The sequence below is a fragment of the Bradysia coprophila genome, chromosome IV (assembly GCF_014529535.1).
Source record: "Bradysia coprophila strain Holo2 chromosome IV, BU_Bcop_v1, whole genome shotgun sequence".
In the NCBI taxonomy this organism is placed as follows: Eukaryota; Metazoa; Arthropoda; class Insecta; order Diptera; family Sciaridae; genus Bradysia; species Bradysia coprophila.
In genome coordinates this window covers 14,005,317-14,228,191 of record NC_050738.1, presented here as the reverse complement: position 1 = coordinate 14,228,191, position 222,875 = coordinate 14,005,317, and the positions used below count along the sequence as shown (strand labels likewise).

The following is a 222,875-nucleotide window of genomic DNA, read 5'->3' as shown; positions in this document are numbered from 1 at the left end:
TTTCAACCCAACAATAAATGCATGCATGCATGACCCTACAAAATATGCAATTCCATACTACAAAATGATGGTGTCGTTGGGATTTGAAGATGAGTTTGGATGCGAAATTATAATAGAAATATGAACAGTGAATGCATTTATAATTACAGCGGCAGATTAAATCGAAATGGCAATATAATTTAATATAATTAAAATAATTTGTTTCCAGTGAATTTTGCAATTCATGTGGGCGCTATAAATTAATTTGGAAAGATTTTATTTTACTGTTATTATGCGATATTGTTTTGAGCGCCAGAGAAACACTCTGCGGTGCAAGAACTTGTAGTGGAATTTTTTTTTCACACAAGGGAGGGAAAAACGAGAATGGAATTGGTGGCGGTAAGTCAATTTTAAAAATAGATCGAAAATTTAGCGTTGACAAGGCATGGCATAGAATGTCATAAATCTTAACTGAAGGAAAATTTTCTTTATTTTTGTCGTGTTTATTTTATGTCGCCATTTAAACTATAGGTCCTAAAGACATAAATCATCATAAATTGTTTTGTTTTTTAGTAGAATTCTCCTACGTTGCGGTCTTGCTTTCGCTTTTAGAAAAAAGCAGAATATTCATATATGAGTGAAAATCTCGACAAGTCTCCTACAAGCCTTCTACTATACCACTTTTTTTTAACTGAGACTAAAATACACAGCGTAGTTTTTTAATTATACACACCAGCCTGCTTACTAAACATCACTGCTCACGTTAACCTCTGATGCAAATGTTAATTAGAGGGGAAATATTCACACCCTCAGGAATCCTACATAATTCCGACAAGTTTAGCTGTCGTTGCGATCAAGGGTATACATTTTATATTAAAAAAAACTGTGTTTGTCTTGTACACTTTTTTTGTACAGACAATTTAATTTCCGAATAGAACAAGTAAATTTCTAGGAAAAATTAAATCGTCTCAGCTAATTGCTAATTTGAATGTTAACCGTACAACGACGACTACAAAATTACGTTCTATTTGTAGAAAAATTCATTCACTCTACCAATTAAAAAAAATTGTCCCTAGCGGGATAATTAATTGCTGCTTTGAATCGATCGAATGAGTTACATTGGGAAGACAATTAAATTTTAATAAGTGCAAGAATATCAGCCAATAACAATTTATGACTTCTCATACATCACAGAATCATGTAACATGCACACAAAAAACAGGTATAACTTATACAACTTGTGTCTCGGCTGAAACAACTTTGATCCATGCTGTATTACACATCTCAATGTTAACATCACTCACATTGTAAAGTTTCTGAGTCACTTACAAAAATGAAAAGGGAAGATATCTTCATTAACAATATATGTTATTCATGAACCCTTTCAGTCTCAACTACAAAATTATAAAGCACTTGAAAACTTGTAAAAAAACGAGAAATTCCGCTACAAAGTTTGCAAAGGAAGTGCCTGGAGCGCGAGGGGTTTATATGGAAACATCGAATGTATAGACATGTATAATCCGCATGAATGAATACATGCATAATACTAAAAAAATAACCACTTTCGAAGCTGTATATTCTTTATACGTACTTCAAACATGTAGATCTTACACCAATACGTAGGCAGTCAACTCATTCTTAGTAGAGCGAGTCAATCTTTTTGTTGTTCACATGTAGACATGAGAAATGGACAAATGACGCATTAATACAAATGAAAAGACACAAAGGTTTTTCCAGCGATTGGGTTAGATCATGAGACATTTTCGCATAGAGATAGACTATTTCGTTATTTTTATCCTTCGAAATAATCTTATCTGATTTAGGACCAATGAAGTTATTGTTCAAAACAACAGTTCCCGTCCACTTTCTAGACCTTTTTTAATTTTTTGTTGACTAACGTCACTAAACACTACACGAAAAATTGCAGTAAGGATGCCCGAAATAAAATTCATAGAAATTCGGATTACAGTGAGGAGCAGTGAAATTTCAACATCCAACATGAATATGTTTCAGTTGTTTTTCAGCGCAAACCGTCTAAACTGTTTACACGTCTTTATACGGCTTAACCACTACCACCCGCGTGCAAGTAAAAAAAGTTTTGATTGTAAGTGTGAATCAGCTGAAAAACAACTCAAGCAAATTCATGCTGAAATTTCACTGCCTCGACTGTATAATAAGATATATCCTATACGTAAATGTATATGCAAAGGTTTTTTGTAACTTTTTACTTTCTGTCCCAAATGACATATTAAAAAAAGGTTCTGATGAGCTACACTGCAATTGAATACCGCATTTCTGCATACTGAAAATGGTGTAACAGTATAGGAATATACCAAATGTTCTGAAAACATTCGAGAGCTGTTGGTATTAGGAGCTTCCTTACAAATTTCACCTACGATTCCTTCTTACACAATTTTTACCGGAAGTAGACATACAGTGCATCGGAAATATCCGTAACTATACCAGAAGTGTTGAAAGTAAAAAGAAATAAACGGGAGTTACATGAAATGGAGTGGAAATAACCGGAATTGCACGCGTAATTCTTCCAACACTGTTGATATCAGGAGAATATAGAAAAATCGAGAATTTTACTCATAAAATTGCTGCATATTGTATGCATTTTTCTAAGTTCGTATTTTCTACTCTTGATAGTTGAATGAAAGGACAGAAGAAATAGCTCCTGACTATTGACACCTAATGTCGTTTTTAAACACCAAATACATGTTGAACCAAATGAAGTAAAAGATTTCATTTAAATCAGTAGAAAATAACAAGACCAAACGAAGTAATAGATTAGTTAACTAATGCCATACCTCCCTAATATCATTGCTCTAATTTTCTTGTGAAATCCTAATTGATTTTTTAATTTGAGATATGAAGTGGTAGTGAAGTGATAAAATAAAAGAGAATAAAGAATTCTGAGAAAATTGGTCTTCAAAAAAAATCAATTTAATTCCTGTCTGAACGTCTCAACAACTTCATTTTAAATAACTCAAACGGAATAGAATTTTCTTTCAACTAAACTTATATCCAAAGGGAAAGAAATGTAAAAGAAATAAAATGTATATGACTTATAGCATTTGTCTGGATTAGAAAAAAGTTTCCCTTCATGTGTGTGGCTGATGAAATGCCATTTTTGTAAATGTTTGTGCTCCCAATTCACATTTCTCAAACTTTCCACAAGCACTACTTTGGATATTTGCCATAAATAGTCTTCACAAAGTAAGTGAATTAACGTTCAAAAAAAATGATTTCTGGATATTATTCTGAAATCTATGTTTAGCCTTTTTTTGCTTGCAACATCGGAATATATGTGTTATTTACAAATCCACACATAAATGACAATATATCGTAAGTAAGTAAGTTGAGGGGTTAAAAAAAAAACAGGGAAAACTTTTCAATCTATTATGTGATTTTCAATTGAAAACATTTCAACTGAAAAGGTCAGGATTTTCTTCGCCGGTTTTTTTTTATATTTTCTTGTTGGATGATTTTCAGTTTTGTAAGTTATATCCATGACAAAATTGTGTCAAATAAAATACACATTCGCAATCGGATATATATAAAAAAAGATGAAAATAAAATCAGAAACCAAATTTGTAATAAGATTATGTGGACAAAAGCCACACCCTTGTCATGTTTTGTTGATGAGAAAATTGATACAATATTTTTGACGATTCAAATTTTGATTCGTTAGTTTAGGCTCGGCTTCAGTTACCACAAGCTATCAAATGATGTTTTACATCGGTCGCTGTTTAATATACACATAAGAGATATCCCAATCAATTTTAATTATTTGGCTTAGGGAAAGATTTTTTTTCGCATTTTATGGCTGACATCAAGGCTTTAATCTAAATTAAGTATAATGACTGTATCGAGTTTCTTAACTGATTGATTGCTTTCATGCTTACGAGATGTGTAACCGATTATACTGTTTATACTTAGACCAATTCAGAAAATGAATTCTCAGCTGTCATCTATTATAAACAGCGGCGACAATATACTGTTGTAGGATAGGGGGGTCCAAAAAATAAAAGTGTCGAGGAAGTTGGCGGACCCCGGGGAAAATAAACCTTTATGGCCTCCTGATAAAACTTGTATATGGGGCCGATGCGATCCGAGTAGGTTTATGGGTCGCTCAAGGACGAAACGTGTGAAAAAACACTGAAATTTTCCATACATTTTTTCCATTACTTTGTATGCGAAAATTTTTTTAACGACAATATGAAACTTTTTTGGTCCAGACAACTTAGATTAGATGCAAAAGCAACAAAAATGCGTTGGTTTCATTTTTTTGGAATTTTTATATCGTCTGGACACACCTAACAATATTGATATAGACAAAAATCGACAGATAATTTCCAAGTAATACAAAGTCAGGCGAGGTCACTCTTTAAATTAAGTGTTAGGTGTCGTTGTAAAGGTAATGACAGTGGCTTTCTAACGAGCCCACACACAATAAGTTTCAAGTTGGTGTCATGACGTAACAGTCATTTGAAAATTGCCTGAGTTCACGACCCTGACATTTTTGCACCAAAATCGATTTGTATATAGCTTCAAAAAGTTGTTTTCGAAAAAATTTCTTTTTGCAATGAAAGCTTATGCCATAAGCTCTCGTTAGACATAAATATATCCGATGCACATCCCATAAATGTTTTGGAAGAACCCAAAGACTGAGTGAACAGATTGGGAATCTTTGACTGACTTGGGAGCTGCGAATGCACTTATAAATCATCAAATCGGTTTCTTTGAATTATTCTGAAGTGAAATAAGCCAACTCACTTTAAGAAGTGACCTCAGCATCTGTTAGTTACGTTCAATTTTTCTTTAACCCTCATTTTCGTGGTTTTTCACATATTTCGTCATTGCGCGACCCATAAACCAACTCGGATCGCATCGGCCCCATATATATTTTTTATCAGTGGGTCATATAGGTTCGTTTTCCCCGGGGTCCGCCAACTTTCTCGAAACTTTTATTTTCCCATACGATTCTGGACCCCCCTATTGTAGGATTATCAAATATAGTTAGTGTGATGGGAAAACACGGAACGTTGAAAACTTCGTTTTTAACGAGAAGCTGTTATCTACCATAATGCGACTTCGTTTGTTTTTGAACCATTCCATTAGGAAGGTTTGAGATAAAGCGACTGGAAATGGCTACTCATCTGTTCTTAACAACGATGACAAAAAATAAGAATTTAGTATTGTAGCAAGACGGATGTTAAAACTAATGAAGTAAAAGATTTTGTACCAAACACAACGTGGTATCTTACACAGAAGACATAACAGATGTAGTTGTTGGTGAAATAATCTTTATGCATAATGTTCGAAAACTGCGAACTTTAGATCGCTCTTTTGCATAAACCGTTGTATGAATCGTTGTACGGCATGCGGCCTCGTGTCATAATTACACATCTAGAGCCTAATAAAGTACTTCGCACTCGATGTCATAAATAACTATTCGTTTTCACTGTACTCATTAAAATTAAAGATTTAATTTTCGCACACGTATACCCAACGTAAATGTCTGACGCAATTTGACACAGCTGTTTTTCAGCTGACCTACTCATTCAGCCTGACTGCCCTATACGTGTTTATAACAGTTTAACAGTCATTGGCAAGCATGATAGTGGTAAAACCGTATAAACACGTATAAGACAGTGACGGTGTATGAGTTGGACCAGCTGAAGCAAAATACGTCACAAATTTGGTTAAGGTTAACTAAATACAGCAAGGATGGCAAGAGAATATATTTGAGAGTTCGTTAGACTCTTCTGTCATCGACAGCCACAACAAAGTAAGAAAACGGCGATGCGTACAACAATCAACATAACGGATTTAATGATTGCATAAGGCTGTATACGTGACCTGCCTATTGCGAGTTAGGGTAAAAACTACTACAAACGAATACTGCAAGATATTTCCGTATTCTAACTTTACGTATATTACGATACAGTTCTTCAAAATTCGATCTGTAAAGTTTTATTGAATTTATGAATTAACACGCAAATAAATACTGAAAATCTCAAAATATCATAAAATGTTGAAACATTTTTACAACTCTTTCTCACAGGTGTGCTGAACTTTCTCCAATTTTCAATTCTCATAAAATCACGTTATTATTGTCGTCGTTCAATGTTTCTCTGACAAAAAGTAAATTTTCTTCTTATTTTCTATAATAAAATAAAATTTTCAAACTTAAGGCACGTTTAAGTGAGCAGTAAAAAAATACACGATGCTCGGGTAAACATTTTTTTTTCTCTCCCACAAACAAAGATCCTAAATACCGCAACCAGGAACTAATCTAAATAATAAAAACGTAACAACAAAATCAATAACACCTAACACTTTTTCAGACTTAAAATTAATTATGAAAACGGAAAAAAATCGCTCCAATATAATAAAGTCATGAGAATTAATTCAGAACACGTTTCGATATTCGACTTCCTTCTTTTTAATACAGCATAGCATAGGTCTTATATAAGTATATATCATGCAGAAATTTCTTTTTTAATATGGAACATCTCGGAATTTTTATATCTAAATGACGAGAAAACCTACATATACAGCATAGCCTAGGCATAACTGGCTGCGTACCTTTTTACATATAATATCGGGAATATATTTTCTTTTTGCTCATCTCTTTTTTTCTGTATTTAAATAGCCATTTACGAAATTGCTTTTCTAAAATGAATTTTAATTGAGAATTTTCACCATAATAAATGTAAGATATGGGATGCAGGCAGATATAGATGGAACGATATGGAATGGAGGTTATTTTTAATTCAAATGATTTGTTAAGTAAATTCATTTATGGAGAAAAAATTAAGAAAAAAAAATTATATTTGGAAAAAGGTCTCCTTGATACATTGTTGAAAGGAAACGAGAATTGGCTTATTTATTCAGCCGTTGTTTGGTGTGTTAATATTACAACAACGGCAAAAAGTCTAACATCTGTGTTTGCATGCAAACGGTGGTACAGCACAAAGAAAGCTGGAGTGTTATTATAACCGCCGACAAAATGTTATTGAAAATACAGGGGCTCGACTTGCTGCGGCAAAAGTAAACAGTTCTATAAAAAACGATTTAAAATTATTCTTCTTTTTTTATGTTGTGACTTGGGGAAACCAGATTTATTCTGTGCGTTTATATGACATACGACTTGAATATATGGTTTTGTTTGTATTACGACAGAAGAAAAACAAAAAAACAAAAACTTTAAATGGAAGAATTTTATGTGTGTCCGACATTCATTTATGAAATATTTATGTTGCGCATTGACCTTTAGGAAATGGTTAGACATCTGTTATCGCCAGCGACGTCAAAATTATGCGGTGAACTCTGGTTAATGTTGTCTTAATGATAATGGGGTTCACAAAGCAAATCTGTAGCTTGATTGACATTTTTTTCGGGGAATTAATAAAGCTTACTGACAATGCCATGATAGATTTCTGAAAGAATTTCTTTTCAATTTTCTATGTACTGTATCACTGCTTCGAGAAATCAATAATTCTTAAAAATTTCTCAAAATGAATTTACAATCAAAAATGCCCTAAAGTGTAATTTACTGGGGTGTCACAAATCCAGAGGAATTTCTGTGCAAATAGAATTAATTAATGTAATTAATTAATAATGCAGATCAATTGAGTAGTTTACATTTGTAAGGAAATTGGTACCGATTTCAGGAAGATATTGGTAAAGTGATTTGAAAATTTTGAAAAAGGAGAAATTGATAAAAATTCCGTCGCTAGAATATATTTTCCCGTTTCTGTAACACAATTTTAATCAGTCGGTCACCATCAAAATTTTCTTCAAATTACTTAAAATCAGTTGCCTGACGACATTTTATAATAACAAGGAACCCTTAACATATTGGTCAACTTACTTCCATTATTGGGATTCAGTTCGATATCTCCGGATCTGTACACCACTCGTTTAACATTGATGCACTAATAGTTAGTTCTAGATAAAAATTATTCCGTCGCTTGTCATAAACTCTACCGCGTCAACTCTTGGACATATTTTATAATATTTCCATTTTCCATTTCTTTCACTGCATAATTCAAAAATGTTTCGTATACATCAATCAAAATATGGTTCGATAGAATTTTAAATAAATTCCACTATCTGGCACATCATTCGTTTTATAGCTCGTAAAAGAATTGATTACATATTCACACCCTTCAACCTCGCTAAGCTAATGAACGACAAGTTTAGTATAGAGAATATTACAGAAAAAAGACTTAACGTTTCTTTCACCGTAGTCGTGGCCTCCAAAGCATTTCATCGCTTAATTGAGTGTCGGGTATTTTATTCCTAATTTATGTGCCAAATGTAATAACTGCGATTTTCTGCTCATGTTTATAAATGTAACTGGCAACAGCACTAAACTTGTAAAATTTATACGTACCGCATATACATACTCGTATCTCTAAATTGTTTGAGTCGTTAGTGTAATGGTTATTATCGTTATCTCCTTATGACAGTGACCTTGTTCTTGAAAATCGGAAGCTTTAAGCTCCGACGATAATTTTATGATAAAATGTTGGTAACTTACCACGATAAAAGTAACTTTTCGGAGGGATTTGTGCGACAAGGGCCAGTAATTATGATTAAAATGATTATTTTTAATTTTAGTTCGTGCAGCAACCAACAACATCGTCTGGACTTTACAGATAGTCGCATAATGAGCAATAATAAGAAATGTTTGCTGTGCGAACAAGTTTATAAACTTGGGTCAGTTACTCCAAAAATCATAAAGAGAAAAATAGGACAACAAAACATAAAGAATTTTGCAAACTAAGCATACAGATCAAAGGGCTTGTGTCTGTTATACGATTTATTAAACTATTGGAGAGCCCATATTTTCAATTGTCAATGATTGACATAATTTCCTAAATCATCAATCATACCAACACACAAAAACCGTTAGTACTTTCGTTTCAAAAACTGCTTGATTTACAGTACAGCTTGTTTGAATAACAAATTACTTTCTAAGTTCATGGGATTCCCCTAAAGACATTTGTGTTAAATGTTCCGTTCGGATTTATCTCATTCGTAAGATCCGAGATTTGTAATCTTTTACAGCGGTTTTGAGTATAATTCAAAAAGGAAAGCATTTTCCTATGGAACATATCTTCCTTCACTTTTATGTGTTTCCATGTAAAATTCAAATGTACACGACAAAAGAAATCGGAAGAATAATTTTCTGAATTTTGTTGTCACTTACTATCTGCACACTCAAATATGCTGACTACACCAGAGAAAATATTTTATATTTGATTGACAAATAGATACAATTATGCTTGACTTTTGAAATCTTTTTTTTTTATTTTACTGCGGGCAAAACAGCACAAGAAATATAAAAACGACTTACATCTCTCTTGATAGACACTGTCGCCAGATTAATGCCCGCTTTAGTAAAATCAAATAAGAGGCACTTTAAACGCTGTAAAAAATGAAGCCGAAATAAGTCTTATGTTTTGTTTAACTCAGCAATTTGTGTTTTTATGGCTTAAAAATCCATGCGATCCACCACATAAAAACATTCAAAGGAAAACTATGAAAATAATATCTAGCTCTTAGCGAAACTTTTTGGTGTTATTTATCTTTTTCTCATCATTTATACGAGCACTGATGGTGCTAGCAGTATAAAAAATACGATTGGTGTATGGTTGTTAGTGATAAACATTTCGCTGCATTTTGAAAGTTTTTCAGCTAAGTGCAGCTTACATATAAAATCGTAAACAGAAGGAAATTGGCACTTTATTTTCCTTCTCCTCCACATGTTTTAGATTTCGTTAGGTTTTTGTGTGTGGTTGCTCTGAAAAATTTTCGCAAAAAATAAGGCAATTAGAATGCATAGGTTTTTTCAAATTTGCACATTAATTGTAACAGCTTTAATTAACCGACGCGAAATTTGTTCAATAACCCTTCCATCATTGTGACATTGTCATATGGTGAAGCAGACAGTTTAATGAAACTGTATACGCATTATAGGTGGCATAAAAGAAGGAAAATTCTTTCAGCTTTGCATCGGTAATCGATTACGACATCAGGAATAAACGATGAGGTCTGACAAATGCGATCTTAAGTATGTTCGAAAAAATGAAGTAAAATGAAGTCAATATCTTTGAAATCTTGAGACAAACGAAGTAATAGATCCAATAGAAGAACATTTATTATCGAACAAAAAACCGGTAAAACGAAAATAAAGGAGAAAAAATTAATCTTGAGCCGGATGTCATGTCTCAAAACATTATCATCAAATTCACCACGATAATTTCCTTGAGGATCGTAGTTTGCACATACGTAAACATCCCGTTTAGATCGACCAACTCCAATGCCCAAATGTTTTGCAAAATTTTACCCTTATTATAATCATAATTCGAAATTTCACTGTACCAAATCTTCGTCGCAATAACAGCTTGAGAACCCGTTGATGATGTGTCGCTACTCATGTATATATTTTCACCACTTCTGCCACTGTGTCCGAAATTATTTGTCCCTGCCATTTTTCTAGCATAGTTTTGAGCATAGTTGTATGGAATAAATTTCGCATTTTTATTCTTAAACTAATTTAGGGCAAATACTAGAAAAAAAAACCTTACTACCTGCCCCATGAGAAAGTTGACCATTACATAGCGATTTTCCTCCTACGAAAATGATCAATTATATGTGGACTATTTTCGGTTCATTTTTTTTTTTCATTTTCCTGTGGGTAAATCAACTTTTGCATGGCAGGTGTTAAACCAGAGTACATTGGATGCTACTACGTAATTCATTACTTTGGAAACAACATTGTAATACTCGCAAACTGCTTCGGTAACTGTTTTTCGCCTTCGGCTCGAATATACAAACTTGTTGCTCATAAAAAACACTTTTGAGTCTGTTTTTATCACAAAATTATTAACTCATGTAATGAATTACTTTCGCAGCATCCAATGTAACATGCGTCTATTTATACTTCAATTATTCTTCTCAATTTATTCAGCGTTGCGATAGCTTTGTGCAATTTTTATCTTTTTTTTTATCGACAAATTTATTCGGTATTACTTTTATCAATAAAATTTGTTTTGTCAATTTAATGATAGAGGTGTAGAGGTGTAGAGGAATTGTAGAATTTATGAATTTTTATATGTACAATTATGACAGAAAGTAACTAATTAATTGAATTGCAGTGCTAATTATTTGACTGGCAGTTAAATTCGACACGTTGTCTGATTTGGGAGTTGTTGTGGTTCGAAATAATTCCACAAGAAATTTGTTAAGCAAATGAAAATATAGATTTTTATTTCATATATTTTTGTTAGGCACGCGCTTTCAACAAAAATGAAATACTAAAATAAAAAACCTAGATTTTCGTTTGCTAAATAAATTTTGTATGGAAACTTTTACAGACCACAACCACCCCTAAGTGAGAAAACATGTCTAATTTCAATTTTCTCTCACTGTACACCCAGAAAAGGAAACTTCAGACAATACTGCGCGTATGTGTAAAATTACATCGCAACGGTATGATATACAGCATTGACATATATGATACATGGACAATGTTTTCTATACTTTTCTATAGTGGGACAAGTTTACAACGTAGTTACGTATTTCTATTGTCAGATTTGAGCGTGGAATGTGAAAAACTTACGGGTGGGACGGAAATTAAACGCACTTCACGTATGTTTAACGTATATAGTGGATGTTGGTCTCAAACGTTGAATTTTGATCATATTTATTTATATTTCTTAACACGAAGAAGATCAACTACAAAATTGTTTTTTAGTAAATTAGAAAAATCTCGACAAAATAATTTCATTTTTTGTGAAGTAGTTTTATTTCGTTATCATATCAGAAAGTTGTTTAAGTTGGAATTATCTGAAATTGATTATAAGCATTTTGATAATCCATAACTATCTTGCCATCAAGTCGACTTAAATTCAATTATGTTAAAAAACGACATATAATTATTTATGTTCGATACTTTATAACGTTCTATGCGTAACTTATACGCCACACACGTATAAGGCTTTTAAAGTACGCCAAGACAATAATAAATGTCAACCAACACTACTGTACTGCAACATTAGAAAGATCGTTGGCTCATGATCCAGAGGTCCCCGATTCAAATCCCGAAGAAGTTAATTTGAGATATTTGTTACCAATAGCTGCTAAAATACATAATAACTACTGTAAGCTGCTAATATGGTGTCTACCGTAGATGAATTCAATAAAATTCATATTTTTAAATCTTCGTCTCGCACGTATTATATTCGAGCCGAGCCTTACCACACCTTTTAACAGGGGGCATAACGCATAACACGTAGGAAATTTCGCTCAGTGTAACCATAGAGATACACGATGTGTATTGTCACAGTCGGCCTACGGCATTAAAATAATAATCTACACATCTAGTGCCTAAAAATGTATTTATCACTCGGATGCATAAGTAAAAGTAACAATTACATGTCTAGAGAAAAAAAGATGAAAATTAAATTTTTCGTGTAAATTTTATTGATCCAAGTCGTAGCCGAGGTCAATAAACACACTAAAACAAGTCGAAAGTAGTGCTTAAAAAATGAAAAGCACGGTTTTAAATACATGTCGCATGTAATAGTTATTTCTGCAATCGAAGTACAAAGTACTTTATAAGGCTCTAGATGTGTAATTATGACACGAGGCAGACAGCTTTCATACTCCATATATGAATTTGTAGGTACATATTTTATGTTAAATTTCTGTGAGTAAGTAATATCAGAGAATTCAAGATGAAATTATGAAGTTTTCCAAGAATTATCTCCTTTATTTATCTCTCCACGTATATAAACAAGAAAATGTATTTATTGTCAAAGTAAATAATCAAATGATATGGAAACATTTATATTATAAATGCCATTTTAATTAGATTTCGTCTTATACGGCACAGAGAAATGTAATTAAGATTGACTCTAACTGTACGTACATGTAAATACGAGAGGATCATTAAACATGTTTATTGAGATGTTACACGTAATTAAATAAGATCTTTCTGGGTTTCGCTACTTCGTATGGTTTTCCTCTGACTAACTGTGTTTACTACAACCACTGTTTCGATGATATAAATCAAATCAATAAATTTCAATCAGAAAGAAACCTCATAAGAACGTAGGTCTGTACATAACTGTATTTGTATGATAATGGCGTCCATATGATACACTACCTAAAATAATCATGAAGTCATAAAAATATGTCGCTTAAAATGATACGTCACTTCATCGCTATTGATTTATCGCTCACACACATTCTAGGATGTGGGAGCATGGCTCGACTTGCATAAAGCAATATAAGACAATAACGTCGAATGACGTGCTTTCATTATACAAAAATTGCATCCCCTTATAATCATACCACTTTAGCTCCTGTGCTTTGACACTATGAAGATGTGATTCCTAATTATTATCATAAGTTGAGTTTTAGCAAGCAGCAGACGTATCTGTTACTCTTCTTCTAGTTTTTGTACTTATGCTTTCTTATAATTATGTGTTGTGTGATTAACTTAATTTTCGCCATTAAAAGGGACATGAGAAAATGAACATTTTTTGACGTCTTGTCTGATGACTGTTAAGGGGACAAAAAGTATTTTGACAAGGGAGAAAAGAGGGATTCTTTTGAAAAACAGCCTACCGGACGCATTTTTTATTGGAATTTTTTATATATACCTAGAATGGACTTCGACCCTAGAAGCGAAAACCACTTTCAAAAAAATTCTTCGAAGCTTGTGTGGCTCGAGGGGTAATCACTGATTTACTAGCTCAGTAAATCACGGTAAATCACGGTAAATCACAGTAAATCACAGTAAATCAAGTAAATCAAGTAAATCAAAAATGAAGTTTCTACTAAATTTGAATCTATTTACTTCAATTTGTATTAGTTCATGAAATTTATCCTATATGTTTACGGCCACGATACTTCGAAATGCAATCCAGTGACAATTAAAAATTTTTCAAAAATTTTTCAAAATTTTTTGTGATTTACCGTGATTTACTTGATTTACTGATTTACTAGTGATTACCCCCTTGGTGTGGCTGGTGAAAGGTGAACAAAAACCGAAAAATTGCAATTTTCTTACAAAAATTTCTCCAGTTACACGAGCCGTACAGGAACACAGATCAAAGATTATTTGCTCCCTACTCCCTAACCTTACTACTTATATCAAAGAAATTTCCTCGTTTTCCTTGCGATCTAAGGTTGGTAGATCCTCATCTTGTAGTTCACAATATCCGAAGGGGCGAAACCTGAGATTCGACAGATGCCTTCGAAAGATGTAAGATGTCTACCGTTTCTACTATTTCTACTATTTCTCTAAATTTTAGAGAAAACTACAAAGAGGCTCTTTGCTTTCCTGATGTTGGAAGTTCGGTAAGATTTAAAGATTTATGACTAATAAGAAAGGTATTTTTAAATGGTTGTGCGCGTCGGAATAGACTCATAGTTTTTTATAAAGCTAACATGCTCATCAAAATTCAACAATAACTAACCTTTAATACGGAAAATTTATATGAAGTAAATCTCTAATTAAATTACCATTCATTTCAATTCTAGCAAAAAAATATATCTTAAAGTGTAGTGTATAGTGCAGGGTATGGCTTCTTTATTAAAATGAATAGACAAAGTTTCCGGGCGTCTAATTTATTCTTAATGTGCCTGTAATATGTGCCCAACTTTCCATGCATTCATTGCTTTTCCAGATAATTTACATTTAAATAATAATAATGCTTTGGATGGGATATATGCTGGGGATATACACTTATTCAATTTCATTAGAGTGTGTATACTAATAACAAACTCAAAAATATAAAAATAATAAAAAGAAAACTTAATCCGCACCGAAAATGAAATATAAATAACTTGGATTATTTTATGCTTTAAACAAACCGCGAAAATAGCACAAAAGCTCCATAAAACTTTTCTGTTTACTTGAATGTATAATCCGTGGAGTGTATTTGCCTCCACCAAAACAAAATACTTCAAACGCAATAATATGCCTATTTATCACATTTCCTTTTCTTTCGTGGTTCTTATTTGTGCGGGAAAAAGGATTAAAATATTAATGGGAAAATTCTCAAAGTCTATCTTTACTTGTAAAGTTGTAATGAGACGCTTCAAAATAACTTTTGGTGTGCGTATACCAATTATTGTTGTGGTGAAATGTTCCATTATATACACGATAAACATTACGCCAAAAAGAACTCTTGTACCGGAGTGGATTTCGAATAAAAAAAGGATGAATTTGAATAAAATTCCGTAGAGTGATTAATGAATAACATTTTCCTTTCGATTATAAAGCGTAGATATTTTCAGTAATTTCTGTGAGTGAGTGAGTTTCTTTTCTTTTGATGAACGCTGGTCGACAGCTTGTTATTTCAGTCATCGGAGGTTGTTCATCCGATTCTCTAGTGGATGAGTTTTATAATGGAAAAGTTTTAAAAAGGAACACACATTTACGACGAAAGACGAAACGTCGATCTCGGAGGTATTGCAGCATAAGCATCAATTCAATTTTCACCGAACAAGTTTTGTTAATTAGACTATTAGACGTATATACAAGTATATGAACAAGATTACTTTAAAAGTTAAATTAGGAATTAGTAAACTTAAAGTTTTTTTTTACTTTACGATGGATGTAAAGTGACCTTGCCTTTCCAGAGAAAACATTTTATCTGTCTAGAACGATAATCTCGAGCTTATCCCTCTAGGGAGTTTTTGTTTATCTCGATATATCTGTTCTCGACGGAAAAAATATGATATGCACCTATTGCCAAACTGTTATTTTGACGTGTAGGCATTACGGCCCACGCCTTCGGCTAGTGCACTAATGTCCTACACGTCAAAATACCAATTTTGGCAACAGGTGCATAATATATAATACACTCGGGAAATAATTTTATATTTCGGATACGAAATATCAAATTACTTCCCTCAAGGCTTAAAGGATAAAGAGCCTTACATCAAATGTAAACATTGCGATAGTAAACCGCTTTAACCTGGCCTTACATCGAATGTAAACAGTACTATTTTTGTGTCGAATCAAAGAATCGAGATTATTTCGAGGCAGTAAGGCAGTGACGCATCGTCATCTGGACCATGTACACCGCTTGAATGCTCCCAAGAACTGAATATGCTCAATACGGCCTCTTTAGTGGTATGGCCAAACTCGGCTAAACAATTGAACATCGGCCTGTTACAGACGGCTGTCATCCGTCTATTATCGACGACGACAGCAAGAATAACCGACAAGCTATGTCAGGTGTCTAGGTTTCATGTAGCAAAAAGCATGTTAAAAACAAATGAAGTAAAAGATTTCTGAAGTCAACCTCTTCGATCAAATAAAGTAATAGTTCGAATAGTAAAACTGTTAGTTTGCCGTCTGTGACAGGTTAATAATAGGAAACTGAGCACCACTTGGAGTCGGCGTCTACTATGCTAAGACTTAATTTCTATATTTTCTGTTAAGTTTGAATTGTGGCTAATCACTCAGATCAAATATCTGGGAAAAGCTAATTTTCCATTTTGCATCTGTGGGGTGGGGATTTCGAAAAAGTTGGCTGCTGAATGATTACCTGTTGTTGAATTCTCTAAGATAAATTCGTGCAATACGCATAACTACTTGTATCTGTCTACCTGTAGACTGTGATAAAGCAACACTTAAAATGTTTCCAATTTTCGACGGAAACTATATTCTGGGCAATTATTTTTCAAGTCTAGTGTTGATTTTAGTGGCCAATATTGACCAATATTAGTGTATAGATTTGGTCCCTCTCATATATCAAAATATCCGATCAATTTTGTGCAGTGTGCACTCGCTCCTGCTGCATGTATATATATATATATATTTATTAAGATCCAGAACTGCAAAAATTCAATTACAAATAACAACAATGAACGCTTGGCTTTAACTTTTCCGACCGAAATAAAGGCAAAATATCTCTTCATTGTGTCTTTGTGCTGATAAACCACTTAAAAATTTGAATAACAGCAAAACAGCCAGGACGCCTTCTTTGAATAAATAAATATGTATAATACTCTCGCCGTGCAATATAAAACGTTTATACACAACACACACTCGTACAAGTGTGTATATCAAGCACAACCAAATTCCCAGGCCAAAAAAATATTTATTAAAATATTTGCCTTAGCATACATATTCATGCACATATAAAGAAGCTTAAAAGCTTTGCCCATAAAACTTACATCAAAAAAATTAATTTTAAAACCCTACACAGTACATGTATGTTTATGCCAGGATTCCAGACGTTTGTCGTTTGTGTAAAAGTTGAATGATGGCTTCGGCATAATAATAATAATCATCATCATATAAAAGGTTAGGTACATGCTACATTTTACTTGCGTTAACGTTACAAACTTAATATGTGTGTCTATCACACATTATTTTCTACAAAGAGAAAAAAAACGTCTGGTCTCTATGGTGAAAAAGATGTGACTGTATTTTCATCAGCAGCATTGAACGTATCCAGGCACGTCGACTTGTGACGCCTGTTGGGTGCTTAGAAGGATCAAAAATTTGGCATTGTTATCGGTGACAAGGACTATAATCGTGCGATTTTAGTCGAGATGAAGGAATGATCCGAGTGATTACAAGTTCGAGGTCTATTCGATAATCGAGGTGGAGTTAATGATCCATGGACCTTATCCCGAGACACATTGTTATACATAGGTGAATTAAATGATCTGAAAGTTCACGTGCATTCGACATCGGTATTTTACCTATAGAGTCAGTACCACGAGCTATCATTTCTCCGAACCACAAGTACAATGATTTTACAGTTATTGAAGTCAAATTATAGTCATAGTTTTCTGTGCTATAATTGACCTGTTACAGACGCAGCGCCGGTGCAACAATAGTTATTTTCCTAACGAATGACTGGAGGCGAGTTCTGGATTCGAATTTGCTAAAAATAAGCCCTTTTAGCATAATTAGGAACAACATATTTCTTAAAAGACGTCAGAAATATTGCAACACTTGTTAGGAAAAGATTATTATCAAGTTGAAACAAACTGAGCAATCGCCCTAATATGAATTGCCGTTTTAATTTTGACCGCCACCAATGATTTTTCCATCAACATATCAACATATATGCTCTCTTTCCATGAAAAACCTCTATCCATAAGTCAACGTCGACATATTACAATACTCCAGATATTAAGGGAAAAAAACAGTTAAACATACGCAAGTATTCCAAGAGAAACCGGAAAAAAATTCATCAAAATCGATAATATTTTTGCCATATGTTCCTTAAAAGAACTGTCGAGTTAACCAATAAACTTTGGCCCTCCTGGGCATAATAACGTTTCTTTGAATCAGAACCCAGCAACATCATAATCCTGCTATGTTATTTTAATGTAAATATAAATTTAGGTTCAACGATTGGCATAACAAGAAAACATGGCAACATGAGACTATACATTGCAGGTTTTATAATGTTTAAAGGAGCGTTTAGGCAATTGTAACTGTGTCTGTTAAGAGGAATACAATTGGATTTTGATTTAATCCATTTTTTCACATTTTTGTATTGTAATGATGAAGAGGCAATCACTACAAAATAATCGCAAGAGTGAGTGGTGGCCTTCGTGGAATAATTCATTAGTGAAAGTTTGAAAATAAATTTATTTTGAAATTTCTACAGTGGTGGTCAGTGAAATTTGGTATTTTGTTCAAAAAAACGTCCACGAATAATAGTTGGATTAAAAACGTTAAGAAAGGTACTATTTTTTCACACTGCATCACATATACATCTACTGGGCGTAGATTCTCATGCCGTTCATAGCTTTAAGAATTTCGTAACTTGACAGTTCTTATGGGATTTTATACATGCGTTCGATTCCTAAGTCCTAAGTCCTAATCCTAAGTTCGATTCCGAGAAAATTTATCCATCATATATGCAACAGGTTGACAATCCATCTGATGTGCAACAGATGATAAAGATGGTGGCGATGATGAATTTTTTAAAGCCTTTCCTCACTTAGGTTTTTTCACAAAATTATAAATGGTTTGAAATTGAGTTAAAAATTCTTTTGAACTTTTGTAACATTTTTTATCTAAATAAAAATTGCAGAGATGTATGTTTGCTACAAGTTCCATTGTACGTACAGGTAAAGTTTTCTCGGAAAATAATTGAGAAGACGACACAAACTGCCGTATGAATACAAAGATACACATGTAAGCAAACTTTGTATCCTGTGTGCTTTAGTATGATTTGTTATTTTTCGTTCATACTTTTGTCTCCAAACAATGGCAAATACATCATGATATAAAAGCATCATTTTCGGAAAGTAGCAACATTTTCCCTGGAACAGCAAAGGCCTTAAGATAAAAGTATAAAAATATTGTTCCAACTCGTTTCCATTGTGTATACCATCCCTCTGTCTGTGTGTACTTACTCTGTGAGACAAATATTGATTGAAGGAAAATTTGTACATGAAAAGAATTCATTTTATAAAGGAACAGAATGAAGAAGAGAAAGAAAAAAAAAGTTAAGTATAACCACTCTAGGTAAACTTTGTGCTCTTGAATATATATTTATGTGACCTGACTGTACACAAATCAAATAAAGAAAAATAAAAATATTTTCTCACTGCTTTGCTAGTCACTTTGTTTTAATCTTTGATTTGTTGTGAGAATAAATATTTTCCATTCGTATGCGCCGTTTACATAAAAAAAAAACAATTCAGTCATTCGACAAAGGTTAACCATAGCCTTAAGAAACGATTGCCAGTGCAGAACAAGCTTTTATTGTTACTTTTTCTGTACATGTGTTCAAACCGATCAAAAATACGTGTCACGTATTTACGCATTTTACGAAGATTGCACATCCTTGGATTATACATCTAATTTGTATGGTATAAAACTATCAAAATTTAATTTGAGTAATTGAGCTTATCATTCAAATATTTGACAAAGTTTTGTAGTTTTAATCGCACACATTCCCGTATTCGTGATATGTTCGCTTGATACCATACAATAGACTTCGAACTAAAAGTTCGTTACCTGGAATCGTTAAGAAAATATGAGTATACTCGACCTATATAAGCCACTATATCGATATCCATTTATGTATCCGTAACAATCTTCCGCTTTACGACATAATAGTGACTCTCTGGACGAAAACGTCTTATTGCAGAGTCACCAAGTGGAAATAAAATACGCAACAAAATGATTCAGAGAAATGACCAGGTTGATATTCGAAGTGATTAGCAAAAGAAGAAGAAGAAGAAGAAGCAAAAAAGAGTGGAAAAGGAAAGTGTATTTTTTTTCTCTCGACCAAAGTCTCTTAACAAGATACTTTTTTCCAACAAAAAATAATTTATCGCTATTCTCGTCTTCCTCCTCTATACTCGGTCGAAATATCCTTTAAGTTGGGTATTCAGAGTGTTTCTTGTACGAAGCATTCAACTTGAATTACGTTTATGTTGTAGGAGGGAAAAGAAGTTTGAGGAAATTGATTGTGAAACAATATCTAACAAATTGTGATATGAGGGCGCTCTTCCTAATTGGTCCGTTAATATTTTCTTTTAACTAACTCACCCACTGTTAGTTAAACATTGTCACCTTTTCGTTGCACTTTAAACCTTAAAAAAGACACGGTCGTGACATAGGCAATTGTTTTTTTGTTTTTTTTTTTTTGTAAAAATTGATAGCAAATCTTCATTGGACAAAACAGTAGAGTACTATTCACTCAATTCGATTATATAATTTTATATCCACCCGGAATATTGTTGTTACATGTACATTTCCCACCCGCGGAAAGCGGTCGTCATGTGGGAACTTTTTTATTACATCACAAGTTAAGGAAAATTCATACGAAAATTCATTACATACCAGGAGATTTTCATTACTTATCAGCAAGAGTGTTTAAAGAGGGTGACAAGAATGACGTTACTAATTATAGGCCAGTGACAATTTTGTGTGCGATGTCGAAGATTTTTGAAAGACTGACTTTCAATAAACTGTTTGATAACGTAAAATTGATCATTCACAGCTCTCAACATGGTTTTTTTGCTAAAAGATCAACTCAGACGAATCTTATGGAATATGTTTCACGCGTAGCAGATGCCATAGTAGCTGGTGGTCAGGTCGATACGGTGTACACGGACTTTGCGAAAGCATTTGATAAGGTTGACCATTGCATTTTACTGAAGAAATTGGAGTCCATCGGTATTTCACATAAGATGGTCCAATGGTTCTCAACATATCTTCGAAATCGGTCTCAGTTTGTTGTAATTGGTCAATCTAAGTCTACAAGAATCGCTCCGACATCAGGGGTTCCGCAAGGTTCCATACTTGGACCACTCCTTTTTATTATTTTCATAAATGATTTGCTAACATCTCTCTCTTCATGCTCAGGATTCGCAGACGATCTGAAACTATACAAGTCTATAAGCAGCGTCTACGATTGCCAGTTGCTCCAAGATGATATATCGAAGGTGATTGACTGGTGTAGCAAAAACAATATGCATCTGAACGCGGACAAATGCGCAGTGATGTCAACTACTCACAGCCCGAACAAGATAATCTTTCATTACGTAATTGATGACCATATCCTGAAAAGAGTTGAAACGAAGAAGGATCTGGGAGTAATCTTTGATGACAAGCTTTCATTTATAGAACACATTAACGATATGACGAGAAAGTCGTATAGGCTGCTTGGGTTCATCTTTCGCTGCGGAAAGTATTTCGCGCATCAATCAAGCATGCGCCTGCTGTTTTGCTCGCTAGTCAGAAACCGTCTTGAATACTGTTCGACAGTCTGGAATCCTCATTACTTAAATGCCAACGACCAGATTGAAAGGGTACAGAGGAAATTTAGTAGGCTAATGTATTTTAAATTTCAGATTGCTAATCCGCGGCCTGAGTATCCTATACGATTGAAGTATCTGAAGATGAGTGAATCGAGGCGTTTGGAGAACGATGAGATTATGCTCTACAAGATCGTCCACAATCATGTTGACACATCGCTAAGACTCTCGTATCGTGAACCAGTGAGAACGCCAAGACAAAACGCGATCTTTTACCTGCCGAAAATGACTACGAATTATCAAAGAAACTCGCCACTCAACAGAATACAATTAAATCACGATCTTTATTTTGGCAGTCTAAATGTTGTTGGGTCCACCATAAATAAGTATAAAGAGTTGGTGAGAAACTATTTCGACTGGTGAGCACCTGGATGATTTGGTTTACTCGAATGGACACGGACTTGACTAGATGATTTTTTCTGTTTGATTTTCTGATTTTATGTTTGATTTTCTATTCTAAACTTATTGTGATTTTCCCTTTGTTATCATTATTTTCATTTGTATGGACTGACTTGTCATTGGGCCTCGGCCTGTTAGTTGGTCGGTAAACGATAAAAAATAAAAATAAATAAAAAAATAAAAAGAATGTATCACACGAAATATTCTCTAGCACTGAAATCGAAACAATCACTCACGATGTTATTCAATTTTGATACCATAAACTTTGTTACTATTTTTATATTTTGTTTATAAATAATAAATCTCACGTAATGCATCTGAAGACGGAAGGATATTTTGGACAGAACTTGCATTTCCCCTTTGAATTGCCAAAGAAATTCGTTGAAATAGGAAATTCTTTGAGCGGCGATCTCCAGTCGTTTGAATTAATTTCTTGCCGATTTGTTTAATTAAATTGATCGAATCGCTTGACCATGGTCCAAAAGATTCCACTGCAAATGTTACGAACTTATAATTTTGAGATTTTATATACGAATAGAGGCCATGCTTTCGATTTTGCGCAAATTCTGCTGCTGAACCTGATTTCGTTAGAGATAGGTGTATGTAACTGTCAGCTACTGTATCGATACAAGTGGCGTATCAAACCATTGACTGTCCTTTTTCCCATGGAATTAACGTTATACCATCGGGTCTTTTCCCATCGTCTCTCGAAAGCCCAGTCGATTCCAATTTTGAAGGCACATTAATACACCTTAAAGACCGGTGAATGATATCGTTCATTTCTCAATGTTTTGCAATCCAGCTTGCGGTGTTCTTTGGACAACTAAGACCGTGTAATCCGTTTTCGTAAACGATTGAACCACAAGAGCAAGTAAACTTTTCGCAAACTTTGCAACCCAGACGAAGAGCAATACATATACGGAATGTGCTGTTGTCCATGAAAGTTCCTATGTTTGGAGACGGATACGCATTCAACCAAGCGTTCGATTCTTTGTGTTGAAGCGCATTAAATCTTGCAATGTCCAATGGCAGTGTGAATGTTAAGTTTTCGGTGATTATACGCTTCGTGTTTATTAAGTCCCAGTTTTTCTGATACTCTTTTGCCTCAGGAATCTCACTGTTGAAAGAGTTCCATTCCAGTAATACATCGTTCGCAATGTGAGTAAGGTTTTCATCTGGATTTTGTAAAATATGAGAGACAAGAACGCTTACTCCATGGATTGAGCTTAGGAAGGCAGGAAATGAAATATCTTGGAAACGCCGAATGCCAAGACCACCAAATTTGACTGTTACTTGAATTAAGTGTTACCAATAAAATTCATCAAAAAATTTCGAAAAAATTCAATAAAAAACACTAAAATAAAAGTCTACCTATAGCCATTATTTCAATTTTTTCAACTTCGCGGACACCAATGAAACCGATTTTAATATTTGCATTTATTACGCAAAATATGAATCTAGCACTTCACAAAAACAAAACAGTCGAAGTAGTTTGTCAGCATGTCACCGAAACAGTAGTGTTGCCATTGCCAGTGATGCTTTCGAGATTAATGTTATGAGCCGATTTCATCAGCCGATTAGATTCGTTTATAAACGTTTCAATGCAACAACAGATTTTTGTTGGTTTTGTTGTATCGGTATTTTTTATGTTTATTATTAGTCTGGCAGTGAATGAAATGGCGCGACATAAATGTTGTGAAATTATACATAAATTTAGAATGATCTTTTGATATTCAAGAATTTGACAGTTGTCTTCTGGTCTTCTGGAACACTTTTGGTTTTGAACTGTCAGATCCTTGGGTGGGAAAATGTACTCGTAACAACAATATTTCGGGTGGATAGGCAATAAAACAGCATACATTGGATGCTGCTTGGTAGTTCATTACACTCGGAATCAATTTTGGGAACTCGCAAACTCACTCGTGTGGTTTTAAGCAACAAGCTTGTTGCTTAAAACCACACTTGTGAGTTTGGCTCGTATCACTAAATTGATCCCTCATGTAATGGACTACCTCCGCAGCATCCAATGTAATCTACTATTAGGTTTCCAGGCTTGGTCAGCCAGCCGATTCGTGTGTGTGTAAAATTATCGTTGTATGCAACCCATTTTGTATACCTACATAATATATAACCGGAAACTAAGGAACAAGTGAAACTAGCAAAATGTCAACTTAAATGTTTGTGTCTCGCAAACAATCATTTCGTACAATGTTTATGTTATTCAATTCCAATTTTGCCAAGTCACTACCGTAAAATTATTGTACGTTTTAGTTTAAATAAAACATTTCAAGCCATATAAAATAACAAGCCGTCGGTGTACACATGTAGCCATTTGTTCTTCGTCTTTGAAACGAAATTGAATTTTTGATTCAAAATGTAGAATGAAATACATTTTCTGAAAAATCAACACCGCTGTTGTTCAGCAAAGCTTAATGTTAAATATTGTTACAGTACAATATATCGCCCAAAAACCACTTGCAGTGGAAGTGTGACGCAAGTCGCTTAATCCACTTACAAAAGAACTGATATCGGTGGGGGTGACACCTACAGCTTCGACACGCAAAAAGAAATGCGTCACAAATTGCAGATTGTGAATGTGAGGATATTGTAAACGACTGATTCAAAAAATTGAGTATTAAGTTACTATTTCAATATAAGGAAGGGAAGATGCGTCACAAGTGGCAACCGTTGAGAAAATGGCTTTAAAGTAAATTGAAGAACACAGGAAATATGTCCTGGAAGAAAAACATTCAAAAGCCCACTGTGTGAGAGACCCACTGGGGCAGTGCCTATATTTGAGAAAATATTTTCACGAAATTTCTCAAATTTACGCGATTTTCTCAAATTTTCGTGAATTTTCCCAAAAAGTTTTTTTTGGAGGAAAAGTCAAAAAGTTCGTGTATGTTCCTCAGTCCTACAGATTTTTGTTTTTCAAATTATTAGTGTGTACGGACATGCGTCACGGCCCTTCACTAACGTAGGGCCATGATCCTCAGTCCTATAAAAAATATAAAATTTTTATTATGTCCGGACTTGCGTCACGGCCTTTCACTAACGTAGCGCCACGATGAAACCTGAATAGTTTTTTTGGTAAACTCGGCGACTCAATGAAGAATTTTTATTAAGCTTTTTTTTCTTAAAAACCACTTCTAAAATTCAATTTGAATATCCTTACATTCATCATTACATCTTGACTGGAGTTATTACCCAGACGATGCATAATTTACTTTATTACTTTACCTGATGCTAAAGGTTAATAGCATCAATAAACTAATTTGTTAAGAGTCTAGACGATTCAATTAATGTTTTATTTTGTTTTTTTCAAAGTTAAAATTTTATATTCAAAGTTGCTGTGAGATAATTCACCAGAGACAATAACGTAGCGTCAATAAATCAGTTAATTTATTCCGCACTCAGTGCTTATTTCAGGAAGGCGTAGAAAGGTTCCACATGTGAGACACCTGGTAGTGTTGTGACCTGTCAAATGTTGTGTTTTTTATACCTGGTGTGCATAATCCATTATTAGTGGATATTGGATATTCGTTATTTAACAAGTAAACATTTTTTACTTAAAAGCTATAATTATGAATATTCTGTTACTGTGCGCTCTGTACGTTTGCTACCGCTTAGGTTTTTATGCACTGCTTTAGCACATCGAATTGAAGAGTATTACACCGTGAAGTGAACCTATTTGTCATCCATAAATCTTTTACTTCAATAGCAATTTACGCTATAAAAGGTCTCATCAGCCAGAGCTCATCGTTTTGTTTGACATCAACATCAATAACAGATGACATCGCAATTTACTTGATCTTCTGTTTCATACTTCAGGAACAACCACTCCAATTCTTGCTGCTCTTAGAGTATTCAATTTTCCTGAACCCTACTAAGCAATATAATCAATTGACATCAAATTATCGATACATACTCCATCATTTTCCTATACTTAAACAAAGCCAATTACATACCGATGAAATTTTCGTACAATTGTAATTTTGTTGTTTTCCATATTATGCTTGACAAGAAACAACATCATCCATATAACATAATCAAACGATGTTTGGAAAAGCATATATAATACCAGAAGCAAATATATTTATACCAAAACAGAATTCAACATTACGCTGTAATAATAGTCTGTATATCTCTCGAATCATATATACTTATACTTAATATAAAATTTAATTAGGGCTTAAGCAGCGCAAAGAAGACGAAGAGAAGCTTAAATAACGAAAGATATTCTTTCGAGCCCATCTTATATATTTTGTCTAAATAATATTAGTGAGGAAATTACCTCATAAACACTAGGCTTTGTTATAATATTTTGCGTCATATTGATGAAATATTTAACTCGATTAATGCGTGTGTTGGGGTTGTATACATCAAAGATGTATGGGATCGGGTATTAACGGTTTCGCAGAGAAAAGATACATTTTGCAGCTCATACACCATTGTGAGCTGGAATAGTTTTATCCAATAATAAATGAAAAAGTCAAAATTAATATGAAGAAGATTTTCTCTTATCGTCTGAAACGGTTAGATAGTGAAAGTGATATCTTAACAGTTATTTTCAATGGTAATTTATTCATGAGTCATGGTTATGTTTAGATACAGTTAGAAACGAAGAGATCATATGGACCATTCGTTTGAGAGGATTGGTTTTTTTTTGATCTTATGTCTTCGGGGGTCCATAGTCCTTATTCGTAATTTCGTAATTTATTGGAACCGACAAAAAAGAAGTATAAATTAAAGACGTTGGCAACCGATTCAAATTTCACTTTGTCTTTGAAAACGTGCGTCTGAATGTTGTCTTGGGAAATTTCCCTGACAAGGAACGCAGCAACAAACTGATCTGTAAAATCAATCCACAAATTACATATTGGGACTTGACTCTTGTTTCAACTAAGAGCATTGCTTTTCCCGAGTAATTTGATTTTTAGAACACTTTGTAGTGTTTTTTTTGGTCAACAAATCGACGTCATGAGAAAAACAAATTGGCGCTTGATTTAATTATTATCTGTTATCAACATCATCGACAAAAATAAGCGCTGACTTCCGGTCAACTTGATCTTAAATAGTGAAATATTATGTTAAAACAAATGAAGTAAAAGATTTCGTATAAAACACTCGACAATAACGAAGCCGTACAGTATGAACAAAGGAAGTAACAGAGCTATGGCGATATATTAAGGAATTTGTTCTTCTGGGCTGACAATTGGGTCTCCACAGGCTATGCTGTCGCTAAAATCAAGGTTTATCATAGAGGCTGCTAGGATTGCTAATATTGCTTGGAACATAAATATTAAAAAATGGCTCTTTTTGCGATGATTTATTTCAAAGTTTGGTGTGATATGGTTCTCAGCAACGCATTTCAAGCATGAGTGGAACTATAAATAGAAGAGTGAAACTGGGCAGTGTATTGAATAAATTTTTGCATTGAATTTTTTTTCATACAAAATAGTACTCTTTTTTGGCAGTTGTCATTAAAAACACTTTTGCTTGAAGTGCGTTGCTCACAGAAATAAAATTTAAAATAAAAGGCTTCGCTACAGTCAGAGGCAGAGAAATTTTAGCATGAATTTGCTTCAGCATTCAGCTGTTTTTCAGCTGATCCACACACACAATAAAACTGTTTATACTTGTTTATATGGTTGAAGTGGCCATATGCATGTGCGTGGTGTAGTGGTATAAACAGTTTTGATTGGTTGTGTGGATCAGCTGAAAACAGCTGAAGCGAATTCATGATGAATATTCACCGCCTCTAACTGTAAAACTCAACCAAAAATATTCGGTTACAACGGTTTCTTTCCTTTGTATTCACATATTTACATATAAATCAATTTCAAGCCATTCATTCAATGCGTGCCATTAAACGTCGAAAATTTCCATTGCAAAAATATTTCTCCTTCATTGATGGTCTGAATATTTTTGCTTTCATTAAATGCGTACGTGTGTAAGTGATTTATCCAAGAAATTAGTTAACGAGACACTTAGAATGGTTTAACGCACGCAGACAGAAGGCAGACGATGCATATATGTCTCTGGGGTTATTAAAGACTTTCTTGTTGGTGAAATAAATGAGAATAGAATTTCATTTCAGGCAGGTTTATGGTTTAAAATGCAAATTGAATTTAATAATATTGAAATTAGTGGTCTACAGACAGAAATATATATTACCTAGTGAAAAAGTGATGGAGAGAGGGGAGAACACTCAAGTAACGAAATTAATATCAATTTTCATATTTAGAGAATTTCTGCTTTATCATACATTCTTTCCCTTATTATTTATCTTTCGCAACTTGTATAGCGATTACCTTGCAAAATTACAAGCTGAAGTAGACTTAAGAAAATAATTAATTTCAACATATTAAAGTAGATTCAATGCTCTACACTACATATTACGCACAATTAAATTTTAATGTTGAATTTAGAGTCATTATAAAATATTAAATTTTAATGAAAAGTTTTAAATTATTGCCAGGAAAGCAAGCATTTAATTTCGCACAAAAAAAAGCGGTAAAAAACCAAAATAAAATAAATTAAAAAAAAAAGTTTGTGAAAATTGGATATAATAAATTTGCACACATGTTCTACATTATTTTAATTATTTTCCATTTTTCATTGTTACTTGTGAAATGTGAAAATGTCAGTGCCGCGGTGCCAGCAACGGAGATTCCGAAAACATCAATTGAATTGATGACGGGACCAATTGGAGAAACAATGGTCAAATTGGATACGAAACAGTTGTGAGTGACAAAGATTTTATTGAAAATATCTCTATACCATTCCTATATATAACATGAGCAACATTTATACCGAAGCGTATCGAATCGTTTAAAATCAATTTGTCAAAGTGTTGACTACACTTTCAAAACGGTTGATGTAGCACTTTTATTAAAAAAAGAGTGGTAACCGGAGGAATCTGAAAACGGTTGTCTCTAAAGTTTGAAATGAACAGTGCCCACTTTTTATAAATCAATCGGAATTTTTTTCTGTGCAACGGAAGTTTGCTAACGTCGTTTTTAGATAAACTTTTTTATATTTCTTTTTTGTACTTGAATCACATTCCTTCAATGTGTCAGAAAACCATAAATTGATGGTCGTACTTCTGCTTATCTCTCACTCCTTTTCTGGAGCTAATATAAATTATGTCTCAATGATCTCAGATTTGTTAGGAGATGTGGTTTTTACAGGCTGTTAATTCAACCTTTTTCCTGACAATAAACCGAAAAGATAAAAAAAACGTACGGTGTTGGATCAGAGTTTTAAACACTTAATTTGCGTTCATGTTCACCATTTATAACATTAACTCGTTAACGTTAACTCGTCGCAAAATTGGCTATGGGATGAATACGATGTGGTTTTTTGAACTACGTTGGGAATTCATCGAAAGATGCATCTAATCATTGAAGCGATGTGATAGAAAGCATTTGCTATTGATTTGTGTCTTCTTTATCCACAACTTGGTTGCGTCAACACATTTGGCTTACCGAACGAACGACATTCACAGGCACAAATGTAAATAAGTAAAGGTCTCACTCTTATTGTGTCTTCTGCATACGCGCTAAATTTAATTATTTAATTAAGAAGGTTGTGTATAAAAAAGTATGAAAATGTACGAGGATCATGTTCAGTGACATGCGAATGAATGGGGTCAGAAGTTTCACTAATAATTTTGAATAAAATGTTTTGTTTAAATTGCTTCATTTTTACGCTAAGCTTTCTGCTGCATTTTCGAATGAAAACCCACCTTACCGTAGCACGCAAAGCTTTCACACATTGTCGTACCTGATGAGATCTCCCAATGTGTTTGTTTCACTTTATATTTACCGGGAATATGAAGATGAACTAAGAAGTTTTTGAAACTAGCGGGACGAAACGGTGTCTTTAGGTACTTTAGGGATAACAAGACTTGGACAAATTCGATAACGATGACAAAAGAATCGGCCTCTCGATTTTGCTTTAATTTTGTTTCGATTTTGCTTTCATTTTATTTTCCTTTTTATGAAAAATCGAAAGTTTTTTCAATGGAAAAAATGAAGAAGAGCTACACAGGACGCAATATTTGATCTACACAGGATCTTCAATCACCTGAAAACCGGCGGAGATTGCGAATTCACCTTATGTCTCTCAAAAAAGTGTTTTTGTCGCCTTGGTGGCAAGTGAAAAACTTTCATTCCGGAAGTAAAGGTCTCACTCTTATTGTGTCTTCTACATACGCGCTAAATTATCTTCCATTACCATTCCTCTACATTTGTTTTCTCTTTTTCGCTTATCCAAAAAAAATTAGCGTATTGACATATCTCGGCAAGCCTCGATGCTTCCTCTCATAAGTCAATAATCTACATTATTGCACAAAACTTCACTTACACATGTACTTTCTTAGGTACATACAGCAACGAATCTTAAAGCTATTGCATGAGAGTGACATAGAATTGAGACAAGCTTGACTCCTTATCTCGTTCGACAACCTGGTAACCTGGCAGCCAGGATAATATTAACCCAAACAAATTACTGCTAAAATTAAGATTAAACTTCTACGAACGGTGTTATTAGCCATTGAACTTCTTACATTTTTGGTTTAAATTCACCGAGGGTGTTCCGAATTTCTACTTGAAATAAAAGATCTTACTTTGGGACTTGTGTCCCGTACAAATTACTTTTATTGAATGCGCTGTTTTGTACACTTTCTTCTGTATTTAAGGGCCAAATCCTGGTTTCTGCGATCACATTTCATTCAATTGGCCTTCTTTCTTTAATATAATTTCTATACAACTTTAGAGTGAATTACATCGTAGAGTGTCTAGATGTAACTATTCTTAACATCCTCCCACCTTAATAATCCCATTATTAACATCCAAATCTATTCGGTTTGTTCACTATCCGGCCACTTCGTGTCACCTTAACTTCTTGTACCTTCATGTCAGTCTTATTACTTTGTCTAAGTTCTAATGATGATGATGATGGTTCACTGTTTCCCAACGTTAATTGTTTCTTTGTCTCTGATGACGATGGTTCGTTACCTTCTGCCAATGATGATGGTTCGTTACCTTCTGCCAATGACGATGGTTCGTTTCCTCCTGACAATGACGATGGTTCGTTACCTTCTGATGACGATGGTTCGTTACCTTCCATATGCTTTGTCATTGGTTTCTTGATTTGTCCGTCATCTTCCACCAAATCTTTGACATTGTCAGTAGACGACTCCAACATATATAACCGTTGAATTGGCCGATCAATTTCCACAATTTTACCATTTCTTATCAGCCTAATTTTTACACTTCGAATTAATTTGTCTTGACCGGGAAAGGTTTCAATGACTCGCGCAACAGGCCAATGTACTCGTTTTTTGTTTTCCTCTTCTACAATCACAACGTCTCCCGTTTTTATTTCTTTGTATTCACTTAACCGAATGTTCCTGTGCACCAGAAGACTTAAATATTCTTTTCTAAATCTTTCACGTAGTTCTTCTCTAATTACTTGACGCTGTTTGAATTTTTCGCCGAATGAACTCGATTCTATTTTATCTAGATCGATGACATCACAACTCTTTGCTTCATTGAGGAACATCATTGGTGTAATCGGAATAAGTTCTTTGGGGTCTTCGGATAAATATGTTAAAGGTCGCAAATTGATTAGCTGCTCGAAATCACATAAGGCCGTTGACATCTCTTCGTAATCCAATAATGCTCTGTCTAAGCTTTTCCTCACAAGTTGTTTTACCATGCCAACAATTTTCTCCCACCATCCTCCCCACCATGGTGCACTTGGTGGATTGAAAATCCATCGGATTCTTCTAGCTTCTGATTGGGTAGCGATTTCTTCCCAGTCCAATTTATCCATTAAGCTCTCTGTACCCGTGAAATTTGTACCATTGTCCGTGTAAATGACTTCCGGTCTGCCTCTCCGTGCTATGAATCGTCGTAACGCTTGGATGAACCCGATTGTTGACAATGACGTTATTAGTTCCAAATGTATAGCCCGATAAACGGCACACGTAAACACAACGAACCAAGCTTTTTTGCCATTGACCAATGTTAATGGTCCTCCAAGGTCTACACCCGTCACTTCAAATGGTACTGCCTCTCTCACTCTGTTTTCTGGTAATGATGGTTCTGGAGCTGTCATCTTCTTTGCAGTGTACCGAATACACCTTTTACACTGGTGTATTACTCGTCTAGTGATTACTCGTGCATTAATAATCCAAAAGTTTTCCCGAAGAGTACTTCTTAGTATTTGTGTACCACAATGTCTCATGTCGAGATGTTCTTTTTGAACTAGTCGTTCTACTGCAGGATGATCTTTTGGCAACAATATTGGACGTCGGAAGCCTTCTGTGTCTTTTCTAAATAACAACTTTGTTTCTACTCGCCATATGCCCGATTGATCCTTTTTCGCGTTTAGTTGAGTTAGCACTTTGTCTGATTCCATAAAAGCATCTTTCTGTACCATTCGCCAAAGACATGTTTCTGCTTCGTTTTCTTCCAACATCGATAAGTCCCCAAGACGTGGTTGATTCCGTTTGTACGCTATCCATCGCCTCATCCAAGCAATCATTCGAATAGTCTTCCTCAAATTGCTGAACTTACGAAAATATCGTACGGATTCGAGCTCTTGCGTTAAATGTGACACAACAATCTTCTTCTTTTCAGACATAACCACTTTTTCATCACAATTAATTACAGATTTCGGCCAAAATTCTTCTTCTCTTTTCAACCAATCTGGACCCTCCCACCATCTATTTTCCACTAGTTGCCTACTTGTACATCCCCTTGATGGAAGGTCAGCCGGATTTAAATGTCCAGGAATGTGTCTCCAGTCATTGGCATCGGTAAACTGTTTTATGGTTTTTACGCGGTTAAAGACGAAAACTTGCCAATTTTCCTTTCTCTTTATCCAACTAAGTGCGTTATCCGAGTCTGACCAAAGATATAGCTTTATCTCTGTTGTTCCCATAATGTTTTGAAGGTAGTTTGCTATTTTTGCTCCACATTCACAGGCTACTAACTCCAACCTTGGTGTTGTTATTGGTTTTATTGTCGTGACCCTTGATTTTGCCAATAACAGTTGTATCTTTATTTCACCTTCTAACTCACATCTCAGAAAGGCGACTGCTGCGTATGCCCTCTTGCTTGCATCAGTGAATATGTGAAGTGATTTCTTACTTCCATCCATGCTACCCATCCATCTTGGGATTTTTAGTGATGACAAATTGTTCAAGTTGTTGCGCCAGAACAAAAATCTTCGTTTTATGTCATCAGGAACCTCCACATCCCATTTAAATTTCTTTTTGCATACTTCTTGTAATAACATTTTCGGTATTAGTATAACTGGCGTCGTAAATCCTATTGGATCAAAAACTTGGTGCGTAGCTGCTAAAATAGTTCTCTTTGTCACAAGATTGTTTCCAAAATGTGCTATTTTTCGCATGTCCAACGATAAGGTGTCATCAGACTTGTTCCATAAGAGGCCAAGTACAGAAGTGAAAGCTTCTTGAGAGGTTCTGCTGCCTGTTCCCAATCCGCACTCGGTGGAGCCGACTCCGGGAACATCCCCAGCATACACCTCACCTTCATTCCATACCCAACCTCTTAAGTCGAACTTTGCTTCTGCACAAATTCTTGTTGATTCCTTGATAAATTTGTCTCGTTCTTCTTTCGTATCAACAGACATGACACAATTGTCGACATACAGTGACCTTTTTAACAAGCTTGCTGTTTCTTGAAATTCATCCTTCACATTGTCCAGATGATGATTTAACGTAGCCGCTAAGAGGAAAGGACTTGCCGATATTCCAAATACTACTCGACAATGTCTTAAGACTGTTATCTTTCCATCTTTAATCCACAAAAATCGCAGATAATCTCTATCGTTCGGTGTTACACTAATTTGTAAGAATGCCTTAGCTATGTCTGATATTGCTGCGTATAACTTCATTCGAAACATTATGAGCAACGCCGGTATTTCCATTAATAGATTTTGCCCTTTTTCGAGACAATCATTTAATGACGGTGATCCCTTTGACTTTGCTGAAGCGTCAAACACTGGTCGTATTGGAGTTGTTAAACTCTTTTCATTTAATACTGGATGATGTGGTAGATAACTAACGTCCATATTTCGTGCATCTTTCTCCATTACCTCTTCAATAATACCCAACGATCGCCATTGATCAAACACCGTTTGGTACTGTTCTAGTTTTCCCAGACTTTCCAATTTAGATAATGACGAATAAAGTCGCTTTTCTGCTACTTCCCTGTTTACTGATACCTTTTGATGTCCTTCAATCCAAGGTAACGCTACCTCATATCGACCGTCTTGTAATCTTTTCGTTTGTTTATTAAAGTGAATAATCGCCGATCTTGCTAGTTCTTCTTTGCTCTTTTCTTCCACAGGGTCATGAATGCCGATGATGTCCAGATTCCATAGATCGTGAATACTCGCTTCACTGACAAACATTGCGTGCACTAACAAAACTGTGTCTTCTGAAGTCATTTTAATTTCATCGGTGGTTATACCAGTCAGGGTCCACCCGAACTTCGTTTGAAATGCTACTGGTCCACTTACTGTTTCAACCACTTTTCCTGTGTACAATTTGCTGGCAATGTTGGCTCCGAATAATACGTTGATTGGGCATTGTTCAACCAATTCATCCGATATCTGAATACCTCGTTCTTGTAATTCACTCAACCATGGACCTCTTGGAGTAGGGTAAATCGTTCCACAGATTTTGTCAACTTCTACTAGTTGACAATTTTTTCGGAAAGAATCGTTCATACTGGATATATTTACCTCGTAAACAGAGTGATTTTGGAGTTTTGTCGTGTGTCCACCGAACAGAGAGTGTGCTAACCCTATCGTACCGACAGATTGTAGACCAAAATTTTTTACTGCTGGACTTGAAATATACGATCGACCTGATCCACCGTCTAACATTGCTCGGACTGCCTGTTGTTTTTGTGGTCCGTTTATTTTAACTACAAGTGTCTGCATAATGACTTCGTCGGTATAAGATGAACAAACGTTTATTTCACGAAAAGGTTTTTTCTCTTCTCTTGTACATAAAATCTTGTAATGATTTCCATTACACAAAACGCATTTTACAAACGTCTTACAGTTCCTAGCCAGATGACTACCATTCAAGCACTTATAGCACTGGGATGCCTCACGAGCCTTTGCAAATCGTTCTTTTACTGTTAATTTTGCAGCATTGCTACACACATGACTTTGATGGAATTTTCCACAAAAGATACATTTTGATGAAGACTTGGTGAATAGGTCTGTAGTAGTTACCGCGTCGAAGATCAGTTTTCTTTGTTTTTTGGCTGGTTCATAAAATTCTTCTTCTTCAGTTACTCCCTCTTTTGCCATTGTTATGCGGATATTGCTTTCCACTTCACTTCGGAGAAATTTTATTAATTCCTTTAACTGATCGTCGTCCCCTGCGACGTTTAATTCTCTTTGATTTCTGATTCTCTCCCAAGTGACCAATACTTCTTCCGATATTGCCGATTCGACCAAAGGATACAGCATGGATGCATATTTGTCCGATGTCACCCCCAAGGATTCGAGAGCTCGTAACTGAGTCTCTAATTGATCGTAAAGTGATGCCAATGATGATTTCTGTTGTCCATCCTTGTTTTTTAAGACCAATTTTAACAATTCTCGAACATAGAATTCGATCAGGACCTTTTCTTTTCCAAATCGAGATTTTAAATGCTCGATTGCCTTGGCATAGTTTTCCGACGTTGGAGGAAAACTACAAACCACTCGACGAGCTACTGATTCGCTTACTGTCGACTGAATCAAGTATTGAAATTTGATTTCTTCCGATATATTCTCATCCTCATGAATACTCTTGAACTGGCTCCAAAAATTCAACCATTCTTTTGGACTGCCACTGAACTCGACTAATTTGAGTTTTGGTAATTTATACTTTGACTGAGTAGTACGAGAGCTGGATGTTGACCGATGAGTGCGCGAGCTGGGTGATTGCCTATCGTCTTGCAACATTGCTGGAATATCTACCGGATTCAAATCGTTCCACTTATCCCGATATTCTTGAATTGCATCATACTCCTCGTCCATTTCTTCTTGCGACACTTCATGATCTCGTAAGTCCTGAAGAATTTCTTCATCGATTTTATTCAGCTGTTCAAAACGATCTTCCAGTCGTTTCCACAAAATTTTAATTGCCGCTTTATTATCGTCTTTTTCCATCTCCTCTTTCAATTCGTTGTATGTTCTCGTAAATGAACGGCGAATCGAACCTCGCTGATTCCGTAACTGCGCCATTTTTCTTTCCCACTTTTCTGAATCTTTTTGCTTCTTTGAATATTTCGGCCTCAATTATTGCTGATCGTTTCGCTATTGGCCTTTCTGCGTACGCCGATTCTTGTTTGTACAATGATGCGTCTCTTTTACTTCCGGTTGCTGATGACTTGTTCAACTTTTGTGGCAATGAACTTGATGTATGATGGTCTGGTGCAGAACTAATCTCATCCGTTACCGTTGTTGAATTATACTTCGTGACTTGAATGTTCTTTGTAACGAAATGAGATATTCTTTGTTTTGGCATACCAAATAAAGGCTTGTACGACCAACCAATGATTGGAATCGTGATGGACAGTGATTGCCAACCCAACCAACAAACGAAATGACAACGATTGAACTGTACCAATTCAATCGTAGATTTTATTTGACTGTAGAAACTGACCAACAGTTGGACTGTACCAATCCAACCAATGAATTCCACACCACACGCCAACCAGCGGTTATTGTCAACGAACGAAAAATGTCAGGCCACCAAACAAGCCCTTGATTGCCAAGCCAATTCGTTTGTGCCGATCAACAAACGGAATTACTTGTGACGATTGAACTGTACCAATCCGACTAATGATCTGATTTGTTTTTGAATGGACAATGATTGCCCAGCCAACCGACGAACGAAATTAACGTTAACGTCCAACGACCCCAATGAATTTTTCGCCGAATTATTGGACAGTAGATTTGAACTACTGACCAACGATTGAACTGTACCAATCCAACCAATGAACGGAATTACTTGTAACGTCCAACAGCGATTTTATTAGACTGTAGAAACTGACCAACGGTTGAACTGTAACAATCCAACCAATAAATTCCACACCACACGCCCACCAGCGAACGGAATTTCTTTGTTATTGCCAACGATCGAAAAATGCCAGGCCACCAAACAAGCCACTGTTGTATTGTTGCCAATGATTGCCAAGCCAATTTGTTTGTGCCGATCAATAAAAGCGAATTAGAAATGGCAGACTGGAGAGTTTCGCACTCCAACACGCAGTGCCAGTCAACCACTTCCAATCAACTTAAATTTTTTACTCGAACACTTCGTTTGAACTGATTAAACCGTTGCTTTTTCAGGCTGCGCCACTTGTTCCGAATTTCTACTTGAAATAAAAGATCTTACTTTGGGACTTGTGTCCCGTACAAATTACTTTTATTGAATGCGCTGTTTTGTACACTTTCTTCTGTATTTAAGGGCCAAATCCTGGTTTCTGCGATCACATTTCATTCAATTGGCCTTCTTTCTTTAATATAATTTCTATACAACTTTAGAGTGAATTACATCGTAGAGTGTCTAGATGTAACTATTCTTAACAGAGGGTTTTATGTTTTCCTATATAAAAAGAACCTTTAGCCGAAGACTGGGCGTTTATTTTTTTACCTCTATAGTCGATAAACAGCAGTCTAGCCGTTTCTAAAAATATACTTTCATGTTGAAGTGAATACCTTGAAGTTGATTTACTGTTGGCAATCTCTTCAACGCTCGTAACTTTGATAGATTGATTGGTTATAAAATTTTCGTAAGAAATTTCGGCACAAACAGAAACAACTAAATTTCGTCTAAATTAAGTGAATAGAACATTACAACCACATCGTAAATCGTGTAGGAACATACTTCCAATTTACTTATTTATTCACATTGTTCATAAACATTATGTATAACAATGGTTTACCTTATGCTCATATGTGAATAAAACATCACAAATTATCGAATTGCTAAGGGAACTACGGAAACGCTCTCAGTTCTATTAACACCTATAGAAAATGTGTGTATGTACCACATTGTGGCCCTGTATAATATACACCAGGCATATATTTTTACGCCCTTTTTTATTGTAATGTATTGCTGGAAGATGCGGGAATTTACAAAAAAAGAGAATTAAATAAATTTCTCTGGTGACTTTACGATTTCCTTTTTAAAGAAGCGAAGTGGAAACCGACGAAAAAGTTCAATTCAAAAACGTTTGTGAATCGGTTTTAAGTCAATAATTTGCAAAAATGTCAACAAAATTCATAAAAATGCAATTAACATTGCAATGATTGTAATTTTATCGTAGCCTAAATTCAATTCCAATTTTAGATTTCATTTTGTATACTTCTTTGCGAAGATTATAAAATTAATAAAAATTTGAGTTAAATAAAGAATTTAAAACGTGTGACAACAATGACTAAGATAGTTCATATAATCAGAAATATTATAGCTGACAGCCTAAAAATGTTTTACTTTGAGTTACGTACACATATTCGCACCATAACATTAAATTTGAACACTGCCCTACACCGATCAAATTCTGAAATAAGTACATTATGTAGAACACACAATTTTAAACTGTGGCGCTCTTCGCATTTTGCAAAAATTAAAAACAAAACGAACGAACTTTCTTACAGTGCCAACATTGCAAACATAAAAATACAATAAGATTGCAATATGTGTAATGTTACTGTAATAAGATTTTCCCGGAACTATATTATTACAGTCACGCACCTTTGATTTCTAAGGCCAAATTGAATTCCAAAATTATGCGACTTGTGTACTTTGATAGAGCTCGTGAAAGTTCACCAAAGTACACCAATGAACCCAAAAAAAGTTTCGTCCAGGTGTGTGCACTCTCTCACTGAACCCTGTAATCTTGCAATATTATTACGGAATTCGGAGGGTTCAGTGAGTGAACCTAAGGACTTGGACCAAATTTTTTTTGGGTTCAAAAACCTAGTTTCGTGAACTTTCATGAGCTCTTTCAAAGTACGCAAGTCAAAAAATTTAATATCGCTCCATAGCCTTAGAAATCGAATCCGCGTTTTTGTGATGCAATAATATTCGTTTGTTATCTTATTGCGTTACAAACGAATACTATTGCAACTTCTGTAATATTGTTACAGTTTGGTGTAATATTATTGCATGTTTGACATAATGTGCCGTTTATTTTCGGTTGTGGTTCTTTCATTATTTTTGGTTTTCAACAACTTTAATTGTATTGTTGGTTTTCTAATATTGTCCTTTTCTTGGTAATGGTGATTGTAAACTCAATTGAAAGAAGAAAATGCAGATAATTTCTAAAATTTGGAGCGGTTCAAAAATTGGTTGCAGAATCTTTTGATATTACGTTTTTTCAGCGATTAATAAGGTTTGGCTAGATTTGTATTTATTTGTTCGTTATGACTATCACGTATTTTTGCGAAATTTTAATTTTTTGGAAGAATGGTATGAAGACGTCAAAGTCAATGGCTCAATAAGATTACATAACGGAACTGCAATCGGAAACATTGAGCAATTTTATTATTAATGTGTTCCATTACAACATGATTTGTCGCAACAGAAAGTAATTTTTTTGTAGTATCGTTAATATGACAGAGCTAGTAATACAATACGAATGTTCAAGTCTCTTTATTTAAACCTAATCTTCTTTCAAATTCCCGCATCTTCCTGTAAACGATCTACCGACTTGCCATACATAATGGTAAAGCGTTTCTTGCAACAAAATATCCTATAATGTAATGCGTTACATACATTTTTAGTGCCATATGAATGGCTACGTGAATATGGATGTGTGATGGTCCGTGCTTTATACATCATTATATAGCAAAATGTTCTATTTAAATTAAATTTTTATAAATTCGAAGTAAAGCTTGTAAGCAAGAGAACAAAAATGGTCAATTACATTTTACGAGATGTTTGGTAAAAGCTAGATTTGCAACTCACCGGTCGAAATGAAGTCGTTACGAACCATGAAGTCGTTCTAAATGTGTCATCGCAATAACAGTTTTTGCTTTGGAAATATTTCGAATGAAAACCGAAATTAACCATAATACCTTCTTTTACGGTTTATCCAACATGTATAACATAGCATTGTCGTATAGAATTGTGTTTTTATAAGACATTTTTGAATGAGATAGCATTGCTGGAGGAAGATTCAAATGGAAATGTTTATACTTTTAGAAACAGCAGATAATCGCAAAATCTAATCATGGTTCTGTTACTTTTGCTAGTACGAAGTCTGAAACGAAAATCTTTTACTTCATTTTTTCATCGTTGCTGTATATGATAAATGCTTAGCTTCTTCAAGATTGGATTGTTAATTGGTACACCATCATCGTTGACCTGAGTGTCCCAACAAATTGATTTTGTAAATATTTACAAATCAATCGAAATCTAGTTGCTAAGATTCTTATTATATATTGATTTGTAAATTATGTTTGTGTGTTCTACAACTGCAGAAGTGCAAATGACGATTCGACATTCATTGATTAAAGTATGTGATGTAAGGCTAGAGCAATAAAATTTGATTTGAAAAATCGTTCTGTACCTGATGATGGAATATGATTCGAGTCGGAAAATCTACTACTGTCTAAAACCCTTAGATCTATTTTTGGAAAAACGTTTTCACCCTTTTCACCTTTCATATTTCATCAAAAAATTTTTGAGAAAATCTGTGAAAATGTTTTCTCAAAAAGTGACTATTTTGACCTACTAACACGCCTATTTTGACCTGAACCTGATTAAATCAAGACCTGAATTTACCTGAAAACTGAACAAAGTGATCAGGTCACAAAAAAAGTGTTACACCTGACCTGAGTCTTGAAAGGTTTTTGTGAAAATTTTATACATTACCTGATCTCACCTCAGTAGACCTATTCCGGGAGTTTTAACCACAAAGACCAATTCTTGTCTTATGATGAGTGTGACGAGTATTGGTTGCTACTTTAATTCCGTACGTGCAAAGGCTCTATACCAGGCAAAAGTTGACCGATTTTTAAACGTTGGATTCGTTCCTTACATCCGCCGTTTATACAATGACAACAAATGAATGAGGGTGATATGGATTTTTATTGTGCGCGAAATTTTTGAAAACGCAAATAATTTTTGTGGAATTTTTTTTATTTTTATTTTTTTTAAAGGTATTTCAGGTTTTAGGTATTTAGGGTGATCAAATATATATCACTCTAAACACCTTAAACCTGAAATACCTTAAAAAAAAATTAAAAAAAAAATTTCCACAAAAATCATTTGCGTTTTCAAAAATTTCGCGCACAATAAAAATCCATATAACCCTCATTCGTTTGTTGTCATTGTATAAACGGCGGATGTAAGGAACGAATCCGACGTTTAAAAATCGGTCAACTTTTGCCTGGTATAGAGCCTTTGGTACGTGTCAATGGATTTCTATTTGCCGAATGATTTGGTTTTTAGACCCGTACGAAGTACTGGGGTATTATAGGTTTACGCTTGTAACACGTCACGTCGAATCGGACTCTCTGAGTAAGTGGAAACCTATTGTGGTTGTACATAGATGCCAAATCAACGAAAAAAATGTCCGTCTGTCTGCACGATAACTTGAGTAAAACACGTCTGATTTCTAAAATTCTTTTCTTCCCTGTTTGGTAACATCAAAAGAGAGGCTAAGTTCAAAGTTGAGTGATTTTGGGTCGACCCCGCCCGAGCTGGAGCTCAATAGGTGCTTTAGGGTTTTTCAAAGTTATCTCCAGATATTTAAACGCTCCATTTGTAAGTGATACATGAAATGAAAGATATTTACAATACCGATCGACAAAAAAAAGGTTTATAGAAATCGGATGACCGACTCGTGAGTTAGAAGACCCCTTGATGTGAACCAGGCACAGGGCGGCAAGGAGTTTTTGCTTGTAGGTCTGCCAAATTTCAACATATTTCGTCTGTTTTTGTTTTATTAGATAGGTATTGATCAATCAGGGGAAAAAAAGTTTATGAAATTATGTTCACAGGAGCGCGAGCTAGGTCTCTTGGAGTGAGCTCTTATCTGGCTACTCGGCCGTACAGTGAACATGAATATGGACATCTATATACAACTATATTCAGCTATATTGAGCTATATACAGGCATATAGAGCTATATAATAGCATATTCATCTATGAAATGTTTATTTATATATTTATTATATTTATTTATGAAAGTTGACTTCATATGGGGCTGTCTATATTGCCTCTGGCAATTTTTTTCTATATAATAACAAGTCAAAGAGTAGATAATGTAAGTGATTTTAAAAGGCGAATAGCTTTTCAGTAGAGAAGAAAATGAAGTAAGAGAAATGAAGAGTTCCACATTAAAGGCTTTTGATGTGAATAGGTGTGAATAGGTGTTTCGTACGGGTCGGCATCAGCTATGTTTTCAATGTGTAACAGTTGCTAGTCCGATTTTCTGAAATACTCCATGCCGATCGGACAAAAGGATAACTTTTCAACTTTTAGCACATCTTTAGCAATATGGAAATTTGTGAAAACTTTGAGAAAATGAAAATTCTCCACAGTCACCACAGACCACTTTTTTACTTATTTAAAAAAAAAACTAAATAAGCCTCAAATTGCTATGTCTTGATTTCTAGTCAAGCCATCTGTTACCGAAAACGACGTCTAGCTCCTAACCTATCACATACGGCTATTCATCTGTTATCGATAACGACGACAAAAATAATGACATGCTCTGGATAATATGATCTTTTATGTAGTAAAATGTACGTTAAACAAGGCATCAGAACAGTCGGAGCGTGTGCTGCGACTGAGCCCCGTACGACCCGTAAACCTATTTTGCCCGAAACCATTATACGTCTCTAGCCCTAATAAGCCCGTAACCCTTATTCGTCCGATATCAAAATGCTTCCGTAACCTTATTGCGTACTTCTTGACATCATTGTGTATTTTTGTAAATTAACTGTTAGCGTTCATCTTTAAAATTGCGCTTAGCGCAATTACAAAAGCCCGTACGAAGTACTTCTCAAGTATAAAACAAAAGTTTACGATGTAATTTTTAAAATCCGAACTTACAACTTTTTTTACCAATTTTCTTTCGGTATTAAATTATCTGTCAAACGAAACAAAAAGTAGCAAAATCTGATGAAATATTCTCAATTTATGCGCAAAAATCACATAGGGCCACAAAGCGGCCTTAGTCCAAGGGACCAAATTTGAAATTTTTTTCACCAAATTCTTTTTGGTATTTTTTGGTATTGGTAGTTACCTTCCATATAAATCAAAAACTAGCAAAATCGGATGAGATTTACTCGAACAATGTGCAAAAAACACTTAGGGCCGAGTAGCGGCCTTAGTCCAAGGGACCAAATTTGAACCTTTTTTTGCCACGTTCTTTTCGGTATTCAATTACCTTCCATAAAAAACTAAATCTAGCAAAATCGGATGAGATTTACTCGATTTATGTGCAAAAAACACTTAGGGCCGAGTAGCGGCCTTAGTCCAAGGGCCCAAATTTGAAACTTTTTTCGACACGTTCTTTTCGGTATTCAATTACCTTTCATAAAAAACTAAATCTAGCAAAATCGGATGAGATTTACTCGATTTATGTGCAAAAAACACTTAGGGCCGAGTACCGACCTTTGAGCCATCCCAACAAGCCCACATTGCATCTTACCCTAAAACAATGTTCGAAAGACTGAAAAACACCTATAGGGCCCTAGCTCTGGAAGGGCCGGCCCTACCATGCCCATTTTCGAACTTGACCTTACTTTTGTCCATACCAATCGGGGAAAAAAAGAATTTTGAAAAAAGGTTGTGATTTACTCTAGCTAGAGGGGTCACGGACGGACGGACGGACGGACGGACGGACGGACGGACGGACGGACGGACGGACGGACGGACGGACGGACGGACGGACGGACGGACGGACGGACGGACGGACGGACGGACGGACGGACGGACGGACGGACGGACGGACGGACGGACATTTTTTTTATTGCGTATTTGTCATCTATGAACATAACCAAATGCTTTGCCCTTACTGGCTGCTTCCAATTCGACATGTTACAAACGGCATATTAATCTTATAAGCCCCCAGTACTTCGTACGGGGCTAAAAAATCGAAGTACAAGATTTGAAATCAACCGATTGAAAATACTTTGATCGATGGAAGTAATAGACCCGATAATATTACTGGTTATACGCTTGTCGTCTGTACCAGGTTAAATGAGGGATATACTTTGTCTAGTGTACCATATGCTAATATGAATGAAGTAATATATATTGCATCGACGGTTAGGTGATATTTTAAGCAAAAGGAGTAACAGATTCAATTATTGTAACAGCGATACGCTTTAAAATGCTCTTTAAAGGTTTAAATTCCCAAATGTGTGCTGTATGTGTTTTATAAAAATATTTATTGACAAATATATTTTCAGTTCCAGACAGGCGAGATTTATATCAGCGCTACGTAGTGCATTTGATGGTATACGTTTTTTGGTGAAAGGTTTCGTACATTCGTACAACTGGTAATATTGAAATTTATTATATGTGCCCATACACTTACAACAAACATAGCCCCGTATTTAATGCTGCGTTATTGTTATAGGTACCATCCTGAATTGGCATTGGGGAACTGCATTTTCAAATATACGAGGACATTGTATCCGGAATTAATGCAAATGCGCTTATCATACGAAAATGTAGCAAACTATCTGCGAAGTTTATATTTTGCAATTTATGGCTACATTACTGAAATGATTAATGAAAATCGGCAAGACATTCAAAACGAACAACAGAGAATCGGTATAAAAGTGGCTGAGATGACATGGCACGATGTAACTTCGTCCTTTTCACCATCACGAACAACAGCACCAACAATATTATCAGCACCGGCAAGTTCTTCATCAAGCATATCATCGTCAAGGCCAATAAATCATGTAAAACCATCACTTTATAATTATAACGACGGGAATTTTAATTACATGGAAAAATTCGGTTCATATTTTTCGAATCATCGTGATGCCAACCATCAGTCGAACCGAAAATTCAGCGTAACACAAAATTATGGTAATGAATTGGAGGTGAAGGCACAAAGTTTTAATGACTTTTCTCCAAGTACGCGAAGCATGGACACATTAAAATTCGATAAAAATAATTTCCTTTCCAATTCAATCAATGCGACCGAATATGACGCAAATAAATCTTTCCCATCATTAGAAACTCCATTCGATTCGATAAAGTTTGAAACAAAACATTCAGAGAATTATAATGTGCCAGCAGCAGATTCGTCATCGTCGTCATCATCATCAGTAACAAGACCAACAACATCGGCGAACATATTTGATCTACCCGAAGCTGAAAAAAATGGAAACTTTTTCCAAGCATTAGCCGGGCTTGAAAATAATTTAAATATTGAAGAAAGTCATAAGCGAGATGCAAAACCGAATAAATTTTCCGTTATGTACGTAGGCCCAAGACAATTTTCAACAGACTATCAAGATGATATGTCGCCTTCATCGGATGATACTCCTACATTAGATTTAAATAAAAATTCAAATAGCAATGCCGACGAAAAAGGTGCTGGTGATGATGATAGTAACACATTTGATTTCGAAAAAATTATTTTAGAAAGTTTCGGGTTCGATGAAAAAGCTGTGAAAAGTTCTGCATTGGGCCGTTGTATGCGAGGCTATGTGAAAGATTTGTTCCGAAGAACATTTGAGTATTTTATTTTAATGTAGAATTGGATTTGTGTCTTACAATGACATTAAAGTTAAGAATTTACTATGGAAACGATAGATTGACATAGATAGTTAACCACAAATTGCAATGCTAATCGTAAATTAAATCCTAATTTTAATGTCACTGGTGTTGCGTTTATTTTCTCTGGATGTTATTTTGTAAAGTTTAACAAATAAAAAGCGCCCCTTGAAAAAACGAACCTACACGTTTTTTTCTAGTCTCTGCATAATTAAGCAGATTCAGAATAAAATTCAAATGGAAAACTGTAACAGTTGCGCACTGAGAGACATAAGGAATAACAGACCCTATTTGCCCTTGAAGTAGATGCAATTACCTTACTAATGACACCCACACGACCCTGTACGGCTCGTGTAACTGGAGAAATTTTTGTAAGAAAAGTGCAAGTTTTCGGTTTTTGATCATCTCACCCTAGCCACACAAGCTTCGAAGAATTTTTTTGAAAGTGGTTTTGGCTTCTGGGGTTGAATACCTTACTGGGTTCATATAAAAAATTCCAATAGAAAATACCTCCGGTTTCGGTCTTCTGTTTTTCAGAAGAATCCCTCACAGGAATTAATAGTATTTTACATGACTAGGGTTAAAAAGATGAACAGTAGAGTTTTCGTGTGAATTTTGTTGATCCGAGGCGAAGCCAAGGTCAATAAACACACGAAAACGAGACTTTTCACTTTTATCCCGAGTTATGTAATGGGTTTTGTGCCACCGAGAATTGAAATACGACTCTTTTCAGCAATCATTTTAGCGTTGTAAAGTGACTTATTTCAGCACCCGTTTGATGTGATATTACGACACTCAAAGCAGTGTTGATATGGAATTTGTATGAGTTGTTACAGCATTCGTTTGAGAAAATGCAAAGTAATGTGATCGATCAAATTTGAAGAGTGATTGTTTACAATGAAAATTATGATTTTTTGTGCTCTTGTCTATTCCAATTCTCGGTTGGTACAAAGCATGATTTGTCACACGTATTGTAATGAGATTTTTTCAGCACACGATCCAATTTTCCTTGGGAAAACTTGGGTCTAGTGATGAAAAAATCAAGTACGGTTTTCGACGCATGTAGCATGTAATAGTTATTTAAATCACATGGGTCGAAAAAAGATTTTTAAAAATTCTCGGTGTATGTGTGAGCCTCGGTAAACCTCGGTTCACAAACACGCATTCTCATGTTACAATACCCTCTCAGCTCACACATACACCGAGAATTTTTAAAAATCTTTTTCGACCCGAGTCATTTAATGGCTTTTACATTCGCCTTTCATCGAAAATCACGAAAAACACCAAAAATTATCAATTTAATCGAAAACTAAGCACCAAACAAACACAAAATATGTCGATCACTTCAATAGCACACAAAAAAATTGCAACAACACGACAACGATTCTTGACAGCATTCGTTTTTGAAGAGAGAGAGAAGTCTCTCAGTTTGCTATGTCTACTACAATTATGATCGATTTGTATCATATACACGGCGCTTTCCAGTTTGTTAACTCTAGGTTAACAATTTCCAATATTTCATCCCTAGAGATTACAAATTCCAATATTTCATCCCTAGAGATTACAAATTTGTCTATGTGTTAGCGGTGAACATTTTGACATTTTCTAAATATGCGAATTCGATTTAAAGTCGTACTTTCGATGGAAGGCGAATGTAATAGTCATTTGTGTACCTGTTTTGGACGATTGATTTTAGGCAATTTCGCGGATTGTAGGCCGAACGAAGTGAGGCTTACAAGCGAAAGTGCCTTAAATCAACCGTCCCAAACAGGTGCACATGTGAGTTTTCATGCAGAGGGCCGGAAACCCGAGAAAATTCGAAAAATTGCCCTCATTTTCGGCCCCGAAGCATGAAAAAGAAATTGACAGAATTGATGGGAATTGAAATAAATTGAAAGGAATTTAACGGAATTGAAAGGAAATGTGGAGAATCCGGCAATTATACGAGTTGCTCCGGTAATTAAGGTAATTAAATTTCGCATCGATGCTTAGCTTGAGTACTAGTATTTCATAGTTGATGATATCCTTTCATCAGAATACTTTTTGAAAAATTTACGACCGCCATAAAGACCACGACTGTGGTAGCGTTCAACAAATAATACGTTTGGTTGTAGCAGTTTGTAGACCATGGTCAAACGACTGGTGGAAGATATAATCAAACGTAAACTAAAATCCAATATTTAAAAAAGGCCCAAATGTATGCATTTCAGCAAAGCATCGATGCCTCGTAAAGAATGTCTCGGCCAAAAATATGTCACTACAGGTCTTTCCTAAAAATCTTAAATCTTTAAATTCCGGAATAAAAGCTTCAAATTCCCAAAAACTCCTAACACAAATTCCTAAAATTTCAAAAACAAATTCTCAAAAAAAGGCCTAGATTAATCATAAGCCGCCCGGATCAGAGCTTTATTACAATTTTGGGGATCCGCCTTTGCCTCAGTCATTTTGAAACTAGCCCGATTTTATTTGAAAACATTAATGAAGGTTTGGTGTTGCTAGTGATGTAAGCCATAGAATTGAAGCGAAGTCTCAAAAGTCAGTCGACTCTCAGATTTCCAGAGGTCAGTCATTTTCACACTCTGAATTTTATTTGTTTTACAGTTTGTTTACCTTTGGAAACACACTGTCGATTTTTTTTTGTCAATTTGACTTTGACGATTCTTCATGGGAATCGTAAATATTTAGTTTGCAAAAATCACAAAATTCGCTCCTCTTCATAGGTTTTATTAACGAATTCAATTTACAAAATGGGTGGAATATTTCCGTATAAAGTTAAATATAATGTGTTCCCCCCTTCCCCTTGACTCGATTAATCGAGAAAAAGACAAAATCTTGATTACAATTAACGCATACATATCGTTCAATTTTAGCATTAAGTTCATTTAAAATATGGTACACAAAGTGTATACGTTAAACATTATAGATTGTGCATTTTAGTGAATACTTTATTTTTGTACTGTTCACAATAAGTAGATCATACTACAATAGTAGTAGTAACACTACCTACACAGGTACTTCCTTAACTAAAATTAACTTTGCTGGTAATCGTACATTAAATCTCATTAAAGGTATTCAAAAATATTTTCGAATTATTGATAAATATGGCCACATTTTCGTATCTTTTGGCTCTTTTTTTGTTCGTTTTTTTGGTTTTTGTTGTCTGTCTGATTGGTATTTATATAAAGAAAAATTAATACGCAAAAAACTACAATTTCTTCAGTAAAATAGAATAGAATGAAATAAACGAATGAATAAATGACAGAATCTTATTACAATATAAAAAAAAATATTTCGAGTTACTTATTTCGATCGCACTAAACAACGACAAAAAACAAAACAAAATGCTTGCAATACTTACTACACAAAATTGCGGCAAGGCACTTCCAAAATCCCTATTTACAGTTCATTACTTTTCCATTGCATTCCTGAAATTTTATCACGCGGAATCCATAAAACGACAAAAAAAAAACTTAGATCCATTCAATGCGTCGTCGTTTCGCTGGCGGCTCACGCAAAGCCTCATCGGTGTACAAAATCTTATCGAAATATCCATTAAAATCATTGTCTTCTTCCTGCAGCCACGGATGCATTATAACATCGTCGATGGTCGGTCGTTTCGACGGATTCACCGTCAACATTTGTTTGATCAGCTGTTTGGCTGTTTCGGGAACAAACTCAAATTGTGGCTTCTTGAAGTTAAACTGACCAGTTTTGATGAGTGTCTGTGCCACCGTATGGCCGTCGTTTGTGAACGGTAAAGTGCCGCTGAGCATGGCGTAAAGAACGACGCCCAAGCTCCATATGTCCACTTTAGATGTGTAGGTTCCTCTGCCGGCCGTCATGAGAATTTCTATTTGAAAAGGGCAGAAAGAAAAAGTTTTAAAATTTCGCTCGACCGACACTGACAAGTAATTATGTTCTTCCTCATTGGTCCAGATTTGGTAACATTATCAATGTCCTGTCAACTATTTCAGGTAGTGCGATCAGTTCATATCACTGTGCCTTAAGAAATTTTCTAATATCCATTGTCAATTGTTTTAGATGGATTGAGAGAAGTTTATGCCCCAATGACCTAAGCTCTAACGAAATTAGACACCACGACAGTAGATAACTACGAATTTAGTTTTCATCATTTCAGTTCTGAAAACATCATAAGCTTTTTGTCTTTAATAGGAGTAGTAGGAGTTAAGAGGACGCAACTTTCAAGGTTAAATCAAACCATTTAATAAAGGGAGTATTTAGGGACCGTCTAGGTTATTGTAGAAAAACTAAGACTTTCAAGACACAGCCTCAAACCGTAAAAACATGCCTAAGAAATTGATATTCAGACTTACCCGGTGACACATACAACGGAGTACCACACATAGTTTGTAGCAACGAATTTTCCTGCAACAGCTTGCTGAGTCCAAAATCTGACAACTTCAAATTGGTTCTGTCGTGGTGGTCAAGCAGAAGTATGTTGTCTACAATAAAAAAGAAGGAAAATCGCTTGAGTGTTTGGTCTCATACAAATTTACTTCGCCTCGTTTACCTGGCTTAATATCCCGATGAGTAATGTTCTTGTCGTGAAGGTATTTCACAGCTCGGCACAGCTGAAGGAAATAGTATCGTGAATTGTCGACTGACAAATGCTTCTCGCGTTGAAGACGATGGAGCAAGTCACCACCTTCCATCAATTCCAGAATCTGTCGGAAAAGTGAAATTGTAATTCTTGTCTCTGTCTCTGATTCTCACTTAAGTCATTAACATACCATATAAACTGCGTTCGGTTTCATAATCACTTCCTTGCATCGAATAATGTTTGGGTGATTTAATTTCCGCATGATCTCTACTTCCCGATGAATCTTTTCATCATTAACAGAACCAAGAGTGTTGGTTGATCCACTTTTGTTGACTTGTTTCATAGCGAAACATTCGCAGGTTCGCCGATCCATAACTAAGCGAACCATACCCTGTGCACCGGATCCCAATTGCTTGCCAACGTGGTATCGTGAAAAAACATCTTCAGGTAAGCCATGGGACTCCTGATATGAATTGTCGAAGTGAAATATTCTATTTGACGGTTCGTTGAATGCAATCACATCGTCCGATTTGAGGATTCGTCTACGGTGCATTCCAATCAATTCTCCGTTTACGAAGGTGCCATTCCTGGACAGATCCTATTTGTTTTCGATAAATTTAATGGTTTTAGACAAATTCGTTTTGAAATAATTTCGTTCCGGCCTACCTCAACGTATACTGGATTAGAAACGTCGGAAAGATCTTTGACGATTCTGCAGTGCATTTTCGATATGCGGTCCCAGAATTTGTGCGGTACATCTTGTGCAGTGATCGCCCATTGGCACATTTTATCGCGTCCAATTGTGAAGTTTTCCGTGTACAGATCTGAAAAACGTCGATTTTAGTCGATGCAATTAAGTGAAGAATTTGAACAAATTCTCTGACAAAGAATTTTTGTTTATTAGGAAAAGTCCATACAGGTAAGAAAAAGTGTCCATTTTAGACTTATTGGCACTTGAAGTTTTGCTTATTTTTCAATTTTGGTACTGCGTCAATGAGACCTTCTGGTTGCATTGTAGCATAACACCGTTCATAGAGAAAAAGCAAAAACTATAATATAAAGTTTAATGTTTGTTTGTTGGTTTATTGGTTTGTTTGTTTGTCCTATAGACGGAAAGTCCTACAGACTTGAAACTTGGTATACCGACTATAAATGAGGAAAAGTTAGGAAGAACGCGCGAAATTTTTTTCACTTTAATGCGAAAATTTTTGACACGTGAAATTTTTTTTGTGGAAAATTTATTTTTGACACGTTAAAATATAAAAAAAAAACATTTTTCTATGACGCGTGTAAAAAAATTTTTGGGAAAATTTATTTTTGGCGCATCAAACATTTTCAACACATGAAAATATTTTTGGAGAATGAAAATATTTTTTGTGAAAAAATTATTTTTGACGCGTGAAATTATTTTTTGGTGAAAATTTATTTTTGATTCGTGGCAAAATTTTATAGGAAGAATAAACTTTTTACGCATGAAAATATTTGGAATATTATATTCGACCGATAGAAAAATACAATATTACAGATAAAAAATAATAAACTACCGATAGAAATGTGGTACATGTCGCTGGCACCTCTTCCAGCTGGATGTTGGTTGGCGACGAAGTTGACACGAGTTCCACGACCTGCACCAAACTTTTTTTTTAAATGATTGGGAATATATTAGCACAACTCAAGAGTTGTTCAGTTGAGTTGAGATTGAGGCCGTAAAGGCGTTTTGTTGGTTCCTAGGGAATTCATCCTTTTACGAAATGGAACGTAAATGCGTTTAGTTCATTCCTAGGGTACATGTCGCTGGCACCTCTTTCAGCTGGATGTTGGTTGGCGACGAAGTTGACGCGAGTTCCACTACCTCCACCAAACTTTTTTTTTTAAATGATTGGGAATGTATTAGCACAACTCAAGAGTTGTTCTGTTGGTTCCTAGGGATGCCTATCCTTTTCTATCCTTTTACGAAATGTAACGTAATATTTTGTCATTAAAATATTCCCGAGCGAAGCCGGGTACTACACTAGTCTATCGCTTCGTGATTGCAAGTGAAGCGACTATATTCATATAGACTTAACGAGTCAAAAATCGTTCATAAACTCTAGATGACTCTAGAATGCAGTAACCAGAGCGAGGGGTGACGCACTTCCATTTAATCCATTTAATCCATTTAATCCAAAAAAAATTTTTAGTTTTACCGAAATAATTAGGCCACCCACCTGAAGAATTTGTAAAGTAGTTGCTAAAAATAGATTTGCACGATCCCCAGCTCGTTTAAGTACTCGTGAGGTATAGGAAAAATTTGTTTGTTAAAAATGGTATTAAATTTATTTAATCCATTTAATCCACTTTACACCAAAAACTCCTAAAAGTGGATTTTTTCGCTTTTTAACATTGTAGTATGACGTGGTTCGACGTGGTACTACAACGTGGTTCGATCAAAATCAACAATTTTTAAGACTTACAGTATTTGGTAAAATGAACTTTTTTCCTATTTAATCCATTTAATCCAATTTTTATTCCATTTGATCCATTTAATCCATTAAATCCATTTAATACCATTTAATCCATTTAATCTAGAAGTTACCAGAGTTACTTATATGCTGCATGAATAGAAAATTAGCGTTCATGTTGAAAGTGCCTTCATAGAGAGCAAAATTTATTTGAGAAGTACGACACCCCGAACTCCTTGGACTCGTGTGGAGTAAATGGATAAAATGGACGTGCCCGAGGAGAGCTAATAAGATTTAATCTCATACAATTTGTACAAATGTGAAAAGCTGGCTTTTGTTCACACGGTAATAGGTCGTTTTTTGGCCGCAAGACAAACGAAGTTTTTTTTACAGCTTTTACATTGAAGGGACGAAAGCGAAAGTCTTTTCACAAGCAAAATAATTAAAAAGATTAATGATACAGTTCAGGTCAACCGAATTTCTATCGAAATTTTCTTGAAATGGTCCCCGCAGCATTTGTAACATATGTTGTCTTTGTGTTTATATTGCTGATCTCTTAATAAATGTGTATATGTGAAGTTTACGATAAACGATAAATTTAACGCAGATCGCACTACGCCATAAGAATCAGTGGTAGAGGTAGAGGTAAGAACTGTATAAAGATATGATAAAAGTGTGTGTATGAGTGAACCAGATAAAACAACTAAAGCTCGACATAAATTAACTGATTTTAAATGCTTGCGAGTTTAAAATCGTTTGTTACATGAAATTCCATGAACTTTCGATGGCCCGACCACGTAAAATACAATGCATAACAGGGAAGTAAAATGGAAAGTCACGTTTACGTGTGATTATTGAACTCAGCTTCGCTTCAGATCAATGCGACACGAAACCTTGAGTTTTCACTCTTCCAACCTAGTTATGTAATTGACTCAATAATTGTGTCAAAACAGCAACAATCAAAATCGAGTGATGGATAGACATGAATTCTGTTCACACCATTTTTTTTTGTTTTAGTTACTTGTTTATATGGATGAAATAGTTACACGCAAGCGCCTCTAGTGATAAAACCGTATAAATACGTATGATCAGTTTTGTTTGTATGAAAACAGTTGAAACAAATTCATGTCTACATTTCACTGACGTCCACTGTATGCCAAGTTCTCAACTCCATCAGCTTTCTTTTAAGTTTTCTTACTTTTGTTCTAAGTTGTTTTTTTGTTTTCTTCAGTTTTTTTAGTTTTGGGCCTTTTTCGCACCTGGATTTTTCTATTTATCCTCTCGATCAAAATATAATTTCAGTCCTGAGCATGCTGACATCAATATTTTATGGACTATATTCAATCTGCACGCTATCAGCGACATCGAATGTAAAGAGTCACTTCGATTTTAACGCTGAGCAAGTCATAAAAAACCCCGAACCGAATTCTACCCAAATCACTGCAATTATTCTGATAGTCACCTTCGGCAGCAAATCGTAATGTGGTAAAATTTGCGCGAAGGCGAAACGGTTCGAAATTTCCTTTTTCTTTCATTTTGATTGAACCATCTTCAAAATCTATTGCTCATAAAGTTTTATTGAATGTATTAGTAAGACACACAAAAGGTCCTTTTCTATACGTAATATATTACATTACTATTCACAGGTATAATAAATCGAGTTACTTGCTTCTGGAAATTTCCGGACTCATTAACTAGCTGCTACAGGTACCTAAATCTGACAACATCTGCTCAACTTTGTACCTGCTGCAGCTATATTTTTTCGACAGCGTCTTTTTGAACGAAAGCGTCTCATTTTTCTCTGGTTCGGGTTTTAAAAATTGTTAGCTTTGACGTAGTAGAAAGAGATGCAAACATTGTGATTTGTCAATGTAGAGTCTGAAAACTGCAACCGACTTTTTAACCGATTTAAATATGACGTCCATGTAGGCTCCATGTACGTTGATCTATACATTTTATTTGTCTTTTCTTTCAAGTTGGAATTTTCAATATAAAACCTAATGATGGTCATTTCGGCAATCTAGCAATATAATATCGCGTCTAATGGAGATCACCATATTTTGTCGCACAAAAAAAAAATCAAAATGGCAAAGAGGCTATCAACGATAATAACTAGAGCAGTGTGAGTGAATGCCCATTGTTTTCATGTCGACTGTATTACAGCTTCGATATAATCACTTTCATTATTACAACCTTTTGTCAGTTTGTAACGATCAATATGGAAAATTTCAAATTGCAGAAAATCATTGTCAATTTTAGCGAAGGATTATTCAATAGATATCTGCAAAAATAGATATCTATCTTATTTACAAAAATTTCGTCTCAACTCACCGAACGACGCCGACAAGCTTTCTTGTAGTGTAACCGACTGATTGCCAAGCCGTTTGATCATAACTTTCCTTGGAGTGATTCGACCCCATGGTTTCCTGTTTTCGGGTTCCTGGCTTTCTGCCTGGCTAGCGAACCAATCTCCGTCCTGGGTCTGGGTCTGTGTTAAATCCTGCGATTCGCAATCGGTCATCGTTTATTATAGTCAATTAAATTAATAAAACGTAAATAATCAACACCGGAAAATATGAACAAACAAAAAAAATCAACAGTTAATAAATATTAACGCATGAGTATGAGTATCAATCGAACAAGCTCTACAATGTGTCTGGCACTGATAAAGAGAAAATAATAAACAAAAGCAAATGGCAACCACTGAACTGAAATGTGTTGAAATGTCATTGTTACAAGATGAGTTCATTCAATTCCATAGTTACTATTAAACGCATTAAACGATGGCACTCCGAAATCGATATTTCAATTTTTTAACTTTTTTGTAGTGAGGGGTAACGTGTGTAAGGCAATGAAAGTATATTCCAGGTATGGTACATCTAATACAAGTCAGAGATAAAAATTCGATGAATGAGTAGTTTACATCTCCACATACCGCTAATTTGGGCAATACATCGATAAAAATAGTCTATTCGGCCGATGTACATACGTCAAAAAGAATAAAGAACATGAATGTGTCTCTATCTTTTCCAGACATTAACGCTAAATGCGAGGCTAAATGCATGTTTTTTTGATATCTCTTAATTACATCACTTCATGTCATTGCCCGTCAAGTACAAACAATGAATGGGGAAGTGTCAGCTAAAAAAATACTCTGGTAATGGAATTAGTTTTAAATTGGACGTAAATCTGCTGAACGATAAGACTTTGAAATCATGACGTAATCAATGAGGAAAAAAAAGAAATTTCAAAGTTTTATCGCACGGCAGAACTTATAATTGATCGAAAAACTAATTACTTTACCGGAGTTCTGACATAATGCGCTACACAATGCAAACGGTTAAAATCCGTCAAGTCAAAATTTAATTATTTTTTAGATGGACACCATTCATACATTTAACGTTTATGCTGAGAACAAACGAGGCATTCAAAACATGTTTTGGTCCTTGTTTTCATGACGAAATTGTCGCAAACTGTCAAATAAAGTTAGAAATTTCTCTATCGAAAATTACGATTGCTGCATTTGTCAATGAAAACTAGGATCAAAACACGTTTTCAATGTCTCGTTTGTTTTCAGCATTAGAGTTAGTATAGTTTTTGTGTCTTTGCATCAAGCGGTGAAAATCTGAAAGCTGCGGGAAAAAGACCGAATTTGATTTTTTCGAAAAATTTCTTTGTACATGGTGGTGTGGGGTATCATTTGAAAGGTAATTTTATGTGCTTTTGGGCCAAATAGGGTCTTATGGGGTTTGAAAGCATCTACGATGAAACATGAGAAGTTGAAATGTTTAAGTGCCCATATTTCATCGCATATGCATCCAAACCCCATAAGACCCTATTTGGCCCAAAAGCACATAAAATTACCCCACACCACCATGTACGGCTCGTGTAACTAGAGAAATATTGGTAAGAAAAGTGCAAGTTTTCGGTTGAAAACTTCAACTGCACATATTTCAGTGCGGATTAATTTTAAAACCAATGAGTCTCTATTCGGCTCAATAGTACATGTAATTACCTTTCTAATGACACCCCACACGACCCTGTACGGCTCGTGTACCCGGAGAAATTTTGGTAAGAAAAGTGCAAATTTTCGGCTTTCGATCACTTTTCACCAGCCATAAAAGCTTCGAAGAATTTTTTTGAGAGTGGTTTTGGCTTCTAGGGTCGAAGTCCTTTCTAGGTACCTATAAAAAGTTGCACTAGAAAACACGCCCGATTTCGGTAGGCTGTTTTTCAAAAGAATCCCTCGGTACGAATAGTATTTTTCATATTGGACGGAGAAAAAGTGCGACGAAGTCGCACTTTTCGGGTCCTAGATATGAAAACGTATTTTTCCTCGATTATTTTGCATAAATTTGTTCAAAATCGCAAAAAAAGGTATCCTTGTCTCGTCGTTTGTCGATTAAACCTAAATTCGAAAAAAGACTTTATAAATTCCTAAAATATGTGATTTGCGCCATTTTCCACACAAATTCCACATAACGTATCAAGTTTGCCACTTTGATTTTTACATCCATTCACCCAATCAAATCTATTCAAATCGCAACACCAATTTTTTAATTCTAATCAAATTTTGGTTAAAAATTGGTGATATTTCGATAAGTAGGAAGTGATTTTTAGACAAATCAGTGTCCCAAGTAGAAATGACGAAAAATTCTCACAAATAGTTTAAAATTTTCGGTATTTTTCGGTCGTTGCGCTTTACATTTGCTCATGATGTATGTACTCTAAAAACTTTTAACTTATAGACTTATGAACTTATAACTTTTATTTTATAAGATATATGTCAGTTGACGTATAACTTAAAAATTCGGATTTATTATGTCGACTTATAATTATAAATGTCATTTTCGCAAACTCTCTATTGACATAAAGACAAGGTAAGGTGATGAATATGATATGGTATGGTATGGGGCATTCAGTTAGTTTTATGTAGATCTATATTCAGCTATGAAAGCATGGGTCTAGCCACTAGAGAAAAGCGATTAGTTGTATGTTGAATCGCAAATTCAGCTATGAAAACACGTAGATGACGACCATGGAAAAAAGGGGAAAAATTACGTGGCTTTTGAACGTTCCACTGCAGTAATCCTTGCAGACAACAAGAAAACGATAAAAGTTTTCAAAGTTTTCAAAAATTAGAATTCCGGAGTATAATATTGAGACAAACGTCAATATTGTTGTGTCAGAATAGAACGTATTCAGAGATAATCGTTCGACAGGTTCGAAACGTCATTTAAAACTGCGTTTGATGCATTTGTTTTCCAAATGTCTCATCTGCCATTATATTCAAATGTAATCAAAAAGATTTAACATAACCTCAATAGGAATAATTCCATTTCCGAGAGTTTTTGCTTTTGAAGAGTTTTTCCGCGAAACGGTGAGACAACATGAATTTTGTTAAATTGTCGGATATGTATAAGAAACCGAGTTTTTATACTCCACCGAATCCGGAACAGTTAACCAACAATGCTGACTTTCCCAATTTAAATTCACTGGAATACAGAGTGAAGAAAATTGAAAATACCGAACCGAAGCTACAGAATTTTTGGGAAATTCTAGAGGTTGACACATTGGGCCAAATAGTGTTAGTGACAAATGATTATGTGGCTCGATTCTGGGCTGGAAGTTTCTGGGGCTACGAAAACTTTGACGATGTCGGCAGCGAAGAGAAAGCTGTGTTCAGAAAACGTTATGACCATCTGATAACAAACTTCAAGTTCGTTGAGCCCAACATCGTAAGTATCGTTTGTCAATTTGAATTTTGTTCCAATTCTGAGTTTTAACATTTTACACCACAACAGGCTCTGGTTTCTGATTCTACTGGTGGCGTTCATTTATGGTCCACAAAATCGGAAATTCGAAACGGCTACTGCCCATACAGCATTGTCCGTCGATCCGAACACATCGGCCGAGTAGATGTACTGGCATTATGTCATAAAAGTGGAACGACCGCGTTCAGTGGATGCACTAACTGCTGCATTAAAGTGTGGGATCTGGGTGGAGGAGATTTATCCGCAAGCCATACCTATCGAAGTGCTCACACTTCACATATAACTGGTTTGTCATCGAGTCATTCTATGCCGACAGTGTTCGCCTCATGCTCGAGAGATAAAAAATGGGCAGTGTGGGATCACCGCAATAGAAAGCCAATCACAACACTTTCACCCATTCACGACATTCCATATACCGCACTGTACTGGAGTGACAGTCAGGAGAGCAACGAAAATTTGTTCGTTGGTGACGGTAGTGGATCGGTCTACGTTTTCGACGTTCGAAATCCTTCGAAGCATGTTGATATGTTGTCATTCTGCAGCCCCATTCATAAACTCAGTTTTGAAGGAAAACTATTGGCAGTTTTGGGGCAGACGAATGTTATCAAAGTAATCGACACAGCCAATGGCAACAAGGAAATTTATAGCAATTCTGACGCTAAGAGCAATGTACGTGACATACACTGGAGTGATGTGGATACATTTTATACAATTGCTTGGGAGACTGGACTGCAAAAACATCGATTGACCAACGAGAGTGTGTAAGATTTTTTGAAGAGATGTTACAAAACGAATACATTTTTGTTGAAATAATTCCGGCTGTGTAGTTCAATCTAAATCCCATTGTCATACTGATCTGCTCATTAGTCCACTCGAAACTGCAGCGATTGCTGGTATCAGTAAGTTAAATGAAGCCTTAATTTCAAAATAAGCTTCGAAATAGCTGTTAGATTAAGTTCTCCATTGCATTTCATCAACACTAAAAGGCTAGGTCGACAACTCGCTTGTTCTTAGGCCAACTCTATAACTTAGGCAGCTTATACATCGTAGAGAAAAATTTGTCCAAATGAATGCACAGGTGCCACATGAAAGATGAAATTTAAACATTAAATTAATGAAGGGCCTGGACTGACAAACAAGTTGAAAATTTGCTTTGACCGGCTTAAGGTTGTGAAAAGCTCTTTTTTCAACCTCATTCAGGACAACCTATTTCAGAAACAAAAACATTCACCTAGTGCGAAAGACAACTTTTCAAAGTTCATAGAGATTTGCGTTGCACTGACAATAAAATGCAAATTTCTTGATCCAATTTTTAAAAACTCTTTTGTTGCGGATTCCCCGTGAAATTGTAAGTGAAATAACGCTTAATTTGACTTTGGTCAACATCTGTCCGAGATTTCCCATTCAATGTTGACCAAATTTTCGCTGCGAACAAAATTTCTACTTTGGAGGGCCGAACGTTTACAAATATGTTTAGACCCGTACGAAGTACTGGGGTCTTATGGGTTTACGCATACGTTTGTAACACGTCGAATTGGACTCCCTGAGTAAGGGGAAACCTATTGTGGTTGTCTAGAGATGCCAAATCCGCGAAAAAAAAATGTCCGTCTGTCCGTCTGTCCGTCTGTCTGCACGATAACTTGAGTAAAACGCATCCGATTTTGAAAATTCTTTTTTTTCCCGTTTGGTAATGTCAAAAGACAGGCTAAGTTCGAAGATGAGTGATTTTGGATCGACCCCTCCCGAGCTGTGGCCCAATAAGTGCTTTACGGTTTTTCGAAGATATCTCCGGACATTTAATCGTTAAACTTGTAAGTGATACGTCAAATAAAAGGTATTTACAATACCGATCGACAAAAAAAAAGTTTATGGAAATCGGATGACCGACTCGTGAGTTAGACCCCTTGGTGTGGAACAGGCACAGGGCGGCAAGCAGTTTTTGCTTGTAGGTCGGCCACATTTGAACATATTTCGTCTGTTTTAGCTTTATTAGATAGGTATTGACCGTACCAATCAGGGAAAATTTTTTTTATGAAATTATGTTCTCCGGAGCGTGAGCTAGGTCTCTTGGAGTGAGCTCTTATCTGGCTACTCGGAAGTACAGTGAACGTGGTGTATTTTGACAATATCTCGAGTAAATTTTGACCGAATTTCATGATTTTTTTTTTGTTTGAAAGGTATTAACGAATGTAAAGCGTCGGTACTATTTCCGGTCTCCTAACAAAATGGCTGCCGGCGGCCATATTGGATTTTAGTAAAATAGAAATATCTTGGGAAAAATGATACTTAGAGAGTTTCTGTTAACATGGAAATAATTTGTTATGTGTGTGGGGTTTCAGGGATTCCATATACGGACATCTATATATACCTATATACAGCTATATTGAGCTATATACAGGCATATAGAGCTATATAATAGCATATATTTATCTGTGAAATGTTTATTTATAGTGAAATATAGTTAAATATAGCGGTATATAGCTGTTTAAATAGGAATTTATGAAATTTGTCTTCGTACGGGGCTGTCTATATTGCCTCCGGCAATTTAGTTGTATATGATAACAAGGCAAAGAGTGGATAATGTAAGTGATTTTAAAGGGAGAATAGTTTTTCAGCAGAGAAGAAAATGAAGTAAGAGAAATGAAGAGTTTCACATTAAAGGCTTTTGATACGAATAGGTGTTTCGTACGGGTCGGCGTTAGCTATGTTTTTTTTTTAATTCGACGTAATAGCAAAATAAACTTTTACCGTTCCTGACAATTTGCGACTAGTCTTATTGTACCCATTGGACAAGGCTTCCACACTATAAAGGTTCAAAAAATCCCTTACATGTTAATAATGCTCTAAAAAAAATCTTCTAGAAAATGATCAGATGGCTTGTCGGTCATGGAACTTTTCAATCAAACTTTTTAAATCGATCCACCCTATTGCAAGGTTTCCACACACTGATAAAAAAGATTTTGGCGGTGTACTTCGGATATGTATGATATACTTCTGTTATGCATAGTATGCGTCGGGTATGTATGGCAAACCTGTCGTATGTAAGTTTACGTACGATATGTGTGCCATACATCTCACGCGTGTAGTCGACGTAGGACATGTGTAAAATTTTGGTATGTGTAACTTCATCGCAAAATTACCTCATACGCCCAACACGTTTGAGAAAAGCACACGTTTAGGATGTTTGTATACGCATGGTAAGTATGATGTCAAAAGATCGTACTTGTTGTGCGTTAACATTCGTACACTGTGCATTTTATATTAATAGCGACTATGTCAAGTCCTTTACGTACATGAGATGAATGTATCTGTATCAGGATTTTAGGATTCACTTAAAAACAGAAATATTAAATTCAGTCATTTAAATTTCAAAACGTTTTATTCCCTGAGTTCCAATCTCATACTGTTGAAATATCGAAATATTACGCAAAAAGAAGAAGAAGGAATTACGATTACGATTCTCGATATTAGGTCATTGTCATATACCATAGTTCTAATTAGAATAAAAAAAAATATTTTCAAAGTTTCATATGTGTGTCATGTTTTTAACGTATAGCATGTATAAGTAAAGTACTTTGTGTGCAAACGTGCTCCACGTTTACCTACTTCTACCAACGCTTCACAATACAACTATCAATGTAGTATGTCTTAATTGCAACATTGGTTGAAGCGCCGCTTTGAGATCAAGAGGTCCCCAGTTCAAACCCAGCACCAAACATGGAGAAAATTTTTATCTAAGAAAAAGTTACGATATAAATGAATAAAAACACGAAAAATAAAAAAATTAAAATTAAAAAGAACGAAATTTGACGAAATAATGTAACTACATCAAAATTTCATTTTATTTCGGATACCAGAGCAAACGTACTGGACGTTTACTGACGCAGTGCACGTGTACTAAACGTTCCCGAAGTTCGATCCAAAAATAGCTGTCTGCCAGCCAATTTACACGTCCACTACGTACAGTACACGTCCAGCGCGTTAACTTTTCTATCAGTGCACATTTTCGACTTCACACAAAATTGGAAGAGAAAATTAAAATCCAAAATTCTTTAAAAAATTACAATTTCGTTGTGGCGAGTCATCACAAAGCAATTCTGAATTAAATGCAATTTGAAATTGCCAATTTCCGCGATACCTGAAATTCTCTGTCAAGCTGATAGAAACTATTGGTTGGTGTGGGAGCAGAGTTAACATTACTAGCTCATCCTAGCTCTAATCGTCCTATAAAGACCACGCACAAATAAAGATTTCTTGAGAAAAAATTATATTTTTTAGATGTTTTCGTATACTTCGTAGTTTTCGGTGTTTGTTTTTGACAATCCACCCAAACAAACGTCCACTTCGGTATATGGGTGTATACCATAGGTATATCATAAAGCTTAGACCATAGACTGAGTGACTAAATAAATGTCTATTGCGAAATATTTGTACTGGTAGATTACAGCAGTGCAAAAATCTCACGAGGATGAGCTAAAATAGAAAAAACGACTAAGTTTAAGAAGAAAAAAAAGTCGGCATTTTAAGAGTCTCCCCGAAAAATTTCGAGCTGAAAGTCCTTCGTACCAGTCTGACAATAACTTGTTTCAAGCTCAACAAAAAACCAATTGCGTCACATATGTTGAGGAAATTGCTGTATATGTTCTAAAAACGAGCAAAGGAAGGAAGCCGAGTCATCTGCTACTTTGTGAGTGACGCAAAATTTAAGTTTATTACTAAAACAAACTCAAAGACTTCTAGAGTAAAAAATAAATAAGTGAAATCACCTTCGGCGAACTATACCAATTCCCCAAATATTGGTTTTCAAAAAAAAAAAAGAAATAGTCAGAAAGTCTTATTTTAATAGTGCACTCAATATTCATAAAGCGTTGAGTCAAGTCAATATGGCGGTTTAACTATAAACCGAGGGGTAATCACTGATTTACTAGCTCAGTAAATCACGGTAAATCACGGTAAATCACAGTAAATCACAGTAAATCAAGTAAATCAAAAATGAAGTTTCTACTAAATTTGAATCTATTTACTTCAATTTGTATTAGTTCATGAAATTTATCCTATATGTTTACGGCCACGATACTTCGAAATGTAATCCAGTGACAATTAAAATTTTTTCAAAAAATTTTCAAAATTTTTTGTGATTTACCGTGATTTACTTGATTTACTGATTTACTAGTGATTACCCCCTTGCTATAAACGGTTTATGAATATAGTGTCACGTATAATAGCCAAAGATTTTTTAAAAAGACTAATATACTTATGACCAACTTACGAAGCGGCTATAATATGAAGTTTTCCGTCTATCAACAATAAAATTTCTGCAATTTTGTGTTATTTTCTCGACGTTTCTCCCTAAATGAGGTTGTAAAGGTGGATCGTCTTTCAGATTTTCAATGAACGAGAAAGTTTCGGAGGTCTGAATTTGTTTTAATAAACGCTGAAGCAGATTTGATGTTTTGATTCAGTTAAATACAATTTAGGCTGCCAAAATTGGCGTTTTCTAATTATTATTTTTATTCCAGCGTCTTTTTTCGCCCGACCGTTATTTCACTACTTCTCTTCTCTCTTCAGCTAGCTGTACATTTTGTGATGTTGAAGACAGCGTCCATTGCACTTTCTCGTTGCAACGTTAAAACAACCACTAGGAGTGTCTTCGTGTGATCCAATAATTGCCAAAATCGAGGGGTAACCGACTGGCCAAAATGGTGGCAAATCAATTTCTAATTCCTTTCAATTCCGCTTAATTACCTCAATTACCGGACCAACTCGTCTAATTGCCGGATTCGCTCTATTTCCTTTCAATTCCGTTCAATTCCGTTCAATTCCGTTCAATTCCTTTCAATGTCTTTCAATTCCCTTTCAATTCCCTTTCAATTTCCTTTCAATACCCTTTCAATTTCTAAAGGTACTTCCTGTCAATTCCTTTTAATTGCTCTTAATTCCTTTTATTTCTTTAATTAACGGATTAACACCACTACTTGCCGGATTCGCACTTCAATTCCTATAATTTCAATCAATTCCTTCAATTCCACGAATTTTCGAAATAATTGCTCGATACTTTCAAATAGATATAAATTTAAAGTCAAAGTTAAACCCTTAAGCATTTTGGAAAAAGAATCGTCAGATTATATCAAGATAAAATTTGGAACAACTATGTTGTCCTACATTTGTGACTCATTTTGTTAGAATCTTTAATTTTTACTCATACTTTTAGAAGAGATTTTTCAATTTCAATTTAGATTAAACCGTCTAATTGACTGCAGTTTTGTTTAAAATGATTTCACATCGCACATCATTGTTTATTTTAGATAAATAGTATTTTTCGTACCAAGCTAGGAAATGACGAAAAACTTTTGTGCATCCGACAACTGAAATACGACATATTTTGCCATGATTTTTCACTAAGAAATGTCAGTTTTTCCCGAACTATATATCGTGCAGGAATAGTTATTTACGTATATGTTGTGGACGGTATATTTTAGGCAATTTCGCGGATTGTAGCGCGAACGAAGTGAGGGCGACAAGCGAAAGTGCCTAAAATAAACCGTCCACAACAGATGCATATACAACTTTTCATGCTGAGGGCCTAAGTTACGAGAAAAATTCTGTAATTTATGTCCTAGGCAAGAAAAAAAGGAATTACATGATCTTTTCCATGACTATACATTTATTAAATTTGATATGGTGAATGTGAAGTGTGTATGTTTTCAAGTAAATTGCTGTGTTTTGTCTATTTCAGTTGTCCGATGCACAAAACGTTGTTCGTACCTCGACAGGAAATGGATTTGTTCAGCACACGTCAGCAAAAGCCAAAGCACTCAATTTTTTGTTTCGCTCAAGTGATCGACATCGTAAGATTTTAGGCTTTTGAAAAGTTGATGGAATAGATGATATTGTCGGTGATGCATTTTTTTGTAAATTTGGTTTGAAACTGGAGCATTTCGCATCGGCAATTCCCCAGCCTAACCTCCCCCTGACGAATATTCACTTGTTTGTTGCGGCTCAAACTCTTCCGCATCTGACTCACAAGAATCCTCTGAAGAAGAATCCTTCAGTGTGCATATTTTGAACATAAAAGAACGTTGGACTTGTTTTAAAATGGAACTGATCAACACTGTACACTGTTATTTATTGTGCGGGAGCTTTTAAAATTAAAACAAAAAGGAAATAATGTGGTTTTGCATTCGTTGGTCCTTCTTTCCGATAATCACACTTATCAGCATTTACTCTCATTTACTTTCAATTCCTTACAATTCCACATATTTCCAGTCAATTCCTATCAATTCCGATCAATTCCGGTCAATTCCATCAATTCCAATTATTTACCGGATACTCCGGCAATTCCTTTGAGGGTGTGTAGTCAATTTCCCGAGTCGGTTACCCCTCGGCCAAAATGTAACGCTAAAAAACCCTCTGAATTTGTTTTTCAGTTTCGCTATGAAGTTTTCAAAAAGTTCTTAGAGATCAAATTTTAAACAAGTTTCTTGTAAAATGCCCAGATCCCGGACGTACTCTTCGAAATTATTCTGGTGTTAGGCCTTTCGGAATAAATAGATAAAAATTTATAAAAAAAAATGTTACGTCCTAGTACCTAGTAGGAATTAGAAAGTACGCGAGCAGACTCACCTACTTTCGTTGGCGTACTATTTCCGAGACTGTTTCCTTCTATTGGCCACCAATAGCAAGTATAGCTGTAGCACCTAGTAAAAGTACACTCTCACTCAGAATAAGGGTAGAAAACACCAAGTTCTATCCAAGAGATTAACAACAAATCCAATCCACTTCTTGTGTAGATACCATTCGTTTCAAGCGACTTTAATGGTATTAGTCGCGGCGGTATTAATACACGCTATTATTATATTCAACCGCGGCATTGACACTTGTTGAATGTGTATATATCGTAATTGACATTGCCGATACGCACGTGTTTGTTCAGTTAAATTATTGCTGACTGAAACCGATCAAAATACACACTGTAGCACTGGTAATTCGATTGGATTTACTCTCTCCACAATCTCGGGTCGTTTATACGTTTTCAGTGTTGAATTGAATTAAAGCTGGACGAGATAACATTAAATTTTAAATTGAGTCAATCAAATTTTTAACACTTCAGTATACTGATGAACGTTGTGGCTGTAAGAAGTGTGTGATACGATTATATTAGAAACACCGATCAAACAAAAAAAAACATAAATTTTGTTCTGTGAGAAAATTATTAAGTTCTTGTTTACGATTTCTGATTGATAACAAAATTATAAACGAGACCATTGCGTCTGTTTTGTCAATAACAAGAACAAAAAAAAAGAACGGAAACATTTTGAAAACATATTTTGTTCGATCGAGCAATGACGACAAATAAAGTGTTAGTGCTGGGTGGTGGAGGTCGTGAACATGCTATTGTTTGGAAGTTATCGCAAAGTGGCCATGTGGCTGATATTTATGTGCATCCGGGCAGCCATGCAATCGGAAAAGTTGGTAAAGTGAAAATTGCGGATGACATCGATTTGAAAGACTTTGATTCAATTGGTCGGTGGTGCAAAGACAACCAAATCAAGTTAGTGATCGTTGGACCTGAAGATCCACTAGCGGCCGGAATAGCCGATGTTTTGAAGGAGCACGAGGTTCTATGTTTCGGTCCAAGAAAAGCTGCAGCAAGAATCGAATGGGATAAGAGCTGGTCAAAGGATTTTATGAGGGCTTGGGCTATACCAACAGCGAAATATAAATCATTTACGGACGTCAATGCTGCTAAAGAGTTCATAAAGACGTAGGTTCCAATTAATGTCTTTGTAGTGAATTAGCTGAAACAAATTTGCATTTGTTTAGCGCGCCCTATGAAGCTCTCGTGGTCAAGGCAAGTGGATTGGCAGCTGGAAAAGGAGTTGTGGTTGCTGCGAACAAAGAAGAAGCATGTCAAGCTGTCGACGACATTCTTGGTAACAACAAGTTTGGTGGTGCTGGTAATACCATCGTAATCGAGGAAAAACTTTCTGGCGAAGAAGTTTCGGTAATTGACCATTCAAAATCGATTTCTCATGAGTGTCATTCATTTCTTCTACTATAGCTTCTCGCCTTCGTCGATGGCGAAACTGTTAAAGTCATGCTACCCGCTCAAGATCACAAGAGATTGGCCAATGGTGATATGGGGCCAAATACTGGTGGCATGGGTGCATATTGCCCATGTCCATTAATCGATTCGACGGGTCTCCAATTTGCAATTAAAGAAATTCTTGAGAAAGCTGTCGCTGGATTTCGATCATCTAACATTCACTACTGTGGCGTTTTATATGCCGGAATTATGCTGACACCGAATGGACCGAAAACGTTAGAATTTAATTGTCGTTTCGGTGATCCGGAGACTCAAGTGTTACTGCCCTTAATGGAGAGTGACTTGTTTGAAGTGATGCTAGCGTGCTGTGAACAGCGATTGTCCCAAGTCAACATCGAGTGGAAAAAAAATGTATCGGCAGTTGGTGTCGTTATGGCTAGCAAAGGCTATCCAGAAACATCAACGAAAGGAAGTGAAATTCACAATTTGGTGGACGTAAATTCGCCGGACCATTTAATCTTTCACAGTGGAACGGCCTACAATAATGGCATCTATTCTACAAACGGCGGTCGAGTTCTTATCAATGTTGCATTATCGTCTGACCTTCGGTCGGCTGCTGCCACTGCGACCAAATATTGTGAAAAAATGAATTTTTCTGGTGCTCAATTTCGATCGGATATCGCTCATAAGGCATTTCAGTAGTAAGTTGAACAGTTTGTTTATGATTTCATATTTTTCATTAGAACGGAACAGAAAAAAAATTGTATTTCCTATTTGTATGGTTCAAAATGTCACGCAGCTGTTCTGCTCTTTTCCATTCCTTTTTCTTTAAATTTTTGATTTGATTTAAAATGAGAAATAAATGAGAAGTAACAACCTACAACGACTGTTCTTTTTTCACTTTTATGAATTCGATTTTATGTAGGTTGTTTGTCATGTCGAAAGATAATTGAGTTAAGGTCAAGTGTACATGTCATTTGATGAATTTTTTTTTCTTCTTGTTTTTGATAATAAAAAATCTGTAAACATCACTGCGATCAACAGCAGAAAAATAATGTTTTTACGTCGGATGTTTTGTAGCTTCAGTTTCCATGGAAACTTATTTATATTGACCGGTCAGCTGGCATTACGTTACTGATAGAAGAGCGACAAGTTTTAACCAACGGTATCAACTTCCAAAAACTTGTCTTAACATTCGACTTGACCACCTATGACACACAATTAAATATCTGTTGATAATCCCTCGCCTCAACAAGAAAGTCATTTTTTTTGTCATCCGAGGAAATGCAATTTCCAACTTTTTCCCGATGTAAACACAACGCTTTCCTCAACAAATACTTCCGAAATTCCAGCGGAGGTGAGAAAATGACTATTTCTCGCCTGCGTTGTGAAAATGCATATATGACACAGTACCTTCCACCATGTTCGTTTTCCATCAATTCACTTTTTCAGCATTCAACTTTCCTACAAGGACAGTGGAGTTGACATCGTGGCTGGTGACAATTTGGTTCAGATGATCAAACCAATGGCTAAGAAAACGAAACGTCGAGGAGTCATCGGTGGACTGGGTGGATTCGGAGGGCTATTCAAGATAAACGAAGTAATGCACTGAACATATTCCCAAATTTACGAAACGTTTTGAACGGAAAAACGCTTTCCATCTTTTCTAGTTGACGTATCTTAATCAATCTGGTGAAGAAGTGCCTTACGTCGATCCTGTATTGGTCGAGAGTACCAGTGGAATCGGTGCCATACTGAAATTGGCTATAAAGTATGAAAAATATGAAACTATCGGCAACGACCTGGTCGCTCAATGTGTGAATGAAGTTGTGAGTTATGGAGCGCAGCCAATTGCTTTCTTAGATTATTTTGCTTGTGGAAAGTTGATCGTTCCAATGGTGGCTAAAATTATAAATGGCATTGCTAATGGTTGTGTTAAGGCGAATTGTGCTTTATTGGGTATGGTTTTATCATATCGTAGATGTTGTTGAACGAGAAAGAAACAAGACTATTTCAGGTGGAGAAACTGCTGAAATGCCGGCCTTATTCGAAGTAGGTAGCTATGATTTGGCTGGATACTGTGTCGGAGTGGTCGATTATACAATGGAATTACCGTCGAATCATATTCAAGATGGGGACATTTTATTGGGACTTCCGTCAAATGGTTTCCACTGCAGTGGTTACGATCTAATCCATGAAGTGATGTCGCGATTAAATGAGCTATACGACAATGTTGCTCCGTTCAGCAAATCTAAATTGACTTACGGTAATTTGATACACGACAAAGTTGGAATAACCAATGAATGAACCTCTAACACGCAGTTGATGAATTCATGCAACCATCGGAAATTTATGTCTCCACCTTGCTTCCTTGGATTTATAAGCGATATCTGAAAGGGATTGCGAACATTTCCACTGGCGGACTGATACGAGGTGTTGGTAAAATTCTAAGTGGCGACCTGGCAGCAGTTATCGATGCATCGAAATGGAAAATGCCATCCGTGTATGGGTGGCTTGCGGGTAAAGGAAAAATGTCAGCAAAAACCATTCTAAATAATTTCAACTTGGGTATTGGAATGGTGCTGGTCGTTTCCCAATCGGTTTGGGAAAATAATAAATTCGATGGAGCCGTTGAAATAGGTAACACCCTCTCAAACGATGTCTGTTTAATCTAACTGAATCCGTACCTCTTCACCAGGACGTGTGACTCGATATGATAGTAGAAAACCGGTAGTCTCGATACAGAATTTCGTGTCCACCCTAGCGTCATTGTCAAAACAATTGGGATTTGGAACCGAGATCGGAACATTGGACGAATGCATCGACGAAGACGATCCAAAAAAGCTTTTCATCAAATCTGTTAATAGCCTAGCCGTCAGCACATTTAATCCGAACGTAATCGTTTCCAAGGGTTCATTTGGAAAGCGAATGTTCCGACTGAAGGCAACGCAGGACCATGCCAATTATGTTGATCCGATACTGATCATCGGAACCGACGGGATCGGAAGTAAAATCGAAATCGGTAAAATGATTAACAAACTCGATACAATGGGAATAGACCTGGTGGCTATGTGTGTGAACGACATTTTGTGCAATGGAGCCGAACCGTTAACGTTCCTCGATTACTACGCCTGTAACAAAGTCGATCAAAAAACTTCCAACGATATTCTGACTGGTGTCATTGACGGTGTTAAGCTTGGCGAAAGCTCTCTGATCGGCGGACACACAATCGAAGTTCCTCATTTGTATGAAGCGTCGGAATTCGATATGGCTGGCTTCGCTCTGGGTATTGTCGATAGTTCTGCGATTCTGCCGAGAACACCGGAACTGAAAGTCGGTGATGTTGTCATTGGATTGCCATCGGACGGAGTGCACAGTAACGGTTTTAGTTTGGTGCATAAAGTCATGCAGGTGACAGGACATTCATTTGCGGATCCAGCTAGTTTTAGTGCATGCGGAAAGACATATGGTAAGGAATGATGCAATCCTAATTGTAAAAATGCTAAGAATTGAATTACAGGCGAAGAATTTCTCGTTCCAACGAAGATCTACACAAAAGCAATGAAATTACTGTTGAAAGAGCGTAAAATCAAGGCGGTAGCTCACATTACTGGTTCGTTTTCCATTTCTTTAATGTTTCCCCAAAATAAAATTCAAATTGTTTTAAAGGTGGCGGACTGCTTGAGAATATCCCTCGTGTCCTTCCGTCTAATCTAACTGTGGAATTAGATTTTACCCGTGTCAACATTCCACCAATATTCGCGTGGTTAGCATCGAAGGGTAACATATCCCACGAAGAAATGCAACGGACGTATAATTGTGGCATCGGTCTGGTCTTGGTCGTTTCTCCAGCAGATGCCGATTTCGTTGTAGAATCTTTACTCGAACATCGTGGCGATGTTATTGGCACAATAATTAAACGATCGAATGATGAGCCACAAGTTCGTATCAATGCAGCAGTGTTTGCACAGAATATAGTACGCGTCCAGCGGTTATTGTCCGAACCGGTCAAGCGAGTATCTGTACTCATATCTGGCAATGGCAGCAATTTGCAAGCCTTAATCGATGCTACTCGAAATTCGACAATGGGCATAAGAGCTGAAATCGTTTTTGTTCTGTCGAACAAAGAAAATGTGATGGGATTGGAAAGAGCACGTCTGGCCGGCATTGAGAATACGTGCTTATCACACCGACAGTTCAAAACGCGAGAGGAATTCGATGCAGCTGTGACCGCATTATTGGAATCGCATCAAGTAGATGTTGTGTGCTTGGCAGGATTTATGCGCATATTGTCCAGTGAATTTGTCAGGAAATGGAAGGGACGTTTGATAAACATTCATCCGTCGTTGTTACCGAAATATCCAGGTTTGCATGTACAGCGACAAGCCTTAGAAGCGGGCGAACAACGTTCAGGTTGCACCGTTCATTTTGTTGATGAGGGTGTCGATACAGGCGCTGTTATTTTCCAACGAAGTGTAGCTATTACAGATGGCGAAACGGTAGAGTCGTTGTCGGAGAAAATTCATCGTGCTGAACATTTTGCGTATCCATATGCGTTGCGAATGTTGGTCAACGGAGAAGTAACTTTTTAGTTTAAATTTTGTGCGCTTTGAGCGTCACTGAACATTATTTCTTACAAACGTTCCCCACTTTAAAGTGTTTGTTAGTTCGAAGGATGAAATATTTTTTGTATAAATAAAATGGTTTTCTATTTTGAGGAGGATCACCTTAGCAATGTTTTTCGTGTCTGAGGTTCGGAACAAGTTAGGTCAACCTGACCTGACAGGTTGACCTGATTTTTTTTTACAAATTTGTATGAAACTTTTAAACCTGACTCACAGGATCCAGAAATTCAGACTTAGGTCCGGTTTCGTCAAACAAAAATACCTGACCTAACTTCATAGGATCTTTTTCAACATTCAATAGCAGTGTCCCATTATGGATGTTGTCGAGATGTAAATGACACCAGAAAATCATGGCACAATCGTTGTCCCAGATCTTACCCAAAATTGTAACCAACTAGTTTCGTAAGCCCACCAAACCCATTGCCTCTGAAGGTAAGTTATAGGATGCTCTAATGCACACCAGAAATACAGAGCCACAAACTGATGCAATCCTTGTCAGAGCAAATGAACAAAAGCATTGCGCAGACGTCCTATATAGACCAGTGTCCCACTTCACTTTGCGTCCTTCAAGGTCACGGTGTGAAACAAATTATTTCATTTTGTTCTACCACTTTTACGTTTGAGCCGTAACTAGGGGTGTATTTCAACCGTTTTACATCGTAAAAAGCACAAATTGATGCCAAAATGAAACTTTCGCTCCTAACTTAAGAGTCCCAAGTGACGAATGTAATTGAAAAATAAAATCTTCACGGTGAAGTTTGGAGTACCTCACCGTCACCAGTCAAATTATGGACACGTCAGGGACGCCCAACCTGCCGACGAAAATTTTATTTTTCAATCATATCTGCCATTTGACTTAAATACTTTCATTTTGACATCAATGTGGTTCTACGACGTGTGACGGCTGAGAGATACACTGACAAAAAATGAAAAGTCATGTTTTCGCGTGGTCATTGACCTCGGCTTCGCCTCGGAACAACAAAATCGACTTTTCAACTTTTCCATCCTTGTGACGTAATAGTATATTAGTATACAAGGGAAGGAAGGAATTTGATATTTAGTATCGAGTTTTTTTCTAAAGCCCTCGGACACTTTTACTCATCATGATACGAAATATCTAATTATTTCCCGAGTGTAGTATAACGTTTTCCTTTACGAAGGAGGGAAAGACTATTCTCTAAAGACGGAAAGTCCATATTCCCCCCCCCTATTAAAGGAAATATCTATTTCGCAACGAAAAATTTAATAATTTGTCATAGAGACGTGATGCGCTGGCTTAATAGTTAAATTGGTAAATATAAGTTATCGATCCCTACAAGATATAATGAGGAGCTGAACTACAATTTTACTGATTATAGTTGGTACACAAAAACACTTCAGTCCAGCGAACTGAACATATACAGTGACACAAAATAAAGAGAAATTTTCGTGGTCTCGCTTGCTGTTCAACTACTCCCCAATTATACCTTTAATTACTTGCAATGTTCACCACTCGCCTAAACTTCACAGAAATATTGAATGAATACCCAAAACTGAAATGCTGTCTTCACAAGAGATTTTAGAATTAGATGAACGTTAGATAGACTCTCATTGCATGCCCCTTAAATGTGTGAAAAAATATTGCAACACGACACAGCAAAATCGATTTTACGGTCGATATGTACATTGTACACTAATTAAAGTTGCGAATCCCAACCACCTGTCGAAATAAACGAATGAAAAACAAAGCCGTGTGTAATGAAATTGGAGATGAATCCAAATATTATCATGTTATGGAACCATCGCTTTTATTTCATTATAATATATACTTCCAATCGGCAATATTGTTGCAAGCACAATCTGCATAAATACTTAGGTCTAATTGATTTACAATAATAAAAAAAAGAGAAAAAAAAAAGTTATTAAAAATATGAAATTTTTTACCGTTGATTAATTACGAAATTCGGGTTACCGCCTAATTAAAAAACCTGCACCGCCTTCCGGACCTCTTGGTAAACGTATTATACCGTCTGGTGGACGCTGATTTTGTGTTAGATCTGACGACGAACTTTGTCCTACCATCCCATTACTGTACGAACTTTTTCTACTATTGTCTAAGGATGAGTTTGTTTTGCCGAGAACCTCAGTGCTTGGACTGTAAAGCGAAAACGGGACAAGGGATCGTTTAGTTGCCGAAAGGGTTCTCCGCTTATAAAAAATCAAGCAATACTCACTCGGTTATCTCTTCGGGACTCTTTGCGGACCCCAATATCCGTAGTCGGGCCTGTGCGTATTCGTGTTCCCTTTGTCGCAGCGACTTCACTGGAGCCTTTGGTTTCATGTCTGTCGTCGATCTACTGTGTTGTTCCAGCGTAGGACGTTTAAGGATTTTTACAGTTGGTTCTGCGGGTCCATACGTGCTGAGTCTTTCGTCAACATCATTCAAAAGCATCATTTTGACGGCACCCTGATTGCCATTCAAATGTGGAGCTGCTGATTGTAAATTCGATTCCCGTTTCAGTTGATTTAGTTTGGAAGTTAACTGAAAAATGTTGATGATGCACGAAATTAGATTCTTATCAGTTTAGAGTTGTACTTATAATAAGTATAGCGCTAATAGCGTTCACAGTGACACACTTTTTGAGGTTATGCAACATATCGAGACATAATAATTTTTCTGTTGACTTCTTTTTACATTGTCTAGCAATGCACCACTTAATCAATAGACGACGAAAATATTGAACATAACGGAACGAAAGCTATTTTTAGTTAGCCAAAGAAAAGGAGACAATAGCCGATTTCATTTATGTTACAAAACACATACCTCCACTTCGTCTATTTCTTCCCAATTGTCAAAAACGTCTTCATTTCTCCCGGACATGATGATCCTTCGATTGATTTTGGGACGAAATAAGGCAAGGCAGAGAATCGATGTGCAAAAATTTTTATCAAAAAAATTACAGCAAAAATCATCAATGGTGAGTGTTGACAGATTTCTTACAGTGGATTCGATTTATTCGTTCATTGCTGTTGGTAGCTCTGCAACATATTGCTACCAACGAAAAAATTTCAAAAAAAGAGTTACAAAGAATTTGAATTATTTGAGATCGAGAGGCATGGAATTTCAGGACAATTTCAGGAAGAACATAATATGATCTCTGTCGATATCACAAGATCGTTCACAGCGGAGAATCACAAGCACTCTAATTCGAGGTTTTCGGTCGATTATTTCATACCTTTTACAGACGGCTACAGTCTTTATGATGCAATAAATATGAGCAAGATACGCATGACACTAGTTCAACCCATAGAGGTAGACTACCTAAAGGATATATGACCCGAAATTCATTGAGAAATTATATCACACACACCACTAACACGAAAACGTCAACTTTGCTTTGCTTTTGGTGTTATGAGTGTCCCTTTACTTTTGACATTTATGCTCAAGTTCCCATTCCACTCAACAAAAAGTACTCCGTGAGAGAGCCGTGAGAGCCGTTTATTTGACAACAAAGCAAAAATTGAACAAATTCTTACCAAAAAACTACTTCGTTTGAGAGAAAAAATTGAATTTTTTCATTTTTTTCTTTCGTTTAGCTCGCTCTCTCACGGAGTACTTTTTGTTGAGTGGAGTGGACACTTTAGAGACTCATTTTACTGCTGTACCAAAGTTCTGAAAGTTCTTTCAGAACCATCATCTGTACACGGACCTGCCACACACTCATTTAAATATATGATTTTTCATTTTAATTTGTCAGTTTGTTCTAGTGAGAGGGCCATTGGTTCAACTTTTTATAGATGTTAGGCATATCGTTGGTAGTGATCAGAAGTCAGAACTATACCTCTTTTGATTTAAATACACAAAATCCTCTCATTTCCTCTTTTTTAACATGCATACTACTATTAACTCATTGGCCAGAAGTAGTAGCTGTTTTCGAACTTTTTTTTATTAAGAGATTCATTACGTTCCAAAAGGTGATCAGGCTAAGCCGTCATCCCGACCCGTGAAAATTTGGATCTTGGAAAGTTTTCGCCTTAGTTTGGAGTATAGCATTCAAGAGTGGCACCTACAACCAATATAATATTAATTAACCGAATCTCTTGATTTTAATGGTCGAAATTATGAGTTTTATGGTGAGTATCCTGATTAGTTTAAGTTTTAATTATTTTTTTTCATCGTTTTCATTTCACTTTTCTCTTTCACCTCACTCATCGCCATGAACATTTATAATGATTCAAAAGTAAAATTTCTTCAATTACTTGAAGATCAATATTCTATTATGTGTCTTAGCATAGCACTCTTTCCAAGCACCAATATTGCATACAAAAAGTCAATAAAGTCTAAGTCTCTAGTTTCTATTGGCTGAAGGAAAATCAACAAACACTAACATGTACTTAGTTTGCATGTATGCGTAATGTGTAAAATAGACTCCAAACTTTTGACATCTCACAATCCAATATTCATGCTTGGAGCTTTAGTGCTGTGGTCTTAGTAACAAAGTCTTTCAGTTTCATTAATTTTGAACCACTCGCAACATATGCATAGAAGTTATATAACAGTTGCGGAGACAATTATAACTTCAATTGGTAAACAACTTGGGTTCTAGATTTTATTTACCAACATTTTATGTTCATTTTAAAGTATGAGACATTTTTACCAAACATCATGGCAAATCATTTTACGTGTGATATCCTCCTCTTCGAAAGAAAACATTTTTTTTTTCAAAAAATAGCCCTCCACAACAATTGTGAATTAGTTGCACGAAATCATCAAACGTTCAGTCTGTCAACAAAAGGGAGAGAGAGTGAGTGACCAATAATAGCTCTCTAATAATAAATTGTAATTCTTCAGTCCAAAGTTTCAAAATATTTACTATCGTTTTTTGTTGCTTCTTCATCATACGTATCTTATTGCAAAACCGTAACACGGTGATATAGAATCATTAATAAGCGAACTCGTCGTGTGTAACCAGCAAAAATTGTGTTCGAAAAATTATAGAGTTAAAAAAAATGTTGAAGTTCGGACAACTTGTAGCTAGAAATAGCAGAATCGTTTCAAATGTAGAATTCAAGAGGTAAACCTACATACATTTCCGGACTTGAATAACTTCGTAAAGATCGAGCGTTTCATATGATTTTTAAAATGATGAAAGTTGTGAAGAGAGTCACATTGATGACGACAATTTATTTTGATGTTGTTCACTCGCGAAAGGACTTTGGACTTTGGTGTTTTACTGTTATTTTATAATCGCTCAAAGTACATTCGATTTTATTGATACATGTTGAATTAACATTCAACTATACTAGTGCTACTATGGCTGCTACGTATTCGTTAAAGTAGCTAGTATGTTCAGCTTCCTTTTCTCCACAAAAAAAAAATTGTGGAGCGATTGAACATTTTCTTTCAGACAGGAATTTTCGAGGGAATTTTAGACTTTATATAATGAAAAATGGCCTTTGTTTTTACGGTTCCGAGGAAGATAAACCAAACCTTCACACTTCGGTAGACAAGTTACAGTTTATACCAACCTTCATTCTTTATCTATGTTTTATCACAACTATATTCAATTGTCTCCTACCTGTTATTCGAACTCTTGATATGGCTTGATATGAAATATGATGAATTCGTCATCTAATAGCTTTTACCTGCGTTTATATGGCAACTAATCAGTCCATTATTTTGAATGTAGAGCGCTAGCAACGGCAGCTGGCCAACCGAAAGTACAAGCTGAAAAGAAGGATGCAAAATTGCAGCCGAACTTTTCCTTCATGGCGAATATGTTTCGCGGAGAATTGGAAGCGTCACAAGTTTTTCCCTATCCCGATGTCCTAACCGAGGTAAGCTGCTGTGATTACCGCAGTGATATCGGTGATCTATTAAAAAGATAATTCTAGGAACAACGAGAAACTATTCAGATGTTCGTCGATCCGGTAACAAAATTCTTTACGGTAAGATTGCAAACGGGTTTTCGAAATATATAATCCCGGTGAATGTAAAACGTCGTTTTTGTGCAGGAAGTAAATGACCCAGTTAAAAATGACGATACAGCGACAATCGATCCAGCCACTCAAAGTGCTTTGTGGGAATTGGGCGGTATGTCATTCCAAGTCCCAGCAGAATATGGTGGAATCGGTGCGAACAATACGCAATACGCGAGAATGGGAGAAATAGTAGGAGCGAACGATTTAGGACTTGGAATCTGTTTGGGCGCACATCAGAGTATAGGATTTAAGGTATCCATCGAATAGTTTCACCGTTTTTACTTTTACGATAACTATATTTGCTTGGCAGGGAATTTTGTTGTTTGGAACGCCCGAACAAAAACAAAAGTACTTGCCAATGGTAACCGATCAAGGAAGAGTGTTTGCTGCGTTCTGTTTAACCGAACCGGGTAGTGGTTCGGATGCTTCTTCAATAAAAACGCGTGCTGTTCTTTCTCCTGATGGTAAACATTTCGTTCTCAACGGATCCAAAGTAATTTTTGCCCTTTCGTCAAATCGACTTGATTCTCATTGCTTCCCACATTTGCAGATTTGGATATCTAACGGAGGCATTGCTGACATCCTTACTGTGTTCGCTAAGACTGAAATTGTTGATCCAAAAACCGGCAAGACAAGGGACAAAGTTACTGCGTTCATCGTTGAGCGTGGTTTTGGTGGTGTGACAAATGGCCCACCAGAGAAGAAAATGGGAATAAAGTGTTCAAATACCGCGGAAGTGTACTTCGAAGATTGTAAAGTGCCGGTTGAAAATGTTATCGGTGAAGTCGGAGATGGATTCAAAGTGGCTATGCAAATTTTGGTATTTCATTGGTTCTCAGTGAGTCAACTTTCTGGATTTTAATTAGTTCATCCTTTCAGAATAATGGACGTTTCGGAATGGCTGGTACACTTGCTGGAACGATGGCCACATGCATTAAAAAAGCATCAGAATTTGCCGCAAATCGTAAGTTTACGGAAACGCATTCCACTCGGAAAGACATCAACTTCTTGGATTGATTGTAGGTCTTCAGTTCGGCAAAAAAATTGAGGAATTCGAAGGAGTCCAAGAGAAATTGGCACGTATGGCCACATTGCAGTACACTGCACAGTCCATGGCATACATGATATCGGGTAACATGGATCGTGGCAGTCAAGATTATCATTTAGAGGCAGCAATTTCCAAAGTATTCGCTTCTGAGGCAGCTTGGTACGTTTGTGACGAGGCGATTCAAATTATGGGCGGCATGGGTTTCATGAAAGACACTGGTTTGGAACGAATCCTGAGAGATCTGAGAATTTTCAGAATCTTTGAAGGCACAAACGACATTTTGAGATTGTTTGTCGCTCTTACTGGAATCCAATGTATGGCAGTTTATCATTTGAATTTCCGACAATTGAGTTCCTGATCACAAATCCATTTAATTTACTTTTTCAGACGCCGGATCTCATCTGAAGGAACTGCAGAAAGCATTCAGAAATCCTACAGCCAATTTGGGTCTCATTTTGAACGAATTTTTGAACAGATCAATTCGTTCTGTTGGATTGGGAGGTGTGGATTTGAGCCAACATGTGCATCCGAGTCTACAGGATTCAGCTAAACTTTGTGGTGAATCCATTCAATTGTTCGGTAAGACTGTTGAGCAGCTACTTATCAAACATGGCAAAAATATCGTCGACCAGCAATTCCTGTTGAATCGTTTGGCTGATTGTGCAATTGATACCTATGCAATGGTCGTTGTTCTATCCAGAGCATCAACGTCACTAAACAAGAAATTGGACACAGCCGATCATGAACGTTTGATGGCCGAGGCTTGGTGCATTGAGGTGAGTGTTTTGATTTCTTTTACGTTAGACGGAAAAGCGGAAATTGATTTTAATTCAATTCTATCACAGGCCTACGATCGAATTCAGGTGAACAACAAGAAAATCCACAATCCCGCTTTCCATAGTTTATACGGCAAAATGTCCACAATTTCCAAGACTATATGCGCGAATCAAGGTGTCGTCACAGTTAGTCCAATTGATGTGTGAAAAATAGTATTAAACTTCGGTCCCGATTAATGTTAATTCATCGATTCATTTCGCTTCCTTACTAACTCTATTTAAATATTTGGTTCGAATTAAATTATTTACCAACAAGTGAGCCACATGTACTACATAATGTTCGTCTACAAAAAGGATTAAATCATTTTTTGAAATTGTAAAATTTGTTTTTTTATCGAATGCAACACCTATAAATATTTAATCATCCTCTAAAGAGAGTTTCCCTGTCACTTTCGAGCGTGATGTACGAGTTCAGTCAACGCGATGCTTCAGACGTTTTACTATAAGATTACTGGAAGTTGGATGATGATTGGGGACACGTTATTGAAACAAAAGAAGCGGAACATCTTATGCCTTTTAACTAAGAATTTTTAACGGATCGATGTAATAGTATATTTCAACATACCCCAATACACACAAGATGTGTGTGCACGCGCGGGCGAAGCCCAAGCGAAAACACACATCGAGTGTGTATTGGGGTATTTTGAAAGATATTTTTCTGTAATAGTGAGAGTGTGTTGGTGCTTTCCTTCCCAACCGTTACTTTCCTTCTCGACCGTTTACTTTCCCTACCGACCGATTCATATCATAGCTCACCAATACACTCTCACGTATACAGAAAAATCTATTACTTCATTTGTTTTGACATTTATTTTTGCTATATGACGACCTTACGCAGATCATAACTTATTTTTCTTGTGGCTATTGTTAACAGGTGAAAAACCCATTTAACATCATTGACAAGTTCAGTCAAGTTTCAGCTTAATCTCTAGCAGAGCTTATCTTTCCCCTTTCCTACCTGGCGAATATTCAAGTAGAGACTTTTTGATAGAAACTTCTATCAAAACTGTTTCGGCCTCAGGGTAAAAGTACTAATCAAGTGTGGGACAGTGCTGTTTGTACATTTTTACAAAGGTGAAACTTTATTGAGAGAGTAGTTGGTTGATGTGGGTGGGATGGTAATCCAAGTAACCAGAAACCAGAACTCACATAAAATCCATTTCCAATGACAACGTATCTTCACTTATTTCACTTTGGTTGTTAGTTCAACTTGAATATTTGAATTTTTAGAAACTTCTAAATAGCCCAAAATGGCAAACCGTAGTAAACACACTTGTAGGTTCACTCAATGTTTCGCAATGCGCAATTATATGAAATTTTCAACGAACTGATTTGTTAGATAACTTTCTCAGAATTTTGTTTTCTTGGGTCCACAACGCATTTCTCGTGACTACCTAACAGATAAAAACTGTGTGTCCCACGTCCCACTCTGACAAACTACTATATATTGGCATCGCTGTAAGGCTGAGGTCCTTCACATTCATAATAAATAATAATTTAATCAAATAATTGAAATAGTGAGGTCACAGCCCTCATCAAAGTTCACCGCGGTTCCATTCCATCTATTCTGAGAAATTTTGCGGAGGTCATATTTTCGTCCCTTTATCATCAATTTTTTTTAAGGTTATATTTGCCCCGGGAGTACTCGACCTCAGCTTTCCAACGAACCAATAAACGCCAGTGACCTCACCACCTTACAAAAAGGAAATCCAAAATACGAAAACCCATTTTTCGACTTTTTCATTTTTCGAGCAAGGTATGGAAGGTGGAAAATATCTGAGACTAGAAAATAGCGTCGATTTCGGTCAGTCGATGTTCAAAAGAATACCTCATCCCTCTTAACCAACTTAAGTAGAACTCTGACATAAACCTCTATCAATACCTTATCTTTGCCAAACCCTGAATGGAGATGATCTACAGCTTTTAGGTAGTTTGTAGCCGTTGGAGGAAAACTTGCGACTACACTTCGAGCGCCTGATTCGACTTTGGTGACTTGGATTAGATACTGGAATTTCTCTTCACTTGATAAGGCGGCGTCGATATAAATTCCTTGGAACTGACTCCAGAAGCTAAACCATTCTGTACAATATATCCACTGAATTCGGTAATTTCAACTTTGGCATCTTTTACAGTTTCGTTTCTTCGACACTTGTTGTCATGCTGTCTTCACTAATGATTTCGGCGTGGATGATTTCTTTATTTATAGATGAGAGTATTTCTGATTCACACTCACAAATGACCTGGCTGTTCTGGAAAAATATTATCGAGACTGGCGACTGGCGACTGTGTCCGATCCCGGACAAAACAGAGGTAAGCTACTTACACCTTAATAACAGAGAAGCTACCGATAAACTAAACGTGAGTTTCTGCGGAAAATTGGCGAAATTCAACCCGAATCCGACCTACCTTGGCTTCACATTGGACAGGACACAAACGCATAAAGCTCACCTTGACAAATTAGCTCAGAAACTCAAGTCCCGTAACAACATAATATAGAAATTGGCAGGTTCCTCATGCGGTAGTAATGGCGACACACTTAGAACAGCAGCTCTAGCACTAGTTTATGCAACGGCTGTCTGGTTTGGCTACGCAGCTCTCACGTTAACAAGGTAGACGTACAGATAAACGAAAGTCTAAGAAATTAACTCCAGTGCTATGGCTACCCGTCCTAGCGAAAATTGCTCCTGCTAATATCCGTCGTGAACAAGCTCTCATGCGTGAATGGACGATAACGATGGAATAACGGTGAATGTTTCGTTGACTATTCATGAGGTTTTATCCTCAGCACCGATAACCGCTAGGCTGAAATCCAGAAATCCGATCTGGAAAGAGCCTTTCTTTAAGGACGAAAATTTTACATACGATGCAAACGAGAGGTGGTGAGAATCCTGGAACTCTGCCAACATACGAAACCAGCATCTAATCAACGATCCAACAATGAAACTCAACGCGATGGACAAAGACCGGAAAATTTGGGCCCAGATCAATCGCATTCGTACCAGTCATGGTCGCTGTGCCGATACTATTTTTAAATGGAATATGAACAGCTCACCAAACTGTGATTGTGAAGATGTCTTCCAAACAACGAATCACATAGTGAATGATTGCGACACGAGAAAATTTGCTGGTGGACTTATGGAACTCCACGAAGTTACGCCCGATGCGGTACAATGATTGCAGCTCATGAACATCAAATTTTGATTTTCCTTTGCCTAATGACTAAGAGAAATATTATCTTTTCTCGCTTCTTTAATGTGATTTATGTTTGTGCTCATGTATCAAACCATACGAAATAATAACTTATTGTACACACAGACACAGGACAAGTTTTTGAATCAATTTTTTTATTTCATTTTTTTCTTGGATTAATATAAATTTTCTTAAACCATTTTTTGTGTGTGTTTTACAATAAATAATTTTTAATTTTTCTTGTCTAATAGAGAAAGTGATATCATCTGTTCAATTTGTTTTTTATTTATATTATTTTCAAATTTAATGTTTTTACTCGCGTAAGCTTATTAATTTTTACGTTGGTTAAATTGTTCATTTCTGTTTTTTTTTCTTAGTCAATTCTTCATTTTATTCTGTCTTCTCATTTATTGTTAAAAGTTTTTTTTTTGTTTAATTATATCACACTAATTATAATAATCCATTCATTTCGCTATTTATTCACACTTTGGGTATACCTTTATATTGATCGATTCAATTTCATTTTGATTGATGACGAACGAAATTCAAGATAATCAAAGTGATCAATTTTCTTTGTCTAATTAAGAAAAGCCAAACAACAAAAGTGCGAGGCTATTGAACCCTCATATTATCCGTATCAATTCGGATGACAGTGTGAAGAGCATTCGTCGTCAATCAGAATGCAACGAAACGTAAGACAAAGAACACTTACGAAGTTAAATGATTATAGTTCAATGATCGAATTACACAGGCGTCGAAAAATGTTTCAGCGAAAAATAAAACGATTTTGTTTTCGAATATAATCTTGCTGCAATGCAAGCTACAGAATTATTTTAAAAAATGGTGCTCCAGTGATGAGAGGAAAAATAATTTGATTATTTTGACTAAAATCAGCGAAACTTTTTTTTTTAGTTGTGTGTGTTATAGCTTCCAAGCAAACCACAAATCGCAATCAAACGAAAAACTCTTTTTTTTTGTTAATATTAACAAAACCGAAAACCGACTAAATAATCAAATCAATCCAAAAAATAAAATTTTCTCTTATCTTCCGCGCATATTTTATCATCTTTTGTTTAACAAATTGACAGCAAAAACAATCTCCTTATCGTCTAGAAATATATTTATTTTCCTAAAAATTTCGATGGTTTCTGTTAATTATAATAGGGTTTTTCATTTTAAAGTTTTTTCTTCATCTTCTACAACTTCTTCATCTCAATTATTTCAATATATTTACACATCCCTCCAAACTAATGCAAAAAAAAAAAAAACTTCCGAAAAAAATCAAACTTAAAACCGAAAGAAAAACTACGACGAAAATGAAACATTTCTCCTTTCCAATTTTTATATTTTCCCAATGCAAAGAAGAGAAAAATTAAAAAATAAAATCTTAACCTCTCCTGTCTAGTTCAAATGGAATCCTTTCTCCTTCGTAGCTGTCAGCAAACGTTCCTTGAGAATTTCCTCCGTTGGATAGTCGGGCAATTTCAGGTAATGGACGCAAGTATTCACAGACGGATAACTACCTTCACCCGCATCTACTTTACGCACGACCGTCAGTCTCGGATGTAAATTGGACAAACCGCCTGGAGGTAGACTACTGCAACCGGTGGTAAACTGAAGGAAAGCTTTCCGTTCCGGACCGGTCATGTTCATCAACACGTTGACGAAGCGAATGAAGCCAGGGCTAAAGAAAATTGATTTTTTTTGTTAGAATTTTTATCAAACCAATACAGGTAAACCGCCACAAACATACCTTTCTTTCGTGTATCCCAACTTCGGTTCAGTGTAGTTAATCAAATCTTCTCGGCTCCATTCCGGATTCTGTTCGCCGCAAATCATCATACGAGCCTCGTCCGGTGTGAATGCCGCCAGTTTATTCAGTGGGAACACCTGGCAAAAACCTTTGTGGAACGATTCCAGTTGCTTCGAAATTCCGTCTTGCAAACAGAAATTGGACGTAAGTTCACAGTATTCTTCCAAATTTTCAATTGTCACATCGATAGCCGATCCATTTGGTACCAGATCGGCAGCAGTGTATCCGTAGTGTTTCGAACTTGGCAAATAAGAAAATGTCAATGCCAAATCTTCTATGGCCACCGGACCCGACTTTGTCTTCAATCGGATGCTGTCGATTTTTTGTTGCTTCTCTGCTGCACTCAGTTTATCGTTCAGTTCGATGTTCTGTTTTTCTTGAACGATTTCTTGGAGTTCTTTTAAGAATTCAGCTCGAATCGGATCGATTTCGGTTAAATTGTCTTGCGTGAGTACACCATCGTACCAGCAAGTTTCTGGGAATTCTTGGACCAACATAGCCGACATGCATGTATCAGCAATATCGCGATCACTTTCTTCAGACATGATGCTCGACGCCATGATGTCGTCGCTCGTTTTGGTATTCAGTAATGTAATTTTGCTTGTGTTCGAGAGAATCTTGTTGTGACATAACAGCTGAAGGAAACTATTCGATAGCGGTAGATCGACAAGTCGTCCATCTTGCAATACCTTGGCCAAAAACACTCCCAAGAACCAGTAATACTTGCTGACTTGCTCACATATTTCGGATTCTTGTGGAAGAGGAGCAGGGAACAAGCCATTCCCTCTTCGTACGTAATATCCTCTCGGTTTAGCACCTTCTCCCAAGTCCACCTCACCGCTGTTTTTACCGTCAGTCGTGGAATCAGGTTCATCGTCATCGTGCAACCACATAGCCAAATCAGCACGTTGCAATTCAGCAGCTACTAAAGCGTAGAATTCTAATGTTGGACCCAGACCCGTACCTTCCTCGTCGACAAATTCAACTTCAAGTACTGACTTTCGATTGCAATGAATTTTCATCACTTGCATGGCCCAATCCAAAAGTCGTTCATTCCGAGGAACTTTAACTCGTTCGTGCTTCAAGCGGCCGACTCTGAATTCGTGTTGATCATCACGACGTGGACTCAAACCGGGTCGTTGCCGTTCCAGTGTCACGTCCCGTTGCGACTGTAACCAAACTATGCTGCGAGAGGCTCCGAACGCTGTACAATTGAAATACAATTGCCTCGTTTCGAATGGAAAGAGGAACGGACAGGATTGATTCAAATCTTCACACCAAGTCGGTAAACTGTTGCTGGACAATACCAGTGGATCTTGAATTTGTTGCTGCAATTTGTTGGTGATTTTTTTGCTCATAAACAGGTCTGATGTTAGAAGATTGTCGTTTTCTGAGTCTTTCTGGTTGACGTTTATTGAACTGAGCTGAGAAAGCAGTTGCAAAACATCGTCAACGGTGCACTGAAGTGTTGTTGGAGCCGATGGGAGCGGCGAGCTCGGTGATAGAGTTGAACCACCAGATATTAGCGACACGACTGGAGTCGATTTTCCATCTTCTCCGCTACTGATATCTTCATCCTTGGCTGGTGCTTCCTTGTAAATGATAGTGAACGTTGGTTCCCAAATTTTCCGAAGTTTATCCACCTTGCTCAGACTCGATTGTTGAATAAGCTCCTGAACGGCCCTGAATATGGTCCAGTCGGGATTTTTTAATGGGATTTCCACATCAGGAACGCCATTCAAATTGGGTCCTTTCAATACCAGCGATAGTGATGGCTGTGGTACGGTCAACACACCGCTTGTGCTTGATTCACTGTTGTTCAAACCGGGCGGAGGAATTTCCAAGTCAGATGTCTGATTGACATTGGTACGGCCTGGCCGAGGATCGAAAGCCGGTATGAGGGCGGAAAATTGACGTTTCAAGACAAATTCATCGTCCCACGATTTTCGTTTACTGGCAGCAGCGACACGATTTTCCCATGTGTCGTCGTCCATGAAGCTTAACAGGTTTCTCGATACCATCACTTGAAGCAATGTGTTCTGCAAGGATTGTGTTGTTAGTAAATGGGTCTCGTTCATAATAAAAAAATTTAAAAAAATCAAAAAAAAATGATTCGACGCCTGCTTCCAATTCAAAGAACTAAATCTGTGCGAGCAAACAGAAGTTCAGTATCGATGTGTAGATATGTCTTTGAAAAGTCTACCGGTGTGTCGAAAGAAAATAATAATAAAAAATGATCTACATACATAACTTACCCCGACTTCCTCATACTCGTCTTCGTTCTCCTCGTCATCGTTGTCATCCTGCAATTGTGTAAATTTCGTATTGAGTTTAAAAGATCTACATGGACATTTCATGCTCAAGAACAAACCTCATCAACATCTTCGCCATCATCTTCTAATTCACCAAGCAAAGTGGGCGCACGGCAACTTTCCAGAAAATCTTCCAACGAAACTTGTTCACTGTCACTGGACGTCGATGTTAGACTCATCGTTAGATTCGGATTGATCGACGGCACTTGACTGCCACTGACGGCCACCGGTGCAGCTGATGCATTCGCTGTGTTATTGGCTGAACTATTCAGGCTCGGATAACTTTGAGCTGTGCTCAGTAGTCCGGTGTGGAAATTGCTGGACAGTGCTAATTTCACCAGACTCGTAACTGAATTTGGTGCCCGTGGAAAGAAGCTTGGGTTTTGATTGTTGGTCATATTCGAATTGCTGATAACTTGATTGTTCGTTTGGAATCCATTCCCTTGTGACGCACGACGTCTCGTCATTGCGGCAAATGTTTCGAGAAGTCCGGTGGGAGTGGACGGCTCATTTTGACTTGCATTCTCATTGTTTGATGATGTTAGATTTGGTACACTGACGCTCATCGCATTTGACGTTGGTAATGTAGCTATTGATGTTGATGTAGCTGCCGCAGCGGTTGAACTTGTATTTGCAGTTGCATTGCTTGAAGCAGCCGGAGGTGGCGTTACAACATTTGTGGCGAGATTATTTTTGCTGTTGTTGGTATTGTCACGTTCTTTTACGATTGATTGTGAGCCACATGAATCATCAGTGGATTGGATTTGCCATTGGCGCAAATTTTGAGTCAACTTCTTTAGACGATCGAATTCAATGTTAGAATTGGCATTCTCTTGATTCTTGGGCATCGATATCTTTACAGCTGGTGGTAAAAGGGTTGGCGACGGAATAGTCAAAATTTCCGATGACAAAATATTATTTGTGTTGTTTCGGATCATATCGACGCCTTCGCGCATTTTGTCGATTACTTCTAAAGCTTCTGTCGACAATTGTGACACTCTGGAACCGGAGCCTGTTCGTAGATTGCTGAACAATGACTTGCTATTGTTAGCAGAGTTGCTGGCATTCATTTTGTTATTCGCTTCGATGTTGGTGGATTTGTTATCTTCGGGATAACTTTGCTGACGAAGGAATGTACCGCTGCTACTACTACCGCTGCCGCTACTGCTGGTTGCATTATTTTTAGAGCTGTCGCTAAGTGTCAAATTTTCTGTGATTGTCTCCAAGTCGGACGCAGATGATACAGGTGCTGGTGTGTGATTGATAAGTGACAGATCCTGATGATTTTCCAATTCACGCAGAGCATGCACGACAACCGACACTTCAGTTTGATTCGATGAGCCTCTCGCCTCACTACCAGCCACAATATCGGACTTTGCCGACGAAAGAACATGTTCGGCTATTGTTTCGACCGCTTGCTTCCACGCCAAATTGTCGGCCGATGCAGCCTGTTCTGTTGAGGCGACCGAATTTCTGCTCAAATTTCCATCGGTTGCTTCCGGAAGACTTGGCGTTGAACTGGATTTGCGACTAGTCAAAATGCTGGTCTTGTCCACTTTTTTGGTTGACAAAGGAACTAATGTATTGGACGAAGTGCCCCCTTCGAGTAATGGTAGATTATCACAATTTGCCAATTTTAAATCGAATTTTCCTTCTGCACCCATGCGATAGGAATTCCGAACTCCATGATCCCATTTCACGTCAATCCAACCGTTATGTATTTCGCCGGTAACAACACCTTCCCCTGGTTGTGGTCCATCTTGGTCCTGAAAAGAAACATTAAAATTAATATTGAAAATTCGCATAGCACCGAGAGAGAAAACAAACGTACATCCCAACGCCAGTCGACACCCCGAACAACTCTCGCTCCAGGTGTAATATGCTTCAATTGCGCTCTAATTTGACGACGCTCTCGACGGTATTTAGCTTCAGCCTCTTTGACAGCAGCTTTGCCCATGTCTTCGCAAACTGAAACCACACGGCCATAAATCTCAAAGCCGGACAAACTTAGGTAATGCGTTTGGTTGGATGCATTGCGACCATTCTGTTGAATCCTGACATGTCGGTACCCTTGTGCTTCTTCAGTGGGACATTCCAATACCCATGTACAAGTGCTTCCCGGTTCAGTTAACGATTTGTCGTCTACGTGCGTCAACAGTGTTGTCCAATTGTTTGCATCTTTTGAAACTTGTAGCATCCAATTTCGCAGAGCTGATCGTCCATAACCACGAGCGTGGCGCAATGTGTACGCAGTTGGCAAAATGAACACGCCTAAGTCAATAGCAAAAAATGCTTTCTTATTGTCCCTTGTGTGGCAATTGACGCTAGTGCTATCTCTCGATAATATGTCTTCGAGTCGACCATATGGGAGCTGTTTGCCTTCCGAGCTTGAAACGGTCACTAGGCCATACTGAGCAGGATTCACCCATTCAGTTGACTTTCCGTTGGTTCCAATGAAGTAAATCAGACCATTCTCATCGAAATCACTTTGATGTTTGAACGTGGAATTTGAACCTCCACCACGTAGCTTCTTCAGAAAATTGAAATTCGCACGTTCCATGTCGTACCATTGTTTTGCTACCATCTTTAGGAGATACTTTGCCAGTTGTCCAACTGTGGCCAGTGGTTCCATTTTTAAAGTACGTCCCGTGCGATCGAACAAAGTTGACTCGCATGCAGCTCGCTCTAAACGGAATCTCAATCGTTTTGTCAATATCTGTAATCCATAACCAGACCCAGGTGCATCGTACATAAACACTGGTAATTTCTCTGTACTTTCTAAAACTGAGACCAATTTCTGAACCAAAATATTTGCTGTATTCTTCATATCATCGTCGTTGGATGCACGATTCTGAATGCACTGCTTGAAAATCGAGATTCGCTGTTTTTGTAGTTTGTTCGCCTTGCTTCGAGTCACACCGGATTCCCAATAATTTTTCGATAACACCGCAACCAAACATTGTACCAATCCGGAACTGTGCATTTCATATGCACTTACTACTCCATCTTCGTGTAACAAATCAGCAAGTTCATTCAATGCAGTACGAAGCTTATCTTGCCAAGATAGTCCATTCAATCCACTCTCGATGTACGTTCGACGTGAGCACTGCTCCTCCAGGGATTCTTCTATTTGTCGAACAATCAACGACAATTTTGCAACAGCACCTCTCGGTACGGCTTGTGCAGCTTTGAAGTAACGATTATACAAATCACGTGCCATATTTTTCACTTGACACTTTTGAACTTCTGTCTTTGAGCGAACTTTCTTTTTACGACTTTGTGTCCATCCAGATGCAAAATCTGGTCCCAATGACGATTCAGCAGTAAATGTGTGCTTGGTGGCTCGATTACTTTCGAAAATAAATCCGGGTAGATCATCTTGTAAGATCGTCACTTGCAGACCTTCAGTGTTGTTGATGTGCACTTGATTCTCCTTTTGGCTCTGGAGTACCCAATTTCCAACGACTAATCGCAACAGTCCGGGAGTTGTTAGAATCGGCTGTGATGTTGATCCGGCTCGAACAGCTGCACGAGCTCGCTGCAATTTTTCCAAAAATTCACCACGATTTTCTGTTGAAATTGGGAAAATAAAATTTGGAAATTAATTTCGGTTGAATCGGTTCGTATACGCAAAGGTGGACACAACAACAAGTCTATTAGAATAAGCAATTAAATCAAGCAGAAGTCAATATGGTTTGAATGGGTGGGTGAAAACGGATAAATGTATTTTTAGTACAAATTTCTATTTGCGCAAACTAAAGCTAAAAGTAAACATACTATTAAATGAAAGTTAATTCGTTTTTTTTTAGTTTCAAGACAATCTCTAACTCTCACCTTCGCTAGTTATAGATTCCATACTCCGTCCCTTTCCTACAAACATAAATCAAAAATTCACACAAATGAAACAAATCTTTTGCAATTTTTAAATGAATTTTTAACAATTTGATGTGACCGTCTGAATGAAAAAGAAATGGTTGTGTGGGAGGTTGTTAAAGTGATGCAATTTTGTTTATTTAACTAATTGAATTTAGGTTGTAAGGCTAATCGTAACCGGGCAAGATAATCTGAAGAACAATTCCTAGCATTGCGAAATGTCAACAACTGGATAACAAAGAAAAAGTTTTTTTAGAACTCTGCATTTGCATTTGAATTAACAGACCATTCATATCATTATTTCAATAAAAATTAATTGTCTACCAAGGCTGATTGAGAAGTACAAGATTCCGTTTCTTTATATTCTAAACAATAAAAGTAAGAGTACATCGTGTTACGCTTGCGGTTTGTAAGGGTGACCGTGAGAGTTGAACAATATCGTGTATGTATTGATTCTTGGAACCCAGCTGACTAACTGCCGCAAACGCCGTGCTGCCGTGTTGGGCTAAAGATGGAGACTTGTCGTGATTACACATTCTGTTCGTGCTCGAGTTTTTGTTTCATTTCATATGTTTTTTGATCGATTATTATTGTCTCTTCGCTTTTAACTTTCGTTTGAATATGTTTTTAATGAAATGCAATCCATTGCGAATCAACTAAGTGTTTATTTTTCCGTAAATCAACGAAAAACATAAGTTTCATTGCTTCAAGATTCCCGTGTATACGTAACAACAGCTGATTTTATTGTCGTCGCTCTTCGTCATCATATTCAACGCCTGTGATCTACTTCTGTTATTGTTTACACTCCAGACTCCAATACAATATTGAAATACAATCGAGACAATGAACAATTGCACAGTTTGCGACGGCTGTTTCAGAAATGACAATCCGAATAAAATTATTTGTGATGGAATTTGCCGTCAATCTTTCCATGCTGAATGTGTTAATTTCAATAAGAATGCGTTGATGTGCTATAGAGAAATGCCAAATCTTCAATGGTTCTGCGATGGCTGCATCATTCAATCACGCTCGTCCAACGTTGTATCTCCTCTGTCCACCAAATTCAATTCCACTGTCGCTATTCCAACGTCATCGCCATCATACGTCCAACGCTCACTCATTGCAGCCAAACGAAATCGAAATCGACATCCGTTTCTAAATGAAAAACCGAAGAAAAATTCCGTATTTTTGGTAAACCGATCGCCAACCGTCGAACGTGACGTTAGAAACGCCATCGACTCAATGAGTAGTTCCTCATCAGTGAGACATATGCAGCCCGGAAATCATCTAGACGAATCATCTGCTGCGAATGGATCGGCTCCATTGACTTCACCCGTAATCACTAAATCTGATGTCGTTCAATCTAAGCCCCAGCGTAATTTAGCAGATTTTGAAGAAACTCCCACTGAACCATCCGAATCTAAAACAGAACCTGATAATTCCAGTTCGTTTGCAGAGGTTCTAGCTAAATCGTCAGTTGCTGAGCCAGTACCCGCTAACGCCAAACGTTCAACAACTCAACTGGATAAAGCAATTCAGTCACAGCTTATGATTCCGTCCGATACGCATAAGGTACTTTATGTGTCGAATTGTAAACCATCTGTTACCGAATTGGAAATTGTCGATTATTTATTGCGAGAGAACATGATATCATCGGCTGGAGATGTGTCTTGTAAGATATTAGTTTCACCCTATGTAAACATGGACAGCGTCAGCTTCGTATCGTTTAAAATCACTGTTAATTCTAAAATATTTCATTCTCTACTTAACGAAGAACTGTGGCCCGAGGGCATTACTGTTCGTGAATTTGTAAACCGCTAAACAGCTAATGTTGATTTAAATCTATTTTTATTGTAAGTAGTCAGGGGGCTTGACGGCCATTGATGAAATTAATAAATAAATAAAAAAAAAATAAATAAAAAAACTGTCCAGACAGTGAATCTTCTATCGGATCACTGTCTTCAGTGAAAGTCTCGTCCAGAGTAGTTCTCCAGTGCCTCCAAATGCTGGAAACCCTGTCTAGAGACAATGAAGTCATATTGACCTGGGCCAGGCCATTCCGGAGTGCTGGGTAACGAGAAAGCTGACGAACTAGCGAGAGACGGCAGCAGTTCAGATTTCATCGGACAACCTGCCGTGAGTAGGTACGCAGGTCTGATCAAATCTTTGGTAAGGGACAGGACTAAACGATGTCATCAGGAAAGATGGGATTCGCTTGCGACCTGTAGACAGCCAAGAGAATTTTTGATGCAACGTAAAGAACAACAAATTTCTCTTGAGTCTCGGTAGAGAAAAGTTGCGAGGGCTGGTTGGAATCCTAAAAGGAGACAACAGCTTGGGGTTTCACCTCAATAAGATGGGTATTGTAAATGATCCAACTTGAAGAGGATGTGGGGCCCACATTGTGGGCTAGAACCAGAAACAGCAAGACATATCATATGCACTTGCCCGGCTCTAATGAGTTTAAGGACTAAGCATCTAGGAGACTTTTATTTGACTCCTGAATAACAAATAAGACTAGACCTGGCTAACGTGCTTTCTTTTATTGCAGGAAGCAAATGGCTACTCGCACCTTAAAGGGGAATCTGACAAATTTTTGAACGGAGAAATAGCACAATGGGCCCAACAAGGACTGGCCTCAGTGTTTTCCATTTGTGAAGTTTTATTCATACGATAAATGTTCCAATTTTGCTCTTCAGTATTTGATAATTTAATTTTAGTATGATTGTGAATGACAAATCGATGTTTTCCAATAAAAACCAAACCAAACCAACTCCCGCAAACACTTTTTTTGTTCGTCCAGAGCTAATGCAGCTAAAATTTGTAGGTCCTAAATTTATGCATGAGGTGCCTAAATGACGTACTGACCAGAGATTTTATCTTTTACAAGAGATTAGTCATCTGTTATCGACGACGTTAAAAATATGACATGAGCCCACTTCTACAGGAAAACGGATAGTACAGTACCATAGAAGAATTTGTAAATTTTGAATCAAACACTAAATGACTAATTCAATATTGAAATTTTGCGCGACTCTCATGTATGTAGTGGACGGAAAAGTTTATCCTTCTGAGTCAGAAGTTCTGACTGACAAACAACACTAAAAAATATTCTGATAAAATTCATTGAAATTATTGATATTATGCTTCTCGTGACTAACGAACACTTTATCGAAATTCATCTAATATCAGCACCACTGCAATAGTCATAAACTTGTTTCTTAGAATGATTTTTGTGTGCTCATAACGAATTTACTAGATAAAATTTTGTGACCACCACATGACATGAGAGTGACTAAAAATACTGGTATAGAATCAACCAGTTGATACTTCAAACGAAATTAAGAAAAGTGCCACACTTGCCGTTTTGGAGAGATCCAATCTACCAAACTCAATAGAAAAGAGTCGGTAAGAAAATTTATCAAAGGAGACCCATGATGTCTCAGTAGAGGGAACAGAAAATTCGTAATTTTTTTCAACCAAAAATCGCTTGGAGGTTTTTTTATAATTTAAAAATTTTCTTCAGCGTATTGTAGGGATTATCTTAGTGTTAGTACCTGATGGATTTGTTGGTATCAATTTAACGAATGGTCGAATCATAATAACTGCTGTCTTCAAACTGACAAATAATTTGAATAAAATCAATCCTCATGTGATTACTCAATGAGCTTAATAATCCCGAATGTGATTCGTTTCGTTTCTTCTCCATTTTGACTCACGCAGACCGTTATTGTCAATAAAACAGTTGCCGATTATTCAGCGATTAATTGGACTCTGCTCGATTCAATCTATCAAAATGACATTCCTTTTTCCGTAATTGTCCACCGTGAAAATGTTTTTTTTTTTCTTCCAAAGATATATAAATTGAACAAACGAAATGCAATCGGAAAATGTGTACGTAACGAGAAAAAAATCAACTTCAAAATGAAGCACATCACAAAATTATTTACATTTCATCAACTAAAAATTATTAACAAAACTTCTTGCTCCGCTTTGAACAGAGAACAATCAGTAACCAAAAATAAAACGAAATTTAAATTCCGACTCCTTAGCATAGAGTCCATACCATTATATCGGTTTTGACCATATCGTACCTGAACTATCGCTTCCATTTTCCGGACTGCCACTGGAATACATGGTCGCCAATTTGCCATCCAAAATAAAACGAAACCATCCATTCGAACCATTTGACAGTTCCAATGCGGCTGAATCGGACCAAACGTAGAGGCAGTCACGACCACGGCAGATACTCCATTCACGCCAGTGATATGCTTTACCTTGTAGAATTTCTTTTGCGTCTTCCAGGGGATCATCACCTGTTATGATTTTGAATGTCAGGTATTGTAAGGACGTATTTAATGTCGGCACCGACCTTTTGCTATAGAATCTGAAGACTTGATGACGTCCGAATCGGATTCATTATTGCTTCCCATTAGAGCTTGGACTTTCGAAAATACTCCCAAACGGGCAAAATGATCCAAAAATTCGTCTTGTGTTTTTGACATAAGCTCTTCGATTATGATCAGTACAACGAGATGTCCATCCTCATCATCCTAATTTGTGAATAAACGAAAAGTGGGAAAACAAATTTAATATCTGGTCGCGACACAGATCTATGAAAAAAAAAACATCTAAGATTCTACTTTTCAAATCGAACTGGATAGAGGGATCATTCAGTGCAACATAGTTGTTTCATTTAAACAAAAAATCCATATCCTGCTTCCGGGTCATTGCAATGTAAATAACGAAAATCTCAAGTATATTATTAACAAATTAAAAATAAAAACGAACGGGGTTCATTTAAGTGGTCCGATATTGGCAATTTCACAGCGAGCAAACACTCAAACGAAAGTTATGTGAATTCGTCAGATCCGCAAAAGTGAGCGAAAGTGAAATGCGTCGCATTTCTGGCAGCCTTTTTTAATAAAAAATATTATTTTCGAAATCGATTCGAAAGCTAGAGCAAATGTTTAGTGAAATTAAGGTGAGATGAGACGCTAGCAGAAGTGATATGGAAACCAAAAAAAAATCGTCTGCATTTTTTGTCCCGTGGAAAATTTAATGCAAAAGTGTAGCTTCATGCTCCGGTAACTTTATAATTACATAGCGTGTACCGTTTCTTGTTTGGAAAAATGATTTTGTTGCGCAATTCGTATCACCATAATTTAATGAAAATTAATAAAAACAAAAAAATTCAAAAAGGAAAAATCATAACAAAAAAAAACGAACGAACATAAAAAACGCAATATGCAGCACAAATATGAATCTTTTCGTTTACCACAGTTTTATGTACGGGCGGTGGCAAAATAAACCGCTGCGCTAAATTAGTACGCTGCTGTTTAACATTTTGCACAAAAGTAGTCATTTTCGGCCGTCCATTATTTAATGGAGGCCAACTGTAGCTGATCTGATTGGATCAACCGATATATCGATGTGAATCATTAAGAAAAACGAACTCAGTTCCAGTGTATAAAAAAGCAATTATTCGAAATCACAATAACTCACCTCATTGTCCAGAACACTGGCAACCACTTCGACCAGCAGCACACCAAGATTCTCATTTTGTGCGGAGCACAGCGATGACAGCAGATCGGGCTGAGCGTATTGAACCATTTTCTTAATCAAACCTATTTGCAAGATCAGAAAATTAATTTTTTCAAATTTTAAACAAGATCCTCGTTACACATACCCAAACTAGATCGCCGGACACTGCTTAACATTGTGCTTTGAAAGGTTTTGCAGAAAGCCGGCAGGAAAAATTTCAGATAAACTGGCGACATTTCCGGATCACCTCTAGGCTCAGCACTTTCATCGGAATCGGATTTACCGTCATTTCGACCAGCTGACATCCACTCGCCGGGTGATTGTAATATTGTGGCAACTTCACGATGTCCTTCGTCGATGCGTTCCCTTGCTTTGTCCAATGGCGTCTTACCATCTTCGTCACGTAAATCAGGATTGGCACCGTGTTTCAGCAACACTTTGGCTATTGACGGTCGACCGAAACAGGCGGCATAATGCAGAGATGAGCTTCGTTGGCCCTTGTTAACATCAGCCTCTTTATCACATAAATATTCGACCATTTCCAATGTACCGAATGCTGACGCCCAATTAAGTAATGTTTGACCAACATCATCCATACAATTCACATCGATGTTTCCACTTTCGATAGCCTCTATTAATGCCTCGGTGTCTTTGCTACGTATACCTGGAACGAAGCAGTTTGTAACATCGATTCAATGACGTAGAAATTTCAACTTACAGTCGATTAGTTGGCGGTGAGTTCTTTCACTAGAATCCGCTCGTCGTACAGCACGAGGAACAAGTTGACCTTGAGCACAACCAACTCGATTCAGAGCTTGTCTTCCTTCGAATAGTAAGAGCAAAATCAAATCAGCCAAACGCATGCAATCTAATGTACATCGTTCGTCGCCCTTTAATGCTCGTTCCATTGCATCACGAAGATTCGAACGGAGGAGATCCTACGGAAAAACAAACCGAAAAAGCAATTAGAGAAAAGCGACCTACTACATGAAGTGTACGTTACACTTACGTATGTAATTGTCGGAGATCCGCGGCACAAAGTCGACAACAAAGAAATAGTAGTCGATATTGACTGGCTTGAACGATTCGTTTCGGTAGTTTGATTCTTTGGATGTGGACTGGCTGCAGCTGTGCTACCATCTTGTGCTGAAGTAGATGGGAGCGTTTGCGGCCCAGCTGCGTTGCTCAACCGATTTAGCAATTCGGCTACAAGACCTACACAGAAAACAATTAGTTGTATGTAAAATCACGAAATTGATTCATTTAGCAATAAATTTACCGTATTCGGCCAACGGAGCCGGATCTACACCTTTTCGCGTGAAGCGGTCGGCAACAGACGCAAAGCACTTCAATGCACCATCAGCAACTAAAGTATCTTCATGTTGCAATAATGTACTCAAACTTTCGACGCACGTCTGAATGCTAACACTTTGGGGTTCAACTTTTGTGCATAGTCTAGACACAACAGCCATAGATGAATGCAATGTATCCTTATGTACTTGTGATCCGCAGTCTCTTATAAACGATAAAACACAGTTTAGGCCGCCACCTTCGAAAACAGCACCAGCTTCTCGAGTACAGATCAACTCCAAGACTTTAATGCATTGCTCTGCCAAATCTCGACTCGTTCGACTTGTCAAATCCGCTACAACCAATCGATTGCATATTGCCTTGATAGCACCATCAATAGCAACAATACGACGAGTGCATTCAGCTGAGACATCGAGATAATATGTGATAGCACGAGCTGTTACTTCCAGCACATTCTCGGGAGCCAATTCGTCCAAAAATATTTTGCATAGAGCTGGTAAAAATGTTCGCGGCGGACAACTTTCAAAGCATCGATCCACATTGTCTGACATCAACAACAGCATACACAGTTGTTCCAAAGCAATCAGTTGCATGTCACGCTCATCACCTTGTCCCATTGACAGCCATTCCAAGAGTAATTCGGGGTCGACGTCGCCCATCTATTGATATACAGAAAAGCGAGATTGTTATTGCCGGGGAATTTCGTCACAAAAATTTAGGATTCTATCAAAGTATTTTTGCTGCTGTGTTTGATATACAATACGTGTTGATTGTATGGACGGTGTAATTAAAAAACATGGAAAATTGAAGCACAATGCGAGACGAAAAGAATACTTTGATTGATTGCAAAATTTGAAGCAAAAACTATTTGACATTCATAAACAGTCGGTGGCTTTGGTGCATGAAGTTTGTATACATACATTGAATACAGAGTATGTATAACAGACCATTAATAAATCGTTTTTAATTCGACGTAAGAAAATGGTTTCTAAATTATATAGAGTAATCCCTTTCTTTGGTCTGTATTTTTAGATTTAAAAAACAGTTGTCGAACGACGTTAACACATTCAAAATAATTGCGGCTTGTCAACTTTCAGCACCCTGGACTTTACTTCAATAGTCGTGGAATGCCTCCAAATAAATTTCTAAAAATCTAGAATTCAGTTTTGGATTTTTAGAAATTTGTTTGGAGGCATTCCTCGACTATTAAAGTAAAGTCCAGGGTGCTGAAAGTTGGCAAGCCGCAATTAATTTCAATATGTAGATTTATGATTTATGTAAGATTGATAAAAACATTTACCAATTTCAAAACACTCGTTAACGCATTGCAAAATAATACGCAAGCTGGAACTTTAGACACCCTGGAAAGTAGTAAAGGAGTCGAGGGTTACCTCCAAATAAAATTTAAAAAATCTAAAATTTCATTCTTGATTCTTATAAACTTATTCGGAGGTATTCCTCGACTCCTTTACTGATTTCCAGGGTGCCTAAAGTCGACAAGTCACAGTAACCTTCAAAGTTTTTAAAGATTCATCACAGGTTACGGACTACATCTGTTATCGCCGACGACTTCAAGAACGAACGACAAACTCTGACTGAAACGGTCTTTATTTAAAAATCATATTTAAAAAAAGGAAGTAAAAGATTTTTCATGCGAAAAACGTAGTTTTCATGTTTCAACCACTACTTTCGACACTCTCGTTTTCGTGTGTTTATTGACCTCGGCTACGCCTCGGATCAACATAATGCACACGAAAACTCTACTTTTTATCTTTTAATGGTTCCCTAGTAACGTTCTGTTAAAAATGTTGATATCAAATGAAGTACTAGATCCGATAAGTAAAAATGCTGATATGCTTGCCGTATGTGAAAAAGATTAGGAAAGGTTTAGACCCTTTTACTACAAGGACGTACCATCTCACAATACGTAACATCAAGCATTATCGTTTTGTGCAAGATGTTTTCTATAGACAGTTCTACGATCACATGTACAATTTACATTGTAGATCAAAAAAAATGATAAATTTAAAATACGCCGATGACGATTCTTCCTAGCTGCAAAGTTAAATGTTATTACAACCTTAGCTAACCCCGACATTATTTACCCGATAAAGGAGAAGTGATGAATCAAGTGGGTACCGAAACTCTAAAAAAATCTACGAAAAAACAGAATTGGCGATAAATCTCGTTGATGTCATACGAACATGGTTTACTTTTAAATGGTGTACTGTTTAAAGCAAAATAATTTGCGCAGTTGCGTTTTGTATTTTTTTTTCTCTTGTGAAAAAAACAATGATAGGTAGACAAGCAATACGTGTTCTAGTTTATCTCATAAAAACAGTACAAAGCATCAAAGACGAATGTTTAATCATGATCTTAACCTTAAAATGCTTGTTGAAGCTGTGTCACGCCGTTGAAAAAGTTTTATAATTGATCGAGCCAGCCACCTACATGATTGCCATATAAGCGATTGGCTGTAAACAGCGAACGAAGAATATTGTTTTTATTGCATCATGGAGCGGAATTTTTGGAGTATCGGAAAGTGATGTTTCAGATGAATGCGTTCGTAATCGGAATACGTATAGTTAATAGTTAGAACGTGAACAGTCGAGACAGTGTTATCTATTATATTTCTATAAACGCTGCTCGACATAACATTTCTTATCAAATACAATAATCTTTCAATTCTCAAAACAATCACCTAAATGTGTCTTACATCGGATGATTACTGCTAATATTTTAGTTCATAGATCTGGTTGTTCACTTGTACAAATTCCAAATTTCAATAATATTCGTTACAGCCACCATATGAAATCCGAAATCAATTGAAATTCGTATGCAGAGCAATACGATAACAAAAAATGAGATACCAATGCCACACATGTAATTCGTTAACAGATTATGCAACATTGAATGTCGATGTACACTGTTGGACTTTGAAAGCTGTTAGATTCTTCACGTCTCTCTACACAGCGCGTTCGGCGCAATTATAAAACCACACAACCTCAACCATTTCTCGAATATTTTACAACTTTCCTACTCGTACACTTATACCGCATCAGGTTAGACAAATTTCAAATTGTTCGGTCTCATCGTTTTAACATACCACACAGTGTATCAACAGTGCATGATGACTTTGTGTTTGTATTTGGAGAATGCCTTGTGACGGTCTCTTAATCCGAAAACTCTTTTTAAGCTCTCATTTCTTTTAATTTGACTTTATGAGGTAGCATCTGCAGAAATACATTTGGGAATAGATGGTAGGTATAATGTTGAAATACAGTAGGATATGGATTCCAAAAACATGATACCGTGCACAATGATAATCTCTTTGTTTTGTCAATATTCGTGCGAGTGCTTCCAAATAACTGGAACGAGTTTTTCTTCAGGTTTCATTTCGAATTTTATTTTATAATTTTTTTCTATTTCGTTTTTTCATCTTTTTCTATATATAATGTTGTTGTTGGTTGTTGTTGTTGATGTTTTAGAGCGATAGGTAGAATGTTATTTTTGACTTAGAAACGGTACTTGATTTGAATATGAATTTAAATTTATGTATGGTTATTACAAAATCCACATCGTACATATATAGATAGATGTGCACACGACCAAATATAGAGCAGGCAGAAGGTTTTTTCGTATTTTTATTAAAAAGTTTTTGAATTTACATTAAAGATGAAGAAGGTAACGAAAAAGAAAGATATTAGTTTAATATACCATCTAACATTTACGAATATGTATAAACGGAGCTACTATGTGCATAGCGCTATGCTAAAGTATAATATGTTTTCAACGAAAGCTTAAATCGAAACATATTTGCGGTCGTAGGTTTAGGTCTGAAGTTCTCTTGAAAGCGATTCCAAAGTCAATTGATGCATCAGTAACAAAGATTAGGGGACAAAGACTTCTCCGACTTCCGACACATTTATAAATCTGTCGAAAAAAATGGCTCAGTGTGCCTTAAGTTTTTTAAGATTTTTCTTAGTTCCATGTTGTTTTCCAGCCGGAAAAGCCATTTATGAAAACTTTTTAAGTCAAACATCTCCGCATATACAATATTTTTTGAAAAATATCTCCTGTTATGGAAAGTATGGCTTCATGGAAAGTATTCTTCATGGAAGAATTTGAAGAATTTGGAGTCGGAATGGAGTCAGTATTAGGGTTCACCGAAAAAGTGTCCCAGAAAATTCATCAAAATGAAGCTATTTTTACTTCCTATTTCCAATACATTTTGCATAAATGAGGTGTCAATCGAAAGCTGATGCTTCTGATCCGGCCGGCCATGATCCATGTCAGAAGCTTGAGATATGGCCTGGGGAAGTCATATATCTCCTGATAATGATTTTTTAAGTTTATTCTAGATCAATGAAAGATACGTAGCTATAATTTGGGATACTGATTCTAGTATTTATTGAACAAAATTTCATCGCTACTTTCCCTTTCCTCGATTTCTGTGCAAACATTATGGAAAGTTCCATATTTGGGATGTTATTGACGATTTTCCCAATGAAAATTGTAATTTAATTTTACGAAAGCTTTGTCGTGCGACTCAACTATTCTATTGATACCGATGAAATTATTTTTTTGACTTTTTATGTAGTAACTCATTCAAGATAATGTCGAATCCTGGCGTTAATAGTCCTTCTTTGTTCTAGACATTTTTGATTATTTTTTTTGTTAACATTTAAACTTTTAACAGTTTCAAGTCACCATAGGTCAGTTCCTGAAAATAAATGACGTCTTGATGGTCCAACTCCACGGTCTTCCCTATCCAAGAACTATCGAATTGCAGGGAATTCAGACGATTTTTAGGTTCCCTTCTGAACTCTATCGATGGTTAAGGTGAGAACATGTCAGTTCATAAGAAAAAACCATGAAGAAAACCATAAAGAACAAAGACAACAATCTTAAAGAACTTACATAAGTACCTGCACTACAATTAGATTTGTTGAGAACTACAATTGCATGTCAATATTTATTGCAAACACAATTCGCTAACTATCGCAATTTCTGGAAAATTAGGATTCTATGGAAATACGATTCCCAGAGAATCAATGATTCGCGGGGAGTTATAACTACTCCTCAATTTTGAGTCTTTCAGAGTATTTTCCTAGATAAATAGAGGTACTAATCTCGTAAAAAGCATTACTTCTAACTTTCTATGGTATGTAATGGTCTATTCACAAATTTTAACCTTCAGTTGGCACGTGCATCCGCGAAGGGAATTTTTTTACCAAATCATTTTGGAATTTCGTCAAATCTGAATAATAAATTGATTATGCAAATTCAGCAAATATTTTTTGGCGGTAAATATGTTCAACTAACTCGCTTTATTTAATTCTTTTTATTTATCCAGTGCATTGAGCTCACGTCCAACCAAATGCCCATTAAATCAGACGGCATTGATTATATTATGTACAGTGAAACAACTGACTCTGTTTGTTGAAGTAATTCCTCATTCATTAACAATAAACGTTTCTTTAAAAAAAAAACAATAAAAGACGAGCGCTGGGCGTCGATTTGTGTTTCTCTCCGTGACGATATAAAAATAGCAAAATACCAATTTAATTTCGTATGTTTGAACAACAAATCTTTTAAATATTTACATGCAACGTTTTAACATGACGAAAGTGTTCGTATACGATGTATTTTTGAATTCAGTTGTGAAACGAAGAAAAAAGTCTTTCGCTAATTTGAAAAGAACTGACTTTTGGAACAACTGCGTACATTTTCGTTGTTTGTGGTGAGTTCAACTGTACTTGTGACTAAATGCTAAAGCCAACTTTCTTTATTTATGGAAACGAAAAAAAATGTTCCTGTCACCCACAGTATACTGGTTGAACATCTACTGGTAGAAAATCAATTTAGTTTTACGAGAGCTCTGCTATTCCGGCAAAAATGTTATGTATACAATCCCAATCCCATACAATGAAAACACTTTGATTTTCATAGAATGGTTTTACCTTTTGTTCCGTGTTATTGAATGAATGAATTATAAGCAAATTATAGAGAACTTGTTTCAGCACAAAATTATATCCAATTGGCCATGTGGGTTTCAGGTTTATTATTTTTTGTTTTTCTCAGTACGAATCGACAGAATAGATTCAATCGAACGTTAGTGACCTAGGAACCAGTGAATGCTTACATTATGCTAACGCCAATTCAGCCTTCAAAAGGGCAAATATGAGGAACGAATAACAATAAATCAGTCAAATGTTAGTAAAGTGAAAACGTATCGATTTTATGGACTAACGAACTAATTCACATTCAAAGTGAAAACTCCATCAATTAACACATTCAAGTAGTGGAAGGTTGGAGACCTTTTAACGCTTACATAAAAAAGAATTGGACTTAAGAATGTGCACTTTCAAGTATTCATATTACCCTGTGAATGTCTTATTTATTCTTGTCGTTCGATTATGTCGACAAAATTGATGTACGGATGGTATTCGATGCCATGAAAAACAATCGATAAAATGCTTAATAAGTTTAATTGAATTACAATGACAGTGAACCTTGTTAACCCACTTAAGTGACTTAAAAATGTCTTAAACAATATAATTGCCTTCTGATCTGTTAAAAAATAATCAACTCTGACACCGATCGGACCTCAAAAAAATAAGAGATGCGAACGGATTGCTGTTATTTAAGTGCACATGGCTGACATTAATGTCGACACGCCATTATTTTCAATGCGAAAAAAACCCGTACAATATCAACGATAATGTATTGCGACCAAAAGTTAACTCCCGCCAGGCAAATTTTTAACAATAAGATACTATTTTGGCATCGTACCAACGAATATGGTTTGAAGACAATATTACTGTAAATCTAAATTCTCAATTGCTTTCGACATATCTGCTACTATAATATTGCGTAAATATATATTTATGAAGACAAAAAAAACTTTTCAAACGTTGGCTGATGAAAATTAGATCCACGTGAAGTTATCATTGGTATGACTATTGCTCAGTCAAGCTTAATTTCCTATTCTATATACAATATATACAACTGTTGTATACAAACAAGTTGCACAAAAATAAATAATCTTTACGATTTATGCGACGAAAATCTTTTTTTTTTAAGAATTCACGTTGATTGTGAATAATGCTGGCAGTGGCGTAGAGAAGTTTTCAAAGTAAACAGCACTGTTCTTCACTGGTAAACTTTTTGACAAAGTCTAAGACCGAATGTGACCGGAACTGTTTGTCTCTAAGTAATGACCACAGTTGGTTGCCAAACGTTAAACTTTTTGTTATTTATGAGTGGTGAGTAACTCATGCTCTCAGAACGGTTTTCAGACATGCAGAAACATGTATTGTATACGCTACTGTTCGGTATATAAGAGAACTTAAAATAAACGTAAATGAAAATGTTTAATGATGCTGATGAATGACGATTTATATTTGCTTATTCGGTCAGTGACCATACACACCATTCTACCATTTGACATAAATCGACGCGATTCGCTTTGTCTTTTGAATTCGAGACAAATTGTGTTTGAATTTAACCATATCAATCGTGCAGAAACATCTATACAGACTACACGAACATTTATGTATATTATTTCAGGAACATTTGTACAGAGTATACCAATATAATACACAAAAACACAAACGAATAAAACAATTCGGTAATGACCTTCATGTCACAAAATCATTGAATTATTTTTATAATTTAACAAATTTTCGGTTGAGCATTTATTCGCAGCAAGATTGTATTATAATGGTTAGCAGACTTGAGGCAATAGACGGTGATATGAAATCAAAAAACCGTAACCGAACCATAATTTTTATCGAATAACGAACGATTTACCAGTTAAGTTGAAAAAATGTTACTTTATCATCAAACCATAAATTCATTTTCACTTTCTACTTAATGGAACTTTTTTTTATGCATTAAAATGCTATCGAAACAAAAAAAAAAGAAAAATTTAAACCGAATTTGTGATAGAAAACCTTTGAATGGCTTGAAAGGCCATGTGTTACGTATACCGATCCGTATGGAGTTGCGTAGAACAGCGTTTGGTTTTATATCGCTCTATCAACTTATCGATATATTTCGTGGTTTTAAGTTGCATTCCACTGTTACTGTACATCATGGAAACTAGAGTGTAGCTACGCTACAGACTTTTCATGTTCAACAATTCTGTTCAAAATGAAATATCTAACAGAATGTGACGCTTTCTTCTACGTTGCATATTTTACGAGATATTTCACAAATAAATGCAAAATGTAACGCAAATAACCATGGAATGTTCCATCTGTTCGTTCAATATAAAATTGATGTTTTTACTACTTTTGTGCTCAGTAATGCCAACTCTGTGAACGTTTTAATTTCAACAAAATATTGAGATATGAGACATCGGGACCCATGAATTTCTTCTTAACTAACATAAATATTGAAATGTATCAAAGACTTGAAATAGGACTTTCCCCACATTTCTATTTTTACTGCGAAAGATAAGCACAGATGAAATAGACAAAAATAACACCACAAACACAATTCAGTCCAGACATTGTAAATACAAGCTAAAGGAAAGGTTATCAACTTTGTTAAGATTTTATTATGACAGACCGTCGGTCACGTTGCATAACCTAACACTTGATTGTTTTAATGGAAACGGTATAATACGATGGATGTCAAAAGTTTCCTTTGTTGGATGTCAAAGAATAAGAGAAGAGTTTACGTCAGACGTCTGTTTATATGTTGTTTCCGAAGACCGACCCTAATTTACAACATTAAAAGACCAGAGAGTCGATTCACGGATGTGTGTAATATAAGTGCACCTTAACATGACTGACTATTCATTTGTAATATTTGATGTATGAAGCTAAGTTTCGAGTTTATGTTTCATATTAGCTGGTGAACTATTTGATTTCATCAGTTTCTTTCATAGTTAGTTTCATTCAACCAGATTTTAGTAAAAGATAAGATTACGATTGGTGGATAGATTAGTTCTGTTTTCATTTATAAATGTAGTATCGAGATGTGCATGAGTATATGAGAGGTCGTCTTCTACTGACAGCGATACGAATCATCAAACAAACGAGTGCCCTTTCGAATAGTATGCTCGTAGTTCACGTGAAACGTTACATTGCTAAAGCATACTTTCGGTAACAAATTACGAAACGGTTCTCTCAAACTGAACTTAGTACATTAGACATGTTACGCTTTGTGTTTCCATATTTTTATTGTAACGACTGTTCCATATACCAAATTTAATTTGTTGCGCTAAGTACATTTGCTTTCCTATTCCACATTTTTTGGTAGGAATTGCTTGCTTATATATCTGTTCGTAGATGTTCGTAATAATGAAAATCATGCTTCACATCATTTTATAATGCGAGACGAATACATAACTTATTCAATTAAATACAATAATTTTTTGTTAATTTAACAGTTTACTTACCTTGAAGGTTCAGTTGCTTCAACGATGTTTTTGAAGAAGCACTGAAAACAATCAGTATAGGAATTCGGCGTATATGTGTTAAATGTCTGAAAAAGAATTGAAGAAAATTGCCATTAATTTATCGAATGAATTTTACGAAGCAAGTGCGTAATATGAATTAAACATATTGCAAAAGCCGCTTCTACGATGACGAGTTTGTTTTAAAGACAAGAAGTTAAAAAAAAAATTGTTGCAAGGTGCAAAATTCAAGACTTTCGACGGAGAAAAATAAAGACGGAGTGAGTCAGTCGAAACACACGAAAGGAAACATAACACCCATCAGTTTGACAATATTCACGATTAGTATGAGCATCGCTCATTGAGCGATTTTCACGATTTCACACGTGTGAGCTTTTCCGAGGGGGAAACCACTCTTTTTTATTGATGTGATTAACATGATTAACCAGTGACAAACATGATGATGAATTGGTGATTTACCAGCATTTAACCGGGGGAATCGTCGCAAAACTACAAATAAACGTGAAATACAGCGGTTAATCAATGTTAATCACCGATTAACCGTTTGGATTCACAAAACTTATGCTTCTGATTAACAGTGATTAACCATGTTAATCACAAAATAGTGGTTTCCCCCTCGAGCTTTTCTAACTGACACCTTTGTTACATGGGCGGTTATCCGAAAATTGTTCAAATTTATTTTCTATTTACAAATCATCCCCTTTAGTAAGTGAAAGCTCGCATACTGACAGTCTCACAGAGTTACACTAGGGAGATGGCATGGCGGCCATGCCATTTTTTAACATGTCGGGGTGCTCAGCTCATGCAATTCTTGGTGCGTAATAGTATCAGTGTCACCTCTCGAGTATGTTCTGTTGAACTGACCATCCCAATCCCTCCGGGGTTCGGGCGCTTTATGACAAAAATTTGTAAAACGCCCTATGTTCATACAAAACATCAAAGTACCCTTCGAGCATCAACCAAATGGCCAGTTCGGGCCTGCGAGTACCATTAGCGTAATAAAAATTAAGTAGGATCCACAATGTTGCTGAATCAATATATACGAAGTGAATATCACATGCATGCAATCATTATAATAACACAAACACATGTCCTCTTAATGAATCGATTAAATCAAACATTTTGAGTGCAATGTGCAATGTGAAAAGTATCTGACGAATGCACCGTAGGTTTGCATTAATGTGTTGTTTATGTTCAAAACACATAAATTTTCTGGAAAAGTGCATTACAATTAATAAATTCTCTTTGTTCACATTGCCAAGAAACTTGTGCATGATTTTCATTTCTTTCTTTTTTTATTGCTGACGCAATTTCATGAAAATCAATTTCGTATAATTCACTTATTTTGGGTTTCCTACATCGACAACAGTCAGTGTTTTTTAATTACCAACATTTTTATTAATTCATCCATCCAATAAATCAATATAAAAATTCAACACTTTTTTTATAGTCGTACAGTCGTATAAAAGTCGTACAATGTTTTTTTCATAGATGTACATCACAGCCAAGCATTAACATAAATTTGTTTGCGTTAAGTTCAATTATCTCCATTGTTTAAATGGTGAGCTCTTTCGAAAGATTTTAAATTTGATAGACTCAGAGTTTGGATAGAGATGTGCGTCGATAAAGAATGTTCGAGCAAAAGCTCGAACGCGACGCTATTTTTGGCGACAGATGTTTTAATAGTATATTTACGTTCCATTAGTTTGTGGTTTGGGATGTTTGTATTAATTTTCGAAACGAAATCCACAACTGAAGACGATACATTATTCACAAGGCGGGTGCGAAAATATTCATTTTCTAACCTCAGCTGAAACTTCGATAGCCTTTGTTGTGTTGACGTCAGGAGAAAAGTTGGAAATTAAATATTTTGTCATGACTTGTGACACTCAGTACTCAGAGATTCCAGGTACGAAATGTACTATTACATGACTAGACTAGGGATAAAAAACATGAAAAGTATTTCTAAGAATCATGAAGAGTTTTTGTTGATCCGAGACGAAGACGAGGTCAATAAACACACTAAAACGGGACTTTGCATTTTTATACCGAGTTATGTAATGGAGTTTACATGCTTTGAGCGTCGAAGGTGGTGTTTAAAACACGAAAAGTACGGTTTTCGGCGCATGTGGCATGTAAAAACTACTTTATTTTAGTGGCCAGAAATTCGGAAAACAGGTTATGTGTCAGGATGGTAATGACGTATTTTCTGGTCGTAGGCAGTTATGAATAAACTTCGTGTAAACCTTTACAGTCTGTTAATACAAATAGATATAATTCGCTAGTATCAAGTAATTATTCTGCTCACATAGCACGGTCGTTTGATGATAGTCGTTTACTAATTTCCATGCATGTGACATATCAAACGTATATATATTCAAAATGTGTGCAATATGTGATTTTGCAATCAAGAAAAAAATGCCACTGCTCGTATCAATTATAATGACCAGTTAAGCTTCAAATTACCCATATATTCATGTGGCGGCACACACGTCTTATGAGTTAACATAGGTTTCACACACCGATTATAAACCATTCATTTTGTAGACATGTACACACAAACGTACACACGCAACACAGCGCTAGGTTTGTGGATTACATAACTTAAATTTTGTTTTTGGTACGTACTCATTTACGATGGTATGATGAAACGAAATCTGCGTTAGGTTGGCTTTTTTTTTCTTTCTAATAACGAAATAATGCGACTCAAGAACACAATAGATGATAAAATGAATACAGTTTCCTTGGAATGATGTGAAAATGTGCTAACATTATCATATTTTGAGCATAATGCCAACTGTTTACAGTTTTCAGTCGCATAAAGTCGTATCCGAATGAAAACGGTATGTGATTGACAGATTAGTTGATTCAGTATGATAATTCAAAATAGGTATCTAGTTCCAATGCACCATCAAAGGCATGGGAAAGAAGTGGGAATTTGTTTTTTCACCGGAAAAATGACGAATTAATTTTACAAAGACTCGTTTCGAATACGAATTTGTACAAAGCAACAAAACTCGTATGTGTAAGCGACTCATAATCTACCTATAACATACTGATAAGGCAATAATTTATTATCGTACTGCACTCGGGTGATGATAATGCAGCAGTGGATGAATGTCCCAGTATACCCACTACGTACACAATAATCATTTTGTAAATGTATGTTTGCCGTCTTATAGACTTGTTTTCTGTTGGTCACGTGTGAAGGATTGAGCAATTAATAACATGTGATTCAGAGAACGTGTATGTTTTATGTTTAGAAATGGTACACGTTCAGGAGTAATCGATTCTATTGATGTTAAGAAATCAATTTCATTGTATTGTGTATTAAATTAGTAATAAGCTCTTGCGATTGATGGATGAAACGTTTCCCAATTTCCTGTTTATTTGTCGTGTTATCGGTCTAACATAGCTTTAAGGTGGCCTTACAGTTACACCGTTTTTGTCTCCGTTTAGCTCTCTGTTTACTTTGGCAGATGTGTTTATACAATAGAATAGATAAGTGGTTTAAGTAAACGAAGGCGAATGGACTGACGGAGGTGAATCCAACTTTCAGCTCAATAATTAACTTAATTTGACCGAAAAATGTTCCTTTGGATCTGGAAATATTTTTCCATTTTTGAATTCCGATTGCTCGCTTCATTTACTTGAATTATAAAATGTCGCTGAAGAGTAACCGCACTTCTGCAATATTTTTCCCGCAATTTTACTTCACTCCAAATGTATTTATAGACAGAAATAAATTTCTTGGCTTCGGTGAATAGAAGTAGGTAAAGCTTTATAAATCACATCGCATTAAGTACACCATTACACCATTCAGTTGTAATACTTCGATTTTCGATTTTAGGTTTCGTTCCGAAGGTTTGATTAGCCACATTATATAGCAAAGCAAAACGGATAGATTTGCAGTCGATGTACTATTTTTTAATCGAAACAGGCACACCATAAAAACATTGTGAAAATAACAACCCGTCATCGTCAGGTTTCCGTGTGTTGGGCTGAACGGGTTGAGAAAGGTCAAATGCCAAAGCCATGTCTGAAAATCGTTTTATTCACTGCTTTGATACATTTCAAATGTGATAAATGAATGGGGGACATGATATTGATTTTAAAAACCACTTAAATAACGTCTCACAGAAGCTTAGCTTTTCATATTGGAAACTCGTCTTTTGTAAAAAATTTCCGTTTCTTTTATAACACGAACGGTTAACCAAACATACATTTGACTTAATGATAATGTCTTTATTTCGAACCTAAAACGCATTAATCAAGCTTAAGATTTTTGTCTGCATGTAACGTGCAGTGTAACAAGGTTTTTGGCTGTTTTTATTTGTGGAATATTTTACGTTGACTTGTTTACACTGTGGAAGCATAATTTTGCAATTGAATTTCGGAAATGTTTGATATGGCTCGAACACTTAACAACGGTTAATCTGTAGTCTCTCGTCCAAAAAATTTCTAAAAAATTTCCAAAAATTGCAAAAGTTCAAAAGTCAAATATTTTTATAATTTTGAACGGTTTTGGCATTTGCTGAGTTTTGTCTTGCATTTTAGCCGGTTCTCAGTTTGTATTTGATTCTTGCTCAAATTAATCATGCTCGATGTCATTATATTTCGAAGAAAATACCAAAACCGTTCAAAATTATGAAAATATTCGACTTTTGAACTTTCGCAATTTTCGGATTGTTTTTTTAGAAATTTCCAACAATAGGCCCTGGACCGAGGGGTGAGTCACTTTTAGATTAAATGGATTAAATGGTTTTAAATGGATTTAATGGATTAAATGGAATAAAAATTGGATTTAATGGAATAAAAATTGGATTAAATAGATTAAATCCACGAAAAAAATGCATTTTACCAAATACTTTAAAAGTCTTAAAAACGGTTGATTTTGATCGAACCACGTACAAGTCATACTAGAACGTTAAAAGGCATAAAATTCCACTTTTAGAAGTTTTTGGTGTAAAATGGATTAAATGGATTAAATTTTAATACCATTTTTACCAAAAAATTTTTTTTCTATGTCCCACCAGTACTTAAACGCCCTGGGGATCGTACGAATCTAATTTTCGTAATTAGTTTACAAATTTTTTAGGTGGGTGGCCTAATTATTAATGGATTAAATGGATTAAATGGATTTAATGGAAGTGACTCACCCCTCGAATCCGACATCACAGCTATTTCTTGATAATACGGACTCGGAGAATTTTAAATTTGGGGATGAGAGGGGCTACTCAAAAACGGATACAGTGATACAGGACTGAAAGAGGTGTTATAAAGCCGTAAAAAACCCCTAATAGATGACCCAGAAAGACAATGATCTGTGTTATAGTTTCATTTAATAAGTAACGACGACGTCATACAACTGCCCTCGAACACAATAAAGTTCGAAAAAAATGTTTTACTCGAGTGTAATGCAATATACCCAAACAAAAAATCAAACTTTATCGAAACGAAGACACATTCAGGAACAGATAATTGAAAAACAATGTCATTTGAACGAGCCATGTAACAACCACCGTAGCCAATTTACAATTTTCTCTAGGATATTTCGTTCATAACCTTCACCTTTCATCCTTGACACAATGCAAACCTGCAATGTCGAAACACAGCGCGACACTAATGTATAGAAGAAAAAAAATAACGTGACGTTGGATTTGATATGAACGAAAGACATTATCGCGTAAAAATAAAGAGTTCAATCGCGCCAAACTAATTACAAATAACTTTGCCAATATATACAAAAAAAAACTCGATTTAGGTATATACCCTCTGTGTGCGATACACTTGAATCATACGATTCATCACATTATCCTACAAAATGGAATCACAATATCAGTGCCTTTATAAACACTTGACTGGCAAAACAAAATTGCTTTCGCAATTTCATCACAAAAACACATTTCATGAGATGACTAATTAAGTTTTAATTTTCCAAAGTTTCTATTCAAATCCATGTAGATATTAATACCTAAGTGGTAGCAGTCGAACGACGAAAAAAAAAATTTCACTCATTTTACGTGGTAATGGCGACTTTGCGAAAGAAGAGTGGACATAAAAAATTGGGTCCGAAAAAACAGCGAAAAAGAGGCGCTCCCCTTAAACTTACCACGTAAATTACATATCCACTTTATTTTCACAGTATTTAGTAATCTTTGTATGTTGTTTTAAACCAAAATTAATAAAGTTTTTCCTTTCAAAATCAAAAACATTCAGCAGCGAAAAACACGACCAACAGCGATTACAAATTTCCGGCACTGAACTGAAATTTTATTTGATTCGAAATCATTTCGAGAGACTTTCGAGAACGTATTGGGTGAGTGCGTTTCACATGCGAATGACAGGGAGCACATAGCACATAGATGACAGGTCCGAACTGTGTATGTGTAAGGTATGCCATCTGTGCCATTTTTACAGTGGACTTGACTGTTGAATTCGTCTTTATAGGCGAATTTAGACTTAAATTGACAATCTGGTCCTCCTAAAACATATCAAAACAAATTGGATTGCACCAAAACCGTCATTGATTGCCTCGCTGTTTTCAAATTTCTGAAAGAACAGGTTAAGACAACTCTGAGTTGATCACGAATGCGGTGTACACACAAATAGAGTGTTATGATGAAAGAGAAAGAGATATTTTGACAAGTACCCCACGGCAAGTTATAATAAACTGGTCTTCGGTCCTCTTGCTCTCAACGGACCACGTTGAAGGAGAAGTAAATACTTTGACAAGTACCTCAAGGCAAGTTATAATAACTAGTCTTCGGATTTATCGCTCTGATCATAACAGTCTATTGCTTCGCAACGGCTACGAAGACTAGTTAATTTAACTTGCCTTGGGGTACTCGTCAAAATATTGCTTTCTCTTTCAACGTGTTACGTTGAGAGAGAGAAGACCGAAGACCAGTTTATTATAAGTTGCCTTGGGGTACTTGTCAAAATATTTCTTTCTCTTTCATCGTACTATTCTATCTGTTCTTTCAGAACGGCTACTAGGAATTTCGCGCCTAGTCATTCACAATAATTGTTAGAATGACACATTTTGTATAAGGAAAATATCACTTTGTGGGTTATTGTGGATGACGCGGCTCGAAATTCCTCAACACTTTCAGAACACATTGGCTCTTTTGACTTATTCTGATCAAGGCCCCAATTCTCATACACGTTCGTAACTTGACCGTTCTTATGGGATTTTATAGACACAACTGTCAAGTTACGAATATTTGCAGTTACGAGAATCGTCGCCCTGTACATATGGAACAAGAGATGCTCTCTACCATTTAAGCAGAGGGAAAAAAAAGCATTTGACATTTTACAATAACAAAAAACAAAAAAAAGTTGAACGATAGATACACTCCTCCATCACGTACCGACGAGATATTCGCAAAACAATGAATCACGGTCCACAGCCTGGTGTCGGTGTCGGTGGAATGCCTATGGTCGGCATATCTCCAGGTAGCATGATGGCTTCGTCTCCGCAACAAATGCCAGGTATGATGAGTCAGCAACAAAATCCAGGAGCCATGCCTGGACAACCACAACCGACTGACAACATTTCCAAAGTCAAAAGTTTAATGGTTCCATTACGCGATTCTTTATCGGTAAAAGATGCTTCTGATGTGTGCTTCCTTCCTCAGTACTAACTTGCAGACTTATTACAGACAACGCTGAAACAGGCCGCTCAACTGGTTCAACATAATAACATGACGGACAATGGAAACTTGTTAGTTTTCAATTGAATCAGCTTGAGGCTAGCGATCGATAATTTATTTTTTACTCTTTAGGAAGGGCGTTGATAATAACAACCCGCCACCGCGGTTCGATAAAAATTTGGAAGAATTTTATTCCATTTGCGATCAAATCGAATTGCACTTGGTAACGGAACATTCAGCAAATCATTCTTGAATTGTCGATAACATGAAAATCTTTACCGTTTGATAGAAAACTGCCATTCAATGTATGCAACAAGGTTCGTCATCCCAACGTTATCTGCCTGTACCAGTAGCTTCCACTCGAATTGAACCGATAATGCCACCGACAGATGGACCCATTTCCTATTCGCAGTATTTGTCTTTGGTTCGAACACAGATAGCGTAAGTTTGCTGAAAAGTTGTTTTCCTTCTGTTTCGAGATTTTGTCGAAATTGTTTTTTGGTGGAAGTTAGTCTCCTCCAAACAGAAGTCGAATAATTACTTTCCGGTTGAAACTTCTTGTCTGATTTTTTTTCCTATTTCAGGTATGCTAAAGACATTCATGATACGTTGATCTGTGCAGCAACTGTGGTAAAAAACGAATAAAATTTAGTCCAAGTGTGGTAGAACTTTAGTTTTGATTAATACGTCGATGGCAGATAATTTCCAACAACGATTGTTTGATAAGGTTTCAAGGATTTCAATTTTTCGGTTTCAAAATCTTTGCTCATGAGTTCGTTGGCTGATTAATTAATTAAAAATATTAATTTAACTGATTTTCAGCGGAATCGCGCTAAATCATTTACTCGAATTTTATTCAATTTTAGTTCAATTTTATTTACGTGTGCCGAAAACACGGAGGTCCCACCATTCGCTCATTTTCTCCATTCATTCGCTCATATTTTCCCGTGGTTCGCTCCATTCATTCGCTTATATTTTCCAATCATTCGCTCACATTTACCGTTCATTCACTCATATTTTCCTGCATTCGACCACATTTTACCGTCGTTCGCTCATAATTTTCGCTCGTTCGTTCAACTCATATTTCCCTACATTTACTACTTTTCACGTTTCAAGCACTACTTTCGACGACTTTAGAAAGTAAAAGAAACGGCCTAGTGACAATACTTAACCAAATAAATTGCAAAAGAATGTCAACCGTAGACATTTTGTTGTTCTGGCAAGAGAAAACAAGTTCGAGCACTTTCGAGAAAACAAGTAGACGTGTGAAGTGAGAAAGAAATTCCGTAGTGAGGACAAATTTCTTGGAATTTAGTGAAGTCAAAGAAACCAGTATAGAGATCTTACATTGTCCAAATTTTTTAGTGCGATGAGTAATTAACCATTTTTTTTGGAAAGGAAAAAATTGAGTTGGAAAGCTCTGCAAATAGATAGTTTGCACTATTTGAGTTGACGTTAATATGCACGTGAACATCCTTAACAAAAAGTTGAAATTTTTTATTTACAATGGGAACAGGTTGCGGTACACTTACCTTATAAAGTGAGGATTCGTTTCCATTTATACATGACGTTACAGACCTATTGAGTACCGTAGCCTTTTCTCATCGCTTTTGGAGCTGAAACGTCAATTAATCTTCTTTTCAATACGTCTCTTTGACACACAACAACCTCGTTGCCTAAAACTGAGTATGATTGGCTATCAGACACAAACTCTCGACAGCTATGTGCACCCTTTCTCACCTAATAAATTTGAGTCGGTCAGAAGACGAGTGGTGAAATTCCTCTTCTTGATCCTTCAAATTATTTTCCAATCTGGTTATTACTGAAGTGTTTTGTCTAGAATCGCTATTACTTATCGTATTTATCAATAGGGTGACCTGATTGTTAAGATGACCAATCTCTTCTTCCAATCTATTCTTGAAATCCAACAAAAAATCCACCATAAACTCTTCCTGGGTTTCCAATTAGGTCAATCGAGTTACTGCCACACGTCGCACAATGCTAATTCGAGCAGCTGATGTGTCGATTTCAGATTGTGGATGCGAGAACCGGCACGTCGGCCACAATAAGTCGAATCGATTGAATACTCACAGAGGTCGATTTGGCGATAACTGAATTGAGGGTTTGATTGGTAAAGGCTAGTTTCTCTGTTATTTTGTCGAATAGCTGGGATAGCTCGAATAGCTGGACCATTTCATTGTTATGACCTTGAATCTCTTTTTCCAATCGCTTTTTATCGTCGACGATAACTGCATATTTCTCTCCCAATGCTGCATCGAATTGCTGTTGCAATTTCCCAGCAATCTCTTCTGGAAAATTATTCTGCTCGACTCGACCATCGCCTCATGCCTTTCATGGATGAATTTTTTCAAAGAATGAATGACTATGAATGGACTCACTACAATTGAAAAAGTAAGGACTATTTACGCTAACAATTGTGTCCTGTGACTAAAAGGTACTATTTTGAGATCTTTTTATAATTAGAATTATTTATTTAAGAGTGATATCGCCAAATCTTCAGGTGATTTTTTTAACTTTGGAAACAAGCGGTCTCCGATTTTAATGAGTGATAGCTCGTTGGATTCGTCTTTCAATTCTAGGAAACACGTGTCTTTCACTTTTTCTTTAAAAAAGTTGTTTTCTTTGAAAAGCGCTCAAAAGTGAAGACATGTCAGAGGGTACCGAAAACAGTTTTTCGGCAATCACTCAAGAAAAAATTATTTTAAATTGTTGTAATGTTGTACGATTGTCGGCCTTGAAAAGACCTACAGGTGGAATATGCTCACCGCTTGGTGCTAGTTGATCCACTAGAGTTATGACTAGAAATATAGTGAATGTTCGGAGAGTCCGCCTTTTCTGCAGCTTCAATGTACCACGGAGCTGAGTATGGGGTGTTGTAGCTGGTCTCACCCACTATCGTTGCACATATAAATGAACCCAGTACTTTTGGGCTGCAAGCCTACAGAAGTCTTGAAAAAAAAAGTTGGTGCCAAAATGTAGATTTTTTCCTTCTGTCGATCACTCATTAAAATCGGAGACCGCTTGTTTCCCAATCACCTGAAGATTTGGCGATATCACTCTTAACGATGGAAGAAAACTTGGAAATTGCAAGTCACCCGAGAAAATTCAGTTTCCAACTTTCTTCCCGAGGTAAACACAACGTTAATTTAAAGTCGTTCACTCCATGTTTTAGTGATGAATTGTATTTTGTAAGATGATGGAAAGAACTACTTTTCAAACATCATATTCGAAGAGCCAGCCCAGTAGTCTTCCACACTGATGGCTGGATTTATTGCGCTAATGATTGTTAAATATCGAAACAATGAAACATTCAGTGATAGTAATTTAGATGATTTATTCATATTATGAGATACGCCCCCAATCAAATCAGAAAGATCGAATTTTACTTTCCATCTTTTTCGTTCATCGTGCGAAAGAAACGATTAACATCGTCTATGGTAACAGTTACATCGCTGACCGCATACGAATGTAAAAATTCTTTCAAATTTTCCTTTAACTTATTGTACCCGGTTAGTACGTTAATTTGCTGTTGTCGGTCGATTTGTGAAAATGCTCTCATTGCTCGGTCCTCTGTCGTTTCGTGAACTTTGGCCAATCCTTTTTCCTGATAACTCAGCACAGTATCTTCCAGGTCGACCAGAAATTCGATTTTTTGTTCTTTTAGCTCCGTTATGCATTTCTCGCAAGAGCAAATACTTTTTCGCCAATCGTTCGGCCAAAATGTGGCACCTGGTAGTTTCTCGCCAACTAGCAATGGTTTCGTACATTTTGCCACTGTTGTATCCGTTCCAATTTTTTGTCTCTTCGCCGGTGGCTCTTGGTCCAGTGTGTCACTTGTTTCGATGTTGCTTTTGTTTATCTCGATAATGTTCATGATACTTTGATTGATTTCGTCTTTCAACAGTTCCTCAACTTTTCCCTCTTCGCCTTCCTTGTGACTGTCATCCATTGTAGTGTCATTCTGTTCTGTCGTATTGAGAGAAACATCTGGATCGACTGTTGTGTCCAATACGGAATCGTCAACCTTGGTAATGCTCATGCCAACGTAGTGATGAATAACATCATGTTTTGACATACAGTCACCGCAAATCATTTCAGCGAATGAGTTCGACGCAGGTACTGCTGCCTGCAAATGTCGGGAATGGAACCAGTCTTCACACAAGACACACTGTATCATTTCATCTTCGATCGAGTCCTCGGCATCTGCAAAAAGAATGAAAAATTTCAAAAATTCTGTTAAGCAATGACTGGTTGGAGAACTGACCTGGATATGGTCGATGGCATGTACAGTAAAGCCCCGAGAAATTCTGATTGTAAACGTTTTTGTCATTTTGATCCAGTTTCACCGTATCGAATTTGCATCGAACAGCCAAAATCTTTGCAGTGCCACAGTCGCAACGGAAATTACGTTTTGTGTAAAGTTCAACCATATCGTGGCCGTCATGACAACTATATGAACAAGCAAGGCAAACGCCAGCTCGTTTAGTCGGATCAGTTCGCGCTTCTGGATTGCACGTTAAACAGGCATACAACGCTTGCCGTTTGATGTAGCCCTGGAATGAAGAGATTTCATTTAATTTCTTTGTCGTATTGAACTAAACAGATGGTGGATTGGTAATGATTGCAACGAATAACTTGAAAGACGTACGTATACGTAGAAATTGACGAAATTTTTTTTTCTTGTCATCCTACCTGAGAATATGTGCACATCTTATCATCCGAACCTCCAAGAACTTCAAGATATTCTTGTTCGTATTCATCGTCTAATTCCTTTTGTTGCCTCAATACTTCACCAAGTGTCACTTCATCTTCACCATTACCCTTACTGGTTCCCTCCTGATTATTTTCACTTGCCGACATGTCACTGGCTTAGGAACGGATAAGGTCACAAAATTGAAATTTATTCAAATCGAGTGAATCAAGCGAAAAACTGTTTTGTGAAAACAGAAATTAATTCGGAAAATGCCAAAAGTGTTACAAGCGTTACAAGCAAGCAAATGTCAAATAAATTCGGACGTAGAAAATAGCGCGAAAATTATTTGATCTAAAAATGATACATTGAGTTGCTCAATTTGACAGACCTCTGGGTTTTGGTCTTTAAACATTTTGAATTTCGTCGGAGAGGTACAAGTTGCAGAAAAATGAATACATTCTGGATGGGGTGATATTAAAAGAGCCTAAGATTTATGTTACAATAGGATATTGACAATAATTTCACGTCCACTTTTCTCTGTGCAGCAATGCATTCCTGCACAGTACAGTACTTTTGTTGTAGGAAATATTACCGGTACAAATAGGATGAGATGAGACTGAAAGTGCTAAGAAATGAATTTTAAATGAGTCGATAAAATGGCTAGAGACGAGTCTGAGCAGCAATCAATCTAATAAATCGGCTCTAGTGGCCAGGCCTTTGGATTTAAGGGAACGAAAAGAGTTTGTTGTGGTTTTAGACATTTGGGATTAACACCGAATCTCATTTATCATTAGCTCGATCTTTCGCCGGAGTATTTTGAGTGAATGTGACCTACGAAGAGAACGGACTGCCCTATAGCATAATATTCACATATCGAAGTTCAACAAGTCAAGTCATTGAGAACAAGCAAAGTTTATTTCTCTAGTAACATTAAACGTGGAGAACGCAGTACCCCTCACGTGTTTGCTAAGTACAATCCTAGGCACTGCCTTCGGCTTCCGAGCGAAGTTTCATGATTTTCAGCGGTAACAATTCCACCATTTCCCTGCAGACACCATACTCCTGTTTGAAATGCTCGGCTAGCGGCTTGTTCTCATCGTACGTCTTCATGAACAGTGTGTAGTACTTCAAGCAATTGGACACATTCGTTATCTGTGACTTCTTATCCGGCGTAATGAATTTGTAATACAATCGACCAATTTGGAAGTAAGTGAACAAAATCGGTTGCATTTCATCGGCCGGAATATTCTTTCGCAATTCGTTTGTACCTTTGTCGCTGTAGGAGTCAATGAATTCTTGAAACTTCGTGATACTTTTCTGGCAGAGTAAATTAATTTTGTTGATCACATGGGGTCGTGGATTTTCTTGAATTTTCAATTTTTCGAATGCTTCCAATTTGATGTCCATCATGGTCGAATAAGTTGAGCCCAGTTCGAACCAAACCTCGCGACAAATGTTCATGTAATACGTGGGATTCATGGTGAGTAGGCCTTCCAACAAATCAGCCTGTCTCTTGTGTAGTTTACAACGATTACCATCATCGAAGTCGTAGAAAGCTAAATATTTGTATGCACTGGCTTGGTCTTGAACAATCTTCGCATATTCTGATGCCTCCGAGTCCAAGGTGTAATATTCTTTGGCCTTGTTCAACCAAGTTTGGATTGCAAGAAAGATCGGCTTTGCATCGTCAAACATCAAAGCGTACTGATCGGTAATAACATCCTCGAATGGGCCAATAGCAAGACTTTCAAATTTGCATTGCTCGCCTAAGCTTACTTTTTCCATGCCTAAAACAAAATCATCGTCAAACTTGTCGCTGGCTGCTTGATATCTACATCAAACTTTACCTTCCTGAATTTTGTCCTTATCGCTGTCATCTTCATCGTCTTTCATCAACCGATTCCGCGACTCCAATAGCAAATTCAGACCATACTTTGCCCAACATCGATTTATGTCTGCAGATCTATGATTAAATACTTCCAGCACGGCGCTTCGTTCATCTTCACTCATTTCAGGCTGTAACATTTGCGACTCATATTTGCCCATGATATACGATGCAGCGGCAAGATGATGTCTAGATTCGGTGTGTCTATCGTTTTGAAAGAAGTACTGCGACAAAGTGGCTGCATTCAACGCCCAATCAACATGCTCATAGTCGTTAAATTCCAGTTGTCTTTGTAGAGTTCGATGACAAAGCACCGCCGATTGGTGTAAATCGCCCAATACCCCGAGAATTTGCGCTAGATAGTACAGCGTTAGGGTGTGTGTCTGTTCCAACATGTCCATCCCTTTTCCATGCTCGATTTCGTCTTTCGATCCGAATATATCGTAGATGGTGAATGGACTCTTCTTAGATGCCTTAAATTCGTTAAAAAGTTTATCAGCTCTCTCTAAGTACTCTTTAGATGTAGTGGCATCATTTCTGTTCGACCACAAAACACCGATCTGATTCAGCGCTCCCAAATATGCATTCACACATTCCTGATTCATCTTATACGGTTCCAACAATTCCAGACATTTCATCAAATCCTTTTCACCATTTGTGAGCTCCTGTGTCCAGACACATATGCGACCCGTATCCTTGTAGAGAAATCCTAGTATATACAGCAACAAACGACGAGTATCATCATTTTCATCTTCGGGTAAATCATTGAGCAAATTTTTCAAATTTTGTTGCATTTCCACAAGAATTTCCATCGCTTTGTAGTGGGAACGATATGGTTCGGTCGGAGGATCATGTTTACTGTCCACTTCAACCAAATTTTCGGCTTCTTCATACTTGTCTTTGTAATCGGAGAGTTGTTCCTTGGAAATTGACATTTTTTCTTCTTTTTGCACAACGAAAATTTTGTTATTTACCAAAACAGAAAGATGAATGACTTTAATGTTTCTTGGCACTTCTGTCGTCTTCTGTCAAGTTTTTCCCCACAAGAACATCGAGGATACTCACCAGAGTTTCAGAGATATGACAACTGTACCTGCTTTTATGTTGTGCAAGGTAGATATTTATAGTTGTACATCTTTAAAAAAATCAATCCTATGAAGTAATAGACTCTTACAATTTCACTCGTAGATTTAAAGAGGCTCAGAGCGTTCAGTTTAGACACACTACCAAAAACAGAAGAAAAGTGGGTCATATTTAGGTATACATAAATCTATGTTAGACCAAAACATGAACACATAAACTCACATCATGAATATATACTTAATTTGGACTTTAATTATCACGAATTTGGTTTCACATTTAGTAAATTACTTGATTTCGACCTTAGACGAACTATGTAATTCGACAATGATTTTTCACGTTTAATCTACTTCTGCAAGGCAAAACAAAATTTCACGATAGTTTCACTTTCCTTTTACGCAACAACAGTGACGCACAAGCAGCCAAGGTTCTTTCAGAACCTTGCAAGCAGCTATGTTTAAACGAAGGATTACACTATTTATAATGAAAGGTATCACTTTTCCGAGATTAGGCTTTATTTTTTCATAGTATTTGTATGGTGGCCGACTGCGATGTTCGAATTTCTATTGTTATTAAGGATAACCACAAAGGTTTCATTCGAATGAAACGTGATGGTGACACAGTATTTGGTTTGTATCAAAACTGAAGACTCGGTTCGGAACCTCTTAAGTCAAAGGTACTTCATAGTCCGATTGCGATTATAATCAAGTAAGAAAATAATTTGTTGAATTTATTGCATTTCAATTAAACTACGAAGATTATAAAACGTGAAAATTGATAGCAACGTAAGTTAGGTAGTTAGAACCTATACTAAGATTCGTTATCATATCTTTTCAACTATAGCTTGTATTAGTTGTTTATCATTAACAAAACAACATATGGATAGAGACCGAATTTGCTTGGTTAATTGCGAAATCTAATCTCTCCTCTTTTCATATTACTCCAGAGCTTTATTTTATTTAGAATACCGTCTTGATGGCAGCAAAATCACTTTTGACCAAAGAAATTCTCCCCAGCGGAAAACACACTGCAACTGTAATTTTTTTTCACGGATCAGGTAAAAGTAATTTAATATTTTAAAGTATGAAAATCGAAATTATATTTATTTTAAAAGATTGTTTAGCGATATTATTTGATATTATTATTACAGTTTATTATTAATGTGCATAGTATACACTGACACTTGTAACGATAGATACAATTGAAAATAACGAGACTAGCGAATTCATGATTTCTCGAGAGTGCATCGTGGGTTCAATAATTATTTATTTCCATAACTTGGAAATGATATGAACTTGATATGATGACGAAAAATTGTGGTCAATGCACTTCACGCAAAAGTGATCATAGTCGATAGCTGCCAAATAGAGTACTATTTTATATGACATGGTTTTTCACAGTTTTTCTTACAGTTTTGTGACACATTTAGAGTAGCACTAATGGTTGAAATCAATGAACGTCAACACATTCATTGGTTGAAATGCGTTGCTAATACTCATTTTCTCACAAACTTACATCTTGCGAAACAAACTTTTTTTTTCATAGAGGAAAGAAAAGTTGGAAATTTCATTTAGAGGTATTGTCAACAAATAAAATGAAATTTCCAAATTTTTTTGCTGAGGTGAATCCAACATTTTTTACAACAAAGGACCGAGGGGAGAAAATAGGAAATTTTACCTATTTCTCCCAGAGGTGAGCACAACGTTTTTCATGCGTGTATGTTATGTTTTGCCAATTTCCTCCACGAAACGAAAACATTGATTCACCATACCATTTTCGAAAACATAGGCAAAGTGACAGTTTGATTGTGAAAAGTTCTATTTTCTCTCCACAACAGGAGAGAAAGTACTGCACATTTCTCACTAGAAACGTCATTTGAACAGTCTCCTAGAAAACGCAATTTTCTCAAGTGAAGTAAATATGACAAGACACAACGCGCACATGAAAATATGAAACTTGAAAAGTACGGTTTCGACGCATGTAGCATGTAAAATCGTTATAAATCTTTGTATGGGTGGATAAATATGACAAATATAAGCGGAAAACTCTAACAAGGGCTCTATTCTATTCGAAGTAAAAAATAATAAAGTTTTTTCTAAAAAAAATTAAGTTAAACATCTGCAAGTTTTGGTATCAAGCACTAATGAAAACAGTAACAATTTTTTAGCATTATAGAGAACTGATACAATTACGGTTTATAAATGCTTCAGCAATTTTAAATACTCTATTACTAAAAGCATTACATGGAATTTACCAATAAAGCAAACTGAAATTATATTTTCAATTGCCTCTTCAATTTATGAAATACAATTTTTTTTTATCGATTTCAGGAGATTCAGGTGAAAACTTACTTCAATGGATTCGTTTTTTGATATGTCGTGATTTTCAATCGAGTTATATAAAATTTATATTTCCAACTGCGCCCATTCAACCGTACACAAAATTGAATGGAAGAGTAAATATAACGAATTCATTTTTGATATATATGTATATTTACATGAGTCGATTTGATAGGGATTTTTTTTAATTGATTTCGGTTTTTTATTTTTATTTTAAATTACTACTAGCCATCCAAAATTTGGTTTGATCGACAAGCTATAGAAATTGAGTCAATTGAGGACAGAAAGTCACTTTCGAATATATTCCCCTATGTGGCTGACTTAATCAAGAAGGAAGTGGAACTGGGGATTCCGTTGCAAAGGATCGTCGTTGGTAATTTAAAATAAAAAAAATTTCCAACCCCAGATTTAAGACGAATCAATAAATCTAAATTGTTATCAAGGTGGATACTCCATGGGCGGCACTTTAGCCATCTACACTGGCTATCATTTGTTTCAAAATGTTGCGGCTGTTTTTGCTTGTTCTTCATTTCTAAACAAAGACGCCATGTTGTTTGAAGAATTGAAATCGTGCAGAAAGTTTCAGCTTCCAAAACTACTTTACTTTCATGGAACAGCTGACGAGCTGGTACGATATGAATGGGGTCGAAAAACGTTTGAGAGACTAAAAGAACTGGGAGTTACTGGAGAATTTCGAAGCATTGAAAATATGTATCATGAAATTCAGAAGCAACAATGTCTGTATTTGGAGAAATGGTTTCATGATGTATTACCGTCTCTTGACGTTCACCTGAAAAATAAATTGTAACCAAACATGTGTTTGGTATATGAATATATAATTACTTGTTGGCTGAAGGGATAAAATTGAAATTTTCCACAGACCAAAAACTCACTTAAATTGGTAGTTTCAGTTTCTACATCACTCCTGAGATGAGGTGTTTCAACCATATAATATACAACAGTCGATACCACAATGTTCCATACAGGTATTGTAGTTTACATGATTCAAATGAAGCAAATTTAATTTAACGAAAGGCTACAATAACACTACAATAACCAAAACGTATGTAAATAGAGAACGAAATTTTTTAAATATTAATTCAACGATGGATGGATGTTTGTTATGATTGGAAATTGATATTTTAACACGAAATGCATATTTCGTCGTCACAAAATGTAATCGAAAAGCATAAATTTCAATTTTCAACCATAAAATTGAAATTTTATAGTTATATTGCTGCTACATATAGATATACATACAGCGGCTTAACTACAACTACCCAGAATAAATGATTTTCGTATGCTCTATTTTTATCTGTGCCGGATATTCATCCAAAGTAACAGAGCAAGGTGGAGCAACGGGATAAAGAATTCGTGGTGTCTCAGACACCGCGTCTGTGTCTAAGTCAAATAAACCTTTCGCACATGGCAACATATCAATATCGAGTCGGTTGCGTTTTTGGCCTATTTACTTTCCAGAACTTGATTGAAAATCTTTTACTTTATAAGTTGTAACGTGAGAATCCGCAATCTTCAATAAATCAAATTTTATCTTTATTGAAAATCGATTCGATCATTGAATTTTGATTTCAAATGACACCCTACATTTTTTAATGCTAAGAGAATTAGAAACATAGCTAACGCCGACCCGTAGGAAACACCTATTCGTATCAAAAGCCTTTAGTGTAAAACTCTTTAATTCTCTTACTTCATACTCTTCACTACTGAAAAACTATTCGCCCTTTAAAATCACTTATATTATCCACTCTTTGCCTTGTTATCATTTACAAATAAATTTCCGGAGGCAATATCGACAGATCCGTACGAAGTCAAATTTCATATATTCCTATTTAATCAGCTATATAGCGCCATAATTACCTATATTTTTCTATACATAAACATTTCACAGATGAATATGCTATTATATAGCTCTATATGCCTGTATATAGCTCCATATAGCTGTATATAGTTATATATTGTTAGGAGACCGGAAACAGTACTGGCGCTTTACATTCGTAAATACCTTTCAAACAAACAAAAAAATCATGAAATTCGGTCAAAATTTACTCAAGATATTGACAAAATATTCCACGTTCACTGTACGGCCGAGTAGCTGGATAAGAGCTCACTCCAAGAGACCTAGCTCACGCAGTAGTGTGAAGCTGGGAGGTTAAATGTATGGAAGTTGAAAAAAGTAAAACTTTTAAAAGTAAAACTTTAATTCGGCTTGGTCAGGTTACGTCAGGTTATGGTTCACTAAAAATAGACAGATTTATAAAACTCGATCTATTTCGGATAAGTTCTGTAGGGTCAGTTTATGGTTCACTAAGAATAGACAGATTTTTGAAAATCTCTCTATTTTGGATAAATTCGGCTTGATCAGGATATGGTACACTAAAAATAGACAGATTTATAAAAATCTATCTATTTTGGATAAATTCTATAGGGTTAGTTTATGGTTCACTAACTCACGAGTCGGTGATCCGATTTCGATCATTTTTTTTTTGTCGATCAGTATTGCAAATACCTTGATGTATCATTAGCAATTAGGTTCCAAACAAATATTTTTTTAATTTTTCTTCGGTGCAGAACATTATTATAAGATACTTTGCATCGTATTATATGCCAAAAAAATGTTTAATTTTTTTTATAGAACACTTTGAACACGCAAAAAATCATGAAAATTCGAATCGGAATACACTCCGGAGTGTATTTCGTTTCGTCAATTCGTTTTTTTCGTTATTTTTTGGGTTTTCAAAATGGTCTATAAAAAAAAGTTAATTGTAATGTTTAAATGTCACCCATCTTCGACCTTAGCCTGTCTTTTGACGTTACCAAACGAAAAAAAAAAGAATTTTCAAAATCGGATGCGTTTTACTCAAGTTTGAGACAGACGGACGGACATTTTTTTCCCGCTGATTTGGCATCTCTAGACAACCACAATAGGTTTCCCCTTACTCAGGGAGTCCAATTCGTTACAAACGTATGCGCAAACCTATAAGACCCCAGTACTTCGTACGGGACTAAAAATCCATTTATTATGTACCATTCATGATCACTGAAATACGAAAATGTCTCAGCACATCCATTCAATCTATTCAATCAGTTTTCAGTTAATGTTTGCAACGACGTAATACCCATAAATAATCCACAGATCGTTAATTAAAATTTAGCCTTAAATTTTCCCGAATATACTGAACGATACTGAATATATACATTCCAAATAGACTAAATTATGCAGTGATTTTCTATTGTAGTTCTACTCCATACGAATATAGGAAAAATAAAATCGCTTCAAACATTATACATACATGTTCGTACTGCACTCAAAATTCGTAACTTTCCATGTTCTACAAATGCAAAGCAAGTGTACGAGCTGCAGACTAGTTTAAATCATGCCCAAATAAATTTAAAGTTTTTTTTCGACAGCGCCTCGTATATGTAAACTGTCAACCAACTTTACTAGCGAAAATCCATCGCTAATGGAACTACCTACCTTGAATTTTCGTTACAAATCTGTCAAATAAATCTAAGAGCCAAAATACACGAGCCGGTTACAGTGACAGGTATACCTTATATTTAATCCTTGTTTCCTCGCGATACAAATTTGTTATTAACAGAAACTGAACAGCAAACCACAATGTTAAGTTAACACTTCATAACCGTCACATACGCTCCAGTTAATTGAAAATGGGAATCCAAGTTTTAATGAAGGATAGAATCGGATTCAACTGGTACCTGGCTTGAACTCCTTCTTTCCCTATACTATTTTCATTTCCCTAATAACTGTGCTTTTTCACATAACGTTATTTTGATTCAGGGATATCATGTATACGCGAAATAAGAGTGCTTAGTTTGAATGTTATGATAATGATGCTAAATCTTCCTTTTTGTATGTATGCTTGCTAAGAGGACCGAAAATAAAACTGTCAATTCGAGGGACGAAAGTTTACTTAAAGGCTCTTTCCCAAAATTGCCTAAAATCGTTCGTCCAAAACAGGTACACAACAAACTATTATTCAAATGTCTTAAATTTTCGAAAAACGTCTGTCGTACGGCCCAGGTCTTTTTTATAACCTCTCGTTGCGTTTTTCCGGAAATTGAATATTTAATTTTTACAGGAGCTCGTACAAAAGCACCTAACACACACCCATTGAATACTTAAGTTCAATAGCACCTGTTAGTGAAGTATCTGAACCAATAAACCTACAATTAACAATTAAATATTGTATGGCTAGGAGTACCGGAAGTCAACCTTTGGTGGCATATAATGTTTGTCACACAATTAAAGCACATGCACACAGTTTCAGGTTAATCCAATTTTATGCTAAAATCATGAATCTTAAAATTTCAGAATAGAATGCAATAAACATTATAAAGGCTCTGTCGTTCCGCTCGGTTATTATTTGCAGTCGTCAGTCAGTGCAAGATTCTGTTTAAAAAAAAAATATTTTCCAACTATGTTCAAATCCGGACATAAATGAAACATTTCCTGTTTCAAATTATATCCATTTAAACTTGGTGGTAACAATTTAGCAATGGTTTTGTCAATAGAAGTCTATATTTGTTTTTGTTTGTTGAAAACTGAAACTGGGGATATTGCAGAATCCTCTTTGCCTTCAACGTTATAATGCGGAAAACCCTAACACCACATTTTAGCCAGACTTCTATATTGCATAAAACCACGTTTATGTTTAATGTTTAAGCACTTATACAAGTAATGTAGACTCAACATAAAGTGCTTCATGGTTCGTTTGAAAAGTCAAATGAAATTTTTGTTTAACGCTTTGTAGAAGTGGTAGTTAGGCACCAGCTTTATACTTATTGTAGATTTTGTTATAACTGTTACCCGACGAAAATAACTAACATTCATCCATTCGTTATACTACGTGTTTCCATTGTTCTCGCATAAGTATATTTTATATTCGGTTTCAAAAGGAATGCATTTCAAATGTAGGCCACGACACGAATGTTAATGAAAGAGGAAAGTAAATAAAAAATGTCAATTTCATGAAAGGTTTGCATTATTAGTCCTGTGTGACACTTTACATTATGTAGGTTGAGTCTATGAAATTAGATTGCAATGTTTAAGGGATATTCACAAAGTATGCAAGCGAAAAAAGTCTCTTCTCTCGAAATAAGGAAATAGGTATTTACATCACATGGAGCAAACACAAAATTGCTGAACACACTTATTCAGGTTTGTTCAATGTAATGTACAAAATCTTACTTTTTCTCGCATACGATTCGTTTATTCGCCATATCATTATTCAGGAAAACATAGTTTCCCGTCCTAGGAGTGTTTACATGTTTATATAAAGAGAAACATAAAAATGTGTCGTTTCACATAACTTAGTATTAAGTGTAAAGTATATTTAAAAAAATGTCGAGATTGTATGACCCTTCTTAAATCGGATTTTGGGTACATCCCCTTAACGTTTAAATGGATTTCAGTGAACGTCTGTTATGGTGTATGTTCCATTTCAATTCTATGATTTTAACTAACCATATTGGAAGACCGCTACTAATTGTGTATCAATTTAGCATATATTCGATTTATACAAATTAGCAACATTTTTAAAATGCCTGAGTTATAATCCACTAATAAGTCTCAAAAAAGACAGAAAAGATATGGGAAGAAATAAAAGCGATAAATCTAAAATAAGAATTGATCACTTGAAAATTAAAATGATTGCAGGAAAATAAGAATGTGATCACAACCAGTTTTTCAAATATAACACTACGAAATAAGATTCTATCAACCTAAAATAAGAAGTGATCACAAGTAGTACCTACCACCCGCTAAATCAAATGTGATCACTAAAAATAAAGAATTTGATCACTAAAAATAAAGAATTTGATCACTAAAAGTAAAGAATTTGATCACTAAAAGTCCGAACGAATACACATAAAAAGCGTTTTAACACGCCGAGCGATCCGGCCCATTGCCCCGGAGCGAAGCGGAGGGCCGCAATGCGAGCCGGGCGCCGGAACGGTGTTGGTAACTTAGGAGTTAATTTTTTCTCTCTCGCATCGTCTAATAATTAGTCTGTGTAATTCATTGCACATAAAAAGCGTTTTAACACGCCGAGCGATCCGGCCCATTGCCCCGTAGCGAAGCGGAGGGCCGCAATGCGAGCCGGGCGCCGGAACGGTGTTGGTAACTTAGGTGTTAATTTTTTTTTCTCTTGCATCGTCTAATAATCAAACAGAATAATAGATAGCATATCCTTATTTCTTGCAATCAAATTTTTTATTTTGCACGATCATTTCTTTATTTTTTGTAATCAAATTCGTATAATTGTAGATCATTTCTTATTTCGAGACGATCATATGTTAGTGGTAAAATTGCATATATTTAGTGATCAAATTCTTATTTTTTGGTGATCAAATTCTATTTTTATTGCTATCATAAAAAAATTGTGATCATTTCTCTTTTTCTAGTGATCATTTCCTATTTTCTTGTGATCATTTCTTATTAAATAGCTATCACTTTAATTACATGCCAAAAGATATGTACATGAAACACTTAACTCACTAGAGAAATAATAGTTATTTGCATGACAAGGGGAGAAACTAAAATAGTATTTTACATGACTAGGGATAAAAAGATGAAAACTATAGTTTTTGTGTGAATTTTGTTGATTCGAGGCGAAGCCGAGGTCAATAAACAACACACGAAAACGATACTTTTCAATTTTATCCCGAGTTATGTAATGGATTTTACATGCTGAGGGCGTCGAAAGAAGTGCTTAAAACATGAAAAGTACGGTTTTCGACGCATGTAGCATGTAAAATATAATAAAGCGGTGTGAGAGATGCTAGGCAAGACTGTACAGGCTACAGTAATATTCGTGTATGTCTGGTGACACACACATTATGTTTCATGTAAGGGATCAAAAACCGGGGAAAATTTCAGAAAAATTGGTTTTCAGCCCCGCTACATGAAAAAATGTATATAAAGAATTTTTTCATTCGCATGTCGGGTCAGTCTACCCAGTCCACCTCGCAATTATTATTCATTCAATTTCATTTAGAAAACTGAAAGTCATTGCTGACAGTTTGTTTTAAAACTTTTCCAGTAAATATCTACATTTTCTCTTTAATGCATTTTTACATCCAAGAATCATTGGAACAAGATATACCTTGGGCAATTATGAAAATTTCCGAAATGTAAAAGATAAGTGGTTTTATTTGTTTAACTTGTTTTTAATTTTTCAAAGCACCATTAAAATAATTGCGCTAGAATGTTATACATTTCGCAAATATTGAATAATAAACGTACAAATATCTCTAGGGGCATTCTATGCGAGCAAACTCTGTCACACCAACTTCCATTGGCGTCTATTAACCTACTATTTCCTTCCGTTTGCGTACTATTTCTATTGGTCACCAATAACAAATACAACCTGTCCCAGGATTTGTTCGCATAGTTTCCCCCTCGAAATATATGCATTTTTTGCAGCATTAAGCTTCATATTGTGGACGAGATGGGATAAAACACGATATCCCCAAGGCATTTCGCACAACATGTCAAATGCAATTCTTTGCAGCAAGGGTATCAAACTTTTACGGAAAATTCATTGCGGTTGTTCTTTTCATTCTTTTGTTTGTTGCAAGTTATCCATCCCATAAGTTTTTTGCTATTGATAAATTGGTCATCATGAAGGTCATTTATGATTTAAAATAACTATTTTCTTTACAAGTGTCTGAATGGGTAAATGGGTTAAAAGTCTTTTAATTATTGTGATGAGTATTTTAGAAGAGTCTCAAGTATTGAAACATCTGCTAGCATCTAACGTTTAGGTACTACAGAGTAGCTAAATAAAAAAATATTTAAGAAAGTACCAATTTTTGCGATTATCCTAAATTTTACCAAAAACCATACCAACTGAATGGCAATCATGCATAAAAAAACTTCGTTGGCAATGTCCACGACAAGTTAACATATTGTAAAATTAGACAAAAAAGCAAAACTCGTTGTTCAAAAAGACTTTAAAATTCGAACAAGAAAAAACCCATCCATACTAAACTTCTATTGTCGTCGAAGAATGGCGCAGAGGAGCATATTTTTGTTAACATAAATTTGTGTTCAACACAAAATTTCTTTTAAAATAATTTGAACTTGTATCGAATTTAAAGTTTTTTATTCCCTAAAAAGTTTTTGGATCATGCAAACAAATAAAAAAAAATTTTAAACTCCTTTATGTAACCTAGGTACAGGATTAAACTTTTAAGAATAGCGGCGGTAAAAGAAAAGTTTCTACTATTTTATATCCATGAAGTAACTTTGTATTCTTCTTAAATAAATTTACTTATAAGACTTACAGGCATACAGTATGGTTCGACAATGCGACCATCTAATAATAAAAACATCTTTATGTGTTTGGCGACCTCAAACATCTTAGTGTTTCGATTTGATGAAAGGCAAATCTAATAAAATCCACCAAATTAATTTGCAAACCACGTCAATTGTTTACACATTGGCAATCTAACGGCGGAAATTGAATTGAGGTAAACAGACGATTTGACCATATAATCGAACTAATGAAAAATAGACACTATTTTAGAACGACGGCTGTTGGACCTTCATTAAGTAGAAAATGTAAGATAGTATTCTGTCTTTGCAATAACGACAGACATAGTTATATCCACCACTAGAATACATTTATTCCATAAATGTTCTGTTTGAATAAAGTAAAAGACTTTCTTCTTGCCTTACTTATTCACCACACTATGCGAGTTTAATTAGGTAAAATTTTTGCTACAAGTACTTTAAGTACTCCACCAGTGCAGCACCCATCAGGCTAAACTTACCCCCCAAAAACCATTTTTTATTTGGCATAGTATAATTACGGATGTTTTCATGTGTATAACAGCGGTAGAGTGTATGCTTGTCTCGCATTTTAAACGGTAACATTCACTTGATTTGATTTTAATTATAATTTTTAATTGAAATGCATATTTTAATGTACGTGATGTGTTGATCCGAAAACATGAAGGCAAAATAAAAATGCGGCAAAAAAAATCCAAATTATTATAATGTAAAAACTACCGAAATTAAAAATATTAAAATTGCAATTTTACAATTTAGGGCAGTGTAATGGAAGAATGACGCTTTAGATATTACAATGTGTTTTCAGATTGGAACAGCAAAATGCATCTCATTAAGTAGTCACTTTGCCGGCTGCAGACTACTCGTACGCACCTAGTACAATACATATAGGCTAGCTATTTGATGTAGTAATACGTCTTTGTTTGTATGAACATCATTTTCCGGTTGAACAGGTTACAGCGTTTTCTGAGATTTGTTTTTAGAGAAGCATGGAATATATACCAGATGAAACACTAAAGGCGGAGAAATATAAAAAGTCACTATCACCATACAATTCTCTCTATTAATTGAGACACCAAATTAATCTGATTATTTTCTCCCACTTTTCGACGTGCCAGTGCGCAAAAAAAACCTGAAACTTTTAGATGAAAGCTTAACACCTACATATTGACCATTTATCTGTAGCTCAAATTTTATCCTATTTTAGAGCTCGTCTAGACCTTTCCAAAGAACCCATAACAATGGAAATTGAACATTTTTAGATGAAGTTTGAAATTATTTTCGCCTTATGTAGCGCTGCAACCTATTTTGTAGAACTCGTCGAGGCCTATTCAACAAGCTGTAATACGTCCAAATTGATAAAAATTTATATACTTTTTGAAAGAAATGAAAATCGACGATTTTAGGCCGAAAACACACGAGCAATTTTCCGTTGATTGAATCGACAATAGATCATTTTCATTATACGGTACTCGTCAACGCAACCACACTTAATTTTTCGTCAAGTAGTCATTAACCTCAATTAATTGACGTTGACTGCGTTCAATTTACTGGTTTTTACATGAAAATCGTTCGTTCAATTCATTCGTTATTTTTCGACATGTCTGACAGCTGGGGTCATGTCTGACGTTTACAAGGTCATAAAAATGATATATTATGCTGCGTTTACCATCGTAATCAGATATTTACCACAGGCTAAACAATGGAAAACACAGTATAATTGTCGATCCCATCAACGCAAACGCTCGTTTGTTTTCAGCCTAAGGAAATATCAATTTTGTAAATGAGAGCTTTTGACTAATGGTTAGTTAAAGTAACTAGAACTGGTACAATAATTAGTCAAAATTTGATATCTAATTTGAGTTATTCTCATGTCTCCAAATGAATGCAGCGTTCATATACGATGACATCGAATTGATGTTGACTATACGAATAAATTCGATTTGAATTAATGCAGAAGACAGTGAATGTTCGTATGTACGGAAAACGACAGCGTTACATGTTGAGTATGTATGTGTGTGTTGAAGAAAGTTCGAAAATTGATCAGCTTTGTGTGCAACACACGGTTCGAGCTGTGACGTAGAATTTGAAATAACGGTTCAAAATTGGATTTGAAAAGAAGATGTCCACGGTAGCTCAATTGTTAGAGCATCAGCCCGGAAAGTTGAAAATTGTGGGTTCGGTCCCCACCCGTGAATTACATTTTTCTTTTCAAATTCAATTTCATTCCAATACGGTTTACGATTTCTGATAATAAATGAGAGCTTGGAAGCGTTACGAAAAATTCGTTCTAGTGCAACCAGTGACTTACTTTGCTTAAGACATTCAATATAGCTCTGTTATAAAATATTATTTTCGCAACAAGTGACGAAAAGTACGACTTTCCGTTGCCTTTATTACGAAAATGTTGTATATGATGATTATGATGTGTATATGATGTACGCACTCGGCCTACGGCCTCAAAAAGCATTTATCACTGGGTTGTATAAATAACTATTTGAATACTACAAGTACCTTTCACATAAATTTGAAAAAAACTCTTTACCCAGACGGGAACCGCGAAGGAATCATTTATTAATTTATTTAATCAACAACCCGAACCAAATATTAAAAAATAAAAACAACGATATATTCACGAACGATGCATGTTGTACATAACCGACGCATTCTATCGAAACGGAAAAATATATTTATGAATATTTATGACATCGCTAACGATGGTTGTGTGTTACTGGAGGGAATATTTTCCCGCAAACAATAGAAAACAAAATATATATTTGGAATTTATTGTAAATACCGAGGTAAATACACCTAACTATAAATAATAAATAATTATTTCCTATGTGGTTGAGAGTACCCGAGTATCGACAAATAGTGCAATTTGATTTATTGCCTTAACCATGTGAGATTTTGGCAGATAAATGTCAACTACGTGCAAAAGTCGAATTTATCGTTTAAATTTTCAGTCGATATAATGGTTTTTGTAATATAAGGAGTTTGCGGGCATTGTTGGGATAATTTTTTAACAGCCATATAACTTTAAAGATATTCCTGTTTTAGCGATGTTATTCAACCTGAAACGAATTCCCGAACAGCAATATTGTCAAAATTACTTGTATGCTAGGATGCAAGAAAACAAAATAGAGAAGCGTTCGGTGCAGTAAATTTGTAAAAAGCCCTTTACTCATTCATTCAAAAATCGAAAAACCCTTCGAGTATCAAAATTCCACCCCATGCCCATAGGGCCAGTATTAGGCCTGGGTCTTATACAACAAAAATTCTTTTTAACGTAACGATGTGAAAGGTTCGCCACAAGAACAACTGACTCTATTTGCTGATATGCGTGTCGTCTGAAAAGTAGGAGGTCAATTTTTTCCTTTTGTTTACATTTTTCAAACGCCTAAACCTAGTACAGGTTGCACCCAGAATAATCCAGAGAATGTGCCATGGAAGCATTTTTTTAAAACAAAAATTGGTTTTTCCAATGCCAAGAGCGAATGGTCAAAAAACCAATCAGGAGAGAGATTACGGCTGCATTTCTCTATTCTCTTCTCTACCATCAAATCTGTGCACAGAAATTGCACAAAATGTGTATGTAATGTGCACAGATTTGATGGTAGAGTATAGAGAAGAGAATAGAGAAATGCAGCCGTAATCTCTCTCCAGTCAAATAGTTTCGAAATGATTTAATAAAGTTTACCTGTCCTGAATTCTTCATAAGACTGCAGTCAATAGTAATGGTTTAATCTCACACATTCGATTCCAGAGGAATCATACAACGTTCAGTGTTTAGTCTCAGTCTCGAACTACCACTCGCTCGTGATGAATGGAAAAAAGGGTAGTGTTTAAAAATAGACCCGCCCTACAGATCGTTGTATTTTTTTTAGATATTCTACTAGGCCTATTTTTTTTTTTTTTTGAAAAATATATTTGCTAAACGTAGATGCTATTGGCAGGCCATTTCACCTGCCAATAGCCTTCGTAAAAAGGAAAACATTATTCGCAGGCAAGTCTGCCTGCCAATAGCATTTTGTATTCGACTGATGTTTCATGAAAGTCGGTGCTAAATAGCTAAGGTTTTTTGACTGCCCCTCAGAAATGAATCTAAATCAGAGCGATTTTTTTTGAAAACGGCCGTTCGAAGTGTTATTGGAGGAGATGGGCATGTTTGGACTCGTTCAATTGCATCGATTCAATTGGGACTTCACTAATTTGGACACGAACATCGTGAGCTTGGAGTATCCGCGAATATACCGGGAAGTTTTCGTCAAAAATGACCTGTCACTGATCCGTTCCGTTGCGCATAGTAAAATGGAAACTCGGCAGATGTTTGACAGTAATCATAAGGGCAGCATTTAGGTTAATGGTTGATTAAATTGACTACTTTGATATCACATTTTATCCATTGGAATACATCGCCGAAATGGGCAAGGGTATCGCATCTTTTACTGCATTATCCGAGACAGCCATCGAAATAAACTTCCGTTTACATTAAAATGTTTGTGTAATTTTTGATCCATCCCGTACGATTACCAGGTCAATAAAAATGGGAACAACGCTAGGTCTGTCGCTACAGAATCCCACCGGTCACGCAAATTATGGCTGGCAATCGAAACCTTTTTCAAAATGGTTTTCATGGTGTCAGAGTTGTCGGCATGGCGGTCACACCGAACATTTAACGCAATGGTTCAGCCAGCATTTAGAGTGTCCCTTTGCATCGTGTACATGTCGTTTTTCACTTTGGATTTTTCCAGTCCGGAAGCGAATAAAGAAACAATTTTCTAGCGGTTTGCATGAACTCAACTCATTTCCTTAAGCGACTGACGATTTAACAGCTACGTACAAGTTTTCATATGTGTATCTCATGTAGGTAAGATTACAATTTTGAATTCTACGCACAAAAGTCCATGTTCAAATGTTACAATTTTGCATTCTACGCGCAAAAGTCCATGTTCAAATGTTAGAATTTTATCCTACGTACAAAAGTCCATGTTCAAATGTTACAATTTTCGTACTACGCGCAAAAGTCCATGTTCAAATGTTACAATTTTGCATTCTACGCGCAAAAGTCCATGTTCCAATGTTACAATTTTGCATTCATGGGAGATGCTATTGGCAGGCGCCTGCGAGTAGTCACTACGTTTGCTAAATTTTTGAAATTCTTAGCAAATTTAGTAAATTAATTTTCTAAAAATAGACCCTGATATTCCATAGAATGTGAAACGATTTTTTTAATAAATAAACCTATTTCCCGGCTGTAAGCGTAGGTAAGCCACATCGAAAGTGTGTTAAAGCTCAGTGGGTAAATTGATGTAAACAATATGTAAAACGTAGTTCATCAAATAGTCATACTGCATTTGCAGTGGTATCTATTTCATGGAGTCAACATTATTTCGAAGTGCACCTCAATTGTAGTGATTAAATGTACGCATGGAACAACTAACATTCAACGAACTATCCTATATTTAAAACTGCATAATGTTGACATGAACAAATGACTCCAAGCTGGGAATTACTTTCGGAACCGTAATAAATTCTGTAAAGCATAACAAAATATCCTATCTGCCTATATACGCATACACTCATTCGCTAGTATACGCTGAATTGAACATTCTCGTTTAGCAAACATAATGGACAATACATGTTGATGATATTTGCCATCATGTTGATCGTTCGGTATTGTCTCAGCTAAAACTTTTTACTTTTCAATCATGTATGGAGTTGGAGGGCATCGCTTCCAAACAATTTCAAACTGTACGGGCTTTATTAAACAGACATTCAATCCGAGAACTTTATGCATGCATTTATATGTTCGGTTCGAAAAGTATTTCATAAAAAAATCGAACCATTCGGAAGCAAAACTTTTCGAAAATTTTCCTTGATTCCCTGAGGGTTACGATTTGTTTGCTACGATATTATTCGCTAATTGAAAATAAATAAATATGGAATGGAATACGATGACAGAACGAATGTTAATAGCGTCTATGTGTTGCATGTTGCAACAGCATACACATTTCTGAGGTTAATGCATCTGAAAAATGTTAACAAACTTTCTTTCGCCACGAATGTTTTAATATTTGATGCTCAGTTTTACGTCGCAAGCAATTTAAGTTTCGAGTCAATTAGAAACGTTAAGTTTAGCTACAGGAAAAAGTTTCATCTTAGTTAAGTAACTTAAATTGATTCTCAACAACTTTATTTACAGTCTAAAGACATAACAAACACTCAATTCGAAGTAAAATGACTATAGACACAACAAAAAAGGAAATTATAGTAAAGTTTTAAGTTCCAATCATATTGAAAAGGAAGTTTTTCATCGTTATGAGCGATGCTCTGGAATATATATATGGAAAATGCATTTTAACATAATGTCATTATTATCCTCAACAAATTATTCTGGTAATATGCGATGAATTACCTTCATTTTATTGGATTTTATTTTATGCAACATTTTACTGTTACTCTTTGTTAAAGTGGGGTTGAGGTGGGTTGATTAAGGTATGACTAAATGGAGGTTGTTCTCCGGTGAATATTATATTAAATAAAAATAGAAAAACAATTTTTCCAAATCTTGTTCTAGACTATTTTATACCCAGCGGCCATAGAAACAGTTTGCATAGTGAAATACTAACGAAAGTTTTCAAGGATTTCGGGACAATTCTAACTTTGGTAAGCATAAGTCCAGCAACTATAACTCTCCAGATATTGCAAGTCTGAACGAATTTTTGTTGTCCGAAAATTTCAAATAACCCAAGAAAAATTTATAGGTTTCTTCCAAGGCCAAAATGTCAATCGTCATCCACAGAGTAGCCAACACAACCTCAATTTGAAGTTTTAACGAACAAATTTGTTTAAGTTTCGGTTATGTTTCCTTCTGTGGATAACGGTCGGTTGTTTTCGGCCGGTCAAAATTCGTTTTTACCGTATGATGGAAGAAACCGAAGAAACCTATAATGCAAAGACGTCTTTCATAAACGTCAAACGAACCACATGTAATATGTTGCTTCAAATGTTTAAGACTGATCTACACATGGCTATGCCAAAATTACATTTTTCCTCAATTTTGTTTGCATAAAGTAGCTGAAAATTGAAAACAAAAATACCAGTAAATCGACTTTAGACGAAAAAACATGAAACCGGAAGGATTTTTCACTTTATAAATTCAGGCCCGAATTATCGTTTCCAGCGCGATGGGCCAAGTAATTATTTAGCGACCATAATAAAATTTAAGTTTTGGCTGAAATCTTTTGTATTTTTATGTTCCCTCAAATTAGTTCATGGTCCCACACAATATTAAGCCACCTTATTAAGGAATTTAGGAGGATTTCGAGCAAAGCTAAGGAGAAAATTAGGAATTCTGAAGTTCTAATTGACGATGATGATGAAACGATCGATTCGATCTAAATTTTTGAAACAAACATAAATTCCTGAAATATGTGATTTGCGCCATTTTCCACCCAAATTCCACATAAGGTCTTAAGGGTCTTAAGTTTGCAACATTAGAGAACGTTAGCTAAACGGCCGCTAACGCTAATTTCCAACGCTAAATCCCCCGCTAACGCTAAAATCAACGGTAATGCCCAGTCAATAAATGGTATCATTGTGAATGCATACACACACATGGACGACACAATTTCGGTGTGTCTCGGTGTCGGTGTGTTTCTCGGTGTAACACATATATTGGCGAGTTATGATTCACTTCAGGTTATACCAGGGCCTATTTTAAGGAAATTAAATATCCAAAAATTCTCCAATTTTTCCATCACTTTTCGTCATTTTATCTAAAATCTTTACACAACAGATTGCATCGTAAATGTTGTTTTTACTGCCTTTTTAGTTGTTTTTCATGTCTTTAAGCTTAACTGATTACTTTGGAATGACATCTTTCAGAAAACCAAATTTAGAAATTTAAAGAATTTTTGTGAAATTTGTGAAATTTTCGAAATTTTTGGAAATTAAATTCCTTAAAGTAGACCCTGGGTTATACTCTTCAATGAGTATATAGAAGAGAAGCGGGCAAGACAGGTAACAACCACACCGAGTCGTCCCTGATGAGTTCCCCAATGTGTTTGTCTTCACTTTACATTTCACTGGAATTGTAAAGATGAACTGCGAAGTTTTTGAATTTAGCGGAACAAAACGGTGTCTCTTGGTACTCTAGGGATAAACGAGACTCGGACGACTTTTTGTTTTTTCCATTCCATTCTCATTTCGAGATGTATCAGATCAGAGCATTGTTTTAACTGTATTTCTATATACAGATGTGGTATTGGGTTCAGGAATGAATGTATTAAGAGGTAGAAAAGACGAGAAGAAGACGATTGCTTCATGGATCGGCGAGTTATGGTTCACTTCAGGTTATACTCTTCAATGAGTATATAGAATAGAAACGGGCAAGACAGGTTTAGTCCCAAACACACCGAGTCCCAAACACACCTGACATAATTTTGTGATTATTCCTCCCACAATGTGATCGGATTAACATTTTATCAATGGAATAAGTAGATCTGACTTGTAGGAAGCCAGCAGTATGAAGCTGGAAACGTTTTTTATTCTCTTTTTAATGTTCCAAATAGTATCCTCCACACGCCGAACACGCAGTTGGAAAATGTGATTCGTAAAACGTTTTATTGCAATCAAAAGTGAATAAAACTTTTCCAGCTTAATACCGCTGGCTTCCAGATCTACTAATTGCATTGATAAAATATTGATCCGATCACATTGTGGGAGCAATAATCACAAAATTATTTTCATGTGTTTCAATTGCAGGTTAACCACTTGTTTGTTGTGTAATTGAGGATGTTTGTCGTCGAACAGCACATTGTAAAGTTTATAGATTTTATCCAACACAGTGTCGCTGCCTTCCTGCAAATTAGATCTACGGATTGCAGCAATAAAACATTGATCCGGATGACCTTTTAAACATCCTCTCGTGGACATGAAATGTTTTTAGTGGTTTTTGTAGAGGGCGGCACCACGAGTAAGAATAACATAACAAGAAAATATTTCGATGGGAAAATTTTTAACTAGATCGATTTTTCGTTTTTCTGTGCCCTGCAGGAAGCTTCGAAAACTGTTTGGACCCTACTGGTGACTTGTTTGATCACAAAAATATAGTTACTGTTTAGCCTGAGGTCTAAGCTTTACAGCGATACCAATCATGACATTCATGACTACCAACAAACATCTTTTATGAAGGAAAGTCATTCTGCTATGTCGATGTGAATTTTAAAGGCTGTATCATACGTGGATTACTTTTATTTTCTCTTATAAATTATTTTTAGTTATTTTACATAATTTAAGGGGTTAATAAAAGGTCGAAAGAAGATTTTTAACTCGAAATAGGTTTCTTTGTAAATTGCACCCATGAGTAAACTGCATTATCTCGAGTCAAAAATTAACAAACCTTTCTTTTGTTTCGTTCGTAGTTTCTCCAATAGTCATTCTAAGCTAATTCTGCAACATTATAGTTGTTTCCACTAAAAAATGAGACATTATACGAAGAAATTTGGGTGGTCGTTCAGGTGTACCAACAAAGATTTTGTCAGAATGAAATCCAAGCTCATCCTTTGACCTTTTATTAACACCTTAAATTATGTTAATTAACTAAAAATACTTTTTAAGAGAAAATATAAGTAATCCACGTATGATACAGCCTTTAAAATTCACATCGACATAGCAGAATGACTTTCCTTCATAAAAGATGTTTGTTGGTAGTCATGAATGTCATGATTGGTATCGCTGTAAAGCTTAGACCTCAGGCTAAACAGTAACTATATTTTTGTGATCAAACAAGTCACCAGTAGGTTTCAAACAATTTTCGAAGCTTCCTGCAGGGCACAGAAAAACGAAAAATCGATCTAATTAAAAATTTTCCCATCGAAATATTTTCTTGTTATGTTATTCCTACTCGTGCTGCCGCCCTCTACAAAAACCACTAAAAACATTTCATGTCCACGAGAGGTCAAATAAAAAAAAATTCAAGCTCACCGTGATTATGCTTTTTCGACCTGAGGTTACATCACCTCAAACATTTAAATTGTAATTTCTACTTAAAGTATTCTGTAGTATTTGAAACAAACATTTGTCCTGATTAAAACTTTAGTTTACTGTTCTTCATAAGACCATATTTAACAGAGCCCATCGCTTCTTTTTGTGATATCAAGTGAAATAAAAATCTTTTCAATAAGGCTAGGTTAAGGCGCTTTACATGGCGCTAAAACAGTTAGCCATGCACAATGCTTTAAACTGGCCTTATGAAAAATAAAAATAAAATCCAACTCTATAACGACCATGACAAAAACGAAAAGATAGCATACGACTAACCACGCCAAGAAAACTTAACGCATGTACGTTCGAGCTTATCTTTTTAGCGAAATAAACAAAACAAAATATAAAAACTCCAGGCCTCATAAAGGATTAATTAGGACTCCTTTTTGCAATCAACCCAGAAAAAAATTTAATCCGATGAAAGAGCACGAAATACTCAACGAAATCATAAAGGCAAAAATCAGATTAAATTTTTAAACCACAGTCGGAACCATCAGCACCGGCTCACCATAATTCTTTATCCATCTCTGAATTTTATTGGTTCGATTTAATTAAGGGGAAAATTAAGGTTTCTCCGGCTCCACAACAGCAATGACAAAAGTATATAATGGAAACCGTCGAGAATACACAGACTCTATCCATTTCCATACATAAAAGCATTTTGCCGTATAGATAATTTCATCCATCTATATAAGAATTGGACGCCAGCCAAAAACATGCAAAGTGGGTAACAGTCGTGATCGCATTTTATTATGTATATCAAAAAGTGAATTGGGGAAAAACGATTTTCCACACAGACCGAATTGGGAATACGTTATGCATTATATGCATTATATGGCATGTAGTACACATATACAAAATAGTGCATATGAGAAATCAGATTTTTTGAGCAAAAAGGAACTCTGAAATTCTATTTTATTTTGTGTGTTGTTCAATATACCACACATGGATTTTAATCCAAATAAAGCAAAATTTTGAACAGCGCATTAAATAGAGTGAATTTCTAATTGAATGAAATTGTTTTGTATAAGAAATTAAGCATGTTCAATAGCGGACTGAATGCATTTTCTCATTACATCATGCCCGCTTTTATTAATCACACAAGTTCAATACTAGAAAGAATTTAAAAAAAATATTGGAACTAAGTCCAGTTCCACTTCCTGCGGTATTACCTGCTAAGCTATGCATTCGATTGTATTGTTTATTTTTACTGTTGTTTTAAACTCATTGCAGTCCGTTTGAACATTTGGAGCAAATTACACATCAGATCAGGGCGTAGATTCTGGTAGCATTCGTATCACTAACAATGCCGAATTTGACAGTTTCATTTATAAAATACCATAAGGTGTGTCAAGTTACGAATGTTTCGAGAATCGTAAGACTCTGATCACCCCTTCTCTCGCTCCATTTTCTTCGTCTGTCGAATAGGACCAGCCAACTATATGACCTTCATAGGTATTTAAAATTGTGATATCATCGTCAAAGGGCAAACAAATGGGTTGAATGTAACGCGTAAAAGGTACATCGATACTCAAAAATAAAATTGCCGCATCAGCATCGAAAGAGGAATCATATTGATCCCAGTCAGAATGAACATATATGTCAGATACATTCCTATTGACAGCACCTGTTTCGCTCTCGAATGTAATGTTATGGGCTCCTAAACGAACTGTAATGTCTTCAGGTGTATATATATATATAGTTGCTTCACCTTTCAATTCAATACAATGCGCCGCTAAAATAATGTTTAAAGCTTAGCATCAAATTAATTGAGATTGTATGATTGCTTACCTGTAAGGACATGATTCCTTGTTAACAGGGTACCTCCACAAATGAATCCTCTATTTTTGTTAAATATAGCAGCAAGAAAAGGCCAATCACCTCTACGAACTGTCTGTCCGTTATATATAAGTGGGACATTGATATCCTTTACAACTCCACATTCCCTGTCAATCGATTGCACAATATGGAATAGAAAAACCAATGATATGCATACACTGAATTTCAGTTGATTTACAGCCATTCTGAAATTTTATTTTATTTCAATTACATCTTCGTATGGTGACTGTCATTATTTTACATAATTATCTATCAAAGAAACACATTAGGAGTCACTTTGCGAAACTGTCGGCCAATTCTGAGCAACATATTTGTGGAATATTTATTGCGAACGATAAAGTCATGTATAAGTTAAGTGATGTAGTAGCTGACCGTGCAGGAGTAACTGACCTGTTGCATATTTTATGAGTTTTGGAAAATAATTAATTAATTAATTAATAGGTTAATTTTGTCATGAAAATCATGGGATTATTATGTTTAGCTTATTTGATATAAACATAAAATGGAACCAGTGCACCATCTCAGTAAAAAAATTTACATTTCTTAAGAAAAGCGTAAGATCGGTGAGGCATAAATTAGGGTTTTTATTGACAAAAGATTTATTAATGGACAATGTTTTGGTGTTTTGAGGTAGTAAATAGTTCAGCAATTAATATTAATAACATCAAAAGTGTTAAAAAATTAATATTTGATTAATTACATGGTGGTCAAAACACTGCCAAAATATGCCAAGTTTGTGTAGTTTCCGCACCAAATTCCGTACATTTTTCTTCATGTGACAAATTCACCTTCCATGTGTACAAAATGATTTGATTAAAATTCGTTGATATTTTGTGTTTTTATCATTGAATATGGTTAATATCAGCGAAATAAGGGTGAAAATGTGTCGAAAAATGTGAAGTTATTACGAAAAATGTAATAAAATTTTTAATTTTGTAATGGTCAGCTATTGCAACAGACATGGTCAGTCTATACCTATAGAAACACACGTTTTTTCCTGGTCAGCTACTGCATCAAAAACAGTGCTTCCGTAAAATCACTTTTTTACAATAAAAATTAGTTAATTGTCAATATTTCTGATATTCTACGGCGCGGCATGGGAACAGATCAGATTAAATTCTGACGAAAGAACAACTTAGCTTCATCGAAATCATCCGGAGATATTGATAACCAAAGTTTTTAAGAATTTTTCGCAAAATGACTCTTAAGATATTCAAATTCATATTCAAATATTTGACAAAAAAAAAGTGATAATGGTCTCGCGTTATTAAGGGAATGTGACGCAATCCACAACTTTTTCCATTCAGCACATCAGTATCAGTAATATAAGTAAGCATAGCCAGTTTTGTTTGTATGAGTGAATTCGGCTGAATGATTGCTTTATTAATGTTAATTTATGGAATTTACTGTAAATTTATCAAAATTTATCGACAACTGAAAATTGCCGAATGTTTACCTAATCTGATTTTCGGAAATTTCAGTAAATACCGGTAAATTTTGGTAAATTTTATTAATGCCAATAACAGGCCCTGATTCAGCGATCGTTTAATGTAAATTTGAACATGCTTTATTTGTGGAATGTGTTTGATTTGGTTTTAGAGGCTTATTATTATTTCAAAGATCTCCTGTCTCAAATAAGTGTCATTCATTTTGGTCAAATTAATGATTTTAGATCAACTTTGAAATGCCAGTTTATGTAAATCTACGGATACGGATGTATGACGACGGCCACCATGTATTTCAACATCAAATTCAATTTATATTTTTTATGGAAGTGATAATGTTGCGAAAACTTACTGTTTAACGTAATCATTTTATGAAAGTTATTAGGTTATCAGAACGGTCACCGCTGATGAATTTAAACCGTCGATAAAGCGTTATCAAAATTTAATTTTAAAACATTATTCAAAAATATTATCTGGATATTTTAGCAACTTCTTTTAAGTTGATGTGGTCAAACATGGATTTATTCGCTAGTAAATTTGGTTTTTTAAGGAACTTACATTTTTTATGGTGATTTGAATGTGACTTAGGGCACATCGTAGCCTGTTACTTGCAGCTATTTATATGTTATCGATAACGACGACAAAAGTGACAAGATCTAGGTAATATGGTCCTTTATATAGTAAAATACATGTTAAAAAAATGTCAATCTTGTACTTCAGATTTTAAATCAACTGATTAAGAATACTTTGATCGATGGAAGTAACATACCCAATAATAATACTGGTCATATGCTTGCCGTCTGTCTGTAACAAGTTAAAATCCCCTTCAATTTATAAATAAAATTTCAAATAAACATACAATCGCTAAACCGAACTGGTGTGCATACGTTATTTTGCACCAGCTGGTCCCATTTGGAATTGTATGTGCAAAATAACGTATGCACACTAGTTCGGTTTAACGATTGTATTTACAATGTGAAGTTAAACTAAGAAAACCTTTTTCAACTTTTAAATGACACCCTAAATATGACTCACATTTAAATGCTGATTGTCAACTTTAAGCTAATTAGAGGTAAAAGCGTTACGAAATGAAACACTTCATAAACTAGAGTTCAAAAGTACCAAGAGGCATTATGAGCGAAATTCAATGAAAAACTAGCACTGAAAAAAATGACATAATTGCTGCTGTTTTTAAAATAAATAAAACAGGCATATATCCAGCGGCACATAATTGTGTGAAATTTAATTGAATTTCATGTTTTGAACCCTAAAATGCATTGAAAAGACAATACCATTTGTTTACATCGAGGAAAAAGTTGAAAATTGAATTTTCTCGGGTGTGGCGTGAGTGGCCCTCGCCTAGCTCTGGTTTCGAACAACACCATCGAGATGCAATTCTTATCTTCTTTTCCCTCGTTGAACAAATAGCTTCTAAAAAACAAACTTCAAACATTATTACGTCATCTGACAAAAGAGTATATTCCATTCCAGCAAGAGCGAAAGTGTTGCCGTATTTATCCACGGAACATCAATTCAGTCTAACATATTTTCCTATAGATAAAAACAAAGATGTAGAGGAAATATATTGAGAAAATAGACATTCTGTCGCCTGGGTTGTCATTTTGTCCTTGCTTTTGTGTGGAGAAAATAGGACTATTCAGACCACGGAGAATATATGGGTAGGGTATGCATACCGCACGCGTGAAAACAAAGCTCGGTTACGAATTTATCTTTTCAAAAACTGACGTCAAATAGATTTTTGAGTTTTTCGAACAAGATGAAAATCTTTTGTGCAAAAAATTATATCAAGAAACTGCCCTTCTGGTCTGATGGTATTGAGAATATATTTATTAAAATCATTTTTTTTTACATTTTTCATAAATCATTCCCATTCAATTGTATCATGAAAACTCGAATTTATCATCAACCTACATAATATCATGTATTCTCTGTAGACACAACAGTCACGTGTTGTTTTCATTTCTCCATCTATACTCTGAACCCCTGAAACGATTTCGCCGTGACATGCGCAAAAAACAAAACTGATAACAGATTGGATATTGCACTTTTTAGAATGCATATTCTGATAGAAGTTTTCGTATTCTTTTGTCAATTCGCGAACAGGCATTGGAAGTAAAATATTTATTTAGATTCCACGGCTATGTTTTGTTTTCCTGACATACATTCTACTTACATAGCATAAAACGTATATAGCTTCTGAAACATATATCCGCGCATACACAAAATATTTCCATTCATTTATAATATAGCATCAATGAAATGAATATTCAACTGCTCAGACATAACGGCGGGCGAATTGTTTTTTTTTCTGAGTGAGGGATATATCGCCGGATAAATTTTCTTGAATTTAGTTTGTTTTACGAGTTGGTAACGTACACTTCCGCTTGTAAATGCAGTGCATATTTGAGCGTTGACAGTTATAATTTTCAAACGTTCATGAACTGTGAATGCAACAATAAAAAGGTTTAATGTGGCGTTTTGTGTTTAAGTTTACCCAGTGTTGATAGAATCGGGTTTTTTGTTCAAGATCTTTTGATGAATATATAACAATTTAGAGGATGAACATTAACTGATAGACGAGTTTGCAAATTTTGTAGGTGGATTTGTGTGGACGTGATAGTTGAGCAGTGTGCGCACATAATTGAGTTGAGATTTATTGTTTTTTTGTTTTAATTTTTTTTTTTTTTCATCAACATACACGACTTGGAAATCGTAAATAGAGCCCTGCAAAAATGTACACATCGTTTTTATGCAAGCACAAATTGGATTTATTTGTCTTTGTCTTAGTCAGTGCGAAACAGTTTTCAGGTTTCCTTTCATGTTGAGATGACGTAGAGTTTCTATTTCCATGTAAATAACATTTTGCCGAAAGAAACGTTGCATTTTTTTTGTTCTTTCAAATTGTTCTCAACCGTTTTTGTCGTCAACCGTTCCGTTTTAATCTTTTTTTTCTCCAATTTTCTTCTTCCATGTGAAAAAGTGTATTTCCGTTAGTTGAGTTGGCTTTGTTTTAAAATCTACGTATAATGTAAAAGTATTCATCTTTTCCGATACTATCTTGAACTAAACACGAGTTGAGTATTCTATACGAACGTTATGTGTGTGTAAATGGGCTTGAAAAGCTATATAATATTGGACGGGACCACTTATATCGTAAATAATTTATTAGAAGATTTTATTTCACGTCAAGTTAAAATAAATTGATGCAATTCATTTCTCGGTATGTAACATATAAAGACGAAATCGTTTATTGTATTTTTTCGACCCCATCTCTCCACTCAATCATTGGTCTCGTCATGTATGTTACATAAGTGATTTATAATTTAAAATAATTTTCAAAATTGGACGATCATTGTTTATGTAAGCTAAATCAATGTGGACATAATTGGGTCTCGGATGCCCACTCTTTTCTTTGTCAGATAGATAGGAAAAGGTTGAGTTTCTTTGAATATATTTGTGTAGGATATTGGCAAAACTCATTAAATGGAAATGTTCCAAAATCTTGAGTAGAGAACGGAAAGAATATTTTTTGATAAGAAACAGGCGGCTGTGGTATCCACAACAAAAATTTAAGCAATAACATCTCGCTGATGAGTTCTAATGAAGCAAAATTAATGTTTTAACTTATGAAGTAAAAGATTCTGTGAACTTGTTTTCCACAATGACAGCATCGTTTAAACTCGTATGCGGGTAAAACTTTTCGAGAGTGAAAGAAACTACGTTAGGGTTCGGATATTGTTATTTTGACTTGTTTGGTCACATTCATCGAAATAGAAGTCTCCAAACCAGTCACATAAATCTACTCTTGTTGCATATGGTCTTAAAAAACACTTTTAAAACAAATAAAGTAATAGATTCCAGATTCGACATTTGTACAGTGATGTGAAAGACCTACATTACTATCTGAAATAAAGAGACTCAAAAGCTTGAAGGTCGTGGTTGCATTTCATCTTATTTTCTAATTTCAACTTTTTATCTATTACATGTCCTGTGTGCAATACCCAGGAATAAAAAAAAAACAATGCATTGTTTCCACTTATATTTGCCTTTTGAAATTTTCTTAATTGTAGAACAAAATGTCCAAACAAAAAATGCAACAAATGCAATTATTGTTCTAGTTTTTGAACGAGCTGCACGAACTCTAAATTGAATTATTTTCAAATGAACTTTCACGAGAAAGAACAAAACAATTTATGGATTTTTTAATTTAATTACAAGAATAAAAAAAAATCAAAACTCTGATTAATTCTATTTTTATCTGTAGATTGTGTAGACTCCACGCTAAGTGAAGCTGGATGATCCTCTATTTTTTTGCTATTTTTATTATTGCACAGAAAATATCGTTTGTGTTTGTACAAAAGTGGTTGTACATGTGAATTCATTTATACATTTTTACTATTCATTTAGAGAAAATATTTTGATTCGTAATCCAAGCTCGTCAGTGTGTGAAATAAATCGCAAAAAGTACAAATAAACCTTTGTCTGCTATAAAATATCCTGTGAACTAAAAATACAAATTTTAATTAAAAAAATGCTGCTCTCAATTAAAATGGATTTTTTGTATCATCAGACCATGATTATGTGGATATACATCGTAATATTAGCTCATATAACAGGTAAGTTTGGTTTTACTTTCTGGTTTATTTGTATTTGAACATAATATTCTGTAATTATCATCTAACTGTGGTAGCGGATATACCTCAATAAAGTAGTGGAGTTTAAACCGTGATTTTCAGTTTCAATTAAGGTTTTGTCCTTGTTCTTTAATGACATAATGTTTTTTAAAAAATGAAGGAAGGCAGGACAGACCCTGCAAATATATGGAATGTCAACTTTTAGAATGCGATAAAGTTCAGTTTTTCTTCCTTTCAAAGTCCAACCTTTTGGAAACAGCATGCGTATCGCGATATGATCTTTAAATCTGTTTCTACTTCTGTGTTCTTGATAGACAATCTTTTACTTCAATCCTTTGAACACATATTTGATTATATAAAAGCACATTAGTCGGTGACCATCGCTTATTTTAGTCGTTGCAATTGACAACAGCTGATTAGCCCAGACCATTCTTTCTTGTCAATCAATCGTGTTCCTTCCCATAATCGCTATAAACTTTGTGGCTGTTTCTTTACATGACCGTTTTGAGAAAATGACTCATCGACACCTCATCGGCAAAAATCGAATTTAAATCGATTTGGATTATTATCAATTCAATTAACCAATTTCAAACAGAAGCTCTCGTCGAAACTCTACAATTCGAAATGTTTTTGATTCAAATTTTCGAATTGAATTGTAAATAACAGAGACAAACTTCAACACGTTAAAACCGCCAGAAGAGTTAAGTTAATTAAGAGTTGCTTCATTCGCATGTGCTAAATCAATTATTTTGTCTGTACAAAATGTGGATGGTAAATTGTGGTCGGAAAATGTTCATCAACCACATCATAAAGACTGGCAAATTGCCTCAAATATCGAAAATTTCGGTGATAAAATACAGACATAAACGAAACACAACTACAAGGCATTTTATCATCACTTACCAGCATACCATACATATCTCAAATAATCAAAGATAGACAAATTTTAGCTACTAAATCTATGTCATTCGAAAATTTCGGTGCCTGATTTATAGCTTGGTCCATAGACTTGTCTTGACACTGCCTCCACCAAAATTCAGTTTGTATTCAATGTGATTCACGAGAATTCGCCATAGTTTTATGGAATCCGAATCATATTATCTTCCTGTCTATGTAGATTTACATCATCCACATAACCACACGTATAATTAAAGCGAGGTTTTATGCATATAATCTGAATTGTGACACATATTTGCTATGAGAGGACTTCATTTGCATAAATTGTTTTGCATAAAATTATTTCAAAAACAAAATCTATAGCTGGAGTTGTTCGGTGTTAGACCTTATGGGTTTTCCATGCATTCCATATACGTTCCAGTCGTCAATACATTGCACACCAGGCATACATATTATAGAATATTGTAATCTATTGATGGTAATTCGATAAGAAATTTTGTAATTAACAATTAAAATCATAATTTACATATGAAGATTAAAACATAAATTATTTACACAATTAGTCACAATATGAAGCCAACAAAGTTGATGTAGGAGCGTTATTATCCGATCTAAACATGAATTAATGAATTTAGCGGTTTCGTGTTTTGATAAAACAATTTCGGCACCAGAATTCGTTTTCTATTCTACGAGATTACAATTTGATTCGGTTACGATGTGGTATTTTATAATCGATTTAAATTCGAAATGATAAAATAATGAACCTACGGAGATGAAAGTTATTTTATATACTGCAGACACTTTTTTAGTAGATTATTCACCTCTGTCCACATGTTTATTTAGACACTTGGGGAGTTGTTGCATGAGCCGAAGGCGAATGTTATAACCCCAAGTGTCTAAATAAACATTTGGACAGAGGTGAATACGCTATTTTATCTACCGACGGCGGAATAATAGCACTTTTTCACTGCTATTATTTCACCTAGGTAGATAAAAACATTAATCTTGGTACTTTTTGCGCTGACACTGTCGTCATTAACGTTACGCTAATGAGAAACAAATCACCTGTAATATTTCGAATCTGTTACGTTGTTTGATCCACATTTTTTTTACAAAATATTTCCCGTTAATATGATTTTACCATACATTTTGCAATGTGTGCACATTATTAAAAAATCATTGCTTGTGAAGGAAATGGTGTGGGATGTATTTGTATAACTGTACCAGCCTGTCACGGATACCTTTTTCATAGCAGCTATTCTCTATGATTCTTTGATAGTAATAGCTCTAGTGGTTCGAGTTCTCCAACTGTTTATTTTTGTCGTCGCTGTCGATAACTGACGACATGCTTCGAGATGAAAGTCCAAAGTGGACTCGGCTCCATCTGAGCTATTTTTTAAAACGACTCTTTGTCGAGCTCTTTGTTCACTTGTATATAATAGCTTTTGGACCCAATAGTCTGAAACCGCAGTCGTTTAATTTTAATATTCTTTTATTGCGTAGCGAACTTCCGAAAAAAAAATTGAAAAATGTGTTTTTTGTCCGGGATTTACTGCCGCTACAGGCTATATGGACATACATACATGTGTGGATATCTCACTTGTCCTGTACCATTGTTCGAAAATAACAAAAATAATTTTTTTTGATACCAACATTGAAAAATGATACTTTCGCCCCGCATATGAGGGGCGAAAGTAAAAAAATGCATCCCACGGGGAGAAAGTACTTAACGAAGAGCGAACGCAACTGAACGAACAGCGAAAGTGACTGACGTCACAGAAAATGAGAGAAATGAGTCGAGTTGTCAACAAAATCCGCTCATATTATGCAGAATACTTTGATCAAAATTGTAAAACACTGTGCGCCAGTGTTCTTATTGAAATTAGCATACAAAGTTGATACTTTTTGTTACTGAATGATTTGTTAGTTATATCTTAATTTTTGTGTGTGTTATTGTTGTGATGGCTAAATTATTAAATTTTTCATATACCAGGGGGCTGCCGCCCCCTGGACCCCCGCATTTTCTGGCTAAATGCCTTTTTATGTCAACATTTTGTTGCGATGTTTGCGATACGTATCAATTTTCAATGTTGGTATCAAAAAAAATAGTATGAACGACTCGGGCCAAAAGTAAAAAAATTCAACCTGTGCGATTAGAGCCCTTGCCTTCGGCGCGGGCTCCAACTCTCGCACACGGTTGAATTTTTTTACTTTCGCCCCTTGTCATTCAATGTACTATTTCGCACCTAGCGATTGTTTAATCAAAAACAGCATAATTCGTGTATTTTTCTAAAAATTAATATTTTGCTTTCGAGTGAAGGAAAGCATTTTGTACCCAAGAAAAGTATCTCGAAAATGTCACTTCTATGGCAAGTGGGGTATCATTGTAAAACTAGGTTAAACCTCTATCAGGGAATCCACCTCAACCGTTTACTTTTGCACAATGTACGCATTATCAATTTATCTCCCTCTTTCTGTAAAAACTTGACCCCAGTGCAAGAAAATGAAAGGATTATGTAGTATTCGCTGTGATTTGGCATTTGTTGAGCTAATTGACAACTCCTCACAACGGTATCTGCTCTTATTAAAGATGAATGATCATACCAGTGCCTATATTCGCGAAAATATTTTCTTAATTTTCTTAAATTTTCACAGATTTTCTTGAGTTTTCAAAAATTTTCGTGCATTTTTATGAATTTTCACGAATTTTCATAATAGTAAAAACGAATAAACAAGAGAACTTTTAGAAAATCTTCAAACACTCAGTTTAATTAACATTTAGTCTATGGGGTCTGTGTCAAACTGAGGTCCGGAGCATGTTAACGTGTTTTTCGGTAGAGTTTAGTATCCTGATGAAGAAAAGTTAGGGTTAAGGCTAAGATCCTGCGCAATAACTTTTGGCGTTTTCACGTTTTTTATGGAATATCACGAGAACCCGAAAAGATAAAAAATTAGTTTGTGTAAAATACAGGATGGGCTGAAAAAATCGTCAAAGTCGATTTTTCATGAAATCTTCGATTTCGCTGTTTTCTTTCCTGTTTTTTCAAATTTTTTTCGTAGACCTACTAATTATTCGATGGATATTTAGTAAATGCGGTCTTTTGAACCTCACAAAAAGAGGTTCACGTTGGTTTAAAACGCACGCGCAAAATCTGTTCCAAAATGGCTAATCTATATTTCCAGGTAATGATATTTTGCCACAAAATTTGAAAATCCGTTTACGAATTCAAATTTTACGCCAAAACATCATAGACTGGGAAGCACTTAATTGCCTGGGAACATCGATGACTTTTAAAACTCAGATAAATCGAAAATTGTGTTTTTTTTTAAGAAGAACAAACTGTAAGTCTAAGAAAAAATTGAAAAAAACGAGAAAAACAACGGAATAGAAGTTTTTATGAAAAAATAAGTAATTTTCACGAATTTTCTGATATTTTCCACGATTTTTTTCAATTTTTCATGAATTTTCTGATATTTTCTTCATTTTTCTCAAATTTTCACGATTTTCACAAATTTCATAAAATTTCACAAATTTCATGAATTTTCACAAATTTCATGAATTTTCACAAATTTCATGAATTTTCGCAAATTTCATGAATTTTCACAAATTGCATTAATTTTCTCAAATTTTCACAATTTTCATGAATTTTCTTAAATTTTCACAATTTTCTTGAAATATTTTCGCGAATATAGGCACTGGGTGCTAGTGTCTCTAGTATCTATCGAATCTCTCGTATTGTAGCATCACACACAAGCATTTTTCCTTGTTTACACGCCATAGATGACACTCCGTCTGATCTGCCGTTTTTTGAGGAAATTTATCTCGTATATGACTCTTGCAGTTTTTCTGTGCCATGTAAATTTGGAAAAACAAACTTCATCAATGTGGGTGCGCAACATCTTGAATGATATTTTCACCACCTTACCATGGAGGCACATTGATTTGCAGAAAATAAATAAAAAATTTCTACGAAACGAAGGAGAAAGAAAAACCAGACTTTTTTTAAAATAAATATTTTACTTTCTATTCAATTTTTAAATTGACCTTTTGTTTAAAGATTTTTTACTTTCAAAAAATGAGGAAAAGGAAAATTAGTGATAACGGAAATGTATATTTGCAAAAGTACTTACCCTTTGTTCATATTTCCATTGTTGGTTCATTTTATCGTGATGTATAAGGAACGGTTTGTTGTTGATTTTTTGTTAAACTGTAGATCCTAGCTACTTATCAGGTTTTAATCGTTAAATGATATTATAGAATCGGAATTATTTTTATTGTTCGGGTACGACAACGACGTTGCTACATCTATGCAACAAATAAAGGATTTTTCTCGAACAAAATTGGAAATTTAAATCACCTTGATTTTCGCCACCAAAGACATCTTTTAATTAGTTCCATGACCCGATTCGAGTTCAACTATGCAACGTCGTTGTTACATTCCTCGACTAGTAGTATTTAAATTTATAATAAATTTCGTTATAAAATGAATAAACCCATTGAGATAGTACACAAACAAATATTTGAAGTCAAATATTTCAAAGTTTTCTGTTGATAGTGTATATACCTATACTATACACTCATTTGGCGGAAATTTTGGTTATGCATACAAGAGAGTTTACGGTAGATGGATTCATTAGAAATATTACAGTGAATTCGTTCAGTTTAATAACCTTCAAGACATTCAGTTATTATCTTGACAGGGGAGGCGAAATTCTCAACTTTTATTGTGGCTTACGTTCAACTTTTTCGTAATTAATAAAGTCATTTCATCCTTCCTGCATTCCTGACCAGATAATTACTAATAAGTACATTAATACACCGGTAAATATGACCAGCGCTATATACTCGTGTACAGTGTCTGTGTAATATACAAGAGAGCGTTACGCGTGACATATTTACTGGTATCTTATTAGTAGATTATCCACCTCTGTCTAAAATGTCTATTTTGATGATTTTGAAGTTATGTATCGAGCCGAAGGCAGGCGTGGTACATAAACATTTAGGACAGAGGTGCAGACGCTATTTTATCTGCCGAGAACAGATAAATCGAGATAAACAAATTTACCCCAGAGGCTTAACATCGAGATTATCGTTCTAGGCAGATAAATTTTTGTTCTTGTATTGCTGCAAACGACCAACTTATCGACATAATAATGTAGGCTTATGAACTCTACGTAAATAATAATGACGTCCCGCATATCGCACACTATGCCAGAATTTATGTTCGGTATAATACAGTGTTGAATGTCGATATATTCACGGCAATGCAATAAAAATATGCATATACGCCGTACCATCGATCAAAACTTATTGGTTTATTGATTCCTCAGAGAAGGGAGGCTCAATTTTGTTGGGCACCGCATATATGTGCGTATATATTAGCAATTATTTATGCAAAGTTGAGACACCATGCAAATAATGTATGGAATTAGACGCTATTCTCATGAGAATTTTATTCATCAAATGCATTGAAGCTCACATGCACGTATAAATGTTACTACACATATTAAACGTCAGGTAGGAACTCCAAACACTCAGACCTATAATATGTGGGAATTCATAATAGAAAATAATATGACTAGATGCTCAGAGTCTTGCAAATAACAACATAATATGTTCCACCTTTGACATGTTTCTCAATTAGATTATATGAAGGTGGAAATTTATTTATGGAGGAAATTGCATTTCATGGTTTGAACAAAACTTACGACTAAATAATATCAAATCACTAAATTGCAAGCTTGCAAATATGCAGCATACGAATGTAATTCTAATTGTAAGTATATATGTATTTGAACAGGTATACACAGTATTTATGTTGTCATAACCATGGAGTTATAGAGCTCAAGTCATATAAATATTCGTTTCAATTGAATGCTTTAGGAAGCTGTTTGCGCCAGTGACTGTGTTAATGAATCAGATCCTTAATGACACGTTGCATATTGAGGTTTGTTCCAGATAAATACGCTAGCAGTAATTGGAAGTGATTTGTTACTATATTTCAATTTCTAACCTCGATTCGTCTGGTGCTTACCATCACTTCGAACATACGAATCAACTTTGAATTTTCAAAGTTGGGTAACGATAACGAATAATCTTTTATATGTCTTTGTAACTGTAGGTACATATTTATGTTAGCGCTACAGAAAGCATGAAGGAATTATGAAACTAGGATTGTGTGAGAAAATGCTCCTTTGAATTGACCATATATAGAGACAACTAGTTTGTTATAAATGTAGACGACGACGAGACGAATATACTAATAACTCAGGCAATCATAAGCATAATGACTCAATTTCTGTCTAAACGATTTTTCGACTGGAGTTTCTATCAAAAATATTTTGCTAAAAATAGTAAATTATGCAACAAGTTGCGAAAAGAGGTTCTTTCTGTCACTAGATGTGATCTGACAAGCTCAATAAATTCGATTCATTCATGGCCAATTTATTCCGAATTTTATCAATCTATTAATCCATCTCGTTACGTAGTTTACTTTTCGTCACTAGTGGTCAAAAGTAGATTACTTTTCGTAACTTGTGACGAAAAGTAGAGCCACTACTAAGCCAGTGAAAAAAGAACCATCATACGTCACACAAATGAGGCATGAGAAAGTGCACTTCTCGCAGCACCGTTGCAGAAAGGTAATTGCCAGAAACTATTTGCATAGTGAAAAATGTCTGGCAGCCTGCAAATGGTTTCAATTTTATGATTTAGAATTGTGTCTATGAGGGTTACAAGAAAGATGTGTAAACATATGTAAAAGGTTGTAAGTATGTGTGTGGGCCTACGGGAGTCAACTAGTGTTTAAGTAATGAAGATCCAACTCTTAGTTGAACAACCAAAACGAATTCAATTGTTTTGCTTGTAATTATCGTTGCTAATTAACTGCAATTATTTTTTAATCTCGTTTATTTAGAGTTTAACGTTCTTCTGACAGTACTGTCAACCAGGGCCTATTTTCAGGAAATTAAATTTCCAAAAATTCTCAAATTTTTCCATCACTTTTCGTCATTTCATCTAAAAACACAGCAGATTGCATCGTACATGTTGTTTTTACTGCTTTTTTAGTTCTTTTTCATGTCTTTGAGCTTAACTGATTACTTCGGAATGAGATCTAAAGAAAAAACGAGCCGTCAGAACAGTCGGAGCGTTTGCTGCGACTGAGCCCCGTACGAACCCGTACATCTATTGCGCACGTGACCCTAGTTCGTCCGTAGCCCTACTCTTCCCGTAAACGTCGGTAAAGTAAAATTCTTATGAAATTTGTACGTCTTAAAAATTGCGCATAGCGCAATTACGAAGCCCCGTACGATGTTCCTTTCAAACGTAACACTTTCAAATTGACCTACAATTTCCTCAGTCCTATATTAACCTATATTTACCTATAAATAAACAATTTACTGATAAATATGCTAGTATATAGCTCAAAATAACTATCTATACCGTTATATAGCTCAATATACTATACATATATATCCATATTTGGGATCCTTGAAACACCACACACACACAACCAATCACTTCCCACTGATCAATAACTTTGTAAGAATTATTTTCACCGATTTATATTGTTTTTACAAAAATCCAAAATGGCGGCCGACGGCCATTTTGTTAGGAGGTGGAAAGTAGTATGGCTGCTTAACATTCGTTAGTACCTTTCAAACAAAAAAAAATTCATGAAATTTGGTCAAATTTTACTCGAGATATTAACAAAAAACACCACCTTCACTCTACGGCCGAGTAGCCTCATATAAGCTCACTCCAAGAGACCTAGCTCACGCTCCGGTGAACCGAATTTCAATAACTTTTCCCTGATTGGTACGGTCAATACCTATCTAATAAAGCAAAATCTATCGAAATCCGTTCAAATTTGGCCAACGTTCAAGCAAAAACGGGTTGCCGCCCTGTACCTAGTTCACACCAAGGGGTCTAACTCACGAGTCGGTCATCCAATTTCCATTTTTTTCGTCGATCGGTATTGTAAATACCTGGCATTTGACGTATCACTTACAAGTGTAGCCTTTAAATGGCCAGAGATATCTTCGGAAAACGTTAAATCACTTATGGGGCCCCAGCTCGGGAGGGGTCGACCCAAAATCGCCCATCTTCGAACTTAGCCTCACTATTTTGACTATCTTTCAGGGAAAAAAAATTTTGAAATCGGATTTGATTTACTCAAGATATCGACGTGACAGACAGACGGACAGACGGCCCAAATTTTTATTGCGGATTCGTCATCTATGAACATAGGCAAACACTTTGCCCTTACCGTCTGCTTCGAATTCCATCAATTACACACGGCATCGTAATCCTATAAGCCCCTTCGTACTTCGTACGGGTCTAAAAATTTTTGTGAAATTTTGGAAATTTTTGGAAATTAAATTCCTTAAAATAGGCCCTGCTGTCAACTCTTACTATTGTTCATCCTGCATTTTCATAAAACTGTATTTGGAAATGAAGTCTGTACAATTCATGTAAAGTTAGTTTAGTTCTCATTATGAACAAAAGAAACCGTCCTATTGTTGTTGTGATGATTTCAATCAATGTTAGGGAGTTTGATGAAATTAGCGTTTCGAGCTATGAAAATGGTTAAATCATTTTTATGAAATAAATGCTAGGAAGGCACTGGTCGATTGATTACATTGTCCAAACGTGGTTCAAATGGTTCATTGTAGCCAATGAATTTTCTCGAGAATTTGCTGAAATTCTAAACTTTTGCATAAAGTTAAGTGTTAAGACATTTAGGAAAAGTGAAACGAATCTCTTTATTAATTACAAGTAATTTTTCATCAATCACCACGTAATAATTGTCGTTTAACTTCGGCGACTGTTAGCTTAATACTTTTGTTTCGATCTTCGTTGCAAAATCCAAGACCAAAACGAAACAGCTGATCATTGAACTTTTTAGTTAACCGAACAAAATCTTTCAAAAGTACGGAAATACTTTCTGCAGTATCTGTCATTGCATTAATCGACTTGGCCATACCTTCTACCAGAGGCGTTAGCGCCAGTAAACAATTGTTGAGAATTTCGGCTATTTCTTGAAGTGACGTCGAATATAAAACTGCTGCAATATTGGTATACGTTCCCGTACAACCAATTGCAATGGAATGACATAGTAGAATTACAGCAGCTACTCCCTCATAAACATCGGGCTTTAATTCACAAATGTCTAGCGAAGTTTCCGCTATAAGAGCTATTATATTTATCACAATTTGCGTTGCTTTGATTAGGGCTTTGGGTTCAATTTTTTTCAAACCATCACTTTGACCATCCAGACTTTGAAATTGCTCTACAATCTTAATAGTTTCCGATGCTTCTTTCTCTATGGCCTGATTGACGCATTGTGTCAGTTCCCCAATTTTTTCCGAAAGATTCGAGACAATGTTTGCCCTTGCCTTCGAATATGTTGGCATAACTATAGCCCATTCGCGTAGAATATTAGTTGCTGATACGCCAAATTTATTCAACATACTCATTGACTCTAATAATTCAGCCGAGGATGTTGATAAAATTGTTGAATTGCTTTTACTTAACGTTCCCACTTTGTCTATTAATATTTTCCATGATGTCATCAATGTTTCACCGACTTGGTAGGTTGTCCCAGGATACGTTTTGGCCACTGATCCAGCCCCGTCAAAAGATTTTTGCAAATTTTTGGCAACACATTTATTTGGAATGGAAAATATCATCTCTGAATGCGCATCTACGGTCTAGATCAACAAACGTAAATTAGAAAATGAGAAGGTCAGAGAATTCTATTGTACCTCGTAGAAGAACGCAAACAAAAGCAATAGCTTTAACTTCATTGTAGTGCCTCTATCGTGATATAACAATATATTTGCAATTTTATTAAATGTTTCTTACTTTTATAATACTCAATAAAACAGGTTAAAAATCGAAATATTTAAAAAGGGTTTTCGTGTCCACGATTTTTTATTTTATTGAAAAAACTTTATTCTCATGTTTCACGATATTGCGACTTAGTAAGGTGAGACTTCATCTGTATTTTTAGCATAATACATTCAGTGACTGTGAAATCAAGAGTAGTGAATGCCTAAATTTTATTATTGATTGTAGATCAATATTAATGTCAGCAGGAATTGGTAGTTCTGGACTTTTTATAATCTGTAATATTCTCTTAGTAAAATTTCGCGACCTGGAGTGGAAACGGGTGCGAACTCGATGTTGAGCGCTTTCCGAGAAACTAAAAATTGGAAAGAATTGACTGTAAAAAGAAACTTTTCTATTTTCGGTATAGCTTTCTCGAACTTCCAACTTTCACGGAAAACACTCTCTTTTTTGGAAAACACTACACCGAGTTCGCCCTCATTTATAATTTTTATTTTCTCTGGAAACACTTTACATAGAGTTCGCAACCACTTCATATTTTTCAAAAATTCTCCAGTTACACGAGCCGTACAGGGTCGTGCGAAGTGTCATTAGAAAGGTAATTGTATGTACTTCTGGGGCAAATACTGTCTTATTGGGTTTAAAATTCATCCACACTGAGATATGTACTGTTGAAGTTTTTAACCGAAAAAAGACTAAAAACTTATACTTTTCTTACAGAAATTTCTCGAGGTACACGAAACGTACATGGTCGTGTGGGGTGTCACATCGAATTCGGATCCATTTCCAATTTTCACTTTCTCTGGACACATCGAGTTCGCACCTATTTCCAATTTTTAGATTCTTGCAAAACACTTCAACACCCAGTTCGCACAATTTCCAAAATTACGAACATTTGAAATGGGCGCGAAATTCTATTCTAGAGTAGGAATCTCTCTGCGCGAGATTCGTCGATACCACTTTGAAGTAGTTGAAAAGGTTGTTTCAAAAAACATTTTCCCTTTACGAGTTTTGCAACCAATTCAAACCAACCAAAAATCCTGAATATTGCTTCATCTCAGCCTGTACTACCTGTATCCATTTTCTACATTTTGCAACAACGAAAATTCAGAGAAATGTCGTTACAAATTTAAAACATTTATTCGTTCATTCGATGGTGTAATCAATAAGAATTTACAACTAAACATTACAATGCATGAAAAAGCACAAATTGATGAAGTCTAAAATCGAAAATAAATTATCGTTTTGCAATTTATTCAGCTAAAATCCACATGAACGATGAACATTCCTCCCGCATACAACTTTTCTTTTTTTTCTTCTTCTTCATCCCTTTTTCCAAAATCCAGAGTAAATAAAAGTCAAATGACTTTAGCCAAAGCTAATTTCCCTTCACAACCCATCAATGTCCTCTGCTTTGTGCGTTTTCACATTCGTGACTATTATTTTGATAGATACGATGAAACGATATGTAATTCACCATAAGCTGAAAAACCGACAGATGATAACGTGAACTGAATTTGTAAAATTCTTATCCTTGTGACAGTAAGTTTTGTTGAATGAGACGACGACATATCTATAATATATACGCTTAATGTGGATGGTGTATGGTTGAGGCGACTGTTGGATGGTCGGGAAAAACTCTTGTTTTTTCTATTTTATTTTATAAAAGAAAAGGTGACACTATGCTTTCCGTATACATAGTGTCATATTTGTATGAAGTAAAATACTTGAAAAATTGGTGTACAGAGTCTCATAAAAAATAAATAAACGAATTTTGTAAAGTTTCTCGTAAACTTGTAATGTAGTGTGGTGTAAAAATAGAAGCAGAAGGGAATAAAAAAAACCCCAACAGAAAAAAGTTTTGTGCGGTTTAAGTGAAAACTGGAGGTATGTTTATTTAATTTAGCCCTGATCACACAAAGGTTTTTTATGTTATTTTCTCTTCTCTTTTGTTAAACGTGTGTTGAATAATAAAATTTTTTCGGTTCTTGGAATTGCAAACTAAAACTTACGTTGTAACATGGTTTAACACCTCTAGTCCATATTCTCAGCAGAAAAGTTTTTCTGCTTTTGAAGGCAAAAAAATCAATTTCCAAATAGTGGCACGAAGAAAAACAATGTCTTTTGACGCATAAAGTAATTTAAAGTTGACAAGTGATCCGGTTTAACACTGGAAATCCGGATATTTGCTAACAGTCGGAAGGAAGTCAGTTATTTTGTGTAAACATTTAACAGAACATGTATGTGGCTTGTGAAAATCTGTTAATCGTTTTCATTGATTTACCGCACTTCGGTTGTATAAAATATTAAATAAAAACATCTGTCAAACAATCACGAAAGTTTGGGTAGTTTATGTCTAAAATTAAATTGAAAACTGTCAGACTGTCCGCTTCAGTTGCAATTTAATAATATGCATCTCCAAACGAGCAACGTACATGTTAATTAAAATCCATTTTAGTCGAATCATATAATTAACCACACGAAACAAGCGCTTTCGAAAAGTGTACGCTGTCCTTACAGCCATAAATTTATTAACTCAAGCCTCTTTGTTTGAATTTCTACCTAATTTATTATAAAGCACTTAATGGATATATTTCGGTACAAAGACACGTTCTGCAATATTAAATTTCCCAAGACTCGTTTAGTGTTTTACGTAGATATCTGAAATATACTTAACCACACCAACCACCAATTCTATATATGCAGCGTTATTGAAGCATATTGGAACTAATGCCACATCATAATATGGATGGTGTGGTGTATGGCATATGTAACCGTAGGAGCAGAGTAACTATAGGAGTAATATAATGTTATGCATGATTAAACAGGAAGCTAATTTACATGATTGGTGTCGAGTTATACTTTGATGACCGTGTCAATAAATTAAAATAATTAATAGGGGATGAAACCACTAGCATACGTTACACCTTAAATTTCTAATAAATTTCCATCGAACCATCCTTGCAGCCCTTGCACGTTCACGGAAAACAAATCAATTTTTTTAGCTGATCATACAGATGTGTAACTGAAAAAAAACTCCTGTTTTGAATACATAATCACATTATAATCTCTTTTGAGTATTAAACAAAACAAAAACATAAGATTGATGACCTCTACTGTCTATAATCATTGAAAGTGTCGAAGAAAAAAATGGAACGAGAATAAATTCTGTCGGATTTTGACGATAAAATGAATATTAGGGGCGCATCTTTGATGTGAAATATGATAACTTATCGATTTATTTAACGTTATGCTATGTGCTATAATACTTTATACTCCACACTATGTTTCATAAAAGTCTAACATGCTAATACAATACATAAGTATGGCGCTAATATCTTTTTAATGCAAGATGATGGATTGTAAATTTACGCCGTTTGTGAAGAGTATCTGCGATTTGTTCATATCTAATGAAAAATCGTCTACATTGTATGGATGTAAAGCAAGTCAATAGTATTCGTCCTACTGCGGATATAAATCAAATCGTTCATTATTCTTGCAGTGGTAAAATGGGAGTACTATGTTTACTTTCGCAGATGATTATAGTCGAGTAAAAGGCAATATCAGTAGAATCTCGCAAAAAAAATGGTTCATATTTTTGTGGATTTTTTTAAAAGTATCATTTACATCATTTCCGGCATCTGATCATTTGTTGGATGAGGATGGGGATGATGCAAACTGTGATGAGAAATCCGTTTAAGTATATTGGATCTATTACTTCATTTGATCTAAGTGTTTTTGAGAAATTCAGGGATTCCACGGAATTCCAAGTGGAGAAGTGAGTAAAAGTGACGAAAATAGTTGCTAAAAATAGTTGATTTTCTGATTAAAAAGTTGATGAAAAAGTGTGTTTTTAGGTACTTTGGACCCTATTTTACGCGTGGTAAGACGTTATTCCATGAGTAAGTTTATTGGGTCTGAAGCCACAAATCATTAGAAACGCAGATAACTTTAAAATGACTAATCCAAATAGTTTTACGCAAATGACTTGGGGTGCTTACGTTATAAGCTAGGAAGATATAAGTCAGTAAATATTCAAAAATATAAAATATTTTTTAAACTCTTTTGTCAAACCTGAAACCTGAAACTTGACCTAACGGGTTTGAGGTCAGATTCTTTTTCCTAGACCTAGACCTATTCATACTTGAAATTTCAGGTCGAACTGCATTTAAGGTGGTCTACCTATTCAGAGCGTCTTTTTTGCGAATTTGAGGAAAAGCCACTCAAAGCAAGAAAGTCCAAATCATTGTTAAAAATAGGCTATTGATAAACAATTTTCCAAGGGTGCAAATTCTTAGTGGACTTACGTATACGCTCATCTCATATCTCTACTAAAGTGTGCAAACATAAGAAGTGGATCATCATTTTAATAGATTGGGGCCGACGCAAAGTTTCTGTGTACTCTAGAGAAAGCTCTTGTATAATGTTATTGTAAAGGTACTAAAACAGTAGAAAAAAGGAAGGTTTCAAGCGCCGGCCGTAGGCCAAATTTTAGAATTTGAACATGATTTCCAATCTATTTCCATTGATTTAAAAAAAAGTGAGTAGTTCCTTACTTTTGCAGATGTCAGATGTTGAAAATAGTTGGAAAAAATGAGAAAAGTGAGTGGTGGAATCCCTAGAATTTGATTTTAAAACTTTTACTTCATTTTTTTAAACATGATTTCTGCTATATTTAAACAGAGATTGTCTTACGAGGTTAAAAGAATATAGTCTTAGTGTAGCATACATTTTCGCGATGCAGTTAGCTAGTTCTATAATATAAAGTGTAGGTACGATCTCAGCTTTTCCGATTGGAAACTTTCCAAAGACTATTTTCTATTGTCCATTAAATTTGAAGTACAACAAAATCATTTCGCACGCATGAATCATCCCAGACAAACATATTCGAAATAGTTATCTATGTAATAGAGGTGCAAAGTACTTTATTAGGCTCTAGATGTGTAATTATGTACTGTGCATTGAGTTGCATATATTGTTTTATGTCACAAAGACATCTAAAGTCAGCAAATTTTGCATATTATTATGATGCTGAGTGGCATAAAAACATAAATCTGATAATTTTTTGCCAATTTTGTCGTTCTAGGTTTTTCTTTGTTAAAGTCTGCCAAAATTCATGATGCTTTCCGGCAAAATTACGATTCAAAATTTAATTTCGCTAATTCAGTGTAAATCCAACCGAACACCGAACCAATTCCCCTATTTAGAACCGAACTCAATATAAATGTTACACCAACAAAGCTTCTCTGACTCCGAATCCATTTTCTTATTATAAAATTGTATGGATGAAATTCCATGATATTATTTGAGTCAAAGTCTCTTGGACCCATTATGCATATATCGAGTGAGTTATTACTAACCCACCGAAAAAGTCAAATGCTAAATCAACTTTTCTATTATAGCTCTGCTCTGCTACTATATTCAGATAGTGTTTGGCGAATTGCCACAGAAAATTTCATTTCTAAATATTATATGCGACGACCAAGGGTGACTTTAGCTTTTTTTTTAAATGTATTACAGGGTGAGATCATGCTGAAAACAATAATATTTACAGCTGGACATTGCTAAGCAATATTAACACCAAGTGGCAGATAGTCGTGCATTTTGGTTGCAAAAGGATTTTCTAAAACAAAATTTCATTTTCGTTTTTCTCTCTCTAATTTTTAAGAATTTTCTTAAACCTTAAAGGATTTTTTAAGGATTGCATAGAATCGAATACTGTGAAAATAATAGCTCTGAAACTACGAGTCGTTCGGTTTACGACTTTCGATACTTTTCACAAAACCTTTGGACTGGATAACCTGGATAACACTGACCTACTTTGAAAATTCACTAGCTTGTTGACCCGACCCTGCGTGCCTGTTTGTTAGTATGTGACGATATTCTAGGCTGAGCATGGAACAGGGCCTATTAAAAATGTAAAATAACAAAAATGGTTTCAATATTTCGTCAAATAAGCGAATCACTATTCACTAACAAGCAGTCTCACATATGCAGCAAATCAATAAAGTTGGAATATTTAATTGCGTCATTCATTAGTATCGTTTTTATTTGGAACCAAACACCTGTAAATCTAAACAGGCTCGATCAATACATTTAATCCTTCACAAGTGTATCGGAATCAAGGATTCAAAATACCGTAAATTTTCCATTAAATTTTACCTACCATATCGCAATGCACAAGATTTTTTCCCATTAAAAAGTCTGTGTAGTGCAACGATGAAATGGTTTGCACCAAATCTCGCATATCAAAATATAATTTATACATTTCATATCTCGGAACAAATTGCTCTCGCCACGAAACATATGGGTAGGTAGGACGCACAATAAAAAAATCAGGTATAAATTGCCATAGTTATTCATCATTTTTATGTGGTTTGGGTAAAGGCTGATGCTAGCACATGCAAGAAATTCATCATTCTGGTTGGTATTGTTTGTTTGTTTGCTTTTTTTTGTGCTGGGAAATTTAGCGTTTCGTTCAACTTTTTTTTTATATATAAATTTTGGCTTTTGTTTTATTAAACACCGTGCATCAGCGAAATAGTTTTGTTTATAAAGCGGAATTGTAGCCCAAATAAACAGAGCTTATGGTATATTTTCAATTTGATTTCTGCGTATATACAATGTTTGTGTATATTCGACTGACCAGTTAAAATACAAATATTCATTGTCGTTACTCTGGTGATATTTCGGATATTTAAGTATTACAAAAGCGTTTGAAAATTTCGGTTGAGTGAATTGCATTTTATAGAATCTGTTTTGTGACTGAAATTGAATGTGAAACTACTATAATCTGGTTGCATTTAAACGATTTGGGCATGAATGCTAAAACCAAAAAAAAAAACACTCCTCCTACCATGGATGCAATCCAGCATTTTTTTAAATAAATAATTTAGTTTGTGAGGTTCGCTCAAAGTTCGAAAATTTTGTTAAATTAGAATTTTTACCGAGTTGTTCCAAATGAGATTTTCGAAATGATATACTAACATACCGCCACCACCTCCTCTTTGCTACACTCATTTGTATCGTAAACAAAGTAAAGTGTACATTACACGGTTAGGACCGTAACATTTATAAAATAAAACCACAAACCATTCACTGGTTCCCGGTAGTGGTTGTAGAAATTTCGTGAGCAGCAAGGATAATGTATTTATATGTTGCGAAAATCGTATATAGAGTGCATAGACAACCATACATGCCCGGATAGACGTAGTTAAATTATAGAGCAACATAATTTTCAAATAACTTTCTGGTTATTTTGGTTAACGATTGCATTTATGTGTTGTATGCCGGGTTTGTATTGCAGATTCAATTTTTTTTTTATTTCTATTTATTTGTGGCCGACAGGGAATAAGTTACTCTTGCTTATGCACTCGGTTTTTTATTGGTTTAGTGGATATGAAACGAAAACTGAATTTAATTTAATTTTAAAACAATTAACATTTCTGCTATTGCACAACGTACCATAAATATTAATTTAGAATTTAATGAATTGATTTTAAATTTTAATTGCAAATTAGTCAACTGTGAAGCCGGAATAGACAAAGTAAATCGAAACCGTTGATATTTTAAATGGCAAGCGGATTATCGCCAATTATATTTAACGAACAACACTTTTACCCATTTAATGTTTTAATGAATCATATTTCTCGGCTGATGGACAAAATGTAGCTAAATGTATTGATGCAAATGGACTTGGCGATAATTCTATAGAAGGCATTTTCAAAGCAGTGCAATGAATAGTATTCCTACAGAAAATATGAGGGCGGAGAGGAAGAGGTTAAACATTTCGAAAAAGAAACAGAGTCTTTGAATCCATTTTTGTATAATTCTGACTCCTAACAGATAAGTCGTTAGTCGTTTCATTTACTTAACAAAAGTTACAAATATTTGATTTACGCTTTTGATGTAAATGAAGAAAGTTTCATGTATCTAAAATATTTACAGGAAAGAAAGTTCTTACTTACTTGTACTTGCAAATAGTTTATCTTCTATTAGTTTAACTTGCAAGTGTTTTATTTACCCTTCCATCCATCATTTCCATCATATTCGAAATCTAAGTATAGTATAGAAAAAAAAGAACATTAAAAACCAGTGAATTTATCGATATTAAATGCATTTCCAGTAATCCTCCATCCATCTTTTTCGGATTTTTTTATTAAGTTGAGAAAGTTGAGTTTTTTTTTTGCATCTAAATCCAGATTCCAAAAGATATGATGAAAAGAAAATTCAATTTTCGACTTAAATTTATAAAAATTTGAATGAATGATTGTTGAAAAAAGTTGCAGATTTTCGATTTTTTTTCTTATTTTATTTTACATAACGTGATAATATTACTTTGCGTATCTGCTCGGAATGTTTGTTTTGGCAAATGTAACTTTTTTTTCTGAATCGAACAAGTCAACAGTAATTCACATGCAAAAAATTTGCATTCAACCAGGAACTTTATTTCGCTCGTTAACTTTATGTAGAAAGCTTTTTCGCTGTTACGTTTCAGCCTGTACTAGAACGTAAAAACGTATATCCGCATCATCCGCAATAGTTTCCACAACTTTATTTGGATTTAATTTTTTTTTTCTGTGCCTCTAGTATTTCATTAAACTTTATGTACATTGAATTTATGATATTTTTCTCATTTTATTGTTTGTTCTTATTACTTTTCCTTTTATCGATTTATTTAGCGATGGGTCCAATAAGAAAATATATCAACAAACCTATGCAAATGTAGTCTATGCATAGTTTTGGTTCAATATGAACACACATTATTGAAATTAACAACTCGTTGGATATTTGAACATCTCTACTTTACTCTATAACAGATGACATCTATACTATACTATATTCAATATAATTCAAATTATAGACTATTATAGAAAATTGACATTAAATGATTAAATTATTATAATTGATTCCACAAGAACTTTTATGACCAAATGAAAATCTAGACATCCCTGTAAAATGCGGGGTCTCGCAGATAAAACTACCAAATTGTCTGGAGACGTCAGATTGTAACATAAATCGGAAGCAATGGCTTCGATATCTGATCAAAAAAAAAGTCCAAACATGTGTTTTTAGATATAACACGCATGGAATTTTGATTATCAAGGCACTTTCTGCTTTGTGGTTTATTGGTGTCCTTTTCGTAAACTTTACATGTATTTTGTATGGAGCAATCAGGAGGTGCGGGAAATTATTAAAAAATCTAACCTTTCGGTTTATTTTTCTAGTATTTTCGTAATATTATTGTAATTGAAGTCATTTACACGAAAAACTGTAATGCAGAGTGACAAGAATTTATATAGCTGTTATTTCATTCAATTTTCTAGAGTTAGACTGACATTTTTAAAACAAACGCTACGAGGAGCATGTCACCATATTGCTATCGACTTTAAAATGTTTTCGTCCTATCAACCATAATTATTAATTAATTCCAATTCCAACACAATTTTTTGCTAGTAGAATTTGTAATTTCATCAAAGTTCTTGCCAAGATATTTCTAGTGAGTAGTGTAATTGCAAATGTGAGCTTATATTAAATAAAATTTGGACATTTTTTCCATGTTCAACGATATTGTAAAACTGTTCTAATTTAATTTTTTATTTCGTCGAATTGTTTTCAGTTTGACGGATTTTGACGTTACCTTTGCAAAGTGCCCACAGGAAATTGAAATCCAAGATTAAGTGTTGCTTAATTTTGGATATTTTCCACCAACTTTATTGATTATCCGGTTTTTTTATTAACAACTTTTTTTAAATTTCATCCTATTTCCTACATCTCGTCGAGGTCTTTCACAACACTATTTAATGAAATTGGACCACTTTTAGATGAAAAGTGAGGAAATTTATGTCAATTTTAGCTTTTTTAGTGCTTTTTGGCAGATATTTCTTTCACCTTGATTACTAATTTTCTCAAATTCTATCCTATTTCCTAGACCTAGTCAATACCTTTCCAACGAACTCTCTTTTGTTTAAGTCGGACAACATTTAGATGAAGTTTGTGGAAATTTTCGATCAATTTTACCAATTTTTGTAGCGCTTACTGTAGAGCTGTAGCGCAACAGAACCAGAACAAAAACTAAACTAAACTTAATTCTTCTGGAACGTTTAGTCATCTGTTATTGAAAGCTAATAACAATAGGCGATAAGCTCTGGATACAATTAACTTTTATAGGAAAATAAAATTACATAAAATAATTGAAGGAAAATATTTTGTAAAAATTACCAAACGATAGTTTAAACAAAGCAAGTAAGACGAGAAAACCGAATGTTAAAAACGCATTGGTTTCATAAAGAGAAGTGGTCTGGACGCTATTTAAACTTTCAGTCACACCTTCCGATGAAATACAAGAAAAACACAATCAGCTTACTAACCGAACGAATTTTATTAATATCCGAACGAGAATTTCATGAAAAAAAAAGTTTGAGCTTCTGAGGTCAACACTTGTAAAGAACTCATACCCAACTGGTCGAAAGTATAATTCAAAGAACGCGTTTGAAAGTGATGAGATCCATGCAACAGAAAAAGAAAGAAAATGAAAATGTGAAACCGGTAGTAGCCATTCCATACGTCAAATGTTTATTTGAAAAACTTAATAACATATGCAACGAAAATTTGGTAGTTGTTGGAAAAGCGGATAACACAATGCGAAGATCCTTGTTCAAAAAATTTAAAAATAAAACTCCAGCGATGCTACAGTCGTATGTTGTTTACAAAATCAAATGTGAATAAGGATATATATACATTGGAAATACCAGACAGTTGCTGAAAACTAGAATCTACCAACGCAAACATAACATTTACATCCAGAACGCAAACCATAGTGCACTATGTGACCATGCAATCAACAACAAACACACACCATTATGGGAAACTGCAAGAGTTCTGCACCATGAGACAGTGAAAAAGAAACGAGAAGTGTTGAAAATAGTTTCAATTAAGGGAGATACCAATGCAGTCAACAAACAAACCTATTCGAAAATGCTTTCGTCCACTTATAGCAATTTAATTCAGTCAAATTCAACCGCCAATTATTATTTCAACCTCTTAGACATAGCACTGACACTGCGTTGACTTAGATCCGGTCACGATAAAATCCTTTGTTATCGTTTCTGTCTACTTTGTGCACAATCATTCAATAGACATGTAAAGCCAATTTGTTGTTTACACTGACCAACATTGTTTCATCGAGGGGGGAATCACTTCCGAGTCAGTAAATCAAGTAAATCAAATTAAATCACAGTAAATCTATAGCATCTTGCCCGAGAACTTATAATAGTCATTTGTGTACCTGTTTTGGACGATTGATTTTAGGCAATTTCGCGGATTGTAGGCCGAACGAAGTGAGGCTTACAAGCGAAAGTGCCTTAAATCAACCGTCCCAAACAGGTGCACATGTGAGTTTTCATGCAGAGGGCCGGAAACCCGAGAAAATTCGAAAAATTGCCCTCATTTTCGGCCCCGAAGCATGAAAATAGTACATTGAATGACAAGGGGCGAAAGTAAAAAAATTCAACCGTGTGCGAGAGTTGATGCCCGCGCCGAAGGCAAGGGCCTCAATCGCACAGGTTGAATTTTTTTACTTTTGCCCCGAGTAGGCATGGGCGATAATGAAAATGATTATCGATAATTATCAATTATCGATAATCGATAATTATCGACTTTTTTTATCGAAAATTATCAAAAAAATATCGATAATCGATAATTATTGATATTTTGATAATTATCAAGATATCGATAATTCGATATATCGATATTTCGGTCCGAAAATCCGATATTTATCGATATATTCCGATATATCGGTATATTATCATGAATTTACAGATAAATATCAAAATATCGATATTTTGATAATTATCGAATTTCGATATTTTGATAATTATCGATAACTATTAAATTATCGATAACGATATGATTAATCGATTATCGATAATTTCTTTCGATTGATATTATCGATAATTTTGAACGCCTCCCATCCCTAGCCCCGAGTCGTTCATACTATTTTTTTTGATACCAACATCGAAAGTTGATACGTATCGCAAACAGCAGAACAAAACTTCATGTGTTAATTTCAATAAGCGCACTGGCGCACGCTTTATTTCAATTTTGATCGCAGTACACTTATTGACAAGAGTCGACTATTACATTATGTAGTCGACTTTCGCATTATGTATATTGACTTTCGCTTTATGTATTCTTTCTTTCTCCCCGCTCAAACACATAACTTGCATTTTTTTACTTTCGCCCCGGATTTCGAGGGCGAAAGTATCAACTTTCGATATTGGTATCAAATAGTCATTTGTGTACCTGTTTTGGACGATTGATTTTAGGCAATTTCGCGGATTGTAGGCCGAACGAAGTGAGGCTTACAAGCGAAAGTGCCTTAAATCAACCGTCCCAAACAGGTGCACATGTGAGTTTTCATGCAGAGGGCCGGAAACCCGAGAAAATTCGAAAAATTGCCCTCATTTTCGGCCCCGAAGCATGAAAAAAAATTTATTTAGAAAGAAAGAATACATAAAGCGAAAGTCAATATACATAATGCGAAAGTCGACTACATAATGTAATAGTCGACTCTTGTCAATAAGTGTACTGCGATCAAATAGTCATTTGTGTACCTGTTTTGGACGATTGATTTAAGGCAATTTCGCGGATTGTAGGCCGAACGAAGTGAGGTCTACAAGCGAAAGTGCCTTAAATCAACCGTCCCAAACAGGTGCACATGTGAGTTTTCATGCAGAGGGCCGGAAACCCGAGAAAATTCGAAAAATTGCCCTCATTTTCGGCCCCGAAGCATGAAAATTGAAAAAAAGCGTGCGCCAGTGCTCTTATTGAATAGTACATTTCATGCTTCGGGGCCGAAAATGAGGGCAATTTTTCGAATTTTCTCGGGTTTCCGGCCCTCTGCATGAAAACTTACATGTGCACCTGTTTGGGACGGTTGATTTAAGGCACTTTCGCTTGTAAGCCTCACTTCGTTCGGCCTACAATCCGCGAAATTGCCTAAAATCAATCGTCCAAAACAGGTACACAAATAACCATTGAATGACAAGGGGCGAAAGTAAAAAAATTCAACCGTGTGCGAGAGTTGGAGCCCGCGATAAAAATTTTCAAAAAAGCAAGTGAGATTCAAGTTTTAAGGTTTGTGTGTGTATGCGGGTTGGAGTTTTCTAGTTTAGATTTCTCGGCACACACAATTTCTTTGTTCGTATTTCCGCTATTTAATTGTGTGTATTGTTCAACTCGGCCTCGTCATCAATATTCACACGAAAATTGGAGTTTTCATATTTTCATAACTAGTTACATAAACGAGTTCGACACTTAATTGTTAATGAGATCTCGAATTTAAATTCACGGTTTTCAGTTGTGATTTGTCAGATTTAAACATTTATTATTGGTTTCATTTCGCGGGGAATGAACCTTACTGATATGCTTGTCATGAAAACCGACCTTTTTTAATGCTCACTTAAAAAGCAGGTCGATTTAATTCGATGAACATTTAACTCAATTTTTTCGACTAAATTTCTCCGGAAACATTACTCCACATTACTATTAAATTTTCAGAAAGCTTTATTTAATTTCTATTACATCTAATAAGAGCATGACGTGTATAATAATAGCGTTGTATAATTAAGATCAACATTAATGTTGTACATGTATCCCATCAATAATTCAAACATCGTCGGCAAACAACGTGCAAAGTAACATTGTGCGCTGCATTCAAAGTTGAAAGTGCCTAAGAAGTTGAAACTGTAAAACTGTGGGTGTGGGTGTGCATAGTAGGGATGTAAATAAATAATGATTGTATGCTTTTGTTACCTTTGCTATAGCAACAGTTAACCAAATTTCAATTCAAAAGATATGCATTTTAGCCTTTGATACTTTGTTTTTAATATATTGTATTGAATGCTGCATAGGGGCTAGCTGGGTAAATTTTTTCTCCCTTGTATGCAGCATCAATACGAGTTTTATCATATTTCAACAGCTGTAAATCAGAACCTTTTTGGTAGACGTTTTGAGTTAGTATTTGAGTTAGTCAAGTTCATTCAATTCTTGTCAAAATTTCATTAATTCCTATCTGCACATTATTTTGATTACAAAAAAGCGTATTCAGACATTTTATTCATCAAACATAATGTTATCTCGCATGTTGTCAGTGTCAGTTGCATTGACATACATTTAACAACATCCCATGTGTAGGAGGAATGAAAGCTCGGCCATGAAAAAGTTGGTTAATTCTTTTTGTTTTTTTTTTGGTGGATCGTGGATGTACCAAAATTGTATTTCAATTTTAAATGCAGGACCGATTTTTAATTAATATATTAGAAGCTGCAAATTAATGAATTTAAAATAATAAAATTGCAAACTGACGTTAAAATTAAATTATTTCGTTTTAGTAGAAGGTAAAGCCGTACGTATCTACTCCAAACATCGGTTTTTAATCTGAACTTCGGTCAGCTTTTCCAAGTGCAAGCTACTCAATGTTTTGTGAAAACCAAAACAGAAACACAACCAAAGATATCAGTGAGAAATGAATTCTACGCATAGAGTGCAAGGTTCTGAAAGAACAGGTCACGACAACCCTGAGTTGATCACGAACCTGTTCGTATAGGAGATATAGGAGATCACAAAGAGGTTGTAACTAGCGGAGGAATCATTACAATAGGGAAAGTTTCCGCTGGAAATAGGATGACCAAGTCCGAACTATGGTAGTTTTTAAATTGACACCAGTTTGCAGAGCCTGTAATCGTGCAAACTTTTTTGGGAATTTTCATAAATTTTCTCCAATTTTTGCGATTGCTGAGACGCAGTACCTAATCAAATTTTCTCAAATACAATGAAAATCGTTGAAATGCGAGAAGATGTTTTCGTGAATTAAGGTGTTAGGTACTGCGCCTTCTTTACGGTTTTGGACTTCCTGACCGAACGGAGTGTTACTTTATTTTCACTGATGATTTCATTTCATTGACAGAAACATTCTATTCTACCTACGTTAGAATATTTTTACCAAGTACGCAAATTTGCTGTTATTAAACATTGGAGTAAAGGAAGGGAAAATAGAACTATGCCTTTGCCTCGTGTTCCGCTCTTCTATATGTGTATGCACAATGGTATATAATGCATCCTATAGAGACGTTCATTATCAAACCTCATCTTTGACAAGGTTTATGTACTATTTCTAGGCTAGCGACATTACAATAGGAACAAAAAGCGATTCGTGTATAACGTTACAAAAGCTTTCTTCGTGTGACGTGTTAGTCGCCATCTACGCTATGTAATAGTTATCAGATCGGTATACTCTTATTGTTCCACTTATAATACATCATTTACGAAACTAACTGAACTCAGTAGAAGTTTGGTAAATTGAATCAAGAACCCATTCTTTTCAAGTTTCGCTAAGCCTTAATTAAATCAAAGTTTCTATCGAAGAAATTACAGCGAAATTTCAATCTGATGTTAGAATTTAAAGTTACGAGAGTATGTTTCGTAAAGTGTTTTAAACAGGAACATACAGTATTTGATTTTACGTTTATCCAGACAATATAGCTTGTACATGTTATACAACATTCATAAGTTACTAAAACTATCTTGAGTTAATAGAATCTGTTGTAATTTTTGTCGTCCCAATTATTATTTCTTTTGAGTTGAAATTCGTCCTATTCATTCCATTTGAATCAGCGAAAGTTACAACGTTATAACGTCAAAACTATATACACGGAATAAAATCTTTATTGGACGTAAAACTTCTTCATAATGAATCCGTTATAATATCTTCTCTCTTTCATAAATATATTTCATGTTTCAGAAGAAAACTAGGTCTCCCCTTTACGGTGAGTCAGGTACCTCGACTGATTAACTGATTTCAATCTCAATACAAGTTTCTTGAGAATAAATTGCCGTCGATTGCTTTTGTAATTAGATATGAAAGTCTTTATTTTCCCAAATCAATCTATTTCTACAAGAAAGTACAGGTCTTGTGCAAGAACAAATGAAGTACGAGCCTTCATATGGTCGCATAAGTTACATGTGGGTTGTAAGGTTCTACACATAAACGTCGAAACATTTCTATGTCGTTGGTTCGGTTACCGAAGTGTTGACTGAACAACAATATTTTAGATAGCAGAGGCGCTAAGCACCAAACCTCCAACTGTGACATTAGGCAGACACATTTGTAAATCAATAGCGAACGGTTTCCGCAATTGTTTCGATCAGAGACACAAACAGTATTTTTTTATTTGTCTAAAACATTTAAAAAATTGCCACATCTCATCAGCCCATGGCGACAGTGGCAAAGAAATGACCAAACACTAAGCCCTTAGTCATACTTCTATGCATGTACACCTCTAATCATAAACGATAATGTAAGTTCACTTTCATAGAAAAATGAAATTACTGCATTGTTTCATCACCAAACATGCTATCACATGCGGGATGTGGTAGAGTTTACCCACAAAGCTGGTTTAATCCAAATGGATTTTCATGTATGATTCACCACAGGTCGAAACAGTGGCAGAAACCATTCGCTACGAATCTATTTCTGTTAAAATTGCCTTTCTTATGCTTAAATATTCAATTCAATTCAATTAAATTCAATTCACCACATTATAGATGACGGTACAACACCGTAGCCTGAGGTAGGTCATCAAAGAACACCCAAGGACATCATTATCGTAGCCGCGAGTACTGTCGTAGCGTCTCAAGCGAAAAACAAAACGCAAACAGGCTGAAAACGCTCCTTCTAACGACGTATGTCGATATGTCGACATCATACCTATTAATACTGAATAATAACTGAGAAAATTTTTCATGCAAAATCCATGAATGCAAGTACCAATCCATGAGCGTTTTTACTATAATATCACTCACATTACATGACTCCCAAGTACAGTCATGGTATAAACAAATATTTTTGGGGAAAAATATTTTGTTACATTCCATTAAACACTGTGGAATTACTGTGGAATTACATATGTTTCTATTTTATTTCATGATCAAGATGATACAAGATCGAATTGTGTTTGTCCAAACATTTTGAAAATTAAAAAAGCTGAGTAAACGTAAAATCAAGCGTAAAATGCTTGTTATTTTTTCTGAAAGTACGTCAATAAATAGTTATTTATACAATCGAGTGATTGTTACTAGAGGCCGCAGCCTGAGTGGCATACAACGTTTTTCTCTATGAATGATTCAAAAGCCGGGTTTATATTATTAAAGTAACTAAAAAATATATGAATTTTATTAAAAATAAAATAGTAAGTTTGCATTTCACTTTTCGCAGCTGGTTGCTCGTTTCATAACATCACCTCCTATGACGGAAACGACCCCATTTCGCAACTTGTTGCATAACTATTATACTCCACAGTGTGCGTCTAGGGAGATAAGTAGTATATTATGTCGTTCTTCCAAATTTCCTCCTACACAATAAGCGAATTTCCCAACAGATACGTATTCGATCACCTATTTCATTTTCGCAGTTTTCATGCTACTTATAAAAGCAATAACAGAAGGAATTTGTCTCTATAAAAGCGAATCATAACGAATCAAAATAGAAGATCATTATTTCTTTGCGTCATCGCGTCATTTCACTAATCAGCCTTAAAACATTGTACCGTAGTACTCCTCCTCATAGCATTAAAATAGAAAATATTTGGAGGCCGGCGATTTCGACGAAAAATAAATAAAATGAGCTGTAGGGTAACGTCGACCTATATATTAGGCAAGGTTCTGAAAGAACAGGTTAAGACAGCCACGAAGGCGGGTGACAGCGAAATTGATAAACGCTCTCAGTACAGATTGTGTGTGAAATCATTTTGAAGAAAATGTTTTTTTAGGAAAATTCGGAATTTTGTTTTTGTTAGGTTGGCTTTTTCATATAAACTTCGTAGCCCTTGACGCAATTTGTGTGTTACCCGCCTTCATGATCAACTCAGAGTTGTCTTAACCTGTTATTTCAGAACCTTGTATAAGTAGGTACATATTTTTTGATGAATTTTGTTACAGTCACTGATGATGACTTCGATTTGAAGTCGAAATATTTGGCAAATTAAAAGAATAAACTGAGCTATTCCGACTTTAAAATACAAAAAGTAAGTAGGTATGTTTATGTCGTCGCTACCAATCCGAAAAAACGTTCGGTAACCGTTTCTATCAAATCATTTACCTGTGATGTTTCAGTTAAATGACTGTTTGTAAAAATGTGTAGAAACAGTGCTATGGTTAAAACCGTAATATGTTAAGAGTTGCTACCAGAATTTAAAACAAAGCAGACATGAGTTGGAATCATTATTTATTTATATGTCATCATGAATCAGAATTAATAAAATCCAGGTTAGTTCACACCACCTACAGCTTTCAAAATTGGTGAAGCTGCTTCCACTACGCCTGATGCAATAGAGCCGACAACAGGAACGCTCTCGACGGCAGAACCAACTTGATCAACAGTTTGTGAAACTTGGCTCGCGAAATCTCCAGCTGTCCTATCAATTACGTCATTGCCAATAAAAGAAACAAGTTGACCCAGATCTACGAGTATTCCATTTAAAGGATTAGATTCAGGTATAGCTTCACTCAGTCCAATAAAGATATTCGCCGTTTCGTCAATGCGACCTCCAAGGAATTCGAGGAGATCAGTCTCTGCTATCGGTGAACCAATTACCTGCGAGTGAAGTAGCACAGTTACAATTGTTATTTGCAAACATTTTTTATGTCAAAATGAAATTTTCGCAATTATAATTGAAAAGAAAATTTTCGACTTACACCGGTAAATATTGCCACCGCAAAAATAAATATGTAGATTTTCATGGTACTGTCCTGATAGATGGTACTCAATTAACTGATAAAATTAGAGGTTTTAACTGCCTTTTATATTGGAAGATAATTGAAAAATATAAATATTTGCTGTTCAAGTCTGTATTTTTTCAGCTTTGAAAATTGAGAATTTAGTTGACATCATAGACAGAGGGAACCAACAAAACAACATTCCGAATAATAACTATAAACGCCCTAGTGAAAAAAATATATATGAAAATGCTTTACCGCACTGTTCACTGTTGCGAATATATTTTCCATACTTCAATATCAAAATGAAGCTGTATAGATGTTAGAGTGTTCTTATCTGAGAGTTTTTCTGGTATTTCAGTATGTTTTTTTACGGACTGTGTCATTGTGAGCAGTCTTTTTTTCGCATTAAAAAATATCATGTTGAAAACAAAATTCAATTGATTTTATAACAAAAACTTCTTTTTGCCGCTTTGGGTTGGTTTGGTTATTGATGTTGACAACAGCTGTGTACCCGCGGTATACCTCTCCGAAAAAGAGAAACAAAATTGACTACAAGCAATCCTACAAGACTAGTAAGAAACTACCTGAAATAATATTTTCATTTTCTAAATAGGTGTATCAGTCAAAAACCCTTAAAAGAGTAAAAGTGACGCAAGTCACTGTGCATACTTCCAAAACAACTGATATCGCTTAAGGTGACGCATTCTGCGCATGTACGCAAAAATTGTAAAAGCAAAAGTTTGACCGAAAAAATTGTAGAAAAAAAATTACCAAAAAAATTTTGCGTCACAAATTGGATAATGATTCGGCATTTTTCCGTTTGTCCATTCTTTCAGGACATATTTTTCCCTATTTTAATAATTTTGTTAACAGTAATTTTCTCAACATCTGCCACTTGTGACGCAAAATTTTTTTGGCAATTTTTTTTTCTAGAATTTTTTCGGTCAAACTTTTGCTTTTACAATTTTTGCGTACATGCACAGAATGCGTCACCTTCAGCGATGGAAGTATGCACAGGGACTTGCGTCACTTTTACTCTTTTAAGGGTTTTTGACTGATATCAATTGTTTTGGAAGTATGCACAGGGACTTGCGTCACTTTTTACCCTTTGAAGGATTTTTGACTGATATCACTTGTTTTGGAAGAATATACAATAGTAGAACCAATATGTCAATTCATTTCAAGATGAAACAGAAAATATTTCCAATCAGTTCAGTTGAGTTGAAAAGGAGAAGCAATAATTATATTTATTGAGACTCCTGATGACCGCAACAGTGAAAGACAGAATTACGTTAAGCTAAATAAAACATAAATTTATTGACATTCAAATATTGTACACAATGCGACAAAAAAGACTGCTCACAATTATGGCGCAGCCATTATTTATCTATATATATCAATACGTCTTAAAAATTAATTTATCGTAAAATAGAAGCTATGTTAATCGAAGAATGTGCCACTTTTGTTAGTATGCGCTGTGAGTATGCAGATGAAGTAATAGTTTTAAGTTAAAATTAAAAATATTTTAAATTTGAAAGATTTAAAAAATACTAAATTTACAGTTTGTTCATTTCATTTTTACACAGTTTCTAAAGATTGTCGATATGTCAGAGTTTTTTTATGTACCCAGTCAATTAAGTTCTTCCCAAATTGCGCAATATTTGAATTCGCGATAGAAATTTTAAATTTTGCGCCAAAAATTCATAATTTGGGAAGAACTTAATTGACTGGGTACATTTAAAACTCTGACATATCTAAAACTGTGTAAAAATGGCATGAACAAACTGTAGGAAAAAAGTTTTAGGTGATCCGAGCTTACCAAAAGCGAACAAAGTTCTACCATACACATCCACACACACACTTAAATGTGTGCTTATATGGGGCTTATATGGGAACTTCGAGGAGCCCTAGCTCCGAAACGAGGCCCGTTCCCCCCAAATTTTTTTTGTGGAATGTCTTAGAATGACGACTAGAATCTACTCCCAAAATTTTAAGAAATTCTTAAGAAGACTTTAGAAGATAGGCCTCTAACTGGAAACACGGACGAACGTAGGATTTTTAGCCCCGTACGAAGTACTGGGGGCTTATAAGATTAATATGCCGTTTGTAACACGTCGAATTGGAAGCAGACAGTAAGGGCAAAGCATTTGGTTATGTTCATAGATGACGAATCCGCAATAAAAAAAATGTCCGTCCGTCCGTCCGTCCGTCCGTGACCCCTCCAAGGGGGTAATCACTAGTAAATCAGTAAATCAAGTAAATCACGGTAAATCACAAAAAATTTTGAAAAATTTTTGAAAATTTTTTAATTGTCACTGGATTACATTTCGAAGTATCGTGGCCGTAAACATATAGGATAAATTTCATGAACTAATACAAATTGAAGTAAATAGATTCAAATTTAGTAGAAACTTCATTTTTGATTTACTTGATTTACTGTGATTTACTGTGATTTACCGTGATTTACCGTGATTTACTGAGCTAGTAAATCAGTGATTACCCCTCGGACCCCTCTAGCTAGAGTAAATCACAACCTTTTTTCAAAATTCTTTTTTTCCCCGATTGGTATCGACAAAAGTAAGGTCAAGTTCGAAAATGGGCATGGTAGGGTCGGCCCCTCCAGAGCTAGGGCCCTATAGGTGTTTTTCAGTCTTTCGACGATATCTACCGAAATACGCACGCAATAGCTGCTTGTGATATATCAAATGAAAGGTATTGACGAGTAGAACAAAGTTGCTGAACATTGTTTTTGGGTAAGATGCAACGTGGGCTTGTTGGGGGGCTCAAAGGTCGTTACTCGGCCCTAAATGTTTTTTGCACATAAATCGAGTAAATCTCATCCGATTTTGCTAGATTTTGTTTCATTTGAGAGATAATTGAATGCCGAATAGAATGATGGCAAAAAAAGTTTCAAATTTGGGCCCTTGCACTAAGGCCGCTACTCGGCCCTAAGTGTTTTTTGCACATAAATCGAGTAAATCTCATCCGATTTTGCTAGTTTTTGTTTCATTTGAGAGATAATTGAATGCCGAATAGAATGATGGCGAAAAAAGTTTCAAATTTGGGCCCTTGGACTAAGGCCGCTACTCGGCCTTAGGTGTTTTTTGCACATAAATCGAGTAAATCTCATCCGATTTTGCTAGATTTTGTTTCATTTGAGAGATAATTGAATGCCGAATAGAATGGTGGCAAAAAAAGTTTCAAATTTGGGCCCTTGCACTAAGGCCGCTACTCGGCCCTAAGTGTTTTTTGCACATAAATCGAGTAAATCTCAACCGATTTTGCTAGTTTTTGTTTCATTTGAGAGGTAATTGAATACCCAATGGAAAGTTGGCAAAAATTTTTGGGTTTCTAAAATAATGTCGTAAATTGTTGGTTCTATTTGAAAGGTACTTCGTACGGGCTTTCGTAATTGCGCTATGCGCAATTTTAAAAATGAACAGTTTCAGTAAATTTGACAATGCTCAACTTGACTTGCATTTTGGTAACAGACGCATTAGAGGGTTGTAGACGTATTAGGGTTCCGGGCTTATTAGGGCTACGGACGTATTATGGTTGCGGACGAAATAGGATTACGGGTTGTACGGGGCTAAGTCGCAGCAAACGCTCCGACTGTTCTGATGCCTTGTTTCATTTCATGTCTTAGCAAAGGGGAAACGTTGGTTGCATGAAAGGGGCAGTTCACGCTCCATGCAATCCCACTCTTACTTGGTAAACTGACATAGAATCAAAATGATCTTATCAAAAACAGAAATTAAAAAAAAAATAAAAATCGTCCACTCTAATCCTTTCCAATGTTCTAAGAATGCATGCTGCATTTCCTCTTTAAATAGCAATTGAAGTTTAAATATTGTAGCAAAAAAAATAGAAAATAGATGGTTCTTATACCAATTTAATTGTTGCGGGCTTGAAACAAACACAAATTTTTAGACCCGTACGAAGTACTGGGGTCTTATAGGTTTACGCATACGTTTGTAACACGTCGAATTGGACTCCCTGAGTAAGGGGAAACCTATTGTGGTTGTCTAGAGATGCCAAATCCGCGAAAAAAAATATGTCCGTCTGTCCGTCTGTCTGTCTGCACGATAACTTGAGTAAAACGCATCCGATTTTGAAAATTCTTTTTTTCCCGTTTGGTAATGTCAAAAGACAGGCTAAGTTCGAAGATGAGTGATTTTGGATCGACCCCTCCCGAGCTGTGGCCCAATAAGTGCTTTACGGTTTTTCGAAGATATCTCCGAACATTTAAACGTTAAACTTGTAAGTGATACGTCAAATAAAAGGTATTTAGAATACCGATCGACAAAAAAAAAGTTTATGGAAATCGGATGTCCGACTCGTGAGTTAGACCCCTTGGTGTGAAACAGGCACAGGGCGGGAAGCAGTTTTTGCTTGTAGGTCGGCCAAATTTGAACATATTTCGTCTGTTTTCACTTTATTAGATAGGTATTGACCGTACCAATCAGGGAAAAAAAGTTCATGAAATTATGTTCTCCGGAGCGTGAGCTAGGTCTCTTGAAGTGAGCTCTTATCTGGCTACTCGGAAGTACAGTGAACGTGGTGTATTTTGAGAATATCTCGACTAAATTTTGACCGAATTTCATGATTTTTTTTTTGTTTGAAAGGTATTAACGAATGTAAAGCGTCGGTACTATTTCCGGTCTCCTAACAAAATGGCTGCCGGCGGCCATATTGGATTTTAGTAAAAACGATATAAAGTGGGAAAATTTGTACTTAGATAGTTTCTGTTAACATGGAAATAATGTGTTAAGTGTGAGGGGTTTCAGGGATTCCATATATGGACATCTATATATACCTATATACAGCTATATTGAGCTATATACAGGCATATAGAGCTATATAATAGCATATTCCTCTGTGAAATGTTTATTTACAGTGAAATATAGGTAAATATAGCGGTATATAGCTGTTTAAATAGGAATTTATGAAATTTGTCTTCGTACGGGGCTGTCTGTATTGCCTCCGGCAATTTAGTTGTATATGATAACAAGGCAAAGAGTGGATAATGTAAGTGATTTTAAAGGGAGAATAGTTTTTCAGCAGAGAAGAAAATGAAGTAAGAGAAATGAAGAGTTTCACATTAAAGGCTTTTGATACGAATAGGTGTTTCGTACGGGTCGGCGTTAGCTATGTTTTTTTTTTATAAAATTGTGGTTATTTTGCCAGTTTGAAGTTGTGTAACACGGAGAATTAAAAAAATAACAATTTAGTAAATAATTATGGCTATGGTTACGACCCATTCCTGTTTTTCCTCTAAAAGTATTGTCTTTTCATTGTTTAAATAATTATGTGAACTGCTTGAGATACAGCATCTTCTGTCACATCTACAAACATTTATTTTATGCCTTTGCATAATTCATTTAAAAAGAAAAACTTTTGAACCATAAATCATGATTTTCATTTATATACATTTTTTCTCCCATATACTTTAGCCATTCGGCACTTTCGTAAATTATCGGAAATTAACGATCTTCTTCTCTAACAAACTGCCTGCATTATTAGAGATACGGATATTTCTAAAGCGATTCGGAAAATGCAGGAAAAACTCTATCAACTTTATTAATCCCACCCAATCCCAAAGTAATTTCTATAGGAAAACCCACTCTTTCTTCCTGTGTAGTATTTCAACTCCAGTAATATCTTAAACAATAAATCCCAAGGAGGGCTTCCCCAATGATATTCTCTTTTAATTAGCCATAATTCAATTTTCATTTCTATAATTCAATTTTTACAATCTGCACTATACGAAACTCCCCGTGCATTTATTCACCCTAAACGGAAAATATTTTCATCTGCAGACAATAAAAACTACATTATGTGTAGTTGGTTCAATGCGTTTACAACAATAAAATTTATTTAGCACAAAAGAAAAACCAAGCTTCTTTGACTGTGTTGTGGAATCTATGTCAGCGCCAAAGTGGCGTCGTTTATCGGTTTTCCTGTCCCCATTTTAGCATTTTTTTTTCAACTTCTTCTTTCATATCCATCTGACTCGATTTCTCGGTCGACTCTCAGATTATGATGTTTTTCTGTATTAGAATTTATATCAGCCTGAATGGAAATGATTTTTAGTTTTTACAGTCAGCAAAATGTGTGCTCAATTTGTATGGCATACACTTACTGAAGTAGTGTATCTATTTTCGTGTATTACATCACAACGCAATTATAGTGGCTCCGAGCGTTCAGTTCAGACATGACACACTACATCACGAATATTTAATTTGATAGTTACTTAGCGAAACTGTTGTCTCATTACTTGATAACTTGATTTTCAAGTACAAATAGCGTCATATAGCTATGGAGAAATTTGCTGGCATATTGCTTTTTCGTAAACAAGTCTCGCGACGTATTATAAAATATTTGTTGAAAATAATGAAGTAAAAGATTTTGCTTCAATTACTTGAAAACATTAAAGTAACCTACCATTATGGGTGGAAAAAAATCCTTTAGCGTACTGAAAAATACCTTGAACAAAACTCACTGAAAATTCTTATAAAAAAGTGTCCAGATAGACAAAGACAATAATTACCTCTGACATTGCAAGATAATCCTCTGAAAATACTCAGCGAAATATTTTTTTCTGCAACTCCTTTGTCACTTAAATTTACAAATGTTTGCCCCTGTAGACTCGAATTATGAAATATTACTCAACAGAATGTTCTTTACAAGTAACTTTCCAAACAAAAATCACTCTTTAATTTAGTTAGAAAAGGCTCATGTTCACCCATTAACCCTCAAGCCATAAAGTGGACGCTGAATAAAGTTAAAAAAGAGTTTTAAGAACTTTTAAAAAGCAAAACTTGCGTTTAAAATAAAAATCGTATCCCGTTACTAAAATTACTGAGACATGAAATATGTATATAAACACATCATAACCGGAACGAAATAAAATCATTCCATTGACTATACCATACCATGATCATAGGAAAGAAAAATATTTCATGAAAAAGATATTTGGTCGAAGAGTAATAAGTATAGTTTTTGACAGCAATATCTATAGTTCTATACCATAACTTGGTCTATATAGTTTATACATACAACATCGCATCGTTATAGTTTTCGTATTCTGAAACATTAATTTGAAAATACTCTACCATTAAAGGGAATAACAGATACTTTCGGAAAATGATAGAAGCTTTGCGATGCCATTAAACTTTTATACAGAAAAATGCTTATTTCGTTGAATGTCCATGTTTGAGCTACAAATATAAAGTACACAACAGTCATTATAAATAAAATATAACCGCCGGAATCAGTAAATACCACACAGACACAATGCAATAAATATATGTGCAACGAAATGTATCTTTATCTGTTGTGAGTGAAGCAATTTATATTGCACTTTTTGAATTGTGTACGTCTGAATTGTATACGTACACACAATGCCGAAATTGCAATGCTATGTGATATATGTGTTACAGCACTGCTGATACTGAATCGTCCACGAAAGTTTTAAAATGATTGACCATTTGGAAATTTCCTTTTGAATACAAACGTTTCAGTTAGAAATGTTTGTTTGCAAATTGATAATGCTTTATTGACTAGCTTTATGTTCTGTCATGTTCTGATTTGGTGGCGGTTCCAGTGGTGCTACTGGAAAATTTGTAAATGTGTGTGATCAAAACGTTGGTCAAACGTTTATGATGTGATGTAATTCCACCACTTGTTAAAGGTCAATAGCACAAAACCGCGTAAGCATCAGCATGATATATAATGTATACATTTCATTGAAGAATTTGTAGTGGTTGTTTGAGCAAATTTGAGAGCTACACCGAAAATGTTGGAAAGTGCAGTAGAGTTAACCAAATATTTGTAGAAATTGTTGTTATACCTTCGTAAGCCTACATTCGGTATGCATCGGTGTATAGGTAATTATGAGCCGTAATAAACCTTTCACAAACGGCAAGCAATACCGATCTATAACTTCATTTGATTTAAATATTTTCATGAGATTGATTTCGAATCTATTACTTCAGTTTTTTTTGAACATGTATTTTGCGTCAAAAGATCGCATTAGTTAGGCCCTGCCATTTATTCCTAGAGTCGTTATATATAACAGTTGAATCGATGTAGTTCTCAGCTTTCTATTACTTATTATTTTTTAATTCTTTAATATTGTCTTATTGACTTATTGAATGAGATCAACATTCAATGAAGACTTAAGTTTAGATTCTAGTATTTCTAGTATTCTAGTATTTCTAATCTGAAACTTAAGTTTAGAGTTGAAAAAGTATTTAAAACCTGTGTAGATTGTTGATTCTTACTGAGCTATTGAGTTCTGATCTGAAACAATACTTTCATTAAATTGCATTAAATGTTAGGTCGATCGCTCTACTATTTTCTATTAGTATTGTGGAATCTTTCATCAATAACTTCCATCTTCCGCTAATTTACTCCCAACGTGCACACTGCAAATCAATTTAAAGGTAACATTATGTAAATAGAGTGAAAACTTCGTTAACCAAACCTTTTCACTTTGTTCAATGTATAACACACAGTCTTACGAAACACAATTTCTACATATACACCAGATACACACATGTAATGCCTAAAAGCTGAAGTCAAAATAGGTATTCACATTTCATGTTTAAAAGCTGAAGTGAAATAAACTTTCACCGTGTATAGTTGGTAAGTTAATTAAGGATAAATGTGGAATATTAAAAAGGATACTAGAATTTAGGCATTCTGCTTATATCAAGTACAAATAGCTTGTTAGTGTCATAGAACCAGTGTAAATTTAATCTCGCAACAGTATATAACGGAATAAAACTTACCATCAGTACAACAGGATAAAACTTGTACAAAACCTAATTAAATTTCTGCTGAAAACAAATCTTTAATAATTAAAAGTCATATGTCAGGAGGTGGATGTAGGTTTTCAAACCGTTTGCATTTAAGTGCTTCACATTCAACCGAAATGTCTCGGTATTTGTTGCTTTTGAACACAACTGACTTTACAATATCATAAAGCACAAAACATAATTTTTGTTGCAGCACAGCATTCGTTTCGTGTACTTTTAATGATTGTATAACATTTGTTGAAACTGTTTCAGATAGTATGAGGTGATGTATAGTTTATGTTGTACAAAGGATTTTCGTGATGGTGGGTAGTCAATCACACTCGCTGCACTGACTTTGAAGAAGATTTTTTTTTTATGCTGAAGGGATGAAAATAGCTTTTTTCGAACCTCTAAAATACGGAAAACGTATTCTCAACACCTTTTGCATATAGTTATTCAATCGCACCTCTAAACACCTCTAAAAAATAATTTGCTTAACAACGCGACGTAAATTTTTATTTACTTCAAGACTAACAACATCCATAATTCACGTCAGCACTTTTCTCAAATTTTCAAACAACTTCTTCCGTGCAATAGTTATTTACGTATCGATTGAGTAGGCCGAAAGAGTTACGTATTAAGTTAAGCTTTCGCTTTCGCTTTCGCCTCTTGAATTGACATTTCTTTACTTTCGGTCCTCTTAGCAAGCATACAATAGTTAATTGTGTATCTGTTTTGGACGATTGTTATTAGGCAATTTAGCGAGTTACTTGCGAAAGTGCCTAAAATCAATCGTCCAAAACAGATACACAAAAAAATGTTCATGTAAGGGGTCGAAAACCAGAGAAAAATCTCAAAACTCGCTCATTTTCAGCCCCGACACATGAAAAAATATTAATTTACATGAATAGAGATAAAACGAGACGTTGCGTAGGAATTTTGTAGGTCCAAGGCAAAGCCGAGGTCAATAAACACACAAAAACGAGACTTTTCATTTTTATCCAGAGTTTGGTAATGGATTTTATGTGCTAAGTGCGTCGAAAGCAGTGCTTGAAACTCAATTTCTCTTCTAATTATGATCATATAATTGGATATCTCCTAAATCTAGAATTTTATAGAAAAATACCCATTTCACGAAAAATTAGTTTCTTGATTTTTCTTGCAAATTCTCGAAATCGAGGAATGTAGGAAATTCCAGAAATTCGTGAAATTGACTTCTTGAAATTTCTTGAATTTTGCAAATTTTTTCTTCAAATTTCATGATTGTTATACAAAAATTTTCTCAAACGTAAGTCCATACTTCCATAGCTTCCTACGCAATTAATGACCTCGCCATCGACTCAGACCAACTAATTCCACACCAACACGGCAAGCAATATTTATTTCATGTTTTCTCTTTAAGTGATCATGTAAAAAAATATTACTTCAACTTCTGTGAGAACTGTAACCATTGCTATCGCTGGATTTTTAGACCCGTACGAAGTACTGGGGTCTTATAGGTTTACGCATACGTTTGTAACACGTCGAATTGGACTCCCTGAGTAAGGGGAAACCTATTGTGGTTGTCCGTCTGTACGTCTGTCCGTCTGTCCGTCTGTTTGTCTGCACGATAACTTGAGTAAAACGCATCCGATTTTGAAAATTCTTTTTTTCCCGTTTGGTAATGTCAAAAGACAGGCTAAGTTCGAAGATGAGTGATTTTGGATCGACCCCTCCCAAGCTGTGGCCCAATAAGTGCTTTACGGTTTTTCGAAGATATCTCCGGACATTTAAACGTTAAACTTGTAGGTGATACGTCAAATAAAAGGTATTTACAATACCGATCGCCAAAAAAAAAGTTTATGGAAATCGGATCACCGACTCGTGAGTTAGACCCCTTGGTGTGAAACAGGCACAGGGCGGCAAGCAGTTTTTGCTTGTAGGTCGGCCACATTTGAACATATTTCGTCTGTTTTAGCTTTATTAGATAGGTATTGACCGTACCAATCAGGGAGAAAATTTTTTATGAAATTATGTTCTCCGGAGCGTGAGCTAGGTCTCTTGGAGTGAGCTCTTATCTGGCTACTCGGAAGTACAGTGAACGTGGTGTATTTTGACAATATCTCGAGTAAATTTTGACCGAATTTCATGAATTTTTTTTTTGTTTGAAAGGTATTAACGAATGTAAAGCGTCGGTACTATTTCCGGTCTCCTAACAAAATGGCTGCCGGCGGCCATATTGGATTTTAGTAAAACGATATAAAGTGGGAAAATTTGTACTTAGATAGTTTCTGTTAACATGGAAATAATTTGTTATGTGTGTGGGGTTTCACGGATTCCATATACGGACATCTATATATACCTATATACAGCTATATTGAGCTATATACAGGCATATAGAGCTATATAATAGCATATTCCTCTGTGAAATGTTTATTTACAGTGAAATATAGGTAAATATAGCGGTATATAGCTGTTTAAATAGGAATTTATGAAATTTGTCTTCGTACGGGGCTGTCTATATTGCCTCCGGCAATTTAGTTGTATATGATAACAAGGCAAAGAGTGGATAATGTAAGTGATTTTAAAGGGAGAATAGTTTTTCAGCAGAGACGAAAATGAAGTAAGAGAAATGAAGAGTTTCACATTAAAGGCTTTTGATACGAATAGGTGTTTCGTACGGGTCGGCGTTAGCTATGTTTTTTGTTCAAATAGAAGAGTCACAGATTTCAAAAGAATTAAGAGGTTCTTTTTTTAACTGATGTGTTGACGAGTAAATACGATGTTATGGGTTAGTAACGTGTATATTGTGTACCCATCCTCTTTGCGTGCTAATTACATCATACTTCACAATAGTTATACACCATACAATTAAGCATTCTTAATGAGTTCTTCTGGCACCGCAATGTAAAATTATTTACCCCTTAGTCATAAATAATTGCTTGCACATTTTTGAGCAAAAGAAAATGTTAAACAGAATTATGCACCTCCTGCTAAACACACCGCAAGACTAAAGTTTTCCCAAACTAATTATAAGAAAATGTAGTGCTTACTCTTTCCATGCCAAACAGCCAAACTATTCCCAGCCGTAGAAAGATTCTGAAATATGTTAGGAGTGTGTGTTCAGTACGTCGGAAATTCTCTATCAACTAAAAAGTGAAATACGAAAAAAGAGGATATTCAAAAGTGAAGTAAATAAAAACTTCTTTGTGCATGCAAATTGTAGGTTTTCTCTCTAAAATTTCATCTTGGTGCTTGGGCCAATGTATAGAATAATGTTTGAAGACTTCATTGTATGAATGTATGGCTTTGCTATTATAATAAAATGAAATGTTTTTTTTTTCGTTGTTGTTGTTGATAAAGCTATAGCTCCAATTTATTATATTCCACATTCTCTTTCTGAGTTTATGAAGAAAACTTTGCCATAACCTCATTTGTATTCCATTTTCCGACCTGAACTTAATTTTTGAAAATATCAACAAAAAATGAGTGCGATACATATATTCGTTCGGAATTGTGCTTTTAGCTTGTCTTACGTAAAAGATTTCATCGTGAAGTTGTAGTGCAATAACACAGAAAGTTCCAATGTAGTTTTTAGCATTGTCTATATTTACTTGTTGGGTGGGCGTTTCAAATTAAATTATATCTTTGTTTCTGTTTAACTACAACTTCGAATAATAAAAAGCTCCACTGAAATTGCTTCGTTTCTTGTTATATATATTTACAATCGATATTTTGAAAAAAGTTTTCCATAGATCCATTAAACTGATTGCAGATTGAATCTTTAACACGTTTAAAAGCCTTTTGGAAATACATGACCATCAGTGGCTAGTTTCCTTTGCCGTAGAATGGTTACAGCTAGAAAATGCCACTTTTTATCACTAAGGATAAGTAAAATTAGTACTTTGAAGTAAAATAGGCAAAAAATAGTAAAAAATATTGCTCATTAACTTAACAAATGTTGCTAAAAGATTGGTCATTCTTCGTACAATGTAAGGGGTCTGGAAAAAGCTTTAAATCTCTTCAAAAAGCCTCATCAATCACATAACGCGTAAAACCTAAAACACGAATTGCAGATGCTTGAAATGCAAAACGTTAAAAAGTAAGAAAAAAAAATCGGAAAATTTTCTGTAAAAAATCTTTTTAAATTATTCAACGAAGAAATCATTAACAAAAATCTAACGAATTTCCAATATTTTGTTGTGCGGTACTGCCTGCTTAACAACAATGCTATGGTTTTATTTAAATTGTTTTCCAACCAATGAAATGCAATGACCAACAAAAAATAATGTTGTACCCAGCAAAAATCGATTTTGTTTCGCTCAACAAAATATTAATTTTCGCTTAACGTTGATGATGAGTTTTGAGAAATCCACTTATTAATTCTCTTAATTCGGAAAATCCTGTCACTAGAGTACATGAAAAATTGTAGACTGAATCAATTTGATTTCAACTGACTTCATATTTCCTCCCTTATGAGAAGTTGCTGGCAGCAGTTATAAACCGAATTTGCTTTTCTCTGCATGAAAACCTGTACCTAAACCAAAAAAATTCATTAAAGTGAAATGTGTTAGTGACATTTAAAAATACGTTGCCATTAATATCCACGTCACTTTCCTCATAAAATAAAGTTGGTTATTACAAACATCCGCAGCTGAGCATTTAATACATTCTTTTCTATTTTGCATTTTACGCAGCAGAGACAGATTATTTGTTAAATTTCTGTAAATTAATTCACAGTTTTGCCACTTTACTCGGTCTGAGACTAATCCAGTGTTGGTGGTGTGTTTCATGTTGTTGTGTTCTAAATCGATCATATTTTCAACAGTATATGGAACAGGTCCCCAACACCGGTGGGTTGATACAGGGCTCGATTCCCAATGCGGGTGATTTTTCTCTCGTCTCTTTCTTTTTGGCGGATAAATTTAAACGGTTAGTTCGGCTTCTTAGAACACCATAACACAATTCAAGCTAATTGATTTATTAAACAGAGAATCGTGAACAGCAATGAGTTTCCTTGTTAAGCTACAATGGTTAGTACGTACACGGAGCACGTAATTCTACTATAATTTTTGAAGTTGTTACCCTAATAACACACATAAACTAGCAATTAAAATAAAGTTTCATAAAATTAAAACCGTTGGTGTACCCACCCATAGCAACTGTGGCACATAATATACAATTTAATGTATACACGGATCGCAAGCCGTTTTTTTTTTGCTAGGGCTATGTGAATATTTAAAATTTAAAAATATTTATATTTCGACAGGTTATTTCGTGTATATTACCAGGCGTATTATTTAGTCCAAAAAGTTCCAGTGTATTATTACATTAATTCAACAAAGTTTCGTTGAAAAGAGTCTGAATCGGTGCTTTAATCGCTTTTTCAATTTTAACAACATTTTCAATTGAGAACAGCAAATTACATCAATTGCATCGTCGTCGGTACAGTTTGCATAAATACATACTAAATGTCTCGGTGAGATTTACTTACTTCAGAGTGCTACCATTGCATTTAAATATTAATTCGTTTAGTCAAATATACTATGAACATTATACATATACACAATGTATCGTTCTGGAAAGTTCGTGCAGATTTCATTCGCATGGTACAAATAATAACGATGAGAATTCCATTTCGGTAACTCGGAAAAGTTTTAAATCCCTTATCCAATATTTGAATTACTAATACCAAATAAGGGGTAGTTCGGGGGGTAGCTTAGAAACTTTCAGTAGACCTGTGGATCCACAGAATTGTGGATGTTTATTATATAAATTTTTAATTCTTAACAAAATCGTTTCGTATTTGGTGTGTACAAGACCAACCATCAGGTACTAACTACCAAGGAAGAGCATTGTGGACGACTGCTGTTTCGTCTGTTGAGGGATAATCGTACATAGTACAAAGCTTATGTGACAAGTAATCAAGTAAAAGATTATGTATGAACCTGTTGATAAACGTTAGATCAAGAGAAGTAACAGGCCGAATGTGTCTCCAAAAGATTACGCACGCGTTTTGATTCAGATCATAAGATTTCGTAAAAAAATGCAATATTTAAATGAAAACGGTCTTACTCTTGACAGATTATTGAATAATAGCAGACAATTATCGTAAATAACATCTCTCATGCCTGAAAACTTGTCAAACATGACACTATTATGCTACGTGGTATAGTCTAATATATTCTCTGCTTATGCTTACCCATGTATCGTTTCAGTCGTTATTGTATCTTCGCGCAACGTGTGATATTCTTTTCTTATTTGCTTTGCGAAAGTTCTTATTTTCGCCCCCAATATGCGGACAGGAATGACGTAAGTATTTCTTACTTGCTATCCGTCTGAAAGAAATTACATTGTAACCCGTTATTTGCGCGTTACGTCATGGGGACGAATTTTATATTTTTCTCGCGATTCTCGTGAAAGTTTTGTTCGTATCTGTTGTGGAAGGTTGGTGGTTGTGATCTTCATAATTCTCAATAGGCAAATACGAACGTTTGTGGAGAAGATATGACTATTTTACATCTGTGCTTTTAAATTACAACATTCGTTCGTCAAATCCATGTGTCTTTTCCTTCGTCAATTGTCAAACAATTTTAAAAACGTCAGATTATACGTTAACGTTATTGATCAATGAAAGTGTAAAACAGGTTTGGTCTATTGTCCGCCCGGAGGACATAAACATTTGAATTTCGTACTTAAACACACCCATTTTCATATTATTTTGACATAAAATGTGAGTGCGTTTAAGACGAATTCAGCGATCGACCATACCTGTTCTCTACTTTCATTGTTATTGATACCAGTGAAAAAAGCTATGACCTCTGGTCAATGTTCTGAAGTAAAAGATTAGTATAGAACACTAGGCGAAATTTTTTGAACTAAAGAAGGAGCAGATTCGGTAATTGGATTATATCTTAAAAATAAAGCGATATCATCAATTAGTTTATTGAACAATTTTTATTATAAATGTTATTGAGTCGATTTACTATTGTTGCAGTTTTCGCTAGGGCCAACTTTTGACTTTACAGTTACAGTATCCTAATTTCGTCACCGTGTTACGAAAACAACTATTTTAGCATAAAAATTACTATGAACGAGAAATGTCTTGGCAAGATTTCAGATGTATATTCAAATTTTTTTTTTTTTTTCACTTATTCAGACATTCTTATTCTTTACAATATCCAAAATCGATTCCATGGCATTACGTCTTATGACACAATATGTTACTCTTCTTCTTTTTTCATAAAAAAACATAAAAAAACCAAGATAATGGATCCGTACGAAATATATGTGTCATTATTTATGTAACGATAAAATATGCAAAATATATTTTGTTGAAAAATATCAAATAATAACGGGCTATGGGATGATATGTAAGGAAGAAAAGTGTATATCTGTCGCCCGGAATAATACAACAAATAAAAACCAGTAAAAAGAAAACTATCTAAATTGTGTCGGATACAGATTTTGGCATAAATAAAGAATATTCATCCTATTGTTCGATTCTTTAGAATCATATCTAAGAGGAGTCGTCACTTATCATAACTATGTGCGTCTGAATTCTACTCTTTTTTAACCTTTGACACCTTCTTATTTGAGGTGTTTCCAACAGATTAAGGTAAAGTATCGCGGTTCGACAAGAATTTTCAATAATTTTACTAATGTCGACTCTTATAAGGCATAGAAACAAAACATTCCCGATAAAATCGTGGAAGTTGAGACACAACAATCACTGTCGATTCGAAACCATATTTACTACACATAATTTCACATAAATAATCACTTTCTACACTTGTTTTAGATTGAATTCATAAAAGTAAACATTAATAATGCTAGTAATGTGATTCCCAAGTTCTTATGTTAATTAGATGTTGAACAATCTTCAGCCAAAAATCACGAAAATTCATGCAAAAAAGTCACTGTTTCTTTTGTCAACATTTCGGGCTGTTTAAAATATGAAAACAAATTCAATTTTAATTAGATTTTACTGATTCACTTCGAAAAACATTTAAATTAATTAGAAAAATTAGATTTTCCGCTAAATTACTTGTTTTTGATTCACTTTTTCACATACTAAAGATGATCAACACGAAGTGTCGTAAAACGATCCGTTTTTGACATGTCAAACCGCGATACTTTACCTTAATAGAAAATCTTTTACTTCACTAGTTTCAACATATATTTCTCAGTCCCCCTAGCCAGCGGTCTCTTTATCTCATTCGCAAGTGGTTAGACTTTATCAGAACGCCAGCCGCACATTGTGATTATCTAAGCAGACACTACTACACTGTATCTTCACTGTTTCTTCGAAAAGTCTTTTAGAAAATTAATCCTTTCCATAAGGAATCGATCCAAAGAAATTTTACTTTTTACAAAATCCATAAGGAAGATGGTTTGGTTCAATTCTAAGAAATTTATCCTTTTACTAAATAATTGAGGAATGTGTTTGGTTTCATCCTAGCGATTTTATCTTTCGCTACAAAATTTATTGAAAATGCGTATCATGCGATCCTATAGACTTAATCTTTATAGAAAATAAAACGTAAAGGCTTTTCGTTATTCGTTCGACTTGTGCGAATAACATCTACCTTCTATTTTCATGAAACGAATTCATTTTTCCTTTTAAAGTTTTATTGTATTGGAAAAGGAGAAAACAAATCAAAATCAAAATTTTCTGATAATGTACTTCAGTATCTTCAATAATAAAATGAAATGAATTCTGAGTTTGTCATTTTATTTTGCTATTTTATACCTTCCTATCTGGTTGTGTGTATACTTATAACGTAATGCTGTTTTGGATGTCGAAGACAAAGTTCCATCTTTTCGCATTTCCAGCTTAACTGAGCTTCAAATTTAAACCAAATTAAATTATATAAAGCTGCATTCATCCCCTTTTGTTTACGTATGGATGAAGAACAATATTTGAACTTTCCAAAGTTATAATGAGCAGGATATGAGTGTATGTAAAATGTGAGTGGAGTAGACTGGAAATGTGATGCATTTTACATAAGTGATCTCTTTGTTTTCGGTGGTGTGTAAACGAAGTCTGACATTTAAACGTAATGCACGTTGCTATAAGGCTGGATCAGAAGACGATTATTGTTCCATTTAAATATAGGGATACCTCTAAACAAAAAGCATAAAAATTCGACCATTTTTATTTATTTTGTTGTTAAAACAGAACCATAACCATTAAGCTTAAAAATGGAATGTGTTTAAGAATGCTATGCATTCATTGCTTATCCCAAGATAGTTTGAATTTTAATGGATATGTGGGATAAAGTTTTGGCAGTTTGTTTTATAACATATTCCGATAACAAAGCAATTCAACAATAATATCTATGCATGGAATTCTATTAGGTGCCTCCCTCTTTGTTCGTTTACGGTTTCATGTAGAGGATTTCAGTTAGACTTTTCCTCAAAAAGCCATATTAAAATGTAAAGTGCAACGTGAAATGTACATTATATTTTCTTCTTTGATCTGTATGCCTTGGTGATTAAACATAATGCACATCAACTCGGAATAATTTGCATAAAAGCTCAAAGGAAAGGTAATTCGAATTAACTTAAGACGATAATGGTCTGTTCCGGGTATAATTTATTCAAACCATAAAATACTTTGTCGCATCACATTGCCTTCAATTTAGTGTAAGAAAACTTGACAAATTTACATAAACCAGTTTTGGTATTGCAGTTCGTTATTAAATTTTATTGAAAAACCCGATTGACTGTAGGCATAGAATCGATAGTTTGGAGTGGGTACGGAATGAGCAATAATGAAATTAGACATCAATCCGAAAATTGTCATAAAATCATGTCGAATCTGTAAGCGTCACCTACACCGATATCAGTTCTTCTGAAGTGGATAACAGGACTTGCGTCACACCTCCACGGTAAGTGGTTTTGGGCTCATGTGGTTATGGAATAGACGTGGATTTTTGACGAAACTACTCAGTTCACACTTTCAAGAATTATAGTAGATTACTGTACCACTGAAGGAATTTGGTATCTCTTTCAATCACCGTGATACGATACATCAAATTCATTCAAGTGTATAGTATGGCCTTTTACTTTACGAGCGAGGGAAAAACTTTACTAATGAGGGAATGGCCGCATTCCCTCACTAGTAAAAAAAAATCATTATCAACGGTCTACCTTTAAAATAGTGCCGAGTTGTCTCAATGTACAGTAAGTTAATTTTTCTAACGCAATTTAAGGTAATAGTAGATTACTGTAACAGGGAAGTTATTTGAGATTCGTATCCAGATGAGTAAAAGAATCCGAGGGTTTCAGCCCGAGGTACTTTTACTCATCGTGATACGAGATATCATATTATTTACCGTTAGCAGTATATTCCATTGGGACCACGTATTCTACGTAATTTGGTTCGAAATTTCCTCTGAAATATTAGATGTAATTACTCTTAGGATCTAACCTCGGATCTAGCGATGCTTGGATTTGTTTTATGACTCATTTTGCCATCAATTTCGAAATAAATTTCGTTGAAATAGAAGGGGGGAGGGAGTTTTTCACTGTCATATATTTCATCTGTTAACGACAGCGACGAAAATAATGAATAAACTCTGGGTAATGCCGTCGTATATAGGACGATTTATGTCAAAACTAATGAAGTAATAGATTTTGAAAATCATTCAGCAAAAGAAGTTAGGAAATTGATCATCAGAATGGTTAAATACGTGGACGTGGATTCGCAGACGGAGAAATGTTGAACACTTACATTCAATAATTTTTGTTAATGGTTTTATTCGTTCGCTCCATTGGATAGTGTATCTAGTTCCGAAGCTCGACACTTTTCACCATGTCTGCTAAACGAACTATATTGTCGGTATTTCAATTATTGCAAGCAAATAGTAATCACCTTAAGAACTTCTTCTTAGACAAATCAACAAAACAACAAATTCCGAAACAACCTAATGACTTAATATCCTGACGAGTCTACATTTTATTGTAGAAAATAATGACTGCAATTTGTATCGATGTTCCTTTGTTTTCATGAATACATCCTTGGTTGAATAATTTACGTTTTCCGCTCGAAGCAAAATTTCTTCCAGTTTGCTGTTGAATATGAATAGAACACAATGAAAATCTTTGAAGTGTTTTCATTTATCCGATTGAAGACCGCAAGGAAAAACGATGTAGAACAATTATATCGATTTTCGCAAAATTTAAGTCCGTATTGCAAGACATTCCCAAGTGAAATGTATAATCCATGTTAAGTAATTGTTTTATTTGTCCGTAAACGATTCAGGTCGTCGTCGTTCTATTGGTTTCTATTCAGTAGTTCGATGTGTTCAAACGATATGTATACACTTTAACAGAGGATAAAATAGTATTAAGGAAATCCCCAGTACCAACAATCTTTCCAATAGTGAAACCTCAATATAGCACATTCTTCGTCAAATTTAAACATAAAAAAATATGCAACGACAGTTTTCCGAGCAATGCGATAAGCCGCATAACAAAGTGTACTTAATAACAACATACCAATAACCAGAGATCAGATCACACAATGTAATGGCATTGTATAAAATTATGCAATAATAGTACATTTTCTACCTTGGTGTATATTTCGAGAATAACTTCGTATGTACAATTGTATATAACGAGCGCCAGCGAGTGTATATACAATTGTACATAAGAAGTGATTCGAGAAATATACACCAAGGTAGAACAATGTTTTATCTCCTGCAAGCTGATATTTCATACATTAGCGAAATAACCACAAAAATTTGGATTTAAAATTAATTAATTAAGCATGTTGTTTTAAAACGCATTCACAACAAAAAAAACATCATACAGAGAATCCTTTATTTACTTACTCACACACATATACTATCCACCTCAACATTTCGTTCAAATCACATCATTCCGACTACTCTGATTATTTGATCGATGTAGAAGTGACTAACGAACCACTACCGACACCAATTGCATCGCGTTATGTGATTTGTTGGCGTAGTGGTCAGCATGTTTGGTTGATATGCTGCTGGTCCCGTGTTCGCTTCCGCCGTTCGGCGATTTTTTTTTTTTTTTCAAATATGTAGATGGAAAGTAAATTTACCCTAGGTGGGTTATGTGTGAATTATCCAATCGTATAGGCTGTGGTTATGTATGTGTTTGTGTTTATATGCAGAAACGCGTAATGTATGAAATATCAGCTTGCAGGAGATAAAATGGATATTCTACATTGTGCTCGTCTAGCTGGCGGCAATAATCTAATGCAGCAATATCTGGTGATGCCCATGAGTGCGGTTTCTCATTTTATTTAAGAAATTGAATGCCATTCGAAATGCAACATAAAACAGCAAACCCTCAACGCGCTACACAGAGCAGAGTTAGCCCGTCGTTTTACGAGAGAAGAAAAGCGAAGGGATGAAAAAAAAGTATTTCTTTTTTGTGTAAAAGTTTTTGTTGCTATAACATTCGCCTCGTAGTAAAGCTGTTTATATTATGATGGAAGAAAGTTTAATTTCAATTTATTAAACAGATGCGCTTTTTTAATAATAAAAAAATGGACATTTTGACGTTGCAACTTTTGTGTAATGCCTTATGGCATGACAGTTTGTATGTCTAAAATTTCATGCCTAATACTTTGAAAGTTTTGATGCCCATTACGTCTGAATTTATTTCATTAAATAATGTTGGAGAAATAAATCAATTCATGGGGAAACACTTTCCATTGATTTTCAATGTTTTTTTATTTTTCAACTGCACCGCACCACTGCAAACAGGAACTTGAATGGGAGCGGGGGTTTCGTTGGATGAAGCGAAAGCGAAGTCTATGGCATAATCTTTGCTGAGACTGTTTCAGATATATGTACAGCCTTAAGTTGACCATCAAAACAACTGGATTGTAGGTTCCTACTTCGGATTATGTTATGTGAGGTTAAACATGTGCACTTCAGCTTTTTGCTCTAGCTGAGAAGTAAGCTTGACATTAAGAGAGAATTAAGTCAAAATATTTTCAATAGGAACATATTAATAGCAAATCTTGTAGTTTCAACAGACATTTTACTAAATATAAAACATCGCAAAAAATGGTGTGGTAGATCTACGAAGATGAAAAAAAAAGCGGTGACAACCTTTCGAAAATATTAAAATTTCATGACTTCGCAAGGGTTAACTACACTCTACAAATTAAAAATTAACTTGCATTTATTCTACCAAGCAACAACATATAATGGCGTAATCCATGTAAATTATGAACGCAAAACCTGACCATCGGCGTCAGAATCCTTAATACTGTATTATGCATATAAAACGTATGTAGAGCCGGCACCCTTTTTGTACTTACCTACGTAAACATTTGCATAAAGCTTACCGTGACTGCTGCAATGATCCTTTGTAATATGCAACATGGAATTGCATGTGGAAAATATCTCTATTATTTCAGAGATAAAAGAAAAAATATTTGTTGAGGGTATTTTCGCCAAATATTATTAAGTTATGTATGAAGCACTCATTACATTATGCTCATGTGTATGATACGGATAGTTTCCGCTTCCCTTTTTTTGTGGATCTTTCATGAAAGCTATTTTCCTTGGAAATGGATTTTATTTGATTTAGCTGTTCGTGGTAATTACATACAACCACAACGCTTTAAAACGTCTGCAAGGTTCTCTGCGTTCTTTTTATGTATGTGAACTCAAATTTCGTTGGGAAAACAATTTTCTTCGTGTATGAGTTCTGTCAACGCTTAAAGGCAAACATTTTGTTTTTTTACCGTCCAATTAACATGCAAGTCTTCCATAACTTTTCTAATTAAAATAGCAGCCTCAAAACGTAATGCTGTCTGACCGCTCACGAAAACAAAATTTACAGAAAAATCCATGAAATATATCGTATACATTGAAACAATTCTTCTAAAATCAATTCAATCGATTGAAAACAAAAAAAAATGGAATTTGTAAACTGCTTAATTGGCTGTGAATATGAGTAAACATTAAACATTTCCGAAATTTCCTAAAACGTTTTGAAAATGAAAAGTTTCATTTATGTACGGCGATGGTGTAGCGCACTATCATATTGATTGGATTTTATTTCAGTTTCATGTTTTTCTTCTGAAGTGTAGATGAATTAATTAATGATGTGGGGACCGAAAGTTAGAACTTTTACTTACCGAATCGAATCGTCACGCCCAACGCCCACATAAATTGTCTGTGACATTTTTAAATTAATTATGTTAGAAACATTGTGGAGGAGAAATCACAATTTCCGGTTATTACGGATCATATTTGTCAGTTTTTATTTTCAAGTATAATCCTTTTACAAACAATATTTCTACGAACTACAACATGCCATTGCAAATAAGTCCAACGACACAACAGGAAAATAAAGTGAACAGCAATTACAATTAAACCTTTATACAAACCATACCATCCCACGCTCTCATGCACCAAAATTACATTACATTACGCAAACACTGCTCGCCCCATTCTGCACGAAAAGTTGTTGAAAAAAAAGCGTACCATGAAAAACAGTAATTTCAACCCCCTTCTTTTGAATAGCATCAGCACTTTGAAAATTACATAAAGAAGACGACCACTTTTTCAATCGAGATAAAAACAGTTTTGTTCTCTTAAACTATATGGTGTTTATGCAGACCCAGTTTGAGGCATTATATAGATTCGCTGATTGAAATTTTCCATCCACAAAATTTGCACTTACACAATGGAATGAATCTTAAAACAATGACTTTAGCAATTTAATGTTAATCAATATTGATTAAAAGCACTTAAGCTGCACGTTTATTTATAGTCTAGTGGGGTAAGTGAAAAGAAGTGGAATTTTGCACAAAAATACGTTTTTTTAGCATAGACTTACCCTTAGATTGACACTTTTCCTAAAGGAAGCTTTTAAATCAGTTTTCTTTATTAAGTTTGGAAACAAATTGTGATTCAGGTTTCTTAACTTCACTTACGAGTTCTCTGGATAAGCTCGTAGGAGAGTCAGAACTTACTATAATGACTGGGTCAATACACGACCTGCTGCTGTAAAACTGTGTTACTGTGACTTAGTATAATTTTATCATACAGGTCGGAATAGGCCAGGTTTACCTGAACCTGATTTGAATATGCTTACTGAACCAAAACCCGACCTTTAAAACCTTTGATCATGACCTGAAACCTGAATTCTAACAAAATTTAACTTGGCTTTGTGATCACGGTGGGGTGGGGTGTGGTGACCAAAACTTAAATAGTGTCGCGATACCACCTCCGATTTTTCTTCATGTTCTTAAGGGACTCGAGTATTATAAGGAACCAAATTCTGTTCGCGGATCCATCCAGCCGTTTCGGAGAACCGGCACTCATGGCCATGCGGGACCGACGAGTTAATTTGCATAGAGATTGTTATCGTAACGAATAGATGGACTAATTCTAAGCTGATTCGTGTTAAAAATGGCTTCCCTTGACAACCTGACCACGTAGCCATAGCCAGTTAAAGTTGAAATTTCGACGTTTTTAAATCGTGATATATCCAAGATGAAGAGAGCTTGAAACTCTTTGAATAGCAATATTGGTAGAGGATTCCATGCTCTATTAAACGCCGAGAATGAATTTTACAAAATTTGTGTGAATTGTACAATATTTGAAAAATTATATTTTCACCATCCTCGGTGAAACTTGAACTCCTCTGTAGTACACAGGTAGACCCTTCTTGCAACAAAACAATAATGCCTGATCAGCCTTTACAACGATACAAAACTTGCTATACCAGCCTCACAACAAGTATTTGTTAAGACATTTTGTTTGCAGCAAGGTACGAAATTTTCAATTTATTAACTATCTTCAAGTGCCTGTTCCTTTAGGATGAGTGGAATTGTTATCCATTCTTCATAAATAAGTGGTTTAAGTTATTTGAAGCATTGCTTACAATAAGTACGTGTATCTGCTCTCGGTTAAAGCTGGTTCCTTATAGTACTCGAGTCCCTCAATAGGAACATGAAGAAAAATCAGAGATGGTATCGCAATTCTATTTAAGTTTGGTTCAACCCCACCGTGGATGAGTCTATAGAATTTTAAGCATAGTTTCGCCAAAACAATTTTTATTTATGGTTCACAAAAGTATCGAGGACATGAATTCGTGTTAAATATAATACCAATTTTTGATTAGCTGCAACCGCTAACTATACTAGACTATTGAAATTAGGTTTAAATTTCGAAAAGATGGAATTTTAATCAAATTATCGCCCATTACGTCTTTGGCGTATAAATCCATTTACGGAACTTTTCAAACGAAAAATTAATTTATCATCATTGAGTGCATAATGAATAGTTAAAATTGTCCAATGATTTCTAATTACAGCAATTTTTATTTCTTCTCGTTTAACAGTTTCAACAATAGCAACTAATCATCCAAAGTTGACATTAAGCCCATCGGATAGTGAAGTAGTGCACTACGTTAATGATTCACACATTGTCAATTGCAATGCATACGGAACAACTAGAGTACGATGGTTAAATCCGAAGCAAACTGTCATAGAGGAAACAAAAGGACGAATTCATATCGAGGAAAGGACGGACGGTGAGTGGAAACATACATATAATTAAATTGCGATTTATTGATACTAAAGATTCATAAATTTTACAGGCTCAACCGCTTTAGTATTTGAAATGATAACGTTGCAGGATAAAGGCGAATGGTCGTGTCAGGGCGAAACAGGAGATCTACAAAAATCTTTCAATATGGTTATAAATCGTAAGTTGAATTATGGAATCGTCTTTTATGCGTTTTTTTTTATTGCGGCTTTCGGCTGAGATTCTTAACATAAATTTGTTCGTTCACCGTATCCTGTCCGTACAGTCGCCTCGTATATAAATGTACGGTGGCATTTTAGAGACATCATTTATCTAAGGAGTTTACAAACATGCATGAAGGACTTTATTCGGTAGAGATGTAGATAGATGGTTCATATATAAAATTCCGACAGTTTTATGAGCATGAACATTTCCATTTTTATTATACATGGGGAACTGTGAGTACGTAACGGATCTAGCAAATTACAATTTTTACGGCTTCACATTAATTACACTATTACAAATTGAGTGCAAAATGATATTTTAATTTAAAAGGATTGGTTTTTTGGAGCTGAAAGAAAAAAAGAGGAACATTTTTTATATATATGCAGATAATATGCAGACGTGATGATGAACTATATATTTTATAGGCTATTGAGTTCAATGTCCACCTCTGCTCTCTCTCTCTCTCTCTCTCTCTCTCTGCCTCGCTCTCTCTATATTATAAATGTATGAGTTTCATTCATCGTTGTTAACAATAGCATTTTTGATGAGGATGTGGAGTGAGAGCTATATATGCTGTTCGAATATTGATTTACAGTGGAATTTTGTGCATTCAAGATATTTTGTGGTTATTTGGTGTTAAGAGGACTATTAACTCAAAATGTTTGCTAAATTTGGTGGATCAGGTTACGATTTAATGAGAAGTAATGTTATTCGGTTATTGTTGTTTCGGAGTCTGTCTGTGCTTTAATTATTGTTGGTTTACAGTGAAATGAACGTTGTTGATGTTGTGTTAATTACATCTATTTGACTGTTCGCTAGCTGGAAGGTTTTTCAATATTTTAATTTTATTTATTCCAATCTTCTTTGCATAACCTACCCGGTTTTAATCGGGAAATATGGTAATTACTATGTATTTTAAAACTGCAATATTCCGCCTCGGTTCAGTATCGTTTGAAGCGTTTTCTACGTGGTGCAAACCGTTTTCTGCAGGTATAGTCCATAAACGCAATAACTTTTCCAATAAATCACATTTAAACCATCTAGTCTCACATTAAACGAGTAGAATAAAACTACCCTGCTACAAGCGGATTTAAATTTAAAAGTTGTGTGAGGTTCCTTATTCGTTAGCACAGTATTAAATGTTTACAGTTACATGCTTATATATATATGGATTCCTCAAGATAAAAGAGCTTGTACACAAACATTATTCCAAAGCCGTGTAATAAAGTTACAAAAAAAGCTAAATTAAAAAAAAAGGTTTTTCCTTTGCAACAACAATGAAAGTATTAGTCCAGGTCGTTATGAGATGTTGATCTCTTCTCTAGAATGTTTTAAATTAATTTGATGAATATTGTATAGGGGTTAAGGTCATACAGGTAAAAACGGACATTAGAGTTCACTAAACAATAAAAATTCTTGTCAGGTACCATAGCGCTGCTACTAGCACGAACACTTATTTTTCCAACGTCACAGCCCTGCTACTAGCATGAACACCGAATTGACAAGTGTTAAATTTGGAGGCTTTAGTGATACCGCTTAGGATTGTTTGTATTGTATGTTTTAACTCATACAAAGAAAACAAGTAATCTATCTGTATAACAGAAACGCAATGCCTACTGTGATTTCATCAGCCTCCGAATATTTTATATGTTCGTGCTAGTAGCAGTGCTGTGCCAACGTCAAAAAACATCTAAATTTTGAAACATGCCTGTACGATTGCATGTGTTTTTATTCACAGCAACATATCGTAACTCCTGCCTTTACAAAAGAAATGCAAGCGCTATTTTGATTGCATAAGTCTCCGAGCAGAGCTGTGCAGATACTTAAATATTTTTTATAATCGTAAGAGTGATCCCATATCGACGACTTTAAAAAAAATTCTTTCCACAAAATTACCCGAAGAAGCTGTTAACTTTGAACTAATTTTCCTTTGCTGTTTCTAGTCTTATTTTAATCCAAACAGACTTAATCGAATTGAAAGGTAGTTATTAGATAAATCCAAACCGGCTAAGGTTATCTGTAACATACCGTTTTCGGAGGTGATTCCTTTCATTGCTTTCATACATTGCAAGAAGAGTATGTCCTTTTTATTACACTAAAACCGGTTTAAGAGAACGTATGGATTTTTTACGACATAACGAACTCGACTACACCGATACGAGTTTGTCTTAATTTCCAAACAAAAACTGCAACAAAATTCAGTATTGCAGTTTTTCAAAGTAAAATTTCCCATTTTAAAGCTGTCTCAGTCTCAATCAAAAATGTATTTCACTTCTTGTTCCTTCCCAGATTCTATTTAAGATAAATCAAATATAAATTTGCCTTTTCAAATGGAAAACAGGTATCCCAACCAAGTTGTAAAAAAGTCTGCGAAAAAGTATTTAAAGACTTTAAAGAAACAAAGCGAAAAAAAACTGTCAGTCATTAAATCCTCAAGTCGGGCTGCGCTGTCGAAAAACAAAAAAAGAAGAATCCCCTCATGAATTATTCACAGGACAATAGTTTTATTTATTCAACAGGGCGGTATTATCGTTTAAATGTTATGAGAAGGTACACTTTTGATAAATATACTTTCAAGTCTTCCGGTGTCGTTTTTCCTATATATTTTTTTTTCTATGTGCTACAAATGGAAATTTATTTTAATTCTCCGACGATAAATATAAAGTCTTTGACTTTTTGTGCAAAACCATTTTACAAGCATTATAAATAAGTATCTAGAAAAATGTATGACTGTTGGTGACACTCTCTTTGTGCAGATCTTAAATGTTGTTCAGAAAATATATGAATGCAATGCAAAGAAAAATAGCCAGACCAAAATGCTATGGTTGAAAGAAGCTCAACTCAACATGATGATGATATAATGTATGTATGGGTGGCACTTACGGCAGTCATAGAATTTTTGAATTCAGATGTAGCGCAATATTACACCATGTAACCTGAAAAGAACCAATGAATGTTTAATGTTCATATTCCAACATTACCCAAGTACATTTTCCGTTGAGTTTGTGCTTAGGGAATGAGAACTAACACTGACTAACACTCAGTGAGCACCAAACATGATGACTGCAATTTATATGTTTGAACGAAATGTGAAAATTTTGTGGGACATTTGAGGTTCGTTGCGGTTTTTGTAAATGGTCAATGTAAATAAAGTGGTGACGCAAATGTGGGCAAGGTGGAAAACAAGTCGAATAACAGTAAAATTTATTGAATTATCCGTGTATGGTTTTAATTTTTGATCTTTCAAACTGTTACTTCATTATTTTCAAATAACTCAAGTTACGAAACGTTCATTACAGTGAAAATTTTACCCAAAACAAACGACCAAAAATATTTTCCTTGTACAAAAGTGGATTATACCTTAAACAAAATGCATTGGAAAGTTCTAGGATCACTTTCCTTCTTCGAAACGTGTCAACCGAAAGTATTTCAACTACCTCGCGTTGTATCCCATAAATAATTTATAATACATTCCATCGTTTCTTCAAGTTGAGTTGACTCAACGCCGTTGAATTAATTATCACATGCATGGGAGAGCTTTTCGTGCTGTCTGTTTTCCATCAGATGTAGAGGAGTCAGGTTTATTTAATTATCTTACTATGTATTACCGCAATTTTAAATTGAGTTGAGAGATAATATACCCAAAACGTCGACTGAAACTCAGCTGGAAATATTTGATTACCGGACATTATTCAAACATTTCCAACTAATGAAATACTTGAAAAAAAAATTCGGCAGCTTTTTTCTCTAATTAAACGTTTATTTAAAGCTTTCGTAGAAATAATGTGCCGAAACCGTTCCGGAAGTATAGTATCGCAATAAACATGAATTTTCAACTGTTTGCTAAAATTATTTGCAATCGAAAATTAACGATCGATAGGTATACTTCTACAGTAATACCTGACTATGCATTTCTAAAACTTGGCTCTCTTTTGTAGCCTAGTCTGGAAAGCAACAAAATCCTTTTAATACTACTACATTTTTGCTGATACACTTTCCATTGTTACATTCAGTGGTTACGTCAATAGTTGGCAATGTGATAAAAATATTCTTGTTTACCATAAATTATCTGTGCAATTCCGGACAAAAAAATTGAAAAAAAAAATCTTTTGAAAACATAAATGTTGAATAAAGAAAATGTGATTTCTCTAAGTAGAATGGAACTGCAGATAAACGTTCTGTCCTGTGTGTGTGTCTGTTTTGTGTGAAATAATTTACAGCTTAAAACGTTCCAAAAAAGTTGTCTCTTTCTCATTTTCAATTTTCTTGATTTTTTTTTTATTTCAGAACCAATCTCTTTTGTGGATACGCCGGTTGTGCAAAGTGTACAAGAGGACCGTGACGCGGTGATTCGGTGCATGGTGACAGCCGATCCGGAACCAACCATATCCTGGTACTACAATGGGCAGATTCTTAACTGTGAGTTTATTAATTAATAATTCTTGGTTCTATTAAAAAAAAGACTTTTAAACAGTAAAACGTTGCTCAAGTAATCTCATTAAATGTAAAATGAAAAAGAAAAACTACAAAAAAGTCAAGCCATATACTTTCGAATGAAATGAAAATAAAAAAGAAGAAGAAAAACTTCTCCTGACTACAAATTATATAAAAACGGAAAACTTATTAGAACAATGCACATAAAACAATATGAAAGCTTTATGATCCAATAACCAAGTACAAAAAAAAAGATCCGCAAAAAGTGGATGTAGACTATCTTAGGATAAGACATTTGTAAAAAGTTTTTCGTATATCAAACATAAGCCAAACAATGGATGAGAAAACGAAACAGTGCTGAGAAAGTAATAAATCGAAAGAAAACTATGAAATCCATGATGGTATTACATAATGGAGAAAAAAAAATGTTGAGAAGAAATTCATCTATTTTGAAATGTTCATTTAAGCCTGAAGCTGGAAGAATCGCTGCAATGTTTCTTTTTCTCGATGCTCAAAATTAAAGCGTAAACTTTTATTGATTTTGATGGGGCGAACGATAATACAAGCACCTTTGGCTATAAAACAGAAAAACTAACACCACATTATTTCTTTGTAACAAACAATATAGTCAAAACGTCGGTTTGTTTCATTTATTTATTTCAATCAATTTCTCACTCTACTTTCTTATTTTTTTCATCACTAAATCGAAATTTCAAAGGATGTGGTAGATTCTTTCGAGTAGATACTTTAAACGGCAGAGTAAAAATTTGTCGGTTTTTTAGGAAATTTGATTTGTTTTAATAACACTTGGACGTTATAGAAGTATTAATACGATTGAAATATTGAACAATTTATAACAGATATCAGGGACTAAAATAAGGATTTCTGTGCAGGTGGGAAACTTTTCGAAGGGGCGCCTAAACAAAAAATCTTGGGCGACAAAGTAACAATTTTTTATCCAAAAATAATATCATGGGTTCAGGACGTCGACGTAAATATATTTTACGATTTAAAGGGAATTATTCCCCTGACCGTAAGTCTAGGGTCTTTCATCCAAAAAATCATTCAAAATGTAAAGTCTAGTCAAGTTGCCGATCATACCTGATAATAATCTGCAATTTTCTGGAATTTAATTTTTCGGTCATGCCGGGTGTATTTTTACCTGTGGAAAATGCGTCCACAATATGACCTAAAAATCAAATTCTAGAAAATTGCTGATAATTATCGGTTTACTGGACTAAAAAGTGTTTTTGGTAGAATATCAGCCCTAAAAATCACAATAGTGGTGAGTTTTTGGGTATGAGGGTGAGTTTTGTCTATAATTTATATATCTCAATGGATGTAACTGAAAACATTCTTAAGTTACGTCTGAACATCTGTGATTTTTGCAGAATTTTTGGACCCCTACCTAGAGGTAAAAATATTTATTCAAATATTCTTCGTTAAATTAGGGTGTGTTCCACCATTTTAAAAAATCGGAGTAAATTACATAATGTAGGCACATTCCATGAAGAAAAATCAAGTGACCAAAAACGGTAGTAGCACCTTTTGTCTAGCATATGGAAAAAAATCATTGAATTTTTTCATCGTTAAATAGGGGTCCAAAAAATCTGAAAAATCTCGGATGTTTATTCTCCATACAGACATTTTTTAAGAATTTCTACCGATTTTTACGTTAACACACCAGAGAGAAATAAATGAGAAACAAAATTCACAGTTTTGTTAATAACACCATTTTGGAGTTTCATACGCCACTCCACGGAAAGAAGTTCACGCCACTCCAATGGAAGTAGTTCCTTTAGTGTCACTTTTTACATGCCAACCCTATTTTCTTTCCATTTTTTTTAGTTCTTAGGAAAGTGAAAGCTACAACTGTGAAATACTTTGATTCTGTATCTGTATCTCCATCTAAATGATGATAAAAGATACTTTTTCTGACCAAGAAAATATACGTCCTTATTGGACCGTTTCTGAAACCGGTGCTTGTCAAATGTTCTACTTGAATTATTAAATTTAAAATTTGCAGAACGGTACGCATGAAATATACTAACTATGTGATCGTATTCATTTCGATCAACCGAACCTGTCCAGAGTGTACTCTATTATTATAAATAGCAAACAATTTCTTATATATGTTGTTTGCCGAAAAAGCATCAAATGCATGATTGAAAAACGAAAATTTACTTTTCCATTTGCATACCAAATTCATGCGATTGTTGTCCTCATACAGTATGCATTCACTGAAAATGGAAACCAAGAACACGAAAAAGCGTTCACTTTGCATACGTGAACATCTGCTTCTGCATATTCAAAATTCCCTAAAATAAATCGGAAATATTCCGAGTCTGATCTTTAAATTATGTCACAATTCACAATATTCACACAAAAAAAAACATTTCTACTTTCCTCATTCAAATCCTCGGGTAAATCCTTGAGCATAATGTTGCAATTCAAATACAAAAAGCTATTATTTCAAATGAGGTACCTACATGCATGCAAAACGATTCCAGTGCAACTGCTAAGACAATAAAACGATAAAACAAGAAATACTATTTAGGCCAGGCTTAAAGCTTTGAAAAATTGTATTCTTTTCCGTTGTTATGTCGAGTTTTATTCTTTCTTCACTTCTCCATTACTCGTTCATTCTCTCCCGCTCTGTCTATTTAAATGCAAAACTAGGTTCATGCCTTTTCCGAGAGGTAAATTTCTATTCAAGAAATATAACTCCGTTATCTTGGAGGAGGAATAACAAAAAGAAAATGTAAAGCATCAATGTGACAGAAATTTAGATAAAAAGTGTATAAATAACCGGGAAAATCGTCCAATAATTTTATAATTTCAAATGGTTGATTTCATTTCAACGCTTCGCGTTCTATTTCAAGTTTCTTGTTCTCGGAAAATGTATTATAGCCGTCGACTTCAACACCAACGGCTTTTTTTTTATTGCATTTCAAAGGAAAATATTTAAAAAATTACTTTTCATTCAGGTAGATAAAAGGTTCTTTCACATTTAATTACAACAAAATTAAAAGACAGGATTTTATTTCATCGATTATTGCTGAGCTATATAGCATATATACCCTGAAAATTCCGTACCACTGTAGATCAGACCACTGTACCATATTGACGGAAATGCATTGTCGTTGTATCATTTCATCATTTTTTACGTTAGTATTTTCTAGCATTAAAATGAATTCTCGTATGAATTCACTTTTTCTGTCGATTTGTCACCGTGTGGGATGAAATATAGAAAGTATTGTCATTGTATTTACGACGACAGGAAATAAAAAAAGAAAGATTTTTTTCTCCCCCACCACTAAACCACCCTATTAAAGCATAATTCAACGCTTCATTTTCAACTTCTCTTCGTTGACGATTTATTTTTGAACACATGACCTGATTTGTAATGGGTCAATTAATCTTTATTACAAACAAAATAATTTAAATGGAAGTTGTGTACCAAAACGAGCCTTTTCTACCTACATTATAATGTCTGTTGTGTCTGCACGATGCAATCATTTAATTGGTATTTCGCTAATGTTTCAGTGCCAACCGAAAAGTATGTTAAAGTGGTCGATGGTTTGGCAATTAAAAAAGTCTCCAAAAACGACAGTGGAGAGTACACGTGCAAGGGTAAGCATAAATGAAAGACAATTGAAAATTGAAATAAAAATTGAGCCAAGAAAAAATGTTAAAGCTTTCCAGATTTCTACAACTATAAGTAATGTAAAAGAGCAAACCATCCGATTAAACATTCAACGTAAGTGAAACTGGTTTAGTTAAAATTAAATGAAAGATGGTCTTGTGGTTTGTAGAACATTATTTTTTGTGATAGTTAATTTAGTGGTAACGGGGTAGCAGTACTTTTCCCAGATGATGGAAGTGAATTTAAATATTTTTATAGATTAAATCTAGTGGTTTTCTCTGTAAAAGTTTTTAAGTTTCTCCTTTATAAAATAATATAACGTGAGTTCAACGTATACCAAGCTGAATATTACGGTACAAGCAAATGAGCCTTGCAAAGTACTGTTCGCTGTAATCGTAATACTAGAGCTGTGTATATACCAAAAAAAAGATGAGCAAACCATTCCACTCAAACAAAATTTCCTTTGCGTTTCCCCTGTCCAATTAGCCTTCGTAACCCTAACATGACAATGGAATTCAAACGCTAGCATGACTGACATACTTTGCACATATTACGTAAACTAATATCAATTTAATTAAACCGAGAGCATTCCGATTTTCGAATCCTTTTGATCCGATACCATTTTCGTCATGTGCTTGGCTAATGGAAATCTTAAAATTCCGTTCTATCTCAAAGCTGCCACTTCACAGTATCCAATAAATGGAATGTGCCGAACACAACACCAATATTTATCAACGAGATATTCCAAATTCCTAATCTCTATAAAGACCTTAAACACGTCGCAACCGTAAGGATTATTGCTGAGAGAGTCGGAACTTGAGCAATGGATAAACTTTAAGCAACAATACGTTAGCTGCATTGTACGATAATATCAGTCAATTATTATGCATTTCTGATGCTTCAAAGATTATAATCACAGGGATTCTGAAGCAATTTCTTAAATTATAACGTGTGTCTCATTAGTAGATACATACGGACAAACAATACAATAAGAATGAAAATTCAATTACATAAAGCCGGCTCATTGTTTCAACACAGTAGATGTTTGGTTGCTGCATGCGGATATTAATTTACCATTCACTATTACATTCGCAATTATGAGGGCTTTCATGCCTTCAACAATTGCAGTGATCCTTTGAATGGTAAACTATCGAATTTCGAATTTCATCAAAACGAATTGTAGGTTTTCCTTATTACCGAATTTAAACACAATGTCCGCCTACCCCTTTGTATTATATAGTTAAAATAAATGAAGCACATCGGATATGATACACTCCCTATTATCGATAGAATAATTAATTTTGTCATCCGTTGTCCAGATATACCTATACGTCCACCTCAAAAAGCTAGCGCTGATGTCCAGTTCGGTTATTTATATGGCATTGTTAATTTAACATGTGAAGCTGAAGCGGAACCAGCTGCCGAATTCACATGGTATCGACATAATAAAAAGTTGAATCCGAAAGTTCATCTTATACACAGCGAAGGACATGAATCAATCTTGCAAGTATGATTTAGGTTAGTTTCTGTCTCATTTTAATCGTTGCAAGACAATTCCATCGCTTGCAGATACTCGTTAACGATTCGAAAGCCTTTGGTGAATATAAATGTAAAGCAGAAAATGCGCTCGGAACACTCGAACGAGTTATTACCTTGGCTCAAGGGGTTAAGCCAGAGAAACCTACCAATCTTGCTTTGCGTGGCGTTAACTCGGATACATTTGATGTCGATGTTGGTGCTGTGCGAAAGACAAAAGAACGAGATCCAATGGACGTAAATGGTAAATGGTTGCAGGGATGTGTTTCTGGTCGAGTAAATAATTTTCGTTTGTCTTAGGCTATCGTTTCGAGATAATTGAATCGGAAAAATTCCGATTGGGTGGCCGAAAGTGGGACAACGCTCGTGTAATGATTTTGGGTTTCGAAGATGGTAAGCTTTTGCGATAATCGAACATCCAATTGAAAACACTAAATTTTTTCTTCAAACTAACACTAGGCATCACATACCTAATCAACAACCTCTCAGCGAATACAAGCTATTTAGTGCGTGTAGCATCGAGGAATCCCGCTGGACTCAGCGACTGGACAGGTCCCAGAGAATTTCATACTACGCCAAAGGAACCACTCGGTTTAATGCCAACAAATTCCGCTTGTGGTCTAATATTCTCGTACATTACGTGCCAAGCATTTGTGGTCAGTACATTCACATTTCTGATTTCGAATTTTCTACTTATACCGTCCAGTCACACGCGACTATTAGTTATGACGTGAGCGGTTTAATTTCATTATTATGCCTTTTTGTGATAAAAATGTGTCGTTAAAGTTAATTAATTGAAAATTTAATTTTAAGTATCATCAGCTTATTTACGTTTACATTTCGTATAGAAAATGATGATGTATCACTAGAGGTAATTGTATGTGTTCTTATATCTCTGCCATTTCTGCAGTAAGAAATTTATACGGTATTCGTGAGTTGGCCTTTATCTCAAAAAATTAAAAACCATTTTTGGTTGGTGCAGAATTTAATCGTTAATTCTAAACATGAGAGATATAACTGAGTCGGTTCTTCTTTGCGAACTGTTAAACTTTACGAAATGTATTTTCGCATGTTCGTGTGGCTTTTTTTTGTATCAATTACTAGAAATTACAAATGTGTTGAACTAAAGAATTAACAGACTTGATAATTATAACGGACGGAACATGTTGGCTCAGTGATAACGTACGAGCCTTCCACCAATAACAGAAGACTTCCAATTCCGGTGAGGAATGTTTAGCATAAAAGTGATGTCTGCAAGCACACCCAATATTCATAATTTGGGTAGTTCGAGTGTTTGATGGCTACAATGAATTGTACTCAGAATAATTACTTAAGTGATATCACCCATATACGATGAATTATGCATAAAGATGAAGATATAATTAGCACGAACTATCTGATGATTAGTAATACCTATTTCAGTCAGTTAGGCGAAAACCCCGTTGACGGTTTTGTGTTGTTGATCAAATGATGATATATCTTCTGTGCAAAGCGAGGTCGAGGTAATTTGGAAAAAAGAAGAAGCCGTCATCATTTGATTAAAACACTTGATGTAAAGCTATGCCACCGTCTGTCAAGTAAAATAGTTTTTTTAATAATTACTCGCTGCATACCCTGGAAACTAACGTTATTTTCCTCACTAGCGTTAAAGCTCGTTCCCAGATCTTTGCTTTTCGAGAGTAAAATATACTATGTAATGGTCGGTAGATTGCCATTTTGACTTGTGTATTTGCATCCATCGCTTTCGGCTCGAGCTGGAAACGTTACACTTGTGAAGATAAAGATCTCCAACCTAGTACGCAATGTACTTTCGCTGGCATTTTTATGATTTACCCAACCAATTATAAGACCAGAACTTTTCTTTCTCAACGCGGTGAGATGAAAGCCACAAAATCATAATATTTTACCATCACGTACACAAACTATATGAATTTCTACTCGTTCAGTAAGCAGAGGTAATTGAAGAAATTCCATTGTTTATATCAATCTCTTTCCCAAATTTCATAACATTTAATTTGGGAACATTTTGAGATATTTAAGCGAAATTATAGAATAATTGGAGTAGGGTAATAAGACGACAGCAAAATGAGAACGAAAATTGAAGAAGAAATTTTTAATTCCACTAGGTGAGACCAACTTTGTGTTGGTAAAAAAAATTATTTTGGCCGGTACAGTTTTTGAAGGGCTTTCAGAATATGTTTTTTTTTTTAATTTTCCACCTCGTATTTACTACCATCGGGAGCATTTACCATAAGCATAAGATGGATCTGAGCATATGGTTTGGCTATAAGCAAATGATACATGAGTAGAAGCATCCACTAACAAGAGTTCAGTTATTCATAGTTCGGGTTGTCTCTTTGTAGAGACCAACAATAGTCACTCATCATTGCCTCGTCCCATCTTCCTTGATATGATCGTTCAGTGCGAGCAACATCTTGGTGGAAGCGTTCACATTGCTCATCACTTACATCACCTAGATTCTTGGGGAAAATATCTAGGTGTGCGTGTCCACGAGATGAATTTTGGACATTAACCAAAAATCCGCTAACGACAGCCTCAAACGATTTCCATGCAGCTTTCTGAAATTGTTCTGGACCTTAGTTTCTGATGTAAACCAATTCCATTGTAGCATACGTGATGCGAGCAAGCTCACACTTCTACTTAGTCAAACCAAGATCACGAACCAGATCATTGAGCTCTGATTGATCTATTTTATGTCCAATGTCAGAATCGTCTTCAGGGACAAAATCTGGATTTTTCAAGAATGGCGCGACTGATAGTTCTTTTTCACTGACTGTTGCCTCTTTATTTGATTCGGAGTAATTGGAACCGGATGAGCATCGTTGTGTAAAATGGGCTTCAAAACTGATTGGCAATACGGATACACCGCGATAAGTTAAGTAATTTTTACCCGATTTTTAAAATTTGTGTTTTAATTGACAGAGAATGATATTCATGAAGTTCGTAGATGGGCAAGGGCCGTAATTCACACGAGTCTAATTTTTTCAAGAGGTAGGCAAGAAATATGCACTCTTTTCTGCGCTTTTTAGTGGATTCAAATTTATTGGGAGTAAAACATCGCTCGCTGAACCTTCAACTCATGGCTACCTTTGTTTCTTCAGAAAATAATTTAAATTTGTGTTGCCTAAACGGCCAGTGAAAATAAAAGAGATGTACAGATGTAGCAAATAGACCATTCTTCCATCGCTTTTGCATCTGACTATAATTTTGTGATCTTAAAAACACCATCTTATTTAAAAATGAGTAAGAAAACTGGAACTGCATTTATTGAAAAACTTAGTCAGTCAATTGACCTGATCCACCCAAGAGGTGGGGCCTAGTTGTTAGTACTGTCAATATCTTTCTTATGTCGTATACCTATATTTGACAACAATTTTTCCAGCAAATTGACAACGATGACGAAGAGGCTGAGCCCCAGTCTAATCAAATTGATGTCGACGATGACATTAGCACGGATGTGCAGCCAACGAATCAAAAAGTGACAGCAGAACAAGTTTTAAATAATCTGGAGACCGATGAAACAAGAGTGTTGAGTAACGAACAGTTACAGCGATATGTCCTACTGCAACAAGTTCGAGCTCTGATGCTTCAACAGAGTGGATTAGAACACCTAAATTCCATCGAAAATGGGAAAAATGAAACAATTGATTTTATTTGATTCAAAGAGGATGTAGAGGGCGACGATTAACTTAATCTAACGCCAATGGGAACATTTGGACATTTGAATTAGTATAAATCCAATCAATGAACAATTATCCCGAAATTTGCTAAAATGTGAGTTATTTTTAATTTTTTGTAAACGGAACACAAGCGGCGCATGCACCAAAAAGTACCCTATAATGTATTGTTCCAATAGATCCAATAGACCTATAAATTCTACAGATTAGACACTTAAATATGAGTACGTAAGTTCAGAAAAATAAACCAAAAATCGATCTTAGGAGGATGAGGGGATGCTTCATCTCATGCTTCATCTCATGCTTCATTTGCTTATAGCCAAACCTTATACTCAGATCCATATTATGTTTATGGTTAAAGTAAATGCCCACGATGGTGGTAAGTACATGAGGAATTTTAATGGTGATTTCGAAGGAATACGAGGTGGAATTTAAATTTAAAAAACATATTTTGAAAGTCCTTCAAAAACTGTACCGACCACAATAATTATTTTTACCGCCACAATGTTAAATAGAATGGTAAAAAGAGTTTTAGTTGTAGGAGATTAGAAGTAAAAAAAATGAATGTTTCTCATCACGCATAATCATATTTAAAAAAACTGGTACCAGTAACGAAAATGTACAGGTCGATGTACCAAAAAATCAACCAAAATAAATTATTTAAAAATTAGAATTAATTGATTAATAAAATATATATTAATTGTTAGCTAATAAAATTTTACTGATGATGAAAAGACAAAACAGAACTATAAACATAAATAAATAAACAACATAAATTATAGACATGGATCGAACCAATGGAAAATGAAACAATAAAACGTTTTCGTTAACAAAATCTAAAAAAATGAAAAATTTAATTAAAAAAAGTTAATTTTGTAAAGTAGCATAATGAAATGTAGTAAAATTAATTCCAGAATTAACCCCATTAAAAATATTTAAACTATATGTTGTGTACGAAAATTGTAAATTTATTTAATTATTTTTGGCCAGAAACCAGATACAAGTAACTATGCCATCATCGAAAATATTGTTATATGCAACGACTGCATACGAGATTTTTATTTTGATTTCAAATGGATTTATAAAACTGTTTTTCGCTGATGCAAACAGTCGAAAGGGACAGGATGTAGAAATACAAATCTCGCACTCAGAGAGGGAGAGAGAGAGAGAGAGAAATCAAATAATTTTCACATTGACATTGTCCTTTCCGAGGTCCTTTCTCACTCTTTCTAATCGTGAAGTTTAAAAAAATCTTTCGAAGTGATAGTCTCTTCTGCCCTGGTGTCTGGTGCCTACAAAGTCCTGTACTGCGGCTAAAGGTAATCAAGTACAATCTGCAAACAAAATATTTTTTTAGTTAAACGTAACTTTGCACTGTAAACGTTTATCATAATGTTCGACTCTTTCGTATTTTAATACTCAAGTATAAAACTGGGCAGTCTTACGAAAAATATTTGAAAATTATCAGTCGGGGGAGAAGCACCAGCGTTACGATAGTAATACTCAAGTATAAAACTGGGCAGTCTTACGAAAAATATTTGAAAATTATCAGTCGGGGGAGAAGCACCAGCGTTACGATAGTACCACTCTTTTAGTTCCACTTTTTTCGTAAAAGGAAAAAGTTGAACTATCTTTACGATGCATATATGCAGCATTTGCATTACAATAGTTTTACTTTTTTAGTTCCACTTCATACTACGTATAATGTATGCGACGTTACAATAGTTCCACTTTTTCCTTCTTTTCACGAAAAAAGTGGAACTGAAAGAGTGGTGCAATTATAACACTGGTTTAGGCGCTGTAATATATAAGAGCATAGCAGAGTTCTGTTGCACACAAAAATTATGTTAAATTATGACTCAAATTCATGAGAGAAATTTTTTTGTATGAAAACGAGAGGCATCAGCTATAATTTTTGTGGTGTGTTGGTGCCAGAGAACTCTGCTAAGACACATTGAGAATGTCCATTTGCATGAAAAGTTGTATAAGCATCTGTTTGGACGGTAGGTTTTAGGAGATTTCGCGAGTTGAAGCCGCAAATAACTATTCCTAATTTTTTTTAAGCTCTCGTTTAGCTACGTTAGTGGCTTCAAAGTGGCTTTCAGTTCAGATGTTTTCGAGTTCAAACTCGATACAAGATTTTCATTCCTCTTTTTCCAATTTTCAGAAACATTCACCAAACATGCTAATATTTAACTAAAAACCGAGGGGCTGTCACAAATCTGTATGAATACGAAGAATTTCTCATACAAAAAGGCAATTGCTGTAAGACCATTTTGGACAGGGAAAAATCCTTCGCTGAAAACATTTTTCACTAAGCGGGACAGTAAACTTTTATATCCTGTGGAACCATCGAGACTAAAACGAAAAAAACCCTAACGTCAGCCTTAATTCTTTAATAATTTTCATATACCTAATATTGTCGTCGAACAATTCGGTTAACATAATTAATCCAGAATTATTTAAAATTACCAGGATAAGAGACATGCATATAATGACAATCTATCCGGGACGGTATGTAAATGTATACCGTTTCCGTGAGACGCAAATCAGATTCAAATTAATTTCAATTAGGTGTACAGTCATATTAAACCAAGATAAAATAGAAAAATGTTTTCATAAAACTTTCTGGATAACTTAATTTTATTGTTTTTGTGATGATTTTTTTTTGTTTCAACTTTATTTTCATTCCAAATGA

At 35.2% G+C, this 222,875-nt stretch overlaps 14 protein-coding genes and 1 long non-coding RNA gene across 24 annotated transcripts; 7 read left to right on the top strand and 8 right to left on the bottom strand.

Moving 5' to 3' along the window:
- Positions 1–48,739: 48,739 nt before the first annotated feature.
- LOC119085957 (ovarian-specific serine/threonine-protein kinase Lok) lies at positions 48,740–55,744 on the bottom strand. The gene is made up of 6 exons (XM_037196514.1): positions 55,366–55,744; positions 51,260–51,417; positions 50,784–51,191; positions 50,564–50,717; positions 50,367–50,495; positions 48,740–49,882 (listed from the first exon to the last, which is right to left on the bottom strand). The coding sequence occupies exons 1-6, from the start codon at positions 55,553–55,555 to the stop codon at positions 49,503–49,505; spliced, it is 1,419 nt and encodes a 472-aa protein (XP_037052409.1). The 5' UTR covers positions 55,556–55,744; the 3' UTR covers positions 48,740–49,502.
- Positions 55,745–58,283: 2,539 nt separating this feature from the next.
- On the top strand, positions 58,284–59,614 carry LOC119085960 (protein valois). The gene is made up of 2 exons (XM_037196516.1): positions 58,284–58,772; positions 58,839–59,614. Exons 1-2 carry the CDS (start codon positions 58,425–58,427, stop codon positions 59,571–59,573), a joined length of 1,083 nt encoding a protein of 360 aa, XP_037052411.1. The 5' UTR covers positions 58,284–58,424; the 3' UTR covers positions 59,574–59,614.
- A 7,277-nt stretch (positions 59,615–66,891) lies between these two features.
- On the top strand, positions 66,892–72,571 carry LOC119085954 (trifunctional purine biosynthetic protein adenosine-3). Its single transcript, XM_037196511.1, has 10 exons — positions 66,892–67,572; positions 67,632–67,812; positions 67,870–68,555; positions 69,307–69,454; positions 69,525–69,813; positions 69,872–70,120; positions 70,177–70,494; positions 70,553–71,323; positions 71,375–71,467; positions 71,524–72,571. Exons 1-10 carry the CDS (start codon positions 67,151–67,153, stop codon positions 72,444–72,446), a joined length of 4,080 nt encoding a protein of 1,359 aa, XP_037052406.1. The 5' UTR covers positions 66,892–67,150; the 3' UTR covers positions 72,447–72,571.
- A 1,678-nt stretch (positions 72,572–74,249) lies between these two features.
- LOC119085964 (SUZ domain-containing protein 1) lies at positions 74,250–75,470 on the bottom strand. Its single transcript, XM_037196521.1, has 3 exons — positions 75,283–75,470; positions 74,693–75,000; positions 74,250–74,613 (listed from the first exon to the last, which is right to left on the bottom strand). The coding sequence occupies exons 1-3, from the start codon at positions 75,337–75,339 to the stop codon at positions 74,427–74,429; spliced, it is 552 nt and encodes a 183-aa protein (XP_037052416.1). The 5' UTR covers positions 75,340–75,470; the 3' UTR covers positions 74,250–74,426.
- A 1,748-nt stretch (positions 75,471–77,218) lies between these two features.
- Positions 77,219–80,646, top strand: LOC119085955 (very long-chain specific acyl-CoA dehydrogenase, mitochondrial). The gene is made up of 10 exons (XM_037196512.1): positions 77,219–77,533; positions 78,149–78,296; positions 78,354–78,407; positions 78,474–78,692; positions 78,751–78,933; positions 78,991–79,260; positions 79,320–79,404; positions 79,464–79,802; positions 79,876–80,264; positions 80,334–80,646. Exons 1-10 carry the CDS (start codon positions 77,469–77,471, stop codon positions 80,469–80,471), a joined length of 1,890 nt encoding a protein of 629 aa, XP_037052407.1. The 5' UTR covers positions 77,219–77,468; the 3' UTR covers positions 80,472–80,646.
- Positions 80,647–84,557: 3,911 nt separating this feature from the next.
- On the bottom strand, positions 84,558–114,086 carry LOC119085953 (E3 ubiquitin-protein ligase Ufd4). Of its 5 annotated transcripts, none has more exons than XM_037196504.1 (16): positions 113,909–114,086; positions 107,779–107,864; positions 98,335–99,025; positions 98,065–98,270; positions 97,774–97,993; positions 97,201–97,719; positions 97,017–97,138; positions 96,790–96,918; positions 95,884–96,064; positions 95,606–95,827; positions 91,473–91,508; positions 89,470–91,208; positions 87,698–89,404; positions 87,573–87,629; positions 85,267–87,365; positions 84,558–85,197 (listed from the first exon to the last, which is right to left on the bottom strand). In XM_037196504.1, the coding sequence occupies exons 3-16, from the start codon at positions 99,023–99,025 to the stop codon at positions 84,915–84,917; spliced, it is 8,211 nt and encodes a 2,736-aa protein (XP_037052399.1). In that variant the 5' UTR covers positions 107,779–107,864; positions 113,909–114,086; the 3' UTR covers positions 84,558–84,914. The 5 variants fall into 5 exon arrangements, with proteins under 5 accessions (XP_037052399.1, XP_037052401.1, XP_037052402.1 ...); XM_037196506.1 differs by having other exon boundaries at positions 87,582–87,629; XM_037196507.1 differs by lacking the exon at positions 91,473–91,508.
- Positions 91,983–94,177, top strand: LOC119085961. Its single transcript, XM_037196517.1, has 2 exons — positions 91,983–93,655; positions 94,063–94,177. Exon 1 carries the CDS (start codon positions 92,355–92,357, stop codon positions 93,330–93,332), a length of 978 nt encoding a protein of 325 aa, XP_037052412.1. The 5' UTR covers positions 91,983–92,354; the 3' UTR covers positions 93,333–93,655; positions 94,063–94,177.
- A 1,009-nt stretch (positions 114,087–115,095) lies between the features above and the next one.
- LOC119085963 (mediator of RNA polymerase II transcription subunit 29) lies at positions 115,096–116,119 on the top strand. The gene is made up of 5 exons (XM_037196520.1): positions 115,096–115,400; positions 115,461–115,522; positions 115,584–115,674; positions 115,741–115,892; positions 116,036–116,119. Exons 1-5 carry the CDS (start codon positions 115,191–115,193, stop codon positions 116,094–116,096), a joined length of 576 nt encoding a protein of 191 aa, XP_037052415.1. The 5' UTR covers positions 115,096–115,190; the 3' UTR covers positions 116,097–116,119.
- A 164-nt stretch (positions 116,120–116,283) lies between these two features.
- Positions 116,284–125,504, bottom strand: LOC119085965. The gene is made up of 3 exons (XR_005089373.1): positions 125,374–125,504; positions 116,978–116,983; positions 116,284–116,295 (listed from the first exon to the last, which is right to left on the bottom strand). It is a non-coding gene; the product is annotated as an uncharacterized LOC119085965 (long non-coding RNA).
- LOC119085959 (putative E3 ubiquitin-protein ligase UBR7) lies at positions 118,787–120,485 on the bottom strand. Its single transcript, XM_037196515.1, has 3 exons — positions 120,165–120,485; positions 119,737–120,025; positions 118,787–119,675 (listed from the first exon to the last, which is right to left on the bottom strand). Exons 1-3 carry the CDS (start codon positions 120,330–120,332, stop codon positions 118,855–118,857), a joined length of 1,278 nt encoding a protein of 425 aa, XP_037052410.1. The 5' UTR covers positions 120,333–120,485; the 3' UTR covers positions 118,787–118,854.
- On the bottom strand, positions 121,059–123,065 carry LOC119085956 (KIF-binding protein). Its single transcript, XM_037196513.1, has 2 exons — positions 122,013–123,065; positions 121,059–121,952 (listed from the first exon to the last, which is right to left on the bottom strand). Exons 1-2 carry the CDS (start codon positions 122,983–122,985, stop codon positions 121,144–121,146), a joined length of 1,782 nt encoding a protein of 593 aa, XP_037052408.1. The 5' UTR covers positions 122,986–123,065; the 3' UTR covers positions 121,059–121,143.
- LOC119085962 (lysophospholipase-like protein 1) lies at positions 124,017–126,328 on the top strand. Its single transcript, XM_037196519.1, has 4 exons — positions 124,017–124,187; positions 125,461–125,585; positions 125,698–125,842; positions 125,913–126,328. The coding sequence occupies exons 1-4, from the start codon at positions 124,106–124,108 to the stop codon at positions 126,275–126,277; spliced, it is 717 nt and encodes a 238-aa protein (XP_037052414.1). The 5' UTR covers positions 124,017–124,105; the 3' UTR covers positions 126,278–126,328.
- Positions 126,329–149,271: 22,943 nt separating this feature from the next.
- On the top strand, positions 149,272–218,560 carry LOC119066665 (neural cell adhesion molecule 1-like). 6 transcript variants are annotated; one of them, XM_037169247.1, is made up of 12 exons: positions 149,272–149,817; positions 151,567–151,775; positions 165,987–165,989; positions 206,454–206,645; positions 206,712–206,819; positions 211,151–211,282; positions 214,844–214,930; positions 214,995–215,057; positions 216,263–216,450; positions 216,513–216,723; positions 216,780–216,872; positions 216,939–218,560. In XM_037169247.1, exons 2-12 carry the CDS (start codon positions 151,691–151,693, stop codon positions 217,211–217,213), a joined length of 1,437 nt encoding a protein of 478 aa, XP_037025142.1. In that variant the 5' UTR covers positions 149,272–149,817; positions 151,567–151,690; the 3' UTR covers positions 217,214–218,560. The 6 variants fall into 6 exon arrangements, with proteins under 6 accessions (XP_037025142.1, XP_037025144.1, XP_037025143.1 ...); XM_037169249.1 differs by lacking the exon at positions 165,987–165,989 and having other exon boundaries at positions 149,272–149,602; positions 206,451–206,645; XM_037169248.1 differs by lacking the exon at positions 165,987–165,989 and having other exon boundaries at positions 149,272–149,622; positions 206,451–206,645.
- Positions 161,431–162,527, bottom strand: LOC119066666. The gene is made up of 2 exons (XM_037169251.1): positions 162,459–162,527; positions 161,431–162,404 (listed from the first exon to the last, which is right to left on the bottom strand). The coding sequence occupies exons 1-2, from the start codon at positions 162,498–162,500 to the stop codon at positions 161,481–161,483; spliced, it is 966 nt and encodes a 321-aa protein (XP_037025146.1). The 5' UTR covers positions 162,501–162,527; the 3' UTR covers positions 161,431–161,480.
- On the bottom strand, positions 180,814–181,363 carry LOC119066667. Its single transcript, XM_037169252.1, has 2 exons — positions 181,297–181,363; positions 180,814–181,195 (listed from the first exon to the last, which is right to left on the bottom strand). Exons 1-2 carry the CDS (start codon positions 181,339–181,341, stop codon positions 180,869–180,871), a joined length of 372 nt encoding a protein of 123 aa, XP_037025147.1. The 5' UTR covers positions 181,342–181,363; the 3' UTR covers positions 180,814–180,868.
- Positions 218,561–222,875: the final 4,315 nt, after the last annotated feature.

What these genes read in the sequence shown, in the direction of transcription:
- LOC119085957 (XM_037196514.1), bottom strand. Translation starts at nt 55,555, where the DNA reads ATGACCGATTGCGAATCGCAGGATTTAACACAGACCCAGACCCAGGAC. An exon ending in AACCGAACGCAGTTTATATG is followed by an intron (nt 50,718 to 50,783) that starts GTATGTTAATGA and finishes CTTTTCCGACAG; the next exon opens with ATTCTGGAATTGATGGAAGG. An exon ending in TCATCGGGATATTAAGCCAG is followed by an intron (nt 50,496 to 50,563) that starts GTAAACGAGGCG and finishes TTTTTATTGTAG; the next exon opens with ACAACATACTTCTGCTTGAC.
- LOC119085960 (XM_037196516.1), top strand. Translation starts at nt 58,425, where the DNA reads ATGAATTTTGTTAAATTGTCGGATATGTATAAGAAACCGAGTTTTTAT. An exon ending in AGTTCGTTGAGCCCAACATC is followed by an intron (nt 58,773 to 58,838) that starts GTAAGTATCGTT and finishes ACACCACAACAG; the next exon opens with GCTCTGGTTTCTGATTCTAC.
- LOC119085954 (XM_037196511.1), top strand. Translation starts at nt 67,151, where the DNA reads ATGACGACAAATAAAGTGTTAGTGCTGGGTGGTGGAGGTCGTGAACAT. An exon ending in GCTAAAGAGTTCATAAAGAC is followed by an intron (nt 67,573 to 67,631) that starts GTAGGTTCCAAT and finishes GCATTTGTTTAG; the next exon opens with CGCGCCCTATGAAGCTCTCG. An exon ending in GGCTATTCAAGATAAACGAA is followed by an intron (nt 69,455 to 69,524) that starts GTAATGCACTGA and finishes CATCTTTTCTAG; the next exon opens with TTGACGTATCTTAATCAATC.
- LOC119085964 (XM_037196521.1), bottom strand. Translation starts at nt 75,339, where the DNA reads ATGTCCGGGAGAAATGAAGACGTTTTTGACAATTGGGAAGAAATAGAC. An exon ending in AAGAAATAGACGAAGTGGAG is followed by an intron (nt 75,001 to 75,282) that starts GTATGTGTTTTG and finishes AACATTTTTCAG; the next exon opens with TTAACTTCCAAACTAAATCA. An exon ending in AGTCCCGAAGAGATAACCGA is followed by an intron (nt 74,614 to 74,692) that starts GTGAGTATTGCT and finishes TTCGCTTTACAG; the next exon opens with TCCAAGCACTGAGGTTCTCG.
- LOC119085955 (XM_037196512.1), top strand. Translation starts at nt 77,469, where the DNA reads ATGTTGAAGTTCGGACAACTTGTAGCTAGAAATAGCAGAATCGTTTCA. An exon ending in AAGTGGCTATGCAAATTTTG is followed by an intron (nt 79,261 to 79,319) that starts GTATTTCATTGG and finishes TCATCCTTTCAG; the next exon opens with AATAATGGACGTTTCGGAAT. An exon ending in ATCAGAATTTGCCGCAAATC is followed by an intron (nt 79,405 to 79,463) that starts GTAAGTTTACGG and finishes GATTGATTGTAG; the next exon opens with GTCTTCAGTTCGGCAAAAAA.
- LOC119085961 (XM_037196517.1), top strand. Translation starts at nt 92,355, where the DNA reads ATGAACAATTGCACAGTTTGCGACGGCTGTTTCAGAAATGACAATCCG.
- LOC119085953 (XM_037196504.1), bottom strand. Translation starts at nt 99,025, where the DNA reads ATGGGCGACGTCGACCCCGAATTACTCTTGGAATGGCTGTCAATGGGA. An exon ending in TCACCGCCAACTAATCGACT is followed by an intron (nt 97,720 to 97,773) that starts GTAAGTTGAAAT and finishes GCTTCGTTCCAG; the next exon opens with GTATACGTAGCAAAGACACC. An exon ending in CGCCCGTACATAAAACTGTG is followed by an intron (nt 96,065 to 96,789) that starts GTAAACGAAAAG and finishes TTCACAAATTAG; the next exon opens with GATGATGAGGATGGACATCT.
- LOC119085963 (XM_037196520.1), top strand. Translation starts at nt 115,191, where the DNA reads ATGAATCACGGTCCACAGCCTGGTGTCGGTGTCGGTGGAATGCCTATG. An exon ending in CATTACGCGATTCTTTATCG is followed by an intron (nt 115,401 to 115,460) that starts GTAAAAGATGCT and finishes GACTTATTACAG; the next exon opens with ACAACGCTGAAACAGGCCGC. An exon ending in ATCAAATCGAATTGCACTTG is followed by an intron (nt 115,675 to 115,740) that starts GTAACGGAACAT and finishes ACCGTTTGATAG; the next exon opens with AAAACTGCCATTCAATGTAT.
- LOC119085959 (XM_037196515.1), bottom strand. Translation starts at nt 120,332, where the DNA reads ATGTCGGCAAGTGAAAATAATCAGGAGGGAACCAGTAAGGGTAATGGT. An exon ending in AGATGTGCACATATTCTCAG is followed by an intron (nt 120,026 to 120,164) that starts GTAGGATGACAA and finishes TCTTCATTCCAG; the next exon opens with GGCTACATCAAACGGCAAGC. An exon ending in ATGCCATCGACCATATCCAG is followed by an intron (nt 119,676 to 119,736) that starts GTCAGTTCTCCA and finishes TTCTTTTTGCAG; the next exon opens with ATGCCGAGGACTCGATCGAA.
- LOC119085956 (XM_037196513.1), bottom strand. Translation starts at nt 122,985, where the DNA reads ATGTCAATTTCCAAGGAACAACTCTCCGATTACAAAGACAAGTATGAA. An exon ending in TAAGGACAAAATTCAGGAAG is followed by an intron (nt 121,953 to 122,012) that starts GTAAAGTTTGAT and finishes ATTTTGTTTTAG; the next exon opens with GCATGGAAAAAGTAAGCTTA.
- LOC119085962 (XM_037196519.1), top strand. Translation starts at nt 124,106, where the DNA reads ATGGCAGCAAAATCACTTTTGACCAAAGAAATTCTCCCCAGCGGAAAA. An exon ending in AATTTTTTTTCACGGATCAG is followed by an intron (nt 124,188 to 125,460) that starts GTAAAAGTAATT and finishes TATCGATTTCAG; the next exon opens with GAGATTCAGGTGAAAACTTA. An exon ending in GTTGCAAAGGATCGTCGTTG is followed by an intron (nt 125,843 to 125,912) that starts GTAATTTAAAAT and finishes ATTGTTATCAAG; the next exon opens with GTGGATACTCCATGGGCGGC.
- LOC119066665 (XM_037169249.1), top strand. Translation starts at nt 151,691, where the DNA reads ATGCTGCTCTCAATTAAAATGGATTTTTTGTATCATCAGACCATGATT. An exon ending in TATCGAGGAAAGGACGGACG is followed by an intron (nt 206,646 to 206,711) that starts GTGAGTGGAAAC and finishes TAAATTTTACAG; the next exon opens with GCTCAACCGCTTTAGTATTT. An exon ending in TTTCAATATGGTTATAAATC is followed by an intron (nt 206,820 to 211,150) that starts GTAAGTTGAATT and finishes TTTTTATTTCAG; the next exon opens with AACCAATCTCTTTTGTGGAT.
- LOC119066666 (XM_037169251.1), bottom strand. Translation starts at nt 162,500, where the DNA reads ATGAAGTTAAAGCTATTGCTTTTGTTTGCGTTCTTCTACGAG. An exon ending in TGTTTGCGTTCTTCTACGAG is followed by an intron (nt 162,405 to 162,458) that starts GTACAATAGAAT and finishes TTGTTGATCTAG; the next exon opens with ACCGTAGATGCGCATTCAGA.
- LOC119066667 (XM_037169252.1), bottom strand. Translation starts at nt 181,341, where the DNA reads ATGAAAATCTACATATTTATTTTTGCGGTGGCAATATTTACCGGT. An exon ending in CGGTGGCAATATTTACCGGT is followed by an intron (nt 181,196 to 181,296) that starts GTAAGTCGAAAA and finishes CTTCACTCGCAG; the next exon opens with GTAATTGGTTCACCGATAGC.